This window comes from Mesoplodon mirus (assembly GCF_964341445.2).
Source record: "Mesoplodon mirus genome assembly, chromosome: 18".
Taxonomy (NCBI): Eukaryota; Metazoa; Chordata; class Mammalia; order Artiodactyla; family Ziphiidae; genus Mesoplodon; species Mesoplodon mirus.
The window spans coordinates 7,567,772-7,843,486 of NC_138994.1; the positions used below are offsets into that span (position 1 = coordinate 7,567,772).

The following is a 275,715-nucleotide window of genomic DNA, read 5'->3' on the forward strand; positions in this document are numbered from 1 at the left end:
GCGCTCCAGAGCCCTCGAGCCACAACTACTGAGCCTGTGTGCCACAGCTACTGAAGCCCGCATGCCTAGAGCCCATGCTCCGCAACAAGAGAAGCCACTGCAATGAGAAGCCCACGCACCACAACGAAGAGTAGCCCCCGCTCGCTGCAACTAGAGAAAACCCACGCACAGCAACCAAGACCCAATGCAGCCAAAAATATAAATAAATAAATAAATTTTTAAAAAATAAAAATAAGCCCTCTGAGGGACTTCCCTGGTAGCACAGTGGTTAAGAATCTGCCTGCCAGTGCAGGGGACACGGGTTCAATCCCTGGTCTGGGAAGATCCCACATGCCGCAGAGCAGCTAAGCCCATGCGCCACAGCTACTGATCCTGTGTGCCACAGCTACTGAAGCCCGTGCACCTAGAGCCCACGCGCCACAACAAGAGAAGCCACCGCAATGAGAAGCCAACGCACAGCAACGAAGACCCAACGCAGCCATAAATAAATAAATTAATTAAAAATAAATAAAAATAAGCCCTCTGTGTGTTAACATAAATGATGCATTTTTAATGGAAATAGAATTAGCAGAATGGCATTATTGTACATTTCTGCAAATCTCTTTCATACCTGACTTAACAGAAGAGTGTTGGATTCTCATGTTTGCCTCTGCATACTCCACTGAACGTTCATGAGAGAAAGAGAGCAAAAATAGATAATGAGCATTTGGTGCCCTAAGAGTGAAGCTGCAGGAGTGGACCTTTCTTGGGATAACCAAACCTACACCAAGAGAACAGGCTGGAGACAGGTTCTGTGGTGTTCTTGGTCACCCATTTATGGAATTTCAGAAGGGCAGTGGAGATTACTGCCAGGCACAGCATGACCTCTGTGCAGACAAGTGAACTGTAGAAATTCATTACTACTCCACCAAGAAGCCCCCATGAAAGTGGTTAACCTGGACACAGAAGTGTGGAACTGAAATCCTCAGAGCATTGTACTTCCTTTCTACTGCCTGAGTATTACTGGATTGAAGAATTGCTGCTTTTTGTTAGGAGGTTCATTTCATTTCCCATTACTCCCAATTTCATACTCAAAAGCACTGAGAGGGCTTCCCTGGTGGCGCAGTGGTTGAGAGTCCGCCTGCCGATGCAGGGGACACGGGTTCGTGCCCCGGTCCGGGAAGATCCCACATGCCGCGGAGTGGCTGGGCCCGTGAGCCATGGCTGCTGAGCCTGCGCGTCCGGAGCCTGTGCTCCGCAACGGGAGAGGCCACAACAATGAGAGGCCACCGTACCGCAAAAAAAAAAAAAAACAAAAACCTGAGAATTTCAAGTGGAGTATATTGAAGTAGACTCAGTTTCTTTGCATCCTTTCTGTACTCAATTTTTAAAATTCTTTCATAACCCTATTAAGTGTTTTTTAACTAAATTAACATGGCTCAAATGATCCACGCAGCTCCTGTGGAAGTCACTTACAAGAACATGAGATTTCTTATTACACACAATCCAACAAATGTGACCTTAAACAAATTTATAGAGGACCTTAAGAAGTATGGAGTTACCACAATAGGAAGACGATGTGAAGCAACTTATGACACCACTCTCGTGGAGAAAGAAGGCCTCCATGTTCTCGACTGGCCTTTTGATGATGGCACACCACCATCTAACCAGATTGTTGATGATTGGTTAAGTCTTGTGAAAATTAAGTTCCTTGAAGACCCTGGTTGTTGTATTGCCGTTCATTGTGTTGCAGGCCTTGGGAGAGCTCCAGTGCTTGTCGCCCTAGCATTAATTGAAGGTGGAATGAAATATGAAGATGCAGTACAGTTCATAAGACAAAAGCGGCTTGGAGCTTTTAACAGCAAGCAACTTTTGTATTTGGAGAAGCATTGTCCTAAAATGTGGCTGTGCTTCAAAGACTCAAATGGTCATAGAAACAACTGTTGCCTTCAGTAAAACTGGGGTGCCTGATGCCATTGCTTGGAAGTGGAAACTAGATGGGATGGAATTTGTCATACGTGTTAGCCAGCACGTTGTCTTGGTGAAGTCCGATGAAGCTTCCATAGGAGTGTTGAAAAGCAGTTTTACCAGGCCAGAAACCTGGCAGAATTGCAACCTCTGTGTTTGGGTTATGATCAACCTACTTGGACACTTAGCAAAGGATTCTTGCTGTTCAGCATTTAAAATGTGCTTATCATTTGTACCAATTGACCTTTCCTGAAATCATGCAGTATTGAGTCATGTCTTTAAATCTGTTTCCATGCCAGAATCTTATCAATATATAAGAAATTTAGAAAGACTAGGTGCCAAAATACCCAGGACAATACTTGTATATTTTTCATATCATATAGGACTAAAATCCCAGGAACTATGAACACTCTGGACCTTGTGTGGTTTATTCCTTCCATCATTTCAAACATAGAAAAGTAGGGCCTGTAAGGCTCTTTGCTCACAATTCCCACATTCATACCAGTATACATCAGATTTGCTCCTCTTGTTCTTTTTTTAATTAACCAAGTCTTACAGTGATTATCTAATGTCTTTCTGTAAATCTCATTTTGTGCTGTTATAGGAGACCTCCATTTTGAAAATCTACATTGTACAGAAGCACATGTTTTTAATGTCTCCAGACAAAAAAGCCTTACAGTTAGTTTTAATGTTTGCACTTTGGGGTGCAACTTACAGGGGGGGCCTGATGAAAGAATGGGAGGGGGCTATTAAGTACTTTTAGTAAAGTGTTGCCTTTGTCTTGTGCAGGACATATAGAACATGCCCTTTAACTTAGTGAATATTTTTTAAAAGGTAGAAATACTTTGTTATTGTAGCTAAAACAATTCTTAATCATAAAATTTCTGAAATTCTTGTAATTATTCTTCAAACTTATCTGAAGTTGTTTACCAACTTAATTTTGTTTGAAGTGTGATTCCCAACCTCTCTTGCAAAAAAAAAAAAAAAAAGAAGTGGGTTTACATTTAATACTTTATATGCCTTTTGAGCTGTGTAGCTTAATATTTGGATACTTGACAATTTGTTTTATTATGTAATTGATAAAATGGTGATGTGTATTAACATTAGCTCAACCATATATTTATACTGTCCGGGAACATGTGGTTATAGTTCTGTGGGAGAAATAATTTGTCAGTGTTCACCAGCTTGTAAAAATCTAGTGCGAGGGCTTAAACCTTAAATAAATGATGAAATGCATTTATCGTCATTGAAAAAAATGGGTAATGATGTTAATATCACTGTAAAAAGTTTCGACCTCATGGAACCTTCTGAAAGGGCTGAACCACACTTTGACAATCTTGAGCTAGATTCTGATATGGTAACAAATGATGCCCAAATCTCAGTAGGTTACAACAACAAAGGTTTATTTCTTTTTTTCTTCTTTTTTTTTTTAAGGTGAATGGCTTTTTTTTTTTAATTTATTTTATTTCTGGCTGCGTTGAGTCTTCGTTGCTGCGTGCAGGCTTTTCTCTAGCTGCGGCGAGCGGGGGCTACTCTTACTTGTGATGCGCAGGCTTCTCATTGCGGTGGCTTCTCTTGTTGTGGAGCACAGGCTCTAGGAGCAAGGGCTTCAGTAGTTTTGGTTCATAGGCTCAGTAGTTGTGGCTTGCGGCTCTAGAGCACAGGCTCAGTAGTTGTGGTGCACGGGCTTAATTGCTCCGCGGCATGTGGGGTCTTCCCGGACCAGGGCTGGAACTCGTGTCCCCTGCGTTGGCAGGTGGATTCTTAACCACTGTGCCACCAGGGAAGCCCTATTTCTTGCTCATGCTACACATCCATTATGGCTTGCCCATGGTTCTGTTCCAGGTACTCTTCACCAAAGAACCCATGTTGACAGGGCACCCTTTGGCTGGACATCGCTAGATAGGGGAAGAGAGAACTTGGTAAACCAGCCTGCCTTTTAAAACTTATTCTTGGAAATGATGTGTCACTTTTTTCCTTTTTTCATAGCCAAAGCAAGTCACATGGCCAAGCTGGATTCTTCAGAGCTGAGATGTATACTTTTCTGCAGGGAGAGGCCCCATGGGAAGGGATACCAAGTATATGTGGTATATAGACTTCTACCATGGTGCTTAAAGAATATCACTGGTTGCTCATGGAGAATGGATTATACTGGGAAGAGGTAGGAAGCTATTCAAGAGTAGAAGTATCTTAGGAATTGACTGCAGTACTTCAGGCAAGAAATAACAGTGGGTTGGACTACAGTGGTGGCAGTGGTCTGATTCAAGATGTACTTTGGAATTGGTAGAATTTGTTCTGGGAGTGGGTGGGGATAAGGGAAAGTACTGAAAGATAACTTCTAGGTTTGAACAACTGAGTGGATGGTGTGACATTTACTGAGATGGGATAGGCTGAGAAAAGGATAGGTGAGTTTTTTGGGGGGCTGGAACAAGTGTTAAACATGTTAAGCCTGAGATGCCTATTTTACACCTAAATGGAAATGTCTAGTAGGTACTTGAATATATGTCTGGAGATCTGGGGAGATGTCAGAACTTGGGCGTTAGCATAGAGCTGAATTGTAAGGCCATGGAGTTGGAAGAGATCTCCTTGGGAGAAAGTGTTAATAGGGAAGAGAAGAGGGCTGAGGGTTAAGGGCTAAAGCCTTGGCCTACACCCACATTTTTAAATGGAAGTGGCTTTGGATCCAGCAAAGGAGGTTGAGGAGGAGCCATTGAGGTAAGATGGAAATGGGTAGAAATGGAAGCAAAAGGAAGAAAGTGTTTCAAGCAGGAGGGAGTAGTCTGTTTCAATGTTCTATAAGTCAGATAGGATTGGGGAAAATGCAAGTCACAGTTGGTAAGTGGAGGGGTGAGGATCAAACTCTAATTGGGTGAGTTGAAGAAAAGATGGGAAGTGAGGAATGGAGACACCACTTTTGAGAATTTTTTTTTGGGTGGGGGTGGATAAGTGGAAAAAGGGAGACAAAAGATGTGAAGATGAAATTGTGTGTACGTGAAATCCTTATGTAAACTATAAGCGTTAGGCTTATTTTGTTATTTATTATTGAACTCCTAGGAATTTCAAACTAGCTTAGTGTGAAGAATCACTAAGATGCTACTGCTAGTCTCCAGCTTGCTGGCTATTAAGACTCAAAATATCTCCAGCCTATGAAAAGCCGAGGCATGAAGAGACAGAAATAGAGAACAGAGCGGAAAACGAAGGGGAAGGGGTGGGGGTGGGGGGGAAGGTTTGCTGAGTTAATATTGTCCTCCCAGGGCCCCCGTAGGGCAGTCTCGCAGCTCTTACGTAATTTTAGAGGCGGAGACGACAGGAAATTTAAACCGAAGCCGCGGCCCAGGGCGCGTAGAGAATGATGTTATAGTTGCAGAGGAACAGCCGGTGCACGGGAGGCTGAAAGAGCTCATGGAACCCGCGAATGTGATACGGCGGCGGAGTACGGAGGCCGAGAAAGAGCCGAGAATTTGAAGAGGGAGCCGGGAAAGGGTACGGATGCCGGGAAGGGGAAGCAGGGGTGAGAAGCAAGCGGAAAGGGTCCTAAGAGTTAAAGAAGGGTACGGGGTTGGGAAGTGGGCACAGGAATTGGGGAGCAGATAGGTCCGGGAGCTGGGGAGAGTAGAGGGACCGGGAAGGGGTCACAGGAATAGAGGGGATAGAGGTCTAGAGGGGGCAGAGGGACTGGGGGGACAAGAGCCTGGAGGGAGGCACGGGAATTGAAATGTAAGGCAAGGGGTAGCCAAGAGGCCACGGGAGTTGAGGGAGCAGAGTGTGAAAGGGGGCGGAGGGACTGAGGGATAAGAGCCTAGAAGGAGGCGCGGGAGTGGAGAGGGGACATGGGTTGGGATGGAGTTGAGTCTTGGGGTTCCCGGGACCCTCGGTGGGAATTGTGCGGGGTTTGGGAGGCGGGAGGAGGGGATGATGGAAGGTCGAAGGCTAGTGAAGGTGGTTCAGCTGCTGTTTTGTCCTTCTTTTTCAGGCAACGATTGCCTTGAACTGGAGAGTTCAATGGCTGAGAGTAGGCTCCGGGCTCCGGACCTAGGTGGGTAACAAACAGGTCAAACCTAGGGATGCGAGGTCACAGTTGCAACTCCTGCCCCAGAGTGTCTTGGGAAGAAAAGGCCGAGAAATGTTAGCTCTCTTAGGGTTTTCTAACTACTTTATGTGGTGGAGGGGGAGTGGGGGAGTGGAGTATGTGTTGAGAGATGTCATGGATCATTTAGGAATTCATGATAAAGGTCAAACAAGAGCTTTCAGTCAGATATTATGAATAAGATTAGAAGACTTGCTAATTATTAACTTATAAAACCCGTATTCATGGTTATTTTTACCATAAAATTCTTAAAGTTATAGATAAACGTAAACGGCCCCACCCAATTAGATATATTTTAGCATGTAGTCACTTCCCTCAGTACTGCCTTCTCCCCTCTTAGCATCACCTAGTTTGAGTTCTGGATTGTTACAGATATGCCATTTGTTTGTTGCCTTTTAAACAGTGATACACCTCACTAAATTATTTACTCTCCCTTCCCATGTCTTGTTGCTTTCTTCTGGATCCATTTCTCTTTTTGCTGATGAACTTTCTCCAAGAGTGTTTTCAAAAGGGGGCTTTATGTGATAAACTTTCTGAGGCTTGTATGCCTGAGAACATGTTTATTTCACCCTTGTATTAAAATTCTTGAGTCAAAGTTTTTTTTCCTTCAACACATTGAAAAATGACAGTGGTTTCTTCTTGCAAGAAGTAGGTGCTGTTGAAAATTGATGTCAATCCGATTCTTGTTCCTTAGTTTGTGACCTGCTTTTTTCTGTAGAAGATTTTAGATTATTCTCTTTATATTTGTTCTTAAAATTCACTATACCATAACCATGTGTGAATTTTGGAGGGTTTTAGTTTTCATAAAAATAAAATGATGAGAAATGAAAGCAAAAATTACAGTTTTATGCTTACACAGTTTATTTTTTATTTTTATTTTTTTAAATTTATTTAGTTATTATTTATATTTGGCTGCGTTGGGTCTTTGTTGCTGCACGCAGGCTTTCTCTAGTTGGGACGAGCAGGGGCTACTCTTCATTGCGGTGCGAGGGCTTCTCACTGCAGTGGCTTCTCTTGTTGCGGATCACAGGCACTAGGTGCACAGGCTTGAGTAGTTGTGGCTCGCGGGCTCTGGAGCGCAGGCTCAATAGTTGTGGCATGCGGGCTTAGTTGCTCCTCGGCATGTGGGATCTTCCCGGACCAGGGCTCGAACCCATGTCCCCTGCATTGGCAGGCGGACTCTTAAGCACCGCACCACCAGGGAAGTCCCTATGCTTGCACAGTTTAAAAGGCCAAGGTATATCTCTCTCTCTCTCTCTCTCTCTCTCTCTCACACACACACACACACACACACACACACACACACACACACGAATGGGAGTTGCTCCTCCTTTCATAACTCCTGATTCCCACTCCCTAGGGTACAACCATTTATGCTCTTTTAGCTATTTCTTCTAGTATTTACCTTCTTATTTCTAAATAGCATGCTCATACTGCTTTTGTTGTTTTCAATTTTAAATTATATCTATTGACTTTCTGACATAGAGGATAAAGAGGTTTTTCTGGGCCCCTCTCCTCTACACCACACATAAACACATACACATTTCCCTCCTCCCATTCCCCCAATATATATGTAGTAATTTCTGTTGTCATTTTTGTATTTACATTATGATGATATTAGCTGAGCCATGTAGCAAACTGAAATTAGCTTTGTTTTCTGTGTATGGATCACTAATTCATGTCTAAACTCTTTGCCAAAAATATAAACCTTCTCTCAATACTTTCAAGCTCATCAGAGAATCAGTTTCTTCTTTGTCTGGGGGACATACCTCCTGAGACCATTTGTCTTAGTACTACAGTCTGGTCCAGCTGTGCACTAGGCCTGTTGCACTGATTCCATCCTAGGATCTCCCTTCATCATTCTGTGGAATTCCCTTTGCCGCTTTCCTCTGTAGGGTTCCCTGTGTTCTAAATTCCGTGTTTTCCTCTCTGTTTGTTTACATCCTCATTTTGGTCGAGTACATCTTCTAGTATAGCTTCCTGAGAAAGGGTATGTGACAAATTTTTTGAGACCTTGTAGGTATGACAATTCTTTATGCCACATAAAGGTCTAGACTGGAAATAGTTTTCTCTCAGAGTTTTGAAGACATTTCATCTTTTAGCTTCCACTGTGCTGTGGCAAAGTCTGATGTTGTCAGTATTTCCACCCTCCTCCTGAACACTTGACTGCAAGGGCCTAGACCCCATGTGCTCTGAACCACCCCTACCCCATCCAGCATGATTGCTGTCCAGCAACAATACTGTTGTTATTATTGTCTCTCCTTTTTACCTCCGAATTAGTCGTCATGATTGTTTTACACAGTCAGTGATTGTTTAGATTTATACATATTTTTACCAGTTTGGGGACATTTCAGTCCTTCCTTCTGGGTTCAGTTTCCTGCTTCCCAAAGTATACCTTTTAGAAGTCCTTTAGTAATAATTGGTTGATGATAAACTTTGGGCTTTTGTTTAAAAAATGTGTTTAGTTTACCCTCATTCTTTATTTAATCAGATGTAAAATTCAAAGTTGACGTTTATTTTCCCCCAGCATTGTAAATACTTATTTTAATAAAATTAAAGTATTTAATAATTTAAATACTTATTTTATAGTCTATGTCTGATCATTCTGTTTGAAGCTCTTGGGGATCCAATCTTGCTGTCTTTAATTTCTGCTGATTCTTATCCATGATGGTTTGTTTTCTTTGTGTGTTTTTTAATGTTGGAGTGTGAGCTAATGTTTGATGATGCTTTTTTTTTTTTTGCGGTACGCGGGCCTCTCACTGTTGTGGCCTCTCCCGTTGCGGAGCACAGCCTCCGGATGCGCAGGCTCAGCGGCCATGGCTCACGGGCCCAGCCGCTCCACGGCATGTGGGATCTTCCCGGACCGGGGCACGAACCCGTGTCCCCTGCATCGACAGGCGGACTCTCAAGCACTGCGCGCCACCAGGGAAGCCCACCATTGACATTTTATTTGTTGTGTGTGTGTGTATGTGTTTTGGGTTTTTGTTTGTTTGTTTTGTCTTGTTGTTTTTTTGGCCACACCACGCGGGTCTTGGGATCTTAGTTCCCTGACCAGGGAATGAACCTGGGCCCTGGCAGTGAAAGCACCGAGTCCTAACCACTGGGAATTCCCTATGACTGACATTTTAATACATTTGTTTTATCACATATCTATCCATCTTATTTTGATACACTTCAAATAATTTGTAGACATTATAATAACTCAGCATGCATTTCATTGACCAGAATTCCATATTTGTTTGTATTTTTTTTCCTTTTAATGTAAAATGTGTATACAATGAAATGCACAATTCTCAAAGGTATGTTCATTGAGGTGGGTTTTTTTTGTTTGTTTGTTTGTTTTTTTTGTTTTTTTTTTTTTCTTTTTTTTGCGGTATGCGGGCCTCTCACTGTTGTGGCCTCCCCCGTTGCGGAGCACAGGCTCCGGATGCGCAGGCCCAGCGGCCATGGCTCACGGGCCCAGCCGCTCCGCGGCATATGGGATCCTCCCAGACCGGGGCACGAACCCGTATCCCCTGCATCGGCAGGCGGACTCTCAACCACTGCGCCACCAGGGAGGCCCGAGGTGGGGTTTTTTTTAGCTTTATTGAGTTATAATTTACATACTGTAAAATTCATTTGTTGTAAATGTACAGTTGCAATGCTTTTTAGGTAATTTACAGAGTTGTGCAATGAACACAACAATCTAATTGCAGAACATTTCCATCACCCCAGAAAGAACCTCATGCCAGTTTGCAAACACTCCTCATCCCCACCCCCAGCCCTAAGCAGCCACTAATCTAACTTCTGTCTCTATATATTTTCCTTTTCTGAACATTTCATAAAAATGTAATTTACAGTACGTGGTCTTTTGTGTCAGGCTTTTCTCACTCAGCGTATTTCTGAGGTTCAGAACTGTAGCCTGTTGCTGTAGCCTGTGTCCATAGTTCATTCGTTTTTATTGCCAAATAATATTCCATTGTATGGATAGACCACATTTTGCTTACCATTTTATTTACATTTGAATTGTTTCCACTTGGGGGCCAAAATGAATAATGCTGCTGTGAACATTCTTGCGCAAGTTTTATTTGGAAGTATGTTTTCATTTCTCCTGGGGGTATGCCTAGGAGTGGAATTGCTGGGTTTCGTGTTAACTCTATACTTAACCTTTTGAGAAACTGCCACACTGTTTTCTAAAGTGGCTGCACCATTTTACATTCCCACCATCCATGTATGAGGGTTGGGTTTCTCTGCATCTGGGCTTCCTGAGGACAGGAACACAAATCTCGCGTCCACCTTGGTGGACGGTTGCCCGAGGCCTGGCCAGGTGCCATGCAGGGGCTGTTTGTGAGGGCTGATTGACCCGCAGGACTCTCTCTTACCTCAGGCTTCTCACTTTGCTCCCCTTTGTTGTTGTTTTCTAGGGGTTCAGCTAGGAGTTTCCAGTTGTCTGGGAAAATGCCAGAAGAGCTCACCAGATGCTGGGAGGCAGCCCTTTTCTGGAAAGTCCTTTTACTTGGATCTGCCCGCTGGCAAGAACCTCCAGTTTTTGACGGGGGCCATCCAGCAGCTGGGTGGGGTATGTAACCTGCTTCTCTCCTGTGGTACCATGTGCCTTTGCGCATTGTAGGGCAAGAGCTGGAGAGGGATTATATCTGTGACCTCCAGGTATTTTCAGGGGTATCACTACATTTTCCAAAGCAATTTAAGTATAAACCATTTTTTAAAAATAAAGTTAGGGCCTCCCTGGTGGCGCAGTGGTTGAGAGTCCGCCTGCCGATGCAGGGGATACGGGTTCGTGCCCCGGTCTGGGAGGATCCCATATGCCGCGGAGCGGCTGGGCCCGTGAGCCATGGCCGCTGGGCCTGCGCATCCGGAGCCTGTGCTCCGCAACGGGAGAGGCCACAACAGTGAGAGGCCCGCATACCGCAAAAATAAAAAAAATAAAAATAAAAAAAAAATAAAGTTAAATTTGTTCCCTAATTGGAAAAGTAATATCTGTTCATTCTAGAGACTTTGGAGAACATGGAACTGTTCAAGTAACAACCATCACTGTGATAGATTTATTTTCTTGTGGATTCTTTTCTTCTTTCCCTTCCCTTCCCTCCCCTTCCCTCCCCTCCCCTCCCCTCCCCTTCCCTTCCCCTTTCTTTCTCTCTTTCTCGTGGCTTTATTGAGATATAATTCACATACCATACAATTCACCCATTTAAAATATACAGTTCAATGGTTCTTAGTATATTCACAGAGATGTGCAAACTGTGTGATTACACAGTCAATTCTAGAACATTTTCATCAGCCCCCCCAAAAAACCCACGCCTATCATCAGTCACTCCCCATTTCCCTCAACACTCCCAGCCCTGTATAACCACTCATCTACTTTATTTTATTTAATGCTTATTTTCTGTGTAGCTATGATCATGAATACATTTTTGATTGCCAACTTTTTGCCCATAACCTTAAAGCATTAGCACTTTCCTATCATTCTTACCCCTCATGGACATTTGTAATGGGTATATAATATCCTTTTGAGTGGATTATTAATTTATTTAACAGTTAACCTATGGGCATTTAGATTATTTCTAAACTTTAGCTCTTATAAATAGTACTGTGATGAACAACTTTGGGAAAAAAGCATTTGCTGTATCTGAGTCCATTACAATATTTTCTAGAGCACATGATACAGTACTTTTCGTAAGGGGTTGACAGGGCTATTTCTGTGTTTAGAAAATAGGATGGTAACACTTGGCCCAAAAGAGTCAGGTAACTGGGGAAATTGCATGAATAGGAACAGAATGCAGAGGCTCTTTGCCATCAAACGAATGGAAACTCAAGGATGTGGAAACTCAGGGATGTAAAAACTCAGCAATGGGGATGGACAGGATGAGGATTATACACCCAAACCGGCCCAAAATTACATGTTGAACTTTCAGTCTGTTCTTTCATTTAGGCTTTGCTGTGTAAGAAACCACGCCAGAACTTGGGCTTAAACCAATTTATTGTTTCTCTCTGTTCTGTGTACTGGCTGAGTGGTTTCTCTGCTGCTTTCATAAGGGCTCACACCTGCAGCTGCATTCGGCTGCAGGGTCAGCTGGGCTGGAAGGACCAAAGATGACCTCACTCACACAGCTGGCAGTTGGTGCTGGCTGCCTCTATGTGACTTCTCATATATTGTATGAGAAGTGTCTTACATACATCATATGTATATACACCATCATATGTACATACAGTGAGCTAGACCAGCTAATTTACAAGGTGGTCTTAGGGCAACTTTCCCAGAAGATGAAGGGAGAAGCTATAAGGTCTCTTGAGGCCTAGGCTGTAGAACTCACACGTATTACTTTCATCACATTCTGTTGGTCAAAAGGAGTCCAATTCAAGGGAGTGGACAAATAGGCTCCATCTCCTGATGAGAGGAACAGCAAAGTCAAAGGAGTGGGTTTGTTGGGATGGGAGGAATGTGTGGCCCTGAAATCATCTATCTTTTTGCCATATTACAGAAGATAGACACACTCCTTCAAGCCATAGCTTTAAAGATTTTTTAAAATTGTGATAAAATGTATATGACATAAAATATGCCTTTTTAACCATTTATAAATTCATTCTTTTAGGTTCATTGGCATTAATTACATTCATCCTGTTGTATAACCATCACTATCTGTTTCCAAAACTTTTTTCACCCCAAACAGAAACTCTGTAACCTTTAAGCAGTAACTTCCCATTGCACCTCCCCCTAGCCCCCGTAATGCAAATCTACATTATGTTTCTGCATTTGCCCATTCTAGATACCTCATATCAGTGGAATGACTGATGTTTGTCCTTTTGTGTCTGGCTTATTACACTTTAGCATAAAGTTTTCAAGGTTCACCCATGTTGTAGAATAGATCAGAGCTTCATTTCTTTCTCATGGCTGAATAATGCTCATTGTATGGATAGACCACATTTTGCTTATCCATTCATCCATTGATGGACACTCGGGTTGTTTCTGCTTTTTAGCTATTATGAATAATGCTGCAGTGAACATTGGTGAACAAGCATCCATTCGAGTCCCTGTTTTCAATTCTGTTGAAATTGGAATTGGAATTGGAATCGGAGCGGAATTGCCGGGTCATGTGGTAATCCATGTTTAGCTTTTTGAGGAACATAAACTTTTTTTTTTAAACCTAAGTGTCAGTTTTCTCATCCGGTCACACTTCAGAGAGACCATCCATCCTTACTTTCGCAGGTGTGCTGGAGCTGGCAGCTACTGGCTCACGAGAACCAATTGTTACCATCTCTTTCCAGTTCCACATTCATTGATGTCATCTGGCTAACTTGAAATCAGCCACAGTAGTATTTTACCCCACAGAAATCGGCAAATGCTACAAAGCAGGTTTTTTCACCCAGAGAGTTAGTCAGTAAGCATTTGCCAGCTCACTACTGCTTATTTCCATCTTTTCTTCTTCCCACAGACATGAGTTTTGTCATTGTGTTTCCGGCACTGTGTTGGGTTCTTGGGATGCAAGATGAGTCAGACCCTCTTAGTGCCATGATGGGCTCACAGGTAGGATGAGCAGATATTTAGGCAGCTGAGTCATAGCCAAAACCCATTTTTGTTTCAGGCTCCTTTTGGTAGGGTGGTCAAGATTACCGATGCAGCGTCTGGATGTCCCAGTGTATCTTCACAGCAAAATCATGGCTTAGCCAAGCTCTAAACTTCTCCGATCACTTTGGTGTGCTCTCACTCCATGCAAACTCAAACTAGTCAGATACTCAGAGCCTCCGGGCTTCTGCTGCTGGGTCAGGAGGAGCTGCAGTTCTGGAGACAAGAACCTGTGTTATAAACCCTGTTGTATTTCAGGATGATGCTTCTTGGGGGCCTGGCACTGAACTACATTTGGTCTATTTAAAGACATTGATTCTAGAACTTCTGGCAGCCAAGATTTCCTTCCCTTACCTCTCGATATTGATGATTCTACTTCTGCCTTTTGGGTTTTAGCCACCTCTGTGATCTGGTTTCAGGTAATTGAGGGGTTTCTGAGCAAAGAAGTAAGTTACATCGTGTCCAGCCGCAGGGAGGCGAAGGCCGAGAGCAGCGGGACAAGTCACAGAGGCTGCCCCAGCCCCAGCGAAGTCACAGTGGAAACACTGTCCGTAGCCAACCCAAAAGGCAGCCGTGCCAGCCCCGCACAGAAAGCTGTGGACTCGGTAAGAACCCATGGGGCAGGAAGTGTGTGTCCGATAAACGAAGGAAGTAGACCTCGGCGAGCCCGCTTCGGCAGTTTCTGGTTTTAGTTTCATCTGGTTTATTTTAATCTCATATTTGAATTCGGGGGCTGAAACTATCTTATCATAGCTCTGGATCCACACACCTCAGCGACATGCTATCCCCATGCCCTCCCTTCTGTGATAAACGTTCACTTTTTCTGGGACTTCAGAGTCTGAGGTTTAGAAACAGTAAGAGAGTCCTCTGTAAACCAGAGAGGGCTTGCTGGGTTGGCCGAAGCTTGTCTGCTGGGGAGCACGGGCTCTTCAGGCGAGGTCTCAGGACATTTGTAACGCTTGATCTTGGGTGAATTCAGAATGCCCTTCACCAGGCTCCAAGCTGCCTGGGCTGCAGCTCCCTGTGGGTGACCTGAACTTGAGCGTGGCTTTACCTTTACCTCTGAAAGGTTCTCCGGGCTCTCACTTCTGCCACTCCTCAGCTGTCACTGCTCTCACCTCTCCGAGGGATGTGACTCCCAGACGTCCTTGCCAGCTCCCGTGGAAACATCTGTTTGTGCACAGGTGGTCTCCACAGCTGCCCCCATTGCTCTTCTCTTCCGCCAGGTGCCTCTGAGCAGAGGGAAGGAGCTCCTGCAGAAGGCCATCAGAAACCAGGTGAGCTGAGGGGGACAGGCTGGAGGCCGGTGTCTCTGGCACAGGGACAGAGTTAGCCTTGCCTCCGGAGGCTCTTCTGAAGCACTAACACAAAAGGCACACCCGGGCAGACGTGTAGAATTGTCGAGATTTTCTCCTTACAAACGAGGAAGTGGGGCTCAGAGAAGTTCAGTAATCTGCCCAGAGTCACCCAGGGTGGAGGTGGTGGAGCCAGGATTTGACTCCATGGTCTTTCCAACTCCAGGGCCTCCCAAGAGAACTTGGGAGAAACGCTGTGGCATGTGTCAGACTTTGTACGGCTTTCACAAGTAGCTGTTTATCCTTTTTGTGGGAATCCAGGGCCATTACAGTGAAGTGGTAGGAGGAGGAGTTAAGGTGACCTTGCAATGGAGTAGATCAGGTGCCATCAATGGGTGCCTTGGCTGTGGCTGCGACGCGGGAGGGTGGTGTCGCCGGACTCGGGCAGCCAGCGTAGTTTCCTGCTCCATGATGGTGACTGTCACCGGTGTTTATTGTGTCCTTCTGGTCCCAAGGTGGCCGGAGCAGAGTCTATAGGCAGATCAGCAGTCCGTGCCCTCCCGATGTGGCCAGCCCGTGCGGAGGACAGGGTCTTCCCAGGGGTTGGGGTCAATTGTCCAGGCTCTGTGCTCTCGCCCCTGTCCGCCCCCCCAGCAACAACCCTGCACATGGATGACCCGGAGCTCCCAGAAGCCAGGCTAGCCTGTCCCCTGATGGTCAGGCCTTGGGGGGTTGCATGCTCCTGCCTGACCTGGCTTGTCTTTCTAGGGCAGCAGCGGCGGAGGCGGTGGCGGGCGCGGCAGCAGCCTCCTGAGCAACGCCCGCTCCTGGGGGGTGCGGATTCTCCACGTGGATGGTACCTTTCCTGCCCGGGGCCTGCGGAGGGGAGGGTTGCCGACTTTGTCTGGGAACCTCGGCTGTGATGGGGACCAGAGTCGTGTACTGGTTGAAGCCAAATGTACTCAGTTGCTTACTGTGTTGCTCTGCTCAGGTGGGGGCGTGCAGAGCAGCAGTAGCTATAGCAGAGCGCGGGTGCTGGGAGACGCTGCTTCGTGTCACCCATGCGACAGCCCTCCTCAGCTGGAGGGATGATCCTGTTTTACAAAGCAGAAACAGATCCTAGTATCCATGACCCCTTATCAGGTGTTTACGCCGTGCTAGGAGTCGCAGTCTTCTGCCCATTGTACAGATGAAGGAATTGAGCCTCAGAGAATGGATTAAGTAAATTATCCATAGTCTCACCAGGAGTGAATAGTGTGGCTCACATTCCCACCTATTTTGGCTCAACTGAATTTCATGTTCTTTCTTTCCTCTACGGTTGCCTCACACTATAACCCCCTGTTTGCAGGTTATAATAAATTTACATGAGAACAGCTGTCTTGAATCGGCAGCTGCACTTTGAGTCTGGGGTATTTTCTCTGACCCATTGAAGGGGGATGGTCCAGATCCAGCCCTAGATCTGTGGTCAGTGGCGGGGTGCGGGTGGTAGGGAACTGTGCTGGGGAAGATCCTGGTCTGGGATGCTGGGGGGTTCCATCGCCACTGGAAAACCAGTCATTTCTGACCTGATCTAATTTCCTGCCTTCCGTGTATTAGAGAAGCTGCAGCATGTGTAGCCCGTGCTGGGTCTGCCACCTAAGGGTGCATCTGAGTAACTGCCATGGCTTGGTCTCCCCCACAGAAGCCGCTCTTCAGTAGTACCTTAAAGCTCTTTATGGGTCATAAGGCACCTCCTGTTCAAGACTTGTATTCAGTGCTCCAAGCCAGCTTAGGTACTTTTCCAGGGATAGAGGACCCAGTCCTCTCTTTTATTATCAGCAGGTGCAGAGATGACACGTAGCCAGAAGGTGGCAGGCAAGGCTGGTGTGATCCAGTGAGCCAGGCCGGGTGAGAAGTTTAGTCCCCCAGCCCCAAGATGGGGCTGTGGTGGGGAAACGAGGAGAGGAAGCCTTTGGCCGCAGCCCTCTGTTTCCTCCACAGAAATGATGATGCATGTGCAGCAGCTGTCTCTTGACGCGCCATGTGTGAAGAAACAAGGGCCAAAGAAGCCAGAGGTAGGTCATTCCCCTGAACTGAAGGGCAACGGTAAAGTCTGTGACAACGCTGGTAAACCCATGACCCACTCCAGCCACCTCCTTCTGGCCTTGACCGAGAGGAGCTCGGCCTCGGTCAGCTCGTCCCTGGTGCTCACAGCCCTGCGTTGCCCTGTCTTCTCTCCTCCCTGTGCTACCTGCGCATCCCCCATGCTACACTGAGGCATTCATTGCAGCCTGGGCTGTGGACTGCCTGCGGGTAGTCCTGGCCTGGATAAAACAAACACTCATGGCCTGCTGGCCAGGCTGCCCTTCTGGGGATGGCTCTTGGCCGGGGGATGAGCCTACAGATTGCACGGGTGGCGGCAGCGGGGTGATGGTGTTGGAAATAGCTGCCATATTCCAAATTCTTGTTTGGCTTTTCCTTCCTTTGCTGGAGTTAGAAATTGATGTGTACCACATCAAGAGAGCTGGGCTGATTTAAAGCCACGGTGTATTCACCCAGCCTGAATCCGAGGAAAAATTAAGCCCTACAGGTCCATCCAGGGCCTAATACCCAGGAGCAGAACCACATCCAAACCAGATGGCGCGCTCAGCCTCGACACCCCTCGCCCCACCCCCTCTGGTTTGGGCATCTTTAGGGTCTTGCTGCCGCTGCTAAATAGATTTACATTGCTCGGATTTGGGAAAAGTATACAATGAAAGTCTCGTTCCCCTCCAACTTCTGCTCCCCAGCCACCGAGCTCCCTGCCTGAGGTCCACAATGCGCACAGTTTCTCAAGTGTCCTTCCAGGACTCCAAGCATCTACAAGCAGATACGTCAAAATTCCCCCCTTTTACGCGAATACACAGTATTTTTACTTTGCTTTGTTCGCTTAATAATCTCTTTTGTAGTTACTTGGGATTCTTTCGGAGCAAGTTCTGGGTGCAATCTGCTAATAGGTGAGGGCAGGTGGCAGGCTTCTTCGGGCTGTGTTTGCCCCGGCAGTGTGGCCTGGAGGAGAATCTGGAACCTCCTCAGGCCCAGAGGCGCAGACAGTCATGGAGCCGTTGGATCTCTCATCCTATCTGCACCCTCCCAACTCTTTAACTGATTTTTAAAAATTTGTTCCATTTGGTTTTTAATATTATCTTTGTTTGACCTTGGCCTAAAAGTTGGGGGTTTTTTTAGTTTAGTTTATTTATTTATTTTTGGCTGCATGGGCCTTCGTTGCTGCATGCAGGTTTTCTCTAGTTGCAGCAAGCGGGGGCTATTCTTCATAGTGGTGCACAGGCTTCTTATCGCAGTGGCTTCTCTTGTTGTGGAGCACGGGCTCTAGGCTCACGGGCTTCAGTAGTTGTGGCACATGGGCTCAGTAGTTGTGACTTGAGGGTTCTAGAGCACAGGCTCAGTAGTTGTGGCGCACGGCCTTAGTTGCTCCTCAGCATGTGGGATCTTCCCGGACCAGGGCTCAAACCTGTGTCCCCTGCATCGGCAGGCGGATTCTTAACCACCGCGCCACCACGGAAGTCCCCTAAAAGTTGGTTTTGACAAACACAGTCAGGGTATGCAAGATAGGGCACGGTAAGCAAGAGGCGCTGTCTTCACCCTTTTCCTATCAGCTTCCCTGAAATGGCAGCCATGCCTAGAAAATACAGGCTGCCGTTAGCAAGCACCTACTCTGCATCAGGACTGTTACCTGCTGGAATTTCATCTGTGCCACATCCAGAGAGTTAAGTGGGAACTCCGCACGTCGGCCCCCTAGCCCTTGCTCTTTGCTCTGCCTTGCATTCCCTGTACAAAGTCAGCTGCCGTTGAGATTCAACCACACTTCAAGTCCCCGGGGAGGTGGAGGGAGCCGTGGTGCTCAGGTCTGCTCCAGCTCACAGTCCAGCCGTGGGCAGGAAGCTAAGTGGGGCAGACTGGTGGCAACTCGGCTCACTGGGCCCAGTTCCTCGACCCAGCCCCCCCCCCCCCCCGGCTGCCTCACATCCTTAACCTATTTTCCCTTTCCATTTAGGGAACGTGTCCAGCAGAGTCAAGAACGCGGAAAGGTCAGTGTGATAGCTCTTCCTCGTTTAATCGCCATCCCTCCCTCCCTGAATGCTTCCCCACGACTCCCTCTGTGGCGGCATCTGCTCACTTTTCTGCGGCAGGAAGCAAGTCCAGATTGTGTTGCCCCATCATGTTTCCGGGGCCTGAGCTTTGGAGAGGAGAGTGGTGGGAGAGAGGCCTCCACAAGCAAGTCCCGGGCTGCTGGGCCGGGCCTTCTCTTTAGAGCCAAGACCTCAGGCGGTCGCTCTGGCTCCTGCATCCTCTGGCTGTTCCTGGTCATTGATCGAAGTTCAGCATCCTTTTCCTTCTGATTCAGGAGCGGTTTGGGGTGGGCACTTTGGCAGCTGCCTACCACTTTCAGAAATGCCAGACTCCCTGAAATTGACAAACAGGCAGATTGATAGGCCCGGCTCCCAGCTCCTCTTGGACACCAGGAGAGTTTCTCCCCCTGGATGTTTCTCCCAAAGATGCTCTTTAAGTGGCATTTATTCGTGCACAAACAGGAGCTAAGAAAAGTCACTTGGCACCTCTCACGTTTGAAATTCAAGGAAATCTGTAGGGGAATTGATTTTAATTACTGTCTCAGTTAATTAGAAAGACGAGAAGTTGCCCCAAAAAGTAATTAATGGGAGCTGCTGCTGCACAAGGAGAAAGGCTGCATCTGTTTGGGCACTGGTGGCCTGGAGCGGGTCTGGGAGCTGAGAGGGGCCAGCCTCTTTGGGGATTTGGTGGCTGCTAGTTCTTCCCAGGCTTCCAGTGCCTTGGCTGCCCCTTTGACAGGACTTCTGGTCATTGTGGGAGCGTGGAAGTGGTTTATAATGCCTAAGAGAGTCTGTAAACTGTGCAGATAGGCAGCTAGTAGGGGATGAACCTCTTGATTAATTGACTCCAAATTTGTCTTCTCAGCACCCCTTTGCCCTGTTTTTTCAGGAACCAGATTTCACTTTTGATATTTTTTTACTGTCCTTCTGCCAAGACCTCGAAACACTCTTCAGCTCCCTTCCTCACTGCTCCTCCCCTTAAAAAAAAACCAGGATCCTCATGGAGAATTCTGTCTAGGAGCTGTTCTCAGGGCCCCTGGGATTCTGAGACACCAGGAGTAAAGGAGCTGAAGGAGCTGAGGCTTTTAGCAGAAACCAACAGGGGCTAGGTTTCTCCCACGCAGCCAAGTTTCTGATGGTCGAGGTTGACAGCCTGCAGCCCCCACACGCAGGAGTCTGAGGGCGGGCACACCTAGGACCCCGGGCACCCCGCAGCCTCTCCCCCCACGAGTTGCTGCCTCTCTCCCAGGTAGAGGCTGGAGGAATTAGGAGTGGGTGCCTCGCTCTGCAAATGGAAAGGTGCACCTCGGGGCGGCGAGTGTTCCAGCTCCAAGAGCCTTTTAGGCTTTGGCAGAGCCTCACCTCCCTGAACATTTCCTGCACGTAGAGCTCAGGCCCCGCACCGGAGCAGACAGATGGCTAACGGGCGCACTCTTCCTTCCAGTGGCCAGACTGAAGGCACCGTTCCTCAAAGTCGAAGATGAGAGCAGGTGAGTGGGCCACCAGACGCACATGGAGGAGAGGTACTCGGGGGCCCCAAGCTGCCATGGGGACATGGAGCCCCTCAACCCTGAACTTTTGTCTTCCCCGGAAGCCCCTTTGTCCCCTCTGTCATGGAAAAGTCTCACACCGTGCCTCTCAGGAGGCACCGTGCCTCTCAGGCACTCCTCTTGGTCATGAGTCAGAGGTTAATGGTCCTGTGTGTGAATTCCCTCCTTTTAATGCTCTGCTTTTATGAGTCCGTGGTGTCCCATCCGGGCTCAGTTTTGCCCCTCGTTTCCCCCCACATGTGCACTGACACATAACACCGGATCCTTGCTGGTATTAGTGCTCGTACAGTCTTGGATGAAGGGAAGATCTCTGGGGTGATATTGGGGTTCCCTTGTCAGACCACCTTGTACTTGATGAAGCCTTTCTGTTTGGCTGTGTAAAACCCTTTCCTGGTACATGTTATCTTGTGACAGCCCTGGGTAAAACTGGCATGAGGAGAGTCCATCCTCTTCCCAGTGGGGAAACTGAGGTCAGAGAAATTAAGGGACGTGAACACGGCCACTTTCCTAATGAATCTTAGCCCAAAGCTAGAATCCACATCCAGCCTGGCGCCCTCTCCACTCTGCCCTGTTTGTCCCCGATGAGGGCCCCTTCTTACCTAGAGCAGGAAGGTCACATCGATGATAACCTGATGAGCTGTTAGCCACCTGGGTTACCACTGACTCTTCCATAGAAACTAGATCAGAGTCTGTGAGAATCTAGAATTAACCCAAGAAGTTTTTTAAAAGAGAAAAAGCCCACATGTACCCAGCAGCGACTCCTGCACCAGAATTCTCTGTGTCCCTCAGCTCAGGTGGGCCAGCTAAAGACCCAGCCCCAGGGCTTCCCCGGTGGCGCAGTGGTTGAGAATCTACCTGACAGTGCAGGGGACATGGGTTCGAGCCCTGGTCTGGGAGGATCCCACATGCTGCGGAGCAACTAGGCCCATGAGCCACAACTACTGAGCCTGCGCGTCTGGAGCCTGTGCTCCGCAACAAGAGAGGCCGCGACAGTGAGAGGCCCGCGCACTGCGATGAAGAGTGGCCCCCGCTTGCCACAACTAGAGAAAGCCCTCACACAGAAACGAAGACCCAACACAGCAAAAATAAATTAATTAATTAATAACTCCTACCCCCAACATCTTCTTTAAAAATAATAATAATAATAATAATAATTACCTTTAAAAAAAAAAAGACCCAGCCCCAGGAGCCTGCTGGCCTGCCTGCCCTTCCTCCAGATGGCACTGGCACACAGTACAGAGTTGGCTCTGGCAGCTCGAAAGCCAGTAGAAAGAACACAGGGATGGAAGGAGGCCCTCTCGTCTGCTGTTCCAGTGGGCCAGGAGGCACGTCCTTCACACTCAGCCCCTTCAGAACCAGCTAAGTCAAGTAGTCATGACTCCAACGCAGTGGCGGAGACACCGCCAGGGCCTCAGTATCTCTGCACATGGCATGCACAGGCCATGTCACTGTTAACCGGAGCAGGGTACATGGGTTTGTGTGCCTCTGGCATCGTAGGCAAGATCCAAGTGGAGCTGAGCTTTCTCACAATCCTTTTTTACGTGTGGTTCTAAAGCAGGCGGTCTTCAAAGCCCAACGTAGCCACACCAAACTCAACTTTCCAGGCTCCTAAGCAGGAACAAAGAAACATGGAGGAGGCGAAAGGCGGGTACCAGGGCTGTGAAGGGCGCCTCCTTCTCCTTCAGGGTCCAAGAAGACTTTTTTTTTTGGCTGTGCCGCATGGCTTGTGGGATCTTAGTTCCCCGACCAGGGATCGAACCCGAGCCCCCTGCAGTGGAAGCACTGGGTCTTAACCACTGGACCACCAGGGAAGTCCCCGAGAAGACTCATTTGTTAATTCACTCCTGAGGCCATGGGGCTCTTACTGTGCCACCCAGCAACCCAGGGCCTGCTCTCCTCTGGAGCACTGGCCACTGCAACCCAACACGGTGAGCCCAGGGTTTGCTGAGTATCCACAGATCGCTACATCTGGCTCTGAAAGTCTCCTGAATCGGAGCAACTTGAAGCCAACCCCCCAAACCACTCAGTATAGGTCTGACTATCCAGAACCTTCACTGTGCCTGTCTTTTCCTTTCAGAGCGCCACCCCTCAGATAGTACAAAGGACCAGCCCAGAGCAAAGATGTTGCTCTTCGTGGAACAGGAAGATCACTGTTCTGGTTTAAACATCCTTGCATTTAGATTCTGCCAGGCTAGAGTCCTCAGAGGTCACTTGAAGATCGAGAAACAAAATGGAAAGATGGGAGGAACTAGATCAGGAGTTGGGAGACGTGGCTTCCCATCTGGACTTGGCCACTTACAGGTCGTGAGCCCTTGGGCAAGTCACAAAACCTTTTGGGCTTCGTTTCCTCTTGTGTAAAACAGGGTAACACCACTGTCCCGCTCAGCTCAGAGGTTACAGGATTCAGGGGAGGCAGTACGTGTAAACAGTCTTGGAAAATCGACAGGAAGAGTGTTACTTTAAAACATGAATCTAACCTAGTAAGGCAGATGAGAGCATTGTTCTAGAATTTAAAAGTTGGGCAGGTGAGAGTGGAATTCTTGGGAGCTGGGCCCAGCCCCCCTTCCCCACCCTTTCCACTTGCCCACTGTAGTCAAAGTGGAAGTTTTCTGTGTTTCAGGAAGTTTCGTCCTTTCCACCATCAGTTTAAATCCTTTCCTGAAATTTCTTTTCTGGGACCCAAAGACGCAAGTCCCTTTGAGGCCCCGACGACTCCGGGCAGCTCGCACCATACCAGGTGGGTCTTTCTGGTTCCTGAGTACCAAGAGCTGGTTCCAGGCCAAAGTCCTCCCCGTCAGGGGCCTGCTGGTCAGGTTTGGGAATGGCCATGTGTTAGCTCCTTAGGCGAGGTCTATTCCGGGAACTTAGCCCAGAGAAGAGAGACACCAGGAGTGTTCATCCGTTTTATTTGGTGCTCTCCATCCATACTGAAGAATTTGATTTGTGTCCAGAGGGCAAGAGGCCGGTTTCTGAAACTCGGATTATAGACCACCTTCATCAGAGTCCCCTGGGATCCCTTTAAAAATGCAGGGTCCTGGACTCTACACTCATAGAATCACAGTCTCTGGCGATGGAGCCTCCAAACCTGCATGTTCATGGGCTCCCCATGTGATTTTAGTGCACATCAAAGTTCGAGGTCTTTTGGGCTAAACATGGGGGCAGGGGATCTGGGGGACCTGCCTCACCATGTGGTCCAGGGTGGCTTGTAGGCTGGTCGGTATTCCTACTCTGCCGATGGGTGAGAGTTTGACCCTTCACTGACCAGATCACAGAAGGAAGGCGGTTCGGGTGATGGCCTGGACACCTTCTCAGCCCCTTTCTAACCTGTGGGCCACAGGGTTAGTTTACAGACCAGGAGAATAGAAGGCAGATGTTCAGCCCGAGGGTCCCCAGGGCCAAGGAGGACCCGTGGCTTCCACCAGCAGACAAGGGCCACGTGGTCAGGAAACAGTGCTAATGGTAAGAAAAACAGAAAGGGAACGTGGCAGTAGGTGGAAAGCAGAGGAAGGCAGGAACAGGCTGGGGTGAAGTCCAGGTGCCTTTCATCCCTTTCCCAGAAGGTGCAGGGGACAGCAGAGAGGAAGTCATGAGGCCGCCCGGGCTGGGCCTGGGCGGGGTGCTCGGCCTGGGACGGCCTGGGGATGGCAGAGGAGCCGACAGGTTGTAAAGGGAAGACAGTGAAGCAGTGAAGCTTTGGTGACCAGATGTGAGGAACGGAGAGGGGGTAGCCCAGCGTTCTGGGGGTGAGCATAGAAAATCTGTGGGAGGAAATGTGAAATTTTTTTAAAATTTTAAAATTGTTATATTTTGGTTCAAAATTCAAGAGTTACAAAGGGTTTAAAGTGAAAAACCTATATTCTACACCAATCTCTAGACTGTGAGTCTCTCTCCAGAGAGAGTTTATGGGAAGAAGCACATTGTGACCCTTTGTTCCCTCTTGTCACAGTATTCTTCCCTGTGCTGGATCTTGCTTCTCCACTTAATATATCTTAGATTAATTTCTATTAGTACCTAAAAAGCATCTTCATTCCCTTTAATGGCTGCAGGGTATCCCATGGTATGGATTTACCGTATTTTATTTAACAGACACGTAGATGATTTCCAGTCTTTGGCTATCATAAACAGTGCTGCGGTGAGTAGTCTTCTTCAGAGTAAATTTATGACTGTTCAAGTATATTTGCAGGATAAATTCCTAAAAGTGGAAATGCCAGGTCAAAGGGTGCTTACATTTGTAATTTTGAGAAATGCGGCCAAATTGCTTTTCGTGCAGGTGATGCCAGGGTACACTGTCACCCGCACTGGACCAGAGCCCGTTTCCCCATCCCCTTGGCTAATACTGTGAGCTGTCAGACCTGTTGACTTCGGCCAATCTTATAGATTAAAAACCGTATCTCAGTGTAATTGTAATTTTAATTTTTTTTCTTTTTATGAATGAGCTTAAGTATGTTTTCCTATGTTTGATCATTTGAATTTCTTTTTGTGTAAACCTTTTTCATATCCTTTGCCCATTTTTCTTTTCAGTTATTGATCACTTACTGATTTGTAAGGAGCCCTTTGTGTTTCAGGGAAATGAGCCCCTTGCTATGTTATTAGTTATAAATATCCTCCCCAGTTTATGGTTTGTGTTTTAACATTTCTTATGTTTTCTGCCATGCATATCTTTTTTTAAATTGCATGTAGTTTTTCAGCTTTTTTTCTGTTTCCTGGGTTTTGTGTCATACTTAGAAAGTCCTTAGGGGAATATTTTGGACCCGTTGAGTTTGCTGAGACAGCCAAATACCAATACCCTACAGGCTGTTAAAAATGCAGGACTGACTACAAATAGTAAATGCTGGAGAGGGTGTGGAGGGAAGGGAACCCTCCTACACTGTTGGTGGGAATGTAAATTGGTGCAGCCACTATGGAAAACAGTATGGAGGTTCCTTAAAAACTAAAAATAGAGTTTTAGTTTTGATGCCATATGATCCATCAGTCCCAAGACATGGAAGCAACCTAAATGGCCATCGACAGATGAATGGCTAAAGATGTGGTGTACACACACACACACACACACACACACACACACACACACACACACACACACACACACACACACACACACACACACACACACACACACACACACACACACACACACACACACACACACACACGAATACTGCTCAGCCATAAAAGACACTGAAATAATGCCATTTGCAGCAACATAGGCAGACCTAGAGATTATCATACAAGTGAAGTAAATCAGGTAGAGAAAGACAAATACCATATGATAACACTTATATACTGAGTCTAAAAGATAATACAAATGAATTTATTTACAAAATAGAAACAGACTCACAGACATAGAAAACAAACTTACAGTTACCAAAGGGGGAAGGGGGTGGAGGAGGGATAATTTAGGAGTTTGGGATTAACAGATTCAAACTACTGTGTATAAAATAGATAAACAAGAAGGTCCTACTGTATAGCACAGGCAACTATATTCACTATCCTATAATAAACCATAATGGAAAAGAGTATGAAAAAGAAAAAATACACATATATATATAAACTGAATCACTTTGCTATACAGCAGAAACTAACACAACATTGCAAATGAACTATACTTCAGTTTAAAAAAAAAACTCAAAAAAAAATAGAGGACTGAAATTCAGAGGAGAGGTCAGGTTCGAGAAAGATGTGGAAGTCCTCAGCGAAGGTGCAGCCGTGCGGGTCAAACGAGCGTGGGTTTGGCTGTGCACGCAGAGCTGGAACGTCCTCAGGGGTCCTTGCTGCCACTCGTCAGCCGTCCTCACGTGTGGTCTGAGATGTGTGGGCAGGGACAGGACAGAGCTCAGGACGGGTACTCACAGGGGGGCCTCGCCTTCATTGCTGCCTCTCCTGATGCCAAGTGTAGGCTAGGCCAGCCCGTGCCTGCCCGGCTCTGGCCATTTCGGCCCATCCCCGCCCTGGTCTGGGCTCCAGGCCCCGGAGCAGCAGTTCCCACTCTGAGGGCCCCAGCAGTGACCGCTTTCCCCCACCCTGTCCCCTCCCCAGAGAAGCCAGGGACCAGGAGCCAAGCCGGCGATCGGCCGCCTGCACGGTGCCCAGGAGGAGGCAGGGGTACTGCGAGTGCTGCCAAGAGGCCTTCGAGGAGCTGCGCGGGGTGAGCTCCTTCCCCACCACACGCAGCAGCTCCCAGCCTGTCCTGAGGCCGCCCGCCCCACCCGGTCTCTCCCACCTGGTCCGCTTGTCTCCTGCCCTGGTCTGGTCTAATGCCCCTGCCTCCTCTCACCCTGGGCAGCATCTTCAGAGCCCCCAGCACCGGGGCTTTGCCCTGGAAGCCCACCCGTACGCCGAAGTGGATCAGATCATCGCCCAGCTGAGCCACAGCTTTTCGGACATCCCCTTCCAGGCCAGCCTCCCCGGGTGAGCGCCACCGTGCCGCCCTGCCACGGGTGGCGGGCACGACCGCCCTGAGGTGGGAAGGACCCTCAGGTTGGCGGCAGCAGGGACCAGGCTATGGCGTCCCTTCCCTTTCTTACTCCTTCCTTCCCTCTCTTTCCCGCCATCTTCTGTCCTGTTTGTTCGGGGGTGTTGGGATGGGGGAAGACCTCCATTTGTGACCTCCAGCTGATCAGGTCAGGATAGAGTGTGGCTCCCTTTTTAACGCCCGGGCATCGCCACAGTTGGGGGCACAGGAGGAGCAGTTCAGCTGCTGTTTCCTGGCATGTGCCTGGTCCTATGCCTTTCTGGCCTTCTAGAAGTGGGGAGGGGGATTCCTGGGTCCTTCCCAGGTGGGTGAAGCAGAGGATATTTCTGCTGCTCTAGACGTTTTACCCCCAGGAAGGACTGCAGGGGCTTCAGCAGAAGCCCAGGGCCCTCTGAGCCCCAGCTTCCCCCTGCTGCCCACCAAGGAGCTGTGGCTTCACCTCCCACCCCAAGTCTCCACCCCGGGCAGCCTCCCTGTGCTCAGGTTGGACAGCCAGGACCTGTGCTGCTTTCTCTAGCCACCAAAGGGCACAGCCTCCTGTGTGAAGTTAATAAATGGAACAGCCTCTAACCTGTTCCTCTGGCCAGCCCCGAGCACAGGCCACAGAGCCAAGAACAGGCCTCTCACAGGGACCCAGAATGGCCAGCTGTCTTCAGCACAAGCAAAACACAGAAGGCCCCCACTCTGCCCTCAGCCCCAGCCTCAGCCAGGGAGGACCCCAGCTTGCCACTTGCTCTGGAGTTGAACGCTATGTATGGCCCGCTGGGTTCTTTTATCCCCACAGGCAGCCAGGCTCCTTGGCTTCCGATTGTGACCCTCTGTGTCCTGAGATTCCGCCTCCCAGCCAGCCCTCCTGTCTCAGGGCAGCATCTCCCAGGAGGAGGAAAGAAGACGATCACCAGGCCCCAGGTGCCTCAGAGTACGACGGGACAGTGGGCGGCATGAAAGCACCAGCTGAACCTGTGGAGGCTGGCAAGATACCTGGACCAATAGCAAGCCACCAGGAGCCAGGAGGGTCGGCTGATGTCTTTGTGGACCCCCGAGAGACACCAGTGTCCAGGAGCCCTGCCTACCAGTGCCTGCTGACCAGCTCTGGCTTTGCTGAACTCTCCTCTGGCCCAGACCTGGCACTTGTTGGCCACAAGCGGAAGGTTCAGTTCCCCAGTGGCAATGCCGAGAAGAGGCCAGGGGTGTCCTGGCCACAGGCCTCATGCTTCGTCCCGAGAGCCCCCAGCCCCTGTGGCACCAGGGCAACCAGTGGCAAGCATCTTCTCTCCCTTCCCCTTCCAGGCCATGAGCCCAGGCCTCTGGCCTCCCTCCAGCCCGTGTGCCACCAGGAGACCTGCCTCTCCCTCCCGGGCCCCTTTCCCGGGCAGCCCACAGACAGGCCAGCAGAGTTCTGGGCCACACAGGCCCCCTGGCCTGGGGGAGGATGGCCCCCAGGATCTAAGGATTCTGAGTGCGCAGCCTCTGGCCCTGTCTCCCAGCAGGCTGAGCAGCTCCCCAGCAGCCCCGCAGCTCCAGGCCAGCTGCCAGCCCACCTGCACTCAGCTGCGGGCACACAGACCCCAGGAGGACCTGCAGAGAGCCAGGCTACCTCTCTGCCCCCGCCCCGTCCAGCCAGCGGGGGGGCCAGCCACTCCCGATGGTTCTGGACCCCCCAGCCTCTCCCTGTCTCCCAGTCCCAACCCCAGCCCAGTGCCAACAGAGAACTACTCCTGTGAGTCCCCCCCGGGCACGCAGCTCTGGGGCCAGACAGCTCCCGACTCAGGGCAAATTCCACGTCTGCTGAGTGCTGCACACCCAGCCCAGGCTGACCAAGCACACGAGGAGGAGCTGCGCCTGGGGCCTGGCCCTTGAAGTCCATGTGAACCGCTGTGGTCATGGCCAAGCTCTGTGGGGTTGACGGGGCCAGTCCTCCCACCCGCCAGGTCTTCAGGTGGGACCAAGAGGGTCTGGGCTGGGGGCTGCCCTCTCCCCTTCCTCCAGCCATGGCTTGTGCAGCCATGGCCAGCTGCCCAGGCCAGGAGGCAGAGGCAAGGTTGGCGTAGGGAGGGCCCACAGAGAAGCTAGAGCAGCAGGCGCCCTGGCCTGGCTCACCGTCCCTCTGCAGGCACTTGCTCTGCAGAGCTGAGAGGGTTAGTTGTCGGTGTTCACACCCCCCAGCCTCCTTTCCCACAAGCATGTGGCTCTCCTGCTCTCTGAGATGCCTGCGTGTTGTCCCCTCCCCCAGCCCCCCACGCTGGTGCACACAGATCCTCGGGAGCATATGAAGCAGAGGAGGGGCGCGGCTGCGCCCCTTCCAGAGCCCCCTCCCCGCTGCACTTCGTGGGGGCCCGGCACGGACCTCTCCCCTGAGCCCAGGATGGAGCCAGAGCCCCCTCTGGGGACCCCTCTCAGCTCTGCCTGCCGCTCGGCTCTGGCTGCCGCTCGGCTCTGCCCACCCAGAGCTCGGTTCCAGTCTCAGTGGTTCACCTGCCAACTTCTGCAATCACCCTCCTCCCTCTCTCCTTCCCCAAGGACCCCCCCCCCGATTTCTTTCAGTCAAGCCATTAATCTGGAGACAGAGATGAGTTTGCTATCGATTCTTTGGCCACTTTTTTTTTTTTACATTTTGTACTGTGGTTCTTCTCACCCTTCTCTGCCTCTGTGTGTTTGTCTCTTTAAATGTGGAAGCTACCAGAAGGCTGGTGCTATTCTGTATCTCATTTTGGAGGAAGAAAGGGGTGCCTACCTGCGGGTGAGGACCTGAGTTGTTAGTTTGGAAATAGAGCAACTATGTGTACAACCCTCATAGAGGTCATGTTTGTCCCTTTTATGCCATCCTGTTAAATTTCACAATTAATCTTGGTTCAGGAGATGTAAAATAAATTTGTTAATAACAAATAGCAAAGAGAGGGGGGCCTGGAGAATGTGTGTCGGGCCTTGATCTCTCCTCCAGGGACCTGAGCAGGCTGATGGCCCAGCAGATACAGAACAACTGGTAAAAAGGATGGGTGCCTCCTGCAAGTGGGAGAGCATGTGTGGGTGCCACCACCCTCCTGAGGGCTGCGGGGAGGTGGGGCCGTGCCTGTCCAGTCTCCTCGGGTCACTCACTGGCCCTGCTGCCCACTGAGCGGTCGCCTGCCGAGGGCATGCTCGCCGCCCACTCCCAAAGAAACTCCTTTGCCCTGATGAGCGTTCTGCTCCAGGCCCTCTCCCCTTCCCTGGGGCCCAGACAGTAGCTTCCTTCTGAGCTCCCTGATGGGTGCATCCCTTTCCTTTTGTGACACATGGGCAGGCCTCGTCCCCCACTGCTTTTCCCATGACACTGCCACTCTGGGTGGGGAGCTCCCCCGCCCCTTTCTGAGACCTCTGATAGCCTCACATGCTACTCACTCGAAGACCAATGCACCAGGTCCTAATGCCCTCATCACCATCTGCCCAGGGCCTCACATCCAACTGTATGGAATTTCCCTCCCATTTCAACAATTTCACGTGACCTTGGACATCACATCTCTGCCAGGTCAAGCCCCAAGGTAACATCTCTCCACAGCCATGTTTCTGTTCTGGCCTCCAGGATATAAGTTGAGAGGAACCCAGGACGTCTGAGATCCGAGCCAAGACAGGTAGGTGCTGCTTGACATAAATTAGGCCCCTTGGTGGCTCCTCCACACGGGGACTGTTCAAACCTCCTTCCACTCCCTCCCTCTCAGCAGATGACCTTGGCCCAGACTCAGCAGCCACTGCCTCGTCCTGCTCGGCCTCCCCCTTCAACATCTGACTCTCGAAGGATGCAGTGTCCTTCCTCCCCGCGCTCTCCAGCCCACCTCACCAGCCTTGGCAGTTTCCTCCTCCAGCTCACCACCTCTCCACTCTGCCCAAACATTCCAGCCTGGAAAACACTTGCATTGATTCAGCAGCTGAAAGAAAGCTCCCTCCTGTTCTCTGGCTACTTCCTGCGGTCTACAGCCACGGCCGCCACGCCTGAACCTCCTTCCCTAGCCAACCTCTGTGTTGGCTCTGCCTGATGCACTCCACTGGGATCTAACGTTCCAAGGTCACCAGATAACCTGATAATCACCAAAGTCAGGTTCCTTCTCTCTTTTTCCACCTTGTTGAAACCGGGCTCCCCCACCTCTGCTGACTGTGCTTTAGCCTGGATCCCCTCCCTCCCCAGCCTCTGCCCTCTCTACCATGTGCACTGGTTCCCTGAGCGGCAGAAGCCTCCAGCCCTCACTGCCTCCCCAGATGTGAGCCTGGGACCTTGTCCTCGTCTCCGAGCTCTGGTTCTTTTGGGTGAATTGGTAGCTCCACCCCTGACTCGCTTCTGAGTTCCAGTCTTCACCTGTGCCGGGTGGGAAGGCAGGAGATTTAGCCGCACTCAACACAAGTCCCTTTACTACTCTGGGCCTCGGTTTCCTCATCTTTAAGTGAGGGGGCTTGTTTGAGATGATTTCAAGGGTCCTTCCTCCGATAATAAAATACCATAACCTCCTAGGAATCCCTGCGTCCCTCCTGTCCTGCTGCACCACAGAGGGACTCTGGTCCGAGCCTGGATCCCCTGCCTGCTTCGTCATACGTCTCTCCTCTTTCCTCTGCCAGCCCCAAGGCCCTCCTGTGTGCTCTCCCTGCTGACAGTTCTCCCCTTAACCCACCCTGCCTCCCTGTCCTCTCCGCCCCCTCCTGCTCAGACCCCGTCCAGCCAGACCGTCGCGGGCAGTCCAGCCCCGCGTCCTCACTCTTGGGCCCTGACCTAGAATGACCCTTCAAAACAGCCGGAATGCCCACTCTTCAAGGCACAGCTTCCATATTTTCCACGAACCCTGCAGCCTTCAGGCCGCGCAGGCCTGAGTTTAAATCCAGGTCCTGCCACTTTGTGACCTTGGGCAAACTCCTGAAAGTCAGTTTTCTTAATCTGAAAAATGGAAGTCATTGTCATTGCCACGTCACCAGGAAGTAAGAATTAAATCTTATGTCAGCGAGGTGCTTGGCACGTTGTAAACACTCAGCAAACTAACTTATTATTCCATCCCCCCACCAACACACACACCTGCGAGGCCTCCCTTCTAGACATTTCACCAGAGATGAATTTCACTCCTCTCCCACCTCATGATGGCTCTCTGACCCACAGCCCCATCTCCAGTGTAAATTTGTGGATGAAGCTGCTAAGGGGCTCTGTGAGACACCCCATCCCTGGGCGCCCCACTTTCCAACAGCCGGTTCCCCAGAACTCCAGGAGGATCCCTTGCATGGGACAGGAGGGGCAGTGGGGTGGGCGTACTGTTGGCCCCCTGGGGGCACGACTGCATTTGTGCACTGTGAACCTCTCAAAGGATGGGTGTCCCCAGGATTCTGGCACCCCAGGCACCTCCAACTCCTCCCTGAGGCGAGGCCTCAGAGCTTCAGAGATTAAAGGAGGGGGCCACCCAGACAACCAAGAGGGAGGAGCATGAGGCTTCCCTCAGAGGGATATTCAGGTGACAAGAACCGTCCTCTCCTGGTGGAAAGGACAGGGCACTGGGTGGGACCTGGGAGAAAGCAGAACGAACTTCTTATTCCACCCCCCCAAGCCATAAAGGAGTCCCTTGGGTCCTGGACAACGGCCAGGAGCTGGTTTCCTCCTTGGCACTGTAAGGGCAACATGAACAGTGTGAGCCCAGGGTGAGTGAGCCTTTCTGTCACCAGGCACTGCTCTGAGCACCTGAGGCTCATCCACTCATTTATCTCCCCTGCAACACCGCGGAGAAGACTTTTTACCCCCCATTTCACAGATGAGGAAACCGAGGCTCAGAGAGGTTGCGGGACTTGCTCAAGGTCACACAACGGTTAACCAGGATTGGGACCCCAGTGGGTTACCTGGAGCCCTGAGTCCTACTCTTACCCACCTCACCACCCTGCCCCCTTGCCTGGCGTGGTCTCTGCTGCAGGCCTCGCAGACTAGGCAGGGGGCCTAGACTGCCTGTTGGCAGGAATCCCTGCCCACCATGCCGCCCCTGGGCATGGGCAGCAGACACCCCTCCCTTACCTGCACCTGCTGCTGGGACTAGGTCTTGGTCCCACATAAGCCCAGCTTCGCCCCTGTGCAGGAAAATTTGAGGGGAAAATTGGCTGAAGGGCAGGAAGAATGTACAGGGAAGGCGGCCCCAGCCTCCTGATGGTAGGGGGGCTCCTGAGAGAGGCCTGGGGGTGGGGACCAGAGCCTAGCAGCTCCCCAGAGGGTGGCCCGAGGATGGCATCAAGACAGCAGTGGCCACCAGCCTCTGATTTCTTCCACGTGGGGAAACAAGTGATGGGCAGAGGGTCCAAAGGAGCCCACCATAGCCGTGGGGTTAGGGTGGGCATTCCCCCAGGGAAACCAACCCCTGTTTGAGGGGGAGACGCAGGCCCTGCCCTCAGGGGCCCCCATCTAAGGAGAAAACCATCCTTGCTATCGGGCCAAGTAGGATGGGGCGGCAATCCCTACTCTTGTGAAGTCCCAGTCTGAGGAGAGGCTGTCTACAGCCGCCCCCCGACGTCAGGCGGGAGGTTGTGTGAGGGAATTGAAGCAAGCCTCCTGCTTGGGAGTGATGTGCCGCTTGTAGCAGAGCTGCCACTGAGGACAAGATGGGGAGGAGGGGCCTTGGGCGGGGAGTGGAGTATGGTCGAGGGAAGGTCAAGCTGTCCAGCTGGGTCCGCTCAAAGCTGGGAACCCAGGGAGATAAGGGGCTGTTGGAGGCCAGTGGGCCCTACAATTGAGCTCCAGGGGAGCCTGCCAAGAAAGCCACGGGAGACATGTCACTCAGGGCCAGCAAGATCTCCCCACCAGGAAGACCAAGGAACCAGGGCCACAGAAGTTGTAGGAATGTGCTTCAGCCTAGGAGGTCCGGGCCACAGATTGGGGTCTCTGTGTGGTCTTGGGCATGTTGCAGGTGGGGATCCAGACTCCCACAGGCCCAAAGCCCTCCATGGTGAAATGAAACCCCACTTATCCTGGGAGGCCCTGTAACATGGAGAGGGTAAGGTAGGACAGGCTCACCCTGGTGATGTCTGGGGTGCCAACCAAAGGGGTAGAGGTCCAGATGGGCCCGTCCCTTCCAGGTCCCAGATAGAAGGCAAAGGTGGGGATAGGGGTGGCCAGGGAGGAGGGGGACCCTGGAATATGGGATGTACCTCTCACCGACCAGCTGTTTGACTTTGGGAGGCTCATGTAGCCTCTCGGAGCCTTAGTTTCCCCACCTGTAAAATGAGAAACACAGTCTCCCCCTCCTGGATAATTGTGGGCTTCCAGGGAATATCACACAGTAGGTCCTAATTCCTCAGAGCCCCTACACCCTGGAGGAGGTTTCCAAGATGTCTCCAGGATGAAGGAACCATTGACTCAGACTTGCTGAGTATCTGGGTCTGGAATGGCAGGTGGTTGGATGGGGGGGAGGGGGAGTCACCCTGTTCCCAGCATTGATGTCAGGGCCTCCTGGGAAATCGCCTTCTCACCTCTCCTGGGCCTAAAATAGAGCTGGGGGGGCCTGTCACGAGCCAGAGGCAGCTCCCTCCCTGGCAGAGACCCTGGGTCCCTGGGGAAGCAGAGGGCCCAGCAAGGGGATCCCTGCCTCCACTCCCGCTCCTCAGTGATCTGTGGTCTCCCAGTGTGGGTGCGAGGATGCTCTGGCTTGGGGCACAAAGTCAGGGTGAGGCCTCACCAGCGGTGCTCACGTCTTACCACACCTTAACCCATCACTGACTCTTAGGATCCCTAGCAGGGATCAGAGATCCCAAGTCCCCAGTGTGGGCACCCACCTTGCCCAGGAACCTGGGAGCTGAGCTGAGGGCACAGCTGGGGAGGTAGGTTGGGAGGCCAGATGGTCTATAGACAGGGCAACCTAGTTTGGCGAGAGAGGGGAGGCTGGGGCTGCAGAGGTATCTTCTGCTCAAAGATGTGGGCTGGCAAGGGAGGGACAGAAACTGGACATGCTAACCTCGTGTAAATTACCTGGCTAGTTTATATATTTAGGGAAAGGGGAAAGAATTGGGGTGTCCTGTGTGAGGGACTCAGCCCAGTGAGGGGAGCCACCCCCCCGTGACAGCAATGCCTGAAGCCCTCCTGGAGGCAAGGGCATCATTTGCCCAGAGAAGGAGGCTGCTGGATGGAAAGGGGTCTGGGCCAAGCGTTTGAGAGGACCCAGCAGTGCCCTGCTCCACCGGGAGAGACCCCAGAGGCACTGAGTCGGGTTGGCCGCAAGAGCCCCTGCCGCTCGCTTCCATCCCTGGGGCCTCAGCCTTCCCAGCTCCAATAGCCTTCAGTGGAGCAGGGCTCTGGGGGCTGGGTCCAGGGAAGCCCTCTCCCGGGTACGAAGCCAGAGGGGTGACCCCAGGCGGGGCAGCCACGCCCCCGCACCTCGATCGCGCGGGTCCCCAGAAGAGCCGTCACCAGATCAGAGCCCGGGGGTCCCTCAGTACCCTGCCTCCCTCCCCCTATGAATCGACGGGTCCTCGGAGCTCCCCAAGCAAGTGCAGCCGAGGAGGGGATCTCGAGGTGGACACCGCGGGCGCCCAGCCCTGCACCTGCCGAGGGGGCCGAGGAGGGCCGGGAAGGCTGGTCCCGGGCGGCGGCTCTTTTGTCCTCCCGTCGCGGCGGCCCCGGCCCAGCCTGGCTGGGGGTGGGGGTGGGAGGCCGCGTGGGGCGGGGGCGGGGGCGGGGGCGGGCCCTCGGCTCACGTGCTCGCCGCTCGGCTCTTAACCCGGCCCGCAGCCCCGCCGGGATGGCCGCGGCCGGAGCGCACTGAGCCGGGCGTCCTCCCTGCCGCCGCCGGCCCGCGCCCCGCGCCCCGCTCCCGCCCCCCCTCCCGACTGCCCGGCGCCCCCGCCCGCGGCTCCCGCATTCCGCGGCTCCCCGCCCTCCCTTCCTCCCGCCCGCGCCGCGCAGCTCGCCGCCGCAGCCCCCGGACCCGGAGGATTATGAGCGAGCCATGAGGCGTCTGCGGCGCTGGGCGTTCGTGGCGCTGCTGCTGCTGCTGCCGCTGCTCCCCTCGCCCGGTGAGTGACCCCCGCCCGGCCCGGCCTCGGCGCCCCCTCCCTGCCCCCGCCCCGGGTTTTGCGGCGGTTTCTGCTGCAGCCACATTTTCCTGCAGTGCTCGGGGTGACAGCAGGTCCAGAGCGCGGGAGGGCGTGTGTGGGGGGGGAGGGTGCGTGCACCCACCTGTCCACATCTGCCCCCCACCGCGGCCAGCCCCCTGCCGCCGGGCGGCGGACTCTGCAGGTCTCTGAGGCTTTGGTGGGGGGGCAGTCGTGACGGTCGGGCTGGAGTGCAGCTCCTGGCCCCCTCCCCATCGGGTTCTTCCCTCTGCAGGGCAGCAGATCCTCCCACCCAGATCCCCCCAGGGTTCCAGGGGCCACATCAGAGTGGGGGATGGGCGTGCCGTACCCACCCCATTCCCGTCTCTTGCCCCACGGTGGGCATCTGTCTTCAGCTATGCCCTTTTCTCCCCAGGTGTGGGGACCCGGGATCCCGCCAGAGCTCTGCGCTGGAGGGTCTCTCCCCCGTTGCGGGGCCCGGAAGCCCCGCAGGTCACAGAGCCCAGCCGTCTGGTGGGGGAGAGCTCCGGGGGAGAGGTCCAAAGGCAGCAGTTGGACACCAGGGTCCGCCAGGAGCCTCCTGGTGGCCCGGTGAGTGGGGCCGGCTGTGAAGCCAGGGGGCTGGAGCAGGCCTTAGAGCCCAGGGGAGACCACGGGACAGCCAGGGCTTGGGCGCCTGCCTCCCCAGCAGCCGACTCCTGCAGCTTCCCCTTCTGTACAATGGGCTACCAAGGGGGTGCTGGAGCCCACTAGTGGGAGCACCCACCTGCCCCTCTCCAGGCCCCCTCCCATCAGAGTGGGGGTCCTCTGTTCTCAGCGGACCCAGAAGGCCCAGGGCTCAGTCCAGCCTTCAGCTTTCCGCCAGCCCCCTCTCCTGCCAAAGCAAACCGTCCTACACCAGATGGGGCTTGGGGAGGGCAGTGAGAGGCAGGAAGAAGCAGCTAAGAGGCCAGTCAGGGGTTAGGGCTGCTGGGTGCCCGCCACAGCCACCCTCAGTGGGCTTTTTTGGGGACCAGCTTAGTGCTTGCTTCTGCCTCAGTTTCCCCCTGTGCCCTGATCGAATTGTTCTCCTTTCCGGTCTTGCTGTGGGTGGGGCCTCGGGAAAATGTTTGAGGCCCCAGGCTCACTCACAAATGCCCACTCCACTCACCTGCTGCCCCTTTCAGCTGCCAGGCCCCTCCTGCCTCCCTGAGGAAGGTTGGGAATGAAGGAGATTAATTGCAATTAATAATTAATTAATATCATGTGAATAATAATCACCCAGATGGAATATTCATTCAGCATGCCTAGGCTCTCCAGGAGCTCGAAGCTGAAAGTTAGCCAGGCTAAGGGGTCGGCGAGGGCGGGACGGCAAAGGCCTGGCAGAAATAGGAGGAGGAGAGAGACTCAGAGGAGGGGTACAAGCAAGGTCTGGGAAGTTTTGGCAGCTGGGAGTGGTGGGAGGTAAATTGGGCTGGGCAGAGGGAGGAAGCAGGGAAACGGAGGCTAACATTGCGGACATCTGTCAGACTGGCATCTGGCCCTGCCTAATGTACTTGGTTAAAAGCCCTTAGGGGGGGTGGAGGGGGCTCTGGCGTTGTGGGGGGCGGGGGGGGCGGGGGTACTCGGGGAAATGGAATGGGGCAGGAAGGCGGCATGCATAATAGATGGACCATCACTCAGGCAGTGCGGAGCGGGGGAGGGGGTGGTTAATGGTCCTGAGCGGGCAGGCCTGGTGAAGATGGGGAGGGGCTGGGGGACGTGGGCTGGGAGGAGGGGAAGGCGGTGGAGGCTGCCTTTGGGGCCTGTCCAGGCTCCCTGGCAGGTGGTAGATGGGCAGTAGGGATGGTCCCAGGGCCAGGGATAGGGTGTCCCGGCTGGGTTTAGCCCTTAGTCTGACTTTCTTCCTTGGTGGCCCCCTACCTGTGAACTGTGCACCCCAAGCCTGTGTTGGCTGGGAGTTGACTGCCGTTCCTGACTGCTGGGACTCTGACTGGTGTTTTAGGGGATGTGCAGATTGGAGGATGGGGTGGTGCCACAGTGGGGTCAGAGGACAGGGATGAGGGAAAGCCGGGGGCCCAGGGAAGGATGAAGAGTGGGTGCTCCTTCAGCTTAGTCCTTCCTGTAGAGAGAGAGTGGGGGCAGGAGTCTGAGGTATGGTGGTGCCTGTGACGGTGGGGAGATGGGGATGGGTGCGCTTGGACTGGATGGGTTGAGTATGCAGAGGATGGGGGAGTCTCTCTGGGTGTCGCTCTGCTGGGTGAGTGGGTGGCATGTGTGCATGTGTTACATGTGTGAGTGACCAAGTCTGAATAAGCCCAACCGGGTGTCTGGAGGGTGGGAGTGGAGCTCCTGTGGAGCCGTGGGGCAGTGGTCACGGTCGCTCCCAGTGGGGACCTCTCTGGGACTGAGCCTTCCCTGGGACCTCCCTGCAGCCTCCCAGTGAGGCTCACTCATTGTCCTGACTTGTCTGTACCCCAGTTTCCCCTGGGGTGGAATTCTTACAACTCCGTAAGGCAGGTAACTTTTGTCTGCCCATTTTGCAGATGAGCAAACTGCGGCTCAGAGAGGTTAAGTAACTTGCCCAAAGTCAATGAGATCTTAATCAGTGGGGTGATTTTCTGCAAGAGCAGGGCTCTTCCCACAGTGCCGTTCTGCCTCCAGGCACTCTCTGGGTTTTGGCACGGGGTGAGGGGGGGCATTTCCCAACCCCCCTCCCCCACCCCAGCACAGGGTGGAGGAAGACCAAGGGAGACAGAAAGACATGTCCAGAATATTCCCACCTGACCGGAAGGAGGTCCCTCTAGCTCCCACTTGGCACTTCTCCCTGGAGCACTTCTGGCCTCAGAACCTCAGGGGCCGATGGTGGAGCCCGTGTGGCGTTGAGCCCAGTGTCCCAACAGGAAGTGTCCCACCCTGCCGCTGTGTGGTTTTGTCTGAAGTTCTTGCACGCATTTGGGATCTCAAGCCAAACAAGGTCTTGGGTCAGCAGCAAGATCTCCATCTGCTGTGGGTCATGTGACAAGTTTGGGGGCACATGCTGGCCGGCAGGGCTGGGATGGTGGGAACCAGGGTACTCACCTGCTCTGGCCTTGGGCTGGTACCTTTCTGAGCCCGGATCCCTCAAATCAGGATGATGAGAACATTGACCTCAGACCCACCCACTGCCAGGAGGTAGTGATGGGGAAAGACTCCTGGCTTTTGTGAGGGGGAACCAGGGAGAGCGAAGCTGTCCAGGAAGGAGTTCGAAGTTAGAGAAATTACAATTTGCTGGGCCCTCAATGGGACAGGCACTGTTCTACCTCTCTGTTATTAATTTATTTCATCCACATCACAATTCCAGGAGGTGGGGCTATTATTATTCCCATTTCACAGATGGGGAAACAGGCACAGAGAGGTGAAGTAGCTACCCCAGGTCACTCAGCACTTAAGCAGCATGGTCAAGATTGATTTTCAGGGCAGCCCTCTTAGCCAGTGCATGCCGGCCCCTCGCTCAAGGGTACAGCAAAGAGAGGCCCAGGGGACTCTGCCCTCTTTGCCACGGCTCTCAACATCTCACTTCTGTCCAGTTTGGAAACAGGCTAGGCCTGAGGCCGAGAGGTCGGGGAGCTTCTGGAAGTGTAGAAACCCGGGATCACAGGGAGCCTGCAGCTGGGTGTGAGGCGGGGGAACAAGCAGGCCCACAGTGTACCGTTGGGCTGGTTGTTCACTGCACAAGGGTGCCCGGGCCAGTGGGCTGAATGAATCGGAGGACTCAGGCTGCATGTGTTCTGAAGGGACCCTTTTTCTAATCCACACAAAGCGGCTGTGCAGGTTGTGCCTCCCCCTGAAAAACCCAGCCTCCTTCGGAACCAAGGAGAGGGCAGGATGTGAGTTAGTGAACGGGGGTGTGGAGGGTCCCAGGCCCAGGAGTCAGCTGGCAGAGGGGGCCTCAGTCACTGGGTTGAGCTCCCGTGAGAGCTGCCCAGACCAGCATGTGCCACCTGAAAGCCCTTAACCGAGGGCGTGTGCTGTGGTGTTTGCGTTTTTCTTGCTGAGGAGGAGCGGGGTGGGCAGTTAGGCAAGGCTCAGTCCCCAGCCCCTTGCAAGATGGCAGTCACGGGCAGGAAGCCACAGGGTCTGTGCCTGGAGCCCTAGTACCCGACCTGGGCCAAGGTCACAGCTCTGCCCTGGGATCAGAGGCAGGAGGGGGTTCCTGGGAGGGGGCCGGTGGCTGGAAGGATTTGTGCTGGGCCCAGCTTGCTCCAGGGTGGGCCCTGAACCAGCCCTGCCATGAGGTTGGGCAGAGGGAGAGTTCATGCAGGAAGCTCAGCTTCCATTTGAAAGGCTGTACCTGTGGCTTTGGCGTGGGACAGCCTCCGTGGGTCCTGGCTCCCCTGCTTCTGACTGAGTGACCTGGGCAAGCCTTCTGAACCCCACCTTCCCCATCCGTGAGATGGGGGTAACAGTAGTCTCTACTTCGCCCAGGCTGCTGCGAGGATTAGAGATGATGGGTGTCAGGTGTCCTGCCTGGGATCCAGCAAGAGCAGATGTTCAGCATCCAGCCTCCTGAGTGTCCCGGGCCGGGTGTGGCATGAGGGCTGGGTGTCAGGAACAGGAGCCAGGGCATTTGGGGTTACCTGTCAGACTCCGTGCAGGGTTGGGGGAGGGGCAACACGGCAGGAGTCTTGAGTCCTGGGGAGTCTTGAGTCCTCCCCAGCCAGACTCCAGCCTGTGGGCTTGGCCTCACCCAAGCACCCCTCCTGGCTGCCTGGAGGGACCCAGCTGCCCAGAGTCTGTCCCCAGAGAGACTAATGACCCTGTAAGGAGTCACTCTGTCCTCAAGCATTTAGGTCAAATCCCATCATCGGAAGCTGGTCCAACTGTTCTCACTATCTGGGACTCCCGCTGTCCTGCCGAAAAGTGGAGGCTCGAAAGTGGAGGCTCGGCGCACCTTGGGGGACCAGGGCTGGGAAGGCGAGGATTTCTCCCAGGTGGGGCTCCTGCCTCTCTGGCTCCTCCCCCTCTGCCACCACCAGCCCAGGCGGTTTCTCCAGTGCCTCAGAGCCCTGTTCAGCTGGAACATTTACACTTCCTTTTTCATATATTATTATTATTACTAATCCTTGTGAGAATAACACATTAAAAAGGGCTTTCATTTAGTCCTCATGACAACATCGTTTTATCAGTGGGGAAACTGAGGCTCAGAGAGGATAAGCAGCTCACTCGTGCCTTCTGATGCCTTTCCTTCAACAGAAGTGTTGAGCCCCTGGGCAAGGAAAAAGGTGGGGGTAGCCCGAACCCAAGGGGACTAAAGGCCACCCCTGTGAAAAATTGAATCAGTGACCAAAGAAATCGATGTGCCCGAGGTCCCAGGGATAGAGAGGGACCAAAGCCCTGTCAGGTGGGGTGGGTGGGTGCATGCCCTGTGGTCGCAGACGAGGGTGAGGAGATGGAGGCTTGGGAGGAGGGATTCAGGGTAACTGTTTGAGGGGTAGCGCCTGCATGTTCGAACTTTCTGGGGTGTTTGGGAACCCGGAAGATCTTTAGGCTTCCCCTTCCCGAGACCGGGATTCTGTAGGTCTGAGGTGGAGGCCTGGCATCTGTATTTGTGATTCTGGGACTTCACTCGAATCTGGTGGGGGGCAAGCAGGTGCCTGGAGAGTGGACCAGCTGGCGACAGGGGAGGGTGAGGTCACCGCAGCCAGGTGGTCACAGCGGCCATGAGAGACAGGAACTCCAGCCCGAGGGTGAGCCTTGACCCAGCTCCTCCCCAGCGTGGCCCTGGGCCAGTCACCTCCAAGTGTCCCTCCCTGGCATTTATAAAATGAGCACCAGCCTGCCTGGGCAGGTTGAGATCGAATGAGCCTGAGCACCTGAGAGCCAGTGGCCGGGGAGCAAGAGGCGAGCACGGGGCACAGGGTGGAGGCCCGATCAGCCGGTCCCCAGCAGCGCTGAGCTGGGCGCAAAGGAGGGCAGCAGTCGGGGACAGAAGGGGCTCCCGAGGGAGGGACCGAGGGATAACGAGAGAGGTCAGGGACAGGTCCGGCAGGAAGCAGGCCAGGAGCAGTTTGGCTTTGATAGAACATGGGCTGAAAGCTTGGCTGGGAGTGTGTGGGTTAGTGGGGGGAGGTTAAGACTCTGGTGCCAGCAGGAACCCCCTACCCAGGCGCCTGGGGTACAGAGGTCCTGGGGACTGAGGTGGCTTTGCCTGATCTTTCTCTTCCTGCAGACAGGGGGTGTCCCCCCACAGCCCCCCTGCATCGGGCCAGGTTAGGCAAACGTGCCCCATTATCTACTTTCCCTCCCCTTCTTCCCATAGCCTTTGGTGGCTCCCCCAACCCCTCCTGGGCTTGCCTCCCAGTCCCAGCAGCTGCCCTTGCACTGCCCCAGGATCCTACCTGGCCTGAACCCTGTGTCCTGCTGGGGAAGAGGGCCTCCCAGCCCCACAGTTAGGCCTTGCCAGGTAAGGAGAGGGATGAGGCCTCGGCAGGCTGCAGGAAGTGGTGGGGACAAAGGCCACCTGGTGTCTGCTCCCGCATCGGCCCGGGCTTTACCCTGAGTTGGGGTCAGCTTGGTCTGCAGAGAATGGGGAGGCCAGATGGGTTAGCTTGCTGACCTTCTGAGTGGGGGAGATTCTGCAAGCACCAGGGTCGGCTCTTCCAGAATCCTCCAGGCCCAGGACAACCTCTACCACACGAGGCAACCTTGCAGCCTTGCATCTGGGCTCATCTTACCATTTTCAGTGGGAAAATCTGAGGCTCAGAGAAGTTGCTGGATTATCCCTGAGGCTACCAACTTTAGAGAGTGGAATCAAGGCAAGGGGCCTGGACAGGCTGCTCTCCTGGGTGGCCAGCATAGGGGCCGGGATAGAGGCTTGTCAGTGGGGGCCAGAAAGAACAAGCAGGAACAGACCTGAGGGCAAGAGAGGGCAGAGGTGGTCCAGACAGGGATGGGTGGGGAAGGCAGAGATAGTCCAAGTCCAGGAGGGGAGAGGGAGGGCAGGGATGGTCCAGACCAAGGAGTTGGGGTACTGGGGACAGAGCTGGTCGAGGCCCAGGGGCAGGGGGAGGGCAGGGATGGTCCAGACCAAGGTGGGGAGAGGGAAGCAGTGACTCCTTGTCCTTGACTTTCTATTTCAAATCTGGTCGACGCTCTAGGGGCTCAGGATGGAGCTTGGAGCCTCGGTCAGCCTGGGGTGGGGTGAGTCAGTGTCCTTGGGGCTCAGAGGGCTTCCTACCTCACCCTGACTCTCAGGGCCTCTCATGGACACTGGGCCGTTTCCATCTTACCTCACCTTTGAGGGGAGAAGGCCCTAGAAGCTGATTCCCTAGGCTTGAATCCCTGCTCTCCCACTTCTTAGTCCTACGACCATGGGCATGTTAGTTAGCCTCTCTGTGCCTCAGTTTCCCCATATGTTAGATGAGGGTAACATTAGTATCTATCCCATTGGGTTGTAGTGAAGATCAAATACGACGATACTTGTAAAGTATTTAGACCAGTGCCTGGCACATACAAGCGCTCATGAAGATTAGAAATCTAGGTGGCTGATCAGGAAGCCGACTAGCACCAGGCTATGGAATTTTGTGACATCGGGGCTCCCCTCCGTCTTGTAACCTGCTCCTCCCGAAAGAACGGCAGCCAACAGACTTCCTCACATCTGTACAGCCCAGCGGTGGGCCCCTCATCTGGGGATCTGGAGTTCAGTCTTCTTAAACGGACGGGGGTGAGCAGAGGGCTCCAGCCCCTCTCGGGCCCTTCCTGTGCTTTGAGATATTTTGTAAGACCTGAGGCTTGGACTGGGGACGTGGGAGCCGAGAAGGCTGACGTCTCCTCAGCCCAGACTCTCCTGCCCCTTCTTCTCTTGGGGTCGCTTTCCCTCCAGGCACACTAGCACCAGGTCTGGAAACCTCACCCGCTACAGTAGCTGGGCGCCCAGGCCTGGGAGGGCAGCCATCTTGCTCAGGCCTGGTACGTTGCCATGACAACCTGGAGCCTCCCAGCCCCACTGCAAAGGCCCCTCTGAAAAATTTATCAGGAAAACTTCCGTGTTTAAAAATTAACCATGGGATCGAAATATCAAAGATGAGCTGCTTTGGGCGAGGCAGAGGGCAGTGGACTTGCGGGTGGAGGAGCCACGTGCTCTCCCCCCGACAGGATGGCATTTGCCCATCATCCCAGCTTCCAGGGGCCCTGCGATCAGTTCTAACCCATTCCACCCCTGTCTGCAGCGTACGAGGCCTCCTCCATAAGTTGAGGCTAGGGCCAAGGTAGGGGGACAGGAAGGGAGGGGCCTGCTTCAGCAGGGCCCTGGGGTCACACTGCACCCCATCTCCTGTTTGCCTCTTTCCCGTAATACTTCTCGGGGCCTCCCTTTAGTTCACCTGTGGGTGAGCGTGGCCCTGCCAGCAGCAGGGAGGGCCTGGCGTGAGGCAGTGGGCAGGCTGAGCTGCCCCTACCCATCCCTACCGTAGCCTGGCCCCAGGGAGGCATCTACACCAGAGAGGGTGGGCTGGCACCCAGAGAGCCGGGAGGCCTGTGCCCCGGGGTTGCGTGCTCCTGCCCCTCCCCCCAGGAAAGGAACAGGGTCTTGGAGGAAGATGAGCTTGGAGGAAAGCATCTTCCCCCTAGATCAATGGTACCCACAGCTGCTGGGCCTGGGCCATCCCCTCCCCAGGGCTACTCCCCTTACTGGGGTTTCGCCAGTCCCCCCAGTTCCCACCTTAAAGGCCTCCCCAGGTTGACTCCCCTTCTGCCTTCCCCCGCTTTCTCCCAGCCTGTCCACCTGGCCCAGGTGAGTTTCGTCATCCCAGCCTTCAACTCAAACTTCACTCTGGACCTGGAGCTGAACCAGTGAGTGTGGGGGGAGGGCCGCAGGTGGGCGGGCAAGGCATGGCCTGGGCTTGGCTGGCTGGGGCAGGGCACCTGGATCTGAGCTGTGGTGGGACCCAAACAGGACCCAGCCCCACTGTGACCCGCTCCTTCCTCCTGCCCACTCTGTCTGTTCCAGTCACCTTCTCTCTTCGCAATATGTGGAGCGTCACTTCAGCCGGGAGGGGCCGACCCAGCACAGCACCGTGAGTGCCTTTGGAAGGGGATGGGGAGGCGGGATGAGGGCACAGGTGGCCGGTGGAGATGGGGTCTGGGGTATATTCTACACTCGGGTTGGGCCTGGCCCCTCCAGGATTGGAGTCGGGGTGGCCTGTCGAATGGCATGGAGCCCTCAGCTCCCCTTGCCCAGCTCCAGAGGGCTGACCCCCAGCCAGCCTGTCTGCCAGCATGGAGACATTCCAGGACCCCCACTGCTCCATGCCCAGAATCTTCTGGCAGGGGGCGGTTGGGGGAATGCCCCTCTTGCTCAGCACCAAGGCCCTGGGAATTCCGGGCTGCCTGGGACCCCAGGGTCCCAGCCCTGAAGGCTCAGGGGTGCAAGCAAAGATGAATGGGTGTCTGTAAATAGCCTTGGCCCTCCCCCTCCAGACTGTTCAGTAACTGGAGCACAAGTAATTCTGCAGGAAGCCGAGGGGAGGGGGTGCTTGTCCCCTCTGACCTGTGAGCCTGGCCAGGAGGACACACGCTGCTCACATTTCCTCCGCCACAGACCATGCGTCCAGGGGTGGTCCACAGAGGCTGTGGCGTCTGTGAACACACGTTGTGTGAAATGGTGTGTGTGTGTTGGGGGTGAGTCCATAGCTTTCATCTGATTAAGTGAGCTGATCCATGGTAAGTGCTTAGAATGGTGCCTGGCACCCAGTAGGTGCTATATGAACGTCAGCTATTCTTCTCAAATGAGTCTGTGATCCCTGTACCAGCCCCAACTCATGGTTAAGAGCCACTGATGTGCCCCAAAGTCCTCACGTTGTAGGTGAGGTAAAGCAGGCCCAGAGAGGGCTAGGAACTTGACCAAGGTGAAACAGCAAATTAGGAGCATAGCCAGAGCAGAGCCTGGCTCCAGATCCCCAGGTGTATCCAGGGACCGCAGCCCTGCACACGGGGCAGCTTCAGGGGCCCTCACCCGTCCTCCTGCCTTCATGCGGGGAAGGGAGCATGTCCACTCACGCTCTCTGCTCCCCCAGGGGGCTGGAGACCACTGCTACTACCAGGGGAGGCTCCGAGGGAACCCGCACTCCTTTGCTGCCCTCTCCACCTGCCAGGGGCTGCAGTGAGTATGGGGAGGGGCTGGGCGGCCGGGATGAGCCTCCAGCCCTGGGGACAGTGGGGAGCTGCGTCTCTCTCGCTGCAGCGGGGTCTTCTCTGACGGGAACTTCACCTACATCATGGAGCCCCACGAGGTGGCCAGGCCTCGGGAAACTCTCCAGGTGAGCCCCTCCCTGGCCCCTCTGACAGCCCTGCCACGCTTGTCCCAATGGCTGTCACTGCAGTGGCTGTTGCTGCCTCTTCCTCCTCCTGCCTTGGTAACCTCAGCCTCACTGCCCTCCCCTGTGCCCCCAGCTCCAATGTCCCCTCTGTCCCCCAAGTAACCTCCCATCGGGCTCCAGTGTCCTTTGCCCCTGTCTCTCAGGGTGCCCCCAGGTCTTGACCCCGGAATCTGAGCATCTGGGAGATCAGATCCGACATGGGAGCTCTGGCCAGTTCTGGGTCACCCTGGGGTGGGGTGGGGGGAAGGGCTGGAGATGTTCCCCCGCAATCTGGCTCAGCGCAGATCTGGTCCGCCTCCCCAAGAACGAATTTCCCCTCATTGCAGGGACCCCTTCCCCACCTCATTTACCGGACCCCCCTCCTCCCAGCCCCCCTCGGATGCAGGGAACCAGGTAAGGGAGGGAAAATGGGGCTGGGGAGGGGGCCGACTGTGCCCCCCTCACCGGCACCCTCCCCCCAGGCTGCCTGTTTGCTGCTCCTGCCCATTCTGCTTCTCCGAACCGACCAAGGCTGAGAAAGAAAAGGCAGGTATGGGGGCCCGCACAGACCTCCTGCTGCAGAGACCTCGGGCTGTGGCCCGGAGCAGGAGGACACCCCCATCCATAGCCGGGGCAAAGGAGGGCTCAGACTGATGTGGCTGGAAGCCAGGGAACCACCTCTGGCAGGAAGCGCCCACCCTAGGCCCTACCACTAGTGTCTATAGGCAAACCGAGGCTGCCTGCCCTGGTACCAAGGCTGGATGGGACCCACACCAGTGGGGAGCTGCCACTGTCTCTGGCTGGAGTCCAGCCCCCCCCCCTTGAGTCTGTCTGTGGCTTGGCTACGATGCCAGGCATGGAGGGGACTGATTCCAAGTGCCCACCTCCTCGCCAGGTCCGCCGGGGCCACCCTACAGTGCACAGTGAGACCAAGTATGTGGAGCTGATTGTGATCAACGACCACCAGCTGGTACAGTCCCAGGCTGGGAGTGACGTTGGGAGGAGGGGCTGGAAGCAGACTGGCCCTCCGCCCACTGTCTTCTCTCCCAGTTTGAGCAGATGCGACAGTCGGTGGTGCTCACCAGCAACTTCGCCAAGTCCGTGGTGAACCTGGCAGATGTGGTGAGCAGCCCTCCCTTCCCTTCCCTCTCCTCCCACCCCCCACGCCACCGCACGCATCCTCAGGGTGAGCTCTCAAGGGCACCGTCAGCCTCTGACCCCCACTTCCTGGAGGGACACATTGAGACCTTCCTCCAGCCCTGTTCCCCCACACCCACTCCCACCCTCCAGCCCCCTCCTCATCTTCCCCTCTCCTGGCCCAGATGTACAAGGAACAGCTCAATACCCGCATCGTGCTGGTTGCCATGGAAACGTGGGCAGATGGGGACAAGATCCAGGTGCAGGATGACCTCCTGGAGACCCTGGCCCGGCTCATGGTCTACCGGCGGGAGGGCCTGCCTGAGCCCAGTGATGCCACCCACCTTTTCTCGTGAGTCCCCCACCCCATGAACCCTGCCAGCCTCTGCTGGTGGCTGCGGTGCACAGGGTTACTGAACATGGCTCTGGGCCAGGCACGCTTGCAGGGTGTGAGGACTGGGCTCCCCTTGTACCTACTCCCAGCCATTTGCAGCAGTGGCTGGGCGTCTTCCCCTGCATCTTAGGCTCAGGCCCCTTTTCCCCACCACCGGTGGTCTTCCTCTGCCCATAACCTCCCCTTCGTCCCCTCTTCCCCTTTCAAATGGTCCCAGCATCCCTTCCTCAGGGCATCCCTTCCAATGCCCTGGTAGGGAAAAAAAATCTGATAAAAAGTCCTTGCAGTTAGAGATGATCTATTAGGAATCCCTCATTTGGCTTAAGGGCAAATGAATCCAAAGAAGGTTAGGGGATTGCCTCAGGTCACACAGACTGACATGGAGGGGGGGCTCACCTGCCTCCCCATCGGAGCCCAGGGGAGCCACCACGGGGAAGGCAGTGGGTTCTCCCGACAAGCCTCTCCCTTCCAGGGGCAGAACTTTCCAGAGCACCAGCAGCGGCGCTGCCTACGTGGGAGGCGTCTGCTCGCTGTCCAGGGGTGGGGGTGTGAACGAGGTGAGCAGCGTGGGGGGCATGGCTGGGGTGCGGGGTGGGAAGGAGAGGGGCTGCGAAGGGCATGAGCCCCGTGCCTTTGGGAGGGATGAAGACATCTTTGTGCTCCATCTTCCTCACCCCAAGTATGACAACATGGGGGCCATGGCGGTGACCTTGGCCCAGACGCTGGGGCAGAACCTGGGCATGATGTGGAATAAACACCGGAGCTCGGCAGGTATCAGTGAAGACCCTCGCACCCCGCCCAGACCCATACTCGAGAGATGAAGAGGGTGTCCACGGGAGGGGGGCGGTTCTTCACCCTCCCTTATATTCACCTGGCTCACCTCTCAGGGGACTGCAAATGTCCGGACAACTGGCTGGGTTGCATCATGGAGGACACTGGGTGAGTTCTTGGGGACAAAACGGGGGAGGATCTTGGGCAAAGGGAGTCCTAGAGCGAGCACTGGGTGACATTCTGGACCCGGTGGCTTCAAGAGACCCAGCTCTCTCTCGGGACCACTCAGAATTCCAGGAAGCGCAGCTGTCTGTGGACACTATAGGGAGACGCACATTCCCCAGCCGGACGCCCAAATTGTTCAGGCTTGTAGTGCGCACTGTTGCCACTGGGCGCCGCCAAAGCCTCATTTGGAGGCACCTTCCCTCCTTGGCGCACAAACCTCCGACTCCCGGAGTCCTGAGGTTTCGGGGAGAAGCCAGGAGCGGCGTCCCCTGCCCACTCCCCCTTGATGGGCAGGCGGAAGGATTCTCATGCAGTGTCCAGGCACATAGATCTTCATCCTTCTCGAGATGGTGACCGAGTCCGCCGGTGCACCCCATACCTGTCTTGAGAAGGGGCGAGACAGTGGGCTGGCGGGGACTTAGCGGCACGGTCCCCTCATCCCTACCTAGGTTCTACCTACCCCGCAAGTTCTCGCGCTGCAGCATCGACGAGTATAACCAGTTTCTGCAGGAGGGCGGCGGGAGCTGCCTCTTCAACAAGCCCCTCAAGGTACCAGCCCCAGGGCTGGGAACGTGGGAGCGGGGCTTGGGCAGGGTCCCGGCCAGACTCCCGACACCCCTTCCCCGTCCAGCTCCTGGACCCGCCTGAGTGCGGGAACGGCTTCGTGGAGGCCGGGGAGGAGTGCGACTGCGGCTCGGTGCAGGTGCGAGACTGGTGCTGGTGCCAGGTGGAGGGCGGGGAACGCAGGGGTGAGTGCGAGGGAGGGTCCGGGTGGGGAGGGTCAGGGCTCGCCCTCTCCCTGCGTCCCTCAGGAGTGCAGCCGCGCGGGCGGGAACTGTTGCAAGAAATGCACCCTGACTCACGACGCCATGTGCAGCGACGGGCTGTGCTGTCGCCGCTGCAAGGTGAGGGGGACCCGCCGCTGGGACGGGAAGGAGCGGGGACCGGGAGGGACTGGGCTGCGGACGTCCAGATAGGGGGCGGGACTTAAGGAGGAGGAGCCGCTGGAGGCAAACCTGTAGGGGCGGGGCTTGACGCGAAGAAAGCGCCAATGGCGAGGGAGGAGCTGGGCGTGCTGCCCTCTCCGTTCTGTTGAAGGCGGAGCTACGGGGAGTGGGGCGAAGCACCTGCTGAGAAGTAGCGGGGTGGGCGGAGCCGTGAACGGACCTGGGGGCGGTGCTTAGTGGGCAGGGAGCGGGCAGGGGCCGGGCCGAGGAGGAGGGAAGACGAGGGGTCGGTGGTTCTTGTTTGAGCCCCTCAATGCATCCCTTCCCTAGTACGAGCCGCGGGGTGTGTCCTGTCGAGAGGCCGTGAACGAATGCGACATCGCGGAGACCTGCACCGGGGACTCGAGCCAGGTCCGTCCGTCCCGGCCGCCCTGCCGAGTCCCGAGCGAGGCAACCACTATCCCTATCCGTTTGGCTCTGCTGGGTGGCTGTTCTGCGCGCCCCTCCTCTCCGCTGCTGTAGTCGCCGCCACTGATCAGCCTCAGTTTCTCATCTGAGAAAGGAGTTCTTCATGCCTTCTGGCTTTGCTCCTCCAATCGTTAAACCAGTATTTATAGTCTAGCTGGTGTTCCCAGGGCCTGGCGCAGTGCCTGGTGTCTACTAGGGATCACAGTGGATAATAATATTATTTAACCTCTAAGTCCTTATTACATACCAGGTATTCAGTCCTCCCAGCCCTGTGAAGGAGGTGCAGGAAACTGAGGGAGACTGGAGAAGCTATGGGACCTGCCAGTCCATGTGGTCTGAGTTCCCTCCTCTTGTCCTTGACCTGGAGGAGCCCTGTGACCTGAGCCCCCACCTGGTGGGCCTTTGGCACCCCTTTATTCTTCCCTGGGGCTGACCTCAGCTCCCAGTCCTGGGTCAGCTCTACTCAGTCCAGCCCCTTTCTCCGCAGTGTCCCCCCAACCTGCACAAGCTGGATGGTTACTATTGTGATCACGAACAGGTATGATGGGGTGGAGGTTCCACCCACTCTGGGTCTCTGGCTCAGTGCAGTCTCTTGTCCTCAGTGTCTGTGTTCCTTGTCTCCTGTCTGTCCCTCAGGGCCGCTGCTACGGAGGTCGCTGCAAAACCCGGGACCGGCAGTGCCAGGCCCTTTGGGGCCATGGTGAGTCTTTGGCTGGAGATGGGAGAGGGGACTGTGGAATACCTGGAATTGAGAGGCTGGAGCGGGGGCAGGCTCCGGCTGAAATGCCTTGCACCAGATGTGCGGCTCCCCAGGATCTCAGGGACCCAGCTGGACTTGAGGTCAGGCCAGTGTTGGAGGTGCAGGCCTGAGGTCCCAGGTGGGCTCTGGAGTGGGTGGGGTGATGCCTGGCATCATCTCCCTACAGCGGCTGCTGATCGCTTCTGTTACGAGAAGCTGAACGTGGAGGGAACAGAACGTGGGAACTGTGGGCGCAAGGGGTCAGGCTGGGTCCAGTGCAATAAACAGTGAGTAGTCAGAGCTCCTGGTTGGGCTTCCCCAGTTTTGGGGCTGGGGCTCTGGGGCTGGGCAGGGTTTTTTCAGAGATGGGGCGGGCTATGAGTCCCAGTGGGAGACGATGTGAAAAATCAGGGGATGGGGAGAGGGCAGATACGAAGTCAGTTGTTGGGTCTGAGGTCAGACTTGGGGTCCACTGTCTCCACACTGCCCCAACAGGGACGTGCTCTGTGGCTTCCTCCTCTGTGTCAACATTTCTGGAGCTGCTCGGCTGGGGGACTTAGGGGGAGACATCAGCAGCGTCACTTTCTACCACCAGGGCAAGGAGCTGGACTGCAGGTGTGGGCTGGGACCATGGCTGGGGAAGGGGAGGTTGCAGCCGTGATGGGGTCGGGGGCAAGGGCAGAGGTCGGCTGTGCTGTTTCCCCAGGGGTGGCCATGTGCAGCTGTCCGATGGTTCAGACCTGAGCTACGTAGAGGACGGCACAGCCTGCGGGCCCAACATGCTGTGCCTGGACCATCGCTGCCTGCCAGCCTCTGCCTTCAACTTCAGCACCTGCCCTGGCAGCGGGGAGCACCGGATCTGCTCCCACCACGGGGTGGGTGCCTGGAGGTCAGGGGTCAGGGGAAGGGCTTACAAGTGGGGACAGGGCCCTGCTTACCTCTACTGGCCCCACCCCACCTCTAGGTCTGCAGCAATGAAGGGAAATGCATCTGTCAGCCAGACTGGACGGGCAAGGACTGCAGTATCCACAACCCCCTGCCCACGTCTCTGCCCACAGGGGAGACGGAGAGATACAAGGGTGAGGCTGGAGCTGGCCAGGGTGGGGCTCCATCTGTCCTGGCCTCCATGACTGTCCCTGCCAACTGAGCCCTGCCCTCCTCCCTAGGTCCCAGCGGCACCAACATCATCATCGGCTCCATCGCCGGGGCTGTCCTGGTTGCAGCCATCGTCCTGGGCGGCACGGGCTGGGGATTTAAGTAAGACACACACACGGCCCCTGCACCCCCTGGCATCCTCTGGGGTTATCAGAACCCCAGGCTGTTGGAGTTGAGGGGGCCTCCCTGAGAGGTTAGCCAAACCGGAGCTCGCCTATCACAATCCAAGCCAGCCCACAGCGTCTTGTCTTAACATTTTAAAAAATTGGTTGCTCACATTTAAAAAACCAGGAGATTTTACATTAAGAATCCTGATTTCCAGCTTCTCTTGAAACGTGAGAAGATGGGGGCACCCTGTGCTTCAGTGCATCCCAGCCTGGCCACAGAGTGGAGCTAAGCAGGGGGCTGCCCGAGGCCTCAAGGCCCCAGGCCCCACCCAGCCTACGGTGCTCTGTGGGGCACCGTGTCTGAGGCCCTCGAGCTGGTCTAACCCCTGAGTGTACAGAGGAGGACCTGAGGCCCAGGGTCATGCGGTGAGTTAGTTGCAGTCAGGACTCAAACCCAGGACCCAAGTTCAGTAGGTATTCCTGGTAGCTCTCCCTGGGCCTGTCATTAGCATCTAGGTCCCAGGACCCCTGGCCCACCTCTGGGGCAAAGGGTCTCCCGGGAGCCAGAAGGCCCCTCCCTGGGAAAAGAAGGTCACAGATGGCTCCTTTTCCTTTCTCTGCCTGTCCTCTCCTTGGATCCTGAAGAAACATCCGCCGAGGAAGGTATGACCCGACCCAGCAGGGGGCAGTGTGACGCCGGCCACGCCATCCCTCCCGCTGTCCCTGTCTCCTCCATCTCATTCGTCACCTCGCATTCTGTGGATGGGGAGCTGGGGCTGGTCCCTCCACCCTTGCTGTCACTGCTGTCACTACAGGGGTGGGAGAACCCCACTCCAGGAAGAGTCCTCAACCTGCCCCTTGCCCCTTCCTCCAGTCCACCCACCCCCTCAGGCCTTGGTCGTTTAACTCCTGCCCCTCCTATGGCCAGACCACCTCTGGCCCCGTGGACCCTGGAGCTGTGCCCCCGCCCACACAGGCCCCAACCCCTGGGAAGGGAGCCTACCTCTGCGTCCCATCTGTTTTGTCTTTCATGTCACCACTGTCTGACCTCCCGCCAGATCCCCTCCCTGGCCAGCCTGTGACTTGCCATCTCCAGGGCCCAGCACTGACCTCCCGGGGCCCGGCTCGAGGGCTCTCCTTCTGGGCCCTGCCTTATATCCTCTCCTGATGCCCCCTCTCCATTCCAGGTCTGGAGGAGCCTAAGTGCCCTCCCCCTCCCTCCGAGCCTGGCGTCCACCATCTCGGCCCTGAACCAGGAGTCTGCCCCGCCCAGCCACGGAGGGAGGCATCATGCAAATGTCTTCCGGGCTCAGCCCTTCAACCCCTGGCCCTACAGGGGCTTGGGGCCGGGTTGTGGCCCTACCCTCACACCACCAGGGTGGACCAGGCCTGGAGGGCATTTCCCCCATGGTCCCCCACCCCACCTCATGCAGCTTTGGCCTTGCACACCAACTCTCCCTGTGTGAATGTACCTTCCATCATCACAGATTGCCACAGCTCAAGTTGGGCGGGGGGAGGGCTAGAGGGGTGCCCCAGTGGGGCAGGCAGCCACCAGTGGGCATGGCCTGGGATGGCCCCTCCTCAAAACCAGGCAGCTGGGACCAGGCAGGGTTTAAGCTCTCTGGGACCTAGGGGGAGAGGGCTGACATCTACATTTTTTCTTTTTTTTTTTAACTGAATCTCAACTGATGAATGTAACTTCGGGGGTGCTGGGGCCAGGGCAGCTGTGGGGATGTTTTGACGTTTGCAGGAAGGACTGGAGGAGCTGAGGTCTGACCATCCCCCCCGTCCCTCCCCCGGGATGGTCACACCTGGAATCTTCTCACTGAACACAGACGTCCCCAAGCCAGGCAGGGGCCTGGCATCCCTGCTTGCCCCCTCCGCCCAGCCCTGCTGCGCTTGGAGAGAAGTATGAGTGCTGATTCAAACCAAAGCTGCCTGTTCCGTGCCCAAGGCCTAGGTTATGGGTACGGCAACCACATGTCCCAGGTTGTCTTCAATTCCAAAACAACCGTCCTGCTGTCCCTGCCAGGACACACGTATTGGGGGGACGGTCCTAGAAAATACAGTCCCTAAAATAACATGGCACCTTCCCCCTTTCAAGAAGGGTGATTCTGACTCAGGGTTTAGGTGCCCCCTGGCGTGGCCTGGAGGTTCCAGGCTGGGCCATCTTCCCAGGGAGCACTCTCCCAAGGAGGGAAGGCCAGGGGTGGCCCAGTGCCTGGAGGGTTAGGGGCTCTGCCTGTGATGTGCAAGAGGAAGTAGGAAGAGGCAAGTCTCATGTTTGATCCTCAGCTTCTAGAAAAGTCCTCAAGTCCCTGTCAAACCCATTCTGCTCCTTAACCCCACTCCAGGGCAGAGTAGTAAGTTTACAGTCGTTTTCCCCATTGTCCTCTGATCCCCACTGCAGCTGAGCCCGAGACCGAGGCTGGCAGAATTCCTCAGTCCCCCCACAAACACAGTCCTGCCCAGGGCCTTTCCTCATGACCCTCGCTCGGGACAGGGGCTGGCTCCTTAACTGCTGAAAACCAGCCGGCAGGGGCAAGCCGGGGGTCAAGCTCCCTTCTGGATGAAGGCCACAAAGGAACAGAGCCCCTCTTCCCAGGGATACCCCCACCCAGACCAGCAGGGGTTTCTGAACACCCCAGGGCCTTTGAGCTGCCTCCCCCTGGGGCATCTTTGAGGAGGAATCATGGAAGAAATGGCTCCCTGTTTATTTGCACCACCCCTCAGGGCAAACGGGGGACTGAGGCCCACTGACACCCTTTAAGGTGGCCGGACGCAGCTGCAGTGGGGTCCTTGATACTGAGCTCCAGCTGGTACTGCCCAAGTGAGGGGGGTGGATGGGGTACCCCTCTGGCCAGTACTGCCCCACCAGCCATACAAACTGAGGCAGGGGCAGGAGGCTAAGGGCCGGGCTTTGCACTATCGCTGCGGTACCTTAAGGCATCCTCTGGTGGTACACACGTGCACGGCTGGCGACGCATCTGGCACAAGCATTTGGATCCACATCTCCGCACAAGTCTGAATACCTCTGCACGCACAGGCATGCCTGTGTGCGCGTGCACGTGGGGGTGGGGGTGGGCACGTGGAGAACACAAGACTTCCTGTGACCAGTCCACCTGGCTGCCAGCTGTCTGCATCCTCCTGCCCCACCCTGGCAGCGCCCACCCTGGCAGCGCCCAGGGAGGAGTGGAGGCTGCACTGACCTGGGCCTGGAACTGGCCCCGTACAGCATCCTGTAAATATGTCATCTGGGGCTCGGGGTGGGGAGGCAGGGACAGGAACATCAATTAAAGATCACGTCCGGGGGCTTCCATGGAGCTCACACCGACTTGTGTCTCTCCTTTCTGTAAATGACCGCACGGTGGCCCAGGACCCTTCCCTGTCCTCTCTGGCCCAGGAGGGAGTGTGATGACTGGGCACTGAAGGTGGGAAGGGAGCACCCAGGACTGGGCTCTGGGAGGCTGGGAGGAATGGGCGTAGTTTTCCAGTCCCAGACAGGAAATAGGCATCGACTGGGTGGAGGGCCTGGAGCTTCCGCTTCCTTGCTCTCCTGACAGAGATAACTGCCCTCTCTGGCTTCAGCAAAGCAGATGGGAGTTGAGTTAGGAAAGCATCTTACCAACAGGCAGAAGACCCAACTTCCCTTTTATGGTTGAAGCCAGAGCAGCCCGTCCCCACCTCCCAAGAGAGTCCAGAAAGCTGGATAAAACCCGCTATCTGGTCCCAAGGGAACTGTGCTCTTGAGCCCGCAGAGAATTTTCTCTTTCCTCACTGTGCCTGGGGCAGGAAGGGGCTCAGCAAGGCCAAGGCTGAGAGCCCCTCCCCCACTGGGGGCCCAATGTGAGCCAAGAACCTCTTCCTCCCATCCTCCCCTCCAGAGCATTGTGGGCCTGCAGATATCTTGCTCTGAAAGTCCTGCCTGTTCAGGGGAAAGATAAGATGAGAGAGGTTGGGGCAGGGATGAAGGAAGGGAAGGGTAGACAAGAGATAAGGGGAGCAAGAAATAGCTGCAGTGGGCAAGGGCCTGGGGAGAGCGCACAGCTAGAAGCCGCCGCCGGAAGGGCAGGATTCCTAGGACCACCTCCACGTGCAGAGAGAGTAGGACTCGGGGCAGTGCTGGCCTAAATTCCTGGTCCCCACCCTGTTCCGGCATCTCAGTCCCTCAGCACATCTGGAACCTCTACCCCCAGACTCCCCCACTGCAGAAGGTCAGCTTTTTCCCCTTGGGTTCACGGGTGAGGCAGCCCAGCAACAATCGCCCTCAAACCTGTCATGACCGGAAGTCTAGGTTTGCCCTCTCTTCTCTGTTCTGGGCTGGAAACCCTGCTTTTAACTTCATGGCTCTGCGTCTCAACTCTGCCAATCCCCGTGCATACCGCTTCTCAGTTCTGGGTCCGTGGTGACCTTCCAACTCGGTCTGATGTGTAGATACAGCTGATGCTTCAGGTAGTGAAAAGTGTGGCTGCCGACAGGCACTGGCGGAGGACTTGGGAGGCTCAGCACTCGGCTCCTGTAGGTCAGCGCTCAGCCTCAGGCCCAACCCGGAGCCCCACATGTTACCTGCGTGGGTGCACAGAGGTGCAGGAGGCCACGGAGCAGGCGCAGGGGAGGGGGGTGGGCAGCGGGAATGCCGGGGAGGTAGCGCCTCTGATGCCAGCGTACTTCCCATCTGCCCGGGTGCCAGGCTCTGTAGGCTGGAATGGAACAATTAGATCTGGTCCAAACAGATAATCTGAAAAGTACAGACATCCCCTGTTTTCTGAAAGTTCACTTTATGCCCCTTTGCTTTTACAAGAGACCTACATTAGTACCTGTTTTCTTAACTGAAAGAAATTCCAAAAAGATTTTTACTTCTATTAAAAAAGACGAAAGGGCTTCCCTGGTGGCACAGTGGATAGCAGTCTGCCTGCCAGTGCAGGGGACACAGGTTTGATCGCTGGTCTGGGAAGATCCCACATGCCACGGAGCAACTAAGCCCATGCACCACAACTACTGAGCCTGCGCTCTAGAGCCCACGAGCCACAACTACTGAGCCCGCGCACCACAACTACTGAAGCCCGCGCGCTCTGGAGCCCGTGCTCTGCTGCAAGAGAAGCCACCATAATGAGAAGCCCGCGCACCTCAAGGAAGAGTAGCCCCCAATGGCCGCAACTAGAGAAAGCCCGCGCGCAGCAACGAAGACCCAACGCAGCCAAAAATAAATTAAAAAAAAAAAAAAAAGATGAAAGGCGAAAATAGCGTTCAGCTTGTTTGTAACAGCCCTTACAGAGGCCTCGAGCACCCCAAGCAGAGAGAGTGGCACCGCCAAGCTCCTTCCCCAGGAACCACACTCAGCACCAAGCTGCCGATGCACTGTGAGCATTGGTGCTTTATCTTGATTTATTTTGTGCATTCGTTAGCAAGATGTGTCCTAAGGTAATTGCTTCTTTGCTGTACTCCATTTTGGCTTATTAAAGTTCTCCTAGGAACGCTCTACTTTCAGATAGTGGGGGAAACTTGTACTTACTTGGGTTTCAGAACATGTCAGGCAGTTCTGGCAGAGTGGTGCCTAAAAAATGTGACGTGGAACCAGAAAGTAAACTTACTGTGAAGACCACCTATCGCAGAACTTCCCTGGCGGTCCAGTGGTTAAGACTCCACGCTTTCACTGCTGGGGGTGCAGATTCCATCCCTGCTCGGGGAACTAAGATCCTGCATGCCTAACGGTGCAGCCAAAATTTTAAAAAAAGACCACCTATTGCAAGGAATTCCCAGGTATCTGATTTTTCAAAAGTAGAAACTAAAAAGTAAATAAAATCACTGTCCCAGACTGCCTCTGAGTCTCACTCCCTAAACCAGCACCCACCTGTTGAGGATTTCTGGGTGAATCATGGGTGTGGATTTCTAGGTGAATCATGGGTGCAGATTTCAATTCCCAGTTCTATTTATTCAGGCTAATGTGTGGGTCCCCTTGGTGCCCTCATGAGTTGGAAGTGGCCGGGATGGAGAGCTGGGGACGTTAGCACCTTGAATTTGCTCAGAGCTTACTTGTGGAGTTGAAGAAATGATTACAAATCCATTCTGGCTCATCCCAGTGTCCAACAGAATTGAATGCAGCCCACAGAAACAAGCTATGTATGTATTTTAAAATTTTCTAGTAGCCCCATTAAAAAAAGAAACAGGCAAAGTTAATATTAATACATTTTCCTAAATCCAGTATATCCCAAATAATCTCAATTCAACATGTAATCAACAAAATCATTGAGATGTTATATTGGGTTTGGGGTTTTTTGGGGGGGTTCATTTGTTTTTTGCCCTCTGCCTTTGAAATCAGGAATGTATTTTCACTTAAAGCACATCTTAGTTTGGACCAGCGGTGTTTCAAGTGCTCAACTGCCACTTGTGTCCAGTGGCTCCCAGAGTGGACAGCGTAGGTTCAGAAAATAACTAACATTACTAAGTTGCAATATCTAAACCCAGGCAACTTGGAAATCAGGCAAGGACAGAAGAGAGGAAACAAATCACAGCAAGAAAGACTTGGATCAGCTGCAGTGGACAAGATCTCGTGAAAGAGGTCAGAGGGTCCTGTGTGTACCTTTCTAGAAGGCGAGAGAGAGGCTAGGATGACTTTGGCAGGATTGGGGAATTTTTTTTTTCTTATAAATTTATTTATTTTGTCTTTGTTGCGGTGCGCGGGCTTCTCATTGTTGTGGCTTCTCTTGTTGCGGAGCACGGGCTCTAGGTGCACGGGCTTCAGTAGTTGTGGCGCACGGGCTTCAGTAGTTGTGGCGCACGGGCTCTAGAGCGCAGGCTCAGTAGTTGTGGCGCACGGGCTTAGTTGCTCCGCGGCATGTGGGATCTTCCCAGACCAGGGATTGAACGTGTGTCCCCTGCACTGGCAGGCAGATTCTTAACCACTGCACTGCCAGGGAAGTCCCAGGATAGGGGAATTTTAACTTAACCTAGATTGAGAGATCTAAATGTGTCCTGCCCTCAGAGTGGCTCTGGCTCCCGGGCACTTGCTGTAGGTACAGTCAGACTTTATCAACCTGTTCAGAAGGTCAGCGGGAGACAGGCAGCCCCGGCCCCGAGGCTTTGTGCTGAGGACGACTCTTCTTGCCGAAAGGACTTCAAGGGTTGTCAGTAATGGCTTCAGCTTCAACATTTGGCCTTTGAAGATGGAGATTAATTCTCATTTCTTGAGATGCTACAGATACATTTAAGGGAGTGAGATCTCTGCACCCCAGGCTCACACAGACCCCCAGGAGCTCCCGCCAAGCCCAGGAACCCTCCGCACCCCAACCTGAGCTCCACATTCACAGTGGCTCTTCAGGCCTCCTGGTGTTGAAAGCAAGGTGGGAAATAAACATCGATCGGTGCTGTGGCTCAGACTATCACTGTTCTTTTATGACCTTACGACCTGGACGCCATCCCTGGTGACAGTTCCTGAAAGGTGCGGCGACAGCCCTTGGGGCAGGAGTCCTCAGGAGGGCTTGATGTCGCCTGAACTTGGGAGAAGTATCTCCCTACTTCCTGAGCTTGATGAGGCTGTGAAGCCCTGGATCCCATCCCCCACGCAGTGCTGCATTCCAGCTCAGCTGTAAGGGGATGAGGCACACTTGGTCCCCCAGAATGCCAACAGAGCATCCCTGATGCTGGACTGCCCTTTGCTCTTGCAAAGAGCTCTTCACGTGGTCCGTCTGACCACGAATTGAGACCCAGCCTGACCCACCCCCCAGGAAGTGATGCCGGCCGTGTTCAGTACACTCACGGCCCGAGGGCAGCCCGGACCACTGGGCTCAGGCCTCGCGCCCCCACTGCCGTCTTGGGCTCCGAAGTGTTCCCTGCTGTTCCCTGCAGTTCCCCACCCTGGCCCCTCAGGCACAGTCCTGGCCTTCAGCCACTTGAACCCCTGCCCACTTGGCAGCCTACATGCTTCCTGACAAGTGTCTGACCAACTGCCAACCTCTATTCTCCCCAAGAGCTATCTGCTCCTCCCTGGCAGCTGGAGTGCCCACTTGGGTTTAAAAATAAACTCACGCTCTGCCTTTCTTCAGCCTGACCCCTGTAACTTCCTCCAGGTTAAGCCTGATCCTGGCAGCTGCTGAAAGTAAGGGACCGCCATCACCCCAGAGGCCACCGCAGGAATGTGTTCCAGCGTCTCCACTGATGACAGACCATATGAAGTTTGTCCCAGAAAACTCTGTTTTGTCATGAGATGATTGTCACTTCTCTGGGGGTCATTCCCAGGTTGAGGTGTGGTTGAGGGCACAGGGGTAGGGTGGTGGGAAGCAGGGCTGATCTTAGGGGGAGAGAGACTCCCAGGCTTGCCCGGGTTGACACCATTACAAAACCGTTGTCTCGAAACAACCTAAATGTCCATCGACAGATGAATGGATAAAGAAGATGTGGTACATATATACAATGGAATACTACTCAGCCATGAGAAAGAATAAAATAATGCCATTTGCAGCAACATGGATGCAACTAGAGATCATCATACTAAGTGAAGTAAGTCAGAAAGAAAGACAAATACCATATGACATCACTTATATGTGAAATCTAAAATATGACACAAATGAACCTATGTACGAAACAGAAACAGATTCACGGACATAGAGAACACACTTGTGGTTGCCAAGGGGGAGGGGATTGGGGAAGCAATGGAGTGGCAGATTGGGGTTAGCAGACGTAAGCTATTATGTATGGAATGGATAAGCAATAAGGTTCTCCTGTATAGCACACAGAACTGTATTCAGTATCCTATGATAAACCATAATGGAAAAGAATAAAAAAAGAGAATACATATATGTATAATTGAATCACTTGTCTGTACAGCAGAAATTAACACAACATTGTAACTCAACTATACTTCAATTAAAGAAATAAGTAAAATTAAAAAAAACAAAACCGAGAAAAACACAGTAGTCTCCCACCTCAGCTGGGTGCTCACAGCAGCGGCACAGGCACACCTGCATGTGCCTGGTTGATGCTCTTTCCTCTCCCCGTCATTTAATCCCACCTCCTTTGCTCCCGACAAACTCAGCCCATCCCACCCCTTCTCACCCAGATAACCACTCGCCTCCTACTTCACACTCAAACTGAAACCCCGCTCCTAAGCCCTGCCAGGGACCCACTTGCAGTCTTACCAGTCTCTTGAGTCCTTCCCCCCAAGGTCAGTCCCTCTTTACCTTGAACCGCAACCCCTCCTGCCTTCTCAGGACATCATTCTTACCAGTGCTCTTGAGTCCTTCCCCCCAAGGTCAGTCCCTCTTTACCTTGAACCGCAACCCCTCCTGCCTTCTCAGGACATCATTCTTACCAGTGCTCTTGAGTCCTTCCCCCCAAGGTCAGTCCCTCTTTACCTTGAACCGCAACCCCTCCTACCTTCTCAGGACATCATTCTTACCAGTCTCTTGAGTCCTTCCCCCCAAGGTCAGTCCCTCTTTACCTTGAACCGCAACCCCTCCTACCTTCTCAGGACATCATTCTTACCAGTCTCTTGAGTCCTTCCCCCCAAGGTCAGTCCCTCTTTACCTTGAACCGCAACCCCTCCTGCCTTCTCAGGACATCATTCTTACCAGTGCTCTTGAGTCCTTCCCCCCAAGGTCAGTCCCTCTTTACCTTGAACCGCAACCCCTCCTGCCTTCTCAGGACATCATTCTTACCAGTCTCTTGAGTCCTTCCCCCCAAGGTCAGTCCCTCTTTACCTTGAACTGCAACCCCTCCTGCCTTCTCAGGACATCATTCTTACCAGTCAATCTTGAGTCCTTCCCCCCAGGGTCAGTCCCTCTTTACCTTGAACCGCAACCCCTCCTGCCTTCTCAGGACATCATTCTTACCAGTGCTCTTGAGTCCTTCCCCCCAAGGTCAGTCCCTCTTTACCTTGAACCGCAACCCCTCCTGCCTTCTCAGGACATCATTCTGCCGTTAATTTTTTAATTTTTAAATTTTTTTAAAGTTTTACTTATTTATTTATTTAGGCTGCACTGGGTCTTAGTGGTGGCACGTGAACTCTTAGTTGCGGCGTGCATGTGGGATCTAGTTCTCCGACCAGGGATCGAACCCGGGCCCCCTGCACTGGGAGCGCAGAGTCCTACCCACTGGACCACCAGGGAAGTCCCCATTCTGTCATTTACTAAACCTCTCCCGATATCTTCTACTTCTTTCCAAACTCAAGACCTTTCCATCTTTAAAAACAAAACCACCACCACCAGAACACCCCTGGCTACCAGCCCTGAATCTTCACAGCCACACTTTTTTTAAAAGAATAAGTTTATGTATTTATTTATTTATTTTTGGCTGTGTTGGGTCTTCACTGCTGCACGCGGGCTCGTCGCGGTGCGCGGGCTTCTCACTGCGGTGGCTTCTCTTGCGGAGCGCGGGCTTCTCACTGCGGTGGCTTCTCTTGCGGAGCGCGGGCTTCTCACTGCGGTGGCTTCTCTTGCGGAGCGCGGGCTTCTCACTGCGGTGGCTTCTCTTGCGGTGCGCGGGCTTCTCACTGCGGAGGCTTCTCTTGCGGAGCGCGGGCTTCTCACTGCGGAGGCTTCTCTTGCGGAGCGCGGGCTTCTCACTGCGGTGGCTTCTCTTGCGGTGCGCGGGCTTCTCACTGCGGAGGCTTCTCTTGCGGAGCGTGGGCTTCTCACCGCGGTGGCTTCTCTTGCGGAGCGCGGGCTCTAGGCGCACGGGCTTCAGTAGTTGCGGCACCACAGCCACACTTCTTGATAGAATTGGCTGCTCCTACCTTCACGTTTCCTCATCAATCATCCAGTCCTTGGAGCAAACACTGGAGGTTGTCAACTCCAAATCCATCTCCTCCTCTATCCCATCATCCGGATCCTGGCACCGGCCAGCTCCACTCCTCCAGCCATGCCCTCTCCAGTCGCTCCTCAACGCAGAGCTCTGGCTCACCTGCCTGTTCCCTACCTGCCTTGCCAGCTCACTTCAGGTCCACCTTCCCCCTAGACTCCAACCTTGGGAATCTCTTTCAGTTTCTTGAAGTTTTTCAGGACCTTCTCCCCATTTATGACGTGACCCTCGTTTTATCCAGCTAACTCCTATTCATCATTTAGGTCTCAATGGATGTGGCTTGCTCCAGAAAGACACCTGGGTTGGGTGTCTCCCCCACATGTTCTTGGAACACTTATTCTCCTTCCTAGATCAGAGCACTCGGCACACTCCATCACACTAGCCTGTCCACGCATGCTTCCCACCCCTCCAGACAGCATCAGCTCCATGACGGGTGGGCAGAGCCTGCCTTTCACAGTATCATATTCCCAGCATGTAATCTGGTGCCTGCAATATTCATGGTACTTAATGTTTGTCAAGTTAAAAAAAAGCAGTGCCTCCAAAGACTAAAATGGACTGGATTGGATGGTTGTGGACTGGGCTAGGGAAAAAAAATAGGAAACATACAACTAGACCTGAAAATCCAGACTGGCTCACAACTGTCCTGTTTTTTGTTTTTCTGTTTGTTTTCCTCGGCCACACAGTGGAGTCTTAACCATTGGCCCACCAGGGAAGCCTCTGTCGTGTTGAACTGGGGTTTAATCTGGAATGTGAATCATCTTTGGGGTGTGGAAGCAAAACAGTTTCATTTGAGACATACCCCACAGCAGGTGTTCACTCTGGAAATTTCTTTCCCAATGCACAACAGAAAGAATAACTGACTTGTTACTGTAAAAAAGAATTGGGATTATATTCCCAATCCCACACCCTCTCCCTCAACCATATTTCCTGAGCCTTTCCAGGTTTATTGGTGGAAACACCATTCGTCCCACCAAGTACCCTCATGTATGAAGCCTTAGAACTCACAGCCCCTAGTTAGTAAGGGCTTACTGTGGGCCAGGCACTGGCGCAGCATCTCAGGTGATGCTCACACTCGCCAGCCTTAGCCCCACTTGACAGATAAGGAAACCCAGCCTTAGAGGACACGCCCCCTTGAACCCACTATGTTGCCTGTAACGTTCATCTGACCCTGTTAACTTTGATGTAAAGGTCCTATTTTCTACAACTCTGTAAAGGCACTCAGGGAGTCTCGTTTTCCATCTTTTTGCAACTTCTGCAGAGTTTTTTCTTATGTGGGGCTACCTAACATCCTTGTTGGGGAAGACGCTAATGCATGACACCCTGTGCAGTTGCCATGGCCCAGAGCGGAGACAGTGGAGCTATGAGGTAGAACAGGCCTGCTGCTCCAACACAAGAGCCGGCCACTAGCTTCAAAGGACCTCCATGGGTTCTTCCCTTTTCTGAGTAATTCATAAACTTCAAAGATTTATAGTGTTTACTTACTAAAATACTTGCCCAGCCTCTCCAGGAGCTTCAGGGGAAAGAATAAAAGAAAAAAATCCTAATAATCAGTGTGGTTGAAAGGGGGATGGAGACTAAAATCTTGTTTATTCAGGCAGAACTGCAGAATCGGGAAATGAGAGGGACTTGAGAAAGTATCTGTCCAACTTCCCGCTTGATTCCTGCTGCAAAACCCCCAGTTTAGCCTTTGTGTGAATTACAATGATGGGAAACACACCACCTCAAAACCCTAGAGATTCTTTATCAGAAAACTTAAATTGTAACCACATTCTGCCTCCCATTCCTCCTTACTAGTGTCCTCTTATCTTCCTAGGACTGTCCTTTTTTTTTTTTCTTTCGTCCCGCTGCATGCGGGATCTTAGTTCCCTGACCAGGGATTGATCTGGTGTCCCCTGCAGTGGAATCCCAGAGTCCTAACCACTGGACCACCACGGAATTCCTAGGCGAGTCCTTTAACTGCGAGGACTGCTCCTACTTCCCCAGTGCAAGTCTTCTCTCCCTCAAGCTAAAGACCCTTTCGGATTCCTTAAGTGCCCTTCACGGGCCAGGGACCCAGGTCTTGCCCTGTCCTGTTATTCTCCTCTGGACATGCCCCAACCTACCCATGTTCCTCCTAAAGCACGTTGCCCAGAAACAGAGAATACTCCAGTGTGTCGCGACCAATAGAGCCAGAGCAGCGGGCCCATTACCATCTTTGATGAGGAAACCTCACTTCTACAGAAGCAGTAACTGTGCTCTGATCAGACCACATCAGAAATGCATATTTACTGGCCTTCATCCTACCATGATTTGGCCTAAATCTGTAGATGTTAAATCTGAGAAAGTTATGGGGGCTAAATTTAATAATAGCTTTTAGTTTTTAGGAAAGAGCCAAAACTACATGTCAATCCTTGTTCAGAGGATGTATTATACGAAGACACTAGAAATTACGAAATTACGCTTGGAGAGACAGCTGAAGACCCCCCATCAAGCACTTGCATGGTCTTCTCTTTTGGTAAGCATTTGCAAATTCACTTCTGGGAAGCTCTCTCTCCTGTTCTCTTGAGAACACGGTGTTGAGGGTTGCTAGGAGCATAAAGTATAAAACTGAAGGCATCCAGCAAAGTAGGTCTACAAATGCTGGTGTGAAAAGTGCTCCAAGACGTAGGAAGTGAAAAAATAAGACATGGAGGTGTCTATAGGATGACACCTCATACGTAGACTGATATATGCACAGGAGAAACCTGTGCAGAACTCACAAAAACAGACCAGCATTTACACTTGGGGAGAAAAACTATTGGGAAAGGGATATTTACTCTTCAGCCACTTAACACATTTTGGTACTTTGAATTTTTAAGACATGTGCATGTATATTACTTCTTAAAAATATATATAAGTGTATTTATTTTTGGCTGCGTTGGGTCTTTGTTGCTATGCGCGGGCTTTCTCCAGTTGCGGTGAGTGAGGGCTACTCTTCGTTGTGGTGCGTGGGCTTCTCATCGTGGTGGCTTCTCTTGTTGCAGAGCACGGGCTCTAGGCACGTGGGCTTCAGTAGTTGTGGCACGTGGGCTCAGTAGTTGTGGCTCGCAGGCTCTAGAGCGCAGGCTCAGTTGTTGTGGCACACGGGCTTAGTTGCCCTGCGGCACGTGGGATCTTAGTTCCCTGATCAAATGCATGTCCCCTGCACTGGAAGGCGGATTCTTAACCACTGGACCCAGGGAAGTCCCTTCTCTTCCTTCTTCTAGCTATTTCCCGGGATCATAGCCGACAACTCAAAGAGCTGGCTTGAGCGGCTGCTCACTGCCTAGGGTCAATTAAGATAAAGGAAAAGCAGTTCCTACCCCACACTATGTGTCTTCTGGGTCAACAAGCCCCCCAAAGCAGACCACCGGAACTAAACACCATAATCACAAGCTGGTCTATAATCACAAATGGTTCAAAAGCTGTAGCTCAGGCTTCCCTGGTGGCGCAGTGGTTAAGAATCCGCCTGCCAATGCAGGGGACACGGATTTGAGCCCTGGTCCGGGAAGATTCCACATGCCGCGGAGCAACTAAGCCCGTGCGCCAAAACTACTGAGCCCGCGCTCCACAAGAGAAGCCACCGCAATGAGAAGCCTGCGCACCACAATGAAGAGTAGCCCCTGCTCACCGCAACTAGAGAAAGCCCGTGTGCAGCAACAAAGACCCAACGCAGCCAACAATAAATAAATTTATATATATATATAAAAAGCTGTAGCTCCTTTGTCTGTGATCACTTCCCCATCTGAATGTGAAGTAAACAATCCACTGACAATTCGCACTCACTCTGTTTCCAGGGCTTTTGGCATTAAAAGTGTCTTAAGGAGCCCAAATCCTTGTGCAGACCACTCTGCAGTCAAAAGTTGAGGCCTGTCATTGCTCTCAACAGCACCTGGGCACCGGATCGAACATCAGTCTCTGCCTGCTGGGCAGAAGCCACAGCTGCAACACGCTTTCAGGAAAATGGGCCAGGCTGAAGGAGCTCCCTGTCAGTGTTTTTCAATGTTTCCAGAGCAAAGATAAAATTTCACTTTCACGAGACTGACTATACAAACTAAAAATAAAATTGAAAAAAGCTATCTAGTTCTGTATCATTTTTCCCCATGGTCAGGTCCCATTCAGGTCACTGGCTATGCACCGAAATCGGTTATGAACAGTTGCTTGGTTCTGCCTTGCCTGGAGTTTAAGGCTGTCAGCCAGCCCATACCCTGTGATGGCCCCGCAGAGCACAGCAGACAAGGATACTTGTGGGAGGTTCGGCCGAGGGTAAAGAGGGAATCCGGTCAGCTTCTCCTTGAGGCACTAGCCGTGGGCTTCCATAGGTTTTCTTTCACAATCCCCGAATCTCGTTTAAAGTAGGCATAGCATGTCAAGGGCAGGGCAAGGAAATGCTGTGCCATTTCCTCAGGATTGAGAGGGCAGGAGAGAAAACCAACTGACAGCGGATGCTTGTTACCATGTCATCATCTATTTCCTTTTGTTTTCCAACCCTGAGTCACTTCCTATTTCTAACTTCCACAAAGATGTTATAAAATGTAGGGTGGAGAAACTCTGAAGTAAAGACACCAACTCGTTCATATACAAGGTGGGATGGTTCTTGGTCTAGTCATAGTCATAAGCCGGATGTCCTGAGTGCATATTGGAGGATGTTTTGAAAATTTATGCTTGGGGGGGGAGGGATAAATTGGGAGATTGGAATTGACATACACACACACTACTATATATAAAATAGATAACTAATAAGAACCTAGTGTATAGCACAAGGAACTCTTCTCAATACTCTGTAATGACCTATATGGGAAAAGAATCTAAAAAAGAGTGGATGTATGTGAATGTATAACTGATTCGCTTTGCTGTACAGCAGAAACACAACATTTTAAGTCAACTATACTCCAATAAAAAAAACCTGTTTAAACATCTAGTTGGAGACAGCATTTTTCCCAGCGGCCCCCGCCCCTCCCCTAAATCACTTATGGACTGTCCCACTGATTCCAGATGAGTGTCTGGATCATCTGCAGTCCTCCTCCACTCCAGCCATCAATCTGAGCCGGCACATGAGATGACATTCATGTGCTATGTCAGGCTTAAACCTCCTTGAACAGAGATCATTCAAAACAATCCCCCTCTCACTTTTATTCTGGCCCACATTTCACGTTTTTATTTTTTTCCTAAGTGGTTCTCAAACCTTCATATACATAAGAATTACCTAGAGAGAATTTTTGGGTGAAGTCACTATTCTGTATCTTCGGTGGTAGTTGCTCAATGCATGCCATTTGTAACTATACACTAAAAAGCGTGAATTTTACATCATGTAAATTACACCTTAATAAAAGATTTTTTTAAAAAATCACCTGGAGAACTTATTAGTTCTTATTATAGGCCTCAGATGGGTCCAAGGAACCAACATCTTAATAGGAATTGCCTGTTACTTCTTCATAAGTGGTCCAAGGGTCACATTTGGAAAAAATGCTGTAAACACAGCAAGGTCCACCCAGCTGGATCCACCCCCTGCCACAGTGAGAACCCCACTAATATCCGCTTCTGCACTTCGCTAGAAGAACATAGGATGCTGGATTAAGCCACTGGGCAATCAATGTGCAGACCTGGATTCTGTTCTCAGCTCCGCCTCAACCCCCCTATCCCTTATGCCCCTGTGTAACATGCTTTCAACTCGAAATAACTAAAGGAGGCAAACCCTAAAAGTATTACATGTTAAGATTGGTATAGGCCCGGGCTTCCCTGGTGGCACAGAGGCTGAGAGTCCGCCTGCCGATGCAGGGGACACGGGTTCGTGCCCCGGTCCGGGAGGATCCCACGTGCCGCGGAGCGGCTGGGCCCGTGAGCCATGGCCGCTGAGCCTGCACGTCCAGAGCCTGTGCTCCGCAACGGGAGAGGCCACAACAGGGAGAGGCCCGCGTGCGGCAAAAAAAAAAAAAAAAAAGATTGGTATAGGCCCTTAAAACCTTAGAAATATTGTTTTAATCTCTATGTAGCAAAGCAAACAGACTTGAACTTTGATGCAACACCTTTTCCAGGTACTAATATCTGTTCTGATGGCAAATCTGCCAAAGAATCCACTTTCCAAACTAGCAGTGACTTAACAGCTCCAGCAGCTTTCAAACGGCTCACAAGTTTATTACCAAATATGGTTGGCTGACCAGTTTACAATCTGTGCCGCTGAGGGTGGGCTTGACGCATGACCTATTCTGTCACTCAGTCAGCTATTCTGTGTCTGGGGTAACAGAGGGCATTGTTGGAATAAATGCTACCCTCTCCTCAGCCCTCTCCCACATCCTCTATTCTCACAAAGTGGATTAGTCACACCAAGACTGGTCTAGTCTGTGAGAAGCATCTTTCTCAGAAGGCACTTCTCTTCTCCAGGCCTCGAGAACCAAAGGGAGCCAGAGAGCGGGTATGTTCCCGGTTTCTGTGCTTAGACCTTAGCCTCCACCCTTAAGGCCACCTACGCCTCCCAGATTGTGATGCCACAAACACGCCAAATCCTCTTAGCCACAGCCATCCCAGAGGAGTTCTAACCCAGCTATGAAAAAGGGCATCTTTTGAGCCCAAACCTCTACTTGGAAAATTTCCTGCTCATGTATTTCCACTGAGATCAACTTACAGGTGAATGTATGGGAAGAGATTTTCATATCAGGTTTTCTGTGTAAACCATTAAGCTCTTGGGCACTATTTGACACAAAGAATGGGGTAAAAATCCTCAATATGACATTTCCTGGCAGTTGAGTTTTCACGTTTGGAAAAAGATGCACAGACCACAAATGAATCTTCTAAACTGTATTTGGAACTGACAAAAACATCTGGAACTGACAAAAAAATCTTCCTAGAGACAAGGCCCTCAGCAGAGTCTGTCCCCACCATAAAATTTTACATCAACTGTACAGAACAAAATTAGCAACGAGTGATCTTTGGCACTAGGATGGGTCACTCCTTAGCTGTTCACACAATATCCAAATCGCACATCACGTGACATTAAACTGCTGGTTAACAGTTGAATGTTACATTTAAATTATCTTAAAAAGTTGGAAGTCCTAGCTAAGTTTTTTGGTATCAATATGCTAATCATATCTAACACTTAGTGCCTGAGGTAGAGACTTCTGTAAGAGATTTATCAAAGAGAACACAATTGAGAGTACAAAGAAGAAAAACACTTCCAATCTGGGAATCATACAGCCAAATGTCTTTGCTGGTTCAGCAAGCCAACCCTGAAATGCAGAACTCTTACTTCTTTTATTTCTGTAGAGATTTTGCACGGGAGTAGGGCTTTCTTTTGTTTGGACTCCTGAATTTTGGAATACATGGATTGCTTCTTTCAAAAGTATGATTATTGGGCTTCCCTGGTGGTGCAGTGGTTGAGAGTCCGCCTGCCGAAGCAGGGGATGCGGGTTCATGCCCCGGTCCGGGAAGATCCCACATGCCGCGGAGCGGCTGGGCCCGTGAGCCATGGCCGCTGAGCCTAAGTGTCCGGAGCCTGTGCTCCGCAGCGGGAGAGGCCACAGCAGTGAGGGGCCCGCGTACCACAAAAGAAAAAAAAAAAAAAAAGTATGATTATTAACATGGAATGTGCATGAACCAAACTCATTTAGCATCATTATTAAAAACAACACAACTGCGCATTAGGGACAACAAATAAAATCTTTTAAACTCTCCATGATATGTGGCCAGAATGAGTGACAAGTATGCAAGTCAACCTAATGATTCTAACCTTGATGGTAACTGGATTACTACAGGTTTACGACATACAGGTGAGTTGAAATCTTATTTCCAAACTCTGCACTGTATAGGTGCAGGGGCTTTATTTTCAGGTGGTAAGACTCTTCGTGAAATTACTTGATTTTATAAAGATAAAATTAATCTAACAACTGGAACCTTCCAATCAAAATGGCCAGCAGCTGCGTATCTCTGACTTCAGGTACTTTTCTTCACAGTTGGGAAAGACCTTTCCTTTATGAAAAGGCATCTGTGAAGTAGGTTCAAGTATAACACACTTGCCTTTTATAAAAAACTGGCTGGCCAAAAATGTATCCTAAACTACAGGTATTATTTTTAGCAGTGTACTGTCTCTTAAATGAGAAAACTTGTAAAGCCTAGACGTTTACAAGCGTAACGGGTAAAGCCTAGGTATGACTAATAGGAATAACATTTAAGTCCATTCTTGGTATAAACTGCTTAGAGCAAGTTAAGTGTTTTAAACAACCACTGATTCCTGTGACAAAGAGCACGGAAGGACTTCTTACTACATCACATAGTTCTTTCACCTATTTTTTTTTGAAGCTCCAAGGTCAGACAAATGACCAATAATAATAGTTGGTTTTTTAATACTTTTTACCAGACGCTTTTTCTAACTACTTCATAACACTTCTGAGAGGCAAGCGGCTCCTGGAACTTGGAAAAGTAAAGTGAAATGCCTAGTCTCAGACCATGAAGAAATGACAGTTAAGGTACCTAATGATGACGTTCTTCTTTTTAAAGATATAGGTGTCCTTCTAAAAGACAGATATGTGGGAGCCCTAACCTGTGAGAACCATTTTAGATGGCAAAGTCCCTTTTTATCAAAAGTCTATAGACGTCAGTCAAGGAAAATCCCCAAACTGACTTCAATGAAGTCACACGCTTGTGGTTTTAAATGAACAAATATAGAAACAGGCGAAACTAAGGCCGAAAGCAACAGAGGAAGCCACAAAATGAACAGTGACATTTCCTTAGGGGAGAATGTTATACCATTCTTCCCTCAAATTTGAACTAAGAGGAAAAGCCTATTTGTCTTACAAATCTCTTCTGAATAACAGACTGTAACAAAGATGAACAAAGGACACACCACACCTGAATAAATCCAACTGTATGTTCAGGAATATAACATGTTGTTGACCATATCCTGATTGTAGTCTGTGAAGGACTAAGCACTCAACTTCTATTTAGGGAAGCAAGTGTCATACGACAGAGCATGTCTTATACAGCAATTCAAAGGAATGATATAGGGGAAAAAAAAAAACAACTCTGCTGACAGGTGTTTTATACAAATACTTGCAAGTTCCAGGACAGTAACTGGAACAATATTTTCATAGACTCAATGTAGACCCAATTAATGGGTTAATAAGCTAGACAGCGATAGGGCCGTCTTCTTGTACGTCCATGACAGGTTGTTAGGGGAGAATGGCCTTGGCAAACTCGTATGTTCAGAGGCTGAAAGAAATGGACTAAGAAAGCAGTGAGAGTGGGGAAATCTATGTCATAATTAGAACCTTAGTGAGAGAATAAAAATAGACTTTAACACATGTGAAGTGACCCAGAATATCTTTCTATGTACTTGAGGAAGTTGAAGAATTATCCAGACACAAAAGATAACATTCTCATCAGAACAAGCCCAGATGAAACACCAGGGGCCCTGTTTGTAGAAACTAAGTGGATGCTTCTGGCGCCAAATGTCTGCCTGGCATTTCTGCTTGACTCCTTCCCTCTCTCTCACTCGGATCCCCAACCCTTCCACTGGCAAAGCCACTCTGTTCTCCTTCAGGCTCTGAATAGATGGGTGTGAATGTATGTGTATTTTTTCTGTCCTTCAAATAAGAAATATACATGAAGTTCTACTGACATAAGAATTATTGGTAGTTCTTTATCTTAGCTGGCCTGAAGTATTTAAAATCTTCCCTTGTTTTAGAATAATTATTTGAAATTCCTTATTAAACACTTGGTTTCAAGGAAACTGTGCAGGTCTATTAATTATCAAGGATACATACATGTATAAATCATTTTCTGAAATTTCCCCTTCAGTCTCACTGGAGTTTACCTTTTGCTAAGTGTTTATAGAGATCCTGAAGAACTTCTCTAGGCTAAAATTTACAGACTAAAAAAAGCAAAATAAAGGTAAATGCATGGTTAGAAGATAAGCTTAAGTTTTCAACTGAGTGTCTTTTGCGGGGGGTGGAGGTGGGGGAGAAATGCAATGGAGAACAACAAAGAAAAAAAGAACTGCATACAGGACGCTGTTCTAAGAAGAGAGAACTGACATTTAAAAATTAAGTCAAAAAAATAGCACTCTTGGAATTTCAAAGTTGGAGGTGGCTTGCAATAACTTTCTGTTAGACGAGAGTGAGATGCCCAAAATGAAATGCTCCCTGGTGAAGCAAACACCGCTTCCTTTAAATCTTTACCAAAGCTCTTACTCAGAAGGCTCATAAACTGTAAGACAAATGATGTGAACATGACACGAGAGCAAAGTTCTCCAACATAAGAGAAGGTTGAAAATGGCAATAAAATACTACTGCAAATTACGAGTGTTATGTGAACATTAATGCCTGTCATTAACAAATAGATATGCCTATAGCAAATAAATACTGAAATTCTCTTTCGGTCTATTTACAGATAGAATCCCAGGTCTGACTGGCCTTCCAGGCAGAAACCTACATTGGCAGAAATATGTAAATTATAAAAGTTCCATGGTGAATTATAAAAAATAAGGAATTTGAATTTAGGCCTTCTGCCATATGCAGTTTAAGGTAGCTTTGATTAATTTTTAGCCTAGAAGGGAATTTTCGTATTTTTACTGTTACCATATTAAAAAAAATATCCATCACTGGCTTCTTAAGAAACCAGAGAGGCAGGTTTTTGGATACAGATTTAAGGCAAATCAAACAGGTCCACAACTAAACATCTTATCAGGGCTTACTTTCCAGGTGTGCCTTTGTTTTGTGACAGAGGAACCTTAGAACAGTTCTAGCCAGGGTCTCCACACTGCTACTGGATGAGGACACCTTTGTGCATCAGCCTTTTGAAAGAACTGACATTATATACACACCATCAAAGCATATACTGGCAAGGCTTGATATTTAAAGGACTTCTGCAGTGAATCACTTTATCTTCTTTGAAAACACAAATAGGTTTTCAAAGACTGGATACAACTCTGGACACATGAATGAGATTCAAAGACTTCTCAAGTCAAAGAGAGATCTCAACCTCCCTCTGCTATGGACTCTTTCCAAGACTGAGAACTGATTCACCCTCCTCCTGCGGCTTACATATCTGAAATCTTCCCTGCAACACGAGAGGCACTTTTATTAGGTATGTAGCATCTATTAAAACTTTAAATCCAGGGTAGAATTTGCTGAACAAAGTAATAAACACTAGCCTAATAGGCATTACCTTAAGGATTATTTCCCCTTTAATATAAAAGTATAACTACAGTGGTCCAATATACAAATACAAAAAAAAGTTCTCATACTAAAAAAAAAAAAAAAAAGTACCATAATACTGTACATACAAAAACTGTTCAACAAGAATGATTTAAATATATCTGTTCTCTTCCGGACCTGGAAGACACAAATGTAAAGTTCTGCAACTGTATTATTGCTGGAACATGTGTCCAGGAACACCGTGTTTCCCGTTCTTTCCCCTTTGTCCCAGCCCCACCTTCAGAGTCCCCTGAGCTTGGATCACGAGCCAACAGCGTCCCTGAAAACAACCAGAGCCACGTGTTTACTCAATGGAGGTCATTGCTCAGTGAGCCGCCGCGTACCGTGAACTATGAAAAGCACACGCTGTAAGCCCAGCCAAGATTAAATCCAGACGGAGGTCTTCCCGTCCCCCGATTTGCTACTAGCACTGCTTCTGTTGGACCCAGCCTTGGACCCCACTTTGGCTTTCTTTCCCCGGGGACCATGGGGGTTGTTTTGGTGATTGTAGGCCTGGATTGCCAGATCCAGGCGTTCCTGAGCCATTTTGATTTCCCTCTGCAGAGTCTCCAGGTCAGCTGGGAGGTTGTCCTCATGGCTGCCATACTGCTGTTCCTGGGCGATGTTGGCCTTGTTTTGCTTGTAGGCAATCTTAGCGTTGGACAGCTCGGTGTACTGGATTTGATCTGGTTTGACGGCAGTGTTATAGCCAGGGGGAGCAGATGGTGTGTTCCAAGTGAAAGGATAATTATAAGCACCCGGATCTTCCAGTTCCCTCCTTTTACTGTTCAGTGAGTCTCGAATTGTGCCAAATCCTAAATGAAGCATCTCCCAAACGTTAAGCAACAGGCAGAGGCCTGTAACACCATACATTATCAGAAGAAAGATGGTCTTTTCAGTGGGTCTAGAAATAAAGCAGTCTATCTTATGAGGGCAAGGAAGTCTGCTGCACACATAAAATGGGTGGACTTGGAAGCCATACAGAAAGTACTGCCCTATCAGAAAACCCACCTCAAACACGGTCCTTGCCAGCAGCTGCAGCACATAGATTTTCATGAGCCCATCCTCCCGAATCCGGTGTCGGCCATCATGCTTAGGTTTAGATTGGTTCTGATCTTTATTTTCTTTTTCACTTTCTAATTCCATTTCTGGATACATCATGGGATCCTCTTCATGGTCCTCTTCTGTTTCTTCCAGAGCCCGGTGTTGTTTCCAACGCATTGCATAGGGTTTGCTCCGAGCGGCCTTCTTGTCTGCTTCACCGTGCTCCATTTTGGCAATCTTATGAATGGCATAGCCCAGGTACATCACTGAGGGGGTGGCCACCAGGATGATCTGGAACACCCAGAAGCGCACGTGGGAGAGGGGTGCAAAGGCATCATAGCAGACGTTCTCACAGCCTGGCTGCTCTGTGTTGCACACAAATTTGCTTTGCTCGTCGTAATAGATGGACTCTCCTCCTACAGCTGTAAGGACAATCCGGAAGACGATCAATACAGTAAGCCAGATCTTCCCCACAAACGTGGAGTGGTTGTGGATCTCCTCTAGCAGGCGAGTGAGGAAGCTCCAACTCATGGTGACTGAACTGGTTCGCCCTGATAAAAATGAAAAATACTAAAGGGAAATCAGCAAATATTAAAATCTTAATTTTTTAATTGATGTTGAAATTTATCTTCAAGGCTCATACTAGAATGACTGTTAGAATAAATAGCATCTCACTCTACATTACCATCAGGTAGGACCGTTCACCTCAGTCTAAGAGCACTGGTTTGGGCCTACAGGGTCCTAGGAAGTCTGATTAGTTTTTGTGTCTTCCTTAGCTTAAAAGGTAAAATTATAGCTATCATTTGAGATATATTTCTCAAAGTATACTGGATTTTTTACATACAGTATTATTTCATAAGACCTTCGAACTTTGTGGAATATAGATAAGAAAACAGCACAGAAGTATAGCTATTCGGTCACAGTAAGACTGCCACTGAGAACATAATGGGGACACCTGGGCTGGATGGACTCCATTATGAAGAGGTACCTTATCAGGAAAGTTAAATTTTGGACCTGGTGACAAAGTATTAAAAAAGAATTAAGGAGATAGTACAGCTGCAAATAACTGGCAAAGATCAAGAACTAAAATAAAAGACAGAAAGAAACAAGGAAGACACTCCTGAGCTAGGCTGCATCACAGAGATTCTAGCATTCTGTATTATATTTCTGTATTTTGTTTATCGTAGAAGTTTAAAAATGCCTGTAGATTGAATTGTGAGGACATTAAAAATCCAATCAATAGACAAATCCACTTAAAACAGCATTCTGAAGGATAGTTTTATTCTGAGATTCTTAGATCTATGTCTAGAATCCAGGTAAAAACCATCAAATGGGATAATGTATGTAAAATCCCTAATACAACCCCTGACACATAGCTTTTCTCTTCTATCTTCCCTCTCTTGGTTTACTTCTGCAGATAATAGTTGATTATCAGCATCACCAAAGAAATTTAAATATACTTTTTACCTGTTATCCAGAATTTCTGTTATCCAAAATTTTCTTAGAGAAATGATGTTTTGCTTACAAGTTTTCCAGATTCCCTCTGGAAGGGAAAAAGAAAAGAGAAGGTCCTAAGTTTCCTCCCACAGAAAACAATAAATCACTAGAATGCCATTTTCAGGGAGAAACAGTTTTCTATGTACCATAGGAATCAATCAGCATGAGATGGAAACAGGCTTGAGTTTGAATATCACTGTTCTCTCCTCCTACACGTGGTAGGAGAAACTATGTAACAGTGACTCAAAGAGTCTTAGGTCACTGTAGTCTAAGAAAATATGACAGGAAGATGAGTCATTGGTGAAAATCTGAAGCAGATGAACTCTGGCACCTATAGGAAAAAGCCAAAGTAGAAAATCTCACCAAATTTAAACTGGGTCACTAAAGGCCTTGAAAAAATCTTCACCCTGTGTGCTCTATTCCTGTTCTATTCTCTGGAGCAGCCAATAGCTCTCTCAATGGGATTTGAGCAGCCAATTAGGAGCAAGCTGTTTAGTTAAAACACCCAACAGCTGGCTCTCAGTCACTGGGACACCCATATCCACAGAAGTTGATTTACAGACTCAACTGCTCACAGAAGTTAAATACCTGCATCTGTATTGTGATTTAAAAAAAAAAAAAAAATATATATATATATATAGGACAAATTATTGCTCATTATCAATTTCTGCAAACTATGGAATAGCTATGGCCAAGAATCATCCACACTTACTATCATTTAATTTAATAAATGAATGTAAAACAATCCCTGAGTGTTCCAAGTTATTATGTGTTCAAAATAACTTAATAAAAAAGATACATGAGGGCTTCCCTGGTGGCGCAGTGGTTGAGAGTCCGCCTGCTGATGCAGGGGACGCGGGTTCGTGCCCAGTCCGGGAAGATCCCACATGCTGCGGAGCGTCTGGGCCCGTGAGCTATGGCCGCTGAGCCTGCGCATCCGGAGCCTGTGCTCCAAAACGGGAGAGGCCACAACAGAGAGGGGCCCACGTACCACAAAAAAAAAAAAAAAAAAAAAGATACATGAAAAAAACCCAGAACAATTCCCAAAAGGTCAGTGAAGAAGAAAAAAAGTTCAGGCATCTGCATAACATGCAAGTACGAAGATTCACATACAGAATCCAACCACACAAAGATCTCACCATAGGACTTCAAGTACAACTCATTTCCAGCCCTGATGTCCAACTGAGCTCACCACTTCTCTCACTACATACACAAGTTATAAAACCACAACACAAGAATATGCAGTCTTTAAATGGTGATGTAAGCCAGATTTCCAACACAGAACTCCATAATGATTCACATCCACAAGTCCAGATTCACATTTTCCCCAAACGCCATATCTAAAGCATTTCCCTTAAAGCCTGAAATTCTATTTGTTCCAATAAGCCAAAAATCATGAAAGTGAAATTGTTAATTAGTTAGGAAGCTCATCCTCTACACTGCCATCCATACCGAAAACAAATGGGTACCTTTTTAATAATTTTTTTTAGAAGATGTTGTGGGTAGGAGTTTATTAATTAATTTATTATTTATTTTTGCTGTGTTGCATCTTCGTTTCTGTGCAAGGGCTTTCTCTAGTTGTGGCAAGTGGGGGCCACTCTTCATTGCGGTGCGCGGGCCTCTCACTATCGCGGCCTCTCTTGTTGCGGAGCACAGGCTCGACGCGCAGGCTCAGTAGTTGTGGCTCACGGGCCCAGTCGCTCTGCGGCACGTGGGATCCTCCCAGACCAGGGCTCGAACCCGTGTCCCCTGCATTAGCAGGCAGATTCTCAACCACTGCGCCACCAGGGAAGCCCGCTTTTTAATAATTATTGCTATGAAATAATTTCTCAACAGTTCAGCATCTCATACAATAATCTTTTTTTTTGGCGCGGGGGGGTGGTGGAATTAGTGACAAACCCTTCAAAGCTTATAAGTTATAAAGCAGCCACTTAAACACATCCAGAAATACACATTGCATACTGGTTAAGCTGTAGGCCTAGACAATGATGAACCCTTAGAGCCTGGTTTTCCGTGGGCACTTATAAGTGCCATAGCACCCTATACCCAAACCTTGAGTATAAATGATGTGTAAAGTAATGTAGCTTCAGCATCTCATAAAATGGGTGACGGGTGATTTTCTTTCTAAAATAACCATGGGCTTCCTAATCAAATGGCAGCATCCCCACTGTGGATCTACTGAGCTGTCAGTAGGTTTTTCTTTGATACTCTTCCCTTTCCAAATCCCTTTCTTCTCCTTGTAAGCATTAAGAGAAAGGCTTAAGTATCAGAGTAGACTCCTCCAATTTGGGGGGTGGGGTGGAAAGGGGAAGAGGGAGGGAGGGTGTGAGAGAGGAGAAAAAAACTCAATGAGTAGAATGGTGGGTTCTGGAATTGACATTTCTAAGCAAAAACGTGTCACTGCCAAGTGTGGTCTTGCTGTGTTCTTGCTCCACTAAAATTCCCTTTTCTCAGAAACATTTTTTCGCTCTCCTACCAGAAGCCTAAGAATCAGAACACAGTCTTCTCTGACTTCCCTGTTTCAGCAGACTTGGTTAGAGTAGGGAGTGAGAGCATGCAATTAACCTGTGAACAGCTCTCGTTAAAAAGTAAAAATCATTTCCATACTCTATTTATGAATGGAAAATATGGGAGCATGTGATGAGTGGTGTTGAGAGGTGGGGGGATGCCAAACACCTAAATATTTTTTGCCAATGAGGAAAGCCAACTGATTTAAATGTATTTTGACACTTAACGTCTTCTTGAATATTTATCTATAGACAAATTCTAGGAAGTGCTATTATCAGGACACAAGAAATGTAAGTCTGCGTGGTTTTTGCTCTGTACTGTCATTTGACTTTCTAAAAAGGTCTTAGCAGTTTACAATGCCTGGCAATGAATGAGTACAATTTTACCTCAACCTCATCAGCACTGTCTGTTATGCTACTTTGCTAGGTGTAAAATGGTATTTCAAAATTATGTCAATTTGTATGTTTTTAATACAGCAGGATATCCTTCCCCTATATTCCTCCTTCTTTGTGAACTATTTCTATCCTTTTGCCCATTTATCTGCAGAATGTATTCTTAACACAGTACAGACATCAATCATTTGACATAATATAAATACCTCAGTTTATTGTTTTCCTTAAAATTTTAGTATTTTATATAGTCACACCAATTTCTTGAATAAATTAAAAGGTGGAAAAGTTATTCTTCCTAGGATGGCTTTTTACATAAAGAATTTGCAAAATTCATGGTAGCTCATAACTCAAAAGGATTCTCAATTCTCTCTCCACCCCCCAACACATACTGAAGAAAATCATGTTTGCTTTTATAACATTTACTGGACAGAAATCAAATGTGCTATTTTTAGTCTGTTTTCCAAATAACTTTCAAATCTACCTTGTCTTACACTAGAAAATAGAATTAAAAAAAATACTTGGTATCAACACGGTAATAAATTAAGTAATCCCCTCCCAAATTATTTATATTTGAAGAGTTTTCTATCAGCTACATCCTAACAGGATCAAGTCAAAGTTTACTGCATGTCTAAAACTCAGGATCTTTGAAGATTAAATATAAAAAGCTCATTATTTGGATTATCTCTGGAGGTGGATTATATGATTAGATCTATTTTAAAGATGAAGAAAGGAGGTCCAGAACGTTTATAAAATTTGCCCGAGATCATCCAGTTATTAAGAGGTGAAGCTAGAATCTAAAGTCGGCCAGTCTTGCTCCAGTCTTAGCTTTTAACTACTAGTAAAGAATTACACTCCAGATGAGGTGGAACTATGTACAGGCCCCATGTGAATACAGAGGAGGGCACCTCACCCCAATCTTTGGAATCAGAATTAAACTAAACAATAAACTCACAAAGATCAAAGGTGAGGGGATAGTTCTGCTGCCAAAAGAAATTGGAAAAAAAAAAAATCAAAGGGGGAAATTTCAGGGTTTAAGATCTTACACATAGAATGAATTGAAAGTTAAAACAAAACAAAACCCCCCAAAACAAACAACAACAAAACATAAAACCCAAAAAGAACGCCAAGGTTGTTTCTTGGCAGTTAGAAGGGAAGAATAAACTAGAAAAATGGTATCTTCAACAAAAATGTTTTTTTGTTTGTTTGTTTGTTTGTTTGTTTTGCTGTACGCGGGCCTCTCACTGTTGTGGCCTCTCCCGTTGCGGAGCACAGGCTCCGGACGCACAGGCTCAGCGGCCATGGCTCACGGGCCCAGCCGCTCCGCGGCATGTGGGATCTTCCCAGACCGGGGCACGAACCCATATCCCCCTGCATCGGCAGGCGGACTCTCAACCACTGCGCCACCAGGGAGGCCCCCAAAATGTTTTTTTTTTCACTAAGGAGGATAACTTCTTTGGGCACTGAGAACAGTGACAGGAGAGGGTGGTAAATTTAGTTCAGGGTGAAAGTGCTTGTTAAAGGGTAGATACGGAGATGGTACACACGTGCAGTGCTCAGAGCTGTGCCTGGCCTCGAGGCAAAAAGCACCATTATTACCATTACCGCCAGCGTTGCTGCAACTCTCTGTGTTATCACCTCAACTGTACTGGGAGCCCCTAGATGTTAGACACATCTGTTATCTCTGCTTCCCTAGCATCTAGCCCGATGACTGGCCATTTTTAAAAAAACTAATTACCTTATTTATTTATTTTTGGCTGCGTTGGGTCTTCATTGCTGCACGCGGGCTTTCTCTAGTTGCCGTGAGCCAGGGCTACTCTTCATTGTGGTGCACGGGCTTCTCACTGCGGTGGCTTCTCTTGTTGCGGAGCACGGGCTTCAGTAGTTGTGGCACGTGGGCTCAGTAGTTGTGGCTCACGGGCTCAGTTGCTCCACACAGCAGGTGGGATCTTCTCGGACCAGGGCTTGAACCCGAGTCCCCTGCATTGGCAGGGGGATTCTTAACCACTGTGCCACCAGAGAAGTCCCTGATTGGCCATTTTAAGTGCTAAATAAACATTTGACAAACAAATGAATAAATGCATTCCTATCGGACTTGCCTTACATTTTTCACTGCAATCTCTTCTCTCTATATATATATTTTTCCTCCTAGATTCCCACTGCATCAGCCTGTCCAAAAATGGAATAAGCAGCCTCATGAAGCAGTGAACCCTGGTATAAATGCAGCAGGGAGGGTAAAGGGATATAAAGGGAGGTGTCTGTACTTCACTGAAATCTATAAAATGTGACACCAATGATGGCAAATACGTTATGTATGTACAGTGTAATACCTAAAAGAACCACTAAAAAAGCACACAGAGGGACTTCCCTGGTGGCGCAGTGGTTAAGAATCTGCCTGCCAATGCAGGGGATATGGGTTCGAGCCCTGGTTGGGAAAGACCCCACATGCCACAGAGCAACTAAGCCCGTGTGCCACAACTACTGAGCCTGCGCTCTAGAGCCCACGAGCCACAACTACTGAAGCCCGCGCGCCTAGAGCCCGTGCCCTGCAACAAGAGAAGCCACCGCACCACAACGAAGAGTAGCCCCTGCTCGCCACAACTAGAGGAAGCCCACGCGCAGCAACGAGGACCCAATGCAGCCAAAAATTAATTAATTAATTTTAAAAAAGAAAAGAAAAAAGAATGACCATACCTAGTGTTGGTGAGGATGCGAAGAAACTGGTACTCTCATACAAGTAGGAATGTAAAATAGTATAATCACTTTGGAAAATAGTCTGGCAGTTTCTTAGAAGTTAAACATATACCAACTACATGATCCAGCCATTCTGCTCCTAGGCAAGAAGTAAAACCGTATGTCTATAAAATGACTTGCACATAAATGTTCACAACAATTTTATCTGTAATAGCCAAAACCTGGAAACAACACAAATGCCCATCAGCAGGTTGATGAGTAAGTAAACAAATTGTGGTACACTCATACAGTGGTATACTACTCAGCAATAAACTATTGATATGCACAGCATGGATGAATCTCAAAATAATTAGACCAAATGAAAGAAGTCAGGCAAAAAAAAAAAAAAAAGGCACACACTGTATGATTACATTTATATAAAATTCTAGAAAATGCCAACTAATCTATAATGACATAAAGCACGTCAGTGGTTGCCTATGGATGAGCTGGGGGTGGCAGGCAATGAGGGACTGGCCAGCCTGATATCAAACTCTCATGGCTATTATTTTTCAGTTTCTACTTCTGTCTTACTTTTCCTTTTCCAAACTTCTAACTAAATACATATCCTGATTTTTGTCCAATCTTATCAGCCCATCCTTTTCAGTGCTCTTTGCTGGTTCTTCCACCAGGATCCAAGCTGGAAATGACGTCCCACTTTGCTCCAACATCTCCCTGAAACTTCAGACTTGAAATTCAACTGCTTCTCTACATCTTCTCTTGGATGTCTAATAGGCATCTGAAATTTAACATAACCCAAACCAGTCCTCCCATCCTCCAAAGAGCTACTCTTACTCTGTCTGCAGTTTTCCCAAACTCAGTAAGTAGTTTCGCCATTCATGCAGTTTTTTAGGCCAAAACCTTCAAGGCAACCTCACTCCTTTTTCTCACTCCGTAGGCAAACTATATCAGCAAATCCTGTCAGTTCTATCTTCAAAATATATCCACAGGGCTTCCCTGGTGGTGCAGTGGTTGAGAGTCCGCCTGCCGATGCAGGGGACACGGGTTCGTGCCCCGGTCCGGGAAGATCCCACATGCCGCGGAGCGGCTAGGCCCGTGAGCCATGGCCGCTGAGCCTGCGCGTCCGGAGCCTGTGCTCCGCAACGGGAGAGGCCACAACAGGGAGAGGCCCGTGTACAGGAAAAAAAAAAAAAAAAAGTCATCTCCTAAACGACTTTCCTCAGGCCACTTTCCTAAAACAACATCTGTCATTCTCTAGCCCCTTTAATTTTCTTTATAGCACTTAACCCTCATATAATTTTTATTTTCCAATTTTATTGTTTATAGAATATAAGCTCCCTGAAGGCACGATTTTGTTCTTTTATCCCCAATATCTAAAACCCCACAGCCTGGCAAATGGTAGTAGGTTCTCAATAAATATCTGTTCAATAAATTAATTCAAACATTTAGAAAAATGCTCCTGATGTATTAACTGAAAAATATAGGATACGGAATAGAATTATCCCAATTTTGGAAAATGAATAAAATTTATGCATTAAAAAATCCTAGAAGAAAAACAAAAATGTAAAAAAAACCCCCACCAAAACCCTGAAAGGTTATAAACAAATACCCACTACTTTCTCCCTCTTCAGCCTGTTTCCTGCATCTCTACTAGAATTCTCTCTCTAAAATGGATCTGTGTTACTCCTTTGCTAAAAAACCACTAATGGAGGTGGCTCCTCGAACCAGTGGGGCAAAGATGGACTTTTTAAAGTATTAGAATAAAACACAGTTGATATCTGTTATAACTCTGGACATGAGAAGAAAAGATGAATCTGAGTACAAAAAATAAAAAGTGTCTCCATGGTTAAAAGAAAAAACGACCTAAGCAATACTGAAAAACAGTGGGAACTTCCCTGGTGGCACAGTGGTTAAGAATCTGCCTGCCAATGCAGGGGACACAGGTTCAATCCCTGGTCCAGGAAGATCCCACATGCCACAGAGAAACTAAGCCCGCGAGCCAGAACTACTGAGCCCGCAAGCCACAACTACTGAAGCCTGTGTGCCTATAGACTGTGCTCCGCAAGGAAGAGTAGCCCCCACTCGCTGCAACTAGAGACAGCCCATGCACAGCAATGAAGACCCAACACAGCAAAAAATAAAAATTTTTTAAAAAGAAAAAGAAAAGCAATGAACTGGGGAAAAAGGTTTCAGTAACTCTCTTATAAGCAAAGAGCTAATTTCTAATATATAAAGAGTACAAAACATACATTCTACAGAAAGAAAAACACAAATTCCCCTTTAAAAAAATGCACAACGTGGATGAACCTTGAAAACATAATGCTAAGTGAAAGAAGTCAGACACAAAAGCCACCTATTGTATGATTCCATTTATATGAAATGTCCAGAATAGGCAAATCAGTAGAGACAGATTAATGGTTGTCAGGGGCTATGGGAAATGGACTGTGACTGTTAATGGATACTGGGTATCTTTTGGGGATAATGAAAATGTTTGGAATTAGACAGTGGTGGTGGTTACACAACCTTGTGAGTATACTAAAACCACTGAACTGTACACTTTAAAAGGACAAATTTTAGCACATGTAAATTATATCTCAATAATAAACTACTCTAAAAAAATAATAAACTACTCTAAGATACAATTCTTCTCCTATGACGTTGGCAAAAATCCAAAAGTTGGAGAGGCTATGGAAAAACAGACATTCTCACATATCACTGATGGGAGTGGTACAACCTCTGGTGGCAATTTGATAATATCTAACAAAATTACAAATGCATCTATATCCTCTGACCCAGTAATCTCACTTTTGGGAATGATCAAACTATAACACTGTTTTTATATAACTCAAATGTCCACTGTCAAGGAAATGGTTAAATGCACTATGGTCTATTTACACAACAGAATACCACGTGGCTGTAAAAAATAATGAGGAATGCTCTCCTTGTATAGAAAGATATTCAAGGGCTTCCCTGGTGGCACAGTGGTTAAGAATCTGCCTGCCAATGCAGAGGACACGGGTTTGAGCCCTGGTCCGGGAAGATCCCACATGCCGCAAAGCAACTAAGCCTGTGCGCCACAACTGCTGAGCCTGCGCGCCACAACTACTGAAACCCGCACACCTAGAGCCCGTGCTCCGCAACCAGAGAAGCCACTGCAATGAGAAGCCCGCGCACCGCAACAAAGAGTAGCCCCCCCTCGCCACAACTAGAGAAAGCCCGCGCACAGCAACGAAGACCCAACGCAGCCAAAAATTAATTTAAAAAGATATTCAAAACATTTAATTAGTGAAAACAGCAAGGAAGTGTATATATGTATATGCCTTTTACATAAGGAGAAAAAATACCAATCTGTGTTTTTGCTCATATTTCTATAAAGAAACACAAGGATACATATTTTTTAAAAAACTAATAAAAGTGGGGGAGGAGACTAAGGAGGATGGGGTAGGATCAAGACTTTGATTATACATCTACTTAATTAATTTATCTGGCTGTGCCATGTCTTAGTTGTGGCACTCGGGATCTAGTTCCCTGAGCAGGCACCGAACCTGGGCCCCCTGCACTGGGAGCACAAGACTTAACCAATGGACCACCAGGGAAGTCCCTGATTATATTAATATCTTTTTACATTGTCTTAATTTTTTTTAACCAAATGAATAAGTTGCCTTTTTAAAGAAAACACCACTAAAAGCATTCCATGCCCTACAGAATAAAGTCTGCTTGAGATTTTAAAGAAATCCTTTTGCAAACTTTTTAAAGTTAAAAAAAACTTACATATTTTTCAGAAATTAAATGTTTTATAAAAAGATCATCTTGGTAATGAATTCCTTGGAGGTCCAGTGGTTAGGACTCGGCGCTTTCACTGCCAAGGGTGCAGGTTCAGTCCCCGGTCGGGGAGCTAAGATCCTGCAAGCTGCGCTGCACGGCCAAATTAAAAAAAAAAAAAAAAGTTCAGCTTAATTTGTTTAACCCCAAATTTAAATACCACCTGTACATTTTTCATCAGCTTACACTATACATTTTCACACATGCATTTGTTGTTTTCCTCCATTAAACCCACTTCCCTTGGACATCCTCACAGTTTACTCCCTCACTTCAATTTATGCTTCTCTTCAGATGTCACCTCCTGTGGTGAGGACCTCCCTGACCACTTTCCTACCAGAATATTCTTCCATCACTCTCTACACCCTTACCACCCTGCCTTTTTCCTTCAGAGCACTCGACACTACCTAAAACACTTTTCATTTGTTAATTTGTTCATTATCTGTCACCCCAATAGAATTTAAACAAGGACTTTGTTCTTGTATCCCTAGCACTTAGAACAACTATTAACTGACTGATTTAATAAATTTGAATCTCTGCTCATTGATTTTCCTCTGCTTTATATGGTCTTTCCACAGTTTCCTACTTGGAAACATTTTTATCCTTTAGGTTCTAGCTCAAAGGTCACTTCAAGTTTTCTTGACCTCCTCACTTAATCTCCTCAGAAAGTCCATAATAATTTTTCATTCCACAAATATCAGGACTTAATCTAGTAGTATCTAGATTAATCTAGTAGTAGTATCTTAATCTAGTAGTAGTAGGTTAGTAGTATCAGTTTCTTCTGCTGGAATATGAGTTCCTTGAGGGGAAAGTCCATGTTTTTAAAAATTCTCTGAGCCCTCAGGATACAAAAATAACTCAATAAATGTGTGTTATATTTAACAGAAGATCTAAATGAATTTATAGGAGGTAGAAAATATAAAATATGTTCACTAGTACAATCATTTCAGGGCAGAATACAAGGAATGGTATAGAAGTACAAAACATGAAAATACTCAGAGAAGGAAAAGAGACAATTCCTACAAACTAAGAAGTATAAGCTGTCAATTATACCTCAATGAAGCCAGAAAAAAAAAAAAAGTATAAGCTTACTGCAGAAGACAAGTGGGTCTCTGAAGAATGGGTATGGTTTCACCAGGCAGAGCTGGGGTGGGAAGTAGAGGCAAGGCAGATGGAGAAAATGGTGTGAGTGAAAAGTTGCACAAGAAGGCTCTTAGACTGGAACATGATGGAGGATGTTTGGGAAGTGGCTGTAGAGAAGGCTGAACGGGGAAGTCAAAGACCAGTTTGCGGAGGGCCTTAGCACACCACGGAACCTGAAATTAAAGCATGTAAGTAATGATGAGTAAATGTGCCTCAAATGTGGTCCACAGACCACCTTCATCAGAATTATCCAGAGTACATGTCCAAAATGCTGATTCCTAGGTCCTACTTACCCAATTCCCACTCTCAGGCCTACTGAGTCAGAATTTCACATATCTTCCACAATTAGACATTTAAGTTGTTTACAATGATTTATTACAATACTTATAACTTTGTACACATCCCCAGTTATAGATTTAGGATAAATTTTTCTAAAAGAATTACTGGGTCAATAGTTGTACAAACTGTGAAAAAATTGTGTGTGTGTTATTAAGAAAAGATCAGCTTCTTTATGCACTATCTCTCCAAAAATTCTAAGGCTTTTAATATGTATTACCAAACCACCCCTGCAAAAAGCCGGTACCTATTTATATTTCCACTACTGAGAGTATGAGAATACTGGTTGCCTCACTCCCTCACCAATGATTTTAATGCATTTTTCAAGAAACAAGGCTTGGGTCAATCTGTGTTTAAACTATAAGAAGTTTTAGATGATCATTAATCATTAGGGAAATGCAAATGAGACAAATAATGCACAGTGGGATACCATTTCATATTCAAAAGGATGACTACTATTAAAAGAAAAGAAACAAAAAAGAAAAGAAACAAGTGCTAAAAAAGTTATGGAGAAACTGGAATCATTGTTGTGCATTGCTGGTGGGAATGTAAAATGATGCCGCTGCTGTAAAAAAATGGTATGCTTATGATTTTCTCAAAATATTAACTATAGGGCTTCCCTGGTGGCACAGTGGTTGAGAGTCCGCCTGCCGATGCAGGGGACACGGATTCGTGCCCCGGTCTGGGAAGATCCCACATGCCGCGGAGCGGCTGGGCCCGTGAGCCATGGTCGCTGAGCCTGCGCGTCTGGAGCCTGTGCTCCGCAACGGGAGAGGCCACAACAGTGAGACGCCCGTGTACCGCAAAAAAAAAAAAAAAGAAAAAAAAAAATTAACTATAGAATTATTGTATGATCCAGCAATTCTACTTCAGGATGTATACCTGAAAGAAATGAAAGCAGGGACACAAACAGATATTTGTACACCCATGTTCAGAGCACATTATTTACAATAGCCAAAAGGTGGAAGCAACCCAAGTGTCCACTGACAGATAAATAAACAAAATATGGTATATATCCACAATGTTACTCAGCCTTAAAAGGAACGAAATTCTGACACATTCTACAATGCTGATGAACTTTGGAGACAGTATGCTAAGTGAAAGAAGTCAGTCACAAAAGGACAAATATTATGTTTCCACTTATATGAGGGCCCTAGAATAAAATTCATAGAGAGAGAAAGAAGAATGGTGATTGCCAGGGGCTGGGAGGAATGGGGAGTTAGCGTTTCATGGGTAAAGAGTTTCAGTTGGGAAGATAAAGTTCTGGAGATAGATGGTGATGTTTGCACAACAATGTAAATGTACTTAATGCCACAGACCTATACACTTAAAAAATGGTTAAAATGGTAAATTTTATGTTATGTATATTTTACCACAATGAAAAAGTAAAAAAAGTTTTAGACTAACTTCATTCACGCAATTAGTATTCACCTACCATCAAGAAGCTTGCAATACAGTAGTTTATAGGAAATTACAAACACTTAAAAAAAAACCTACAGTTGTATTCAAGAAGTATTTAATGTTTTGTATGCTATGCAACAGAAGACAAGGAAATAACTGGAATCATCTGTTAAAGTTTAAACATATTTTATAGCATAGTGACTCTACAGGAAAATGCTTTTCCAGTTTATCTGATTCATTTTTTCCATTACAATCTCTTTCCTATAATGTTGGCCACAAAAAAACCGTTAATCCAAAAATATCTTTCATATGTATCTTTGGAAAAGTTTCTCATAGACTCATGTTTAAAAAAAAGCTCCCAAGGGTTTCAGATCAACAACTAAAAAAGCGTGTAACTTGTCCCTTGTCAATTTTTTTAAAAATAAATTTATTTATTTATTTTTGGCTGTGTTGGGTCTTCGTTTCTGTGCGAGGGCTTTCTCTAGTTGTGGCAAGCAGGGGCCGCTCTTCATCACGGTGCGGGGGCCACTCTTCACTGCGGTGCATGGGCCTCTCACTGTCGTGGCCTCTCTTGCTGTGGAGCACAGGCTCCAGACGCGCAGGCTCAGTAGTTGTGGCTCACGGGCCCAGTTGCTCCGCGGCATGTGGGATCTTCCTAGACCAGGGCTCGAACCTGTGTTCCCTGCATTGGCAGGCAGATTCTCAACCACTGTGCCACCAGGGAAGCCCCCTTGTCAATTTTTTAATGCTCACTAAACTAAAATAACCAGGAAATTTAAAATTTTTAAATAAGTAGTGCTATTCTAAATGTTTTACAAATTCAACAACCGAGTCCAAATGGGCCAGAGCCAAGTTTTAATCTGCTTCTAATTTAAAAAAAATTTTTAAACTCCCAAATCTATAATAGGTAGACCATATTTAAAAACCTTAATTTCTTTTCTAAACAAAAAATCCAGGATGAACTAATATTCTAGAAAAGTGATTTTAACTTTGAATTTTGTGAAACTGAGAGCAAGCACTTAACTAGGAGCCAAGAGACTCTAACAGGCACTTCAGGAATAAATATTTCTTTCCACTTTTTCATTTGTGAGATAAGTGAAGAATATCAGATTAGATTATTATAAAGGTCCCCTCTACTAACAGTTGACGAAAATCAACTCAGGCAGAGTACTAGTCATAAAACAACCAACAAATTATGTGTAATTCAGAACTCTAGGGACAGGAAAGAAGCAAAGTAAGAGCAGTGAAATTAAACAATAATAAGATGTCAAATTTTCAAAAAGGCACTTCCCAACAGTCTTCCCAGAAAATCTGTGGTTGGACTAAAATTAAAAATTTCAGGGCTTCCCTGGTGGCGCAGTGGTTGAGAGTCCGCCTGCCGATACAGCGGACACGGGTTCGTGCCCCGGTCCGGGAAGATCCCACATGCCACGGAGCGGCTGGGCCCGTGAGCCATGGCCGCTGAGCCTGCGCGTCCGGAGCCTGTGCTCCGCAACGGGAGAGGCCACAACAGTGAGAGGCCCGCGTACAGCAAAAAAAAAAAAAAAAAAAAAATTAAAACTTTCAATATTGACTCACCATGCTTCTACAGTATTAACTATCTGGGCATCCCAGATTAGGAGCTGAGCGATTAAGAATCGTGTTAGTGACTCACATTCCCGAATGAGACTGCTTTATGTGTAGAGACAAAGAATCAATTAAGGGTTTACAATGAAGTTTTGTTTAACTGGAACGTTTTAAGTGGAAGTTAATTCTGCATGAGTGATAATAGATGTTTAATAACTAGCTAGTGACAATTTCTAAGCAAAAGCACTATGGCAGCCTTAATCTATGTATTACAAACAGTAATCTATGTATCATAAACATGAAAACTTGTTTTTCAAAAGAGCTCTTGGCTATGGACAATATTTGAGAAACAAAATTTGTTGTAAATCAAATTATAAAATAAAGGAGAAAAAGTAGTTTGAAATCTTGGCTCCATTAACTAACAAGGAAACAAAATACACCATTGTGGGTTGAAGTGTCAATCTATGCTGGCAAAAAGCCATTCTATTTGAATGTAAGAACCTTCAGGAACCAGCTGGAGAAGTACGGGGAACCTGGGATAATGTGTTCATTCACAGTGCATCGCAAGTGGTACTGTCTTCATGTAAAAAAGGACAGTATTGGTACACTTGTCCCAAACAGCGTATAAGTCAAATCAAAAGGACGACATCAGTCTAGGAAAATGACATGTCTAAGAAAAAATTTAAAAATTAAACATATAACATTACCAATATGACTAGGGTCACAACACAAAATTTGCAAAAAACATTACCATACACTGATGGTGAGGATGGTCGGATACAATCTTTCCGGAAGGCATTATGGTAATATTTATCAGAAACTTTAAAATGTTTTACGTCCTTTGATCAGTAATACCACATCTAATAATTTATCTTAAGTGAATGCCCAATAAAATATAAATATATTTATTTATAAAATAAATATCTTAAATGAATGTCCAATAAAAGAAAAATTTTACATAATTTATGATATAATCTCTATGAGGAAATACTGTACAACCACTGTAAATCTTGTTTTAGAACAGAGATCACAAAATCCAAATGTCTACAACTATATAGAGACAAAAAGTAGATCAGTGGTTGCCTAGGACTGAGAAGAATGGGGAAGAAAAGGGAATGACTGATAATAGGTATGGGGTTTCTTTTGGGGGGAATGAAAAAATTCTAAAATTAAACTGAGGTGATGGCTACACAACCTGGTGGATGTACTAAAAACATTGAATCGTACATTTTAAACAGCTGAACTGTACAGTGTGTGAATCATACATCAAAAAAGCCATTTAAGACATTTTCTAAATGTCTAGGCACCAGTAAGTGACACAAGGAACTGAAACAGAAAAATGGGGCCTGGACAACAGGCACCAACTAAAGAGGGGCTACGGATTATTAGCTACAGCTGTTGTTGTCACCAGACTGTCATCTTTCAATATAAGTCTTCAACCTGGATTTTTATGTGAAGCCTGATCTGGGGGTAATTCTGTGTTGGGTCTTCGTTGCTGCACACGGACTTTCTCTTGTTGCAGTGCATGGGCTTCTCATTGCAGTGGCTTCTCTTGTTGCGGAGCATGGGCTCTAGGCGTGCGGGCTTCAGTAGTTGTGGCTCGTGGGCTCTAGGCGCACGGGCTTCAGTAGTTGTGGCGCATGGGCTTAGCTGCTCTGCGGCACGTGGGATCTTCCCGGACCAGGGCTCGAACCCATGTCTCCTGCATGGGCAGGCGGATTCTTAACCACTGCACCACCAGGGAAGTCCCTGGGGGTAACTTTTTGATTGAAGTATAAAATACCTACAGAAAGGTGCACAAATATAAGTGTGCAGCTCAATGAAGTTTCACATATCCATGAAACTAGCACTGAAATCAAGAGCAAAGCATTTCCAGCCACCCAGAGCCACAGTTATGCCCCTTCCTACCCAAGGGAAACGGTCACTATTGACATCTTGGATAATTCTTTGTTGTGAGAGACTGTCCTACGCATTGTAGAATGTTTTGCAGCATCCCTGGCCTCTTCCAGTTGTGACAACCAAAGATGTCTCCAGACACTGCCAAATACCCCCTGGGGAACAATATTATACCACACTGAGACCCACTAGTGTAAACTGCCCTTGAACTTCACAGAAATGGAATCACAGAACGGACTCTCTTGTATCAGATTCATAAAGAATCCACTTTAAAAATTCTTTTAAATAAAAGAATACACTCTTGTGTCTGATGTTTGTTCAACATCTGCTGAGTCACCAATCTTATTGCATTTAGCTCTAGTCTGTTCATTATCTTTGCTTTATTATATTGCCAGTGTGTATATATCACAATTTATCCATTCTACTGCTGATGGGCATTTGAGCAGTTTCCAGTTTGGAGCTATTATGAATAATGCTACTGTGGACACACCAAATGTGCCTTCTGGTGAATATATGTACATTTCTGTTGAATACCTAGACCCAGAATTGCTAGTTGTAGGGTATGCATAAGTCAGCTTTAGTAGATCAGTACTTTTCCTAAGGGGGTTGTATCCATTTACACTTCTACCTGTCTCCTTTTTTTTTTTCATGTTGGCAACTAATAGAAAAAAAATTTTAAATAATATTGAGCCAGATATTTTATTGGCTGAGTAAAGCCTGCCAATTTGTGATCTGTTTTAAAAAAAATGTTTCACTACGTGAGAAAATGCTCATATGTAGTAAAGAGATAAAAAACAAACAAAAATAACTCCCAATAACATAACATGCCTGAATGGAAATACACCAACATTAACAATCGCCTATGAATGTTTTCTCTTCTATTTGCTTTTCAGTATCTTCTACAATAAACATGTAATAATGAAGTTGGCAACGCCTTCCTATGCAACAAAAGCCCCAAGAGAAATTTAAAAAGTAGGTCGGGGTACAAATTTCATAATATTTGCATACATACATATTTCACATTCATGAAGACCTAATTAAGTAATGAATATATCACAGAAAAGTTAACTATCTCATAAAAAATCTTTGGTACAATTACTACACGGCCCCTCCATAAGGGGGTCCGCGACAGAACTTATATAAAATTTCACCCTAGAGTAAAATATAGGATGGTGAGAGTACAGGGTAATCCTTAATTTGTAAGGATATATCAAAAGATAGTAGTCCTCTGACATATCTTATATAGCAGTTAGTATAATAATGCTGCTCTTCCCATTTCTTTAGAGACTCACGCTAAAATGCTCCAGAAACAACACAGAAAATTAACATACTCAATACTCCCTTGAAATGCATAGTTGTTGCCATTGCTACCTGCTGGTTATTGAGTGTCTGATATTGAATATTTGGAAAGAGTTACCTCTATTTGAGAAAATGATTATTAAAACAGCCACCAAGGGCTTCCCTGGTGGCGCAGTGGTTGAGAATCCGCCTGCCGATTCTCAGGGGACACGGGTTCGTGCCCCGCTCCGGGAAGATCCCACATGCCGCTCCGGCTGGGCCCGTGAGCCATGGCCACTGAGCCTGCGCGTCCGGAGCCTGTGCTCCTCAATGGGAGAGGGCACAACAGTGAGAGGCCCGCATACCGCAAAAAAAAAACAGCCACCAAAAACTTTCCAGTGTCCCTTATGAGTTCTATTAAATGTTTACTTGAGGTGCAAAAATGTTACAAAACTCATACTTCCTGTCCTAATCACCCCACTTCATATAAGGATTCTGCTGTTGGGATAAGACTGTGCCCATGAAATTCACTACAAACCCAAAAGATGTATCTCCTGAGTCAAGATACTAAATGCTAATATACCGCCTTAAATGGAGTTTTTAAAACCAAAATAACCTGTTACTTTAAGGCTTTGCCAAAGGGAACTATTCTGAGCACTGCTCCCATCTGCATTTTCCTATCAAGGAACTACACTGACATGTATGTAATTATAAAACCAAAAGGCAAAAAACAGTTTTCTGAGGCAAGATAAATAAAAAGCAGTAGAAAATAAAGCTTTTAACTACTAAGAGCATTCTAGCTGGGGTTCAAAATGCTAAGGTTGCTTTAAATTTCTCATTGAACTAGTAACCATAATTAACTGGTAACCAAAATAAATCTATTCAAGCTATGCATACATAATATTCCTCCCAGGATATATGACAGATCATAAACACATTTTCCCATCCTCTTTCCTTTTTAGAGTTCAAGTATGATAGGAGACAATGGCTTCAGATACACAATTCAGTAAGAACTGAGATACTCCCCCAACTCCCAGTAATTTTTCCAAGCTCAAAAAAGAAAGCTTTCCTTTCCAAGTGAATCTGAGAAGTGCACATCTGCTTGAACTGCTCAACCTTTAATAAATGTAAAGCTTTCACTCTGAATAACATGAACATCTAGTACTGAACTGGAACATGAGATCAAAGCAAGCTATTTGAGTTAGACAAGCAAACAAATTCCCTTTCAGAAAGTACTATATGGCTTCTCTCACTAAATCATGTTCTGTACAAATCCAGATAGGCTAGTCAATCAGGTCTTTTAAAAATAGAATAATGAACAGTTCTGACATTATAAGCTTAAAAATCATTATCTTAAGAAACAAACAAACAAAGCAAGCACCTTTATCACCCAAATCTTCCACAAACACACTTAACGGTTTCATAGGTTCACACACTGTATCAATGGTGAAAGAAATGTTAAGAGATTGGCCACACTGGTAGTAGTCTCCAATGTCTAGAGTCTGAGGACCTTTGTGTAACTGCAAAAGATTCTCCAGTACATAATAGTGGTTATACATTTATTATCTATCTTTGGAGAAAACACATACACTGGTAAAGTTTAAAAATAAATCTGTAGTTTACGTAGCATAACATCACTCACATATACATTTGAAAAGGTTATACGTATCTGTAAGACATTACTTATACACTTCACAGATAATACTTGCATGGATTCTGAGGTCACCTTTCAACTATTCTGCAGTGGCCCACTGTCTGACACCATAGTATGAGATTAATATCCTTATTTTACTGAAGAGAATACTAAAGATCATGATGACTTGCTTAAGATCACACAACTAATTAGTAAAGCCTAGAATACGACTCAAGACCTACTGATCGTTTTCCTATACCATGTAGATTTAGTATTTAATTTTATTTTAAGACCAAACAGAAGGTCACTGAAAAAACTGACAGTGATATACAATTAATATAACTAAAAAAATGATTCCATTTTAAACAGCAACAAATAGATGAAAAAAAACTTAGGAATAAGCCCCACAAGAAACATAATACCCAGGAAAATACTACCAAGGAACACAAAAGACTTAAATGCGTAAAATACGTTAAAGAGTTAAAGCATTCTATGTTCTTGGATATAGTAGCCATCATAAAAATATTAATTCTTCCTAAATTAATCTAAATTTAATGCAATCTTGATTTCTAAAAATGCCAATAGTATTTCTTTGGAACCAGACAAACTAATTCTAAATTTAATGTGTAAAATTAAATAGTAAGAATGGCTGGGAATTTTCAGAAAGAGAAATGAGGGCATACAAGCTTCTCTCGATATATATTATAAAGTTGTAATAATTTTAAAATGTGGAACTGGCAAAACGATTAACAAATTGGAACAGAACAGAAAGTCCAGAAGATCCAAATATATCCGAAAATTCAATGTATGATAAAGGTGGCATTTCAAACTAATGGAAAAAAGATGGAATATTCAATAAATGATATTGAACTACCATGGGTAGCTATCTAGAAAAAAATTAAAGTTGGATCTTTAAATTCCAGATGGATCAAAGATTTTAAATTAAAAACAATACAATAAAAGTTAGATGAAAACCTGAACATTTTTTCTTAATTATCTGAGTAGTGAAAACTTTTCCAAAATGACACAAAACCTAGAGGTCAAATGAAAGAAATGACAAATTCAATTATACAAAATATAATTTCTAGAAAGCAAAAAAAAACTATAAACTCAAAAGATACACTAAATGCTTAAAATTATTTGCAATTCTTAGAATAAAAGGATAAGTTCTCTTAACACATAAAGCACTCCAACAGATCATTTAAAAAAACAAAAACAAAAAACACTCAATAGAAATGTGCAATGCAGACACAGAAAACAAACTTATGGTTACCAAAGGGGAAGGGGGGAGGGATAAACTAAGAGCTTCAGATTAGCAGATACAAACTATTATATACAAAACAGATAAACAACAAGGTCCTCAACTACACTTCAATTTAAAAAAAACGTGCAATGGGGGCTTCCCTGGTGGCGCAGTGGTTGAGAGTCCGCCTGCCAATGCAGGGGACACGGGTTCGTGCCCCGGTCCAGGAAGATCCCACATGCCGCGGAGCGGCTGGGCCCGTGAGCCATGGCTGCTGAGCCTGCGCGTCCGGAGCCTGTGCTCCGCAACGGGAGAGGCCACAACAGTGAGAGGCCCGCATACCGCAAAACAAACAAACAAACAAACAAAAACGTGCAAGAGAGAGAGTTCTCAGAAAAATATAAATGGCTTTTAATAATATAGTATGAAAAGATATTCAATATCACTTGTAATTAAAGATTTACAAATTAAAACTATACCAATATACTACTTTTTCATTTATCCAATTGGAAAAAATTTTCCAGTGCTCAACATTTATCTAATGAAATGTTCAAATGTACAAAATTATGTACAAGAATATTCACTGCAGTACTGCTGATAATGGGCTGTGAACAATTTAAAGTCTATCAGTAAGGGACTGGGTAAACAAATTACAGCACAAAAAAAAAAGAGCTCTATCTGCAATGATATGAAACAAAGATATATTAATGAAAAATGGAGGATACAGAACAGTGTGTAGAGTATGCTACCATTTATGTACGTTGGGGGGTGGGGGATACTGAATATATGGATATCTCTAGAAGAATTCACAAAAATAGCAAACAGTAATTGCTTCAGCAGAGAAAAGAAAACTGAGTGACTAAGAAGAGAATAAAGGAAGACTTACTTTTTTAAAAAAAACGTATTATTTGTTTGTTTGTTTGTTTTTGGCTGCATTGGGTCTTCATTGCTGCCCATGGGCTTTCTCTAGTTGTGGTGAGCGGGGGCTACTCTTCGTTGCGGTGTGTGGGCTTCTCATTGCGGTGGCTTCTCTTGCTGCAGAGCATGGGCTCTAGGAGCATGGGCTTCAGTAGCTGTGGCATGCGGGCTCAGTAGCTGTGGCTCACGGACCTAGCTGCTTGCGGCACGTGGGATCTTCCCGGACCAGGGCTCGAACCTGTGTCCCCTTCATTGGCAGGCGGATTCCCACCCCCTGCGCTACCAGGGAAGCCCCAGAAGACTTATTTTTCACTGTACATCCTTTCATACCTTTTGATTTTGTATTATGTATACCTATTTCAAAAAAATTTTTTTTGTCAGTGAAGTGAAATACTCAAACTGTCAATGTCAGCCTTAATGTATAACTGCATAATATAGCCAGGTTTCTTGGGACATTAATTATACTGACTCTTGGCCCACCAAATGGGGAGAAATTAAAATCAGAACTAGGTACAGTATGTCAAAAAAAAAAAACTAATCTTCAATTTCTTTATTCCATCTGATAGCAATTTCTTTATTCCATCTGATAGCCTGCCTAAGCCTAGCTGTGAATATCTTCCTGGGAGACAAGAGTCTCCACTGTGTATACCACACCATAAGTGATCATTGTATTTTTGGTCTATTAAAACTGCTGAAGCGAATTCCCTGGTGGTCCAGCAGTTAGGACTCTGCACTCTCACTGCCGAGGGCCCGGGTTCAATCCCGTCAGGGAACTAAGATCCCATAAGCCTTGCAGTGCGGCAACATGGATGGACCTAGAGATTGTCATATGAGTGAAGTCAGACAGAGAAAGAGAAATATCATATCCCTTATATGTAGAATCTAAAAAGAAATGATACAAATGAACTTATTTACAAAACAGAAACAGACTCACAGACTAAGAGAACGAACTTATGGTTACCAGAGGGGAAGGATGGGGGAAAGGGATAGTTAGGGAGTTTGGGATCTACATGTACACACTGCTATATTTAAAATGGATAACCAACAGGTCCTACTGTGTAGCACAGGGAACTCTGCTCAATGTTATTTGGCAGCCTGGATGGGAGAGGAGTTTGGGGGAGAATGGATACATGTATATGTATGGCTGAGCCCCTTTGCTGTGCACTTGAAACTATTACAACATTGTTAATTGTTAATCAGCTATACTCCAGTATAAAATATAAAGTTAAAAAAATAAAAATAAAAAACTGCTGAAGACTGATCAGGCCATGGCTACCAGTAAGTTCATATCAGTAAGTATTTACTGGAGACCTAGCACTGGCATGTAAGATCAAAAATACAAAAAACAAAATACAATAATAAGGCTTCTAGTTAGAACAAAAGCTTTGTCAGAAGTTACTTCATTACCATCAATAACTACAAATAAAAAAGAAATTAGTAAACATCCAAATAATTGCTGAATACCTAAATGAACTATGAGCTAGGTGCTAGGGATACTGGCCATCCTTATGGAATATAAAGTATAGTCTGGGAATTCCCTGGTGGTCCAGTGGTTAGGACTCGGCACTTTCACTGCCAGGCCCGGAGTTCAATCCCTGGTCAGGGAACTAAAATAAAATCCCTCAAGCCACGGCATGGGGTGGGGGTGGGGGGGCGGAGTATAGTCTAATGGTGACACAGGTATTATACAAATAATTAAATTAATTAAAACTGTGATCTGTCCTACAGAAGGGAAGTGCAGGGTGCTATAAGAGTGTATTATAGGGGTCCCTAATCTAATATAGGAGAATCAGAGAAGGGTTTTCTTCAGAAGTGATATTTAAGCAAATTCTGAAGAATGAAGAGCTGCCTTCCAGGCAGAGGGATTAGCTACAGCATGTACAAAGACTGTTGGGTGAGCTTTGAACCTTCAGGGAATAGGGGGAAAAAAAAGATCAGTATGGCTAGACCATATATAGCAAGAAAGCAAGTAAAAAGAAACGATGCTCGAGAAGCAGGCAAGGCCAGGTCACATCATGTTAAATAAAGAGTGAAGGGAAAACAACAGAAGTTTTCAGGTAAGTGACTCGATTAAATTTTTTTTAAAGATAATTTTAGCTGCTGTGAGAAGAGTACAAGAGGGTATATTGCTTAGGCGTATATAATACATAGTAAATGTACAAAGAAATGCAAGGGAATAATAAATTCAAGTTGGTGATTACCTCTGGGAAGGACGCCTACAACAGTGGTTGTTTGGGGTGCGGGGGTGCAATCAGGTAGGGAAACAGAGAAGACTTCAACCGTACTGATAATATTGTATTTCTTATTATTTTTTTTTGAAACAAAAGTGAACGAGGAAGGACCATTTAAAACTGACCTATAATAGGGACTTCCCTGGTGGTCCAGTGGTTGAGAGTCCGCCTTGCAGTGCAGGGGACGCGGTTCGATCCCTGGTCGGGGAACTAAGATCCCGCGTGCCGTGGGGCAACTAAGCCCGCGCACTCTGGAGCCTGCACAACACAACTAGAGAGCCCTCATGCTAGAGAGAAGCCCGCGTGCTGCAATGAAAGATCCCGCATGCCACAACTAAGACCCGATGCAGCCAAATAAATAAATATTTAAATTAATTAATTAAATTAAATTGACTATAATAATTGTCGGGACTTCCCTGGTGGCGCAGTGGTTAAGAATCCGCCTGCCCATGCAGGGGACATGGGTTCCAGCCCTGGTCCAGGAAGATCCCACATGCCACAGAGCAACTCTGCCCGTGTGCCACAACTATTGAGCCTGAGCTCTAGAGCCTGTGAGCCACAACTACTGAAGCCCGCGCGCCTAGAGCTCGTGCTCCACAACAAGGGAAGCCACCACAGTGAGAAACCCATGCACTGCAACGAAGAGTAGCCCCTGCTTGCCACATCTAGAGAAAGCCCGCGCACAGCAACAAAGACCCAATGCAGCCAAAAATAAATAAACAAGTAAATTTGTTAAAAGAAAAAAAATCGTCTTGGGAAAAGGTGGCCTAGACTAGGATGGGGAGACTAGAGTGGAGAGAAACTGCAAGAATCTGGCCTCAGTAAGTTGTTGATGGAGCCACTTAATGAAACTGAGTACAGTGAAGAAGGTCTAGGTTTGGAGCCAAGATCAAGAGCTCAGTCTGGGCAACTCAATTAAAAATACCTCTGAGTATCTAAGTGGAGTTGTTGATTGAGCAGGCAGCTTCGATCAGAAAAGGGGTCTGAACTACAGATTTTAAAATGGTTGTATTCAAAATATACATGGGAACTGAAACCACAGAATGGATAAGATGAGAGTGAGAAGGGAGGAAGACTAAGGACCAAGACCTGAGAAAGACCATCAATTAAAGATCTGGTTGGGGGTGGAGGGGACCTGAAGGAATAGCCAGAGATCGAGGAGGGAAGATTCGAACCCAAATAAACACCTACTCTAGATAGGCACTTAGGAATCCGAGGTCCAAGAATGAGTCAAAGGGAATTCCCTATAAATAGACAAGAGTCTAGATCCACTTTACTCTGAACGTTCCCAAAAGGAATGCTGTAACTCAGTTAAGTAACAATAAATTCCATCAAAACTGATAAATCCTTCCAAGATGTAGATGAAAACTTTTCTAACTATTTGAGACTTAAATACAATTAAGAGATTAGTCGAAAATAGGGATGGGGAGTTTATTCCATTTCTGTAGAGGAAAAATGAAAACCCCGAAATCCTATACATTTCTTTTCTTTCAAAGATTTTAGATAATTTCCAGATTGCTAAACCTTTTTAGCATGTTAAACCAGGGGTCCCAAATTGAAATCTGGACTTCCCTGGCGGTGCAGTGGTTAAGAATCTGCCTGCCAATTCAGGAGACAGGGATTCAAGCCCTGGTCCAGGAAGATCCCACATGCTGTGGAGCAACTAAGCCTGTATGCCACAACTACTGAGCCTGCGCTCTAGAGCCCGCGAGCCACAACTACTGAGCCCGTGTGCCACAACTACTGGAGCCCGCACGCCTAGAGCCCGTGCTCCGCAACAAGAGAAGCCATAATGAGAAGCCCGTGCACCGCAATGAAGGGTAGCCCCCACTCGCCACAACTAGAGAAAGCCCTCGTGCAGCAACTAAGACCCAACAGAGCAAAAAAACAAAGGAGGGGGGGTCCCCAACACTTGGGCCACGGACTGATACCTGTCCCTGGCCTGTTAGTAACTGGGCTGCAGAGCAGGAGATGCGCAGCAGGCAAGGGAGGGAAGCTTCATCTGTATTTACAGCCGCTCCCCATCGCTCACATTACCGCCTGAGCTCTGCCTCCTGTCAGCATTATGGTGAGTTGTATATTTCATTACATATTACGATGTAATAATAATAGAAATAAAGTGCACAATAAATGTAACGCGCTTCAATCATCCCGAAACCATCCCCACCCTCACCCCCGTCCGTCCGTGGAAGACTGTCTTCCACGAAACCAGTCCCTGGTGCCAAGAAGGTTGGGACTGCCGTGTTAAACTGTAAGCATTTTGAGAACAAAGCCTACATAACATTCATCTTTTTTTTTTTTTTTTTTGCGGTACGCGGGCCTCTCACTGTTGTGGCCTCTCCCGTTGCGGAGCGCAGGCTCAGCGGCCATGGCTCACGGACCCAGCTGCTCTGCGGCATGTGGGATCTTCGCGGACCGGGGCACGAACCCGTGTCCCCCATAACATTCACCTTTGAACTGAATCTTCCGCCCAGTTCAGCGTTTAACGTAAGTACCTGACGGAAAAAACAGTTCACTGAATGAATGACCACAGAACACTTTTGTCCAAACCGTGCTAGCGCTACCGCGTATATAGCCTCATAGAACAGGCTTTAACTGAGAGTTCTACTCATTCCACAGAAATAAAGATCTCTCATCCTTGTCTTATGGAAAAAAAACCCCATGGGGCAACGCATTCCACTGGTCTGAATGATAAATCCAAGTGCTGTCAGCCACTGCAATGCTTGCAAAACTCAAGAATATACCACCCTATGCCAACCAGTACTGACTGATCATTCGTTCTTTTTTTTCTTTTAAATAAGTTTGAATATTTTATTTATTTATTTGGCTGCTCCGGGTCTTAGTTGCGACACGTGGGCTCTTTTTAAGTTGCGGCATTCGGGATCTAGTTCCCCAATCAGGGATGGAACCCGGGCCCACTGCATTGGGAGCACGGAGTCTTAACCACTGGACCACCAAGTAAGTCCCTGATCATTCATTCTTGAGAGCTGTAGAAAACAGCAATGCTCAGACTTAAAACCAAATAGGTCCTTACTTCCACACAAACTAAATTCATCAGTTGCGGTAGTGTGCTTGAAAAACAACTGTTGACGCTTTGCTGATATTAACAGTTCATAACTGTTTTCTATGTGTAAGCTTCAGGTTAATGATAATAGCCAAAATCTATCTTATATGTATTCTCAAAGAAATGGTCTACAAAAGCAAAAAAAACCCCACAAAAAACCCATCCTTTCTCTGCCTAAATTTTCCCTAGATATTTTGGATAGGAGCCACACATGTTCTATGGCCACAAGAAAAGCACAAGTTCAGAAATAAGTAATTATACCTCCAGGTGCACTTAACTATCAAGATTAATATTAAAAACAAAACAAATAAAGGAAAACCTCATTTATTTTGAAATGTGAACTGAAAAAAAACCCAGCTTTTTTGGAACTCATCACTTTGCACTGAATAAGTCATGGAACAAACTATGTATTTATTAAGAAAGTCATGCTCTGAGTTTTAATTATATGTTTTGTATTCTAGGATCCCAATTAATGAATTGATAGGTAAGCCTGAAGCTAGAGGTGAGGGAGGGTGTAGCTAATCAGAGACCCACCCTGAATCTTTGGCTAATTTATACAAATACGAAATAAGAGTAAAAATGATTAAGAGACAGCGGCATTTATAAGTAAGATTATTATGTTGAAGATATGTTAACTTCTTACATCCTTTCTTTTTTTTTAATGGTTAAGATGGTAAATTTTATGTTACACATATTTTCCCACAATTAAAAAAACCAAACACATCTATCTTCCCTCCCACTCCCCCGCAGGTGAACTCCTTATCTTGATCCGTATTTAGTTGATGTAACCTGGAGAAAGCTGGGAGGAATTATTAAATCCTTTCAATTAAAGACTGAAACTCAATTCAACCTTCATGAACTGAAGAGAAAGTTACTGAGTCCTTTGCTCCTTTTTAAGAGCGTTGTGGCTACTAGCAGAAGTAGAAAACCAATTCAAAAGTCACACAACCTAAAAGGAAGCTAAAAAGCGTTGACTTTTGGAAAGGATGTTTGAAATGCTCCGGAAAAGTGCACAACAGTTTAAGATTATTAGTAAATAGTATCAAACCATTACAAATCAGGACAAATAATAAAAGGAGAATTTTCACATAACTACCATGTATTCTCTTCAAAATGTCCTTTGCCTGTAACACCCTGCTCACAAAGATCTGGTGAAAACTAAGACACAGATTTGTTTACCAGAGCTTTTTACCTTTTACCCAGAACAGTTCATGTTTCTTTAATTCTGCCATTACATAGCACTTAAGAAATCCAAGGCAACTGCAATATACAAAACTCTGCTAAAATCCAAAAAATAAAACAAAAAAAACCCATCAAATGTAATCACAATTCACATACTTTTAATCAGGAGCTCTGCAGTTAAGTTTATTTTTCTGCATTCTTATTCTGAAAAATACCTAAGCCCTCTTCCAGGGGTAAAGGATTTGATCCCTAAATTACATTATGAAGCCTTTTTTCTACAGATATTAATGTACTCCGTTTATCAGGGAATTAAAATCCCTTTCATTTATAGTTTGATTTTTACAGCACTTTCACTGGAACGTATACAGAACACGAACGTATAATAATTTTAGACTAATCAGGCCTAGAAGATAACGCTTATCCAGAACTTACTCTAACTTGATTTATTCGATCCCACAAAGTAACCTCGATGCTAACAAAATAAAGCTCGAGCACAATGAAATCTGTACCATTGCTGGTTCTCAACGAACAAAAATTCCTTCAAATGGTAAAAAACCAAACTCGCCCATTTCCCCAGGAAACAGTAATCCCAATCTTGGAAACAGTCGCAAAAAAAAAGAAATAAATAAAAAAAGAACAAACAATTCTAAACCACACAATCACGTAAATCTTTCCAACTCAAAGCTCCAAAAGCAGCCGCCAACCACACAACTGGCCACAATCACAGCGTTAGCGCCTTCTCGTAATTTTGAATCTGGAGACAGGAGGGAAAAAAACCACAACACACCAGTCATCCAAAGTTTCACGAAGAGGAAAAAAAATCATTTTAAGTAAAGAAAACGTGTTAACCGAGAGGCGACTACTGCATTCCCCGTCCCCCACTACCAGCCCGCGAACTAAATCTCTCAAACATTCAAGGAGTTAGAAGTCCCGGCAGGGATGTTAGAGGAAAGAGTCAGACGAACCGCACGCCGCCCGGAGAGATGTCAGGAGCCGAGCATCCGGAGACAAAGACCAGCCCGCGAAGAGCCCCGGCGCGGCCCTGCGCCCCTAACCGCTCGAAGAGTTGCGAGCACCGCCCAAGTGCGAGCCCAGGTCCTTCGGGCTCCCCGCCCACCCGGCGCCGCCGCCGCGGCCCCAGCCCACCCTCGAGCCGTTTTCCCTCCCAATTTGGGAACCGCGCGCCTGGGGACAAAGGGGGAGGGCGCGCCGGGGGCAGCGGGTCGCGACGCCCCTCTGGGCTCGAAGGGAAGCCCTCGGTGGCGTCCTCTCCCTCCCCACTGCCCCCGCCGCACTCTCCGCCGGCCCACCTGCCCCTCTCGGGCCTCCCCACAAGTTCTCCCCCACCCCACCTCGGGCCCCGCCCCTGGTCCGCCGCCTCTCAGCCGGCCCTGTGGCCGCCCCTCACCTGCCGGCGGGGTTCCCCGGAACCGCCTCCTCCGCCGGGCCTCGGCCCGTCCCGCCGGCCGGCGCCTCATGTGCCCCGCGTCGCCATCGCCTTCGCCGCCACCGTCATCTCTCCTCCTCCTCCTCCTCCTCCTCCTCCACCGCCGCCTACGCTTCAGTCTCCGGCCGTGGCCAAAGCCGCTCCCGCCGCCCAGAGCCACAGGGAGGCGCCTGCGCACTGCGCGCCGCGGTGGGGGCGGGGGCGTCCCGCCGAGGTCTGGGAGCCCGGGATGAGCTGCACGTGGAGCTCAGGTAGGAGGGGGCGTCCGGAGCGCGGGGGCGGAGGCGCGGGCGTCCAACTTTCCGCGGTGGGGTCCGCGCGCTCCCGGACGGGGCAGAGGCGCGGCGCTTGTAGGAACTACCGAGGCGCGTGGAGCCTGGGCCCTGGGTGGGCGCAGCCTTCGCCTCCCGGACAGTTCATTCCTCCAGCTTGATCCTCAGGACAGGAACTCCGCCGTGGGCAGTGCCTCACTTCAAGCGGGCAACTAACGGCGCAGTGAGGACACGCCTTACCTGGGTATCCTGGGGTGTTGGTCCAACGAGCCCCGGAGTTGTATTCTGTGCGCTCCGCCAAGGCCTGGGTCCAGTGTAACGCGGGATGCTGATTCCCCGTTCTAGGTTCTGCTCTACAATTACTCGAGGATCCTACTGGCCTTCGTCGGGTAAGTCGTCCTCTGGGCTTTTAGCGTTGTTCTAGATACTTTTGAAGTCCTGGACTTCTCCGATTAGCCAGACCCTAATGGGCCATTTCCTTTTAACCCCTTGCATGCCAGCAGGATCCCATTTTCAAGGACTTAGTATGCATAGGAATCTCCAGCCTTGAATGCCTCGTAGGAATATGAAAACTCCTCAAATGGTTTAAGTAGAGGGAGTCCGTGCATAACAACAGAAGTCGTACTACGGAGATGGGAGAATACTTTACTTTGTAAAGTGCTCCTGAATTATCTTATTGACCATCATTATGCGGAAGGATAGGTTTTCATTTTACCCTTTTGACCACAGAGGAAATTAAACTCTAGTGAGGTGACTTGCTACAGTTCAACCCCACCCCCTCTACGGAAAGCCAGGCCCCTATGGCCAGTCAAGTGGCTGAAAACTTGAAGGCTGAGCATCTGGCCCACTGACAGATGTTTTGTTTGGCTAGTATGATGCTTTCCAAAATTATGAATTAGTTGCCAAATTTTTAAAATCGTCTTTTTGACTTCTCTCTAAAAAGTCAAAAGTTTTGCTCATTTTGAGCCTCTCTTTTCACATGACAGTTACTTCTGAGTAACAGCTGTCCATCCAGGACAGGCACTGTCTCCACTTAGCTGCCTGACTGATTTTCATTAGCTGCTTGGCCTCTGTATTTAGATTATCTTCCCCCTATACTTGCCATGCCCCAGTCTCCGTCCCCTCCCCATTATCACGTTACCTCTCTACAAATGTATTTAAAATGACAAGTGTGAAGACCCTGTAAATATGTGAAAATAGGAATAAAGAACATGTTAGCTAAGATGCCACAGGAGACAACATCCATACTGACTACAATATTAAAACTCTCATCGATTGCTAATACAAGTGTAAATCACTACAGATCACTTTGGAAGACTGGCGATGTCTACTAAAGCTGCAACTAGGAATGCACTTTGAATCTGAAATGTCACAGAAATGTGTACAAAATGCTTGTTCTAGAATATTCATGGCAGCACTATTTGTAATAGCCAAAAAACGGGGAACTACCCAGAATGCCCATCCACCATAGCAAGGATAGATAAAATGTTATATTCTGACAATGGTACATTATGCAGCAATGAGAATGAATAATCTACAATTACCCGCAGAGATAGATGAGTCTCACAAGACTTTCCATTGACATAAAGTTCAAAAACAGGCAGAACTAATCTGTACTGTTAGAAGTAAGGATAGTGGTTATCCTAGGGTAAGGATAGTTATCGGAAGGGAGCCTGAGGGGGCTTCTGGGGGGCTGTTCCAGTTATGTTCTTGAGCTGGATGCTGAATACACGATATACAGGTATCTTTAGTTGCCACATTTGAGCTGTTCTCTTGATAGTGATAGTACACTTTTCTGTGGCATGTTGACTTCAATCAGAACCTTTAAAATATTTGGTTATATATGTATATATAATATTTATAAACAAATATGTATTGTGTATTTTATATATATATATATATATATATACTCAAATGTTTATTAGGTATTATTTTCCTATAAATTCATGGATGAACCTGCCAGGGAGTGTGGAGTCCTAATCACTGGACCACTAGGGAATTCCCAAGAGCAACCTTTTAAAGATGGAAATGATGTGTTTCCCTGGTGGCTTCCCTGGTTAAACATCCGCCTGCCAATGCAGGAGACACGGGTTCGATCCCTGGTCTGGGAAGATCCCACATGCTGTGGAGCAAATAAGCCCGTGCGCCACAACTACTGAGCCTGTGCTCTAGAACCCGTGCTCCGCAACAAGAGAGACCACCACAATGAGAAGCCTGCGCGCAGCAACGAAGACCCAATGCAGCCGATAAATTTAAAAAGTAAATTTTAAAAAATAAAATAAAAAAATAAAGATGGAAATGAGACCCAGGGAAGCTAAGTTGTTTTAACTTCAGATAGTTTAAAAAACAGAAATGTAGCCAAAGACTCCGTCTCCTAGTCAGGACTCTTCGTCTGCTCCTCTCTCACCTTGCCAGCTACTGACATCCTTTAATCCAGTTACAGGTGGGGAAGCTGAGGCCAGAAACCTAAGCCAGAGGTCCAGGCATTCACCATGGTCCGGAGCAAACCAGGGCATCTGCTAGAATGTGAGCTCCCTGAAGGCAGGGCCACTGTGTCGCAGCCCCTTGAGCCCAGCCCAGCACACAGTAGGTGCCCGGCAAGTGTATGCAGAGTGCATGAGTGAAGGAAGGCTTGCCATTGCTAACATAAGAAAGGAGGGAAGAAAAAAAAGCCTCAAGTTTCAAACAGGGAAATGGGTCTGGTTTCCAGCCTCTGGCAGGGAGTGGTAGAGCCGGGTGCTGTGAGAACCATGTCACTTTTTATTCACATGGGGCCCAGGCAGGAAAGGATCAAAACCCAGTTTGAGAACTTGAGAGTCGCCCTGGGGCTCTGTGGTTTGGAAATTGTAGGGTCAACTTGAAGGCTGCAGTGTGTCACTATTTCCATTACACATTTTCCTGGGTCCCCACTTGGCTGGTAAACTCGGAGCAGATTCTTCTGTCCAGGGGGATGGGAGCGGAGGCCCAGAGAGGTAGGATTTGGGAAAGCTTCCGGTTGGCAACAGGAAGCCCTGCTTGCCCCAGACTGGCCGGATAAGAAGCTCTTGATTACTTGTGCTATTGGGAGGGGGGTGTTGTTAGCACAACCCCCTGCCCCCATAATCCCCAGCAGTTTCAGTTAACCTGTGAGACACATTATACTGCTCCTCCCTGCCACAGGGATGTTGTTTGAAGCAGATTTTTTTGTCAAAAATTTTTTGGAATCGGTAATGCAAGTAGTAGAGACGGAACAGTCAGATGACTCCCCCCAGTGTTTCCCAGAGCCCAGCTAGCTGTTTCTTGTGTATTTAATGCTGGATTTCAAGTTAAGGTCAATTTACTTGCAAATGAAGGGTAGGTGAAGTATGCTCAGGAATTAGGGGTGGGGAGAAGGGTATGGGAGATGAAGAGACCTCCTCTGGTACCACCCACAAACAAGGACATTTGGACACGCTCAGAACACAGTGAGGGGGGAGGGATGAACTGGGAGACTGGGACTGACATATATACACTATTGATACTGTGTACAAAATAGATAACTAATGAGAACCTACTGTATAGCACGGGGAACTCTACTCAGTGCTCTCTGGTGACCTAAATGGGAAAGAAATCCAAAAAAGAAGGGATATATGTATACGTATAGCTGATTCACTTTGCTGTACAGTAGAAACTAACACAACATTGTAAAGCAACCATACACCAATAAAAATTAAAAAAAAAAAAAGAACACAGTGCGCTGGCTCAGGACCTACCCTGCCTTGGTGAGAGGCAGTGCGGTGGGTGTGCAGTCCTTGAGTGTCTGGAAGCCCTGGGTTCAGAGGTCTGCTCTGCCCAGCTGTGTGCATTCATTTATGTGTATTTCTAAGATGGTGTGAGAATGTGATGAAATGTACAGGAAATCACATTGTCATATGTTAATTTTTCATTGTAAAGTGGTCTATAGTGGTTATCATTTTTTTTTTCTTTTTTTTGGCCGCACCATGTAGCATGCAGGATCTTAGTTCCCCGACCAGGGGTCGACCCCAGGACCTTGGCAGTGAGAGCACGGAGTCCTAACCACTGGACCACCAGGGAATTCCCTGTAGTGGTTATCATTATTGGCTGGATAGTGCAGCCATTTACCTGCTGTGTGATATGGCTGTTACTTAACCTCTCAGCCTTGGTTTCCTCATCTGTAAAATGGGGATAATGATATCTACCAGTTGGGGCTGTTGCGAAGGTTAAATATGTGAAGTACCCTAAATCTTGTAGGCTCTCAAGACATTAGTTCCCTCTCATATTTCGCTTTGGGTAATTTGGGTATTCAAAAGCCCCCAACACAAGAACTTCAGCAAAACATTTCAACTCCTCTGGAGCAACCATTTGTTAGTACAGGGGTCTGTACTGGTGTCTTCTGCAGCTCAAAATTATTCCTTCACAAGACATGATTCTGTGTCAGCATCGCTACAGTCTGATTCAGCCTTCCAATTGCTATTATTATCCACACCCTCTTAGAATCTTTAAAAATATGTGAGCAGACCCTCCAGAATGATTAGGGGATACCAAAGGCCCCCAAGCCTGTGGCTCTTGAGGTGTCCTTGGACAAATGCTGCGAGGTCCTTGGAACCCAGTGCCTGTTTTTAGAAGGAGAGGGGGTGTCCCACCCTCCCCAGCCCAGGCACCCTCTAGAGGCTGCCTCAGCCTAGCCACATCATCTGGAAACTTCCACTGCCTCTGCCTGTTCCTGCTACTCCCTCTTTGCCCCTCAAGTCCCCCAGATACTACTGTATGGCCCAATATTTTCTCCCCTGTGATTACCCCAGCCCTTCAGCCTGGGTCCTTCCCATTCCACCCCCAACTCAGAGCATCTTCTGTTCCTTGTCCAGTTCATTCATCATCATCCCCTCATTCACAGCACTCCTTAGCTCAAGGCAAAAGCTGCACGTCCCTCACCTCCCCCCTCTTGTCACTCAGCTCCCTCAGGCTATATATAGCACAGCTGTGTCTTAGATTGTGTACAGCCTCAAGTCCAAGTCCCCCTCCCCTACCCATTCCCTTCCCCCCACACAATAAGGAGAACAAGCCTGAAGCTTCCAGTTAGGGCAGGGAAGCCCCTCCAACAAGGAGGAGGTGGGATTGGAGAGGGATGAGAGTGTGCTGAATTCAGGACCACCCAGAACATGGGAACCTTCCCATCTGTTGTCAGGGGCTTTCCACTTCTCCCCCAGCCTGTTACCCATCCCTGCCACTTGCTCATTCTGGAGGAAGAGAAGCAGGCAGTGTGCAGGGGAATTCTAACAATCATCTTATTTAACCCTTACAACGATCCTATAGGTAGATGCTACCTCCATTTTACAGATGATGACACACGCTCAAAAGAGGTTGAGTGGCATAAGACCAAGTATTCAGAGAGTGGTTGGTCAAGCAGCTGACCCCACGTCTGACTCTGGCCTGCACTCCGGATCCATTAAGTCTGCTGCATCATTCAATTAGACCCCTCTAATAGAATTTCTATTAGTGTGACCTGATCTGGGAGAGGTTTATTAAGCAAATTACTAATGTAGAAAGGCTTAAATCAAAGTAATTATTAAAGACTTGGCATATTAAACAAAAATGTTATCATAATTTTATCTGTTTACTAAAACAGGACTCTACAGAAATCTGGTCCTTGAAGTTTTAATTACTGTGTGTTCTCAGAGGTTCTTTTTTTTTTGTGTGGTACGCGGGCCTCTCACTGTTGTGGCCTCTCCCGTTGCGGAGCACAGGCTCCGGACGCGCAGGCTCAGCGGCCATGGCTCACGGGCCCAGCCGCTCCGCGGCATGTGGGATCCTCCCGGACCGGGGCACGAACCCGCGTCCCCTGCATCGGCAGGCGGACTCTCAGCCACTGCGCCACCAGGGAAGCCCAAGCCTCAGTTTTTCATCTTTGAAATAGGAATAAAAATAATAGTACCTACCACATACCTAATAGAATAACAGTTGTGAGGATTAAATAAAATAACCTACTTAAAGCAATTAGCACATTTCTAGGCTCACAGGTGCTCAGAAGGTCATAGCAACTATTATTTTCTTGGTTCTGGGCTGAGATGCTGTGGGAGCATCGACATCATCTCAACGGGGAGAAGTTGAACTTCGCTCTCCATTTTCTAAAGGGTTTGGAGTTGATCCTGATTCTTGCACTGTCTCATCCAGACATTTCCATCCTCCCACTTGTGGCCTAGAGCATTGATCTCTGGGGAATTCAGGCCACTGCTGGGACCGGGAGAGGCAGCACAGGAGTGTGTGTGAATGACTGGGAGGAGAGTTCCCATGGACGCTGGGGATATGCGGAGGCCCTGGGGAGATGCTGTGACCCTGGGTCTCTCCCTGAAGCAGTGAGGGCTAGGGAGAGAAAAGAGAGACGTCAGCTGTTGGACACATTTCCAGTGCTGAAAAGCCCCTTTAGGACAGACACACGGGCTAGGAGAGGAACAAAGGCATGGGATGGAGTGGGACTCTCCACAGTGCATCCGATCTTTCTCCATTTCTTAGCAAGAAGCTACTTTGGAGCCAGCCAGACCTAGGTTCAGATCGTGACACTGCCATTTACTAGCTGTGTACTTGTGGATAATTCATTTAGCCTCTCCGAAGCTCAGTTCCTGGTCTATGAACAAGCTGCTACTTACTGTGTAGAATAGTGGAAAGGTCTGAAATATAAATACTTGAAATAGAATAGGTGCTAATGCTGGTCGTTGTCATCTCTGTATCCTGAGTGAGCATCACCCCACAGGCAGTATGAAGGGGTCTGGAGGTGTGAGGAAAGTCCCAGTTGTTTCAAACTCCTGGACAAATCTCTTTGGCCCAGAAAACATCCTTGGAAGGATCAAGACCAAGACCAGACAGCCCGTCTCTCACAATTAAGGCACAATTAAGGCAGTACAACTTGTGGGAGAGCCCAGGATCTCTACCCATCCTTGCCTCTATATTCCCATCTCAGTTCTCTAAATCAAGTCCGTCTCTGATCCAGCCACTTACGTCCAGAGGAATGAAAAGACCGAATTGAGGTAAGGGCTCCCCTCCATCCGATCTTTCATTACTTTCCAGTGCTTGGAGCTCCAGCCTGGAACTCAGCAGATCGGGGGTTAAGACTGATGCCCTGTCCTATCTCCTCCCCTCTCCATTCCTGACTTCAGAGTCTCCATAAAGCCGGACACTGCTTCCCTGACCCCATAGTGGCAGCTCCGTCATCAGCTCTTGGCCGATTCAAAACAGCAGACGCTGAGCCCTGGCGGGGCTGCTCGCACTCCACTTTCTAGACGTCTCCTAGGGTAAGCACCGGCGTGCTGAGGGCCTGTGGGGCCAGCAGTCTTTGCTCCTCCAGGAGAGGAGAGGCAACTAGGAATAGAAGTCACCTCAAGCAGGGACTTTGTCTCGTGGTTAGACTTAGAAGCCACCCGGCAGGCAGAACCCCTGGTCTAAGGACCAGGACTCTGGGACTCCATCTAGTTTTTGATCAGAGCAGACATTTACAGGGTTAGCAAGTAGAGCCATAGGGGTTTCAGCGCAGGGATAAGGCAGGGGGTTGGTACCTGCAAAGAACCTGTCAAGAGATGGACTTAGAGACAGGGGAACAGCTCAGAGACCAGAATTTGTTCCATTGGCCTTAACATCCAAAATCTACACAAAATTATACACAGATCCATGCTTAATCGTTTCAATCTCTGGCTCTGGTGATTCGGTGACCAGTACTGTAACACTGTCTGGGATGGCTCTGGCTGCCTGGGGCCAGATCTTCCTCTGCAGCTCCATCAGGGACAGCCATCACAGACTCAAGGTCAGTGGGGGACCCAAGGTTAAAGGCCTGTTCCTCCCACCCTCATCTGTGGATTTTTCCAGCTGCTTTTCTTGGCCCAAGGATCACACCCATAGGGACACAGATGATAGAGGGGGAGGCAGAGAAAACAGTGAAGCTGGAATGATCTGGGCAAGAGGCAGATGTTGGGAGGAAGAGACGGAGAAATGGCTCCAGCCATCTGAGACAGGACACCCAGGACATTTTTTTTTTTTTTTTTTTTTTTTTTTTTTTGCGGTACGCGGGCCTCTCACTGTTGTGGCCTCTCCCATTGTGGAGCACAGGCTCCGGACGCACAGGCTCAGCGGCCATGGCTCACGGACCCAGCCACTCCGCGGCATGTGGGATCTTCCCGGACCGGGGCACAAACCCGTGTCCCCTGCATCGGCAGGTGGACTCTCAACCACTGCGCCACCAGGGAAGCCCCCAGGACATCTTTTAAGTAGTGTCTATGTTGGGCATGGTAAGAGAGGTCTCAGCAGTCCACTTCTTCCTTCCCACCCTTGACTGGGAATTGGAGTTCTTCCTGCCTCCTTCTAGGACTGGTTTGAAGCCTAGGAGCCCCAGCTCCTAGCATCTGGGGGCAGGATCACGTCTGCTAACAAAGGCTGGTGGGCATCACCTCAGGGTGAGGACAGCGTGTCTGAGAAGTTCCTGAGGAAGACCAGGGAGTCTCTGCTGGTGCCTATAGGTGAGTGGGAGATGAAGGAATGGGGGGCGAGGAGGGGGCCTTCTCTCAGAGAACATGTCTCCTAGTCCTTTCAAAGAATGAAGCACAGAACTCAAGTGGTCCTACCCATCGAATAATCAACAGCTAGAAGAGAAGTGAACCAACAACAAAGGTGCCGAGGAACTAAGGGACACAACCTGACAATGAAACGAAGGAGTCTGGATGGCTGGATGGCTGGAGGTGGCAGCCAACCAAGCGCATGGGATACTGACACCAGCGTCAGGATGGGCAGGAGCAGTTTGGGGTCCCCCAGGGCTCCCTTCCCCTGGCCCTGGGAGGTTAGAACAGCTGTGGGGGCTGGCAGCAGTTGGAGAAGAGCTAAGCGGGGCGGAAGAGTCATGATGATGGGCTACTTGTACAGGGAGGAGGGGAGTCATTGGAGGGAAGCACTTCATAAATATTTTGAGAAGAAGCAACTCAATGTTCTAATGATAGCCTCTCCTCACCCCACTGCCAGCCCCAAAGCAGCAGCAGGAAGGCAGCTGATTATCCAGATGCCCAGCCTGCCTAGTGAGGTGTCTCTCACCAGGAGAGCGAGGTACTTGGTGACTGAGGTCCAAGGGGTCAGTTCTCTGCCTACATAGGCTTAGGAGGCTGCGTGGTGCTGGCAGCATATACAGGATTTACCGGCTGAAGCGTCGTGGTTCCACCAAGATGTCCACACACCTGATTCACACCCGAGTGGCAGCCCAGGCCTGTGCTGTGGGTGTGATCGTGCTGGGTCAGTAGCTGGTGGGGTCACGGGAGAATGAGGGCAAAACTGATTAGGCAAAATCTGGCTGTGAGTCCTGACAGTTAAGGGACCATGAGTTCAGTCCCTGTTCCCTATACCAGGCTCCACAGCAAGTCCTTGGTGAGGCCCCCATGCCGAGATAGTTTCAGGGTTCCCTGTTTAATTTCCTTTGTTCCAGGGGAAGATGCACAGTCTGTTTCGTGAGTTTGTCCTAGAAATGAGAAAAACCAACGCAGCAGAACCCATGCTGAATTTCTTTTCCTCTGGATCAAAAGGCAGCTACTTACTAGCTGTGCGACAGTGGACAACTCTGTTTCCCCACGTGCGACATGATGACAACCACCCCAGCTTGCCTCCCTCATGTACTGCCGTGAGGTTTCTCAGACAGATAATATACATTAAAGTACTTTGTCAAGTGTTAAATGGGATGTTTCCCCAGGCTGTGCGGCCAGGTGTTTGCAGCAGCTGTGGTGACCTAGGGCGGAAAGATAAGCAACAAAGCTGGACTCTCAAGGGGATATAGCTAGTGTTGGACCCTCAGGACTCTGGGACACCTGAGAGAGCCAGAGGATGGGTGGAGGGTGCGAAGTCATGGGGCCTTTTCCCTTCTCACACAGGTGCTGTGTACACGATGTACAGAGACTACATCAAGAGAACCGCACGGGATGCTGGGGAGAAGTGGGACTCCTGCAGGCCTGAGGCAGACCTCTTCTACCAACCCCTGGTATGCACCTAATAAAGGAGTTCGAGGCAAATCAACAGTCTCTTCTTCACGTAGACGAGAGCAGAGTAAGGGACTGGTAGTGGCTGGTAGGAGGACTTAGAGCCAAGGGCTGGAAAGCAAAGAGTTCTGGCCCCCAGCTCCAGGGCAAGGAGAATCCTCAGGGGCAGAGGAGGAGCTGTAGCCCTCTGATCCCAGAGACCCAACAACTCCCAAGCCCCCTCAGGTGCCATCCACCAGGAATGGGAGCTGGGGACAGTAAAGAGGCCTCAGTGCTCATGGGAACACCGAGTGAAGAGGCAGGCGTTCCTCCCCCCACAGGCCGCCTCCCTGGGGACCAGGCAGGAAGAAGGCTGCAGCTGGGAGCAGAGTCAGTGCAGCCTCATGGAGACAACACAGATCCAGGACCCAAGTGCCAGGATGAGCCTGTGCTGGAGGGAAGGGGGCGGAGCGGTGGGGATGAAAAGAACGGAGCAAGGCAGAGGTCAGAATGTTCTGTTCATTTATAAACCATGTCTAAGGTCAAACTTTTATACAAAAAAAAATAAAATAAAAATCCAAGTAAATCCTGAGGACAGGGCCCCGTGGGCTTCAACACTTCCGTCCCCTTCTCCTTCCCTGAGCCCAAGCTCCTCTCTGTTCTCTGGGAATGGAGCCAGGCAGAGGCCACAGGAGGAACCAGGAAGCCAAATGCTCCTCCGTCTGGGTTGGAGGCTTGGAGGCTCTGGGCTTGTTAAGGGCGGCCACAGCAGTCCCAGACACGCTCTGACAGCACGGAGTCCGAGTCCCACCAGGTCCTAGCTTCAAAGTCCAGGATGCAGCCCCGCGCAGGCAGCAGGAGCCGCCAGGTGTCCGGGCGCTCACATGGGGTAATTGAGCACAACATCCTGCTTGGCGAGCTCCAGCAACATAGGATCATCGAAGAACTTGCTGATGCTGACGTCTTCACTCAGGCCCTGCAGAGTGGGGCAAATGCAAGGATGAGCCCTGCGTGACCGAGCTGTGCCTGAGTGCGGGGAGCGGGTGGGGGCCAAGTGTCGGCTGAGCTGCTTCGGGAGCCCTGCCTTCAGGGTACTGTCCCAGGGCAGGGGAAGGCGCTCCCTTCCCAGGCACGCGGCCCCGGGTCTGGTTGCCTGAAGCCTATACAGATCGTGACTCTCCACGCTGTGCTGTGAAATGCTTTCAGTTTTTGGGAGAAGGGTCCAAAAGCAAGAAATGAAGGGAGATCCAACTCCTGGCAAGACCCTTGGGGGTGGAGGGATGGCTGTGGGTCTGAGGGACATGTACCTTCCTACGACGGGTTTTGATCATGAATTCTCGGGCCAGGTGGGGCGCTGGCTGCGGCTCCAAGGGACGGATGACAATGCTCTTGTCCAGAGGATCACCGGGTACAATCTGAAAGGCAAAGTGGTTTCATCAGATGGTCCAGGCCGACCTGCCAGAGCATCCGGCCTAGAAGCAGGGCCCTTCTCTAGGATGCTGGTGATCCCCCTTGGGGCCTGGAGAGGAACAGGTCAGAGGGGATGGCCTTGCAGAGGTGGGGACCACAGCGGCCAGCCTGCGTTGTTTTCTTACCTGCCAATGGTGGAAGACAGACAAGGAAAAGGCCTGCCCCTGCGTGTGAGTCCGCAGATCGGTCTCAAAGCCAAAAGAGTCGATGGCGGGGATGAAAGCTTTGATGGTGTAGAGAGGGGAGCCTGGGATGGGTGCATCCTGAGTCACATGCCCCCTGAGACAGAAAAACAAAGGCTGAGTCCCTAGTCCTGAAGAGGCCAAAAGCAGAGAAGTAGTGTACCCCCAAATGTTGACCATCAAAGAAAGGATAACCACAAGTGCGCTACAGAGGGCAGAAACGGCTCTTGGCATAGTTCCCTGTGGAAGTCAAAGGGGCAGCAACCTCTGGGCAACAGTGCAACATTGACGAGACAAGGACCTGTAGACATTCCCACCACTGACACACCCCAGGAATACCTGCCCCAGGAGCTCTCTGAGGGGGGAGCCCAAGGAGAAATCTCAAATTATAATCTGTGGTAAGGCTGGGGATTGCCTCATTCCTTTCCTACTTCCTTCTAAAAACCTTGGTTTCAGGAGTGGGCAGTGTGAGGTCCAGTCCCTCCCCCTCCACAGCGAGGTTCCCTCTTGCTGGGCTTGTGCTCGCTGCCCCCTCCCTTACGTGCCTGGGCGGCTCACCTGCGCCTGGCCAGGACAGTATAAACAGCAGAAACACAATCTGCGGGGGCCTGGACCTCTACGAAGTAGTAGGGCTCCATCAGACGAGGGGTGGCCTGCAAGAGAGCCAGGAGGAAGGGTTCCTCAGCTTGGGGAAGGCTGAGGGCCGAGAACCCGGGTAAAGGGAAGGCTGGGGGACAGCGGCCTCGAGGCCCCACTTGATGCCCTGCGGCAGGACAGCCCTGCTCGCTCACCATGAGGAAGGCCGAGTAGACGACTCTTCTGGCCGTGGGGATGATCTGGCCCCCGCCCCGGTGCAGGGGCTCCTGGGCAACCACCGCATCCAGGATCTTAAACTTGACATTTCGAATCACTGGAAAGGAGAAAGGGGAGCTGACTGCTGAGTGGCTCTGGTGCTAGTCAAGGGCGCACGGGCAGGGCAGCCAGGAGCCGCCTGCAGCACTGCGGCTGTCTTGCAGCCGTGAAAGACGTGGTACAGAATCAGCCTGCAGATGCGCGTTCTAATAGCATGTGCGGAGGTGTGAAGGTAAGCATATGTTCTCAGTGTTGGTTTCAGGCCACGTTCAGACAGCATAAAGTGTCCCTAGAAGTTTATGTGTTTCTTTTCCAGATATTTAATTATTTGGGGGATGTAGAATACGTTCCAGGAATTGCACATTTGTCCCTACTAAGTTCAGTCCTGGTCTATAAACCACTCCAATCCCATCCCCCGGATACCCTTCCTGAAACACATTCCAGAAATGAGGAGCAAATGTCAATCTAGACGTGACTTCCATTTCTAAGATGTACCAAGCAGTAGCACCAGGATTGGGAAGGAGAAGGGAGGAAGCTGGCCCAGGACATGGGGAGGCCCTGTGGGCCCCAAGCTGCTGCTTCTGCCGGGTCCGAAAGATGAGCCCACCCCACCTCATACACCCAGATGCAAGGACCCTAGAGGCCTGGGGCAGCGAAGGCAGAGGCGCTGGTGGACTTACACTCATCACACAGGGGCCCCTCCCTGGTTCCCCACTGGAAACCTTGAACGATGCTGTCCTTCACCGAGCCGAGAAGAGCCTTGTCCACCTGCACAAAACATGAGGGCCCCTTAGCAGTGGCCCTGGCAACAGCCGAAGAGTTTAGAGGGAGAAGGAGGTAGGTACACCAGTGAAAGGGTACTCTTCTTCACCAGAAGATACAAAATACTTTCGGGAAAAATGAGAACACTCTGTAGTTTCTTCCACTCAAGAACTAAGAGAAGGCCACAGGGCTTCCACTAGTTCTTCTGTACCTCAGAGGGCAGGGTATCATCCACCAGGATGTTGGGGCCGGTGGCATCGGGGCCAAAAGCCCAGATGGAACGGGCAGCCAGCAGATCCCAATCGTACTTGGTCTGGAAGAACTCTCCCAGCTTCTTTCTGGGGGAGGACGAGAAAATGGTCATGTCAGACAGTTCTGTGATTGCCGGTTCCTGAGGCCACAGATCCTGCTTTTCTGGATGACAGTCGCCTCAGCCTACCTACACTGTGCCAGGACCATAGCGAGAAGGGGGAGACAAAATCGATTCCTAGAGGGAGGGATGTGTCGTGCTAGAGACTCATCAGGTAAGCTGTCCGGCCCTGGAATCAGAGCCACGTTCTCACCTGTTCCACGTGATCTGGACCACCTCGTTCTCTATGTCCTCAGCGAGGCCCTTCTCAAGAGGCTCAGCAATCATGGTGATCTTGTTCCTAGTCGGAAAGGAAATGGGTAAGGAGGAGGGTCAGCAGGTTGACCCTCTCATCAGAAAGGAAGCGGGTTCTGAGCAGGGTCAGAAGGGCTGTTCCTAAGAACGGGTGACAAAGGAAAGAGCTAAGGCAGCGACATCAGTGAAGGCCACAGGAGCAGAATAGAGCAAAAAGGGCTCATCTTCTTACATGTGAATCTATCACTTTAAAAAAGTAAGATTTGGGGCATTTTTTAAAAAAGCTTTAAACAGTATTAGTTATTAAACAGTGAAACAGTAGAGTTGCTGCTAGGGAAAATTTTAAGATGGTCATATTATACAGAGAGAAAAAGTGGCAATTACGAAACCACTGGGAGTAACTAAGGCAAAGAATTCCACAGCATCGTGTCCAAAGGCATAATGAGAGGGCTGGGGTAAAACTCAAGTATCCTAAGCACCCTCATCCCAAGACTTAGGGGCCTCGATTTGTGATTGGGGTAGAGTTGGGGGCAGGGGAAAGCCACCCCTGTGAGTCCCAGGGTCACTATGACCCCCAGCTTACTTCTTATTGGGAGTTTCAGCAAAGCACTTGAGGGAGGATGTTTCCACGACTGTCTCACAAAACGTGACAACGGGGTCAGCCACCTGAGACACAAAATAAACTGTTAGGCAAGGTCTAACTGTTGGGAGGACAACCTTCTACCAAAGGGGACTCCAAGGTTCCCCTGACGCTACCTCTGCGAGAACCCCTGTCTTAATCAGTGTTAGCGACAAGTACCATAGCAGGCTGAGGCTAAAAGTCTGCACCTACACTAAGCAGCCTGGAAAACTTAGTGTAGCGCACCATTTATGTTCCTGAGCCAAGAGTAAGTGGAGATCGGTTTAGGGCCTAAATTATGGTCTCCCAAGGTATCTTTCAACATCCATAGAGCCATCCCACCAGCATCCACTGAACACCGTGGGTCTGTCAGAGCTCTGCCTTGACAGACTGACTGGCGAGCGCCCGTTCCATCCTCAACCCACGACCTCGGGGCAGCACAGCTCCTCCCGGAAGCCCCCACACGGCCTACTCCCAGAAAAACGCAGCGTCTTCTACAGCACCAGCCCTGGGCTAAGAGGGGCACTTGAGGGCACTCACTCCCACGACCACCACCCATGGCCCTGGAGAAAATGTGTGTGTCCACTGAGACCAAGGCTGTGCGACGGGCAGTTTAACTGAGGGGCTACATTAAGACCTCACCACGAGTCCAGAAGAGCCAGTCCCCACGCTCTCCTCGAAACCATCCACTCTGAGCCCTCATCACCACAGATAGCTTAGCTGTGCAACCATTTTCTTAACAAAAGATCAAGAATAACTTTGGCTTGGGAGCCTTGACTCTGAACGTTTGACACTGAGAATAACCCCCACCGAAGGAGGCAAACTGGATTTCCAGTCCTTCCCACACAGGGAGCAACAGGTCATGCTTTTCCCACACAGATCTCCTCCCCTGGACCACCCTTCTCCCCTTGGGCCTTCCTGGGGACTCAAGGGTTTGGCTGCTTGTAAAATCAGCCTGGAGCTGTGAGCCAAGCTCCTGGCCAAGCAGGCGCCAAAGAAAGGAGAGGCTGCTTTACCTTGATGTCTATCTCCGAGTACATCTTCCGCAAATCGTGCATCACACAGTCCAGGTAGAGCTCCCCAGTACCCAGGATCACGTGCTCACCAGATTCTTCCACCTGAAACACAGCGACGCTGGTGGTCACAGCCTGGACTCTCTTGGGGCAGCAACAGCAGACAGACAGCACCAAGGCTAGAACCCAGGAGGAGGTGCCCAAGTCCACTATGAGGAGAGCCACTGGTCGGCGCTGGTTCCAGCCTCTCCAGGAAGGGTCAGTGGGGAGCAGCGACCTATGAGTCAGTCCTCGAGACACCTGGACCACTGAGCACAGTGCTACTGAGTGTGAGGTCACGGACTGAATTAACATCTTAGCCATTTAGGGAAAACCCTGCTCTGTCTGTGGATATAAGGTGACCCTGTAGCCCTGGCCAACTCCTCAGAAAGCTATGCTGGCAGGCTCAGAGTGACTCACCTTTCCCTGTGTGTTTTCTGGAAAATCAATTCAAAGTGTACTTTCCAGGAATCACCTTTCCTATCTAAAGACGCTTGTGTAAGATGCACACACACGTGCATACAGGCCCATACACACAAACAGGGGTCTTGTGCTGCCTTCAAATGACAATTAACAGACAGGGACCAGTCCCTGATGTAGGCTGCCGGAAGCAGCAGGTCAGAGCCACCCGATGGACACGAAGCAGAGTGCGGCACAAGCAAAGACCCCTCAGCCTGGGCACACAGGGCTCGGCAGCGACTGCGGCCTTGGGCCTACCTTGGTGGTGAGGGACGGATAGCTCTTGTTGACCTTGCGGAGGCCGTCCAGCATCTTGGGCAGCTCAGAGGGGTTGACTGGCTCCACAGCAATCTTGATAACAGATGTGGTGTTGAACTTCAAGGGCCGGAAAATCTGAGCCTGAGACCCAAGACGCAGAGCAGTGAGGACACCTGGCCTGAGCAGGCACAGACAGTGCAGAGGTCAGGGAGAAGCTGACGACCTGCTGGGGAGCGGACTATCCCCCCACCTGGAGCCAGGGCGCTGCTTGGAGGCAACCTGAAGGGCCATTTATTCCCACATATGTTGGCAGAACAAAAAGAGGAGGGAAAGAATAAAAGGATCCCTTCTAGTTCCTAGCATTCAGAACAAGGAGAGTCCAGCAGGGTCAGATCTGGAAGGCTGGGCCCATGCTAAGGCCTGGCAGCAGGAAGCAGCAGTGACGCCGGGTTCAACCCCTGCGTGTTCTGCTGCTTGGTGCTCACGTGTGCTGCGGCTCCTCGTGACCCTCTAGCTTAAGCCAATCTAGTTGCCTCTTCCAAAACTCTACCTCCTCGTTGCCTCGGGGTTCAGTTATGGTCGCGGTCTTCACAATTGGTTGGTCGACACCTTCAATCAGAACCCAGTTGCCAGCAGGAACACGGTTCACTTCAATGTGGTACCTGGAGCAGCATCCAGTAAGCAGCAATGGAACTTGGGCAGAGTATTCCAGAGTACTTATTCATTCCATAAAAATTTACTGAGCACCTGCTCTGTGCCAGGCACTGAGCCAGGAGCAGGGTGAGCAAAACAGATACTCTAGCAGGGGAGGGATGCAATCAATCAGTCATATAGCCACACATATATGTGGTTACAAACTGATGCATGCCATGAAAGAAAAATGCAAGGTATAACATGAGGACAAAACAGGCAAATCTAATTCCAGTTAGATGTTGATAGTAAGCAAACCACTGCCCAAGGGGTAGAATGTAAGGAGATGCCAAAAGCACCAAAGAAGATACTGCAACTCTCCTAGCTCTTTAATTTTCTTCTGGCTTCTAGAGAATGGGGTGAATTTGGAGGGAAAAGGGGCTATTGGCAAGGTGCAGCAGCCACCCTAGGAACGGACAGCCTCGGTTCGGCTTTCTACCTAAAACGCCAAACTGATGAACTGACAAGCAGCCCAGACACGCAAGCGAAGTTTAATTCTGCAGACTGGGATGCTACAAGGGATCCAGCAAAGTCTTTATCTTAGTCAAAAAATAGTCAGTGGAGTTTGGGAAATAATTTCTTTGGGAAGAAACATAAAGGTTATGATTTAAAGAACACAGAAGAGGAAGACAAGATTAAAATGAATGAACATGGAAATCCCGCTACAAGAGTTTATACAAACCATCCAAAAGGCAAAGGCAGGGCTCTTGGCATTATCCCAACAGTAGCTGCCTTGTGAGCCTAGCAACCTTGGATAGTAAGAACCAGAAGTCAACAGATCTGCTGAAGGAGTGTCCATCTTACCCCCATCACAGGGGGGCCAGGCAGCTACTGTGTTTCCAAGGAGGACCACCCCTTTCAGCTCACTGGGGCAGTTCCACTGCAGAGGCCCAGGCATGCCCCTAGGGGCCCTGGTTGGCAGTACCTGGCCACGGAGATCCAAAGGCGGCCCACGGTGCATATCTGGGAGTCTTCCTCATCCTCCAGGGTGTAGTTCTCCCCCAGTACCTTCACAGGCTGCCCAGCATGGATGGTGCCACTTAGCACTCGGCCAAAGGCATGAAACTGAACTCCATCATCTGTGCTGTACATCTTGGTAGTATGGCACATCAGGGGACCCTGGAGGTGGCGACAGAGTGCAGCCTCAACCACACAGACTCTGTGGGTAAGCACCACTGTCTCCACCTTCCTTGTTAGCAATGACGTGAGCTCCACGAGAAGGCAGCCCAGACCGAGAAGAAGATATGGCAATCTCCTGGGAAAATTCCAACCAAGGCCCACCCCCTGCTTAGTTAATAGATGTCACAGGCATAGCAAAAAAAACCTTCCTTTTTCTTGGGGGGGATGAGGGCACTGGGAAAGAGAAGCAGGTTTAGGATGGTAGAATGGCACTTTTAACTTGCAAGATTATTAAGACTAACTTGCCCCAAATTTCCTCCAAAGAAGTAACTCACAATTCTCGACTGGCTGTAACGTTTATGCCAAGAAACTAGATTGCCTAAGGAATGACTGGGAAAGATTTTTTTTAAAAGCCAGGACTGGGACTTCCCTGGCGGTCCAGTGGTTAAGACTCCGCACTTCCACTTCAGGGGGCACGGGTTCGATCCCTGGTCAGGGAACTAAGATCCCGCGTGCTGTGCGGCAATCAATCAATCAATCAAAAATTAAAAGCCACGGGCTTCCCTGGCGGCGCAGTGGTTGAGAGTCTGCCTGCCGATGCAGGGGACACGGGTTCGTGCCCCGGTCTGGGAAGATCCCACATGCCGCGGAGCGGCTGGGCCCGTGAGCCATGGCCGCTGGGCCTGCGCGTCCGGAGCCTGTGCTCCGCAACGGGAGAGGCCACAGCAGTGAGAGGCCCGCGTACCGCAAAAAAAAAAAAAAAAAAAAATTAAAAGCCAGGACTGACAAGATTAGTTATCATTCGTTGAATCTTTACTACCTGTTAGGCACCATGCTAAACACAACCGTGACACTTGCTTAATCTTACTTACTTCTCATAACTACCACATACAAATTATTACCATCACTTTAGAGACCAAGACCCTTAGCCTCAGAAAGCCTAACAATGTTCTCAAGGTCACACCAGCGGTAGTGGTACCATCGGGCTTTGAATTCACGTCATTCTGACTACGCCCACTGGGAGGGCCACGGGAGGACGGAAAAGAAGGCACTGCTCCTGTGACTGGAAAACAGTACTCCCCACACAGCAGGGGACGGAAATCAGAGAACCGGGGAGCCACGTTCCCTTACATCAGGGTCACAGTCGCTCATGGCCTCGCCAAGGTCGGAATCCACACCTCCGGTGTAGGTGTGCTCTATCTTGGGCTTGGCGCCCACCTTTGGAGAGGGGATATGCTGTACACACATGTCCACAAAGCCTGTGGAGGGAGAAGAGAAAGCCATTACTCTACACTCTCATGGGGGAAGGGAGTGGGGAGTTCTGATCCACTCATGATGGTCAGAAAACTAATAGTGAGGGGACTGCTTTTCAGCTCTAAAAGCTATGGTCCTATGATTCTAGGCAGAAGTGATACCCTGTTTCCTGGGCATATGCTGCTAAAAGATTTGGAATCACACTGATGCCAGGGAAGAGCAAGCAGCAGGTCTAAGCGGTTCCTTGGAACTCAGCTGACAAAAACTTTAATGTATCTATATCGGTCCATGACCTTTTACTGAATGTAAGGACTTACTGAGCACTTACACAAAACTAAATAAGTACCCCATCTCTTCTTTCTAGATCTACTTAGAACAATCTCCGAACTCACTCTTCCCTTTGGGAAACACTGCATACGTTTCTGTTTAATAAGTTATTCTGTTTTTCTAACAGCCAATAAGCCATACAAGAGAGAACCTCCATTGGCACCTTGGGGTGCCTAGCATGTCTGCTTTTAGTTGGGATCTCCTATGTCAGATTGATGACCAGCCCAGAATGAACCATTAAAATTATGTGCTTTAGGGATTCAGATACCTAATTCCTACCAGACTCGGAATCAAGAGATTGCTGAGAGGGCCCTTAGCCATCACCTTTTCCACCTCCCTTTTTTTTACAGATGAGAAATTAGAGTGACAGAAGGATTGAGTGGCTGGCCCGGGATCACCCCATGGGACAGGGCCAGAGGAGGATTAAGACTCAAGTCTTTTCCCAACCAGTCTGGGGCTTGTTTTACTACAGTACCTGCCTTCTGCGTGACTGAAATACGAGAAAGGGAGCTTGGGGGAAAGAGAGATCGGAGTCTATAATCCATCTCCCAAGTCCCAGCCTGGGGCTTTTCCCACTATTTTACCACACCCACGAGTCTACCTTCCTGACTGCCCTCTGGCAAAAATACCAGAACCTCAGAATCTGCTTCCCCATCCCCTTTACTTGCATGCTCCTCCTGGTAGGGAAATTTAATTGCTTTTGTCTTCCCAACATAGAATTCTTGGTACCATCCTCTAAGCAAAGCAGCTAGGCAAAAACCCAGGTGCCCTGAATCCTGACCTGCAGTTTACTTAAAAGAGACTCAGATCTCCAAACACCACTGTGGGGTAAGGAAAAGGTCCCCATGATACATGTGGAGGAAATGGTGATGACGACGAGCTCCTTACCTGTGAACTCGCCAAAGAATTTTTTGCAGACCAGCCTGAGCAGGGGGCGGATGTTCAGCTTCAGCTCCTCCTTGGTCAGGTGGATGCCAAGCTCATCCAGGGTCCTCGGGAGGCTGGTGTCCACATCACCCACCACCTGTGACAGAAACAGACACCATGTCAGCTCGAATGATAGCCCCGTGTGGTGGTAGAGAGGACAAGGGGGGGCCAAAGGGCAAGAGCAAGGGTCACTGCACTGGGTTCTCTTCTACAGGGAGAGCTCTTTTTTTTTTTTTTTTTTTTTAGGGCTTCAAATGCTTGACTTTTTATTTATTTATTAATTATTTTTTTTTTTTTTTTTTTTTTTGGCTGTGTTGGGTCTTCATTTCTGTGCGAGGGCTTTCTCTAGTTGCGGGAAGCGGGGGCCACTCTTCATCGCGGTGCGCGGGCCTCTCACTATCGCGGCCTCTCTTGTTGCGGAGCACGGCCTCCAGACGCGCAGGCTCAGTAGTTGTGGCCCAACGGGCCTAGCTGCTCCGCGGCATGCGGGACCCTCCCAGACCAGGGCTCGAACCCGTGTCCCCTGCATTGGCAGGCAGACTCTCAACCACTGCGCCAGCAGGGAAGCCCAGGGAGAGCTCCTGGCAAGGGTATCGATTTGGTTTCAGGGAAATCTTTGGCACTTACACTTCAGACCAACAGTGGCTGTGGCAAGCTCAGTTGAATGCCCACACCGGCCCTCCCAGACAGATTGCTGTCAGTGCTGCCCCCTGGTGTCCAAACGGCAGCATCTCCTCTCATCAGGAAATCCCTTACCCTTCCTTCCCTATGTAGAGATTTCTCAGATTTAGAGGATCACTGCCCTGGAAGGAACCAAAAAAGGTCACCCAGCAGTCCATCAGCTGTCAGGATGGAGCCAAGCTAAATCATCCTCAGCAGACTCAAGGTCTCTACGGAGACGGACTCTATAAATTTCTTCTTTACTTCATCCCAATCTCACACAAGATACAAAGTATTTTCCAGCACTAATAAATTTTAATCGTGGTACTTTGTCTTGTTGCTATGTTTTACTATTTTGTCAGTTGGAATGGCCACACACATTTTGTGTATGTGTGTGTGTTCACTGTGCACAGTGCTTATTCAACACTTGCATAAACACATAACAGTCATAAAGTGTAACTGTCTTGGGAGAAAGGTATGTATGAAAATTCCTGTATAACATTACTACCCTTTTAGGTAGTGCAAATTCATACAAATGCAATGTTATATTCTTTTCTTTGGAGCATCCCACATGTTTGTTTGTTTATTTGTTATTAATTTTCATCAGCATATAGCTGCTGGGAGCATCCCACATGTTTAACTACATCACTACCACTGTCTGATGCATCCTTTTCAATCTGACAAACATCACATACATACGTGCCCAGAATAGTCATTAGAATCAAGCTCATATAGCCATTCATTTAATGGCTACAAAATACTTCATTTTATGGGGTGTATCGTAATTCATTTAATCAGATTCTCACCGATGAACACGTATTTCCAGTTTTTCCCCTTTTCCTGCTGGTATAAATAACGCTATAACATATATATTTTTTTAAAATATATTTTTATATGTGTATAAAAATAAAAACTAGAGGACGTTCATGTGAAACAATTATATCTAAGTTAAATCCCCATAACTGAAACTACTATTTCTCAAGTGTCACATTCTTTCGAATAGTCAAAATCTTTGTACATTTCTCCAGGCTGTGCCTTTTCTTTTCTATCTTCCCCCTTTACTCTGATCTCAACAGCACTTAGAGGACTGTAGTGTTCTAGATCCAGAAGATTGGTGAGCAACCTTCCTCGTACTGAGTAATACAAAACTGATCAGGTTCAGGGGCAGGGGGAAGACCAAGTTCACCAGCTCTTCCACCTTGTGCTTAGAAGGGCAGACCTGAGCCAGGGGGCCTGACACACTCACCTGAGCGAGGATCTTATAGAGGGGCTCCAAGATAAACTCCACGAAGCTCCTCTGGGAGCTGCTGGTTGGGGCCTTTTTGGTGAACTTTCGCCTGAAGAGATCAAGAGTTATGGGAGACCCAGGAGGGAGAAGGCAGTGTCACCAACCCCAAGGGTGTATTTCCTAACTTCTGAATCTGGGCAAGGCCAAGGCTTGAGGGGAAGGAATGTGTGTGATCATACAATCTCCAAACAGAGACTCCTGAGAGGGCATAGGTTATGACGCTCATGAATGCCTGGGCTGAGCTGTGGAGACTTCAAGGGAAATGGCCTCTCACCGTGTTAGAGCTCATGAAGCCAGCTCACTTAGAGGAGAAAAGATGGTAGTTCACGTCTAATAAAAAAGTAGATTTTAATCTTAGGAACTCTTTCTCTGTCTGTCCGCACTTACTGGGAAAATGGATCACGCCTCTAGAGAGTCGCTTCCTGCACTCTACTTACGTCTTGGGGTTGAAGTAGATGTCACCCCAGAGTCTTTTAGCAAATTCCTGGTAGTTAATGTCACCTATAAGAGAAGCCATACAATTATAGTCTACCTAGCAAAGTACTGTTTAAAATTGTTTCATGTGCCACAAGTGGTTTCTAGCTGAGGAATTCTTGCACCTTCCTCTCCAAGGTCCAGACATTCGCTTCTACCCAGGCAGGCAGACAAGGATACTGAGGCACAAGGGACACGACTGGTCCAAAGTCAACAAGGCGATGCTGGAGCCAAAATGAGCACTCAGGTAGCTCCGTCTCCAGCAAGCCTACGACTGAGCTATGGACAAGGGTACAGTTTATATCCTTTCCTTTGATGCAACAGGCTCAAGCGCCCACATGCTGTCCTCTGTGTGCACCTGGCACCGCCCCTTCCTGCAGTGGGTCTCAGTAGTTCCTTCATCCCTTCCTGACCCACAGAAGCTCTACTCTGCTGCCAGTGTGGGCCACCTCCCAGCTGCAGCACCACGCTGAGGCTCGGACTAGCCCTCAACCTCTAGAAGGCACACACCCAGCCCTCTGGAGAGAAAACACCAAAGCTAACCGTTGTGTCATCTTTTACCAATTGATATTTTTAGTTTGACTGCAACTGCTGATCCTCATCAGACTCAAGCAAGCAATTGTGGCTTTTAAAGATCTTCTGAGTCCAGAGCTCCTCTAACGTTCAGTTAGATCCCTGATATCATCAGCTATCTAGTGATGCTTCTAACCCAGATGTCAGACTGCAATCTCTTTCTCGAGAAGGCATAGAGGAAATTCATCACCTTTTCCCTAAAGCCACGTTCCCTCAGACTTTTCGCTCCCTTTCAGCGAGGCCATCATCGGCACTACAACCAAGCTCAAAATCTCTTCGTTGGTTAATTACCACATTTCCCCTTCTTTCCCACGTTATTAGTTACTTTAACCCTCTCTCCTCTGTGAACCGCTGTTTCTTTTACACACCTCTATTACTGCACTTAACGTACACTGTATCATAATTACTGGAGCGAGCTGCCCGAGCACTCACAAGAACCAGGCCTAGTCCGTAACAGACGTTTAATACATGCTCACTCAAAGAACGACTGAACACCTCTCCAATCCCCCTGCCCCCGTTCAATCTCAAAGATGACATCCAGCCAATAATCACAATCCTGTATCTGCATATTGACGAAAATGTCTAAATAAGTGTCCCTTCCCTCATCCTTTCCTCTCTCTGGCCTATCTTCCATCAGCTTTGCACATATCACCCTACCCTAATCTTTACTAGCTCCTAACTGCCTACAGGATAAAGTCTAAATTCATTAACCTCGCATTCCAACCCTCCCCAATGTGGTCCCAACCCAGCCTCCCAGTAGTTTTACTTGAACTCTTCTCCTTGATGCAACAGTCCACTATTCCTGAACAGCCACCCGTGGGCCAACACCACCTGCCTCCGTGCCTCCTCTCCCAGCCCAGCGAGTCTGGACATCCTGGCTCCCTACTCTCCACCGTCAAAGCCCCAGCTCCTTCACGCAGCCTCCCCTGGGCCTTTGGAGCTCTACCTGCCTACGGCAGCCACCAGGCACTAAGCCTACACCACCTTACACTGTCATTCATCACTGTGGGATTCTGTCTACCCACTGGATGAAGTTCCCAGGAGTCAGAGATTATTCATCATGCCCTGTGTTCCTAGTAAGAAGACATGGTATCAACTTTGGCAGGATGATGTGATAAAAAAAGCACCAAAGTGGATTCTAGTCCCAACCCCATCAATAAGTTCTGTGTCCCTGGGCACAGTTTTCCCACATGTAAAACAATGGGGAAGGACTCAGTGATCTCTGATTCCTTCCAGTGCTGACTTTCCAGAAGTCCATACATGGCTTTTCATAATGATGCTGGGGCTCACAGCTGGCTTCTTCGGAAACTAACAGTGGGTTTGAAGGGTGAGTAATAATCTCTCCTGAGGCTCAGAGCCATTTTCAGTCAGAAACTGAACCGTCAATACATTATAATTACAGAAACAATCTTGGATTTTGCTTCGTATGTTGATACAAAGAACATTCAGAAACATAACCTGGAACCTTGTTCGGGTGAATTTCATTTACTGTCTGTCCATCTATACATTTTTTTAAAAAGAGCCATTTGGAAACAACCAAAATATATGTCTAATGATGAGAAGGCGAATAAGTTATAGTTCATCTATACAGCGGACCAGTAGGCAGTTACATAAAATCATTTTATCAATAAATTTTAATAGGCAAATTATTGTGATCTAATGCTAAGTGAATATTTATCTTATGCTATTATACTATATGTATATATATAAAATATGATCTCTTTTATGTAAAAAACTGAACTCAGAAAGAAGGAACTATATCAGAATGTTTGCAGTGGTTATGGTCACGAGGTTATGGGTGAATTTTGTTTCCTTCACATTTTACTGTATTTTCCAATTTTCTCAATAAGGATGCAGTAAATATGTATATATTTTAAAAAAGACCAAGCTTCAATTGGTCCATTATGTTCACCAGAGCAAACGTTTCCACGTTTGAGAGCAGGGCAGGACCAGTAACTGGAGAGAACACTGGTGCCCCAGCGCTAGTGCCAACCGGCTGTGAGGCCTCTCACTGAGCCTGTCTCCTCAGCTCCGAAAACGGGGCTGACAGAGACCTCCGTGAGGAAGTACAGTATTTTACACACAGGCTGCACACTGACACCCAGGACGTGGTTCCTACTAGATCTGAGGGAACTGGGGAGGCACCGAGGTGGAGCGCACGGGAACCCCTTGAGAGCTGGGGAGCTGGTCCCAGGGTTCTGGTGTTGCAGCTCCAGGGGCCTATAAAATCATTCCGCTGGACGTCCCGGTGGGCTGCGAATCCAACTTGAGTTCTCAAGTGGGCCTACAGAACTTCTGTGTGCCTGGATATAGTTGGAAAGACAGCTAGAAGCACGACCGGTGAGAGAGATTCCATCTCTGAGAAAGAGGCCTGAATGGCTTTGGGGCCATGGATAATTCCTTCTTGACAAAATCTGTTTCACTCTAGGAGAGATTCTTATTCGTAACTTGAGCTCCCTCTTCACCCATTTCTTCCCAGGCACCTTTATCCTTCTATCTATTGTTTGGAAAGCAGTTAGCCTGAGGAAAGAGCCTAGGTGCCAAAAAGAACCCCAGATATGAAGACAACACTTGATAAAATGCCTCCCTCCGACAGTGGACTCTGGCATGAAGCCCATTTCTAAACCATTCAGCAGGAAAGGCACACATGACCTTGGGGAAGCTGGAGAGACAGATTGCCAGCCAGAGCTTACCAAAGGTGTCAGCGTAGATCTTGGCAAAGGAGCCCAGTGTGAAGCAGATGCTGTACTGGGAGCTGGAGAAGCAGACGTTGCCCAGGAGCGGGGAAAGGATTAGGTTCTCGTCAGTGGAATACATGCTGAAAGAGAGACAGCCGTGAGTGCAGAGCCAGGCTGGGCAGCAATGCCGGCGCGATGCCAAGGGTGAAGGGTGCAGGGACTCAATATCACAGCTTCTTTCCAGCCCTCACCCTCAGAAGGGGCTTGTGTAATACACTCAGCTTTGCCAACAGCCTGGTCCAAGAGGGTGACATGATGGAGCTGTACCCTAACCCCTAGTAATAAAGTGATTTCCCAGAGCTGGAAACATTCTGTGTGACCTTTAAGAAGTTATCTGCGCCGGACAAGGGGAAACTTGGAGGACAGAGACAAAGACCTTGGAACACAGGAAACTAATCTAATGTGATAAGATTAGAGAAATCCAACATTTTAGAGAAATCTCAATTTCACAAAGAGAAACACCAGTGTAAGTGAATGAATGAATGAATGAATGAATGAAGAAAAAGCAACTTCGACCCCTGCTCTCACTGCCCTACTCTTTATTGCCTTGTTTGGCTTTGCTTTACAAATTCACGTTAAAACGTTCAGTCTTAAAAGCCATGCAGAAGCCACAGCACCCCAAGTTCACTAGCATTTATAAGAAAACCAGCTGTACCCAGGGATCAAATCCACAACCCTAGCCTGACACCCTGCTTTACGGAATTTCTTTTCTTTTTAAAAAATATTTATTTATTTGGCTGCGTCAGGTCTTAGTTGCAGCGTGCAGAATCTTTTTACCTGCGGCATGCGAACTCTTAGTTGCGGCATGTGGGATCTAGTTCCCTAGATTGAACCCGGGCCCCCTGTGTTGGAAGCGCAGAGTCTCAGCCACTGGACCACCAGGGAAGTCCCTGGAGTTTCTTAATTTAGAAATAGAAGTATTGGCTTATAAAGAGTACTCCCCTACCATACTCCCAAGTTACGGTCCCCAGAGGCAATTGCTTTCAACTCTTTTAAAGGTGCTTCTAGAGCATTCACCTCTATATTTCTAAATAACATGTTCATGTTACTATTTATTTCTTTTTTTTTTTTTTTAATGGCTGCATTGGGTCTTCATTGCTGTGCATGGGCTTTCTCTAGTTGCGGCGAGTGGGGGCTGCTCTTTGTTGCGGAGCACAGGCTCTATCTAGGTGGCGGGCTTCAGTAATTGTGGCACGTGGGCTTAGCAGTTGTGGCGCACGGGCTTAGTTGCTCCGCGGCATGTGGGATCTTCCCGGACCAGGGCTCGAACCCATGTGCCCTGCATTGGCAGGCGGATTCTTAACCACTGCGCCACCAGGGAAGACCCATGTTGCTATTTCTTGTTTGGTGGTTGAGATGTGACTTCTTGACTTCCTATTCTGGTAGATCAGGATTTAGCCCTGTCCAAGCCGTCCCCCCTTTAGAGACGTTTATCATTTCATCTTTTGGACTCCAGCCATTATATGGGCTCCAGTCATTCTCAGCCCTTCCAGTGACAGGGAGAAGATACCCTTGTTGAGAACCAGTGTTACAAACTGGGGGGTGGCGGGGGTGGGGTGTCTGAAGGGGAACCTGTCCCTGGCCACGAGAGTACTGTCCCTGATCCTCAGCTGGAGAGGAGTTCTCTCAGGAGGACAGCCTCCTCCCAGGTCCTTCAACGGGCCTCAAAAAGTCATCCAGTACATCCTTCAGCCTACAGATAAAACTGTCTTTAAGAATATATTTAGGGAGTTCCCTGGCGGTTCAGTGGTTAGGACTCCACACTTCCACTGCTGGGGGCCCGGATTAGGTCCCTGGTCAGGGAACTAAGATCCCACAAGCTGCACGGTGTGGCCAAAAAAAAAAACTATATTTAAGCTATTCTTCAAAGCCACCTTGGTACTGTATTCTAAGGTCTCCCAACCATCACTCATAAACCCCAAATCCGTCTCGTTGAGAAGCAGCTTCAACAAGAAATAAAAGCCAACAGTTCCTCCGCTTACTGAGCCTGTGCTAGTAAGATAATAGCAGCGAACACTACTCACCAACCAGCTACTGTCTGCCGAGCACTGTGCTGTGTGCGTTACACTGGCTGTCTTTAATTTCCTGTAACATCTCATTGGGCAAATATTACTATTCCCTTCTTACAGAAGCAGAAACTGAGGCTCTATGAGCTTAAGGACTCTGCCCAACTTTACATGGTTGGTGCGGTGAAGACGAGACTGATTCTAGAGCTCAGGATACTGACTGCAGTACTAAGGTGAGGATGTGAGGCGAGCTGCGTATCTGGTCAAGGAGCAGAGTTAACGAGGCCAAGGCGGCGGAGTCAGTCCCTGCAGAGCCACAGAATGCGCCTCTAGCTGTGTCCAACAAGCCCGTCAACGCATGCCAAGGAATCAGAGTTGCCCCCAGAGGTGTTCAAGGTTAAGATTTATAAAAACCAGAGTGCCGAGGACAGGAGGTCCACTCCCAGGGTTCCTCTACCTTATTAATCCGTTGACCTCATCTACAATGTGACGCAGCTTGTAATAAGCATCTGTGGGGGGCAGCTTCAGCTCCAGGATCAGCCGGTCAATCTTGTTGATGCACACGGTGACTGCCAGCCTCTCTTGCACGGCGTGCTTGATCAGCCGCTCTGTGTTCAGCATCACCTGCGAGACACAAGGCTCAGAAGGTGGTGATGAGAGCAAAGAGGGCAGAACAATCCAGAGCAGAGCCAAAAAAGGTACTACTTAAAAATATGAAGAATGTGGAAAAGAGGAAATAGATTGTTGGGGGGAAGCAGAGGGTATCTTGCCCAATGGCAGATTCAGGAATTTTAAGAGGTGACCTTGCAGGATTGAGAAATGAATAAATACACTGATGTTGGGAGCCAGGTTTCTCAGTGCCAGAGGAGGAACCTAGGAAGGCTTGGGAAGAAGCTGTGGTGCTGAAATAGAATTGTGGGTATTAGGATAAATTGATTTTTTTCTTCTCTTCTACTGTGTTAATAGTTTTTAATATGTATGTGTACAAACAGTTACAGATATGTATGGGTGTATATTATCTGTGTTCAGTGTAAAGTCCTAGAAGCAATGTGTCCCTGTAGCAATGAACATACTCTGATCTTTGTTTCTAAGTATCCGTCCTCACTATAAGGAGCCGAAGCTCTATGGAGAAATGGCTGATTCCAGGATTGGGGCAGGGAAAGTATAAGATGAGTCTAGGACATCTTTTTGTGCCTAAAAAAAGACGGGGCACGTCAAAAGGATGAAGGAGCCAGCCTGAAGGAGTTCTCACTAGCCAAATCTGGGATAACTAGAGTATCAAAAGATATAAAGAGGGCCTCCCTGGTGGCGCAGTGGTTGAGAGTCCGCCTGCCGATGCAGGGGATACGGGTTCGTGCCCCGGTCTGGGAGGATCCCATATGCCGCGGAGCGGCTGGGCCCGTGAGCCATGGCCGCTGGGCCTGCGCATCCGGAGCCTGTGCTCCGCAACGGGGGAGGCCACAACAGTGAGAGGCCCGCATACCGCAAAAAAAAAAAAAAAAAAAAAAAAAGATATAAAGATACTAGTGGATTATAACCCACTGAGTAAAATAAAAATCTGTGTATCCATACGGATAATAAATAAGCAAATGGAGAAGGGAAATCTCTTCCTTACAACAGAATTCCCACCAATAAATATAAAAGAAATAGTAAGAGTTAGAAAACCACCATTTGCAACTATTATATCAATAAGCTAGGAATGACCAATGGATGACAAAACTGGTAAAGTTTGATAAGGAATAACATGTATACATAGACTCAAGGTATCGCCCCACAAATCAGTTATTACAAAGGGGGAAAACAGTAACTTTACATTGGAGAAGCCTGGCACACCCACCTTAACCAAGTGATCAAAGTTAACATCACCAATAATGGGATAAGGTTACATCATGGGCCTTCTGATGTGATGGACTAAGAACACAACTGTGCTGATATAGTATTCCTGCCCCAAACAACCTGAACCTAATCATAAGGAAACATTAGACAAACCCTGACTGAGAGACAGTCTACAAAATAAATGGCCTATACACTTCAAAAATGCCAATGTCATAAAAGACCAAGAAAGGTAAAAGAAGAATTCCAATTAAAAGAGACATGAAAACTAAATGTTATGCATCATCCTGGATTAGGAAAAAAAATTCTATAAAGGACATTATTGGGACAATTAGTGAGACTGACTAAGGTCTACAGAAAAAGATCTGTACAACAATATTGTATCAACGTTGAATTCCCAGATTCTGGTAAGTGTATTACGATTATGTAAGTGAATGTCCTTGTTCTTAGGAAATACATTCTGAAATATTTTATTTTCAAATGGTTCAAGGGGAAAACACATACGTGTGAGTGCATATGTACATGTACAGACACAGAATTACAAATGAGAGTGTTCTCTGTACTACTGCAACTTTTCAGTAAGTTTGAAATTACTCCAAGATGGAGTTGATTTTTAAAAAGGTAACCCTGGCTCCCTCTGCTGGCTATCTCACCGATGACAGCATGAAGGAGGTTATCCAAATTACCTAATCTTTGGGCCTTTTAACTCCAATCTCTCTTTACCTTAGACAAATTCATTAACATTTAAAACTCTCCTCCCTCCCTTTTATTTACCTTTGTCATTTTTGTGTTTCCGAATGACGATGGGTCCTATCATTTTGAGCTTCACTGCGCAGGCAGTGAGGGACTCACTGAGAACTAATTTTGACTTTCATTTGCTGCCCTAATTTTAGAGCAAAGGTGAGCCTTAATCCCACAGACTCTCACGTTCTCTAATTCCCAGCTCACTCAGAGCTCTGGGCATTGTGTGCGGCAAACAGGACAGGGAGGAGGGGTCCTAAGAGAACTGACGCAGACTCACGCCCTCAGCAGCATCGATGAAAAGGACCACCCCATCTGAGATGCGCAAGCCAGCTGTGACCTCGTCAGAAAAATTCACGTGTCCTGAAAAGCAAATACCAAGTAAGTCGCCACTGGTGTGGTGGCAGGATGAGGCACGATTAACTTGTACGTGGTCTGTGGGGCACTGCAAAGCATGTGAACCCACAAATACCGCCTTCCCTTCTCCCCACAGCTCCCTGCAGTGTGCCAAGTTCCACGTTAGAGTCACATCCTTGGATTACGCTTTTATACAGGAGGCCCCCAAACATAAAGAAAGCATTTTATCAAGGACGGCACAACACATTCAACTTGTACACTAAACCAGTCTAATCAGCAGTGAACAGAGTTCTGCCGGACAGAAGACACTTTGGAAGCAGGAAAGAGGGCAAAGGAGGGCCTGGAGCACGGGAGCTGGTTCCTGGCAAGGTGGTGTTGGTGGGTGTGGGTAGGGGTCAGGGGCTGAGAGGCACGAGGGCATCGGGCATCTGATGGGGCAAAGAAGGCCAATCTGTCAAAACCCAAATTTTCCTATTTAAAAAAAGGGCCCGTGAGCCATGGCCGCTGAGCCTGCGCATCCGGAGCCTGTGCTCCGCAACGGGAGAGGGCACAGCAGTGAGAGGCCCGCGTAATGCAAAAAAAAAAAAAAAAAAAAAAAGGGAACCCTGAGCTGGCCCTTCCCAAAGAGAAAGTCAGCCACAGGGTGAGGTATGCTGCTTCTATGGTAACCTGCACGTCCCCCAGCCATCGGTGTGTGCTCCCATAGTCTCCTTCAAAAGACTGAGACTGCCTGAGGCTGGGACCATGTCTAACTCAGCTTTGTTGCCCCAATGTCTAGCATGGGCTGACACAGGCTGATAGGAATAAGTGAATTAAGATTCCCCCAAATTTAAATCTTCTATAGCAGAGTCAAGAGAGGAACAAAATAGAAGGCCTGGAGCACACCGCTGGCTAATTAACTAGTTAGAAGCAAAGGAGACAGATAAAAAAAGAAAATTATCTCAATGAAGGCAAGGGAATGTAAAAACAAAGACATAATGCTCTGCCCTGTTCTGGAAGCAAAAGAAACAAACAGAACAGGGTTCTGATGGTAAAAAGTCAAGGAACGTCCTACCTGGAGTGTCCATGATATTGAAGAGGTAGGATTTCCCTTTGGTATCTGGCAAGACTACGGTCACAGGAGTACTCTTGATGCCGACACCCCTCTGAAAATCGCAGAGAGAAAGAGGGCGAGAGTGATCAAGGCTTCTCCCTATGCAGGAGGGATTCATTCTGCTCTTGGATCTTTCCAGTTGCTAGTAAATTACACTGATGTCTCTCCTTGTAATGGGTATGATTTTTATCTAGGTCTCTAACCAGAATGACCTTAAAGATGAACAATCTTGATGTTAAAAAGCACCGGGGCGGCGGGGGCAGGGGGAGTTGGTTCAAATACAGAAAAGTAAAAATAAAAAAATGAACAAGCCAGCAAAGCAGTATTAAACCTTAATAGAGAATCCAGAGTCCTAAAATCTTATCCTCCTCATACACTGTAAACAAAAATAATTAAGCACAGTACAAGTAAAAAGAAACAATCTGCAGCATTTTAGGTTTTCTTAAAAATATATTATAAAAGCTGTAACAGAAAATAAGTATTAAAACAACTCCAGTCAAACAGATACATAAATAAAAAAACAATAGCTAGTATCTGTTGAGTGCTTAACATATGCCAGCACCACTCAGAGTTCCTTTGGTTAATCACAGTACTTACACTCTTGTGCTTTCCATGTGGTCATTTGAGACAGAAATAAAGAAGAGGGGGAAACAAGGGATTAGAGGGGAGGGACAAAGCTCCAGATGGAAAGGAAGACCAACCAGTAGGAACGGGAAAGACAGAGATGTATGCTCACTCCTTTATACAGAAAGAGAAGCACAAAGACAGACGAACCCCTTCTCCAGGAGAAGCTACTCCCAGAAAGATCAACATATGGATGGAGTCATGTTACAGATTTTAAGGATGATGTCATTTAAAAAATCATGTTTAGCTTCTGCAGAACTTACAGCATAAATGTACACATCACCTCTTAGCATTTGCCCTACTAGGCTAAATTAAATCCAGCCAAGGATAGGAGGGTCCCCCCTTTTACCCTACAGTTTGCCTACCCAGCTCTCTTTCAAGTTATAGATCATAGGATGACCGAGAGAAGCAGGGAGATAAAGAGATGAGGGGTGGGAGTGAGGGTGGGGAGGCGTGTGGTATGGACCAAAATGTTACCGTAAAGCTCTTCTCCATTCCCTGCAAAACTACTACTGCTGGGCCTGCTGTGGACAACAATCAGACTTCCAAAGGCACACTTACCTCTTGCTCTGTGAAGAGGATGTCAGTGTAGCACAGCTTAAAAAAAAAAAAAAAACAAAACTGTAATTACCTCCTGAATTCAGACTCCTCTCCTACACAAACCATCAATCACTTTTCCTCACCACCTCCCAGCTCAAGGGTCTCTGCCTCAGGAGGAGAATAGATGGAAGAAAACAGGGTACCCCTACAGAAATTTCAGACAATGAGACCAGCACCCTCCCGGATGGAAAATGCTCCTGGGTGTGTGGTTTTTTGGGGAGTGGGGGAAGTCGCTAAAGACCAGGTATGACTGAAGAGCTAAATTATATCAAATGCACTGAATTTTTCACAGTGGTACAGGGAGACACATCCGGCCTGCATGGGACCCTGAAGGTCAGAACAGTCAATCTGGCCAAGATTGAACATTCATTGCACTGAGACTTGCAGCCCCACCTGGCCTCATTCACAGGCGCTTAAATTTATCACGAAAACAACAAGGTCCAATTGTATTATATTTATAAAGAGGCCATTAATACTATGACAGGAAAGAATAGGCTATCGAAGTCAGGATATATCAGAACAGAGGAGGGATCCCAAGCACAGAACAGATCATCCAAAAATACTGCACACTAATATTTCTATGTTTCTGAGAAAGTTGAAATTATTTTAAGGCCTATTAATAGAAATTACAATTATAAAGCAGCACATTATATGCATCATTATTTACAGTGAGAGTGGGAAGGTGGAAGAAAGGGGAAGGACAGAGACACCCACCCCTGTATATTCCGAATGGTTCATCCTAAACCTTCAACAGAATTTCTACTCACATCTTGGTCGTAGCGCTTTCTGATTTCCGGGTGAGTCTGCTCTATTAAACAATCTACAAAACATGTCTGAAAGGGAAGAGAAAGTTGAACATGTCTGAAAAAGAAGAGAAAGTTAAGTTCTGCCAACCACAGAGAAAAATCTACTCTACCCTTCTCCCAGCTCCCACTACACCACATAATTTAGGGATAAAGAGAAGAAGAAGAGAGCAGGGAGGATTATGGGACAGCAAAGAATTAACAAGGAAGCCACAGGATTATTTTCAAATGAAAGATGAAATCTTTCTTAGACAAGCATCCCCCAGGAAATGAAAACTTATAAAATCAGAGTAAGGCTCAATTTCCCCTCTTCTGTCCAGATGTAGACACAAGGCTCAGGCATGCAAGTGGCTTAGCTTTCCATCTGCTGCTCAGGAAAAGCTAGAATTTCACAGCTCAGTTTCACAATAGGCATGGAGGCCCCCCAGAGTGAGGAGGTCCAGCCTTATGGCCTCAGACCCCAACGTGTGGCTCTGAGGGCTGAAAAAACGAGCAGAAATGAAGAGCGACCCTGTTCCAAGTAGCCGAAAGCTCTCTCACCTTGCCATGGTGGAGATGACCACAAAGGGTCACATTTCTGATGAGCTCCGAGTTATCCATCAGATCTGCCAAGAAACTGAAAGGAAAAGAGCAAAAGGGACTTTGCCACAAGTTTTCAAATGGGGGAGTGGTACAAAGGTGTTTTAGGTATTTTCGGCCAGGAACAACTTTCAGACCAACTGGAGAATGCTCAGAGGCAGAAGTGAGTTTCTACCTCTACACAGTTCTGTCTTTGGTTACAGAACAGACTTATTCATGAGGAGACACGACCTGTGAAATGTCATGGAGATTTCAACAGTAAAATAATGAAATTTGAAAAGCAAGCAAGAAGAAAAAACCAAATACCAGCACACACATCCATGAGTACTGTTCAGTTCAAAACATTCAGGCTAGATGTTATACATTTATACCACTGATACCAAGGGGACTTCAAATCACTTTGGGAGCTTTGCTTCTGAAACTGCCGTTACCGCTGGATAACTAGGCTTTCAAGAAAACCTCATCTCATTAATGATGAGCAGAGGAGTTCCATCCTGATCAAAACCAACCCTGCCCTCCTTGCTTATCATCCGCATTACTTACGGTAAATAGCCTTCAGATGACTTTTGGCTCTTTGAAAAATCACGCCTGATTTCAAAGACTGGAGATTTTTTTTAAAATCACCACTGAGAACACAAAAGAATGTGACGCAAGTTCTGAAGAAAACTGAAGGGTTGTTTCAAAAATGTGTGAATGGAGGACCTCCTGGTGGCGCAGTGGTTAAGACTCCGCACTCCCAATGCAAGGGGCCCAGGTTCGATCCCTGCTCAGGGAACTAGATCCCACATGAGATTCACTTGCCACAACTAAGAAGCCCACCTGCCGCAACTAAGGAGCCCGTGAGCTGCAACTAAGACCCAGTGCGACAAAATAAATAAATTTTTTTTTTTTAAAAAGTGTGACTGACGGCAGGGGAGCTGACCATGTCAGAAGGGACCTCACTCCTTCGGACATACAAGATGTCAACATGTTTTTTTTTAAAAAGTTTCATTATCTGATAATGGGCCACAAGCTCCTCAATATATGAGCCTTATAAGTGCATTTCATCAATGAAAATATTTTCAAAAACAGTTTTCAGTTTGAAGAGTCTAAATTATTCTACACATATCTACCTACCTGTGCCTCCTTTTCAAAATAAAGAGTTGCTATGTTCCCAAAACACTTAGCAACCATACCGTGTCAAAACAGGCTCTGGTGGCCCCAACACTGACAATTATAATACCCAGTTCTGTCTCAAAGGGTGGCTTCTAATACCCAACTAAAGGTTTGGAAGAAGAGAAAATGGCTGAGATCTGGATGAGAGCCAAGAAGAAAGTTAAGACTGAGCCTAAATATCTCAGCAACGATGTAAGCTGAAGGAAAATTTTGGCAAATTGTAGGAAGAGATTTTTGCTTTCACAATAATTCACTGGTGCAGCACCATGGATGGACCTAGAGATTATTATCCTAAGTGAAGGAAGCCAGACAGAGGAAAACAAATATCATACGATATCACTTATATGTGGAATCTAAAAGAAAAAAAAAAGATACAAATGAGCTTATTTACAAAACAGAAATAGGCCCACAGACATAGATAACAAACTGACGGTTACCAAAGAGGAAAGGGGAGGGGAGGAGAGGGATAAATTAGGAGTTGGGGATTAAAATATACACACTACTATATATAAAACAGATAAGCAACAAGGACCTACTGCATAGCACAGGGAACTATACTCAATATTTTGTAATAACATAAGGGAAAAGAATCTGAATCAGTGTGTTGTACAGCGGAAACTAACACAACATTGCAAATCAACTATACCTCAATTTTTAAAAATTAAATAAATAATAAAGAGCTCAGGGATATGCCCTTTTACCTACCAAAATAAAAAAATACATAAATAAAGTTGAAATCTGTCAGACTAGATGTGGCAGCGGGCAGCGACAGAGCTGAACCTGGTCATAGAGAGAAGTCAGCAAAATGACTCAGGCACAAACAAATGCCACTGCTCTCACCACCACCACCCCAAAAATTCACTGGTTACTTCAACCACAAACCACCTCCAACCTCCATGAAAAAACTGAACCTACAATATTCATGCAGAGAGGCTGCAAGACCTTATAACTTACTCCATTTCATATACCGTGACAGGTAATGTCTGCTCCATCAGAGTGAATTTCTTGGTTTTCACCGGTTTAATAATGGGTTCTAGGAGGAAAAAAAAAGTAGTGATGTGCAGGTAGGCATAAAGCATAAAAATACAGAGCCCTACTCCATTAGACTGAGCTTTCAGAATGGATGATATATGACATCAATTTATGTTGTTCTCGAGGACCCCTCAGGTTGAGAAAGTTCTGGGAACACTGTTTGGCATGAGACACTGAAAGATCTTGAATTGTGGACTGAGGTGTTTGGACTTCATTTTGTGGGAGGAAGGGAGAGGGACTGGATATAGGATGAGGTCAATGTCAGTTCAAAATCTCTCCTTGCATTTATAAAATGCAACTACTTCCCAGAAGATCAATGAAAATTATTAAGGAAGTGGAAAATAAGCATTGTGGGGACTAGTTAAAGAAACTGGTATTATTTGGATGGAAAAACATATCAGGGGCTTCCCTGGTGGCGCAGTGGTTGAGAATCTGCCTGCCAATGCACGGGACACGGGTTCGAGCCCTGGTCTGGGAGGATCCCACATGCCGCGGAGCAACTAGGCCCCGTGAGCCACAGTAACTGAGCCTGCGCGTCTGGAGCCTGTGCTCCGCAACAAGAGAGGCCCACGCACAAACGATGAAAAGTGGCCCCCACTTGCCACAACTAGAGAAAGCCCTCGCACAGAAACAAAGACCCAACACAGCCATAAATAAATAAATAAATAAATAAATAAATTTTTTAAAAATCAGACCAGAGGGAGAACTTAAAAACAGTCTTCAAGAACCCAAACAAATATTAGATAAAGAAAGAAGTAACACTTATTTGCTTGGTAACAAGCTGTTTTGTTGAATATCAAAACAGGGTTAATTGAATCTCAATCCAGAAATACCACCTGAAAGAAAAACTAGTCAGTTGATTCACTGAACTTTCAAGACTGCTGATGGCTATCAAATGAAGTTTTCTAGTTTCGATTTCACCTCTCACAGCCCAGTGCCTCCAGACTCACCTGTGAGAGGCTGGGTGTCCTCCTCCTGAACTATGGTCTCCACTTCAGGACCATACACCTCCTCAGCTGTGGGGTAGTACTTCTTGTCCTCATGCAGCACCACCTCCATCCCAGGGTGGTCTTCATCATGATCTCCCAGCTCGTCGTCGTCGTCGTCATCATCAACCTAAAAGCCAAAGACAGAAGGAGGTTGGAAGAGGCATGCACTTTTCCTGCTCGGTGACTCACTACACTCCGCGAGGTAAGAGCAATGACTTCACATGCCTGACAGCTTCTTAGTTTGGATTCTGTGCTACAGTCACTGGCGCAGGTTCTACTCTTGCGTGATCCTTCACAAAGAGAAGACTGTAAGCCATGGGTGTGGACGGCTCTCCTGATCCAAATGGACCCTTTCTTAAACGCAGGCCATTGGTCACAAATGGATCAAGCTTGGAGGCACTTTTCTGGGTACTGCCCTATGCCTCACATATTAGGAATCCCATAGGACGGGAGTTCTCTGAGCACTATTCATCTCTGCGTCCTCGGAACACAGCACGGTGCCTGGCACACAGCAGACCGTGTTAAATGAATGAACTCTCTCTACGTATTCCTGTCCCTGTTGAATACTTCCAATAACAACAGTACTCACTCACAAGACAGCCCAGTGCCCTGTTGGAAAGTGAGTCTTCGTAAATCACATCGAACTCACCTCCTTATAAATTAAAACCCACAGTCACAAGCAACACTGAACAAAGCTATGCCCTCTTCTCCTAAAAAGTCTTTCAAATGATTAAAAGTGGCTACTACATAACCCTTTATGTTCCAAAACACCCTGGTTAATTCATTCGCTCAACAAATATCTACTGAGCACTTACTATGTGCCAGGCACTGTTCTAGGTATTGGTAATATAGCAATGCAAAAAAGAGAGGTGATGGATGACATTTGAGCAAAAATCTGAGGGAAGAGAGAGTAAGTTCTACAAGTAAGTGGGGAAGAGCATTCTAGTTGGCTGAAACGGCAAATGCAAAGGCTCTGAGTCAAGGGTATGCTGGCAACTTTGAGGATCAGCAAGGAAGCCAGTTCAGTAAATAATGGGGAGAACAGTATACGCTGAAATCACATAGGAGGTGATCATGTAGGATCTTCTGGATCATTCTAAGTAATCTAACTTTACTCTATGACAGTGCTTCTCAGCCAAAGACAATTCTGTCTCCCAGGGAACATTTGGCAATGTCTGAAGATGTTTCTGGTTGTCACAGCTGGGTATGTGTGTGGGGGACCTAGTGAGTAGAAGCCAGGGATGCTGCTAAACATCCTATAAAGCGCAGGACAGCCCCTGCAACGAAGAATTATCTGGCCCCAAACGTCAGTGGTACTGAGGCTAAGAAGTCCTGTTCTAGCAGTTCTGAGCAGAGGAGTAATATGATCAGGCTTTTGTTTTAAAAGACTCACTCTGGGGCTTCCTTGGTGGCGCAGTGGTTGGGAGTCCGCCTGCCGATGCGGGGGACACGGGTTCGTGCCCCAGTCCGGGAAGATCCCACATGCCACGGAGCGGCTGGGCCCGTGAGCCATGGCTGCTGTGCCTGTGCGTCCGGAGCCTGTGCTCCGCAACGGGAGAGGCCACAACAGTGAGAGGCCCGCGTACCGCAAAAAAAAAAAAAAAAAAAAAAAAAAAAGACTCACTCTGGTTCCCATACTGAGATATACTAAAAGGAGAGAGATTAGTTGGAAGGCTACTGCAGTGATACAGGAGAGAGACGGCAGTGATTGTGGCTTATACCCAGAGGAGTAGCTGTGAAGGTGGAAGGAGAGGTTGGATTCTGCATATATTTTATAAATAGAGTAAAAAATGTATTCTAGTGAATTCAGAGTAGGAGTGAAAAAAAAGAGTCAAGGTTTTTGACCTGAGCAACCGGGGAATGGCCCTGTCTTTACTAGATGAGGAAGACTGTAAGAGGAGGTTGGAGGCAGAGGCAGGAGACAGGGGATGGGGAAGCTCTGTGTTTAGGCCTTAGATATGCTAAGTTTGAGATGCCACATTAGACATCAAGTAGAGATGCCAAGTAGAAAGCTAGACATACAAACCTGAGGTTCAAGAGAAAGGTCCAGGTTGGAGATATAAATTTGAGAGTCCTCAGGGAATAGAAGGGATTTGATATACTGGATAAGATGACCAGGGGAGTGAGTGCAGATAGAAAACAGGTATTAGGAATGGAGCCTTGGGGCCCATTGACAGTTAAGAGGTCAGGGAGATGAGGAGGAACCAGCGGCAAAGACTGAGAAGGACCGGCCAGAGAAGAGAAGGAAAACCAGGGGATTCCCTGGAAGCCAAGGGAAGAGAGTTTTTTTAAGGAGGGAGAGATCAGCTGGGCCAGATGCTGCAGACAGGTCGAGCAGGATGAGCCCTGCGTCTGCGGCAGAGGTCACTGATGACCCTGACAAGAGCAGTCTGTGTGGAATGCGGGAGGCAAAACAACAAAACTTGGATTCAGAGAAAATGGGAGGAGAGGATTCGGAGACAGCAAGTAACAACTCTTTTGTGATGTGCCGCATTGGGAAACAGGGAAATGGGAGGTAACGGAAGGGGGCTATAAGGTCGTGAAAGGACTTTATGATGAAACAACAGCGTATCTGTATGCTGATGGAGATGATCTAGTAGAGAGGGAAAACTAATGACATGGGAGAGAGAGGAGAATTGCTGGGGTGAACATCTTGAGTAAATGAGAAGGGATGATGGAAAAATCAAAAACACTAGTTCAAAAAGACACATGCACCCCCAGGTTCACAGCAGCACTATTTACAACAGCCAAGACATGGAAACAACCCAAGTGCCCATCAACAGATGATGACTGATTTAAGAAGACGTGGTACATGTATACAGTGGAATATTACTCAGCCATAAAAAAGAATGAAATATTGCCATTTGCAGCAACGTTGATGGACCTAGAGAATATCATACTAAGTGAAGCCAGACAAAGACAAATATTATATGATATTACTTATATGTGGAATCTAAAACACAACACAAACGAATCTATATACAAAACAGAAACAGACTCACAGACACAGAAAACACATTTATGGTTACTACTTTATTGCTTTCTTAAAAGAGATGAAAAAAGTATGTATTTGTTTTACCTCATCAAGATCTTTGGTCTCTCTGCCCAATTCATCATCATCTTCATCAGAATCAAGCTCTGGTCCAATGTAATTCCCAAACTCATCATACAAGTCAGTATCCATGATGCTAAAATTCAAGGAGAAGAGTTAGATGCTGGCAAGGTAATCAAGGCCTCCGCCCTAGCCTGTGGTTGACCATATCCCTCACACAGTCTCCTCTCCAGTTACATCAACCCACTGACTGCTCCTCCAAAGCCCTGTACCTTCCCCTCCTGTCTGTTCCACTCCTGTTTCTGTTTACATATACTTCACCCACTTCTGTTTTCTAATACTAAACAAATTTTAATTTTAAAATAATTAAATACCAGAAAGTTGCAAAAATAGTACACATAACTTTCTTTCTCCTAAATTATTTGCAAATAAGCTGCTGACACAGTGTCTCATCGCCTCCTCATACTTTTGTGCAGCAGCTGGTAAACTATAGCCTGTGGCCACATCTGGCCTGCCAACTGTTTTCATACAGCCCTGAAGGTAAGATGTTTCTTATTATTTTTAAATAGTTGAAAAAAATCAAAAGGATAATATTTCATGACACATGAAAATTAATTATATGAAATTCAAATTTCAGCGCCTATAAAAACAGCTTTATTGGAACACAGCCATGCTCATTCTTTTATATTGTCTGTGGCTGCTTTCACACTGTAACAGCGGAGCAGAATAGCTGACACTGAGACCATATGGCCCACAAAGTCTAAAATATTTACTATCTAGCCCTTGACAGACAAAGTTTGCCAACCCCTGCTTTTAGTGCATGTGATTCCTACAAACGAGGACATTCTCCTACATAACCACAATACAACCATCAAAATCAGAAAACATTGACATATTACTACCAGCCAGCCCACAGGCCCCCATTCAAGTTTCACAGACTGTTCCAATAATCTCCTGCACAGAAAAGGAGCCAATCCAGGATTCCATGTTTGCGTTTAGCTGTCACGTCTTTAGTCTCTTTCAATCTGGAACAGTTCCTTGGTCTTTCCTTTAACTTCTATGACTTGACACTTTTGAAGAGTATAGGCTAGTGAGTTTGTAGAATGTCCCTTAATTTAAGTTTGCCAATGTTTCCTCATGATTAGATTCAGGTTATGCATTTTTTGGCAAGAATATCACAGAAGTGATGCTGTGCTCTTTTCGGTGCATCTTCTAACAAGTGGCATATGATTTTAATTTGTCCCATCAGTGGTGATGTTAACTTCACCACTGATTATGGTGGTGCCTACCAGGCCTTTCCATTGTAAAGTTACATGCTTTCTCTTTGTAATTAATAAGTATTTTGTGGGTTGTCTCCACTTCAATTACAGAAATTCTACTCAAGGTAACAGGTCAAATACTCCCTCCTTCAAGCCTTCCTATAGCCTCAATTTCTCACTCTCCTATACTGCTGTAGCCTTTCGTGTCTTTATCAGCATTTAATTCTGTCATGAATGGTAGTTAACTGTACTAATTACCCTCACCAACACCTCTACAGCTTACAGTAATAGGCAACAGACCAGAGTGTGGGTTAATGGTCAGGGCTCTGGAATTGGAAGACCTAGATTTGAATCCCAACTTTGTCACTTAATAACTATGTCATTTCAGGTTATTTCACCTCTCCAAGCTTGTTTCTTTAATTGGAAAATAAAGTGATTAATCCCCATTGCATAAAGGGTTATGAGAATTAAGCAAAATAGTCTGTGTAAACAAGTTATTACAGTTCCAGGCTCAATAAATGTTAGCTAGCATTATTTTTTGGCCATTCTTGAATACAGGAACCCTGCGTTCCTTGTGCCCACCTGCCAATGACCAAGACAGCGCTTCACCTAAGTAGAAACTGGATAAATGTTAACTGAACAGAATGTTTAATTTTGAAATACTGATACTTCTTTCATGAGGCTAATCCCGCCACCTCCCTCAATGCCCCTGTTGAGGGCTGACTGTGGATAAAATAGAGAATTAAGAGTTCCAAGCACTAATAATTAAATGTAAATTATTATGGAAACTTTCATATGCATAGAGATTCTTTTTACTTCCAAAGAGCTACCACATCTGTGCACATTTCATTCTCCCAAGACACCCATGAAATGACTGCAGAAATTTTTACAGAAGGCTGTCCATGGGACAACCTATCTCATTTCTGCTTCAGGGCCACTGCACTTACTATTCTCTTCCAAAATGCTCTCCCCTTGCGCATGTATATCTTGTTCCTTCATCTCACCCAGGTCTCTACTATATAAAATGTTACCTTCTCTGAGAAGCCTTCCCTTGTCACTCTAAAAAAAGCTCCACCTATACACACATTCTCCAACCCCCACTTCCATTGTTTTATTATTTTTATTAACATTTATCATTAGCTGACACGTATCTATTCGTGTATTTACTGTCATCTCTCCAACTACAGTTGAAGCAAGGACTGTTTTTTTTCACTTAGAACGGTGCCTGGCACAAAATAGAACCTCAATCAGTATTTGCTGAATGACTAAATGAGTGACTCCAACAAGGCACACAGAAGATAGCTGATTGCCCACAGTTGCAAAAATTAGTGAATTTCGGTACCAAACTTCACCGCAGCTTCCCGCTACAACGCAGGCTCTCCAAGGAATACAGAGTAAGGACGGAGAGAGCTTGGTAGAGAAAGGGTGAAGGCCGCACAGCTGGAAGAGGGAGTGAGACAGTGCAAGAACGACCCCTGCCCCGGGAAAGGGTTTTAAAGATGGACGACATTAGGGAACCCCGGAATCGGGGGGGGGGGAGGGCTTTCATTCCCTTTCCCGCCTCAATTAACCCATGTGTAAAGTGAAAGTAGAAGATAGCATATAACGTCTCCTCCACATCTGCCATTATTTAATTTCCCATCCCACAGTAGCAACCTTCCCATGCCGTGGACCCGTGTCAACTCACCTCCCGCTGCTCAGCCAAACACTCCGAGTAGGCCGCCAGAGACCGCGCTTCCGTCCAACGCCGCCGCGCCGCCTGCGCCTGCTGTTCGGAAGGACCCCGCAGACGCCGGAGGACAGCCCTTTGCCTGTGGACCAGCTCGGAAGAATGCCGGCCACGGACACAGGAACCTGCGAGGCGGAGTTGTGGGTCCCCAAACCAAGGCGTGGGTTGCTCCAAAGAAAGCAAGGCCCGAGGAGGCGAGAATCTGATCAGGCGCCTCGGGGCAACCCTGAAGGGGTCCTTCGGGGCGGTCACGTGGGCAGGCTGGTGGAGCAGTTGCTGGGCAACCACAGCTGCTGGGCGTGGTCTACGCTGAGCAGACTTGGTCTGGCGGTAACTGGGGATCCCCAAAGAAAGGAAACCAGGGCCCTGGCTGCTGGGGTGAAGGTCAGGGGGCAGGAGGATTAGGTGTTCTATTTATTCAGTGGCTGGCAAGGGCTCAGAACGAGACAGGAGCCAGGACACCTGAGTTCAGTTCCTGGCTAACCCAGCCTCCTTCTTGGTCTTCAAGCTTACCCATGTTGGGGTGGAGGGGGAGGGCACGGGGTTGGTTGTAGACCTCAAGCTTCCCTGCCCTAGGGCTGTTGATGATGACTTCACCACGTAATCTAGCTTAGTGCATTAGGAGTCTGATGTTCAAAGGGGTCTCACAGCAAGGAAATGCTAGAGCCAAGACTAGAACCCATACAGGTGATCTCCGTGTAGAACAGGTCAATCAGCCTCAGATATGCGGAGGCTGCAGAACTACAGTGGCAGCGCTGAAGAGGTTGCCCAAGAACCTAGGGATCTGTGCTCCAGCCCTGGCTGGAAACGGGGATCATTGAGCCCCTTCTTCTGCCACCTCTACTTGATTTCCTGCTCAGTCACTGCGTCTGGTTTGGGTGGAAAGTATCATTCCTCGTTAAAGACATTTAACAATGAGTGGTATTTTATCCCAGGGCTCCAGAGTAGGTTACAATAGTTCTGCTTTTGTGTGAGGGCCTCTATCACAACTCGCTATAGAGTGAGTCCATGTGGAAATGTGAAGGGACTGAATTCTGAAATCCATATGCTTCCTCAGCCAAAGCACCAATACTAAAATATTTTTAGAGGCAGAATAAAAAAGAATGAAAAATTGCCGTTTAAAACAACATGGGGGGCTTCCCTGGTGGCGCAGTGGTTGAGAGTCCGCCTGCCGATGCAGGGGACGCGGATTCTTGCGCTGGTCCGGGAAGATCCCACATGCCGCGCGGAGCGGCTAGACCCGTGAGCCATGGCCGCTGAGCCTGCGCGTCTGGAGCCTGTGCTCCGCAACGGGAGAGGCCACAACAGTGAGAGGCCCGCGTACCGCAAAAATAAATAAATAAATAAAATAAAATAAAATAAAACAACATGGATGGACCTAGAGGGTGTTATGCTAAGGTATTATACAGCATTACAGGGTATTATAAGTCAGACAGAGAAAGACAAATGCTGTATGATTTCACTTATATGTGGAATCTAAAACACAAATGAACAAACAAAACAGAACAAACTGGTGGTTGCCAGAGGGGAAGGGGGTGCTGGGGTGGATGAACTAGGTTAAGAAGCACAAACTTCCAGGTATAATATATATGTTATTAGAACGTAATATACAGAATAGGGAATATAGTCAATAGTATTGTAATAAACTTAAATGATGACAGATGGTAACAAGACTTATTGTGGTGATCATCTTGTAATGTATATAAATGTCGAATCACTATGTTGTACACCTGAAGCTAATATAACATTGTATGTCAATTATACTTCAATTAAAAAAATATTTTCAGAAGCAGAGAGCAAAATTAAGAGAAGGCACTAAACTGAAAGTCAAGACTACTTTCAGTGGCAAAAAATCTTAAGCAAGACCTCACTGTGCAGCTCAGCTTCCCTCTGTAAAATAGAGAACTAGATTTTTATAACACCCCCCTCAAGATAAGTGACTAGATATCCAGAGTGCTTTGGAGTCATTTTGTGGGCTGGCAAAGAATCCAGATGCAACCCCCCATCCCTGATATTCACCCTCTGCTGACATTCATTCCCTTTGCCTTCCCAGGCACAGGCCATGAAAAGGAATGACATCATTGACTTCAAGGCTCTGGAGAAAGAGCTGCAGGCTGCACTAACTGCTGATGAGAAGTACAAACGGGAAAATGCTGCCAAGTTACGGGCCGTGGAACAGAGGGTGGCTTCCTATGAGGAGTTCAGGTCGGCTTACTGCCATTTTTCTCAGGCTCTCCTGTTATGGTTTACTATAGTGGATAAGAGCGTGCACTTGGAGTCAGACAATTCTGGGCTCAATCTTGACCGTACCTTCTGCTACCTGTGTGAGCTTGTGCACGTTATTTAACCTATCTGAGCCTCTGTTCCTCATCTGTAAGAGACAGTAACCACTGTCATGGTTAAACGTTATTGCGCACAAGATTCTGAGCACAATATCTGGCACATGGAAAGCGCTCAAGAGTTGTCAGCTATCGTTGCTGCTCTTGTCATTATCACTGTCATATTGGCCTGCCAACAGGTTCAGCCGGTATCACGCAAAGTCCAGCCACCTCACACCTACAGGTGGCATTAGGTCCGTCCCCTAATCTCTGTCCTTTGCCTGTAGGGGTATTGTCCTTGCATCACATCTGAAGCCACTGGAGCAGAAGGACAAGATAGGAGGAAAGAGGACTGTGCCCTGGAACTGTCACACTATTCAGGGAAGGCCCTCCCAGGATGAAACCACTGAAATCTCCCCGGTAAGTGAGGCCCAGCGGGATTCTCTGCCTTAAACCTCCAACCTTGTTTTCTTATAACATATATGTTTTCCTTATTTCTCATGTAAAGCCAACAGAGGCAGGTTTCTGCCTCCAATCCCAGAAAGCAAAGCAACCAACGGGTGGTGAGGCCTAAACCAACCAGAATAAGTCAGAAAGGCGGGCTCAGCAGGCCCCTGTCAGTCAGTCCTTGGTTCCCGTTCCCAGATCAGATTTGGGTTACTCTACCTCGAGTTATATGGTATAGAGCCTATGAGCCTCTGGCAGTGTTGGGAAGGAGATTCAGCCTGTCATGTCCTTTTTTTTCTGCGGTACGCGGGCCTCTCACTGTTGTGGCCTCTCCCGTTGCGGAGCACAGGCTCCGGACGCGCAGGCTCAGCGGCCATGGCTCACGGGCCCAGCCGCTCCGCGGCATGTGGGATCTTCCCGAACCGGGGCACGAACCCGTGTCCCCTGCATCGGCAGGTGGACTCTCAACCACTGCGCCACCAGGGAAGCCCCAGCCTGTCATAGCCTTAATACTCATCTTGAGTTCCTTTCTCTCCTCCAGAGGTTTCCAATTACCCCCTCTCCTGCCCCGCCCAGAGTAAACTCTGACTTAGTCTTGCAGAGAAGGGCTATGTCCACATTCATCAGTAGGAAAAGCCTGGTACAACTGAGAGTCTCAGATCACAGCCTGGGTTCCTTGGGACCCTCCCTCCCCATCCCATCCCTTGTTCTCTCATCTGAAAATGAGGCCCACAGGGACCGCAGCCTTGCCAGTGCTCAGAGTGTGATACTAGAACTCAGATGAAAATCCACAGGCTCCCCTCACTCTCACTGTCACAGAGCAGCTGGAGGAGCTCTGTACTCTCTTTCCTTCCTTTGCAATCCAGGAGAAAACGCTCCTCCAGCCCGAGACCTCGGCTGAGTTCTACCGTGATTGGCGGCGATACTTGCGGAGTGGGCCAGAGCGCTACGAGGCCCTGCTGCAGCTCGGGGGCCCAAAGCTGGGCCGCCTCTTCCAGATGGATGTGGGGTTTGGACTTCTAGGGGAGATGCTGATGGCACTGGCTGATCACGTGAGGCCAGCTGACTGGTGGGTGGTGCTGGGGATCCTGCGCAGCCTGGCCAGCACTGGCCGCTTCACCCTGAACCTGAGCCTGATGAGCCATGCGGAGAGAGAGAGCTGCAGATCCTTGTTTCAGAAGCTGCAGGCCATGGGCACCCCCAGCCTGGAGGGGCGGGGTCTGGGGGAGCAGCCTAGTGGGCTTCAGGAGGAGGAGAGTCTGCAAGAGCTGCTAAGGCTGTACCATGTGGACTGATGGGACCAGTTACCTTCAGAGGCCCCCAGTGGTCACTGGAGGCATTTTTTCATTGTCTCGAGGGCTCTGCAAGACTGTAGTGAGAAGCCCACACCTAAGTTCCTTCTGGTCTTGGAATTTTCACAACAAAAGCAGTAACTGAATTTTCCCTTTTCCTCCAGCCTCTTGGGGGCTCCATATTCTGAACTGTGTAGATCCACCGGATGGTCAAGGGCCCAAGAAGTTGAAAGACTTTTGCTTCCCACCCTTAGAGTCTGCCTGTCTGCTAGCCCATGGCCCCGAGAGATGGGTGAGCACCCAACCAAATACTGGTACCACCAGTTATAGCCTCCACTCAAAAAAAAGAAAAAGCAAAATTGTTAATCTTCCATGATAAATTAATACTGATCTCCATAGCTCTTAACAAGAGTATTTGTAACTGGAAATCAACAGAATGGACATTTAATCAATAAATGATCAAATGCTACCTCATTTGAGGTTCATTACTTTTCTCCAGGGGCTGAGTTCCCTTGCAGGTTGGGCCTGGGAAAGCCCCAAGCCATCAGCTCAGGCCTGGCCAGCCTCCCAGGCATCTTTAGATGGCCAGATGTGCAGGTAGGAGGGTTGCCTTCAACTCCTGGATTAACCAAAGGGAGGACCTTTCCACCAGGCAGGCAGGGCAGGGCCTGGAACAGAGAGGCAGAGATTTCCCTGTCCTGGTACCTGGGCCCTTGCTCCTCATTCTGGCTTCCCCTGACCCATTCTTGAGTGAGTGCCAGTGTTCTAGAAGGGGAGAAAGGGCCAGGTTCTAGAATGGTTTTCCCTCAAGTTCACGTCCAGAACGTTAGAAGGGCATCTTGTACATCCACTGGGAATAAATTGCCTTGTCTGGGGCAGCTTCCTCGGCAGATTGTTGCTTCTTTTCCTGGCTGCTGGATCCTTTCCTCATATAGATGACTTCTCCCAGCAGTGATTTCTAGAAGCCCCATAGGCCTTTAGTGCCTAGGTTTTGCCCCGGCCCCTCTGACTCTTCCCTTGCACAGGCATGAACCTGGCCCAGGCCACTGTGCTCCTATGGGTGTTGGGGAGCCTCCAGGCCTTTGAAATCGTGGAGAAGGAGAACATTTTTCAGAGGACCCCCTGCCCAGCGTTCCTGATGTTTGACAATGCAGCCTACCTGGCTGACATGAGCATCGAGCTCCCCTGCCACTGCAAGCCCGAGGAGGTGTCCGCTGTCGTCTGGTACTATCAGAAACACCTCGGCAGCAGCCACACCAAAGTGCTGACGGACTTTGATGGGCGGGTCCTGACGGAGGCAGCCCAGGTGCGTGTGGGCAGCGACATGCTGGTCCGCTTCAGCATCCGCATGTTCAGCCTGTTGGTCTTCCGGGTGCAGCCCGAGGACTCAGGCTTGTATTTCTGCGGCACCCGCAAGGGGGACTACTTTTATGCCTACGACGTGGACATCCAGAGCAGTGAGGGGATGAAGGCCACCTTCAAGGACCAGGGCCAGGAGCCCTTCGCAGATGAGTACCACGGGAGCCTCCACGTCTTCACCACCTTCTGGGAGTGGACCCCCTGCGACCGCTGCGGGGTGCGCGGGGAGCAGTGGCGCATTGGCCTGTGTTACCTGCAGAGCCCAGGCCTCTCCCCCCGCTACCGCAAGACAATGCCCGACGTGGTGTCCTGTGGTTCGCGGGCTGTACCCAGGCAGCTCCGGGCCAAGGCCAGCAGCCACGCCCCCGAGCTGCTGCTTCGGAGCTGCCTGGTGCCCTGCGAGAAGAAGAAGATCCAGGAGGGTGTGATGGCGCTCTTCAGCTACGTGTCCAAAGTGGGCAGCCGGCCCTGGTTGCCCCAGGTGCCCATTCAGTTCCACCAGCAGAGGCTGGGCCACGGACTAATCATCTCCTGTCCCGGGGCCCGGCCGGAGCATGCCGTGGCCTGGGACAAGGACCAGCAGAACCTCTACCGCACGCAGTACCTAGAGGGCGTCAACAGGTCCATGAGGGTGTTCATCGACCACGGCAACCATCTCCACATCCGCTTCACCCGGCTGGAAGACCGGGGCATCTACTATTGCTGGCGGCAGGGCGTGCGCATCGCTGGGTTGCGACTGGGCGTGACATCTCGAGGCCGCTACCCAGTCTCGTTCTCCAACCCCGAGATTCGGGCCACCGTGGTGCGCACCCTGATAGGCTACCTGGTCATCACGGCAGTCTTCATCACTATTCACCTCTGTCGTTGCTGCTGTTACTTATTCCGCTGTTGTCCCAACTTCTCCCCCTAGGCTCTCTCTTCCCCAGCTCTGAAGACCAATTGTGCACAAATGTGTTTGTTAAATGGTACCAGATGCCTCTGGATAGGCATCCTGAGCTGGGATGTGTGGCAGGGCATGTGGACAAAGTTGTTAGCTATAACCTGTTCCCTGCTATCATGAGCGAGTCTGGGACCCAATCTGGGAAGCGGGGAGGCCCGAGGCTGGTGGGAGATGGGGGACTGAAGCGAGATGGAAGTAGCCAGGGTGCCTGTGTCTTCTGACTTCACGCTCAGAGAAGGAAGAAGTGAACCTAACATTTATCACCTGTCTGGTGTTGAACAGCGTCTGACGTGCTTTATTTTCTTGCCTTCGAGGATTGCTAAGTGGGCGCTGTTTGAATTGGGGGTAGCAGAGGGAGGAAGAAAAGGGTCGGGGTACCTAGTGTATATCCTCTTTGCCTTCTTTCCCAGCCTCATCCCGGCACTGGCAGGTAGAAATGGTGAGTTTGGGAACACAGGTAGAGACTAGAACAGGGGAAATGGATGAGGAAATTGGAGACTGAATTCAGGACTTTCCTGAGAGATTGCACCCAGGCTGGGGGCTGGGGGTGAGAAGAGGGGCGGGAAGCAAAGGCTGTGGGGGAAGGCACCAGGGCTGCAGGGCAGAGTAGGGCTGGAGATGGGATTTGTCATGTGGCCGCTGCTGGGGGTGGCTGGGGGTCCCAAGATGATCAGTGATAAGAAGCAAGTTGTGTCTTGTCCAAGGCTACTTCCTGCCCCCTTCCCCCAGCCCCAGCCTCTGCCGAACAGATCAGAGTCCACTCTGGGGAAAGCCACAGCAGTTGTCTTTATTTATGTCAGTGACTAAAGGCAGCAGTGGTGCCCCGAAGGTTAGCAGCAGTGGGTGGCAGGAGGGAGTAGGGGAAGGGCACCAGCCTTGGAAGGAGGGAGGGACTCCGACTTCTCTCTCCCTCTGCCTTAGAGGGAGATGGGGACCCTGGAGTGGGCCTCTGAGCCCCACTCGTGGCCACTGATCATCTCGTGCCCGCCAGTCTTCCCGTGGACCCCAGAACAGGTGCTCGGGGTGAAAGTGTCTGCCCCAAGCTGTCCTGCCTCTAGGCTGCAGGAACACAAACCAGTGTCTTCACTCCGCGTGGGTCTCGGGTTCCCAAATTATAAAATAGGGTGCTACCTAAAACACGGGGGTACGTTTTGTATTTGACTACAAGGGGACAACAGGGGCCTTGGCTTAGGGAAGAGCAGCGGTCACTGTGGGGAGGAGGGGGTCGGGCGTGCAGCAGAGGCTTTGCCTAGCAGTATTTGCTGGGGTCAGGCGGCAGCTGCAGCGGCTCCCAGGCCTGGGTGGACAGGGATTACGCAGCCAGGAAAGGGCCTTTAGTGCTGGGACAAAGTGGGCCCCGCCCCCAGGAACAGCAGCCTCTTTCTTTCCTGTTTCAGCATCTTCAAGAGGATGAGTCACTTTCTTGATTCCCACGACCCAGAGGCCAAGTGTAACTGCTCACGCACAGCCCCCCACTCTGATGTCTGGCCTCATCCCAACCGCCTCCTCTACCCTCTCTACCTGCGCCCCCTCCAGCCTGTATGGGGTGGGGGGAGTCCTCCCGGGCTTGACCTCTCTGTGCCCACAGCTCGGGGCCAGGCCCCCTTCTACTCCCCCCCAGCACCCCTTCCCTCACCACTTACACTGTAGTTCCCCCAAGTGCTGAGAATCAAGCTCCCACGGGCCCACGGCATGCCCACATGGCAGCTCAGTGGGGCTGAGACACTTGAACCATCACTCAGGAAGCCCCTCTGCAATCTGGGCAGGCCAGGAATTCTGTCCTGCGACTACTCCAGGTGGCAGGATAGCCCCACCCATCCTCAGACTGGTCAGTCAGTCTAGAAGAATAAGCCTCTGGCCAAAGCCTCCTTGCCTGTGGGGATTCCCCTGCCTGTCTCAGAGTCTCGGTTTTCCTCCACCAGACTGAGGAAATTCAAAGGCCCCATTCCCAGATACCCCCAGACACCTCCGGCTCTGGCAACAGTTGCCATGACAACAGAGATTCGGGATGTGGAGGGTGATTTATTAGGTCTCCCTGCCCTCCCCAACTTCTCTCCTCCCTCCCAATTCTAACCCAAGCTGTTGGCCATGCCCCTTCAGGCTGCCCCTTTGGGGTGAGTGCCCTGTTAGAGTTGCTGGGTGCTGGGTGGGTGCTGTCTGACAGGCTTAATGCTGATGGAGCCTAGGGCAGCAAGCTGACACAGAGACTGAGGGGGAAAAGGAGCAGCTGGGGTGGGTGGGGACTCAAGTCTGGGGAAATTAACTAGCAGAGGAGGGGCAACTACCCCGACTCCTGCTGCAGGCCCCTCATACTGTGGGGCAGGGACCACCAGGTGGGTCCTGTCTCACATCACATCCTTGTGCTCCTGCTTGGACTCCTTAATGACCTGCAGGGGACAGAGAAGGTGCCACAGTTAGGTTAAGAGCTCACACAGACTCCAGGTCCACCACAGCTAGGCTATGGACCTAGACAAGTCCCCCGCCTTCCTGGGTCATCTTTTCTATGATGGTAGCCAGAACACCCCCAATGCAGCAGTCAGAGGGGGAGATGAGGTAACACGGGCAAACAACTATCATGGTGCCTGGCACATGGTGAGCTGATCTTGTGAGATTAGCTGGTACTGTTGCTGGTGTGATGGGGAGGGGGTATGACCAATCCCCCCATCCCATTCTTCTGCCAGGTTCCTTTCACCAAGCTGCAAGTTGGAAGTTGGGAGTGAAAGCTACTAACTTTAATTTTCTTTCTCTCTCCCCCAGGCCTGGCATGGGGGGGGCACCTGAGTCTGAGGGTGAGATAGGGAGAAAGCTGGAGTCAGGACCCCATCCAGTGGTCTAGGCACCCAGGCTCCCCTTAGAACTGCCAGTGGAGGGGCTGGGGAAATGAATTACATCCGGGTTCCTTCCCCTCTTGCAGAGCCTCCCAGAGGAGCTCTTTGTGAATTATCAAAAACCTTCTATGTGCCAGTCAAGCTTTCTTCCAGAGTCTGCCGGGGCCAGAATCTGGGATCCACCCTCCTCACCTCTCCATCCCGCATCTCCACAGTCTTCACCACGATGTTCCTCTTGAGGTGGCCTTCTGTCACGGAATTGGTGTCCAGGCTGGTTTCTGCAGGCATGAGGAGAGGAGGCCTCCATGGGCTCTCAGGGCACTAGACATCCTCTCCCACCCTCGGTTTCACCATGAAACCCCCAATCATGAGTACAAAAGCCTATCCGATCAGGCAGAGCGGGCATAGGCTCTTCCAAAGGGGCTGGCAACCTCCTAAGTCCCCACGGTGCTGGGCAAGTCCTTGCTGCACTGCTCGCTCTCCTGGCCTGGCTGCATTTCAGCCCCTCTGCAAGCCCTCACCTGGCTCCTGGCTTCCTGTCAACGCAGCGCCATGCCGAGGAAGGAGCATGTGGGTTTTGAAGTCAGGCAGGCCAGAACTTGAGTCCCAGCTCAGCCACATGACTGTGGGCAAATTAATTTACCTCTTCCAGCCTCAGTGTCCTCATCTGCAAAATGGGGATGCTGTTGTCTACTTTTCCACGTGGGAGTGAGGAGTCAGTTAACTGAAATAATGTTTGTTAAATGACGGGCACATATTAGTGCTCGATACACGTGGGTCCCTTTCCTGTCCCCCTTCCTCTTTCCTACTTCTCTCTGCCTCTTCTCTGGGCCCTAGTGACCCTTTTCTGTCTGGCATTTGGCAGTATTGCCTCTACCTGGTCTGCCTGGTTAACCCTTCTGATGCTGAACTAAGCCCTGGGACATGCATAGCTAGTGTTCCTAAATTTCTAGCCCAAAAGAAAGAAGAATTTTTTTTCCTTAGCTAAGAATCATTTGAGGGCCACATACAAGTAAGAAGTAATTTACTTCTTTTCACCCCCTCAGAGAGAAAAATATAACATGTCACATTCACTAATATTTAAAATTAAGAGCAGGGGACATAAAACTTTATTCACTCCAAGAGCAGCCGTCCAGGGGGAAATAATCCTCTGGGTTGAATCATCACTGAGCTGAACAATGGAGCCTCAGGGACAGACGAATCAGGCAGAGAGCCTGGCCGCCGGGCACAGTGAGACCCTAGGGGCCCTCCCAGTGATGGGAAAGAGGTGAGGCAGAGGCTGGCGTTTGCTCAGAGGCCCCAGAGCATCTCATCTGTGCACCCGAGGACTTATCACCTTGAACACCGGCCAACTCTGCTACTTTAACCTACATTTACCCTGTGCCAGGTCCTGGGCTGGGTGCTGAGGTTGCTGGGAAAATGACACAGGCTTGGCCCTTTAAGGAAACCTGGGAGGAGGGAGCCCAAGAGGATGGGGAAAGTGGGCTTGGTGAGGCTCGCTCCCTATCAAGCTGAGAAGAGCACCGTGTCTATAAGGCAGGCAGCTAACCGAGAGCCGAGCCGGCGGGGGCTCCATTTACAATCTGGTGAGCCTGTATTGGTATAACTTGTATTGTGAGGCTTTTGAGATGTCTTGTGACCTTGTGACTTTCCCCTTCTTTGGTGCTTTTGCCCCCTGTAGTGACAAGCAGTTAAAAAAAACACACAAACATCAAACACTTGGATGCGCAGAGCTTAATCAGGGATCTGCAGACAGGACAGAGGTTGAGACAGTCACCCAGTTCTGCAGTGGAATGGGGTGTGGGGATGGGGGGGCGGGTGGGACAAAGGGCAGAGCAGGACAGGAGTGGCTGCAAGCCCCACCTTGAATGCTCTGGGATGGTGTGTTCTGGCTAGAAGTTCTGCGGTGAATCATGAAGGTCCCCATGGAGAGCCCCAGGCCCGTTTGCCCTGGTCCTTGGCCCCAGGCCAGAACAGCAACTCACAGGCCTGGGGGAGGGGGCAGGAATCCAACACTCTGCCCACAAGACCCTGTTCTACTGACCTCGGATCTGCAGGTTGGAGAAGGTCTGCACAGGAATGGTGATGCTGAAAGACAGCAGAGAGAGAGAGAGAGGGGTGACCAGGCTGCCCGAGGATATCCCCAGGCCAGGTCCTGGTCTGGAGATTTCATGACAGCTTTGAAGCTTTCTTCCTTGCCAGGAAAGGCCGACCCCATCTTTTAGCTTCCCCAGCAGCAAACACACTCCTTGGAGCTACCAAAGCTGGCAAGGAGCCTGGATGTTGTGAGGGGCACATCTCTATTCAAAAGAGAGTGGACGCTTGGAGGATGGCAGAGGGGAGGGAAGAGTGGCGAAGAGAATTCCCAGGCGGCAGAAGACACTGGTCAGGGGAAAAGAAGTCCGATTTTTGTGGGGAGGGTGGGGAGTGAGCCTCAGTTTGGGAGGTGACCCGAGTCCTTACTCTGGGACCTAATCAACATGGGCTGAATTGAATCCGTTCACTCATTCATCAGACATTTATTGAATACCAACTGTGTGCTAGGCAAGCACTGTGCTGGGCACTGGGATAGGAGGGGGCTGGACGCAAGACTGAATAAGACGGTCCCTGAAGGGAGCAAAGCAACTCCAGGGAGGGGCCAGCAGGGAGGGCTGCTGGGCAGGGCTCACCGGTTCTCCTCGCCCTCCAGCAGCTTCCTGTAGGTGGCGATCTCGATATCCAGGGCCAGTTTAACGCTGAGCAGGTCCTGGTACTCCTGCAGGTGGCGGGCCATCTCGTCCTTGAGGCTCTGCCCCTCCTCTTCCAGCCGGCCCAGCGCCTCCAGGTAACTCGCCGCCTCCCGCGCGTGGCGCTCCTCCTGCTCACGCATCTGCCTCTCCAGGGACTCGTTCTGTGGGTGGAGTCGGCTGGTTTCTCGAGGCCCCGCCCCCGTCCCCGCCCCGCCCCGCCCCGAGTAACTTTTCAGAGCTCCGCCCCCAGCCCTGGTCCCAGCCCCTGGCCCTTTTCCAGCACCTCCTAGGGCGGCAGGTCCCCTCCTCCGGTTCGCCAGCCTCCGCTCGCGGACCCCGTCCCCCCGCCTCGGGCCCTGCCCGCGCTCACCGTGCCGCGCAAGGACTCCAGGTCGCAGGTTAAGGCCTGCAGCTGGCGCCGGTAGTCGTTGGCCTCGTGCTTGGCCTGGCGGAGCAGCTCCGCGTTGCGGGCAGCAGCGTCCGTCAAGTCCGCAAACTAAATGGGGAGAGGGCTTTATGCTGAGGGGAGGGCTGGGGACGCTTACGGCGGGAGCTGTGCTGGCCCGTGGAGAGGGACGATGTCTGGAGGATCAGGGAGATGGGCGGGACCCCAGGGTTGTTGTCCAGCTCACCCCAGCCAATGGCCTGGGTGGGATTATTCGCAGCGACTGCGGCCCGTGGACCGGGGACACAGAAGACACTGCTACGTCTCTAGCACCTAGCGCAATGCCTGGTCAGGGAATGCAGGAATGAACAGTGTTTGCCACGGAATCCGGAATCTCCAGCACTGGCAGCTCCATCCACGTGACTGAACCCTGACCTCCTCCACCTTACACAGGGGATTCTGGTGAGCAGAGCTCTGTACTCTAATAGCCCTGTTGCAGTGAAGCCCTCAGGGCTCCATCACGTCTTGCCCTGCTCAGAACCATCACTGGCTTCTGCCACTTACACGCCTCAGCTCCACGCCCTGGCCCAGGATCTCTGGGCCCCTACCTCTTTGTGCTTTTCGGCCTCTACTCAGGCTCTGTCCTGCACTCTGAATGCCCCTTTCCTCTTTTCTTTATGTTCACAGGCTTCCAGTCCTGCCTGGCCCCAGTGCCCTCCCTTCTATGATATCCTTCCTGTCCCCACATTGTATGTAAACTCTGCCCTGCTGTGTTCTCCGTAGACATCATTATTGAGTGACATAACATGTCCCTGGTCAGACATGTCTCTGTATCCTGGGCAGAGCTGGAGATGTAGTAGATGCTCAATAACCCAGGATACAGACGCATCAAGAATACAGGCTCCCAAGTGAGGTAGCTAGGGTTAGAAATCCAGCTCTACTGCTTAGGAGCTGTGTGACATTGGGCAAGTTAGTTAACCTCTCTGGACTTTAGTTCTCTCATCTATCAAAGAACAGTACCTACTTCATGGTGAAATAATCCATGCAAAGCACAGGGCCTAATACACAACAGTGTTGGCTAATAGTAATAGCAATAAGTACTAATAAGTACTTATTGGAAATAATATTGCCTGTGTAGCCCCGGGCAAGGCACCTCACTTCTCTGGTGAAGGTCAGTCACTCAGAGAGGATCCTCCCCCAGCTTCCTCCACCCTCCTTCCCCAGTTCTTTTGTACGGAGCCAGGAGGGCTGCCTGGAGGAGGCAGGCTGGCCCAAAGTCAGGGCTACCTTGGAGCGGTACCACTCCTCCGCCTCATGCATGTTGCTGGATGCCACTGCCTCGTACTGTGTACGGATCTCTCTCAGGGCTGCTGTGAGGTCGGGCTTGGCCACGTCCATCTCCACATGGACCTGCTGCTGAGCCAGCTGCTCCTGGAGCTCCCGCACCTCCTGGCCAGGGTGAGAGAAGGGATGCCAGGGCTCAAGGACCAGGCTGCAACTGGGGTTTCCCCACAGCATCATGCCCTCTTCTGTCTGCCCCTCGGACACAGAAGTTGGCTAAGGGAGGTGGGCATTCCTAGTTGGAGGAAATGGCATGGCCCAGGCTAAGGGAGGCGGGGGTAGTTTGGGGGTCTCATGGTGTCCTCCTCCCAGGCCTGGAAGGCAGGAGCACTGAAAGTGTCCCTGTGTTCTCGTGGGTGAGTGACTGAGTCCCTGTGGTGTGGGTGTGCCTGTGGGTTCCCAGGTTCCCTGAGGCCGTGGATTCTGCATCCATTATCTGAAGTCAGAGCTCAGCGGGGGTAGGGGGGTTTGTTTGTTTGTTTGTGTGTGTGTTTTTATGTATAGCTCTCATTTAAATGAAGACAGATGGCAGAGGGAATGGAGTCAGAGAGACTAACTGTGTGACCTTAGCAAGTTCTTTAACATCTCTGGGCTTCAATGTCCTCCTCTGTGAAAAGGAGAGAACACTGGAACGGTCCCTATCTCACAGGGCTGTAGTGAAGAAAAACAGGAGGTGACGAGGCCCGTTGTAATTCTCAGTAAGTGGAGTGTGTGTCTGTGTGCATTTTACCGGGGGCTGGAGATGCTCTCTTGTATCATTTTGTACCCTGGCCGCGCCGCGAGGCATGTGAGTTCCCCAGCCAGGGATGGACCCCGTGCTCCCTGAAGTGGAAGCGCAGAGTCCTAACCACTGGACCACCAGGGAAGGCCCTGTCTTTGTCTCCCTTAGTCTCTCTCTGTATCTCTCTCTGTCTTTTCTCTCTCTCTCATTTTTTCTCTCTGTCAGTCTGTCTCCTTCTCTCTCTGTCTGAATATCTCTGTCTCAGTCTCCGTCTCTCTGTCTCTTTTCCTCAGTTCCAATCTGTGTTGGCCTTTCCTCCCTCTGCCCTGACCTTACCTCCTCATGGATCTTCCTCCAGAACCGGATTTCCTCCTCCAGAGACTCAGTCTTCCTCTCCAGATCCAGACGGCCCAGGGTGGCTTCATCTGCCTCCTGGAGTAGGGAGGAAGCAAAGGGCCCCTCTGACCCCAGACTCCTCCTCCCCACTCCCTAGTCTTATCTGATCCCTCCTTTTGTGGCTGGGGGGAGCAGCACATTGCTCTGGAGGGCTGGGCTTGGGGGCTGTGTTTGGGTGGGCTGCCATCAACACTCTCCCCCTCCCCAGCCCCTCCCCTCTACCACCCTGACCTGTCGATAGGCAGCCAGGTTGTTCTCAGCCTCCAGCCTCAGGTTGGTTTCATCCTGGAGCCTGGGGTAGGGGGACACATTCCTGGGTCCGGGCTCTTCTGAGGACTATTGGACCCCTGCCCTAACCTCCCTGGAGGTGGCTGCCAGAGAACCCCCCCTCCCTCCCAGGACCACTGTGAGCGGCAAGAGGAGTGAGGAGCCGCAGGACTTGGCCAGGCGGGTGAGCAGACAAGGGCCTTTGCTTTAACTCATTACCAAGGGGCCTTATCAGGGTTGCTGCACCTGCTCCTGCTCACACAGGCGCTTCCACCAATGTACACTCGCTGCTGCACACACACCACACACACACACCACACACCCCACACACACACACGTCCTCCCACACTTGAAGTCACACACGCATGCCCTGCCAGCTCAGCAAGGACCATGCCCCTGGGGTTTCCCCTGACCTTTGGAAATGGGTTTTATTAAGATCTCCGCTTTACAGCTGTGCAAGTTGAAGTGTCTTGACTAGGGTCATAAGCTGGTGACAGGCAGCGTCTCCTGTATTCTGAAGCCAGCATTCTGCCTGCTCTTTCCCTGTCTTCCTGTAACCCCAGCCCAGTCCTCCTGGTGCACACCGATCTTCCTTCCAGTTCCCCCTCTAGACAGACCCAGGCTCAGAATAGGTGCGCTCCCCGACCACAGTAACAAGGCCCTGCAGTGAGTGAAGCGCAGAGACCCTGCCCGCTGGGGGTCCCAGACTGTCCCACACAGCTTTCCCCAGCGGGGAGGCGCTGAGAGTACCCGAAGGTCTTTGGGAATCAGATCCCTGAGATCCTGGGCCTCCTCCCGGGCCCACCCTCATCTTGGGGAGCAAGGGCCACCCTCTCCTCCCAGAGGTGGGAAACTGGGGAGCAGGGAGGCAGAGCCCCTGCCCGAGACCCTGCAGGCCTGCAGGCGCTCCCTCTCCGGGGGTGGGGGGCAGCTCATGAGACCCCTCCTCACTTCTGCCTCAGGGTGCCCAGGTCCTGCGCCAGGTTGTCCCTCTCCACCTCGAGCCGGGCGCTGTTGGCGGTAAGTTGATCAAGCCGCAGCCGCAGCTCGCGCAGCTCCGCCTGGTAGACGTCGGCAAGCTTGGTGGGCTCCTTGGCCCGCAGCTGGTTCAGCTCGGCAGCCAGCGCCTTGTTCTGCTGTTCCAGGAAGCGCACCTTCTCGATGTAGCTGGCGAAGCGGTCATTGAGCTCCATCATCTCCGCCCGCTCACTGGCCCGGGTCTCCTTGAAGCTGGAGTTGAGCGCCCCGGCCAAGGAGAAGTCCACCCGGGCCGGGCGTGGAGATGGCATTCGAGCCAGGGACAGGCGGGTGCCAGGACCCAGGCGGCGGCCCCCCACCCCCATCTCTGAGGAGGAGACGTAGGAGCGGCGAGCCGCTGAGGTGACCCGTCTCCTCTCCATCCTGTCCTGGCTCTGCCTGCTCCTGGGATGTGCTGGCTTTATGGAGGAGGGCCTGGCCTGGCCCGGCCCAGGCTGCCCCTGGCAACGCCCCCTGGCATAGCCTGAGTGGGTGGGGCTGGGCCGCAGCCCAGCCATGGGGAGAGTGCCTCTCATGCCCACCAAGGTCACTGTGCCCAGAGACAGGGCCTCCTGGGCATGCCAGCCCCAGCCTGGCTCCAGACAGAGGTGCTAGTGGGCAGTTCCCGGGGCCGATGCTGCATCTGGGGCCCTGACCACTGACTGGACAAGGAGACCCTTTCACTGGGACGGTGGGTCAAGGAAGGGCTGGACCAGATGACCTCTGACCTGTCTTCTAACTTTTAGATCCTATGACCCAGGCCTTTCCTCACTCAGCATTCTCAGGCACACTCAGTGCCTGTTAGATGCTGGGAATCTGGTGGAAAACAAACCTGTTCCATATCTTCAAGGAACAGCCTGTTACAGTTTCCTGCCAGCCTCATTCCCAGCAGATTCCTGGAGTCCTCCCCTCTGAATACAGGCGTTCTGCATTCCTGCTTTCTCCCCATCTGCAGGTGCGGGGCTGTGGGCTGGAATTAGAACCGGCCCTTTGTCTGGAGGGTCAATTGAGGCCTCTGTCTAGCAGTGGGGGAATGATGGAAGGAACGTGGAGCCCCTGATAGGGTAAGTGGGGGCAGGCGCTGTACTCTCTGGCCCTCCCCCTGGGTCACCCTTAAGCCCCAGCCTCAGCCTCATCAGGCTCACCCCTTCCTTGCCCAGCCTCCCCGCACCCCCTCCCAGAGCGCAGGCCTTGACAGCTCCACAAAGCACTTATGAATGAGCTGGCTGTCCCAACTCCCATCTTTGTTCCTGTAACACGCCGTTTCCTTGGCCACCCCTCACCTCACTCTCACACTGGAGATTTATCTCCTTCAAGTTCCCACACATCAAGCTGAGAAGCTGGGAAAGGCTTCTGGGGAATCGGTGGGTATGGGAACCTAGGAGCCAGTGGGTTTGAACTGGGATCCTGGGGCCTGGGCCCTGTTGCCCCTTGAGATTTCAGATCCAATCACACCTTCTATCTGGTCCCCCGGGGTCAGTACCCTGCCCAGGCCCTTCACCCATCTGTGTCCCTAGATTTCTGGGAAGTGGGCAGCCTTCCTCTCCTGCCCCCCCCCCACCCACCGCCCCACTGCCCACTGCCCATGCCTGGGCCTCTGATCCCTTTTCCCGAGCACTTGCTGAATGGAGCCTTGTTCTCCACTGCCGGTGAGGGTGTCACGTGGCAAGGGCAGCCCTTGCAGGGGGCTGTGCTGTTTTTATCCCAAGATGCCAGCCTGTTGGGTGGGGTGCAGCCCAAGCCCCTTGCTCAAAGAACTTCTCGGAAGGCATCTGATGGGGGCTGGGGTGCAGCAGGGAGCAGGCTCTGTGCCCACCCCTGACCATTGTGTTTGTGCCAAGGTGAGTCATTCAGTGGGCCCCTCACAGTGGTAAGTCATTCAGTGGGCACCAAGGGGAGGCCCTGGGGGTAGCCCAGCACTGCCAGGTCTCCAGCTCTGCAGACAGAGTCTGGCTACTCGCCTCCTCCCCAGCTGTCAGAGCCAGCACAGCCCCTGAGCTCCTATCTGGGCAATGCCCCCTCGTCCACGCCAGGGGAGATGCTTTTCATTTGGGCAGGTTACAGGCTGCTTGCCGAGATTTCCCCATGAGTCCCAAGCAGAGAGAGGAGGTGAGAATCCCTAATTCTTTAGCAGAGTCTGACCCTGGGCCTGAGCAGTCTCATGGGGAGGGGAATCTTGAATCTTGAGGAGGGGGAACCCAGTCACTTGATCCTGCTGTGGGTTGAGGGGCCGGGGAAGGATGGGGGCGGGGAGTGACATTAAAGGAAGAACAAGACTGGGGACAAACCCTTGCCCCAACTCCTCTGTGTGGCTTGGAGAGGCTGCCTCTCCAGCTTGCCGGGCAAGTCACAGCGTGTGGCCTTCTCTCTTTGTACAAGTGAAATCTAGTTGAAATGAGCGCAAAGCGGTCCTGGAGGGAAAAGATGTAGTAGAGCAGGAAGGGCTTGTCAGGGGCTCTCAGTAATTGTGTCTGGGAGACAGAGGCTCAGCTCGTTTTGGAAGCGGCAGATGAGTCCCCCTCTTTAACCCCTTCAGCCACTCGCTGGGCCCCTGTCACCCGCCCAGGCCCTCTCCCTCCATCTTCAACTCCCATCCGACCTTCAGACCCAGCTCCACACTCAGCCCTTAACTATCTGAAGTTATCCACACAGAGAAGCAAAGAAATAGACAGACTCGGTCATGGTTGTTTGTCAAACCTTCATTATTTTTTATTATACCTTCATTGTAGAAAAATCAGCAGATACAGATAAGCAAAACAAAATTTAATTAGCTATAATTTTGCCACCTGGAGATATAAACATTACCGGACTTTTTTTCCTACACATATAAATTCATTTTTTAAAAGTAGGCTCATGCTGTACAAATTATTTTGTAACTTGCTTTTTTTTACTAGACAATATGTTGTGAACATCTTTCCATATCAGTAAATATTTATCTACATCATCATTTTAACAGTTGCATGGTTTTCCACTATGTAAATTAATGTAACCAAGCCCTGTTGTTGGACAGTTATGTCGCCTCTGTCTCTGTTCTAGGTCACACCGTGATGCACATCTGCCTCGGGCAGACACAGCTCCCGGCCTCCACCTCTACCCCCCTCCTCCCAGCCTGACTCAGGCCCCATTCTCTGTGGCGCCTCCTCTCCTGCTTCCCCAATCTGAGGGCCTCATCATCCAAAGCCTCAGGCCAGTTCCTAGACTGACTTCTGGACTAGACAGCAGAACGCTGCGGGTCCCAAGAAGAGGATGCCTGGACACCCTTCCACACGGCCTTCAGCCAAGCTGCGCCCCACTTCAAGCCGAGTTGGGGACAAGATGACCTCCCACTCCCTGTGCCCATCTTCTATGTCAGAATTTGCCAGGATGCCCTCCTGCTTACGAAGCCCAAGTTGATCCCAGGATAGATCAACACCTCACCCGGCCTCAACCTGCACACGAGGTGCCCAGTGTTTTCCAAACCTGCCAGCCTCTAATTCAAGGGGCCCTTTTGTCCCTTGACTGCTGCCCACTGACTCCGCTTGTGCTCCTGCCACTCTCCCAGTGCCTGGCACAGCGTGGTGGTCAGCAAGAGTGAGTGGGATGGAGAGAACATGGATCTCTGACCAGTCCATCCACTCGGTGACCCATCTCTGAGGAAGGAAACTGGCCACTAGATGGCAGTGCTGAGCTGACCAGGTCCGAGTGGCCTGGTGGACATAGCCCTTTGGAGGCAGGAAGAAAGTTGGTCTCACAGCTCTAGGCAGGCTTTCTAAAACCCAAATGTGCATCACTTAGAGGGCTCACTAGAATTGCCTCTGACTGCTATGGCAGTGCCGTCTAGGGGAGAGAGCAAGGCCATGGCCACTCAACAGCTGTATGATCTTGGATGACTCAGGAACCTTCTCTGAGTCTCCATTTCCCCATCTGTAAAATGAGGTCTAGACATACTTACTTCCAAGGTAGTTGTGAGATAAAAATCAGTGAAAGCCGGACACGGCAGGTGCTCGACAAATCCTAGCTTCCATTTAATAACACCTACCAGGTGCTTTACCTGTTTCCATGTTAGCGCATCTGTGATGGGGTGGACCCCGGGGGGCTGGGAGCTGGGTCTTCCAGGGGAGTGGCCATGTCCTGTTGACTCCATTGGGGTTGTGGCAGGGACAGCATGTGGGCAGGCCCCCCCTGCAAAGGGCAGTTATCTGGCAGTGTGGACAGGATGTGGGGAGGGGGCAGCACCCTTTGCCCCCAGATCACTAGTTGTTTGTGGCTTTGGGTCTCCCAGGGGACATGGGAGAGTTATGTCCCACTGTTCTGGAGGAGACTCAGAGTACAGGCTGTTTCCCACCCTGCTTTCTGTCCTCCCTGACTCCCCCAGTGGGCTCTGTGCCTCCATCCTTGCCCTTCCCCAACCCTTGTGGGCTTGAGACCCACAGCTCCATTGGCTTGAGAACCTCTTGGTGTGTCAACATCCCCCATGGGTGCGAGTCTCTTCTGCACTTTACCCTGAGGCTTCCCAAGACAAGGCCCCCTGAAGATGGGGTCCTCCCGATGCTAGACCTATGTTTTCCCATCAGACTGGGATGCACCTAAGGGTAGGGTCTGTCTCCCCCTTCAGACTCAGGCACCCACAGGACAGGAGCCGCCCTTTCCCCTTGGATGGGAGCCACCTAATGGGAGAACCCATGGTTCACTGTCAGCTGGGAGCTCCCTGAGGGCAGGGGTCTCCCCTTTCTGTTGGAGGATGGTTGGAGGATGGATGCCTCAAGCCAGGGGTGGTTCCTTCTCCGATCCTGAGCCTGTGCCCAGTCCAGCTCTGTCGGTTAGAAGCGCCCGACTCCTGTGGCTGCAGAAGGGCTCCTGGCTGAACCCCTGGACTCCTTCTCCTTCTCTTCCCCAGCCCCTCAGCCGTTGGAGGCATCAGCTCATTCACCCTCACAGACCCAGGGGCCAGGCTGCTGTGTTGGGATTAATAAGCTCGGGCGCTTGCTCTAACCCTGCCTCCCCACCCAGCCAGGGGCCGCTCAAGCCTGCCCCCAGCCTCTAACCCCGAGACCAGCTCTTTAATTGCTTTCCTTGGCCTGCTCAGCTCCCTGCTCCCTTCCGTCTCCCGCCTGACTGTGTCCCTTTGGGAGGGTGAGAGGCGGGAACCAGATGTGTCCCTGGAGGGAGGAGAGGGCTGACCGGCGACCTGTTATTTCCAGTCCAGTGGTCCTTCAAATGGGCAGGATGAGCTCGGGGTAGGGCTGCGGGTGAGCCCAGGGGAGCTCTGGGGTGAGCTAGAAAACACAGCCATGGTCTCCAGGCTCTTGGGTATGACTCTGGTCCCTTCCTCCACCCACAAACTCCATCCCAAGACTTTCTAGGTTCCTATTCACAAAAGGACGGTGGAGAAGCGGAAGACAGCCAGAAACTAGATTCTGTCTGGGAAGCAGGATCCCCCAAACCTAGCCAAGAGCCAAAGAGACATTCTGGGGGAAACTGGAGGCAGATGAGCAAGGGTCTGGGAGGCAGGATGCCTGAGTTAACAGCTGCCAAGGAGGAAGGATCCCCATGGGGTGATGATGTCCCCTGTGGGCGCCAAGCCGATGGCTGGCAGTGGGAGGACCCAGTGGAAAAAGCCCAGTCCCTTCCTCTTGACACATCCTAACACTGACGGAGGTTTGGCTTTACGCTCAGGTGACAAGGACTCCATCCTGACTCTTTGTGTGAAGGAACCATATCTGCAGCTCCTGGCACTGAGCCTGATTCCCTGAACTGGGCAGGAATTTGTGCCCCCGGGGTGGGGCCCAGACCTGAGCTGTGGGGCCTGGAGTGGGTGCAAAGAGCCTGGGAAGAGAGAACGTCTAAACTCCCTGAAGTGGAGGGAGGGGCTCTGCGTAGGCCCTCAAGGCGGAGGAGGCAGGCTGAAGCCGGGAGGGGGAAGCTAGGGCAGTGGACGGGGGAGACATCTATTGCAGCCTCTGGCGGATGACTCTATGTGAGAACAATCCAATCTCAGAGCCTCATCGCTGCCCACGGAGGTCAGCTGGGAGCTGGCCGTCAGCTCGCTGCCCCCCTCAGCCCCTGCCAGCTCCCTGGACCAGCCAGGCTGCCTCCTCGTGAGCGGCCCAACTCAGCCCAACCTCCCATGACTGAGGGCAGGAGCCACATGTGCTTAACTCCATTGGCAGAGTCTTTGTACATTTAATGGGTCACCCGAGAGCACATTCTGCACCACGGAGCCACAAATGTTTGCTGAGCGAATGGTCAGGTGCAGAACATCCTTGTCAAGAGTGACCTCTTCCCCTCGCAAGCTGCCCCCAGCCCTCGTGCAACGGAGCCTGTTGGGCGAAGCTCGCCCTCCTGGCCGTGGTTACCAGCCACCTTGCCCTGTGCCTGTTGCCTCTGCGCTTGCAGGGGTGATGGTGACGATCAAATGAGATAATAGATGTGAGGGCCCCAGGAAATGAGGCAGTTATTCAGTTTGGATCCAACCAGCAGGCAGCGAGGTCTCCTGAGGCCAAGGCACCACACCAAGCCGCTGGGGGCTACAGATGTGAGGCGGTGACTGCTTCTGTGGGGATCATGGTACACAGGGGAAAAAAACTCAGGAAGACTAATTGAAGAGGAGGAAATTCCCGGCACGCAGAAAGAAACGATGTCTGTTCACTTCTAAACGGAAGCAGCTTGGTGTCATGTGTACGACCAGATCCTGATCTGAAACCTGGTGCTGCCACTTGCAGTCTAACTCCGGGCACATTTTGTTAACCTTTTTGTCTGTTTCCTCATTATACCTCATAAGGTTGTGAAGTCGTGTGAGATGCCTGCAGCCGGTAGGAATGCAGTGCTCCCCTCTGTGCTCTCCACTCCTCCAAAAAGGCATGGAAACTGAGCGGGGAGGGGTGCCCCAGGTAGAGGGGGAGGCTGCTCGCCCAGAGCAGCGAGGCCTCATTTGAAATTAGTGGCATTGTTTACACACTGCTCACAAAGTGCTAAATGCCTTTTACCGTGTTTGTTTTCAGAAGCAATTTAAACACAGACTCCTGGAATTTTGGTTATGCCATTCGCTCATGCAGCCAGCCACGTCTTCCTGGGGAAACAGAGGTAGGCTTGGGTTGAACTGTCACAATCCGAATGAGTGGAGGGGAAAGCCACGAATGGGGGTGGTGGGGAGCTTTCGGAGCTGTGGGAGGAAGATTTCAATGGGTTCCAGCAGGTGGAGCCTCAGCCTGGAGCCTTGTAAGACCAGGGGACCACTAAGACGCTCTCTCTGACGACAGGACTCCTGGCACCCCACCACATGCAGGCTGTAGGAGGATGGACCAGGCCTCCAGGGGTGATAGCTTCTTCACCTGCTAAGGAGCAGGGGCCCTTAGCAGAAGGTGGGGCTGCGGAGTAAGGGACAGGGCCCACCTGTAAGGCTGAAGGAGGAGGCAGCGGGGGGATGTTTTTTATACTCAGAAGTTTCTTGAAGAGGAGGAAGGGGTTGCTATCCTACCTAGGTGTACAGAGAGAAACACACACCAAGGATGGAGATGGTTTATTAATCATTATAATAAAAAAACTATATCTATACATATATATATATATATATGCAGAACTGAAGGATCAGCGGATATAAACCCAAGTATTAACAGCTCTTATGTCTACGTGGTAGCATTAAGGTTTACACTTCTTACACTGAGTGTGTATCCTGTTTACAATAGGGTTAAAACGATAAACTCTCTTCATTTGGAAATCAAGGCACCACCATCATCTGCATCATCGCCAGGACTGTGGCATGGGGTTGGGGCTCTTACTCCAGGCTGGGGGGATGGGGCTGAAGACGCCTTCCTCTCAAAGCCAGGAAGAGCCAAGCTGGGACTCCCTCATGCCCCCATCCCATGCTCAGCCCTCCTCAACTGCACAGCGGGCATCACTGTGCAGAGCCCTGTGTTAGATGGGGGGTGGGCAACAAAGCCCCCAAAAGCCACCTTCCTGCATGGAGGGTGTTATAAACTAGGGGGAGATGATGGTAGCACCCTTTAAAATAGCAACACGTTAAAACTCACAAATGAATAAATACACGCTGAGAAGCTGAGTGTAACAAGAGATTAATAAAGAGGGCGAGTAGCAGAATGAACGTCTGGGGGAGGACTGTTAATAAAGGAAGAGGGTGTTGGCATTAATTGCTCCGAGCTGAGGAAAGCAGGTCAGGGCTCCCGGTTTAGGGGGCGCCAGGGACCAAGAGGGGCCGGGCGGTCAGGACACCTTGGCGGAGCAGCTCCCAGCTGACAGCGCTCCCCCAACCCCCAACAGTTCCTTCTGGCTCCTCTGGTTGCCAGGGGAGTGGGGACTGGAGGGCGGCTCTGCAGGCCAGTTAGATGAGGGGAGGCAGGGAGGAAGGAGAAAAGTGAGGCTGTATCCCACCATTCCCTTCCCCCCCCCATCCCCCATCCCTCTCACCAGCGTCCCTGAGATGCTCGGAAGTACCCCATGCCCTCCTCTCGCCTGTCCCCGCCTACATTTTTTTTTTTTTTTTTTTTTTTTTGGTGGCTTGCGGGATCTTTGTTCCCTGACCAGGGATTGAACCTGGGCCACCGCAGTGAACGCGCCGAGTCTTAACCGCTGCACCGCCAGGGAATTCCCTCCCCTCCTACTTCTTGTCCCCATCTGCCACTGTGACCCAGAGCATCCCTGCCCCCAAATGCCAGTCACCTGGGATTGCCAGGGGCCCAGCTGGCCTCTTCAAGGTGCTGCTGGGGAGGCGGGCGATGCGACTGTGGCCGCGGGAGATTGAGGAACTGCGGGAGGGAAGGAAGGAAGAAGGGGGGAAGGTCACGGCCAAGCCTCTGGACTTTGGGGGGGGCGGGGGGTGGGAGGGTAAGAGCTAGACACGGAGCCTTGGGAGCAGGGGGAGGCTGAGCACCAGTAGGAAGCACCCAAGGCCAGACCTGAGGGTGGGAGAGGCAGCAGAGGGAAGAGGAGCTGAGTGGGGTTTGGGAGGGAAGTAGAGGTGAGGGGGTGGGGAGTCCACTCCCTGGATTACCCAGTGAACACTGAATGTCCCCTCATGGAGAGAGGGTCTGTGGCCTTTACCAAAGGAGGGAGACATCTCTAATATAATCCTGTAGTAGCAAGAGCCCAGGGGACCTCAGACAACCAGACGCTGGTCCTGCTCACAAGACCCCCTGCTACTGGCTCCAAGGGGTCTAGAGACACGCGCAGCGCCTGTAGTTGGCCCGGGTGCCCGCCGCCCTGGTGACAGCTCCTGCTTTTCCTCCTCCCACAGCTCCCCGGCCTCACCTCACAACGCGCCTCTTCTTGCGAGCTGAGGTCCTAGGGAAGGAAGTTGCCGGCTTGGGGCCCTTCACGGTGAACAGGGGCCTGGGTCCGCTGGGGAGGGAGGAGGAGGAAGGTGGCACATCAGGAGGGAACCAGAAAAGGGTGCCAGCACCTCCCGCTCCGGCGCCCGGCTTGCGGGGCAGGGAGGTTAGACAAGATGACCTCTGAGGTTTCTTCCTCCTAAGAGGCGGACTCCTCTCCCTGCCTCACTCGGCCTGGGCTGACAGCTGAGTGACAGGCCTGCTCTGGGAGAACATCAGGTGGCAGTTTCTGGCGCGTCTGGGGAACTGGAGTTCAGACAGTTTCACCCTTCCACCTGCCTGGCTCTGAGCTTGTTACTGAGAGGGGGTTCGGGCTGTGGGAGAGGTGGGGGGAGCAGTGGGCAGCCTGCCATCCTCGGCCTCCCGAGTCCAGGTCAGTCTGCTGCTTGTTCGCGGCCTTGGACTGTCCTGAGCTGGTTGCTGCTCCCCCCTCCCCGCCACGCGGGCAGAAGCCGAGGGTGAGAGCATCTTCCCACTGAAAAATGCTGAATAAAGTTTTCTCAGGATCCCCTTCCCAGTTCCAGATGCTGGGCTGGAGGGTAAAGTCTGGGGTGGAAGTGGTAGAAACGGGTATTTCTCAGTGGGATACAGAACTCAGACCAGGCCCAAGTGACAGCAAGGAACAGAGTGGGCTGGGCACCCCATGTTAGTTCCTCCTCCCTGCTGACCCTCCCCATAGGGGGCGCCTGTGAGCTACTCATGGGCATGTCACAAACCAGCACAGAGCAGGCGGCTTTGAAGTATAGATGGACAAGGCAGGGCCTGGAGAGAAGCAACGCCTCCAAAGAAACGGCGCGTTCTGCTCTCCTGGGCCTGGATGCTGGTCAGACCAAAGGGAGAGATGCAGTGTCCCAACTCCAAGAGTGTGCTGTCTTCTGTTCCCCTGGGCAGCACCTCTGTCCCTTGCTGACCCCTCACCCCCTGCTGAGGCCAGAAGGGAGACCTACCTGGGGATGAAGGGCTGATCCAGCCTGTCCAACTCCCGGGGGACACTGTCCCAGCCAATGCATTCGTGGAAGCCCAGCTTTGAGGGGGCCTCCTCGGAGAGATCAAAGGTGGCGTTGAGGTCCCGTGCGGGCAGGGCCAGAGGGGTGGAGCAGTTCTGCAGAGCGGAAGGGCCCAGGGGCACCCGGCTTTTGATGACTGTGGCTGGGCAGAAGTGAGGGGAATGGCAGGGGGAGGAGGCCCGTCCCCCCGTGGGGGTGATGGGCCCATCCAGAAGCCGAGCCTCAGGAGGGGTCCCCCTCCTCAGGCAGGGCAAGAGGGACTGGCGCTGGCGCTTGGTCCCGGGCTTCGGGGCTGGTGGGCTGTCTGGCTCCAAGGGGCTCGGTCTCCTCCTTTTCTTCTCTGTGGGCCGTTGGGATGCCTGAGCTGAGGTGCGGTCAGGCCTGGGTGGGACCCCGAGAGTGTGTATGAGGCCACTCAGTTGCCTTGCCATGGTCCGGGTCACAGGGCCGGAGTATCCTGGAGACTCTGGGCAGAGAGGAGGGTGCTGAGGGGAGATCAGGGATTGGCCAGAAGGAAGGAGAATTTGTAGAATTTGGGAAGAGAGACACGGGACAGGCAGGAGCCCCTGACTCCTCGGGTCTGCGTGACCCCTGGGGCCTCTCTGTGCAGAAGTCCATCATCCTAGAGGTCCAGTCTCTGACCGAACTATAACCCTGCACCTGGGGCCCCAGCCACCCCTTGGCACCAGAAGACAGAGGCCGAGCAGGGCTGAGACTCACTTGACTCTGAACGTAGCTCCTGAGCCAGAGGTGACCCCCTGGCCGGGTCAGGCTCCCCGGTGGCCTCTGCTCCAGGCTCAGTGTTTTCCTCTTGTACCAGCTGCTGCAGCATCTCGAATTCTGCGATCATGTCAGGGGTCAGGAGGTTGGCTGCTTGGAGCAGGGAATACTGGCGCTGGGCCAGGCACAACACCCTCAGAGCCAACCTGGAACAGAGGGAAGGGGATCCCCACTCCGCCTCAGACCTGCCCGGAGGACCCGGCCCCAGGGCTCCAGGTGTGGTGAGCAGCACACGTGCACTGGCCCTCCCGGACTGCCTGGCCGGCCTCATCACCCTTCCAGCCGTGCTGAAGACCAAGGCCGGCGGAGGTGACCCCGGTAATGGTGGGCGGCTTCACCCACTAAACATGCCCCTGACAAAGACAGTACTTGGGAAGTAGGGAAAGGGCACTAAGTGGCCTTGGACACGGAAGGTCTGAGTTTCCTCTGAGCTCTGCCACCTACAAGTGCTGTGATCTTAAGTCCATTTCCCAGAGGGGCAATGGGAGGTAGCAGAGAAGAGCCAGGCTCAAGTCAGACTAACAGCTCAAAACCCGGCTCCAACACGTCCCAGCTGCATGGCCTCAGATCACCTCTTACCCTCAGTGTCCACATCTCTAAAATGAGGTCAACACACGCAGCCACCTCACAGGGTTGCTGGGGAGATGAAATAGGTTATATTATTTAAAAAAATTTTGGCATCGCCCAGCAGATTGCGGGATCCTAGCTCCCTGACCAGGGATTGAACCCGGGCCCTCAGTAATGAAAGCACACAGTCCCAACCACTGGATTGCCAGGGAATTCCCCAAATGGGTTATCTTAGATATAAAGTGTTTAAAGAGTACTTGGCACATACCCAGCACTATAAGGTTAGTTAATTGTTGTTTTCTATAATAGTAATAATAATGCCATCTACCTTGTTAGGATAATAAGAGATTAAATAAGATAGGCCATGTTGACCTTGGTTCTGAGGAGACCCTCAAAAATGCATTCAGTTTGCTCTTCCTATTTAGTGATTGGGATGCTGAGAGAGTATGTGTGTATTAACACATACTTCACATGCACTGAGGGGCTATTTAAAGGAAATTACGAAGGACTCCCCTAGTGGTGCAGTGGTTAAGAATCTGCCTGCCAATGCAGGGGACACGGGTTTGATCCCTGGTCTGGGAAGATCCCACATGCCACAGAGCAACTAAGCCTGTGCGCCACAATTACTGAGCCTGTGCTCTAGAGCCCGCGAGCCACAACTACTGAGCCCGCGTGCCACAGCTACTGAAGCCCACACGCCTAGAGCCTGTGCTCCACAACAAGAGAAGCCACCGCAATGAGAAGCCCGCGAACTGCAATGAAGAGTAGCCCCCACTCGCTGCAACTAGAGAAAGCCCGCGCACAGCAACGAAGACCCAATGCAGCCAAAAATAAACAAATAAATAAATATATTTTTAAAAATATATATGTAAAAAATAAAGGAAATTACGAGGGTAATGTGATTATTGATGTTGTAAATTTAGATTCTAAGAAAGCAGATTTTCTTTCTGTGAGGCACACCCATGATAAAAGGATAAACAGTTATCTCGGTGGGGATTATTCATGGCCAGTCATTTATCCCTGGGTAGCATTTACCTGCCTGGACATCTCTGAGCCCCCTCCTCTGTCCTCAGTGTGTGCTCAGGGAACCCAAACTCATTCTATAAAGCAGCCTCAAGGCCTTTTTGAAAGAAGGCAGGATATAAATTAAAAAGGACACAGCAGAAACTCATTCTATATCTGCCTGAGCCACACATTATATGAAAATTAGACCACTGAGAAAAGTGAGAGTCTGGGGAGAAAGCCACTGGCCTGGATGTCAGATGACACAGGTCTGGCCCCTTCCCTCTTGCCGCGTAGCCCCCGCAGACGGGGAGTTGGTCTATATCATGGGTTTTCAATTCAGGTTTCAAGAAACCCATCAGAGGACATTTTTAATGGAACAGCTCTGCTTTATCTGTTCTATATATTAGACCTCAGCATAAGATTTCATTTGAAGACAGGGCTTTGCCGCTAAAAAAAAAATTCTGAAAAACCACTGGACTGGAAAATCTAAGATCTACTCAGTGCCCTGGTGGTCTAAGATTCTAAACTCTAAGGCCAAAGCAAAATTATTTTCGATTATCTGGTGGTTAGGTTGTTTTCAAGCATGGAGAAGATCTAGAATGTTCTGCAGCCCCTGACACTTGGGGTCTTCCATCACAGTTTATTAGTATCTATTATTAACTCTAAGAAGTAAGGAAAACAAGGACCATGATGCCCAAATCGCAGCCAAGGTTGAAGCAACTTGTCAGAAACCACAAAATCAGAGGCAAAGCAGAAATGAGAACCCTGGTGTCCTAGCAACGTGGGACTCCAGGCAGAGAGACCCTGAGTCATCAGTGGGAGTCCACGGTTGTTCCCTGGGGGCCAAGGGGACATCCCGCCAGTGCATCCCTGCCACTCCAGGGCCCCGGGGAGTCGGCAGCAGGAGACAGATAATGAGCCGCTGATTATTCAGGCTGCAGCCTTTTTTGCTGAGTCGGGAACAGGCACTCCCCAACAAGAAATAAAATTAAACAGGCCCTTCTGTCCGGAAGCTTTAAATACACTGCTTAGCGTGAAGCGTGCTGGGGGGGGAGGTGTAGGGTTGGCAACAGCAAAGCTAAGTGGCAGGGGATTTATGTTCTGGGGGCCAAGGAAGAAAACACTAGCTGCACCTCTCTATGAAGCACGGAAAGAATGGTCCCAAAGCCATTTCTCTTTGGGTTTGTATTTACTTCAGAGAAGAGCAGCCGTCAATCTGTTGATGAAGACACATGACGCACACCTGACTCAGGAAAGCTATCCCTTGCTCAGCTGCTGCCCAGCTTCTCCTGGCAGCTGTCTCCTTGCTGAGCACAGGCAGCTTGGCCTTCAGACTGGAGAGCAAAGCACTAGCCCAGGCAGCCCTGCCCTAGCTCGGCGTTTGCCAGCTGTCTGGATGGAATTCGGTGTTTTGCTTCCCTCCTGTTGGGCTGCCAGCTACACGGAGTAATAAATAGAGAGGATGCTACATAAACAGAGTAGGTGATAATATCAAATTGTTGACAGCAGGTAAGGGACAATATTGATGAGAAAAGACTTGCCTCTTTAACTAGAGCAGAAACAGAGCTTTTGTGATGCACTTAGCGCCAACTCCCACCCCAGGAGGCCTGGAACCCATCACCTCCCGCCTTGGAGCAAGAAGATACCTACTGCTTAGAACGGCCCCTGCCCAGGTTCCGTGGTGGGAGGTGGTCCACGACCGGCTTGGGCTGCAGGGTCAGGTCAGGGGAGCCGGGCAATGGGTGTCTGAGGTTCTGTGCTGGCACCTGGATTGGAACCTAGAGAGGAAGGGAGTCACAGGTCGAGGGCCCAGGACGGCCTCCCCCACTTTACGTGAGCAGCTCCTACAACCCGTCCCTCCTCCAGGAGTGGGAATGACAGCTCCTGGAACGACCAGTCCCCATGCTCCCTCCCTGCTCCCCTTCTGTTAACACTCAGACTCCCCACTTCCAGACACACAGAATCTGACAGACTAGCTCTTCCTGCGCAGGATCTGAAAGCCTCCTAATGACCGAGGTGTAAGACATCCAGGTAGAGAAGCTGGGACTGAAGGGACCCTGTGAGTTGGGGGTGGGACATTTCTTTCAATATTCCACCAGCTCCAAGTCTTACCTCCTCAGCCGGACCTTTGTCCTTGCCCTCTGGGGGCTGCTCCCTGTCTGAAGAGTTCCCTTCCACGACCTTCTCCACCTGGGCCTCTGTCCCCAGGCTCTCCTCTTGAAGGACTGCCGACCCTGGGCGTAGCTCTGGGGTGCAGGGCTGGCTGGGGAGGCGGGATGGCGAGGGGCAGCTGGGAAGGCTAAGGGGGAAAGGAGAGGTTTGAAAGGCGGGAAGTGGGGGCAGGTGGGAAAATCAGGGAGGCGGCGGGATCTCTGTGGCTCCAGGTCCATAAGGGGTGGATGCTTGGGTAACAAGAGGGCAGTAGCTGAGCGTGGGAGAAGGAGTCAGGGATTTTCTGGTTTAGGAAACAATGACACCCGCCCCTTAAATGCACCTTCTTTTGAAGAGTAGGTGCTGCTTATACAGGCTGGGGTGTGATTTACTCCTTTGACATAGACCATTCTAGGTGACAGTCAGTGTGCCGGGCAGTGAGGAGGAACCCCTAACCCCAGATGCCAGAACAGAAGCGAGGAGTCCTAGCCCTGCAGAAGCTGGAGAAAGGATGGGGGCAGGTAGGGGGCGGCAGAACTTACGGTTGATGTGGAGGGCCCGCTTTGGGGGGCTGTGAGGAGTCCTGCTGCGGGGCCTGGGCCCCTGCCTCGTACACTCGGAGCTTCTCCCTCAGGGCGGCCACCTGGAACGAAGCAGCCCAGCCCCTCAGAGCGCCGGGTGAGCACAGGAGGCAGGGGGCAGGCAGAGCGCCCTGGCCGCGCGTCCGCGGTCCCGTCCTGCTCCGCCCCGAGCCGGGCGCCCTCCCTCCCGGCCAAGCTCCCGGGGCGGCTCCTCACCTCAGCCTGGAGCTGCTGGCAGATGCTGGCGTACTGGCTGATGTGACAGTCCAGGCTGATCACGTTGCTCTTCAGCTGAGATGGGGGCACAGGGGAGGGATCTGTTCGTTCATTCAAAGCAGCTTTCGGCAACCACTTCCAGCGGCCAGACGCCGCGCTAGGCACACCTCACTCACATTCCCGAGACTCACCCTCATGACTGAGGGAACAGGGAGGCCGGTGGCTCTCCTAGCACAGCAAGAGGAGAGCTTGCCTTTGAACCCGAGACCCCGGCTCCCTGACCGATATGCTCTCCGCAGGCCAGGGGCTTTGCCGCAGCGGCTCCTGGAGCACTGGGGCTCCCTGGAGGAGGCGGGGGAAACCGGGCAACTCTGCTTTTATCTTGTGTTATGTGTTGTTTTGCCAAAAATATGGGCCTGCTGCTAAAAACAAGTCTGACAAAGATCACTGGCTGATACTCGGCCACTCCCTTCCGTTGCCTCCCTCTTGAGAAGATTCTGCCTCAATCATCCCAGTGCTGTGATTTTTTTTTTGCGGTACGCGGGCCTCTCACTGCTGCGGCCTCTCCCGTTGCGGAGCACAGGCTCCGGACGTGCAGGCTCAGCGGCCGTGGCTCACGGGCCCAGCCGCTCCGCGGCACGTGGGATCTTCCCGGACCGGGGCATGAACCCGTGTCCCCTGCATCGGCAGGTGGACTCTCAACCACTGCGCCACCAGGGAAGCCCAGTGCTGTGATATTTTAAGGACGAGGACTATGTCACTTCTTCCCTCCGCCTTGTGGGAACGCTTGCTCCAGGTACCAGAGCAAGCCAGTGGGTCCTGTCCCCTCGTCCTCCCAGCCTGGGGGCTCCCCCGACACCCCTACACCCCCACTCCAGGGTGGTGGCCATCCCAGCTGGCACGCACCGAGAGTTTGATCTCCTTGGCCCGGTCGGCATACTTGAGGGTGTTGTAAGTGTCCTCGTAGGCCAGGCTGGAGGGGCTGATGGCAGCGATCATCACCGTGCGGCAGTTGCCCCCGATGGAGTCCTTGAGTAGGCGGGTCAGCTTGCTGTCCCGGTAGGGCACGTGAGGCTTGCGGCCCTGGGGACAGTGGGTGGGCGTGGAGTGAGTGTCTGGACTACACAGACCCAGGCTAGACTTGGTAGCCTTTGCTTTTTTTCATTTGTTTGTTTTGTTTTTGTTTTTTTGACCCCGCTGCTGGGCTTACAGGACCTTAGTTCTCTGACCAGGGGTTGAACCCGGGCTGCTGGAGTGAAAGCACCGAGTCCTAACCACTGGACCACCAGGAAATTTAGACTTGATAGCTTTTGGCCCAGGGCTGGAGGGAGGGACCCTTGGCTCGGGCACTGGGTCGCTGTCCCGGGGAGGAGCCTGGCTCCGTGCAGCTTTACCTTGGCGTCGGCCAGGGCGTTGAGGACGTTGATGAGGGCCAGCAGCGAGCGGTTAATGCTGGCTCCCTCCCGCAGCCGCTCCCCCTTGGCGTGGGTGCTGGACGCCCGCTCCGAGCCAGCCAGGTCAATCAGGCTCATCTTGGCCACCCGAAGGGCCTGAGTCAGACCTGGGATCCGGTCCTGCTGCTTCACGAAGATCTGGGGGCAGATGGCAGGGGTGAGGGGACACTGGGCACCAGGAGTTCCAGCTTCAGGCCCTGGCCTGTGACCCCTCCTCACCTGGAAGATGGCATGGGAGCGGGAGGACGTAGCGTTGACGTCAGTGGGGTGCTGCGTGCGGTTACGGTTCCCCCTGGTCAGCATCCCCAGCAGCTGCTCAGCTGAGGTCGGCTACAGAGGAGATGTGCAGGAAGGGGGCTGTGGTCTCCCCAGTGGGGACTTTTCCCCCAGCAGAAGGGCTGCTCTTCAGGACCAATGTTACCCCCTTGCTATCACCACCACTGCCCCAACAGCATCCAGGACATCCCCAAACTACCCGGTGAGGGGATCCCGGAGGACAAGGCTGCTCATCCCACCTGAGCCCAGCCCCTTACCTGGTGGAAGGAAAGCCCTTGCACCACCACCCCCTTGTCGGGGTCCTCACGGATGGTAAGGGGCCCCTTGGGCTCCAGGAGGTCGTGGATCTGCTCATTGTACACCTGAAGAGAAAGGAAGCCAGGGAGAGACCCGAGGGAGAGGCTGGTCAGGAAGCCTCTCCCCTAGGCGCTGGGGAGAGCTGAGTTGCTGGGTCAGGGAAGCATGATGAGACACGCCGTGGTGAGTGGCACTTTGCTGGATGATGTCACATGATGAGTAGGACAGGCGGGGTCAGTTCACACGCAGGCTCTCTTGGAGCTGTGTCCACCCTCTGGGCCCCCGTCTGCCCACCCCCTACCACCTCTCCCCGCTCCTGCTTGCTCCACCCCACTCCCTCTTTAGGTGGTTGTGAGAATGAGGGATGGGGCCGCCCAGTCCTGGGGTGCAAACAGCCCTACCTCCTGGTAGCTGATGAGCACCTCGAGTTTCTTCTCCTCCCGGCAGGCCTCGAGCCTTCTGTACAGTTCCATGGTGGTCAGGTACATGATGCCGGGGTCCCCCTCTCTTCCCAGCATGGTGTGTGTCTTCCCGGCCCCGGTGGCCCCATAGGCAAACACTACAGAAGACAGAGTAGGGAGTAGGGTGGCGGCAGGGCCAGATCCACCTTCTCCGGGGGCTTCTCCGGGGGCTCCCCCAGTGCACTTCCATCCGGTCAGCCCTTCCCTTCTCCCCGAGCCTCTTTCCTTCCACGTGCGCGGTTCCACTGCTCCCTCCCACCCACCCACATCCCCTACGTTCACAGCTGTTGAGTTCTCCGTGTCCATTCCTGGTGCCCCTGTAGGCTTGTGGATTTGAGGGCAAACAGGTCTCCACTATGGGTGGGAGCTTATCCCTTCCTCAGGGAAGACTTCTCCAGCCTGGGTAGCTTCCTCTGTGGAAGGCCCACAATTCTTTCCCTCATATCACTTATCTTGGTTTTCAACCACACACTTGTGGGTGTGATTTTTTTTTTTTTTTTTGCCGTACGCGGGCCTCTCACTGCTGTGGTCTCTCCCGTTGTGGAGCACAGGCTCAGCGGCCATGGCTCATGGGTCCAGCCGCTCCACGGCATGTGGGATCCTCCTGGGGCGGGGCACGAGCCCGTGTCCCCCGCATCGGCAGGCGGACTCTCAACCACTGCACCACCAGGGAAGCCCCGGGGGTGTGATTTTGTGATGTGTTTTCTCCCAGTTCTAAACTCTAAGCCTCACGAATACAGGAACCCTGTCTGCCTGATCTGCTATTGTATCCCGTGGCCCAGTGGAGTGGTCCCCACCCAGGAGAAGAATGAATGGGGGGGCCCACAGAGAACGCACGGCCGGAGCGCTCCTCAACCAGTGCCCAGCAGAGGGGGAGACGGGCTCACCTGAGCAGTTGTAGCCCTGGAGGAAGCTGTCCAGGATGCTGTGGGTGGTGTGATGGAACACGTCCTGTTGGGTGGCCGCCTCACCAAAGACCCGGTCAAAGACAAACGTCAGGTCTTTACCCTTCTTCTTGGGGCCATCAGGAATGCTGCCCCATTTCAGGCCAAGGAAGCCCCCATCGGGCTCCTCAGGGTCAAACACCAGCACCCGCTCATCCACCACCTGAACCACAGGCCGCCGCTGACTCTCCAACTCCCTCGGGGTGGGGGGCCGCACCCGCACCACGACCCGCACCACGCTGTTTTCCACTGCCATCACCATGGCAACACCTGGGCAGAGACATGATGGAGATGAGGACCAATCTGATCCAGGCCTGACCAGGTGCCCTCAGTCTAGCACTCAGGGGCCTTCTCCCACCTCCTCCTCAACAGCTCAGCTCCATTTTATACCTCAAGAGAATATTGATGCCAGCACCAATTATTGACAAATATCTTTCCCATCTGAAAGACCATCTTTGTCATATCCAATGACTGTATTGTTTTCAGAGGCCTATTCTGGGCTTTCTATTATGTTCCACGAATCTGTCTATTCCTGTGCAAGCACCACACTGTTTCCACTCCATTCCTTTACAGTTGCTTCTTATCTAGCAAGGCAAGACACCCCTCCCAACCCCAGCTTTCTTTTTCGTGATTCTCGTGGCTATTTTCAGTCATTTATTCTATTCGACTTTAAGAACATTTTATTGATTCCATCCCCATCCCAGAACGCCCCCCCCAAAAAATACCCTATTGGGATTACAATCGGAATTATATTAAATTTACATATTTATTTTATATTAAATGTTTTCACACAAGAATATGGCTATTACCTTTCTATTTGTTCATGTATTTTTTATATCTTCAGGTAGTTTCTATAATTGTCCTTTTAATACAATTCTTAAGTACTTTATTGCTCTTATGAATGGAACACCTTCCCTATTTCCAGGTGCTAATATGGAGAAACATGATTGATTAAAAAAAAATTATTTATTTATTAGGTTGCGTTGGGTCTTAGTTGTGGCAGGCGGGCTCCTTACTTGGCTCCTTAGTTGTGGTATGCAAACTCTTAGTTGCGGCACCCACATGGGATCTAGTTCCCGGACCAGGGATCGAATCCGGGCCCCCTGCATTGGGAGCGCAGAGTCTTAACCACTGCACAACCAAGGAAGTCCTGAAACATGATGGATTTTTATATATTTGCCTTATACCCACTACCCTCAAACTCTCTTATTATTATTATCATTATTTGGCCATGCCACGGGGCTTGTGGGATCTTAGTTCCCTGACCAGGGATTGAACATGGGCCCTCAGCAGTGAAAGTGCGTAGTTCTAACCACTGGACCACCAAGGAATTCCCTCAAACTCTCTTATTGACTCTAAGTGCTTTTTATTAGAGCTTATTGAGTTTTCTGAGTATACAATTATGTATCAGAAAATAATTTTTTTTACTTTTCCTTCTCCATACTTATACCAAATCTTTCATATGTTGTCTACTGTATTCCCTAGAACTTCCAAAACAATGTTGAATGATAATAGGCATCCCTGTATTGTTTTTTATTTAAATAAATTTATTTATTTATTTATTTTTGGCTGTGTTGGGTCTTTCTTGTTGCACGTGGGCTTTCTCTAGTCATAGCAAGCGAGGGGCTACTCTTTGTTGTGGTGCGTGGGCTTCTCACTGTCGTGGCTTCTCTTGTTGTGAAGCACAGGCTCTAGGCACGTGGGCTCAGTAGTTGTGGCTCGCGGGCTCTAGAGCACAGGCTCAGTAGTTGTGGCGCATGGGCTTAGTCGCTCCGCGGCATGTGGGATCTTCCCGGACCAGGGCTCGAACCCGTGTCCCCTGCATTGGCAGGCAGATTCTTAACCACTGCGCCACCAGGGAAGTCCCCCTGTAGTGTTTTTGATCTTAAAGGAAACGGCTTTAGTGCTTCACTATTTAGATATTGATTTTGGACAAACAGTCATTATCATATTAGTAATTTCATCTGTTCTTACTTTACTCAGAGCTGTTATCAGGAATGTCTTGAACTTTATCTAATGCTCTTGCAGCATCTTCTGATATGTTTACATGTTTTTTCTCCTTTATTTTGTTGATGTGGTAAATTATTTGATATTATTCTTGGCATCAAAGCAACCATGCATTCTTGAAAAAAAAATCCTACTCTGGCCATACTGAAGTTTCCAATTTTCAAATTGTCAAATGTGTCAACCTTTTTTTTTATTGTTTTTATGTCATATTTAAGAAGACGTTCCTTCCCTAAAATAATAAACACTTTTCTTTTTTTTTTTTTTTTTTTTTTTTTTTTGCTGTACGCGGGCCTCTCACTGGTTGTGGCCTCTCCCGTTGCGGAGCACAGGCTCCGGACGCACAGGCTCAGCGGCCATGGCTCACGGGCCCAGCCGCTCCGCGGCATATGGGATCCTCCCAGACCGGGGCACGAACCCGTATCCCCTGCATCGGCAGGCGGACTCTCAACCACTGCGCCACCAGGGAGGCCCAACACTTTTCTTATATTTCTAATACTTTTCCTTTCTTACATTAGATCTTTATCCAGATGGAATTTATTTTTGTGTGTGAATGATATGAGGATATTCCTAAATATCTTTTCTTTCCAAATGGCAGGCAACTATCTCAAGATCATTTATTAAATAGTGTATTCATTCTCCACTGATTTATTTATTTTAAAATTTTTATTTATTTATTTATATTTATTTTTGGCTGTGTTGGGTCTTCGTTGCTGTGTGCGGGCTTTCTCTAGTTGTGGCGAGCAGGGGCTACTCTTCGTTGAGGTGCACAGGCTTCTCATTGCAGTGGCTTCTCTTGTTGCAGAGCATGGGCTCTAGGCGAGCAGGCTTCAGTAGTTGTGACGCATGGGCTTAGTTTCTCCGTGGCGTGTGGGACCTTCCTGGACCAGGGCTCGAGCCCGTGTCCCCTGCATTGGCAGGCGGATTCTTAACCACTGGGCCACCAGGGAAGTCCCCCCCACTAATTTAAATGCCACATTTAACATAACTAAATTCTCATATAAACATGAATTTGTTTTGTGACTCTCCATTCTGATCTACTGAAATGTCTGTTCCTTTTTCCATAACTCGTTGTAATTATTGTGGTTCTATAATATATCACCTTATTGTTCTTTTTCTTGGCTATTCTTGGGCATCTTGTCTTGTGCATGATTTTAGAATCAGCTTATGAAGCTGATTCTATGAAAAATCCTGCTAAGATTTTAATTGGGATTATTTTGAATTTATAGATTAATATGAGAATTGGCATCTTTACAGTATGAAGTCTTCCCATCTAGGAATATCATATCTCTTTTCATTATTCACAACTTTATAATCTTCAGTAAAATTTTATTGTTTTCCTCACATGAGTTTTGTACATTTCTTCATAGGTTTATTACTAGTTACTGTATAGTCTTTGTTATATTGTAAATAAGCTCTTTTTAAAATTACATTTTCTAATTCATTTTGACAGAACATAGGAAAGCTACTGATTTCTGTATGCAGATCTTGTATCTGGCCACATTGTTGAACACCCTTATAAGTTCTAATAGATTGTCATTGATTCTCTTAGATTTTTCAATTAAATGATGATATAGTTTGCAAATAATAACAGTTACTTTCTATTTTTAGCTCTTCTATATTTAGTTCCCCACCCTCCACTACCCATTAGGAATGGGTGCTAAATTTTATCAAATGCTTTTTTGGCACTTGCTGAGATGATCACACAGTGTTCCTCCTTTAGTCTGTTAATGTAGAGGGTGACATGGATAGATTTCCTAATATTGCCCTGGTAGTAATCCGAAAAGCTTATTTACCTATTCTCTCTTGAATTCCCCTCAGACCTCTCTCCCCTTTCATTTCACCTTCAAGCCAGCCTACCAAAGGTAGAGATGGAATTTCTGGAATGCAGGAGCTACAGATATCCTGGAAAAGTTCAGCCCAAAGAGATGGAATTTCTGGAATGCAGGAGTCACGGATATACTGGAAAAGTTCAGCCCAAGTCTAGGGATATGTTAACAGGGGTAAGAAACAGGGGGCTGTTCCTGGGGGATAGGAATAGATGAATGCTTTCCTAGGAAAGATGAGGTCCTACTGATGGGTCACAATTACCAGGGTCATTCAGCAAAGAAACATAGGATTTCTACCTAAAACTCCAGCAAACAACTCATTTTTTCCTTGGGGAATGAGGCAGAATTGAGTTGATTTCAAACTCCTGTCCTTCACCCCCAAACTTCTTAATTTCTTCCCCACAAAAAACAAAGGAGAGATGTCAACCAATAATCATCTTTTTACTTGTGTGTAATTAATTCTGTTCCTGTCCCAGCAATCAGCTCATCATAATAATAAACATAACAGGTAAGTGCCCACTCTGTCAGGGACTGTTCTAGGCGCCCTACACGTTTCACCTCCTTTCAACCCCATCACGACCCCAGGTGGTAGATACTATTATTATTTTATTAATTAATTAATTTATTTATTTTTTGCGGTATGCGGGCCTCTCACTGTTGTGTCCTCTCCCTCTGCGGAGCACAGGCCCCGGACGCGCAGGCTCAGCGGCCACGGCTCACGGGCCCAGCCGCTCCGCGGCATGTGGCATCTTCCCGGACCAGGGCACGAACCCGTGTCCCCTGCATCGGCAGGCGGACTCTTAACCACTGCGCCACCAGGGAAGTCCTAGATACTATTATTATATTCATGTTTCAGTGAGAAAATTGAGACAGAGAGGGTTAAGCAACTTGCCCAAGATCCCAGTGATAGAAAGTGATGAATCCTGGTTCCAACCCGGGCAGTCTGACCATAGAGCCTGCTATACTGCCTTGTAATGACGTTATGTATTACACCCTCATGATCACATTGTTGTAATAGTCCCTTATGTTTGTGTAATAATTATAATCCCTTTTATGTAACTAGCATTATGTATGCTGCAAACGCTTTCAGATAAATGGACTAGACCTAATTTTCAACACTCAGAATTCCTGCCTCCCATCCTTGCATTCCCACCCCCAGGGAACCCCACTCTTTTTTTTTTGGCTGCGCCTCACAGCTTGCAGGATCCTAGTTCCCTGACCAGGAATCGAACCCCTCGGCCCTCGGCAGTGAAAGCATGGAGTCCTAACCACTGGACCGCCAGGGAACTCCCAGGAACCCCACTCTTGTGACCAGGAAAGTGAAGGCAGAGGGTGCCTGGGCCCACCATCTGAGTCTACATTCTATTAGCTGAGTTGGAGCTACAGAGCAGCCTAACATTCAAAGCAGGAAATTAAAAAGGGCACTGGCAGCGGAATGCGCCTAACCTTTACAGTTCTCTCCTCTCCGCCTCCTGAGGGCCAGTGAGGCCGACTGTTTGCCTAATGAGATGTTTTCCTTCTTCCTGAGACAGCGCTGAGGGTGTGGGGTGGGAGATGGGGAGAGGGTAGGGTGACACTTGGCATGGCCGCAGTTAGGACACCTGGGTCCTGGTCTCTGCTTTGCCTCTGACTGGTGGGGAGGTCTTTCCACCAGCCACACCATGTTGATGTCACATCATCTCCCTTCGAGAGCCAGAGAGAACAGCTACCAATCTGCTCCTGCCCCAGGGGGATGGGAGATTAATGAGAGAACGTTTGTCAAGTTTGCTTTGATCCTCGGCTGGAAAGAGCTTTTCAGCCCAAAGTACAAGGGAGATGATTCTTTAATAAGATCTTCAGGGTTCTGAGCCAGCCACAGTCACGTCCTGTTTCTAACCTGGGGCAGCTCATTAAAACCCGGAGGCTAGTTCGCTGCGGAGCTGAGGCTGGGAAGCCAAGATTCAGTTGTTTTCAGGGTAGCCTCCTCTGCCCATCCTCATAGGGACAGAGAGAACAAGCCCAAGATCCTCAGAAGCCCCTGGAGAAGAATTTCTGAGGACTTGAGGGGGGTCTGCCTGCAGACATTGGGAGCTAGGAAGGCAGGGAAAGTGCTTAGCCCTTAGGTGTTGTACTTTTATATAGTGGTTGCTGTGGTCCCCTCCATTGATCCTTAACAACAATCATACACTGTGTTTCTTGTCCTTAAGATCCAAGAGAGCAGGACTCTCTTCTGATATAGTCTGTGCACCCCAGATGCCTAGGAGCCAGATCCAGTATGCAGTAGATGCTGTATAATATTTGTCCTATGAATGAATAGAGGCCAGAGAAAAGCAGTCTGAAGCCAAAACCCTAAAAATAACTACAATTATAGCTAACATTTATTGAGCACCTACTATGTGTCAGGCACTATGCTAAGTGCTTTACAAGTGTTTCGTTTATCTTTCACAGCAATCTCATTCTGCAGTTATTGATACATTTGTTACATCCCTACTCTGCAAAGGAAACTGAGGCCCAGGAAGGAAATTGTCTCATGGATGGTAAGTAGCAAGGCCAGATTTTGACTTTGTTCTGTCGTCAGAGGCGCTACTCTTCATCCTAGCCTGCTCTGCCTTCTACCTGGGCTTTTGCAGCTCTTAATCCCCCTCACCTTAGTACCCACAGAAAAACGTCCAAAGATGGCTGTTTCTTTCTGTGAGTGGTAGCAAAGAGGAAGGAGCTGTGTTCTTTTGTTTTATAAATAGACAATCATAAGGCTGTAACTAATGATAGTTTTATTTATTCCTTTCTAATCAGTTTTATTTATTTTTCTCATCTTGCAGCTCTGGCTAGGACCTCAGGTACAATGTTGAAAGCAGCAATAGTGAGCAATCTTGTCTCTTTCCTGCTTTCATTTTGCTCTTTGTTGGTTTAAGGAAATTTACCTCTATTTCTAGTTTACCATTAAAAAAATCATAAATGGTTATTGAATGCTATTTCTGTACCTAATGGGATATGTTTTCTCCTTTAATCTGTAAATGTGTAAATTGTATTAATAGATCTTCTATTGTTAAACTATTCTCACATTCCTGGGATAAACCCAATTTAGTCATAATGCATTTTGTAAAAATACATCACTGGCTTCTGATTGCTAGTATTTTATCTAAGATTTTTACAACTACATTTATAAAAGAGATTGGCTTGAAATTTTCTTTGCCTCATTATTGGTATCACAAAATAGACTGGGGACTTCCCTGGCGGTCCAGTGGTTAAGACTCTGAGCTTCCACTGCAGGAGACACAGGTTCGATCCGTGGTCAGGGAACTAAGATCTTGCATGCTGCGCGGCACCCCGCCTCCCCCCCAGAAATAGACTGGAAGTGTTTTCTTCCTTTCTTTCTTTTTTTTGGAAGAGTTTCTATAAGATTAGAATCATTTCAATTGCCTGTATGTTTTTGGTGGGGTTTTTTGATGTGTGTGAAGGTAGATTTTAAACTAATTAAATTTCTTTAGTAGTCCTAGGTTTGTTCAAAATTTCCATAGCTTCTTTTTTTATTATTTATTTATTTTATTTTATTTATTTTTGGCTGTGTTGGGTCTTCATTGTTGCTTGTGGGCTTTCTCTAGTTGCGGTGAGTGGGGGCTACTCTTTGTTGCGGTGCACAGGCTTCTCATTGCGGTGGCTTCTCCTGTTGCGGAGCACGGGCTCTAGGCATGCGGGCTTCAGTAGTTGTGGCACACGGACTTAGTTGCTCCGTGGCATGTGGGACCTTCCCGGCCCAGGGATCGAACCCATGTCCCCTGCATTGGCAGGCGGATTCTTAACCACTGCACCACCAGGGAAGTCCCTCTCATAGCTTCTTGAATCAGTTTAGGTAAGTTGTTTTTCCTAGAAAATTGCCCAAAAGCATCATCAAAAATAGTTCCCATTGAAGTCTTTCTCTCTCTTTTAATCTTTCAGTAACCAAAGTTATGTCCCTATTTTCATTCCTAAGGTCATTTTTCCATGTTTCTTTTCTTTTTGTCTTAATCAATCTTACCAGAGGTCTGGCTTTTTTATTAGTCTTTTCAAAGATACAGCTTTTGGCTAAGTTAATCATCTCTATTATATAGGAAAATTCTATTTCATTAATTTTTGCTCTTAACTTCTTTTACTTTCTACACTTTAATTCTGTTGTTCTGTTCTCTTATTAAAATTGAATATCTGCCTCATTTTCATCGTGAAAAAATACATGTTCTAATGTAAGCCTTTAAGACTATAAATTTCCCTCTAAGTATTCTCTAACTGCATTCCCCACATTTTATACATAGCATTATCACTGTTTCATGCTAATTACATTTTAATTAGAATAATGATATCCTATTTGACTGAGTTATTTAAATGTTTTTTTTTTTTAAATCCAAATGTGGGTTTGTTTCTTTTTCTTTTGTATTTTAAACTTAATTGCTTGTGGAAATAGAATATGGTTTGTACAATACTCTGATAACTGTTTAGATTTGCTCTGTGGCCAGATAGAGATAATTTTTATTAAGACCTCTAAAAATATGCTACTGGCATACTTTTTTTTAAAAAAAGGTATAAAATGGAGCTGGGTTGGTTAATATAAAACCAACAAATTGAGACACTTTAAAATCTCTCTCTGATGGTGGGGGAATTCAGTCATGAAATAGGAAGAGAAGGACTGGATACTTTGGTAGTTGTTTGAAGCATGGACTGTGTGACCGGAGAGGAAAAAGAATAGTGATAAGACTGGTGAAAGCAGTGTAACATCCATAAGAAGCTCATACAGAAAAATTTTGTGGATGTTCTCCTCTTAGCTAGGCTTAACTTCTCTGTTTCTTAACCTGTAAAATGTAAATATTAGTATCTATTCCACTGGGTTGTTGTGAGGATTAAATGAGATAACTCAAACCTGGTAAGTGCTCAGTAAACGTTAGCCATCATTATTAGAATTGATATGACATACCAGCGTTTCGCCCCCTACCAGAAGAACCAACATCTGCAGTAAAATCCCCTATTTTCCTTGACACAGACCAGGCTTATCTTTCCTGTGTCACTTCAGTACCTTAAAGGGTCAAAGCTAAGAGGAAAGGCATCCTAGGAACAGTAGCAGAAGGCCTGGTTTTCCGTCATGCAGATCTTCTTTCATATTTTCCTTTATTCAATCAAATATTTACTGGGTGCCCCAGTAACTAAGTTACGGCCCCTGGCACAGCTCTGCAATCAGTTCTGCACAGATGTGCAGCGAGGGTCTTAGCTACTCCTTACAGATGTGCAGAGAGTCCCACGTCTCCAGTTCTAGTGCGCGGGAGGACCCAATTCTTCCTTACGTATGAGCAGGGGTACCTTTCCCAGAGCGGATGTACAGAGGGCTGGGCCCGGGTGCAGACTTGAGGGCCCAGTCTAGGTCCTGTACAAATAAGCAGAAGGTCCCGATCTCCCGTGCAGGTATGGAAGGAAGGGCCTTCTCCCCGCACCTCCCCCCACCCTGTTCGGAAGGGGCCGCCCGGGACCTGATCGGTCTTCACGCTGTACCTCCATGTCCCGCACAAAAGAGGCCGGGCTCCGGCTTCCGCCGCCGTCAGCAGCTGGGTCCGCCGGTCCAGACTTGAGCGCAGGAGCCCGCGGGGCCGCCTCCGTCGTGGACCAGCGCTTACCCTTCGTCCGTTCCCCGCCGCTGGTGTCGCCCCTCGCTGCCAGGTCCCGCCGCAGCAGACAGGAAACTCTGACCACCGGAGAGCGCCGCCCGTCCGGCACCCGACCGGCGCCAACCTCCGGCCCGCGCGGAGTGTTCAAATTAGCCGGGTCGGTTCATCGGCGCTTGCCATTGGTTACCGCCCGGATGGCTGATTGGCTGTTTCCTAAGTCACAGTGTACTACTCCGAGGTGGCGGGAGTTGTCAACGTGCGCTTGCGCACTTCCCCTTCCTGCTTGCTGGAGGTTTGAGGCAGTGTCTCTGAGGCTGGAGCCACCAGACTGACCGGCAGAAACCAGTATGGGGTTGGGGTACGGAGGGGGAACGGGGTGGGGGGTTACGGCCTGTCTCAGTTGTCCCTGGGACTGAGTTCATCACCAAATGCGGCAACCAGACATCAAACACGTTTTCAAACCTGCTTTTTCTGTGGGCTAAGTCGGCATCCACTTACCCAAGAAGGGAGTTTCAGCCGCTCTCCAGGGTTTCTTCTCTTCCGCGACCATCCGAAGAATGAACTTCAAGCTTTGATGTGGAGAAACCGGTGGAGGCAGAGAGTGGCACCTGCTTGGCTTTGACAGTGCCAGGAATATCATGGAAGGATTGTTGAACATGAGGGGCGGCCCCTTAGGGCACCGCTGGGCAGCAGTGTCTCTATCCTCCACAGTGGTCTGCTGCTTGGATTCTGATGGGCCACCCTCATGCTCATCCCCAGGATCGGGGGCTGTGGAGGTGGAAGAGAGAGTCTTGCCCTGGAATCGGGAAGTCTGATTCCAATCACTAGTGCCTGTATCATTAATTAGTGCTGAGACTGTGGAAGTCGCTTCTCCTCTCTGGGTGTCAGTTTCCTCATCTATATAGTGGGGCAAATATCCTGCCCTTCCTAAGAGCATGGTTAGAAAACCCTCTTAACTTCCAGCATATGTAAGCTTTCTATGAGTCTGATTAGGATGAAACAGCAATGGCTGCCAGGAGTCCGTTGCTCACCACTTTCTAATGATCTGTCCCCACACTGGGACCATGAACAGGTCTGAGGCATGCAAGAAAGCAGGAGGCAAAGTTCCCTGGCTGGCCTGCCATCAAGATACGAGTGTCACTATTTAATCCCTGGTTGATTTGGCCCAAACTCCACTCACCTACCTGGACCTCTACCGCCTTCTATTCAGTGAACTAGCACGGCTGGTTTGGCGAGAATACAATGAGACAACCATGCAGACACGCTGTTATTGTGATGCTATCAGAAAACCAGGGTATTCTTGACATCTCCACTACCCAGGAGAAATCAGCTGTCAAAGAATGGCTTCCAGGTTAGGGATCTCCTCCCCCCTCACAGGGATGTGCATTATAACAGAGGTTTGGAGTGTGGTTGAAGGCTTGGGGTGCCCAGGAGACGAGGGGAATAGGAGCCTCTTGTGCCCTGTAAGCCAAGTCTTGCCCTGGTCCTATTCTGACTCTGACAATTACCTGGAGAAGGTGAGGTGAGTCACGGTGAGGCCAGGAGCAGAGGCTGGCCCTGCTATGGGCAGTAGAAAGGGGACATTGACTTGCTTGATCATTTGGGGCAAGTCACTTAGCCTCTCAGAGCCTCAGTTTCTGCAGTTATAAAAAAAGAGGATAAAATAATACTTAGCTTGTTACAAAGATTAGAAATAATGTAGGTAAAGCAACTTGCAGACACTCAATGAAGTGGTAATGGGTGTTTTCGTGTTCATTCATTCAACAAGTATTTACTGATAGGAGACAAGTAGGCTCAGAGGATAGGGTGGTGAGTGATAAACACTCACCTACCTTCATAGAGCTTTCAGGCTATGGGAGAAATTGGCCTATTAAACAATGACTAACAATGACATGAGAGATGGGCTCTAATGAGAACATCTGAGGGTGTCAGGAGGAAGTGACATGCAAGCTGAGGTCTGAAGGAGGAGTGGAGCTCGTTTGGTGAGTGGAGCCATTCCTTGGATCTTAGAGGCCAAGGGAAAAGAATTCTGCAGGTGAGGGAGTCAACCAAGCCCAGTGATGCTGAGAGAGCTTGGTAGGGCCTGGTGAGGCCCACCTTAGTGGACACAGATGGAAAACCCTTGGGCCCTACACCACAGATGCTGATAAGGGGAGAGTAGCCTGGTACTGGCCTAACAAGAACTTCAAAGTATAGAACCCAGACGTGAGGGCTGGGTGCAGGATTTTTGCCTTGTCTGGCAGCAGATGTTTCTGGGCTGACGTGGCTGGGGGTGTGAAAGGCCACAGGCTCTGTGCTCTTGTGAAGTGTGTGGATGTCTCACTATCTGCAAGTGGCTAGACTACCAACCCTGGGTGCTCAAAGGAGGCAGAGAGAAGGCATGTCCATTCACCTGTACCCTTGTCACTGCACATCTTTGCACCTGGATGTAGCATTCACTGCTTCGGGTGTAGACCAATTTTAAAAGGTCCTTGGAGACTTCCCTGGTGGCGCAGGGGTTAAGAATCCACCGGCCAATGCCGGGGACACGGGTTCAGTCCCTGGTCCGGGAAGATCCCACATGCCGCAGAGCAACTAAGCTGGTGTGCCACAACTACTGAACCTACGCGCCACAACTACTGAGCCCACGTGCCTCAACTACTGAAGCCCGTGTGCTCTAGGGCGGCGTGTGACAACTACTGAGACCGAGGGCCTAGAGCCCGTGCTCCGCAACAAGAGAAGCCACCGCAATGAGAAGCCCTCGCACCGCAACGAAGAGTAGCCCCCACTTGCCTCAACTAGAGGAAGCCATGTTAGGTACTGAGTGAGCCACTTGGAAGATGCTCTCAGTGTGGCCTTGGAGATGGCAGATGACTGCTGGGGAAGTCCAGGAAGGCTTCATGGAAGAGCAGGTGTTCTGCAGGCAGCTGAAGTAGCCCAGGGTCTAGCAGACCCATCCCTGGTTCTGGGCAGGCAGGGAGAGGTCTGTAACTCTACTGGCCTAGGCAGTTGTCCTAATGCTGGCTGGGGTTCTTCACTCAGGGAGCAAAGGGACTTGTGCCCTGGGGACCTGGGAAGAACTCCTTGAATTTGCCCATTACCGTCTGGGAAGAGGCAGGAACCCCGCCTCTGCACAAGCTGCCCAGGTGGCAGGTGTTATAGGAAGTGTCTAGTGATTTAAGGGATGAAAGACTTCTCTGGTTGGGAGGGAAGGAGATTCAACCCTTCCCCTACTCCAGGGAATGGACAGTCAAGAGAGCTGTTGTCAGAAAGATTAAGCCTGGTGATCTTGGGCAAGGTTTACTTCTCTGTGGCTTATTTTTCTCATCCAAAAAAATGGGTGTGATAATAGTAACTACCTTATGGGATCATCGTGAGATTAAAATGAACGAATACGTGCAAACTTCTTAAATCAGCTCATGGTGCATAAGCTACTGTTATAACTTAGTTGTTGATACGGAGATGAGAGTATATTTGTTCTTCCAGCTCCAATATTCCCCAAACCCCTGGACGAAAGAAGAGAAACCCCTCAGCTGCCTGGGCTCTGCCCCCTTCCCTATTCCAAAAAGGACAACTTCAACAACAGCTGGGGTGGGCTTGGGGTCTCAGATTTTGGAGGGAGACTTGTTGTAAAACGTTTTTGAACGTTATATAAGTAAAGAAAAAAAAAAAAGTAAGCCTCCACTTAGTCCAGCTCCCTCAGAGGTAACCGCTGTTAACAGTTTGGGGAGCCTTCCCTGCCTCTCTAATAGCACCGTGTCCTGGATGTACTTATATGATCTCTGTAGGTATCTTGAAGCCCTGGGTGGTTTCTTATCACTTTCTGGCTCCTCCACACTGAGCTAGGGCCTGGCCCAGATGAGGTATTCAGTAATGTTAAAATGAGCAGAGCAAGTAGAGGCCAAACAGATGGGTTGGCCAGGTCCTCGGGGGTATCCCTGTGCTCTTACCCCGAATTGGAGGCCACAGAGCAGAATGGTGGGAGAATCCACATTGGAGACTCCATTCTTAATACTTAGCTCTACATCCTGGGTACCTCAGACCAATCTCTCCCCTAGTGCCCCACACTCACTTCGGATGGGAGAAAACCCAGATGTCTTCGTTTTCTTCAGTGATGATCATCACCGTCCCACGCACTGAAGTGCAGCCAAAAGAATTTTATTTTTATGTATTTATTTATTTATTTGGCTGTGTCAGATCTTTGTTGCGGCCTGTGGGATCTTTTGTTGCAGTGCGCGGGCTTCTCTCTAGTTGTGGCACGGGCTCCGGGGTCCTCAGGCTCAGTAGTTGCAGGGCACAGGCTCTCTAGTTGTGGCACTCAGGCTCTAGAGCGCATGGGCTTAGTTGTCCTGTGGCCTGTGGGATCTTAGTTCCCCCACCAGGGATCGAACTCATGTCCCCTGCATTGGAAGGCAGATTCTTAACTACTAGACCACCAGGGAAGTCCTCAAAAGAATTTTAAATCACAGGGCTTGGGAGACTTGCATCTGCATTCTGCTTTACAACTTACAAAATATTAATAATTTCTTACCCACTGCCTCATAATGACCCTTCAAGTAGATATTTTTATGAGGCCCATTTTATAGATGGAGAAACTGAGGCTCAGAGAGGTGAGATTTCGTTTCCTGAAACATTGAACTGGGCCAGAACTTGAGCCCAGTTCTTCTGACTCCAAGTGCTGCATGTCTGCTGGGTCCTGCTGTCTCCGGTTCTAGCTCTGCCCTGAACCAGCCCGAGCAACCTTGGGTTCTTCTCTGGGTCTCAGTTTTTCCAGCTGTGTAATGAGAGTTGCCCATTCTGTGGCTTTCTCAGTTTTGGCAGATGGGGCAAATGGGTAGCATGTGGAAAGCATGGTGGCGGGGAGCCCTCTGGTCCCTTTTCTCTCCAGGCCCCAGCTGCCCCCTCTCAGCAACCCTTCCACCCCCACCCAGTCCCAAACATGTATAAACTTTTCACTTCCACGTTATTATCACTTCATTTGTAGGATTTTAAGGTTTATTACCTGGAAGGAAGTGAGGAGCTCACACCTCCAGTTCCGCTTTTCAAATATACCTTCATCGCTTGTGAAAATAACCTTATTAACAGCATCTAACCTGCTACAGCTTACGGGGGTACCCAGATAAGTACATGCAGAAGGGACCAGGGCAGGGGAAACAGCACAGCTAGCTGAAGTAGTGAAGCCTCTGGACCCCTCGGATTTTCTCCCAGCTCTTGGGGGTCCTGGAGCTGTTGTCAGGGTCAGCAGAATGCGGGTGAGCCCCAGAGTAGCCTTGAGCCATTGGTCCTTGCCTCCTGCCTCCTCCTCTGACGCTCAGAGATCCTCCGGGACACAGCTCCCGTGCCTCCGCGCCTCCCCTGTCCCCTGGATGCTTGTCCAGGATTGATTCTCCAGGCAGCTCCCCCTCTGAGCAGTAAATGAAATATCGGTTACCAGGAGTGAGGCGGGAGGCAATTAACCCCTAGACCTCACCATGGCAGATGTGTTTGCAGCAAGCTGAAGCGGAGAGCCGAGCGCACCTGCCTGGCCTTCCTGCAAAGTCGTCCAATTAGGGTAGCCCCCTCTGCTCCCCGTGACCCCGGAAACCAGGGCAGCACCAGCTCTGAGGGCTGGCAGCTGCCTGGGCACAGGATGGCCTGCCATTCCTCGTGTGGGTGAGCTCCAGGGGCACTGCCATCCTCACACCCCTTTGGCAGGGACATTATTCGTTAATTAATCACACATCTTTCTAAAGGGGAGGCAGCCTGGGGAGGCTTCTTCCTTCCTTCCTCCAGAGTGGGACCACCATTCTGCCTGTCCAGCTTCGTTTCCACCACCTAGCCAGCCCCACCCCGTGGAATGTTTCTGTGGCAGACACGCCCCTGACAGAGGAAGAGGCGAGACACGTGCCCTGCTTTCAAGGAGCCCCCAGTTGGATGAGGAGACAGAGTTTGTCCTTCAGGGAACCCCCAGTCCCAGGGTCTGGTCTCAGAAAGCCCTAGTTTAATAGAAAAAGCACAGTGTCTACCCTTGGAGCCACTGAGAGGATGGCCACAATCTCTGCAACTAGGAAATGGCCCCTCCTCATCCCCAGTCTCTGGAGATACACACCTTGCCCTCAACTCAGTCAAAACACTGTCTTTGAGGACGCCCAGGCTGATGGAGGACACAATCTTGCCTTCAGGAAGTTTCCCATTCTGAGGGTGGAGACATAGTCCTTGCCCTCAGGTGTCCCAAGTCTGAGGGGGAAAAAATAGACTTGCCCTTGGGGAGCCCCCGTCTAATGGGGGAGACACTACCCCAACATGTTCCCCGGTAGCTGGGATGCCACTTGAGTGACAACCAGCTGGCAACTGGCACTGCCAGACACCCCTGGTTCCCTGCAAAGGAAGAAAAAGTCCTTGGCTTCAGTCCTGTCCCACTTGTGCCACAAACTTGCTGCATGACCATGGACAAGTCACAGATTTTCATACTATAATTTCCTCATCTGCGACATGGAGATTTTAGGCCCATCTCTCAGAATGACATGAGGATCAGCCAGTCACCAGAAAGAAAAGAAAGCAGGCCAGCCAGGCTGGCTCTCCCTACAAAAATGATTAACATGCTTTTTGCTGTAGCAGGGGTCCTAGACCAGGCCCTGTGGTCTCTGGGGAGGGCTGGGGAGCATGCCCAGGTGTGGTGGCTGGGTAATTTGGGGCCAGTGTGGCCATTAAAGAATCACAGGGGGGCTTCCCTGGTGGCACAGTGGTTGAGAGTCTGCCTGCCGATGCAGGGGACACGAGTTCGTGCCCCGGTCCAGGAAGATCCCACGTGCCACGGAGCGGCTGGGCCCGTGAGCCATGGCTGCTGAGCCTGCGCGTCCGGAGCCTGTGCTCCGCAACAGGAGAGGCCACAACAGTGAGAGGCCCGTGTAGCGAAAAAAAAAAAAAAAAAAAGAATCACAGGGGGCTGTGGGTGGCACTGGGCGGGGGGGGTGGGGGGGTGTGCTGGCTAATCTAATCACTCTTCCCAAGGAAACTCTCGTTCCAGCTAGACCTGCCAGGGGTTTTATTGGGTTTGTGGGAACCCGCAGGTTTCAATCTCCAGACCCCACAGGGAAGGAACAAGTATTAAGCTAATTTTATTAAATGGCCACAGCTGGCAGTAGGGGGATGTAGGGGAGAGAAGACAGGATAAAGAAAGTCATTCAAGTCTGCCAGCCTTGACAAGGGTCCATACATGGGGCCTGACTGGGAGGGAGGCCACCCCTCCTTCCTGTCTCTCCAGCTGAGCCAGCAGGGGGAGGGGAGGCCAGATGGGACCCTTCCCTCAAGCAGAGCCTTGGGATTCTCCAAGAGGCTCACCCCATGGCTGCTGCCCAGGGCAGATGCTTGTAAATCCCATCAAGACTCTGCAGGGCAGCGCTGGAGTAGAAGCATTGGGCTGCCCCCAAGCCATCCTTCCTCCATTCTGCTTTGGAGATCCCAGGTCTTTATGAACTATGGCATGCTGGGTAAGAGCATGGTCTTTGGTTCAAATCCTGGCACCTGCCTCTTCCTAGCTCTGTGACCACGGCAATTACTTATCCTCTCTGAGCCTCAGTTTCCTCATCTGAAATGGATGAAACAACAGCAACCATGTTAAAGGGCATGGGAGCACTTCTTGCCAGTCCACTCCCACCCCACACACATTTCCATGAGATACTATTTATAAAGTTCCTATATGGGGCTTCCCTGGTGGCGCAGTGGTTAAGAATCCACCTGCCAATGCAGGGAACATGGGTTCGTAGACCTGGTCCAGGAAGATCCTACATGCCGCGGAGCAACTAAGCCCGTGCACCACAACTACAGAGCCCGTGTGCCACAACTACTGAAGCCTGCGCGCCTAGAGCCCGTGCTCTGCAACAAGAGAAGCCACCGCAATGAGAAGCCTGTGCACTGTAACAAAGAGTAGCCCTGCTCGCCACAACTAGAGAAAGCCTGCGTGCAGCAACGAAGACCCAACGCAGCCAAAAACAAATTAAAAAAATAAAAAAGTTCCTATACGGTGTCAGACACAGAGTGGGTGCTCTCTAAATATTAGCTATTATGATTTAGGAACGCCCTAACTGTGCAACTGTCATGGTCCCAGTAATAGGAGGTGAGGGAGGCAGTGACAAGGCAAGGAGATTTAGTGTGTCTCCAGGGAGCAAGGGCTTCTTGGATTCAAGTGCAATCACAGAACTTGGGGACTGTGTCCTTTTTTTTTTTTTTTTTTTTGCTGTACGCGGGCCTCTCACTGCTGTGGCCTCTCCCGTTGCGGAGCACAGGCTCCGGACGCACAGGCTCAGCGGCCATGGCTCACGGGCCCAGCCGCTCCGCGGCATATGGGATCCTCCCAGACCGGGGCACGAACCCGTATCCCCTGCATCGGCAGGCGGACTCTCAACCACTGCGCCACCAGGGAGGCCCCTTTTTTTTTTTTTTTAATAAATTTATTTATTTTATTTTATTTACTTTTGGCTGTGTTCAGTCTTCGTTGCTGTGAGTGGGCTTTCTCTAGTTGAAGCGTGCAGGGGCTACTGTTCGTTGAGGTGCGTGGCCTTCTTATTGCGGTGGCCTCTCCTATTGTGGTGGCCTCTCCTATTGCGGAGCATGGGCTCTAGCTGCGTGGGCTCAGTAGTTGTGGTTCACGGGCTCTAGAGTGCAGGCTCTGTAGTTGTGGCACACAGGCTTAGTTGCTACGCGGCATATCCTCCTGGACCAGGGCTCGAACCCGTGTCCCCTGCATTGGCAGGTGGATCCTTAACCACTGCATCACCAGGGAGGTCCCTGTGTCCTATTTTAAAAGCTATTTAACCTCTTTGGAAAAAGAATAAAATCTACTCATCCAACCTCCCAGGGCTCTTGGAAGACTCAAGTGAGATGACATATGTGAAAGCCTTTGACAAACTTTAAAGTGATGCATAAATAATAAAAGCTGTGTTTATTGAGCATATACATGATACCTCTTTAATTCTCAGTCAAGTGAGGTAGGTTAGGTCTCCTCACCTACATATTATAATGAGAAAACTGAGGCCCAGGGGTGAAGTGCTTGGGTCAGGGTCAACCAGCATTTAATGCAAAGCTTGTTCCTGTCACTGCTGTCACTAACCCAGAACCGAGTCAGAAAAGAGTGACACAGCCAGGATTCTACACCGTGGCACTGGGACCGGAACCTGGGTTTCCCAATTTAAAACTTGCTGTGCCTTTGGAATGCTGATGCCACTTTCAAGGTCGAAAAGATGGAGCTTTTCCACACTGGAAAATGATGATGTAACTGGGCTGCCTCCTATTCCAGCTGCCCAGGCCCACTTGGGCTGTGGTGGGCATTGGGCCCCTCGGCCCACCTCCTCCTGGAGCAGCTCTGGCTCTGGCGCCTGGCTCCCCACGGATCCATGAGAAGCTTTCAGCAGACCCCTTCCCAGCCTGGAGGAGGGCAGGGTTCATGGTACCCTCCTGCAACTCCTCTCCAGGGCACAGTCGGAAAGCCAGCGGGGTGGAAGTGTTTTATTATAGCTTTGGTCAGACGGGGCGCAGCCGGCCCGGGCTGTAGCTGGGAAGCCATCCAGCCCCCAATACACCGCTCCCCCAGGCAGCGCCACCCCAGAGCGGGTGGGCAGCGCATCCGAGACCTCTCCCCCAGCTGGGGCGGGCTGGTGGGTCAGGTGGGCAAAAACAATCCTATTGTACAAATATACAGTGCGGGCCGGGGCGGGGGCGGTCGACACCGCCTCCCGGGGAACCGGGACGGGGCGCGCTGGACCCGGCTCTGCGGTGAGACGGCGGGAGGGCTAGCTGCGGCCCCGACAGTGGTGAGGGCAGGCCGGGGGCGTCGTAGCCGGGAGAAGCCGGCGGCAGCGAGGGGGTGTGGGTGGCGGGACGGGTCATCCTCTGCCTCGCCAGGAGGGGACCTCCGGGGGGATAGGGGAGGGGTCGCGAGGAGCTCAGTCGGAGTAGATGATGAAGCCGGAGAACGTACTGTATTTGTTGCTGTTGCCGCCGTGCGCTTTGCCTCCGTCGAGCTTGATGAAGACCTCGTCGCCCGCGTCCAGGTGCAGGATCACGCTGTTGCTGGCGTAGTCGTAGTTCTGGTCTGCGTCCTGGGCAATGGCGCTGGCCCGCACCTGCGGGGTTGGTGGGGGCAGGAGAAGAGGGGTGTGTGTGAGAGGGTAAGGGAGGAGGAGGGAGAGAAGTGGGGTTGGGGAGGGAGGGGGACCGTCAGAGGTAAGGCAGCTACCTCTGGAAGCCCCCAAAGCCCCACCTCCAGCCCCATCAGGGCTCTAAGCCTGCTTTTCTCCCATCATCCCACCACTGCCCTGTCCAGTCATAACTGTGTGTTTTGGGAAGGGGTTACAGAGGAGCCTTGGATTTCTAGGGCAGGTGTAATCTGGGTCTGAATTGGCAGTCAAGGTGTAATCAGCCTCCTTAACCCCCCCAGGTCTCACTGTCTGACTTTAACAGTGTTTCCAGGATGCCCCAGCCTGGAACTCCCTCCTTGCAGAGAGGAATTCTCTGGACCCCTAAGGGATGGAGGGCCATCCCCTCTCTCACCATTGGCTCCTCTCTGCCTTATTGTGATAATGATGCCTTACATCTCAGCCACATCCACCTGTTCTTATGTCAGTGGACGGACAGGAGGGCGCCCCTTGGCCTTATAGGTTCGGGCCTGGATCAATGCCAGGCTACTAGTAAGCAACCACACTAGTACCAGGACCTGCTCTGTGGACGCCTTGTCTGAAGTCCATTCTGGAGTCTTTCACACCAGAGCAGTGAGATGGAAGGCCTGGTAATTACTTCCCTTCCCAAGGCTCACGTTGGGCCTGCATCCCGCCTCCAAGGAGCTGTAGCTATACCTGTGACTATTCCCCCACCCAAAGAGGACTTCTGGCTTCTCCTGTTATCACCCCACGGTGGTAGAAAGGAAGTGGATGGGAAGAAGGGAGCCAAGCCTTATATCCCTCTGTGATCCTCAGTCTGATCTGATATCTTTGCTGCTCCTTGTTTTGATGGAGGAGGGGCGGGACAGGCAGGACGATGGGGCAGGGGAGGGCCAGCTTTCGGATTTGAAGTCTGACACATCATTTAGGGGGCTCAGACTATAATCATAAGATCTTGAGGATGGGGGGTGGTGGACAAATTCCCTCCAGGCATTCCTTTCCAACCGCTGAGGCCAGCACAAGTCCTGAGCCATCTGATCTGGGGCCTCTCCAGGATATTCTGGGTGGAGAATGGGAAGAGAGGAGCCATCTCCAAGTTCTGGCTTGTGTTGGGGGGAGGCTGCATTGAATGGGGTTCTCTCAGCCAGGCTCCTCAACAGCCCCTCTCCATCCTGCCCCTTCCCCGAAGGCAACTCCCCCAAGAGCTGACAGTCAGGGCTGGACCAAGCCAAATTAGGGGAGGGGCCCATCCTCCCTCCTGGACGGAAGGCAGAACTGTAGATCAGCTGTGCCAAAGCTGCTGACTCAGCAGCAATGCCGCAGCAGGAGGACCCGACATATTTGCATGCAGTCAGTCTGCCATTGAAAGCCCAGATCCTTTCAGCCCCTTCTCGCCCCTGAAGCTCTTCTTCCCCAGCCTGAGAGGGAATTGTTTGGGGCACTCAGTTGGGAAAACTCCTGGTCCAGCTAAAGGTGGTGGAAAATCAAATGAGGGAGAGATGCCGTCTGCCAAGGAGCTCAGTTTCTCCATTTAGAAAATGGATGAGAAGATCCTGCCTCACCACTGCCACCAGTGTAGAAGCTTTTTGACAGTGAAGGAAAAAATGTTTTATCTTGATGGGGCTTTGAGCTACTAGGAAAGAGCTGAAAGCAAGCAGCCAACTCCTGTATTGTTCCCTGGGCCCTAATCCTGGTAGTATTTATTATTACACATGCATTTCATTATCTTTGCTAATAAATTACTATTAATAACAATTATTTTTATTACCCAGATTAATTTAGCCTTAACTCATTAAGACAGTGTGCTTCTTAATAGCCAAATCCATCAGAATACCACCATCTGTCATCAGGAATCTCCTGGTGATATGACAGGCATCAGAACTGTTATGCTTATGTTTATTATTTATTCATCACCATGATTGTTGCTGTGATTATCCTAACTATCCACAGAGGCAGGGAGAATTAATGCTCTTCCATCCTTAGACAGTGGGGGATCCAGGAATGGAACCCAGGGGTCCTGATTCTCTGCACAAGACTGGAAACAGTTGAGGCATCCAGCTCCTCCTGGGGGCCGAAGGGAAGTTTGGGGATTTGAGGTTGTCCTGGAAGCAGGAAGGCAAGTCTAGGGCTTGTCAGGAGGGGGCGCTATCGAAGCACCTCTTCAAGGGCTGCCAATAAAGGAAACTGAGGCAGTGGTCTGATTAGGGGCCTGGAGTGGGGGTGGGGTGGGGCAGAGAACCCAGGAAATGTGCCCCTACCCCCAGAGCAATGCTGGGGATGTGCAGGTATGGCTCCCACAGGCAGCCAGCCTGGTCCACAGGGGACTTGTGCTTTCACACCATTGCTGGGTCCCTACTATGCCATGCACTGGTTCTGTGCTGTGAAAGGCATTAGAGGCCAGAGAGGACAGCAGGGGGCCCCTCTCCCCCCATCAGAGAGGCTGATCTCCAGTTAGGTCTTTATACCATGGTCCCCAATTTACACACCCCACCACTTCTCACCTCACTCAAACTGTGGTGTCCAAGCCCCTGCCCATCTGTAATACTTGCCTTCCCATAGGCCCTGGCCTGTCCCCACACAGCACCCTCTTCTCTAGCCCCGTTTATCAATTTCACATCCTCGCCCGGCATGTGGGATCTCAGTTCCCTGACCAGGGACTAGGGATCGAACCAATGCCCTCTGCACTGGAAGCATGGAGTCTTAACCACTGGACTGCCAGGGAAGTCCCTGAACTGTGGGTCTTATAGGGAGCTGCAGGGGGCTCACCTCACCCAGGGCACCAGCCCCAACCTAGAATCCCTTCCTCAGGCTCCTCAGGTGCCCATGTCCTAATGACTCGGGCTTAGTGCCATCAGGCTGTGCAGTGGTGACTCAAAGCTACCCCTAGGGAGAGGGGCTGGTGGGCCTCACACAAGGACAGAGAGGGGGTCTCAACACCAGGCAGGAAGGTGGTGACGCCCCATCTCCCCATGTTGCCCAGGGAAGGGCCAGGGCCCCGATGCAGCTCTGCCTTCTGGAGGAAATTCTGGAAGCCTCTCTGCAAGGCAGGAAGCCAGGAAGGAAAAGCACAGAGCCCAGGGTCACCCCTGGACTTGAAGGCGTGGGAGGAGCAAGCTCCTCTCTTCTGGTCCCACCCATTGCCCAGCCCCATCATTGTTTTCTCTGCTCACTTGAATGTCCACCTCTGAGCCAGCCTTTCCCTACACTTGACCTTTTCATTTTCTCCCTAGTTGCGTCTCCTCACCTTGGGGACCCAGGTTCACCTTCCTCTCCCCCGAGCAGGTTGGTCTGAGCTGGGGCAGGCCCCACTGAATCACTCCCTCCAGCCGACACATCTGGGGACACAGGAGTGCCAGTGGTCTCCCTATCCTCCTCCCAGTCAATAATCGCTGGGCTGTGTTACTGTGTGTTAACTACCGTCTCCCCTGCACAGACCACGAGGTTCTGGAGGGCAAGCAGACTGAACCTCTGGAACCCCAAACCTGGCTCCTAGTAGAGGCTCAAGACTAATATAAAGAATGACCAGTGAGATGAAAGGAGTCTCTTGGACAATCTGGAAGAAGTCACAAAGGATGTGGGGGAGGACCAGGGCCTATCACCCCACTGCTTGTCTTGGATTTTTTTATGTGTGTGGAGGAAATGGTCTGAGTAACTGTTGAAATGCTGGGTCTCTGAAACCCCTGGTTAAAGCCACCTCATTTCTTCTACCAGCCTGTGGTGCCACCTCCTTGTCAGGCCCTGTCGATGTCCTGCCCCGGGGGTAAAAAGAGGCTTTTGGGTCAGTTTCACCTCCCTGAGACTGCAGCAAATGTCCTTGCCCCAAGCACACACCATCTTTGGGGCCTCCTCTTGTCTCATCTCTGGGGCCCTGCGGCACCCTCCTGAAGTAGCTCAGGGTCTAGGGCCCACTGGTGGCCTGGTGACCACCTCCCTATTCAGGCAAGCTGGGCCCCCAGCCCCCTGAAACCTCAACTTCATGCCAGCCCAAACTTTCTTTAGGAAAGGAAGAAATTCCATCAATGAAGGTGACATTGTTGCATCCCTTACCGGCGATTAATAAGGGGAATTGTGGGGCTGTCTGCAGAGATGGCCCTAACTGGATACTAGGGCCTCCCACTTGGTCAAGAACCAAGGACAAAGAGGAGAGACACAGGAAGCCTGATAGACACAAGTGGGAGAGAGACACCAAAGAAATAAAGAGGGGGGCGGTTAAACCCAGGGGTGAGGGACCAGAAACCCAGGGAGAGACAGATAGGACTGGTAGACACAGGGGAGAAGCCAGCACAAGAGATGGAGAGATAGGAGAAAGAGGCAGGGGAGAGGCAGAAACCAGAGACAGCAGGCATGGGAGAGAGGGCAGAGAGGGCAGGGGGGAGACTTACAAGCACCTGGTAGGCTTTTTGCTGACTCTCAGGCCTGTCCTTTCCCCCACCCCTCAAGCCAGGGTCTGCCTCAGGGTAGTGCTGCAGTGGGAGGGGTTCCAGCAGGATCCTGGGTCTCAGTCGCAGGAGATTCCTTCCCAACTCCCATCAGCCTAGCTTTAGTTCTGATTGGCACAGACACCTTCTTCCACAAGGATGCTCTGCTTGACTACCCCAGGGGCCCCAGGCCACCGTGGTCTGGGAGCACTGAGAAGGGAGGGGGAATCAAAGCGAAGGGAGCTGGGTAAAACTGTCACCCTGGGGCAGGGTTAGGTCAAGATTGGTCCCGGGGCAGCGGTTCCAAGGAGAGCAGGAGGCATTGCCGGTCCCAGGTACCAAAGACCTCGTGAGCTTGGTGCCTGCCACTCTGGTCTCTCCGATGGGGATAGGGAAGGAAGAGGATCCCCCGACACCCCAGGAATCAGGAGTTGCAGCTGGGAGGCAAAGACGAGGGGAGTTTCCACCTCTTTGCCCTGCCTCAGGAGGAAAAACTTTCCCCCCACCCCGGCCGTCTTCTTGTGCGGTTAGCTCTGACACAGTGGGAAGGGGCCGCGCAGTCCCGGGTTTTGCAAAGGGTGTCAGATCGGCCCAGTGGTCCCTTCCTTAGGGCGGGGGATGTATTGCAGCTAAGGCTTTATGCGCTCGGCTCCCTTTGCCTTTGTGCGCAAAACATCTCCTACAGCTCGCCTTCTCCGCTTGCGCGCCTAGCGGTGCGCCCAGGCGCCCGTGGGCGCCGAAGCTGCCTTTCCCCAGAGCCCAGCCTGATCCGTCCCCTCATCGCCAGCTGGTACCAACCAGAATCCCAGCTCTCAGATGCTGTTTCCCAAGGGCCAAGCCCCCAAGGGCCAGTCCGCGCGCCCGGGAGCCCTGCGCTCTGATTATTAATTGGATTTATCTCCCGCATTTCCATGCCGCAGGTGCCCAGCGGCATTTGCCTTGGAGCTGGCGCCCAGGAACCGAGGAGTTAGGGGTGCCAGCCAGCCTGGACCATCCTCGCCTGTAATGCCTAAGCCGCTCCAGGGGCTCCATCTGCGCCCTTCCGTACCCTTCGGCCCCGGGTTCCCTGGATGCCCTGCCCCCAGGCCAGCCCCATGCCCCCGCCGGGCCCACCTGGCCGTTCTTGCAGAGGTCCGCCCACATACTGGTGCCGTCGCCGCCGCGCATGAGGACGTGGTAGGTGAAAAAGTAGGTGCCGGGAATGTTGCATGTAAACTTGCCGCTGGTCGCGTCGTAGTTGTTGCCTAGGTTGGTGACCACGTCGTCGAACTTGAGCACCTCGTAACCCTCGTGAGGGTTCTTGAGGCCGGCGTAGAAGGCCACGCGCGGCACCGTGGTATAGGTGGCCGTGCTGATGGCGCCGCTGCCCCCCGCGCCCGGCAGCCCGGGAGGGCCGGTCTTGCCCGGCTCACCCTTCTCCCCGGGTGGCCCCACAGGACCCGGAGGACCCGGGTCCCCAGGGGGCCCGGGAGGGCCCGGCTTGCCTGTGCGTCCCGGCTTCCCCTGGGGGCCCTGCACCAGCGTGGAGGGCGGGGGCGCGCCGCTCTGCTCGCTCAGGGCGTCGCCGCCGTCGGGCCGCGCGCCGGCGCCGGGGCCCCGCGCGGGGTAGGGGTCGCACACCATGCGGCAGGTGCCCAGCATCTCATAGTGGCCATCCTGGCCGCCCGAGCTCACCAGCACGGGGATGAGCACCACCAGCACCAGCAGCATCACCACGCCCGCGGCGGCTGCCAGGAGCGTCTTCCGGCCGGCGCGGAGCCTGGGGAGCGCCGGGCCGCCAGGCCGCGCCGTCGGGGCAATGGTGCCGGCGGGCGGGGGGCGCGGGCAGGGCGCCCGTGCTCAAGGGCGGTCCGGCGGGGCTGAGGGCATGGGGCCGGGCCCGGGGCGCCGCGCTGCGCTGCGCTGGATGCGCTGCCGAGCCCAGCCGCCTGCTCCTGCCTCGCGCTTCCCTCCCGCGGCGCGGCAGAACTGAACGCGGCGGCCGCCGCCTCCTGCCTGATTCCTCCAGCCTCCCCGCGCTCGAGCCACCGCCCCCTCCGCCCTGTCCAGCCCCACCCGCTCAGCGCAGCTTTGCGCCCGTGAGGGGTGGGGCTGAGGGCTGGGCCGGCGCCTAATTGGGCCGCGGACGGTAGGGCTCCGCCCACCAAGAGGGGCGGGGCCGTGGGGCGGGGCCGCGGAGTAGAGGGCTGGAGCCGGGAGAGGAAAGGGGAGACTGACTGAGGGAGACAGAGCCTCGGAAATGGAGAGGGTGCTCGAGTCTCAGACACAGGAGAGGCTCGCATAGAGAAGGGAAGACTAGGGACGAAAAAGCGAATGGAAGAGAGGGTCATAGGGAGAGCTAGAGAGCGCCGAGGGGGATTGGGAGGGAGAGGACTCGAGGGTCGCTTACGAGGAAAGCCGAGAGAGACAGAGGGAGGCACGAGGGGCCACGGCCCGCAGGGGGCGGAGGCTGGGGTAGGGCACCCCGGTCTTCAGGGGACAAAGAGCGATTGAGAGGAGGAAGGAGCGGGGAGCAAGAAGGAAGGGCAAGGAAGAGGGTTACGAGGGGGGAGAAGAGGGGAAGGCAGGAGGATGGGGAGGGGGCCAGTCTGCCCTCAGGCCTCGCAGACAACCTGTCCGGGAGATGGGGGTGGTGGTGGGATGCCTGTCAGGGTGCCCAGCAGAATCCCGAGTGCTAACAGCTGCCGCTCCCTCCTCTCTTTTTGGCTCCTGGGTGTTCCCGGGACCGCCTTTCCCCAGGAGGAGCAGGATCTTCTACCCACACCTCCTTACCTCTCCTTCCTGCCTGCGCTCCAGGCCAGGTCAGGCTGCTTTTTCCTGGGGATGGGGATGGGGCCGGGGGCTCCTCCATCTTACTCTGGTCACTTCCCTTCTCCCTGCTTTTAGGCAAGGCAGAAATCGGGGCCCTAAGAAAGTGGGCACCCCAGGTAATTTCTCCGTTCTGACAGTACAAACACATCCCTGGGTGGTGACCCCCTCTCCCAGGCTCCAAGAGGAGGGTTGATCTCTCCCAGTCCCTCAGCTCTCCCCTCCTACCCAACCTCGAGCCTCCTGAGCTCCTAACTCTTTTCCCCATCAGGTTGTATAAGGCACTCCTCTTCCTCAAGTGCAGTAAAGTGCTTAGGCTGCCTAAACGAGAAGGCGTCTGCTTCCATCAAAATATTTGTCACGTTATTTGAGGCCCAGTTTGTGCTGCTCCACTGCTTCTCCTCACCCTCCTTTATCCAGCCTACCCGGGAGGGCTCTGCCATTCAGAGGCCACGAGCTGCTGCTAAAGGATGACCCTCCAGCCTTTCTCCTTTCTCCTGAGAGGACCCCTCCCAAAGCTGAGGTTGATTAACCCCACCTGAGCTGGGAGGCGGAAAAGAACAGGAGGATGTCGGGGGCGGGGGGTGGGGGCTGTGAGAGAGGACCTTTCAAGCACCGCCGAGCCCGTGTTAGAGTGATCCCCTCGCCAAGGAAGGAGCTAAAAATTCAATCAATAGCATTTATTCAGGGTTTTCTGTGTGCCAGGCCCTGTGTTGACTGCTTTACAGACGCCATCACACCAGATCTCCACAGCAGTCCAAAGAGGTAAAGCCCATCATTACTTTCATTTTACAGAGGGAGAACTGAGGCTCTGTGAAGTTAAGAGATTTGCCCAAAGTCACACAACTAATAAGCGATAGAGCCGGGATTCAAACCGCCAGCCGGGCTCCAAGCTCTTCTAACCGCCACCCAGGTGGGTCTCTAGGTACCATTTACTTCCTAGAGGGAGGAAGGCGTTACGTGCAGGCGGAGGAGGACAGCTAGACCTCCCCAGGCTCGGGAAGAGTAGTCCCGACTCTCGGCTGTCAGTCCGGCCTCCCGTCCCCCACGGCGGTCTCCCCAGTATGACTCCCCCAAGAGCGACAGGGCTGGTGACCCGAGGGACAAGTGCGCGGTCGTCGGCGTATGATTTGTACAATCCCGCGCCCCCTAGTTCGCGCGCACACGGCTCTCTCCTCCGTTGTGCCGCTGGGGCTCGTCTGTCACCCGGAGTCCTTCCCGAATCCGCCAGGGAAACTGCGGCTGGTCGCCCGAGGCCGCGGAGGGGCGGGAGCACGCACGCCCGGCGCTCGCCGGGGCGTCCAGGGGCGCGCTCGGCGCTGCGAGGCGGCCCGCCCCCCGAGCCGAAAGAGCGCCCGTTCCCCTAGCGCGGTGTGGCGTCTCTGTCAGCCCAGCCGGATTTTCCCCGCTTCGCTGGAGTGGAAAATAACGGCTTCAAACTTTGCAGAGAGGAGCCGGTGCCAGCACTTTAATTAACAGCCATCTTGGCCTGTGAGCCTGGGCCACCGGCTCCGCGCCTCCCCCAGGCTCGCCGGCCCCGCCCAGGTCCCCGCGGGAGAGGGACCTCCGCCGCGGCGCTCTGAGCCCCTCTTCCCCGGGACAAGAGGGCCTGGCTGATTGGGGGGCCGGTACTGTCTAGGACGGGGGCGCGTCTCCCCAGCTTAATACCTGAGGACCTCCAACCCTCCTACCCCATCCACCCCGAGTTCTCTAAGGCCTGGCCGCTGATGATTCCGGGGTTAGAGACCTGCATGCCAGTCCCAGGTGGTGATTTTAGGCTACCGACTAACCAGCAGCGTCTCAGGTGTTCTCCTCTGGAAAAGGGGTTGTTATAAGCATTAAATGAGTAATAATGAAGGTAGCAAAGCGCTGGCCTCAGTATCTGACCCTTATTAGGCGCCAAGTAAAGGATGGCTAATATAATTATTTCACAGCAAGGCCCTTCCACCACCCCGGGGCATGGGATCTCCTCATCCTGCCTTTTTTTCCTACAAATTGCTGTGCTTGGCGCTAGGAGAGGAGGACAATGGCCTATGCTTCCGGGTTCAGAGACAAGACTAGATGAATGAGAAAGGAACCCAGGAGTTCTGGCTCCCAGGCCTCTTCCTCAACCACCTGCCAGGCCCAGGGACCCAGGTTTTCAGAAAAGGAAAGAGGTGAGCCCAGGGAAGGGAGGGAGGGCAGTGCTATCTGTAGCTGCGGTACTGCCAGTGAGGGGGGCTGAAGGTCCAGCTTTGCCTTCCTTACTGTGAGTGAGAGCTCCCTCCCTCCTACAGCCCCCATCATTCCAGAGGTGAGGAGGGGGTACTGGGCATTGAGGTGCTGTATGGTGGGTGCAAGAAAGTGGGTAAGTCTCTTCTTTGATGCATGGCTGACTTTAGGAAGCTGGGTGGCTGTTCTGTGGTATTTTGAGGTTCTTTGAATGAATGTGAGTGGGTGTGAATTGTAAAAGACTGTTTGCATTAGTGTGTGTCCGGGTTTGTGAGTGATGAAAAAGAGTGCAGTGCCCTGACTCATCGGCTGGCAAATCTGTGTTCATTTGTTCAATTGTTCACTCAGTAAACATTTACTGAAAGCACCGAGCTGGGCACTGTGAGGCCGTAGAGGTGGTGTGTCCAAAAATTATCAAGACCTAAGCAGTACCTCTAAGGAGCTCACTCTTTGGCAGGGGACACAGGCAGGAAGAAATGATAAGTGCTATGATAATTATGAATATTTTTTGAGTGCTTAGTAGTACAAGATCTTGCTCTAAGCACTTTGCATGGATTACCTCATTTAAATGTAATAACCTATTATCATGGATTTAAAAGTATTACATGGCTTATATAATTTCGTTTCAATAACCCCACCAGGTAGATACTATTATTTCCCCCATTTTATAGCTGAGGAAACTAAGGCTTGGGTAGAGGTTTGCACTAGGTATTATGAAGCACAGATGGAAAACTCCCTGCCCAGAGGACTCTAGGAAGACTCTACTGAGGGCAGGTATCATTTTTTCCCATCTATTTATGCATCCACTTATCCATCCTCCATCCATTCTATAAGCCCATATTAATTGATCACTTATTATCACAAGATACAGTGACGAGCGTGAAAAGTCTTCTGACCTTATGTAGTTACAGCGTATGGTAGAAACCTGGACAATTAAACAAGCAACTGCTATCCACCTTGACAAACTGCCTGGGAATATGTGAGATGCTATAGAAACACTCAGCAGTGTTGCCTAAATTCATCTGGAGGCAGGGAATCATGGGAAGCTTCCTGGAGGAGGTGATATTTTAGTTAAGCCCTGATTAAAGGATAGCAAGGTGAAGAGAATGGCTGCCAGAGATGGAGGAAAGAGGGAGGGAGGGAAGATTATTCCAGGCAAAGGGAGCAGCATGTGCTAAGGACAAGACTGCAGGGCCTCAGTGGGCTGTGGCAAGGAGTGTATAATTTATCCTAAGGGCAATGAGAAACTACAGAAGAGTGTTGAGTGAGCGATACCAGAATTTTTTAAATTAATTAATTAATTTTTAGCTGCGTTGGGTCTTCGTTGCTGCGCGTGGGCTTTCTCCAGTTGCGGCGAGCAGGGGCTACTATTCATTGCGGTGCGCGGGATTCTCATTGCGGTGGCTTCTCTTGTTGCAGAGCACGGGCTCTAGGTGCAGGGGCTCAGTAGCTGTGGCATGGGGGCTCAGTAGTTGTGGCGCAAGGGCTTAGTTGCTCCTTGGCGTGTGGGATCTTCCCGGACCAGGGCTTGAACCCGTGTCCCCTGCATTTGCAGGTGGATTCTTAACGACTGTGCCACCAGGGAAGTCCAATAATCAGATTTTTTCAGATATCCTTTGGGCAGGAGGGATTAAAATAGAGTAAGAGTGTCATAGGGAGATTAGGTAGCAGGAGGTTGCAGTGGTCCAGGTGAGAGCTGATAGTGGCTGGATCTGGATGGGATGGGGGTGGGATGAGGAGCAGGAGACTTCCAGGTTTCTGGAAAGATCTTGAAATGTTTATGAAATTAATGAAGGGTGGGTGAGTGTTTTTGCCATTACCTATGTACCAATATGTGCCAGACATTTTATATACTCTATTTCACTTAATACTCACTGGAAGTCTAAGGAATAATCATTGTCATCTTTACATTGGAGATGAGGATGCTGAGGCTCAGAGAGGTGAAGTAACTTGCCTGGGATCACACAACTAGTAGGAGAGAGAGTCAGAATTAGAACTTGGGTCTGTTTGACCCTGGGTGGGGGCTCTTCACCACTCGGCCCAGCAGGTGCATACCTGGTAGATAAAGCAAAGCTATGTCCTTTAGAGAGAAAGAAAAGCTTGGGTTAAGGCTCAATTATATAAAAGACATATTTTTGGTTTTTGGTTGAAGCCACTGGTCTATAGCCCTGTCTTGGGCAGGGTGGGGAGCTGGGCATCAAGAGGCAGAGACTGGCTCTCAAGGCTCAGTTAGGCCACCAACTTGCCACGTGTGTTGGGGAAGTCTCATCACATTTTAGAGCTTCCCATTTATTTCTGTGGGCTGGAGAATTGTCTAGGGCAGCTCGGAGAGCCTGTGATTCTGATGTGAAAGAAAACTCCTCATTGTCATCTGTTAAAATATTTAAAATCCCTTCATGACATTTTAACTCAGACACTTGCAGATCCTCCATGGGAAAAGCCTCCATAATTGCAGCCCCTCTTTGGAGAAGGGGCATTTGGGAGAATGGAAGTAGTGTCGTGATTTGGGGTGGGGGAGCCAGGACACACCAGGCTGGGACTCAGGTTGGTGAGGAACCTCCTTCAGGAGCCCCTCCCCCAGCCCCATATCCTAGGAGGAGAGAGCGGGATGAAGGGGGCACAGCCCCAGTACCCAGGTCACAGGTAGGTCTTCCGATGCTCCTTCGCCAGAGAACTCTGGGCCTCAGGCCTGAGGGTTCCAGGGACCTGCCCAGCCCACAGGCAGCCCATCCCAATCCAGCTCCAGGGAGGCAGCTCTGAAAAGGCCCCCGCTGTGGGAGGGGAGACCTAATCGGAGGGACCGCCTCCCCTCCGCCCAGCTTGCATCTCCCAGCTGCATGTATAAGTAATGAGGTTCCACAGCCCCAGCAGGAACCAATATAATGGCCGGTGCAAGGGGTCAGCCTGAGAGACAGATAGTGGGACGTGGGAGTGACAGGCAGTGCAAATGTGCTGAGCCTCCTGCAAAGGCAGCCGAGGGAGGGCCCGGCCTGGCCAGCACGGTCCCCGGGCTACCCACCCCCTCCCTCAGGCCTTGACTCTTCCAGACCCGCCAGCACCCCAGCCCCAGCTCCCAGGCAAACTGGGGGAAGGCAGGGAGGAGGAGAAGTAGTGGGGAGAGGGCGGTGGAGGAGGGACCGGGCTGGAGTGGGGCATTGGTTTTCCTGGCTTCTGGGGAAGACACCCCCGGGTCTGAGGATGGGGGTGTAAGGGCGAAAGCCTCCTGATCCCCGGGATGACTGGGGAGGGCTTTTTCTTTGGAAGCCCTGTCTCTTCTAGGAAAAAACCTTCCCTTCCATTCTCACACCAGGAGACCTAGAACTTAGGGTCTGGAAATATCTTAGAGACCTCTCCTTTGACGGAGGGGGACACCGAGGCCCAGAGAGGGGACTTGACTTGCCCAAGGTCAGAGGCCAATCTGGGGCAGAGCCAGATGGGACCCCCGGGGGCTCTTGTCAGGACCCCACTGGTAGGGGTCGGGGGGCAAGAGGAAGAGGGGCTGATGGCTCATCCCTGTCCTAGGTGGTCCCCAAAGACCCTCTGAGGGTGTTCGTGGAGGGTTCGGCTCAGAGACTTCTGGCAGCTGGGTGTGAAGGCTGGAAGCCTGGCTGCAGCAGTATTCCCGGAGAGTCCAAATCAGCCAGGGGCGGGGGTGGCCCAGCCTCCCTTCCGAGTTCAGAGCGGTCTTTGAGCACCTCATCCATACATTTCAGGACAGGAGTGGATGAGAGGGGATCTCTGGGGTGGCACAGCCAGAAGAGCGGTGGAACGGAGCAGTGGGTGTTTAGTACATGTGAGTTACACAGACCCTGACCGTGCCAGCTCCATGGACGTGCAACTTGTTCACTGACAAAAGCCCTGCGCTCAGAAGGGACCTGCACTTGGTTTAATGCTCTGTTATCACCATCCTGAAGTTCTTCACAATGTTTGAACCAAGGGACTCCACATTTTCATTTCGTACAGGCCTGTACATTAGGTAGCTGGTCCTGCCCCTGAAACAGAGACATGGTTTGTTCTCAGAGGGGCTCCTCGGGCCCCTCCCTGCCCCAGTTTCACCCCTAGATGCCCCAAGTGGAGCGCAGCACAGAGCTGGGAGAAGCGGGCGTTCAATGAGCTTCTTGGCGGTCCCCACCCTCCAAAGGCTGACCCATTCGCTGACCCAACACTCACTCAATTGCCCATCACTGACCCAGGCCAGGATGTGTGGCAGGGCGATGCCCTGTCACAAGACTCCTGGTCCCAGCTGTCTCTTGGGAAGATGTGGCCCCTCTGCTTAGTCCCGCCCCCACCCCAGCTAGACCAGGAGAGGCTGGTGGAGGCGGGGAGGCTTAATTAGCACCCCCAGCCAGGCAGCAGGCGGTGGGCACAGAGCAGGCTGACTTTTCCCGCTATAGATCCAGCTCTCTGGGAGAGGCACTAGCCGGCTGGCTTAGGCTCTGGCTGGGCTATTTTAGGAACATTCTTAACTCTTCCTGCGCCACTGCCATAACTGGCCTTCTCTTCCAGAGCACGTGCCAGCTCCAGACTGTCTTTCTCCTGGTCCCTCCTTCCTGGCCCCTGCTCTTCCTCGCTGGTGGCTGAGAAGGACACAGTTTTCTTGGGGGTGGGGCCAGTTGCCTTTCGCTGAGGAGAGTGGCTGTCTCTGGCCTCTGAGCCCTGCACCTCCTCCCCCTCCCCCTCATCACAGCTCTGCCCTAAGGAGATTGGCCGTTTTCAGCATCATCCAGCTCCTTCTTCTCATCTTATGAAATTGGAGTAGTTAGGCTCCCCCACCCTAGTGAAAACAGCTGATCTGGGCCCCAGAGAGGAAGATGGGAAGCCACAGTCCTGGCCTCCACCCTCCGGCAGAGCAGCCGCCGCCACCGACCTGACTTCAATGCCGCATTAGGGCTGAGTTTCCAGCTGGGTGTTCCACGTAAGCAGCCGAGCGTATCATGGGGTTCCCTGTCCCTCTTTTTCTCCCACTCCAGTGTCTGGCTTCCTGGACAAACCTACACCAGGATGTAGGTATTACCTGGGCAAGGCCAAGGGGTATCCCACAGGGGGCCAGGAAGGTCCGGCATTTATAAATCTGAAATTCTATCCAACACAGGGGAAGAGAGCTCAGCTCACTTGGTGCTCGGAGTGTCCTATGTCCGTGCTGGGCCTGCCTGAGCTGGGAGACCCAGGACACCCAGGACTCTGGTGCCACCTGTCAGGCAAATGCCTTGTGGGACTAGCAGTTGGAAGTTGCCACCAAGTCCTGCTGGGAAAACCTGCCTTGGAGATCCAGGCACATGGCCGATGAATCCATGTAAATGCCCAAGGGCCTGTGCTGGGCGCCAGGTAGGGTCGATCAATAATCGATAATCAATCTCTGCCTGAGAAGGGCTACTGTCTTGGGCTGGTTTGCCAGGGTGTCTGACCACCAGCCCGGGCCATGGTGTTGACGGACTGGGGCAACGGAGCCCTCCCCACCCAACTCCACCTTCCCCCGGTTCCCAAAGCCAGGCCAGCTCTGGAAGTGACTGGGCGGCCTGGGGGTAGCGTGTGAGACCAGATGAAAATGCTTCAGCTCTCCTCAGGGGCTACTGAGGGGGCTCTTGCGATGGGAGTGCCTGAACCACAAGTCCTCCAGCCTCCAACTTAGAAAGATCCAGATGGATTTATCAAAGTGTCCTGGGGAAGATTTTGAGTGGAGAGAAAAAAATACCTTCCAGGGACTCGGGGAGAATCCTCTGTGTTTTTAAAAAAGTAAGACCCTTCCCCTTACCTCAAATTGAGAGACATGAATAGGATGCAGGAGGCTGGCTGTACAGGGGACCCCCCTCTCCATCGGGTAGGGGTGCAGGCTTCCTGAGGCTGAGGTCTGGAGGAGGAGATTTCTGGCTCCACAGTCCCTGAGGAAGACACAGGGGAGCACGGGCTAACCTGAGTCGAAACTAGGAGCTGAGCCCGGGGGTCCTGGGCGCCTGTCTCTCCATTGCAGCCCCCTTCCCCTCCCCCATGTTCCCTCCCCATCAGCTCCCAGGCTGGGAGCCCCAGCTGGTGGAGGATATCTTGCTCCTCAGCAGCTGGGATTTGTAAATATTTATAGGAACATGGAACAGATCAGTGGCTGACAGGCCCAAGGAGCGGGCAGGGGCCCTGCCTGGAGCTCAGCGGCTTCACCCCCCTTCCCCACCCCCTGACCTGATTTGAGGGAGCCCAGGATGGCAGAGATGGGGGTGATCAAGCAGGACGTGGTCCCGGCAGCCTCTACACTGAGAAACACCAGCTCAGAGGATGCGTCTGTCCATCTGCCCCCGGGCTCTGCTTCCACACTCAGAGTCACTCCCATCCTGCCACCCTCACTCCCACCCACTCGTGCACTCACACACCCATCGCCACGCTGACTCCGCCCTCAACACATTCTTGCAACACTCGTGTACGTTCATTGTCACACATGCGTATGCACACACACTTTCTAACTCCTACATCCACGTTGATGCTCACTCTCACGCACACCTGCTCACACCTTTGCACACACACCACTTCACACTCACAAACCCACTGGAGCCCCAGATCCCAGTTACTCCTCACAGGTCTTAATCACAGGTCCTGGGAGAGAGCCTTCTGTTTTTTGCCTGAGGTGTGTGTGTGTGTAGCAGGAGGGAATAGGCCCTGAGGTCGGGGGACGAGGGAGAGGGAGGAGGTGTGGACCAAGAGCCCTTCAGAGCTGATAGCAGCCCATAACTGAAGTAAGACAGAGGCAGGTCTTCCCTGGTGGCCAGTGCAGGGGACACGGGTTCGAGCCCTGGTCTGGGAAGATCCCACATGCTGCGGAGCAATTAAGCCCGGGCACCACAACTACTGAGCCCACGAGCCACAACTACTGAGCCCGTGTGCTGCAACTACTGAGCCTGCGTGCCACAACTACTGAAGCCCGGGCACCTAGAGCCCATTCTTCGCAACAAGAGAAACCACTGCAATGAGAAACCCGCGTACCACGACGAAGAGTAGCCCCTGCTCGATGCAACTAGAGAAAGCCCGCGGACAGCAACGAAAACCCAATGCAGCCCCCCCAAAATAAAATAGATAAAAATAAATTTAAAAAACAAAGAAAAAAAAGACAGAGGCAAAGGCAGGCCAAGGAAATGGAGACTGACAAGGGTCAAGGCAGATGGGGCAGGATCTAGGGACAGAGGGATCCCCCCTCCCCCCCATGAGAAGCTGTCACATTGTTGTTCCAGTGGCCTGTGAGACCAGCACCAACCCCCAGCTGGAGCCTCTCCCCCTCTGGATCTTGTCACTGTGGCTCTTCTTTGCTGCTTGGGCAGCCAGGAGTGGTGACAAGCAGGGAAGGCAGTGCCCAGGGCAGCGAGCTGTGCCACTCCAGCCTGGCTGCCAACTCACCCATCAGTGCCCATCTCATCACCCACAGGGACCCAGATGAGACCAGTGACCTGCCTGGCTGTCCTTATCTTGCAGGGCCAAAGTTGGGGGAGGGAGACAATTGGATCTCCCTCTCCAAAAAGCAGGCAGTGAAACCAGACCTTGTCCAGGTCCCCGGACCCTGAAGCTGGGCTTGGGAAGCAGGGCCAACTCTCTGCTCCTGGGCACCCAGGCACCCACCAGACTTGGACAGGAACCGGTGCCTGAGGCAGGGGCTTGAGGAGGAAGGTCACTAGGAGGAACGAAACATGTTTTTGGCATAAACTTTGTATTCCATTTGTTTTACCGCACACAGAATGATGTCCCCACGCCTGGTGCCCCTGTGTGCTGCGTTAAATAGTCATCCTTCTCGCCTTGGGTCTGTCTCAGGGTATTAGTTCTGGGGCATAAATTTGTTAGCTTGTGCTCCACAATCTGGGAGCAACCATTTCTATAAAATCAGAAAGGCAAACAAATAATAATAATGAAAAGCAGGGAAAGTTGTGCTGACTGAAGTTTTCCTGTTTTTTAATCGTCAGTGCAGCTTTCCACCAGGTTTTGACGTCCTGATTGATTCATGATTTCTCAGGTTCATTCACGTATCTGCTCAACAATTACTCACCTAGGTGCCAGGCCCTGTGCTGCGTCCTGGGAGCCAGTGCAAACGCCAGGCAAGGTTCTGGCCTGCACACTGTTTAGAGTTGATCAAAGAAGATAAACAAATGCACGACAAAGCCTGGTGCCCCCAGGAGGCCAGGGAGCAGTATTCAGGTGCCACACATGGGGACCCAGATGTCCTGGTTTTGCAGCTGAATGTTGTGAAAATGACACAGAATCCCTCTCTCATCCCAGGATCACATCTCCTTCTCACCCCTCCCCTGCCTCTGCAGGTCTGCTTTCCTGGGCAGCTAAACCCTCTAAGAATGGTGGGAAAAGCGTGAATGTGAGACTGAATCTCAGCTTGGACACACACTGCCTGGGTGACCTCAGGCAAATAAGTCATCTCTCTGAGTCACAGTTTCTTTCTCTGTTAAAATGCAGTGACTGGGCTTCCCTGGTGGTGCAGTGGTTGAGAGTCCTCCTGCCGATGCAGGGGACACGGGTTTGTGCCCCAGTCTGGGAAGATCCCACATGCCACGGAGCGGCTGGGCCCGTGAGCCATGGCCACTGAGCCTGCGCGTCCGGAGCCTGTGCTCTGCAACGGGAGAGGCCACAACAGTGAGAGGCCCGCATACCGCAAAAAAAAAAAAAAAAAAAAAAAGCATTCTTGTGTGTGTGGTGGTTGTGGAATGGTGGTGGTGGAGGTGGTGATGGTATTTGTGGGGGTAGTGGTGACAGTGGTGGTCATGCAGGTGATGGTGGAAGTGATGGTGAAAGTGGTGGTGGAAGTGATGGCGGTGATGGTGGAGGTGATGATGGTTTTGGTGGTATAGGTGGTGATAGTGGTGATAGGAGCTCATTTCAGAATCTTTTTTTTTTTTTTTTTTTTTTGCGGTACGCGGGCCTCTCACTGTTGTGGCCTCTCCCGTTGCGGAGCACAGGCTCCGGACGCACAGGCTCAGCGGCCATGGCTCACGGGCCCAGCCGCTCCGCGGCATATGGGATCCTCCCAGACCGGGGCACGAACCCGTATCCCCTGCATCGGCAGGCAGACTCTCAACCACTGCGCCACCAGGGAGGCCCTCATTTCAGAATCTTATGCTCAGATTTTAAGAGCTGGAAGAGAGCTCAGTTCCAGATGATCCATTGAGGGCCTACTATGTGCCAGGCCCTGTGGGGCTCACTTCATTTCCACAGCAACACACAAAGATTGCTGTTTCCTTTTATGGATAAGGACATTGAGGCCACAGAGAACAAGTGACCCGGCTACCTGCTCACAGCTAGTAAGACATGGAGAGGTACTTAAGCCCTGGGTCCTTTGACTCCTAGCCCCATATTCCTTCTTCTGCCATCATGAAGCCACCCACATGTCACAGTAGGGAAAATGGAGACCCAGAGAGGTGGATTGATTTACCCAAGGTCATGCAGTAGTGAGAAGCAGAGCCTGGCTGTTTTCTCTGTACTTCTAGATCTCAGCTGGGGCTGAGGTCTTACTGAGGAGGATGGAAGGACCACCAGTGTATCCCCCCCGCCGCAGCCCTGACAGAGGCACAGAGCACAGACCTCTTCAGGCCCCTGGGGGAGGTGCTGTATCTGCTGTCCTCCTGACCCTCGACACTGTCAATTTCAGTCTCCTTCTCCAGGCTCAGAGTGAGAGTGACAGACGCCCAGCTGCTGCCTGACCCATTACACTTGACACCCCTCCCCCAGATCTGACCGTGGGCCTCCTTTGGCCTGCACACCGTGCTACAGCCGCTCTGACTGGCGTTGAGCTGGAGGGCCAGGGAATGTCACCCTCAGCCCTCATCCCTGTTTGAGCTCTGAGGTGGTGAGCTCGGGGGTCTGGTCCTCGTCCTTTTCTGGTCCTGCACCTTAGTCCTTAGTCTCCTGCTCAAAAAAAATGGGTAGCTCCATCTTGACCCCCAGGAGTTAGTGAAAAAGGGAAGAGGAGAGAAAGAATTGTGCCCTGACTGTACATTGTCCACAGGCTTCCTCCCCCAGGAAGCCTGCCGGGACTCATCCCACGTAGCTCCGCTCTCTCTGACTCCCTCTGACCGTCCCTTCACTCTCAAAGCTATGTGTCTGACTCTGTCTGAGTCACGGTGATGCTGATGGTGGTGATGGTGGTGGTGGTTATGATGGAAGTGGCAGTGGAGGTGGGGGTGACAGTGGTGGTGATGATCAGAGTAAGGTAGGACCTCCGGGAGGGAAAGAGGTTGACTGGTCACTACCTTCGTCTACATCTTCCCCCACCTCTTTAGTAATAGCTACTATTTATTGAGTGTCATTCACAAAACAGATGCATGCTCAGTATTTTATACGAAATAATTCATTTAATTCTCCCAACAACCCTATGAGGCAGCTACTAATATTCTAGAGATGAGACAGCTGAGGCACAGTGAGGTTAAGCAACTTGCCCGAGGTCAACAGCTAGCAAATAGCAGAGCCTAGACTCCTCCCCAGCCCCCGCCAAAGGCTTGACTCCTGCCCTCAACTTCTGCCCCAGGAGAGCAGGGGAAGAGAGCTGGTGGGTAAGTATGTGTGTGTGTGTTTGGGACTTCAGGGGGCTCTGCTCTCTTGGGGTGTCCATGGCCAGCAGTGCCATTCTGACTACCTTCCTGCCTTCACCTCTCTCGGGAGCGCTGAGAAGGGAGGTGAGGATGGTGGCTGTGTGGGAGGGGATAGGTTCTACCGGGTAGTGGTCACAGAATTTCTGGGGGGGGTGGTGACGGACTCTGCCTGGCCCATGGCAGGCAGCTCACCCCAGCTTCTGGCTAGGGCTCCTGCCCTCGGGAGCTCCATCCTGCCGGGCTCGTTCCCTCCCAGGATCTCATTATATCCCTAAGAGAAACTGACAGCCTCAATATCTTACTTTGCAAATATAGTTTATTCCTTCAATAAAGCCGCCTGCGCAGGGGAATGTTTAAGACCCGCTCTCCCCCGAGAGCCTCATTTGAATTTCTAAAGTCTTTAGTCGGCCCTCCAGTGGGGCAGCTGGGTAATGAAAACGCAGCCGCTTACAGGGGATTCATTTCCTGTCTCGCCCTGTCTCCACCCGGATGGAGGAGCTGAACTGACCGAAAGAAGAACCCTGGCTACCTGGGTGCTGAGGGAGGGCGGAGGCAGGGAGGCCTTGGCATGGGCCTGAGCACCCAGGGACCCCTCCACAGGCTGTCTATGCTCAGGGACCCCTAGACAGCATCTCTTAGGCCATGGTGCTCCCCCAGAGGCGCAGCCCACCGATCCCTGGGGGTGAGGATGGCTCCCTGGCCCGACCCCTCTCTCTAGGGCAGCCCCTACCCCCCGGCCCCCATGGGAGTCTCTAATTAAAAGACCGGCACGCCCCTCAGGGACTCATTAGGCCCGCTGTGCAGAGAACATTTAATCATTGCTCAGAGCATCGATTGGAAAATCAATTTCTTTGTCTCTCCGAACGCGGCGCTGGAGAAGTGGGGGGAGCGCTGACCTCCTTCTGCTGCCATGTAAAGTGCTGCAGATTTAATCTGGGAACAGAAATCAATTAGCCACTTACGAGGTTGGCTTTAGTTACCAAGTCGGCAGGGCCCGCGCCACTGCTCAGCGGCTGACAGGAGCGAATCTCCTTACACCCCACCTGGCTGGGGCCACTCTGGAGCATCCCACCAGCTCTCCGGGGTCCCCTTCCCACGCTGGACACCTGTTGTCCAGACAGGCCCCCAGGAACCCCAAAGAAGTCCTGGGAAGGCTCCTGGAAGCCCGAGGTCACAGTCACAGCCTCCCAGGCTGACCCCTTCCCACTAACCCCGACCCCCTGTGCTCAGCTCTTCAGCCCTGAGAAGAGACATGGAGGCTCACCGGAGGCCTGTTCAAATCTCAGTTTTGCCTCCTGCCAGCTTCGGCGATGTCAGGGAAGTTGCTTGACCCTGCTGAGTCTCAGTCACCCCACGAGCACCTTACTCATGAAATGGGAATAATAAGAGTACCTACCTACCTCACCAGAGGGGACGATCATTCTACGAGACCATCTGAAGCACTTACCAGAGTTGAAGGTCAGAGAGAGAACTTTGCACGCACACCCGCGGGGCAGCGTCCCTCCGGCCAGGCAGTCAGCAGGGTCAGAGAAGGGACAGTGTGAGTGTCGGGGTGGTGAGGGGTGTGTCGCCATGTCTCGCCTTCCCTCAGGACAGGGCAGGCGGGCTCAGGGCTGCCCTAACCCTCCCGTTTCCCCACCACCTTGTGGGGGCTCGACTCTGAGTCCCCACCGAGCCCACTCTCCCCCTCGTACCTATGCAGCCTCACCTGTGAGGATGCGCCCCTCTCGCCCCCGTGCCCACCCCACACATCTCCGGGATACAAGTTTTCCAGCGATGTCTCACACACCCAGAGCTATACATTCCCAATTACACAGAGTTGTACAGTCTGCACCCCCCATCACACACAGTTTCACAGAGTTTCTCCCACAGTTTCCATCACAGCATCCTCTCCCGCAGCTGCACACACCGCCCCGCCCCCCGCTGCTCGCACACATGTGTCATCTGCGGGCTCACCTGCAGGGCCCCCACCCTGCAGAGGTGCACACTGGCGGCACACGCGCACACACTTGTGCGCACACCCGTTCCGTAATAATATTAGACATGCCATTTCTTTTGTGTGACAGTTCCAGTGGAGATGCTCAGAGCTGTCACTTGGATGAAAAATAATGCATAATCCTCATCTTCCTTCCTTCCCTTCCCTTTCTTTCTTCCCTGTTTAACGAGCTCCTAAAAATATTCCTTGCTGTCTCGCCGAAGCTGTGGGCTAAGTGTGAGTCAAGCCTCCCTACCCTGTCCCCACTCCCCACCCCCGGCCCTTCCCTCGGCCCCCCTGAGTGGGCTGCAGGGCGAAGGGTCAAGACTAGTCTCAGGGCCTGGCCAAGCCAAGGTCAGGCAGAAGGGCTCTCACCCCCACCCCAGGCCTCCGCAAATCTGTGACTCCCGCCCCTCCCCTCCTGGCTAGCCCACCTGAGCTGGGGAGAGAGAGGCAGGGGAGACAAGGGTGGGAGCAGGAAGAAAGACAGAAGCCACCGTCTGATACCTGACAACCCTCGGCAACCCCCTGCCCAGCTCGGGACCAGTTTCACAGGAACCCTCACCATCATCTCTCCCACATCCGAGGGAGAGGCCTGCATGTAGCCGAGGTCCCTTCTCCACCTCCTAGCATACCTGCTTCAGTCTCCCTCCCAGAACTCAGAGGAGAAAGGAGAAAGGGCCTCCCTGAACACCCAGCTGCTACCTGCACCTGAGCCGGCCCTGCTGGGAAAATTGCAATAGTCACAGCGTCCTCCAGTTCATCCTTCAAGCCCCAGACCAAAGTCACCTCCTCCCTGAAGCCCCCCTGATTCACACGGAAGGAGCTATTTGTTCGTTGTACATACTGTACATAATTTAATAATATTAAACACCATCACATGTTGTGCTCGGTGGGGACTTTGTCTCTCTGTGGGACTTTCTCTACTCTGTGTTTTCTTTCCTTATTTCCCTAGGTCACTCTCACTGCATCTAAGCCCCTTCAGGCTGGGAAGCGGGCTTGCCTGTTGGGATGGTTGGATGGACGGATGGACAGATTTGAGGTGATGTAAAGGGAAGAGCTCAGGGGCCTGAATGCTCACCCGTTTTCTCTGAACATTCACCGTGACTTTGGAAAGGCAGAAGCCCTCTCTGAGCTTCAGTTTCTCTATCTGTAAAGTGGGAGAGCGGGGCTACGTGGTGTCTGAGGTCTCATGCGGCTCTGGCAATCCTCATTCTATGATTCTCCATAGTGTCAGATGGAATAATCCTGTCTACAGACTCTGAGGTCCCATCCTCCTGTGCGCGAGGGGACAGGGGGCTGTGATGGACAGGCAGGGGGCCCTTGGCACAGTTCTCTGGGCTTTATTTCCCACCTTTCCTCTGCCTCCCACTTCTTCCACACTGATATCTTTGCTCCAGTCTTTTTAATTCCACTTCCACATCTTCCTTTCATTCTCTGTCCTTTTTTTTTCTTTTTTTTTCTGCTTTTTCGGGGCCTGCATCCTACCCATTAGGAGCTCAGAGCTAGTGCCCTCCCCTCCCCTCTCCTCCCTTCCGTCTCACAGCCCCACCTGCTTCAGGAGCCCCCTCCCCATGAGCCTCCCCATCGTCCCAGCAGCTCCAGCCCCGAAAGGTTAAGCTAATAGCAGCTCCTTTCCCATCAGCTGCGCTTGTTTGCTCTACATAATTGCAGGAGGGGGGCACTGGGAGGGGGCCCAGGCGCTCTGAGTGGTAGCGGGTATGGGGGAGGGGGCTGTGCCGCTTTGTCCTTGCGGAGGGGGGCTGCAGGCAGGTGGCACTTGCAGAGACTGGATAGTGAGCTGAGTGGGAGTTGATCATACGGGGCAAGGATTGGGCAGAAGACCCTGCTGCCTGGAGAAGGGGGAATGGGGTCCAAAGAAGAGTGTCAGAGACCTTGCTACTCCTGGGAGGGAAATAATAACAGTAACAAGAGCTATGAGTAACGTTTACCAAGCATGCCCCGCCTGCCAGGCCCCATCCCAAGCACGTTACTGGCTTTATCTCCCTGATCTTCACAACAACCCCAGGAGGCAGTTCAGCTCTTGTATCCTTTTTTTCTCTTGTACCCATTTTACAGAAAACTGAGGCTCCAGGAGGTAAAAATCGTTGCCCAAGGTCGCACGTTGCTTAACGGCAGAGCCTCAAACAGAGACTGCTCTTCATCGTTCCTTCTGCCCAGAGAGGGTCAGCACTTCCCAGGACCCGGGAGGCCACTGGGTTCAACCCACCCATTGTCCAGAGGGACAGAGGGAAAGGGACTTGTCCAAAGTCACAGAGCAAGTTGTTGCCACAGCTGGGCTGAGGATTCAGGTCTGATGCAGAGGGCATTGCTCCACATCTGAGCCTGTCCCCCCGAGATTTCCTGTGTCTGGGGTGTGCAGGTTTGTGGGGGGATGAAGGAGACCCACAGGCCTCCCTGGGAGGAGAGTGTGGCGCCTGAGCGGGCATGGTGTGGGCACGTGTGCTTGGTGAAGGAGGCACACCTGGAGAATGCCACCTCTCTGCCAGGGAGCGGAGGCTCTGGCCGCCTGCTGTTTTGAGCCTCTTCAATAATTCACTGGGGACAGAGCAGGGAGCGGAAGATGGGGTGGGGAGTGTCACAGCCAACGGCGCTGACTTTAGGCCAGCGCTGGAAACTTGGACACAGGAGGTCAGCATGCCTCTTGCTCAGCCTGAACCCTCTCGGCTGCAGACTGGGGGCCGCGCTGGCCTCCACAATCCAGCCTCTGCTCTCAGATCTGGGGCACTGCACGTTTGCTCCAATCAGGACAACCTGCCTCTTGTTTTCCTCCCAAGAGATGGATACCCTTGGTGTAGACACCGTCTCCCCCTTTACACTTGGTGGCTCCCGAAGGCAGGGACTGTATCCTCTCTCATCAAATTGGCCTCCCAGGGCAGGGACTCAGTCTCCCCCAACAGACTAACCTTCACCTAAGGCAGAGATCGTGCCTCCCTCATCAGATTCCTCCCCCTTCAGCCTCTGCCCCTGTGGTCTGATGGTTACAGCAGCTTTAGCATTGGCTCCATCCTGACCCGCCCCCAGCGCCACCTCACAGCAGTGAGTTATCCTGTCCCTTCCTGGCTTCTGCCCGGGTACCCGCCAGACTTTCCTTGCAGTGACCTGCTACCAATGGATGCAGTTCTCCCAAGCTGTCACTCTTCCTTCTTCCTGGCCCCTTAGTGATGGTCAACACAGCAACTACTCCCCTTGCCCTTCCTGGGAAGCAGCTAAACACCCCTGGCTGGTTATGGCCATTTCCCACCATTCATATCACTAATGGGACCCTGATGACAATACGGGGACAGGGTTGGTGGGAGGTGGGTGCCTCAGAGACCATCTTTCTTGAGAGGGAGTCTTCCAAATTCTGCTTGGACACCTCCAGTCCACGGCACTCAGTGCCTCTGGAAGCAGGGAAGCTTCCTCTTGTGGAGAACAACCTGTTTTCTGGAGAAATTGTCACCAATGGAAGCCAAAATCCATCTCCTTGTGACTGCCCCATGCAAACCTGATGTTCCCTGCACGTCTGCCTGCAAGTCTGCAGCTTGCCCAGAGCTGGGATGCTCCATTCAAGAAATGCATCTCACTGCCTACCACGGGTTCCCCAACACCCACATCTGCAGCTCATTACGTGCTGGGGTACATGTCCCCACCTCTGCTCAGCACTGCAGGGGGCAGCTCTGAAGGGCCAGGTGAGCAGATGGTCTCATTTGTATTCTGAGTGGCCAGGCTCTGCCGTAGTTTTCTCCGTGAGAACCTCATCCTCTCCCCCAGCTCCATCTTTCGGAACTTCTCCCAGGAGCATCAATAATGGGAATCGATTCATCGATGAGCATCCTGGCTTTGAGGTCCACAGCCTCTGTGGAGCTTTGCTGCATCCCTAAGCACTTCAGCTCCCTGCCCACTCCATCCCCCATGCCCCAGGCATCACTTCTAGGGACCTTCCCATCTGCCACAATCCCAAGAGACTAAGCCCCCCCACCCCCTGTCCCGCCTTAGCCTGAGGACAGTTTTGTTTTGACTAAGACAGGAGCATAGCCCGGGGCTGGATGAAGCCCTGGGGCAGGGAACCAGGGGCTCGCTTTAGGTTGCTATATCAGGTACCATGCATAGTAACACAGAGGTTACCGTGCCTTCAGAGTGTGGGAACTGACCACTTTGCCCCAGCCTCCAAATACTGACTACTCAACATCTCTCTCTTAACACTGACTAACCAAGTGACCGTCCCCAGCAGTACTGACCACCCATCGACCCAGCCCAGCCTCCCATCCCGGATGGCCCAACCAACTATCCAATATCAACCACTCCTGGTGGCCCGACATCAATGTGCTAATGAATCCTTTCAACACTGGCCACCCATCACCAACATCTCTACCCCAACATCCAGTAATGACCCTCTGTACAGATCTCCCCACACTGACCACCCCAGATTAACCACTCTCCAATGATCATGTAAGATTCTGCCTAACAAGGTCCCCGCCCCCATCGCTGACTATCTCCTGTTGCTTTCTGCTGGACTATGTGCTTTTGCAACCCTTCAGATGTCTGCTGGTCACAGCTAGATTGCCCTAACCCCGACTGGCACTAATCTGAACTTCCTCCGGCTCCTGGGACCCATCCGGTCAGCCAGCAAGGGAGCCTTTGGGTCTCCGGTCCTGTTCCCCTCCATCTGACCCAGCCCTAATGTCTCCTCCCAGCTAGCACTGCACAGACTTTGGTTGGGAAGGGATTTTCTCATGATCCCTGAGCCATCCTCAGAGAAGTCTGGTGGCTGCTTGTTGGACACCTCCATCGCCTCCCCAGCTCCTGAGACAGGATGTTAGTGGCTAGGAGTGACCGTCTGTGTTGGGTCACAGCCCTGGGCTGGGCCGATCTCACAGGGAAAGCCCCAAGATTGTCGCCTTGACGTGAGCTGTAGGTGGAAGGAGGGGCCTTCCCTGCCCACCTCCTCCCAGAGCCAGACAAGCGTGTGTGTGTGTGTGTGTGTGTGTGTGTGTTGTGTTTGTCAAGGTGAAGGAGTCAGGGGAAGGCTCAGAGAGGGCAGAGGATAGGACAGACTGGAAGTGAGAGAGGACCCAGAGGAAGCCTGTAAGGGCAGGGGACCGGCGCTGGCCTGGGCAAGGGGAGGAGGAAGCAAGGAGCTAAGAAATGGTGAGGACAGAAAGGGGGACAAGAGCTTGGCAGTGGGCACAGCTCTCAGCACGTGGGTCTGTGCGCTGCCCGGCTGCCCCCGCCCCTCCTACCTGCCCCTGCTTAACGGAAGGCTCCACGGAGGCTCATACAGAGCCACTGCCTATGATCCCCTTTCATCAAAGACTCAGAATCGGGGCCATTAATTAGATGAGGGAGCAGCTGCTCTGGGGCCAAGTGACAGGAAATCACTCTGTCCCTGGAAGCTCTGGTGCAGCCCTGGCCTCAGGGTTGGGAGGCTGTCTGTCCACCCTCGTCCTCTGTGGGGCCCTTCCAGGGACCTGCGTGAGCCAGCTGTGATGCCCTGTCTGTCGCCATCCTAGGGACGAGGGCCCTGGAGACTCCCTACCCCAGATGGGGAAACTGGCTCCTGGATTTGACTCTGACATGCTGTGCGTCCACGGTCAAGTCACGTCCCTCGGTTTCCCCGTTGTTCCGATGAGGAGGCTCAGTTCCTCCCTCTGGGAATGTTGCCTCAGCTGCCCTGAGGCTCCCCTGTTCCTCTCCTGGGCACCGCCACAGGCCCCCTGTAACTTGTCCCGAGCTGAAACACGGCTGACCCTGGTGGCAATGACTTCTCCTGGATCCTGGATCCTTTTTCTGCTCTCTAGCCCCACCTTGGGGATCCAAGGAGAGTCACCATCTGCCCAGGTGGTGGATGGGGTGTGGGCGTGGGGAGTGGGAAGGGATGACCCTCCACCACGGCATGAAGGGAGGGTGGACTCGGGGGCTGGAAAGCTGCCCAGGGCCAGCTGGCTCAGCATCCTCAGAACAGAGGACGGATCAGGGGAAGCACAGGGGCCTTTGGGAGCTGAAGGAATTGGAGCTGGAGGACACAGAAGGCTGAGCAGAAGTCAAGATACCCGTCACCCCCAGATGGTGGGGCAGAAACTCCTAGGGTGATGCAAGGACTGCTTCCATCACTAGAACTTTCTGAGCAGGTGGGAAGGAGACAAAATTCTGCTGTGGTGCGTTTTACCTTCATGACTGTCCGAGGCCGTGTGTCTAAGGCTGACCAGGGAGCAACCACGTGCTGTGCTGTCTGCTGCGGAGGTGGGGATGATTGGGATGGTAGAGACGTGGCCCCTGGGGATTCCCTGGCGGCCCAGTGGTTAGGACTCCGCGCTCTCACTGCCGGGGGTGAGGGTTTGATCCCCGCTCGGGGAACAAAGATCCCACAAGCCTGGCGGTGTGGCCAAAAAAAAAAAAAAAAAAAAAGAAGTGGGCCCCAACGGCCAGGCCCTCACCTTTCCAGACTCTTGCCCAAGAAACCACAGGAGTGCAGCATTCACTGAGCCTCCCCGTATAAACATTCACACTCCCACACAGTCAAGGGAGATGGTAGGAGTGAGGTTGCTGTGTGGGACCGACCACAGGAGGTCAAGGAAGGAAGAACCCCAGGAGGCTGCCAACAGCTAGGAAGGTTTCAGCAGGTGGCGGGAGTCAGTCTGGGTCTTCAGGATTGCACAGGACATGGATTCCCAGAGCGTTGATGGAAAGGGCACTCCAGGAAGAGGGAACAGCCTGTGCAGACATGGAGGGGAAGGTGGGGGCCTGGGGGGAGCATGGAACCAGCTCTGAGACGCCTAGAGTGCAGGCAAAACAGAAGGGGGTGATTGGGGGACATCCTGAATACTCTTTCAAGGCATGAATGTTATTTTCTCGCTCTTTCTTTGTTTCTTTATTTCTTTCTCTCTCTCTCTCTCTCTCTTCCTTCCTTCCTTTCTTCCTTCCTTCCTTCCTTTCTCTCTTTCTTTCTTCCTTTCAGCCGCACCATGCAGCTTGTGGCCCAACCAGGGACAGACCGCGGGCCATGGCAGTGAAAGCCTGGAATCCTAACCATTAGGCCACCAGGGAACTCCCTGAATGTTATTTTCTGATCCCCAAGTCAGAGCATTTGGTGTGATTGTCTGCGTGTGCTTAAGCAAGGCCTGACGGGGCAGAATGTTTGAAATATGGGTCATTTTGGAAAAACAGGCATTTTTGGCTGTGGAATGTTTTTTTTCACTCTTTTCCCAGGTGCAGGTTATACCAGTTAGATTCTGGGGCCTATCTTCCAGGACCCTGCATCCCCAGGGGCAGACAGAAGTGGAGGTACCACTCCGCCAGGAACACAGTCAAGGTCCTGGTACCTCTGAGGCATGGGGGTCCGGGGGTCCTGCCTCCTGGCTTTGCCCGCCTGCCCTAGGCCGAGCTGCCCTTTCCACTTCTCTAGTTAAAACCCAATCCCATTCCTGCTGGTCCCAGGGCTCCCCCCAAACAGGACAGAAATCAATGAGCCATTTGCTGCTATTTGTAGATCTCCTCCTGCCGGCCCCCAACCCCGGCCGGTCCTGACCAAGTTCAGCCCTGCCCCCCTCTTTGGTCAGATGGACTGGCGCTGTGCCCAGCCACATGGAGCCTGGCACCTGGTACCTGGTGGGGGGATGGGGATGGGGTGGGGGATGGGAGTGGGTCACTGTCTGGAGGCCCCCGAGGGGGTCAGAGCTGACTCTCTACCTGAGTAAATTCGTGAGAATCTAGAAGAAATAAGGACAAAGCAAAGCATCGGCCAGCCCAGGAATCTGTATTTTTAACCCCCTCCAAGGGATGCAGATGGGGCTGGTACAGGTATTGCTGGGAAATTAACAGCATTGGCCGTTGTCACTCTCCCTTCCACCTGCTAGCTGTGTGGCCTCGCTGACCTTCTCTGTGTCTCAGCATCCTCATCTGTAAAATGAGGTCAATAATAGCTTCAGCCCCCTAGGGTTATCCAGAGGATTAACAGAGAAAATGCAGGCATAGGGCTTAACTCAAAGCCTAGCACTTAACAGGCATTCAGTAAATGATTGATGATCACAGCAAGCAAGTCTGAGGGCTCTGAACACCAGCACACTGGCCTTCCTTGTGGATCCCTGAGTGGGTAAGCCTGGTACCTGCCCCAGAGCAGAGTACCCATGCCCCCACCCACTACACTGAAGGCCCACTCCCAGTCCCTGGGTGGTGGGTGGGAGAGGGAATGTGCAGAGATGGACTTGACCTCTAGCTATGGAAAGAAAAAAAACTTTGACTCCCCTGGGGGTTCCTGATCCACTAATCAGGATGCTGCTTTAGGAAGCTTTAAAGATGTTTCCTATTGAAGGGGTCAGGGAGGGGACCCAACGGGAGACTAGACACTCCCAGGGGGTCAGTTCCTAAGGTTACAGAGAAAGCCATAGGGAGCCTGGGACGTGGGGCTGGGGGAGGGGCAGTAAAGCAGAGGAAAGCTGGATGCTTCCTTCCTGTGGAGGCAGGTAATCAATTCTCGAACCACAGCCCTTTCTCTTGCTCATAGGGGCCCGAGGTGCCCACTACTCAGCTGCCATTACCTCGAGAGACACAGGATATAATAGTTACAGGTGTAGATTTTAGCTCAGCTTACCTGGGTTTCTTTTTTCAACTTTACTGAAGCATCATTTACGTACAATAAAATGCCCACATTTGAGGTGTTCAATGTGATGAGGTTTGACAGATTTATGTGCACGTATAACCACCGCTACAACAGGATATAGGACATTTTCATCATCCCCCAAAGCTCCCTCATGCCCCTTCCCAGTTGATCCCCACCCTCCCCCCAGCCCCAGGCAACTACTGATCTGCTTTCTGTCACAATAGATTAGATTTGTCTTTCCTAGAGTTTCATCTAAATGGAATTACGTAATATGTACTCCCGGTAGCTGGCCGCTTTTCACTTTTCATAATGTCCATGAGATTCATCCATGTTGTTTTGCCAGTAGTTTATAGCTTTTTATTGCTGAGTACCATCCCACTGTAGAAATATGTGACAATTTGGCCACTTGTTGATGGACATTTGTGTTGTTTCCAGGTTCGGGCTGTTGTGAATTAAGCTGCTCTGAACTTGTGTGTACAAGTCTGTGTGTGCAGATGTTTTCTTGTTTCTTGGGTAAATAGCTAAGAATGGAATGGCTGGGTCCTACAGTAATTGTATGTTTCACCTTTTAAGAAACTGATCCACTGTTTGCTGAAGCAGTTGGACCGTCATACATTTCTACTCTTGGGAGTTCCAGTCACTCTACAACCTCACCAACATGTAGCACGGTTAGTCTTCTAATGGGTGTGTAGTGGTATTTGTTGCGGTTTTCATTTGCATTTCCGTGATAATGAGTGAGGTTGAACATCTTTTTCATGTGCATATTGGCCATTCTGTATCTTCTTTTGACCATTTAAAAATTAGATTGTTTGTGGGGAATCCCCTGGCGGTCCAGTAGTTAGGACTCGGTGCTTTCACGCGCGGGTCCCGGGTTCCATCCCTGCTTGGGGAACTGAGATCCTGCAAGCCTCGTGGCAGGGCCAAAAAGAAAAAAAAAAAATAGATTGTTTGTCTTCTTATTATTGAGTTGTGAGCATTCGCCGGATACGAGTCCTTTGTCAGATACATGTATTGCAAATATTTTCTCCCAAGCTGTGACTTGCCTGATTATTCTCTTAGCTGTCTACATCTTGATTCTCCTAGTTCCATGTGTGCAATCTTGAGCAAGTAACTTAATCTTTCTGACCCTTAGTTTTCTCATCAGTAAAATGGGGATACTAGGATGTATGGTACAGAAGTGTTGTGACATTTAACTCAGTTCATGTGTGTGCAGTGCCAGAACCCAGAGGAGGTCCTCAACTCCTAGTGGCTTCACTGCTATTGTTCTCAGGCAGTTGATGGCCTCTCCTTCACCTCTCCTGGATCTGGCCCCGATGGGATGATCTCTTTTCTGTCCATCTGACTCCTCAAGATCCCACTGGCAGCCAAGGCAGGGGTGGGATGAGGGCAGGATGATTTGTGTCATCATCCTATGTGAAGCTGGGCCTCCATCCATCCTGGTTGTTGGCCAGATACACAGAGTTGGGGTCCACAGGGTCCTGGGCCCAGGGGCCGACCATCCCGGAGCTTCAGAGAGAGGGAAAATGTCTCTGGGAACCCACAACTCCTACCCATAATTGTTCATGCACATCCCCAATCCCTTAGTCACCAAATCCACATGCACGCATGCATGCAACCCCATTGCACTCCACCTGGCACCTGCACCAACTCAGACACACCAAGAGTGAAAGGCAGCGATCGCCTACTCCCAGCTCCCTCTGCAACAGACCGGGAGTGGAGGGCTCACTGGCCAGACCATGGATAATTCAGAGGTTTGGCTCAAAATAGTTCTATTCGGGCCCAGCCTCTTGGCTAGGAGAGTAGGAGTGGCAGGGGCTGAGACAATGACCCGGAGGAAGAGTCTGCCTCCTGCTCCGGGTGCCTGGGCAGCCTGTAGGGCTACCTTCCCAAGTTGAGGGGGCCCCTTTTCCCCCTTCCCCATTCACATCCCCAAATCCTCCAACCTGGGGAGACAGGGTCCCCTGAGGGCCAGCGGAGAGCTGCACTGCCCATGTCGGGTCATTCATACCTGCTGGGGCCTGGAGTCCCCACCTGCCTGTCTCCAGCCCCCGACACTTCCCCAGGACCCACGGTGATAGGGACGCTGCTTAGTTCTTAGGCATCTTTGTCCCAGGCCTCCTGTCTTCATTGCACCAATCAATCTGTTGCTAAGTCCACAAATATTTACTGAGCCCTTGAGTGGGCAAGGCTGGACCTAGGACATCGGAGGCACACGTGCTGTGCACAGAGAGGTGCTCACCACTTGCTGAGAAGGTAGGACATTCACAGAAAGAGCAAGGACCGGCCAGGGAGGGACAGGCCACCAGAGTCAGGGACAGGGACTACAGGAAAGTGACCAGCTGAAGGCCTGACTTGAACCAGGCCTCCTGGATGAAGGGTCAGATTCTGGGAGATGGTTCAAGCTGGATGAGGGGACTAGAAACTATGAGGCTGCTTGGAAGGTAATAAGAAGACTGGCTGATGGAACCGGGGTCATGTGAGGACGTCATGGGACTGGCCTGGTGTATCCTTCACCCTTCCATAGCTCAGCAAGGACAGGCACCACACCATATACAATCCCATGGAATTTTTGCCCAAGGTCCTGTCACATGGTGTTAACCACTTTGCTTTGGAGTCAGCCTACTTGGGTTCAAATCCTGACATGGCTACTCTACTCTCCATGACCTTGGGCAAGTGGCATAACTGGGCTTGTTTCCTCACCTGCGACATGGGGGTAATAACAGTCCCTACCTCTTGGCCTTGTTGAAGAGAGAAATCAGAGACACACAGATGGTGCTCAGCCTAGGGGCCATCCCGACTCTTTCATCTACCGCGATTTCCCCACCTGTGCAGAGACAGCGGTACAGAGTGCCTCCAGGACCCAGATAGCTGACCAGGAGAGGGCGCTGCTGCCCAGGGGTAAAGAGGTAGTGCTGCCAGACAGAAAGCAAGAGGGCTTCCTGGCAGAGGAGGCCTTTGTGCTATGATTTGATTAGAGGCGCCTGACTCCAGAAAACCTCTAGGCAAAGGGGACTAGTGGGCCCAGTGTTCTGGGGGCCACGTTCTCCGTGGGACACGACACTGGTGCCGTGGGAGTTCTGTGGGGCTTTGCATGCGCTTTGCTGTGTTTTCTCCCTGAAGAAAGTCAGTGTGTGCTTTGGCCCTAGGCTCCGGAGGGCTCTCTCTCTCCTCTGCACATCGGTCTCCATCCATCTCCTGGGACCTCTGGCTCCGTCTCTCCATCACTCTCTGCCTCTGCCTCTCTGAGTCTCGCTAATTTTGTCTTTCCTCCCATCTCACCCTCCCTCCCTCCCTTGTTCCAAGTCTCTCTCAGGCTCTGATTCCATCTTCCCTACCTCTCCTCTGCTCTCCCGTCTCTCCAGGGACTCCCCCCAAACTCCACACTCTCTTCCTGGAATTGGAAGCAGCTGGGGAGTGGGGAGGGGGTGCCTGCCTCCGAGGGGTCCACCCCAGGGCCGGCTATATCGATTAGGGCTTTCTTCAGGGGGAGGGAGACATCAGTGAGTCCGCGACAAGACTCGCCAGCGCTGCTAATATTAGCCCAGGAAGGCAGCTCACTGATGGATTAGGAGAAATTAAGAATTCAGATTCTGTAATTTGAATTGGAGGCCGCTGCTTGCTGACAGCTCATACTTCCCCAGAAATTAATGAGTGAAGGAGGGACGGCAGCGCCGATTTTCCTCTTTGACCATATAATTTTCCCCTGTGATCTGCACCTCTGAAACCCCATCCCTAAGCAAGCACTCGCCAGGAGGGTGGGGTCCTGTTTGTCTCAGATCCTATTCCCGAATCCTCTTGCATCCCAGAAGTTCCCTGGAACCGGCCTCCTAATTCCCGACAGAGCCCTGGGCTTCTGCCTGCTGGTGCTCTCAGCGAGAGGCCCGCCCAGGGAATGCCAGAAGGACAGGCTGTAAGGCGCAGGCAGACCTTGCTTCCTGCCCCTCCTGACAGTGTGTGCTGCCGGCCAGGACCCTAGTCTGTAAAATGGAGGTCGTATGTGCACCCCACCCCAGGGGGTGTCGTGAGGCACAAGATACGAACATGAACATGAAGGTTACCTTCTTTCTCTCCCTGCCTCTTCTCCCTGTGCATCTCAGCTGTGTGGTTCTTCAGAAAGCCCGCCAACCTCCCCACGGCCAAACCGGGCCCAGACCCCTTTCCTGCAGGAAGTCCACCTGGCTTCGTCCTATTGAGACTGATGGCTCCTAAGTGCTTGAGGCCTTCTTTCTTCACCGTCTTTTCTGTGAAGTCTCAGAGTTTCAGGTTATTCTGGGAAGGGGTGTCCTGTCTCCCAGAAGATTGTCAGCTTCCCCCTGACAGAACTGGTCCCGTGCCCGGCACCCAGTAGGCGCTTAATAACTGGTGTATGAGTTTAACCAACGCTTTCTATTCCCTTTGCACCTGCCTCACTGTCCCTCCACCCATGCCCAGCAAGTGCCCGGTAAACCCTTGCTGATGACTGGCAGATGTTGAGGTCCACCAGGGCCTGGCCAGTCCTCCCTGCAGGCCCAGTGTCCACGTCTTGGGGGCGAGGTGTGTGTTGGGGGCACATTCACTCCTGCTGTGAGTAGCTCCCCAGAGCACAGTCTCCAAAATGGCAGCTTGTAAGCAATTTTTAAAAAGTGATGGGCTTCCCTGGTGGTGCAATTGTTAAGAATCCGCCTGCCAATGCAGGGGACGTGGGTTCGAGCCCTGATCCGGGAAGATCCCACATGCCGCGGAGCAACTACTGAGCCCTATGCTACAACTATGAATCCTGCATGCCTAGAGCCCAGGCTCCGCAACAAAAGAAGCCACTGCAATGAGAAGCCCGTGCACTGCAACAAAGAGTAGCCCCTGCTCGCCTCAACTAGAGAAAGCCCGCGCGCAGCAACAAAGACCCAATGCAGACAAAAATACATAAAATAAATTTATTTAAAAAAAAAAAAGATGACATGGTGTTTTTTAAGGTAACAGGTAAGTCTTTAGAGGGAATCCTGGGAAAGCCAGGCCTCGAGACACACGGAGATGGAGTCAGAGGTGGACCATCCCTCGTCCTTCCTCCAGACCCCTCAACCTCTGGGGCACACCCGCCCCTGCCCTCCTGCCCCAACTCCAGGCTTAGTCTCCCTACCTAGCACCTGGCTGAGCGCTGGCTCAGGGGTGAGGAGGAACCTCCTCAGCTGCCAGGCAGAAGGGTCCTGCAAGGCTTGGAGCCCACACGTCTCCACGGAACTGGCCACTGAGGATCTAGGGTTGGACTTCCCCAGCCTCACAGAGGACACGCAGGGAATTAGCTGAAATGGCTTCCTTCAGAGCTGGGAGGGACCTCAGGAGTCACCTAGGACCAACTCTCTCTTTGACAGCTGGGGAAACTGAGGCTCAGAAAGATTAGTATGTAGTCAAATCTCGACTATCTAATAAGGAGAAAACTGGCTGGGAGATCCCTGGAGCAGGTAATCCCAAATCCCTCTAGAAGGCTCTGCTGGGTTCTGGAAAAGCAGATGTTCTTTCCAATGCTGCTTCCTCAGGGCTAAACTTGTTTGAGCAAAAGTTTACCCCGGGGTGGGCTGGAGCTGAAGGCAGAGAAAGGAGATTGGCAGAAAAGCAGTTTTCCAAGTGACTGACAGGGGGGCAGGAAACACGGCTGCTGGATCCTGTCTGCTCCCCCAACCTGCTTGCCTGGGAAATGCCCCTTACCAGCACCACCACCAATGTTTTCTTTCCTGCTGAGGCTAACCCTGGACGCAGGCTGAACATCAGGGAGAGGGTGAGGGTCTGGGGAGTGGCTGGGAAGCATGTACCACCATTCAAAGTTCAGGGGCCGACAGGCGCTGCCTGACACTCCCAGGCTGCTGCTCCCGCGCCTGCCCTCGCATGGACCCTCCGGTGCCTAAATCGCCTTTTCCCAGATCCAATTAAGACGTTGTTTGGAGCAAGGTTGAAACAATCACACAATCATTTTCTCCTGTAAAGTTACTGGCTGGAGCCCGATTTGAAAGCTGATCTGGTAATTGAACCTGAGGAGTGGCGATAGCAGAGGCGCTGGGGTGGGAGGGGCTCTTCCTGGGGATCAGAGGCTCCTGGCTGTGACCACCCCTCCCACTGCAGCAGCAGGGGTGTCACAAACCCCACTCCTGTTGTCCGTCACCATCTCACTCACTTCCTCTGGTCACAATGTCTCTTGAGGTCGCAAGGCTCCCAGCCCACATCAGGAGGACAGCAGGTCCAGAGATTATGTCATCAGACTTTCTCAATTCACAGACCTAAATGGGGAGGCCAACGTCTACCAAGGGGTCAAACAAAGCTAGGGCTCCAGCCAGGCCTTACTCTCCAGCTACCGCTCTATCTCCACTCTAGGTTTCCTGTTTCCCCTGAAGGAGCCCCAATACCCCAGAGCTACACTCTCCCCACCCTCTCCCGCCCTGCCCACCCCCATCTCACATGATTCCCTGGGTCAGTCCCACCATATTCTCCCTGCAGAGGGGAGGGGAAGGCCTTACCTGCTTGCTCTCTGGTCTAATGGACCACGCACACAGCGGATTCCCTGCGCACCCACAGCTGAAATGCCCACACTGGGCTGCCTTGCCCTGTCCCTCCCAGCACGAGGCTGAGGCTGGGGATCAGAATATCTGCCACTTGTCGTGGTTCATTCACTTCTTCCTTCTTTCCTTCCTTTGTTCTTGCTGCATGTGAAGCCCTGAGCAGGATGCAGGGGTGATCAAGGATTGACACGGCAGCAACTGCCCTCATGGCCCAATGGCAGATATGAACAAATGAACAACTATAACACGAGAGGAGGGCCCTTACCTGCAGCTGGAGAGACGGGGCGGGGCGGGGGCGGGGCTTCCTGGATGAAGTGACCTCTAAGCCGAGGCGTCAAAGCTGAAGAGGCGTGTTTTCCCAAGATGAATGCAATGGCCGGGACACAAGCAAAAACCCAGGTGTCCTCTTGGGCCAGCTGAGGTCTCAGTTTCCTCATTTCTAGAATGGACTCCCTGCTCCGCCTCTCAGGGATCTGGAGAGGAATTGATATGGATGTACTTTGTGAGATGGAAAGTTCCATTCCACTGATTAGTGTTGTTAATGGGGGGCATTGGTCCCCCAGCGCAGACAAGGGGATAGAGTCTGGGTGGGGGGTGAATCCACAGTCAGGGTTGGTGGGGGAGGAGGGCGGGGCAGGGAACTGGAATTCAGGACTGGCTCTGCGGAGCCCTTGTGGTTATTTGATATGGGAGCCAGCTGAGGGGGGGCAGGAAAGAAGGTGCCTTGACCACATGGCTGGGAGTTGGGGTGGGAGAAACCTCGGAGTTGGCAGCTGCTGGGAGGGCTAAGCCTGGCTCCTGTGGTCAGGGTCCAGCTTCCACAAGACTAGTACCTGCTGGGCCTCGGGCACTCCAGGCCCAGGGAGTCAAAGTGAGACTCTGGGCAGGGCCGGGGGGGTGGGGGTGGGAGGGTGATGTCTAGTCCCCTTCCTGCGCGTCTCAGCCAATCAATACCTGCCCTGCTCCCCTGCCTTCGGCAGGGTTTGTACTAGCTGTGTCGTTCTGGAACTGACCGGCTGGCCCAGAGAGGCCACAGAACGCCCCTCCTCCATGAGGGCTCTGGAGGAGACCTAGCCCTGGGCAAGGTTTGTGCTTCCCTTATCAGTGGCACCAACCACTGAGCTTCCTGCCCCCTGGGCCCTCCTAAGCCCATGCTTGTGGCCCCCCCCCCCCGCGCCCTTCCTGGCACGGCTGGCCTCCCGGTCAGCAGCTGCAGGGGTGAGTCACAGATCTCATTAGAGCTTAATTAATCAATTGAGTTAATCAGACAGCTGAGATGCGCTGTGGTTGCAAATGGGAGCAGGAGAGAAAGAGCCAGAGCATGAAGGGCCGGGTGAGGCGAGCTGGACTGGCAGGGCCGGGGCTGGCAGCGGAGCCTGGCGGGTTGGCAAGGGAGGAGGGCGCTGGCCAAGTCCGCACCTGAGTCCCAGGGAAGGAGGCTGAATGGGCTCAGCAAAGGCCCAGGATGGGCCACTCTGAAAGCTGCCCTTTGCTGGGTGCCAGAGACAGCACCTGGGGAAAGAGAAATCGGGACTCTTTCACCCCAGCTTCCTCTCTCATTTTTTATCTTGTCACGTGTGTCTCTGAAAGCTGTTTGAAATCCTTATTTGAATGGAATGGGAAAAGGAAAGGAAGAAAAACAGAAAGACAAAAAAGGTAGGTCCTCACATTCCCAGTGATCCCAGTCTGATGAGGGAGGCCAGATGTCTCCTGGGAACACAGACAGAGATCAGGACTCAGAGACAGAGAGACACGTCTCTCCAGTCGAGCCGCTCAGGCTCTGGACATCTGGATTTGGGGGGATGGGGAGGGGCCTGAGGGTTCAGAGCCAAGGGCGGGCAGGAGTCCAGGAAGAATATTGGGAGGAGGGGAGCACCTGAGCAGAGTTTACATTGTGATTTGCAAAGTGATGTTTCATCTATTTTTTCTCACATCCGACCTTGTTATTACCTGGTGCTGGGGGAAGGTGAGCAGGACGGGAAGTGTGGTGGTGGGAGACGGATTCAGAGAGGATTCACGGACACCCCCTCCCCTTAGGCCCTGCCTGCCAGGGGCTTACAGTTTCCACTGGGCGACAAGCTAAGTGCCGTCTCTGGTGACCCAGAGTCTGAGGCCGTGAGAGATAAGGGTTCGGGGCCTGGGCCATGCAAGGGACTGTGGGAGATGGACTAGAGGAAGGCAGGCACTTCTGATGAGGTTGAGGAAGGCTTCATGGAGGAGGCAGCGTGTGAGCCAGGTCCTGCAGGCCTTGGGATTCCAATAAGTAGGAGGGGGTGTGGAGGGGAAGGGTGTCTCAGGAGGAGAAAATGGCCGGGGGGAAGGCAGGGAGGGTGGACTGAGTACAGCAGGTTAGTTGACCCCACAAGCTGGGCTGAAAACAAGGTTCCCGTTTGTGGCAGGAAGAGAGGGCTCTATGCTAGGGGGGCTCTTTGAATGCCAAACCCAGAGGTCCACAGTTGAATTTGGTAAGCACTGGGAATCACTGCCAGTCTCTAACTGGAAAGAATGGGCTTACAGCATTTTTTGGAGACAGGATGTCTGTGGGGGCAGCCCTGTGCGGGATGGAACCAAGATGGAAGAGACCTGAAACAGGAAGAGAGAAAGTGTGTGTGTGTGTGTGTGTGTGTGTGTGTGTGTGTGTGTATGGGGGGGAGGGGGCTATGTGTGTACGTGTGGTTATGTATATACATATTTGCATGTATTTGTGAGTGTGTGTGTGTGTCTAGAGCAGTGGTTCTTACTCTTAGGAGTCATAGATCTCTTTAAGCCTTGACAAAAGCTTAGACCCTTAGTTTAGAAAAATGCACGGACTCAAAATTCTGACTTCAATGATGGGGACAGGAGGAGTGTTCACGGATCTCCTGAAGCCCATTTGCTGGACCTCCTAGGGTTCAGATCACCTTAAAATCCCAACTCTCCTGTTTAGTTGCAGAGTCTGCAAAAGCTGTAACTGAAAGCTCACCATGGTCTTGGTCCTGGGCAGCCTGGAGCCTCTCTGCATATCCTTCCCCTGGCAGGACAATTCTGCAGCCAGGACAGGGAGGACCAGTGGGTAATGGGGGCTTTGGGGCCACTTGGGCACAGGATCAGCCAGCCCAGGTATGAGAGCTCCAGGCTGCCAGGCGCCCTTCCCTGGCTCCCAGCATCAGCAAAAAATGTCTGGCTAGACCCAGGAGAGCTGCCTCCCTGCCAACACTGAACTCCCTTTGAGTTGCCCTGAAGTAGCCCTGTTCAATCCTTTTCACAAATCCTAGTGCTGAGAGCAGCTGAGAAGTGGGACCCAGGTGTCCTGGCCCCAAAGAAGGGAGCTCCAGCAAAGCTGTTTCTGGGTTTGCTGTGTGACTCCTGGGGAATCACACCCTTCCTGGGTCTCTGCTCCTGCCTTCTTTCTGCAGCGGAAGCCAGCCTCCCCCAGGAGTAGGCTGGCCCCTGCAGACCCTGAGAACACACCCAGCAAAAGCCACCCAGGATGGGACGGCCTTGGAAGGGGCTCCCCTGCCCTCCCTCCTCACTTTCTCTTTCCCTCGCCCATGCTCACGGCTTCGGAAGCATACATTCTTTGTGTAAGAAGCCTTTCTACCCCTGTTGAAATGGTGTTGATCATGACCATCCCCATTTGATCGACAGTGGAGCTCAGAGAGGGGCTGTGCCTCAGATCCCACAGCCAGGAAGCAGAAGCACCAGGAATGAAAAGAGTGTCCAAGTCCAGCTGGCAGGCTCTTCCCTCCACACCAGGCTGCTCCAAGGCCTGGGGGATGCCAGACCGGGAGCTCAGGGTCCACCCCAGCCCCAGGTCCTGCCCAAATCTGGGGACCTGTGGTGAGCCTCCTGAGGGAGGACCACCGCTGTCACTCTGCCTCCCCCAGGGAGCCTCCCGCGGGGGCGCTGTGGCCCTTTTGTAGCTATAAAATCACCCCCCCCCGAAAAGGGGTGCTCTGCCTGGCATTTCAAAGGGGCCCCTCCCCGCTGTCACGGAGGCAGAAGCCCCTCCCCTGTGGGCTTTTTATTCTAGATCTGTGCTGGTCCAATATGGTAGCCACTCATCACATGTGGCCACTGAGCACTTGGAATGTGACCAGTGCCACATGTTGAAATGATAATATCTTAGATATACTGGGTTAAATTTTAAAAATATGATTTAAATTAATTCCACCAATTTCTTTGTACTTTTTAAACGTGCCTACTAGAACCTTTCCAAGCATGCTTACGCCTTGCATTATATCTCTATTGGACAGAGCCGCTCTAGATAGCAATAGCCCCTTACCACTTCAGTATTTTGTATAGTCTCATTAAAAACTCTGTGAGATGAGAGGAGTGGGGTCTACTTGCCTCCATTTTACTGTTAGGAAATGTGTGACTCTGTGAGGTCCAATGACTTGGTCAAGGTCATATAGCCGGGAAGAGGTGGAGGCCAGATACAAAGGAGTGGAGGCCAGGTTTTCCTGACTGTAGAACGGAGACCGGCTTTTTCCAAGACAATCCAGAGAGATGCCTCTCTCTCTCCACGTTGGTGCTGACCCGCCCCCCGCCCCACCTCCCCGGGCCACTCACTCCTCCCAGCCCCCACCGAAGCCACTCTCCCCTCCCCATGCTCTGGAAAGCTCCTGCTAGAAACATCCCCCTGACAACTGCATTAATACCCCTTGGGACTTCCCTGGTGGCGCAGTGGTTAAGAATCCTCCTGCCAATGCAGGGGACACGGGTTCAATCCCTGGTCTGGGAAGATCCCACATGCCACAGAGCAACTAAGCCCCATGTGCCACAACTACTGAGCCTTCAAGCCACAACTACTGAAGCCCGCGCGCCTAGAGCCCGTGTTCCACAATGAGAAGCCCGCGCACTGCAACAAAGAGTAGCCCCCACTTGCTGCAACTAGAGAAAGCCCACGCGCAGCAATGAAGACCCAATGCAGCCAAAAAATATAAATAAAAAGATTAATGCCTCTTGGTCCTCCACTGAAGCCAGAGACTGACATTAGACTCTGTGGCCTATGATTCCCCCGCCAAAGCTGGTGCATTTGCCCTGTCATTAACAGTGGGCTCCTTTGTACCTGCTGCCACACACATAAGTGCTCCAGAGCATGAGAAGCAATGGCCACGCTCCCTGGGACGCACCCACTGTCCCTCCCACTCGCGATCTTCCCCTTGCCCTCCCCACCTGGCTTCCAACCCTTTTGCCACCTCCTTGGAGATGAGCATATTCAATGAGGCTCTGTTGGGGGAACTGTTTCTTTAATTTACACCCCCCCCACGTCTGTCCCTGGAACGTGATAAAAATACCCAGCATTGATTTTTTTTCTTCCCCTTCTGCCAGGGATAATGTTTACCCAGGTGTCAATCAGGAGAAGAATTTGGCTTCCTAATTTCTCTTCTCCTCCCTGGGGGCCATGCGTCTCCCAGCCTCACATGGACACTGAGCTGGAATCAAGGTTACTAATAATCCCCCAGCACACACAGACACCGAGAGCACATATATTAAAGTCACATATTGATTTATGTTTTCGGGTCCCTCTGCCTTGCTGCCCAGCCTCAGCCTTTCTCTCTGCCAAGGAGAAAAAAGAATTACACAGCTATATTTATTGCCAAGATGTTAGTGTAAAGAGCATTGTGTCCGAAGGTAATTCCCACCCCACACCCTCTTCGGGGGTCTTTTTAAAAAATAGTGTGGCATTGCCTATCCATAAGCATTTATCTTTTGTTGTTCATTCTTTAACTTTTCCCTGAAGGAAGCAGTGAGACATTTAAGGTAGACTGTCAGATGGACTTCCTGACTTGACAAATGGTGGCTGCCATCCCCAAGGAGGTGGTGGGGTTGTCTTGCCAGCGGAGATAATCTTGTGGCAGGTGTGCAAAAGGGATGGGTAGGATGTGTGTGGACAGTGGGGCAATGGATTCAGTAACTTCTAGAAGTCACCCATCAGTCCAAAAGGCCCCTTGTGATTAGTGGCTCACAATTTATGGTCCCATTTCACAGCTGGGAAATTCAATAAGGTGAGAAGTGAGTTTACTTCCCAAGGCTTCAGCCTTGCCTTCCATCTGGACCCTGAGTTTGATGGGAAAAAACTTTCCCCCAGGCATGGGTGCCTCCTGCCCTGAGGTGACTCCTGCCCTGGGGGCATAGGTCTCTGGCTTGGGGGAGGCGGAGGCGGGAAGGAGGACAGACAGTCTGGAGATTCTGATTCTTTAAGGTGAGATGGGGTAAGGAAGGGCTCTCAGAGCCCGAAGCATGGCAACCACACGGCCTCCCGCCACACCTCCCCTCCCACCCAGAGTGCGAGTCACTCCGTTTGGTGGGGCAGCCATTTAAAAATGGGCTTCCCTGGTGGCACAGTGGTTGGGAGTCCACCTGTTGATGCAGGGGACATGGGTTCATGCCCCGGTCCCGGAGGATCCCATATGCCGTGGAGCGGCTGGGCCCATGAGCCATGGCCACTGAGGCTGTGCGTCCGGAGCCTGTGCTCTGCAACTGGAGAGGCCCGCGTACCGCAAAAAATAAATAAAAAAAATAAAAATGCCAAACCATTTGGCTCCAGTTCCCCCAAGGAAGCTCTTGGAATGGAAGCAGTGCTGAGCGTGGGAACTCACATGGACTCAGCACCACTCTCTCCATGTCTGTCGGCGAGTTTCCTTCCCTCTCATATAAATACATCATCTCCTTTATTCTTCACAAATACTCTGGGAGGGAGAGGATGTCAGCCCCATTTTACACATTGGAAAACGGAGGTTCAAGAACTTGCGCAGGGTCATAGAGCAGGGAAAAGGCAAGCCTCAACTACAGCCCGATTCCTGATTCCTCCGCAGAGCTCACCTCCGGGCCCCTGCCATGGGCGCAGCCTCCTGATACTCAGCCATTGGTGACCTTCAGACCCCTCCAGCCTCCTTCCCCGGCCCAGCCTTGAGGGCATGGCTCACCTCCAGGCCCAGCTAACTCTCCATCCTTGGTACTGGAGAAGCAGTTCCTCTTCTGATTGTGCCCAGATGTACCTAGGCTGGAGGTCAAGACATTCCGTGATGGAGGCTAACCCAGGTGCCCGCGCCTGCCCGGCTTCTGCCAGGGACTCTGCGGGGCTGGCTGCCCCCTGCCTTCCCTTTGCTGTTCTCCAGGAGCTTGGCTGAAGTGCTTACAATCCCAGTGTCCCTCACTTCATTCTGGAAGCTATTTTACCCCTCTTGCAGGGCTGAGAAGTAAAGCCACGATATGCCAGCCCAGGGCAGGGCAGGGTCCCTCTGCCGTGTTGACCCCATAACCCTGCAACGTGAAGGTTGAGCCCCATATTACAGACGGGGAAACCGAGGCTCAGGGAGCATAAGCAACTTCTCCGAGGTCACCCAGAGGATAAGTGGAGATACTAGGGTTGGGTCAAGTCCATGTGACCCAGAGTCCTTGCTCTGTAGCTCCCTCTTTATCTCACTGCTCCTCCCGGGCTGCCCCCATCTGACAGGCTGGATGACGGCCGGGGCGGGCGGGTGCGGGGCAGACAGCACAGGGCGCGGCGGGAGTCAGCAACGAGGACCCTCCCAGGGAACTTTTCCCATTGAAAATCTGTTCCCCTCGCGGCCACGGGTGATGTAGGGCTGGAGCTGATGAGAAGCGGGCGGCGGAATGGAGGCGGGCGGCGCGGGCGGCCGGGGCTGGGGCAACGCATTGAGATTCCGCGGGCGCGGGGGGCGGCGCAGGCCCTGACACGGGTCGGATAATTGATCTGGAGGTGCCAATTTGCAGCAACTAAATATTTGGTTTCTGCCTCTGCCCGCTTCGCACTCTGCTCAAACTTCAATTAAAAGCGAAAAGCGAGGGGGTGGGGGGCTGCGCGCCCGGGTCCCCGCGGCCCGATCAATGGCGCGGAGCCTGCGGGCTGCGGAGAGCGGCGCGCCGGCCGCCGGGCACCGTGGACGAGGGCGGGCCGGGCGCCCTCTTCCGGATCGCCGAGCACCGGGCGGCGGGCCCGCCAGAGGCAGCGCCCGAGGGAGGGCCCGCGAAGGCGGCTCCACCAGCCTGGAGCCGCGGCGAGGTTTCAGCCTCGCAGAGCCGAGGCCGCCCGCTTTGTGCCAAGCGGGGGACACAAACAGGGCCAGCCCTGACAGCCCCATTGCGGACGTCCAAGCCTGTGTGCTCGGGCAGGGATCCCGGGGAGGGAGGGGCCCCAGGGCGCTGACCCCCTCTCCCCATGCACCCACCACTTTGAGGCCGGCCTTGGCAGTCAAGAGCATTTGCTCAGCCTCTTTCCTGAGAGCCGCTGGGTGCCTGGGGTCACTGGGCGCAGAGGTCTGTCTCCTCTCTGGTGTCTGCCCACCTGTGTACCCTTGGGTTGGCCAAAGCACCAGGGGTAAATCCAACCCAAGCCCCTCCAAGGGTGGGGGTCTGAAGGAGACAGGGCAAGATGCTGAGAAACTGGGGAGGGGTCCTGGGGAGGTGGCTATAGCCTGGAGCAGGGAAAGGGATCACTGGGTCACAGCTGCTTCATATCAGGGTTTCAGATAAACATAGTACCCTGTTAAAATTGCTGTATTGTTAATTAATTAAACAGGTGTAATCAGAAAAAAAATTCCCTGCATTAGCAGGCAGATTCTTAACCACTGCGTCACCAGGGAAGTCACTGGGTACAGTTAGTTCTGTCTGTCGAGGATCTTTCACCACTTTGGGGGAGAGACTCCAGCACTGGTAAAGGGAGCTAATCATTGGTGCTGGGAAGCAGGGGGACCTCAGGGTCTGCTGGGTGGGGCAGCCTGGGAGAGTTAAGGCAGTTCTGGGACAGATATGATAAGGGATGTGGATGGGGGTGTGGGTGACACACAGGCCTCCAGGTCAGAATGGAAGGTAGGGGTAGATTCAGATGGATGGAAAGTGAGGGGGTGGGGATTGGGATCTTTTCATCTGAGTGAAAGTTTCTTAAGGACCAGAGCTGGGAAGTAAGGCAGAGGGGCTGGGAAGGTAAGTGAGGAAGACCTTGTCCCCTCCCACATATCTGTGCCCCACCTTCTGGGGTGGAAGGATGCTACCAGACTTACCCCTTCACCAAGTGAGGCTGCTGCTGGACCATGTAGCTGCAGGCTGCAGCCCCTTTCCTCCCCTCCTCCTCTTTAAGCCCCTTCTCCCTGTCCCCCCAGGATCCCCTTGGTCCGCGGTTGGGTGTGGAAGCAAGGTCCTGCCCGTGTGGGCCCCAGCTTCCAGGTACTCAGATGGCCCTGCAGGGATCCTCTGGGCCAGGAGGCCTGGGTACCAACCCCATTCCCAAACACAGGGCTCTGGGGGAGATTGGTCTCACCATCCCCCCTTTCCACCCCCTTCTACTCCAAGCAGATGCCTCACCACCTGGGCCCTCCTCATCAGCCCTCAGTCCCGTTGTCTCTCTTTGTGGCTTGGGCCATGTTTGAGGATGAGGAAGAGCCCCTGCTGGGCCACCACCAGAAACCTCCCCATCTACCCCTGCTCTCCCACCCCAGGCCCTCCCTGGGGCTGCAGCAGTCCCCACGCAAAGCCAGAGCCCCTTCCCAGCCTGCAAGCTGGGGGCTTGCTCCCTCACATTCCCTCCCTCCCTCCCTCCCTCTCCCTGGGCTCTGAGCTGTGGAGAAAAATGATTTCCTGTAATTGGCCAGCAATCCGGCTGCCCGACTTGTTCTATTGACATGCTGGTTAGCTGGAAATTGTATTGGAATCTGAGCGATGGGGAGGGGAGGGTGGGGAGCAAAGGGAGGAGGCTCTTTGGGCCCCAGCTGGGTGCGGCCTCAGCTCTGCGGGCAGGACAGAGGAGCCACCAGCCACAGCTCCCCTCCCCGGGGAAGGAGCAGGAGAGCAGTCCACAGAGCCTCAGCATCTCCTGCACTTTGCTCCTTTCCATCTGCCGTCTCTGGGGTCTCCCCTGCCCGCCCCATGTGGCCCCGAGCCCTCGGGTCGTCACTGCCACCCCACTGCCTCTGCTGCTCCTGGGCTGGTTCCTCCTGACCTGGAGTGCCTTCGTGACAGCAGCCCTGGCTGTCCCTCTCCCATCCAATGTCTAGCCATGGTGGCCCGTTACGGAGTGTCCCAAACCTTCCCCTGCCCCTCCCTTCACCCTCCCAAGGACAGAGAGAGACTGAGCATCTGAAGAAGAGTTGACAATAACTGGTAGCCAAAGACCCGAGGCGTCATTAATGGGGACAGTGCAGGTAGTGGGAGGGGCATTGTACTGGGAGTCCAGAGCGCGGGATTATGCCTGTTGGTTACTTGGGCCCCCGTGGCTCAACCTCTGAGGCTCCTGCACTCCTTCTCAGAGTTGGGGGACTTCAAGGAGATAGCTGCGGGATGTGCTTTGGAATCTGTAAGGCTCTGCTCAGTACCCTAGGGCCAGCCTGGGCCTGGGGATGGGGATGGTTTTAGGGGCCCGCCTGTCTCCTTCATCCCCCCGCCGCCGGGAGGCCGGTGCGCCTGCAGCCCTCGCTGGCGTCTTTACTGCTCCGCGCCGGGGCGGTGAGGCCCCGAGTGGGTGAACGGAGAGCAGGACCCGAGCGCGCGGTTGGAGGGTGGGAGGCCTGGGGAGCGTGCCGGTCGCCCTCGCACGGGGTGTAATGGGGACACATCCGTCCGCCCCGCGGCGCCAGGGGCGCGGGGTGCCTGCAGCTCCAGCAAAGAGGACGCAGCGAGCCGCACGGCTTGTTGATTAGCGCCCGCGCCGGGGCCGAGCGCCCGCGCCTCCGCCGCTGGCGGGGGCATCTGACGCCGCCGCGGCACCGTAGGAGAGGCGGAAACGCCACAGGGAGAAAGTTAGTAACCGCTCGGCGAGCGCCTGCCGCCGAGGCCCGACCCCAACCTGGGTGGGTGCTGCCACCTGCCGGCCGGAGGGGAGACCGCCCGCCCGGGCGCGGGGCCGGGGCTCCCGGGGTCCTGGCTCCTGCTGTATCCAAGGGGCTCCCGAGCGACCTAGACATGAAGCGATGCCTCAGGGGAAGTAGGATTCTTGTAAACCCGTCTTGGGCCACCAAGCCTGGGAAAGGGAGGCCGTGGAGAGGGAGGCAAGAGGAGGTGAGCGGGAGCTGTAGCAGGACCAGGGCAAGGGGAGGACGGGATGGCATTTTCTCCACACCTTAACAGGCTGGCCATCCTCTGACATTCTGGCATCAAACTCAGTAGACTAGGTCAGGGAGGAAAATAACTCTGGAACTTTATAGTTTGCAAAGGGCTTTCGCTGTTCTCTGACATAAGCATCATGAAGAGGTCACATGAGTAGGAGACAAAGCCCAGTGGGCCAGAGCGATGCCAGGTCTGCCCCTTCCAGGCAGGCCCAGGGACACAGTGGGCAGAGTTCTGAAGCCTGGCTCTGACCCGCATCAGATCATCCCTCTGGGCCTGGAATCAGAATAATCAATGCTATGTTACCTCCGGGTGTCAAACATCCAGCAGCGTCCGGCATGTCACGCCTTCACGAAGCGCCATCTTCTCAATGACTAGGTAACAGGGCACTGGGAGGGGTCCATGCCTTTCCTCCCTTACCTGCTCTTGCCAGGTCTCAAACCGGAGAAGCGGCTGCCCTCTGCCATTCTCATCCTGCCCTGGCCGTCGCCCCACAGCCTGCCACCACCTTACCAGTCTTTGCCCCCCGCGGGCTTGCAGTGAGTTAATGAGCTACTCTGAAGTATGAGCAGCTCTGGGAAAGGGGGCACTAAGTATGGTCACCACAGCAGTCGCATTTGTCACACTCATTTCTGGTCTTAATAGGCTGCTGGCCGCAGGATCAACACATCAGCAGGTCTGCCGGCTCTGGCAAGGGGAAGCTGATGTCTACATTGGTCTAATTGGGTTGGGGAAGGAAGATGGAGTATGTGGATGTGAGGCTGCTCCAGCACCTCCACCCACCTCTCATACAGGTACATCTGGACCTGGCTGGAATCCTCCTGGGGCCCCAGAAGAAGTCAGAAGGCAACTGTACCTTCTGGGGCCAGGGAAGTGAGGAGCACAGGTCTTAGTGTGGGAGGAGGCCAAGTTTAACCCCAATGGTATCAGCCAAGTCTGGGAACCTCGGTCAGTCGGTGATGCTGGGGGAACAAAGGCAGCACAGGGCATTTCAGATCAACACACTTTATTCAGCACCAATGGCGAGTCAGGCTCTGCACCAGGAACACAGATGAATAAGACATAGTTCCTGCCCTCAAAGGGCTTACACTCTAGTAGGAGAGACTAACCAGTTTTTGGCTGATTATTATACTGTGGATTCAGGTAAAATGTGGGGCGGGGGGTATCCCAGAGCACCTAACCCAGCCTGGGGCTTCAGATGGTGCCTGAGCTGGAAGGTAGCCAGTTGTAGGGGGAAAAAAAAGGTTTTCCAGATTGGGGAGCAGCAAGGTGAAGGCAAAGAGGCCAGAAACAGCCTGGTGCACCGCGTGCAGCCTAGCAAGAGCTCAGGGAGGTAGAGTGGTAGGAGGCGGCGGGGAGCAGGGTGCAGGGAGTGCTAGGGAAATGCCACGGTGCGGTGCGACAGTGGGTCATCCCAGAAGCAGCCTGGCCTCTGCCCTGCTACAGCATCACCCACAAAGGAATTGTTACTGGCTCCTGGCCAAGGGCTTCAATCTACAGGGGAATCCTGCTTGAAGGCAGCCCTTGGTCCAAACTGATTTCCCATGGTCCACGCAGGGGGGTTTGGCCGTGACGGGGCACGTGCTAGGAGAGGGTTCAAGCCCAGGGACCCTCCCAGCTTTAAACACTGGTGACGGCCAATGAAGGTGTTCCTCACCCCCACCCACAAGAAAGTTACAAGAGTCTACCACTGCTGCTTCCTCACCCCATGATGGACACTGTTCCAGAGGGAGGGGCGCTGGGGGAGGTGGGAAGGAGCATCTGCTGACAGAGGGCCGTTTCTCTGCCTTGGACAGGATGTGCTCCGAGGAAGGGTCGGCCCAGTGCAGGGCTCCAGCCCAGATCCAGAGTATGTGTGTTGATGGGTTGGGAGGAAACCCGATGCATTCATTACCTGGTTTCAGCCTCTGAGGAGATGGGAGACCCAGGAATTTCTGCCTTGCAGGGTCCCGCTAGGGGGAAGGCAGGAGGTAGTGGGTGAGCAGGTAGAGGAGACTGGCGATGCCGGCCAGCCCTGTGAGGACCCCGAGCCGCAGTGGCAGGTACTCCAGGGAGCGCTCCAGCTCAGCGTGCAGGAGGACCACCTGGCGTTTGGTGACGCTCCACTCGCCCGAGTTGTCTAGAACGTGGCGGGCCATGCGGGCCTTGTCCTTCAGGGGCAGCTGGGCCTTGATCCGGGCCTCTGCGTCGTCGCGGTTCAGGTTGTTCCGCTGCATCAGCCGGGCCAGCTGCGTGTCTCGGTCACTAGGGACCAGGCAGAAGGGCTGCTCAGACATCGCAGGTCCCGGCCTCCCTCCCAATGGCGTGTGACAGGGGTGGACAGCCCTGGAAGCTCATGGGCTCCCCCCACCACACCCCACTCTTTGTGAGCACCCTAGTAGCACTATGGGCTACCTGAGCCCCTTAGTATAAATGGGGAGGGAAAAGGGGGCAGCTGCTGTTTTCTGCCACCTGGGGTCTCTCTGCTTTGCCACCAGGCCCGAGACTCCCCAGTTTTAAGATGGGAGGATTTGATCACCTGGAATCAGCTACATCCTGCATCCCTGGATGGATGAGCTTTACTGAAAGGCCTGTGTCTGCAAGCTAAACACTTCCTTCAGTTCCCCTGGGGGCCTGGGCCTGTGGCATCAAAAACAGCTTCCCGGTCCACCACAAAGAGCCCTCTCCTTGTCTCCCCACACCCAGTCCTGCACATTCAGAGCAAAAGGACTGTGCTGAGATGGTGGCCACTGGGCTTGATGCCACTGATAAAGCGGGATGTGCAGAGCCCACGGTGCTTCTAAGAGGAGCAAGGACTTGAGAACTGGATCCCCTCGGTCCTTGGGACAGGACTGAGCACTGCACAGTAAGCCAAGCAACACCCAGTCTCCCAAATCCATAGGAAATACAAAGAATGCCTCTCTCGCGCACTCTGATATTACCACCTGGGTCCTTCCTCGGCAAACTCCCTGTCCTGCTTCTGGCTACACAGGAACTGCCCAGCTGTCCTCTGGAACGGGGTCATCTCTATGAATGCCTAAGCCCCTCAATAGGAACAAGGTGGGACAGGGCTGCAGCAGCTGTTTTCTGCCATCTGGGGTCTCTCTGCTTTGCCACTAGGCCTGAATTTTCCCAGTTATAAGATGGGAGGATTTGATGACTACAGTTTAGTCCCCTCCTACTTGTGGCCTAGACCCAAGGGCCTCCTGGGATGTGAAGACAGACTTTCCAAGGACAGACATAACTGAACACTAGCCAATCCCAACGCCATTGAGAACTGAACGTGGCAGGAAGTCATTTCTGGCTGACTGATCAGGGAAGACCTTGTAGAAGGATGGCATTTGCACTAGCCTTGGAAAGTAGGTAGGACTTCTGATTTCCTTTGTTAGGAGGACAGCATACTGTCAAGGTCATGGGGCCAATCCCTGCCTGGCTGAGAACAAGGACTATACCCAACCCTAGTCAGGGACACTGCACATCTGCGGCTGGGAAAGTCTGGGTGAGAGAATGGAAATGGCTTGGGGCCACCAGTGAGCGCACACCCTTCAGACGGTGAGGCCGAGACCGGGGGCCTCCTGGGATGTGAAGGCAGAACTCTCTGACAGCCCTTCCTGGAGCTCAGGGATAGTTCCAGATGGTTAAAAGACTGACGTTGTTTGTGGTAAGGGAACTTTTGCCCAAACATTTATCCCACAATTGGCAAGCTCCTTGAAAAAGTGAATAATCACATTTTGATATAATCACACTTTGGTAAACGCCCATATTATTTCAAATGCCAGTTAAAGGAGTCCACGAGGGGGTCCTTATTTTTGTAAAGTGTGGATCCCTTTTATAAAAAGCAAATAATCACTCATTCATCTCTTGGGCATCTCTCAAGAGCCATACAACCACATGTGGTAAAAGTGAGGCATGTATGGCACCCGAGACCCTGGGAAAGGCTGCTCTGGCTGGTGAGTGGGGCTGGAGGATCTCCTGGGGAGCAGGCAGAATCTACAAAGCTGCAATTATCTGCCAGGAGCCACAGCTATTTCTGCTCTTAGCAAAAGGAAAGCATAGGAAGAGGAAGGTGGCAGGGAAAGCGTGGAGTCACCTGGTGACTGCAGACGCAACCAGCCCGTCTTGTTTACTCACCTACACTCTAATAAGACTTTTTTTTTTTAATCCCTTGGTACAAAGTTTCAATTGTATTAAAATTCCAAGACAAAGAGAATTCTGTCCTCCTGGAGTTGGCTTGGCCTCAGCTGATAGTCTTTCACAAACAGAGAACAAAGAACCCAGAGAGGCTGCAGGATTACAGGGGGAGACACGGGCCAGTAGGGGAGCGAAGAGGATGCCTGAGTCCCTGCACCAGGCTCAGCAGATTCAGGCTGCCTTTAAATGCCAACCCACAGTGGGGCGCTGGGGCAGAGGGCAGGGTGATGCTTAGGGCACTGAGCACTCCAGGCCCCGCCTCCAGTGTGCTAGGAGACTCCCCCACCATTAGTCTCTTGAGAGCAACCCTGTGCCCAAAGTACCTGCAGAGCCAAGTGTCCACCTCTGTGTCTGTTGTACTTATGGGTGGCATCCAGGAAGTTTCTGGAAGGCAGAGACACCCTGAAGCCTCATCTGCACTCTCACTCCGCTGGGACTATGACTCATTTTCTCTGACAGCTTGATCCTCCTCTGTTTGCCAAACCTGGATTCTGGTTTGCTTCATGTCCTGGGGGACATGAACAAAGCTCCTTCCTTACCTGGGTTCTGACAGCTCCTTCTCGGCAACTTTCTGTTCATAGATTTTGCCGATGGGTGACCCTGGACAAATTCTGTGACTCCCTGCCTTGAGTTTTCTATAACTCAGAAATATCAACTCCTGTCCTGACTACCTTATGTTGAGAGGTAAACTGAGAGAAGTAATAAATGTTTGGAAAGTTGAGAAGTGCCGCAGGAAGGAAAAGGGAACCAATGAATAAGAACATGGTCGCCCAGGGCAGGGCCCGCGCATCTGGGCTGAAGTGCCTCCAATAGCCAGCAGGGGGAGCCCTTCCCAAGCACTAGAGAGACCTGGGGGCCATCACTCCCCCACATCCACTCCCAGGCACATCTGGGTCAGGCACAGAGGTCAGTTTCTATAGGCTCTGGGCCCTGCTCCCCAAAACCTCTGGGCCTCCTGGCCACCCTGTGGGGAAAGGGCAAAATGCAGGGGGCCATTTTGCAGGTACACGCCTTACCCCAGGGGTCCTCCTTCCAGCCTCGGTCAGGCCAGGCCGTGCCACACACTCACCAGTATACCACCACTGTGTGCTTCATGTACTTGAGCAGTTTCTTCGTCTCAAACAGCAGGGGGATATCCAGAATCACGTAGCGGTATCCTGGGGGGAGGCCAGGAAACCCACAAATTCAATTCTGCAAGCACACACAGGACTAAGTGCTCAGTGTGGGAACAGAGTCAAAGCCACTACCCCCTACCATCACGAGCTGCCCGGCAGAGGGGGAGACCTTCCAGGGACAGGCATAAGTTGAATGCCAGCCAGTTCCAATGCCATTCAGAACACAATGCTGCAGAAAGTCATTTGGGGGTGGATGATCCAAGAAGACCTTACAGAAGGGATGGCCTCTGTATTGGCCTTGAAAAGCGGGTAGGACTTCTGATACTTGAAAATGAGCAGGTGGAGGTGAGGGTTCCAGGAAGGGGAACAGCTCTGGCGGAAGCAGAGGCCCCGAGCAGAGTGAGGCGAAACTGACAAGGTGGTCGGGGCAGTCACACAGGGTTGAGCTTACTTGATCTTGAACCCAAAGAGTTCTTATTTCTGAACAGGGAGGTGACACAGCCAGAGCTGTAGGAGACTGGAGAGAGTTTCCAGGAATAAGTGGGCCTGTTCTGCCCTACTTCACCCACTTTTCCTCAAAAAAAGAGAAAAAAAATGATAGGTTCTCCACAGGAGCCAGGTCCTGCATGGCGCTCTCTGCCGACTCTCCACGAGAAACTCCTATGGGGCGGCGGCCACAGCAGCCCCAGAGGGAAAGAGGCTGCTTCTCCGCGTCAGAGGCTGCCTCCAGCCAGAGATTACAGGCATGATTCTGGGGTGGGTGTGGTGGGGGTGGTTATGACTCATACTACAGAAGTAACTCCCATGGGGTAAAAGGCACCGACTAGCCCTCCCACTGCAAGCCAAGGCCAGCCAAGGGGGGGCACCCTCACCCACTGTGCGCGGGCATGTCCCTGGGCTACTCGCCCAGGAACACCTGGGGCTCCTAGTTCTCTTGAGGCCAGTGACCGCTGTGTAAGCGTGGAAAAGCTGGCAGGGGTCCAGGAGCAGTGAGAAGCGGGGGGTCACGAGATGGGCTCAGATGACACGCCTTGGTTTGTCGCCACCACTGTCTCCCTTTGGGCCCCTTACCAAACCTCACCTGTGTAAATGAGTGAACAGATGGCCCGCTTCACAGGAAGATGGTAAGGCTTACACAAGCAAATGCCTGTAAACCCCTCAGCAGCCCCTCACCCAGACCCTCACTCACTGCTCCACAGATGATGGCTGTTATTACTACAGCTCCCTGGAGGAAGGAGGCTGGCAGTGCTGGCTCCCCCACTCCTGTCCAGCCCAGAACAGGGGCTGAGACCAGATCCTCACCGGGCCTCTCACCTCCCTTTTCTGCTCCACTCCCGTCCCTTCCTCTCCCTGCACTGTCCGTTCTCCTCGGCCCCTCTCGGGAGCTCACGGACAGCTCTATGGTTCGCTGGCAAAGGGCTATTCAGCCGTCACATCCCTCCTGCTTGATAAGCTCTGCAAACCACCCTGACTCTATTAAGACATCCGTCTGCCTACCCGGAGACCTCCCAACAGCTGGTGATCTTATCTGACGTTTGATTATACCAACTCTGACAGTTGTATTTGTTATACTCATCAGGGGAAAACTGGGACTGTGGAAGCCACAGCTGTCGTCCCCATTTTTCACCTTATCGAGCTGAAAGGAGCTTTCTGGCTTTTATTTAAGTGGTGGTGGCTGGGGAGAGGGGAAGTTGGGTGGATGACACAGCGGGAGAACTTTGGAGCGGGTGACGTTATCCGATGCTTAATTTCAGAGGGGGAGAGTCACTGGTGCCTCAAAGCCCTGCAGATAGATGTACTCACGCCTGGCCTGAGAGCGAACGCGAAAGGGCAGGAATGAAAGACAGAAGGCCTCGCTCCTGGCAGGGGGTGGGCAGTGACGGGAGGGGTCTTGGCACAGATACAAGAGGCAGGACAAAGGCAGCAAGAGTCCAGAGACTGCCCTTGAGGGAGGGAGGGAGGCCTGCAGCAAGGTATTGAGATGGGGAGCAAAAGCCGGTCCAGCAGGGAGGATGCTGGGAGCCAGCTCCTGCCTGGCCAGAGCTGGTGGGCGGGGAAGGTCAACATCAAGGATGTCTGTCAAGTCATCCCTTTCCTTATGGAGGGAGGTACTGCCCAGAGGGGGACAGGAGTGGGGAGAGGGTCCCCACTCTGTACATCAGAACTTGACGCATGGGAGAATTTGGCCATGCTCACAGTGCAAAAGCCCGAAGAAAAGCAAGAAGCCTCCCCCATACCCTCCAGGAAGCAAAGTCTCAGCCTCGTGACTGACGGGAGACTATCAGCCAGGCCTTCAACCCAGAGCCTGGGCTGGAGGCTCCATGGCCCAGCGGCTGACAGGCCGCTCTGTAGGGGCCCTGGGCCAGCCTCTCGCCTGATCCTGAACCACTGCTCTCAGCTCTCCCCCTTCTCCTGGGGACTGACCTCATCCTGGACAGTAAAGATCAGGTCAGCCCTGCCCAACGCCACCCTGAAGAACCGTGCTTGGACCGTGGCGTACGGCTTGGGAAAGGCTGCCACAGACCCCTGCTTTTCAAACACTCTCCCCTTCCTTCAGTCCTGCCTCATCACTTGGCCGTCCCTGCGCACGCCAGGCTAGCTCTCTCCACTGAGGCCCAGCCCCCAAGGATTATCCTCCACTTAGAACCCACGCCCACCGGCCCTGGCCACCCCAGAGCCTCCCCACCTTACACTCTGCAAACTTACCTTCCCAGGCGGCTCAACCGGCACCAAATCTGACTCTGACTGCGGTTTACATTTTCGTGGTGTTTGAGAGTCACAGCGTAGACTCTTAGCCTCCCTAAGAGCTTGCCCAGGTTGGCATTATTGGCCTCACCATGCAGAGGAGGAAAGAGGCGGAGGAGGGGTGGGTGCACTCAACAGTCACACTGCTGGAAACCGTGAGGGCCAGGACTTAACTCAGGTCTTATGACTCCACTATTTGCCAGCTACTATTACTTCCACCCCTGCTAGAAAAATCAGCTTCCTGGGGTTCATGGCTCAAAAGCCTCAAGTGTCTCTTCTCATTAAACTGTCAGCTCCCTTAAGAGTTGAGGGACATCATTTCTCTCTGGGGCTGGTACAGGGCTGCATGGAGGATGCCAATGAACAGAGTGAGCTCAACAGCCTGGATGATAATCAGCTCCTCCCCCAACCCTCCCACCCCACCAACCTTTCTGCAGAGGAGAAGGGTCTGGGCCCCACGCCGTCCCAGGCCCCGGGTCTTACCCCGGAGGAAGAACTTGAAGGTCTCCTTCATCATTTCCTTGCAGATCTCGGGGTGGGTGATGGAGTTGAGCAGGTGCCTCCGGTCGGGCTGGTTAAAGATCAGGTCCCCCAGGACCTTTCGATCGATGTCACCATTCTCCAGCAAGACCTCAGTGCCGAAGGCCTCCACGATACGCCGGTGGGCGGGGTATCCTGGCTGGACGACTGTGGCGTGAAGAGGAGCCTAGGTCACTCGCTGGAGCCTCCAGCCCAGCCAGGGGACTCTGAGTGACCAGAGGCCAAATGATGGGGGAACCCAGGGGTGCTTCTTCCAGTTGCAGCAAAACCAAGATGAGGGGAGGGAAAGCAGGGAGGAGAGCAGAGTGCGCAGAATCCCTGGTGTTGGTCACGGGGTGAGGGGAGCTGGAGGGAAGCGTGGGGGTGGGGCAGGAGCAGGAGACCAGGGCTGATGCGAAGGCCCTCCCCTCCCCTGAGGGCTTGAAGGGCCTTATAAAAAGGTGAGGCCTCATGGAAGGAAGGGAGCCCAGGGGATCTGCGGTGTACAACCCGCCCCCCCAACTCACCATGCCGGGCAATGACATCCACATCAATCACCGCACAACCCAGCTGCTGGAACACCTGGATCACCGAGCTCTTGCCTGAGGCAATGCCCCCCGTCAGGCCCACCAGGAACATCTTCCTAGGAAAGAGGGAGGTCACCGGAGGCCAAGCTCCGGGGTTGCGATGGTCCCGCACAGGAACGCCGGGAGGACCTGCCTGTGGGACAGAGCAGGCCTGGTCAGTGTGGAGCCAAATGGCTGGGGGACAGCAAGGCGAAGGCAGGGGAGGGAGACATGGCCTGGCCAGGCAGAGCCAAGGCCTGAGCTTGGGAGGCTCAGGGCCCACCCGAGACAGAAAACTCTTTCAGGAAAGGCCTCCGATAATCTTTTAAAGACACTCATGAAGAAGGCAAACTAACACTGTATAAATTTAGCAATCAAAACGCTGAGCAGGCAGAGCAAGGTTGGGTGAGCTTTCTGGAGGCTGCCGTACCCCACGGCAGGCAAGCTCCCCAGAGGAAAGGGACACCTGTCCCTCTGGGGTGAATCCAAGGCGCTCTCCAGATGCCCCCAGCCTCCACTTTCTAGTCTGGGACACTGAGGCTCATGGGGAGGAAATGGCCTGCCTGCCACACCCTAGCACCGGCCTGGGGCCGGCCTGGGTGACTGGTGTACACTGAGAGGAATAATCCCTCCTTCTCATCTAAGAAGCAGCCCAGGTGGGGAGCTCAGTGAGAGGCACTGGCTGAGTGGCCACTAAGCCTGAGGTTTAGAGAAGTGTGGATCGTGCCAAGAAGGAACGAGGGAAGGAAAACAGGCTTGGTGGGGAGGTAGCCTTCATCCTGGCGTGGTGATCTGCGGTTCTCAGACTGGGCAGTTGCAATACAGCACAGAGGCTAGGAGCACAGACCCCTTCAAATCCAGTTGCTCCACTTGCATGCTGTGCAACCCGGGGCAAGTCACATGCCTCTCTCAACCTCAGTTTTTTCATCCATAAAATGGGGGTAAAATGCAGATGACAGAACCTGCCTCCTAAAGCTGTTGTGCAGACTGACTGAGAAAACACATCTACAGCCCTTGGTGCACTGCCACTGACGTGGTAAATGCCCAGGAAAGGAGGTGAGGGTGCTGGTGCAGGACGGATGCTGTGAGTCAGTCATACTGCAAGGCACGGAAAGAAAAAAAGACTTTCATGAAGTCAGGTCCCCATTCCTGAAGACTCAGACGATCTCACAGTAGATTTTAAGCCGTGTTGCATTTTCAGTAAACATGGTTACCATGTCCTGGACTCTGTTCCCAAACTGGGAGAAATTAAATCAAAGGCCAGGTCTCTCCCATCCTTCCTTCAGCATCAAAGGAAGGATTTCCAGGACCCTGAACTCTGTCCTAGGACTTTTTTTTTTTTCTTGTTAAACAGCAGATTTACTGTCCTAATTACATTTTGCTTGAGCTTATACTGAAATGAGTCTGCTTCCCCTGAGGACACAACAAACGACAGGGGGAGGCAGCCGCTCGGGTGTGGGCTGAGTGGGTGGGTGGCTTGGGGTGGCGGGGGACCAACCTAGATGTTTAAATCTGCCCGCGCTCATTCTCACCCAGGGAAGCCGGGGAGGAGAGAGGAAAATATCCACCAGAGTCATCATCCAGATGGAGAGATCTAACTAAATTATTAAACCGTTTACAAGGCATTTCTCTTCAATCTCTCTGAGACTGGAGTTGCCCCCAGGTAGGTCTCCCTCCAGCTTACAAAAGAGCAGTTAAGGATAGAGTTCACTTGCGGGGATTAAAAAAAAAAAAATTCATCCACTCAGCTGAAGCTTTTAAAAATTTTTTTAATTAAAAAATTAAAAAAAATTTTTTTTGGCTGGGCCGCACGACTTGTGGGATCTTAGTTCCCTGACCAGGGATTGAGCCCAGGCCCTCAGCAGTGAGATCGTGGAGTCTTATCCACTGGACCACCAGGGAATTCCCTTTTTATTATTTATTTATTTATTTATTTATTTATTTTTGGTGAAGCTTTGAAATGGGATATCCAGCGCCAGCGTTTTAAATCCAAACTCCATCCTGTTGTCCCTAAAGCACTGGGTCCTCTTCTGCGGAAGACCCATCTTGAGAACAGGCCGCAGCTGAGGGAAGGGGCAAGGGCTGGTTCTCCACAAGGCCCTGACCCCTCATCGATGAAAGCAAGCCACTGTCACCTGGTCACCCAGGTTTGCCGAGTTGGGTAAGGGGGCCTGTAAGACCATGTGGCCGAACAGACCTCACCTCCTTCCTGTACACAGGACCAGGACCCGCCTCGAGACTGAATCAGATCTTGGTGTGGGGGGGTGGAGGCACCCAGGCAGTTCTGCTGTGCAACAGGGCTTGGGATGGACTCTTTGTTTACGATGGTAAAGACTGAGGACCAGAGAAGGAGGGAATTGCCCAGGACCACAACTAAAAGCAGAGCCTTGATGGAATTCTGGGCTCCTAACTCCAAGTCTAGACCCCTGCCTTAATGTACCCCGGGAATGGAAAATTAATTTACATTTAGATTAAGACAAAATAAGGATGGCGCATCCGTCTGTAGGCAAATCAATTTGGGGCCAAAGAATAATTATTTCTTGATGATCACACTGGTGTTTTCCCTCTGCAGAATAGGGGGCCGGATCTTATGGACAACAACCAGGGCACAGAGATAAATTCCAGGCTCAATTCTGCCCCAGCCTCCTTGGGTAACCCAATGAAGATCTTCCCTTCTTGGGGCCTTGGATGACCATCTGTAGAAACAGACTAACAGCTGCTTGGCCTCTGCCAGGAAGGCCAAGGGGATGGAGGAGCACATGCCCGGGGAAGCTGTGGGGCCCTGGCTTAAAGGGGCTGGACAAATAACAGCTGTTCCCATCTGACAAGCCCCTCCATAGCTCACTCCTTCACGAACCGCTGAATGAGCTCCTCTGGGCTTTGCAGCAACCAAAGGAAAACACAGGTCTTGTCCCGCAGGAAAACGTTGAGAGACAGACAGTAACAAATGGAACCAGCCAGTAACAGAGCACTGACAGGTGAGCGAGAGCGGTCACGTGGTACTCACCCTGGGCCTGGGGAGGGTGGGGGATGGGGCTGCCCAAGAGCCGCACTGACCGAGAGCCCACTGTCCCCCTAAGGCTCGGCAAGGAGGTAACGAAGGTTTAGGTTCCCAGCTGCCTCGAAGTCAGGCACCCAAACCCACGCAGACCTGTCCCGTAGCTCCTCTGCAGGCACCTACCAGAAAAGTGACCACCTTTGATATCCTCCTTTTTTTTTTTTTTTGCGGTACGCGTGCCTCTCCCTGTTGTGGCCTCTCCTGTTGCGGAGCACAGGCTCCGGACGCGCAGGCTCAGCGGCCATGGCTCATGGGCCCAGCCGCTCCGCGGCATGTGGGATCTTCCCGGACCGGGGCACGAACCCGTGTCCCCTGCATTGGCAGGCGGACTCTCAACCACTGCGCCACCAGGGAAGCCCTGATATCCTCTTCTTGATCTGGCTCAAAAATCATTGAAAAGCTCACGATACGTGTGGCGGTGCTGAGTGGGGGAGAGCATCAAGAGTGACGGGGGTCACTGTTTTAAACGAGGGACCAAAGCAGTCACTCTGAGTGAGGACCTGAAAGCAGCGAGGAAGCAGGCCACCTCGCTCGGTGCAGCCTCGTCCACCCCCCAAACCCACATCAGGCCTCTGACATCTCTCACCACTTCATTTCCTCTCCTTCCCTTGTGCCCACTGTGCTTTGTACTTTTGTGTGACTACGTGTTAGATAAAATAAGCTCCACAAGGTCACAAGCTGTGTCCAGTTTGGACCCTTTTGTCTCTAGCATCTAGCCCAGTGTCCAGTGTCTGTCAGTCACTCACCAGGTGAGTGATACTGGTCACGTTATTTAAGCTTTCTTTGACTTAAGTTTCTTCATCTGTAAAATGGAGCTAAGGACACCTGCTCTGGGTTGCCATGAAGAGTAAATGTGTTAATACATGCAAAGCACTTAGAACAGTACTTAGCACACAAGGAACCCTCAACCAATGTTCCCTTCTTGTTATGAGAGTGTTTGATAACTCTGCGTAGAATGAATGACTGAATGACTCCAGAAGCAGGAAAGGGAATGGGAACTACTTGGGGGTCACATTCTCCCGTCAGTGGCAAAGGGGAGGCTCCCCGCCTGCTCCTCTTTCCGTAAGAACATGCTGCTCACTGCTAGTAAATTCCTCCAGGAGAAAAGTGCAAACAAACAAAACACCCAGTGGGTTCAAGCAGAATAAGGAACGGAGGGACTTCCCTGGTGCTCCAGTGATTAAGAATCCGCCTTCCAGTGCAGGGGATGTGGGTTCGATCTCTGGTCAGGGAACTAAGATCCCACATGGCAAGCCACAACTAGAGAGAAGCCTGCGTGCTGCAACTAAGACCCGACGCAGCCAAAAATAAATAAATAAATAAGTATTTAAAAATAAATAAATAAATAATGTGGGTTGTTTTTTTTTTTTTTTTACAAAAAAGAGTAAGGAACTGATATGTGAATGGACACACTTTCTTCCCTCCCTCGGGAGAGCTCAGGACTTGGGTTGGAAGCGAGTTCTCTTGTTTCGCATCTCCCAATCCAGCCCCACACCGGCCTGCCCAGCCAGGGCCCGCTCCCTCATTAACTTCCAGCCTCTTTCCTCCTCCTTCTGCAGCCTCTCAGGATTTCACCCTGGGCGCGTCTGACCAGCAACACGCTTCTCCTCTGAATTGCTTTCTAAAGGGGATGTATCCACGTTGCTCCAATGATCAATATAATCATTCATGAAAACGAGTTGTTCCCTGCCTTGGGACCCAATTATTTTCTTGTGGAAGCAGTGGTTGCAAAAATATACTGTTTTCCAATTAACTGATAAGTGCTATTTTTATCTACAGTTTCCTGGCTCCTGATCTATCATTATTGGTGAGAGGCTGCTGTTCAAACCTGGGTCCAAGTTCTCTTCTCTTCGTCTGCTGGGCCTATTAAGTCACCACCTCCTTCTCCAGGCTGCCAGTGACCTGGAGGGAGCCCCCAGAGCAGGTGCTGGCGGTCAGCCTCCCTCTCCCTCCCTCTCCCTCGGCCCTCACCAACAAACACCAAGGGAAGGGAAGGGAGGGAGGGAGGGAGCAGGTCTTTCTTCTAGAGCCCTCTCCAGGCACACACCATCACTCCAGGGAGCTTTCACGGGTGGACAGGGAGGTCGTTTGGACTGGACTACAACACTGGCGTTGATGCAGAAAAAAGGATCACGGGGAATGCCAAATCTCAGGGGCTGTGAAGTCACAGGGGCTTGGGCTGGGATCGCAGCCAGGTGGCCTCGGGCAATTTACTTCGCAGCTGTGGGCTTCTATTTCCTTGCATATAAAATGGAATTAATAATGACTACTCACGGGGGTTTCGTCAGGACTGAATGAGGTACCACCATATGCCCCCATCACCTCATCTTCCCCAACTCAACGTGTGACACGTCGGTGACTGCGGTCTACTCCCTTTCCCTGAAGGGCACCTCCGTCCTTTCAGTTGCTCAGGCCAAAACCCTTGGCACCCTCCTGGCTCCTCTCTCACAACATTCATCCAACTCACCCACGCCCCCTGCCAGCTCTACCTTCCAGCTTCACCACCTAGACAGACACGCCCGGGCCCCTCCCCCCCCGCCCACCATCTCGCTCCTGGATCACGGCAGCAGCCTCAGTGATCTGCTGCTACCTTTGCTCCCCGACAGTCTGTTTGTCCTAACAGCAGCTAGTGTGGTTGGATAGTGTCACCCCTCTGCCAAAACCCTGCAAGGTCCCCGTCTCACTTCAAGCCCAGTCCTTAGAGTCCCGTAGGGGCCTCCTGACAGACACAGCTCCATTCTCTCCAGGCACCCACCACTCTCCCCCTCGACTGAGACCCTCCAGCCACCCTGGCGGCCTTGCTGCTCCTTGACCGTGCTGGGCACTCCCACCTCGGGCCTGTGGACACGCTGTTCCCTCCACACACAAGGCCCTTTCCCCCGAGGGTCGCACGGCTCACCCCCTTCTCCGCTCAATTGTCACCCTATCAGAGACTGCCCTGAATATGTAAAATAGCACCCCTGTTTCCCTCGTGTTTCATTTTCTTCACTGCACTTATCACCCCTCAAATATTATGTCTATGTGATTATTTACTGTAATCTCCCTCTCTCCCTAGAAGCTGAGCACTATTGAATTCAAGGTGCTTAAAACAGGGCCCGATGAGCAGAAGGGCCTCAAACAATATCTGCTGAATACTGTACATAAAGCACACAGCAAAATGTCCAGCTCATGGGTAAGCAGGAACCCAACATTAACTATTTTAAAATAAGAACATATCTGTTCCAGAAAGCGTACTGTGACAATCACAAAACCTCTTCCACATCACTTCCCACCCCCACATTCCTGGACTGAGATACTTGGGCTCACAAATGAGGAAACCGAGGCAAGGAGCGCCTAGGAAGCCAAGCTTCCCAGCAGGCAGGGACTGGAGTGTAAGAGCTGCCACCCACCGTCTGAGCTGCTCCCTACGCGCCTGGGCGTCGTGGATCCCATCTGAGCAGCACAATGACCCAAAGAAGTCAGTTCTTACTTACTCCCGTTCTAAAGGTGAGGAAATGGAAGGTAAAAGAAGTTAGGTATTTGCCCACCGTAGTTCCAAGTGGTCTTCATACTGGGGGAGGCACGAAGATTTTCCAAGGGACACAAAAACGTGGTTTAAGAGGAATGAATTTCAACTCGGTTTGCCAAGTGTCTCCCTATGAGAACAGATCAGCCTTGGAACATGCTGCAGACTCTCTTTCCCCAGGTTCCCAGAAAGGTGTAACGACCCACCCACGCCAAATTTTACTAGGGTGCATTGTTCCACGGTGCAAAATACCCCTGGCACCTCAAAGGGGCAATTCAAAATATATAAGTGTTCATGCCCAGAATGTGATTGTTTATAGTGACCATGTGACAAATCCTCCTGCTGAGTCCGGTGCTTTCTAAACCTTTGCCTTCAGTAAAGTTAAAGGAGGAGCTAAAAGAACTGTCAGCTGACAAGTCATTAGTAATTGACATCACGGTGATTTTTTGGCCCATAACTCAAAAGATGTTCAAAGAGTTGAGTATTACTGCCACAACGAAATGTCTTCAGCTCCTCTGTATTTATTTACAAGAACCAACTTTTTCAATGCTTACGGCATGAGAAAAAAAAAAAAGCTCTGCTCTTTCTAGCAAATATACATGGACACCTATATGAATTTTTTTTTTAAAGTTCCATTTGGCTTATTAAGAGAAGCATTTTAAACAAAACTTAGGTTTAACAATGATCAAAACTAGTTGTTGTGGTCAATTGGGTATTTTACAATTTTTGAACTCAATCCAAAAGAAAATGTTTAATATTATGACAACACAATTTTCAAAAGTGTTTTAATTTTTGTAAGTATTTTTGTTGCAGAGAAGTAGGACAACAAACCAAAGACTTTGAGCATAAAATTGATTTTACTAGAAAAAAATTCTGTGGAGGAAATAAAGTGGAAATATGAGTACAAGGAGGAAAAAGGAACAATGTAAAATTTCAACTGTTAAATAAAAACTGGTGGACTTCCCTGGTGGCACAGTGGTTAAGAATCTGCCTGACAATGCAAGGGACACAGGTTCAAGCCCTGGCCCGGGAAGATCCCACATGCCGTGGAGCAACTAAGCCCCGTGTGCCACAACTACTGAGCCTGCGAGCCACAACTACCGAAGCCGGCGTGCCACAACTACTGAGCCCACGTGCCACAACTACTGAAGCTTGTGCGCCTAGAGCCCGTGCTCCGCAACAAGAGAAGCCATGACAATGAGAAGCCCACGCATCGCGACAAAGAGTAGCCCTGGCTCACAACAACTAGAGAAAGCCCGCGCACAGCAACAAAGACCTAACACAGCCAAAAATAAAAAAATACAATAAAAAAAAGAATCCACCTGCCCATGCAGGGGACACGGGTTCAAGCCCTGGTCCCTGGCCTGGGAAGATCCCACATGCCGCGGAGCAACTAAGCCCGTGCGCCACAACTACTGAGCCCAAGTGCCACAACTACTGAGGCTGAGCTCTAGAGCCCGCGAGCCACAACTACTGAAGTGCGCGCACCACAATGAGAAGCCCGCGCACTGCAATGAAGAGTAGCCCCCGCTCGCCACAACTAGAGAAAGCCCCCCGCGTAGCAACGAAGACCCAACGCAGCCAAAAGTAAATAAGTAAATTTATATTTTTTAAAAACCCCTATATCTAAAAAAAAAAACTGGTTCATGTATTCTTTTCAAAGGATGAGGGAAATCAAATCACTATGGTATTTAGATTCCACTGCAGATTTAAGTGCCTGATGTAACAGTTTTATTTTTTAAATGTCAATATTTACAATTAACCAGAAATCATATCCTTTGAAACTTTCAGAGAAAAATTTTTGCAATCAAAAAATGGGAGAGTGGGTAGTTTTCAAAACAAAGCTAAAGGGGCTTCCCTGGTGGCGCAGTGGTTGAGAGTCCGCCTGCCGATGCAGGGGACGCGGGTTCGTGCCCCGGTCTGGGAGGATCCCACATGCCGCGGAGCGGCTGGGTCCGTGCGCCATGGCCGCTGAGCCTGCGCGTCCGGAGCCTGTGCTCCGCAACGGGAGAGGCCACAGCAGTGAGAAGCCCGCGTACCGCAAAAAAAAAAAAAAAAAAAAAACAAAGCTAAGCTCACTGCTACTGCTGGCCTGCCTTCAGCCCTAAAGGCACAGGTACTAAGTGAGGTTCTGAACCCTTTAACCAGATTACCCAGGAGGACACATTCAGACCTTGCTTGAAAGACAGAAGAGGATCTGGTGGGAATTTAGGGCTCTAAGGAAGAACCACCCCAACTGGCCTGTCCACTTTCTATCATCAGCCAGATCTCTAGCATTTCATCGTGTCCCCAGGCCTGTCTGCACCCTGCCAAATCCATCTGATTTACTTAGGCAAAATCTGCACAGCTGGCCCCCAAAGAAACCACATGCAAAGGCTTCCATTTCCTCAACTTTAAAACTAGGACTTAACGTCAAAGTTCATTCGGGTGACAATTTCCCCATAACTGGGAGAGAAACATCTTTGAAAACTTCGTAAACAAACTCAGCTCCAGAGGCGCCAACGCCTCCGTTTGGGAAGCTGGGAGGCGGAGAAAAGCAGGGGGTCGGGCTGCCCTCTTCATCAATGCATGAGTGGGAACTCCATGACTCCCATTTTTCGTATGAGCAGAGTCGGAAAGGTACCCAAGATCACACAACTAGAAGTGGCAGAGGCTGGATTCAAAAATCAAACTTATATCTGACCACAAAGGTCTGAAGTGCAGTAGCTTTGGACTGAACCAGAGTTTGAATTCAATTTCCACCGCCTTCTAGTTGTAAACCTTTCTCGGTTTCCACAGCTGTAAAACAGGGAAAACATCACCTTACTTAGTAGGGTTGCTGTCAAGGCAATGAGCCATGGAGGTAAAATAGTATGTGCTCAATAAACTGTAACCAAGCCTTGAAAGAAAGGCGCGTACTCTACGCTACACCACGCAGCGCGACTGGTGCGCCCAGAGCCCGGCGCCGGGACACAATACCTCTGGGGTGGACCCAGCTCTCCAGGCGGGGTGGCCTGGGCGCCCAAGAGAGCAATGCAACCCCGGGAGCCGCCGCCCGCCCCGCCCCTCCCCCGGGCCCGGCAGCTCCCACTTGCCCGTGCGGCGCTCTACGTACCCGGGGCCTCTGACCCGGCCTTGGCCGCCGCGGCTCACCCAGTCTCAGAGGCGCTCACTGGGTGCCTCCCGGACGGCAGGCGAGGCCTCAGGAGCGCGCGCACGCGGACCGGACGTCCGGCCAGCGGAAAGGGGCGGGACCGGGGAAGGGGGGCGGGACCGGGGAGAGGAGAATCGGGGAAACGCGCAGCCCTAGAGCGTTGGGCCGCTGGGGACCGCGGGGTTACTCCTCTCCCGGAGCCAAAGCCTTTCCAAGCTGGGGGAGAAAATCTGGAGAGTCCTAGCTTCGAATTCAGGACCGGCCATCACTAGCTGTGCAGCCTCTAAGCACATTCTACCTGCCAGGTCTCAAGAGCGCTCTGTAGGCATTCATTAGCTCATTGAATCCTCACAGTCCTTGAGGTAGATACCGTCATCCCCATTTTACACAAAAGGAAACTGACATTTAAAGGTTAATCCGTTTGCCCTCTCTTAAAATGTACGTTGGCCGCAGAGCTCATTGTGTCCATACAAGCCTAGTAAGTCACTTTACCTCTCACTCTCTATCAAAGTGCAAATAATCGCTACTGTGCTGCTTGTTGAAAGAACTGGAAATACATAAAAGCATCTAATGGTGCCTCACATATAGTAGGTGGTCCTTAATTAACTCCTGCCTCCTTTCCCTCTCCCTTAACTGTACTTCTGCTTTCCGCTTCCTTTAAGGTAGGAATCTTGTCTGTCTTCACCACTAGTATCCTCGGTGCCTAGAACAGTGCCCAGCATAGTAGGGATCCGATACACTGAAGGATGAAGTAATCCAACATCTTTCTCTGATCACTCCAGTCCCTGAAACCTTTCTCCTTAATATCAACAGCACTGGCTGACATCACCCAATAAATAGGATTGCATCTCATGATCAAAGGGACCATTTGGTCCAAGCACCTGTCTAGATCATCTCTGCTACCTCTACTTGCACACGTCCAGTGTCAGCAAACTCACTGTCTTTCGAGACACCTTCGTGCTATCTTTGAAGTCCAGTCTTGGCAGTTAGAAAGTTTTTCCTTAGGTAATATCTCTCCTAATTCTAATCCATAGGGTCATACTAAAACAATTCTAATTCCTATTCCATAGCGCCAGATCTAATGGCCCAGTTCCCTTCCTGGACCAAACAACTTTCAGATAACCTCGATTTGTGGTTCTCCACCTTTTATCTACTCCTGACACATCAGAGGGGTACTCAGACTCCCATCAGTAACCATGGCTGGCCATGGCAGTGATAGGAATAGGAAGATGCCTGCCCCTCCCCCCAAGGTATAAAGCTCTTCCTGGGATATTGTTAGGAAACCCCTGCAAGATGATCCTGCTTTTCCTGGATTCTGTCTTACAGTACTGTGAGCTACTGATGTACAAGGGCGGGCTCTGTTTTCTAAGTAGGCATCCTTGTGGTCCAATCTGCCAACAGCAGATGCATCTCTGCTCTGGGATGATCTGGGAAGAAAGGCTGAAGGGCTGCTGCAGGGGCTTCAACCCAAGAACCTCCGCTGAACTGAAGCTCCACCTTTGCAGTTTTTTTGTTTGTTTGTTTGTTTGTTTTGCGGTACGCGGGCCTCTCACTGTTGTGGCCTCTCCCGTTGCGGAGCACAGGCTCCGGACGCGCAGGCTCAGCGGCCATGGCTCACGGGCCCAGCCGCTCCGCGGCATGTGGGATCTTCCCGGACCGGGGCACGAACCCATGTCCCCTGCATTGGCAGGCAGACTCTCAACCACTGCGCCACCAGGGAAGCCTCCACCTTTGCAGTTTTGAGGTGCTGCCATCAAGGGCTTTTTTGGCTCAAACACATATCCTCTGTTATTCGGGATGGCAATAATAAACTTTGAGCTGGCTCTGGCTGCTTACACAATCTCAATTCATCCTGACAATGACCTGCATCTCAGTCACCCCTGTGTCCTTAGCATCTAGCGTGGTGGCTGGACTACAGAGTTGCATCAAGTTGTGTTTGGTGAACAACCTTCTGAGTCCAATAGAGATGACTCCTTTGACTCCTGGGTCTTTGACTCGCTTCTTAAAATTAAACTTACTTTCCATATGTTTATTTTAAATAAATATTAATATGCAATTAAATTTATACCATCCCTCACAAATATCATTAATATTTATCCTTTATTAAACAGCTTAAGAAAACTTTCCCAGCTGGGAGATAAAGTCCAAACTCTGAAGATAAGCCTGAAACTCAAGGCCTTCTGTAACCTGGCCCCTGATCACCTCTCCAGACATATGTCTCACCATATGTCTCACCATATGTTCCCCCCTGGGAAAGGCAAAGGAGGAAGGCAATTTAGTTACTACACCAGACTTTGTGTTAAAACACCAGGTTCAAGTCCAAACTCATCCTAAGTAGCAGTGAAACTTTGGACAAATCATTGCACTTCTTGTTTTCTGACTGTAAAACAGGAATAAAACCAGCCCTGCTGGGGCTTCCCTGGTGGCCCAGTGGTTAAGAATCCACCTGCCAATGCAGGGGACGGGTTCGAGCCCTGGTCCGGGAAGATCCCACATGCCGCGGAGCACCTAAGCCTGTGCGCCACAACTACTGAGTCTGCACTCTAGAGCCCTGTTGGTCACAACAGTCACATTGCCTGCTTACCTCCCAGAAAGGCTCTCCACTGAGTAAAAACTGCTCAGTTTGCAGTGAAATACAATGCAGAGTGTCTTACTTAAGCTTCAAATTGCAAGAATGGCAGGGGCCACAGACACCAGCACCATCATCCTCTACAATCACTCTTCATCAGTCACGTTTCATTGGCCTTTGTTTAACCTCTACGAATCTGTGGGAAAACAAAATATAGGGCTGGGAATTAGAATAACAGAAGTGGGTTCTGACCCAAGGTCTGCAACTAGGTATCACTGTGATTTTTTTTTTTTGCAAGCACGATTTTCTTCAAGTCTCCTTCACAAAGTCGCATAAGCTATAATAGGTGAAACACTTAGAAGAGTTAAATCCATCTAACACATGTAAGGCTTTATTATTATCTCTGACTTCCTCCCTTTGTCTTCACTGCATATAAGGCATCGCAGCAGTCTTGGCCCTGGAGAGATGAGTGTGGGTAACAGCTCTCAGCCTGAGTGGGTGTCTTTGCCTCCCAAAGTTAAATATAAATGATTGGGGGCTATCTGCTGCTTTGGATCATATTTACTTCTGCTCTTGCCACTGATATAAAAACCAAAAGTTGACTATATTTAGCTGTTCTATTTGTTTTGTTTCCCTGAGTCAGATGGGAACTATTTCTTCCTACTCTATTCCTCTTCCCACGTTGAGAGTTTCCCAAAGGCAAAGATCATTTCCCTTTTTGGCCATTGGAGCTCTGTGATGATAGGAACTTGTCCTTCCCTCACCACCCACCATAACTCAACCTGAATGGGAAATCTCTAGGAATGGGACCCTTGTCTTTGGGCTTTGCTTCAAGAATCAGGTGCGATTACTCAGTCACAGGAGTGAGACCCAAGGGAGTGGACCACTCAGTCAAAGGTAAAAAGAGCTTAAGATGTCAAAATTACCTTCTAATAACTGATTTCCTTGGGCAGATATATCAGACAATGGGACTTTTGTGGTGGTGAAAAATTCAGAGGGCCTAAGACAGATCCAGATTTGTACACTGATTTTGCCACTTATTAGCTATGTGATTGTGCAATTTACCGACCAATCTGGGCCACATTTCTTGTCTGTGAAAAACGGGAACAGTGCCCACATTCTAGGCTTGTTGACAGGATTAAATGAGATGTACTAAAAGCCTTACCACAGAGCCTGGCATGTAAGTGCTCATTAAGATTAATTGTGAAGGGTTGCTGCGGAGAATGAAAGGGACTGAGTGTGTGGAAGAGCTTCAGTATCTTCCGGCCAATTAAGCAGCAAGGCCTGGCAGAGCAGTCAGATGTCCTTGCTGAGGATCAGTGTTCCGCATATCACAATTCACCGCCTCTCAAGAGGCCTCGAGCAACCAACGACCAGGGGCTGCCCAGAGTCCCGAGTGAGGAAACGCGGCCAGGAGCCAACCTGGCTTCTTGCTGTAAGGGCTCTTCAAGAAGGCCCTATGCATTTGGGCTCCCAGTGGGGCACAGCCGCGGGCTTCAAGGCCTCTTACTTACCCGGGAATGGTAACAGTCCTTAACGGAAGCCAATAACGGCTCACCTGCGGCCCAGACACTAGCAAGGGCG

At 51.1% G+C, this 275,715-nt stretch overlaps 13 protein-coding genes across 32 annotated transcripts; 7 read left to right on the forward strand and 6 right to left on the reverse strand.

The window, feature by feature from the left end:
- The first annotated feature begins 543 nt into the window (after positions 1-543).
- LOC309794094 (protein tyrosine phosphatase type IVA 1-like) lies at positions 544-1,976 on the forward strand. Its single transcript, XM_082605150.1, has one exon. The coding sequence runs from the start codon at positions 1,414-1,416 to the stop codon at positions 1,933-1,935; it is 522 nt and encodes a 173-aa protein (XP_082461276.1). The 5' UTR covers positions 544-1,413; the 3' UTR covers positions 1,936-1,976.
- Positions 1,977-4,365: 2,389 nt separating this feature from the next.
- On the forward strand, positions 4,366-29,874 carry DBF4B (DBF4B-CDC7 kinase regulatory subunit). Of its 3 annotated transcripts, none has more exons than XM_082605103.1 (14): positions 4,366-4,662; positions 5,243-5,430; positions 5,921-5,983; positions 10,438-10,592; positions 14,015-14,200; positions 14,822-14,872; positions 15,659-15,746; positions 16,871-16,944; positions 18,924-18,957; positions 20,387-20,489; positions 23,170-23,286; positions 26,586-26,694; positions 26,833-26,957; positions 27,806-29,874. In XM_082605103.1, exons 3-14 carry the CDS (start codon positions 5,950-5,952, stop codon positions 28,743-28,745), a joined length of 2,016 nt encoding a protein of 671 aa, XP_082461229.1. In that variant the 5' UTR covers positions 4,366-4,662; positions 5,243-5,430; positions 5,921-5,949; the 3' UTR covers positions 28,746-29,874. The 3 variants fall into 3 exon arrangements, with proteins under 3 accessions (XP_082461229.1, XP_082461231.1, XP_082461230.1); XM_082605105.1 differs by having other exon boundaries at positions 20,444-20,489; XM_082605104.1 differs by lacking the exon at positions 4,366-4,662 and having other exon boundaries at positions 5,164-5,430.
- Positions 29,875-35,930: 6,056 nt separating this feature from the next.
- ADAM11 (ADAM metallopeptidase domain 11) lies at positions 35,931-55,640 on the forward strand. Of its 2 annotated transcripts, XM_082605152.1 has the most exons (27): positions 35,933-36,012; positions 36,467-36,642; positions 44,786-44,862; positions 45,020-45,086; positions 46,086-46,171; positions 46,253-46,328; positions 46,715-46,781; positions 46,850-46,917; positions 47,263-47,337; positions 47,418-47,489; positions 47,690-47,856; positions 48,371-48,455; positions 48,579-48,669; positions 48,786-48,837; positions 49,344-49,443; positions 49,526-49,597; positions 49,707-49,799; positions 50,172-50,252; positions 50,797-50,847; positions 50,946-51,009; positions 51,236-51,335; positions 51,544-51,663; positions 51,755-51,923; positions 52,013-52,127; positions 52,215-52,305; positions 52,946-52,973; positions 53,498-55,640. In XM_082605152.1, exons 1-27 carry the CDS (start codon positions 35,946-35,948, stop codon positions 53,774-53,776), a joined length of 2,589 nt encoding a protein of 862 aa, XP_082461278.1. In that variant the 5' UTR covers positions 35,933-35,945; the 3' UTR covers positions 53,777-55,640. The 2 variants fall into 2 exon arrangements, with proteins under 2 accessions (XP_082461277.1, XP_082461278.1); XM_082605151.1 differs by lacking the exon at positions 53,498-55,640 and having other exon boundaries at positions 35,931-36,012; positions 52,956-53,072.
- Positions 55,641-69,881: 14,241 nt separating this feature from the next.
- GJC1 (gap junction protein gamma 1) lies at positions 69,882-106,234 on the reverse strand. 7 transcript variants are annotated; one of them, XM_082605113.1, is made up of 4 exons: positions 105,535-105,636; positions 87,328-87,551; positions 76,799-76,874; positions 69,882-75,882 (listed from the first exon to the last, which is right to left on the reverse strand). In XM_082605113.1, exon 4 carries the CDS (start codon positions 75,860-75,862, stop codon positions 74,672-74,674), a length of 1,191 nt encoding a protein of 396 aa, XP_082461239.1. In that variant the 5' UTR covers positions 75,863-75,882; positions 76,799-76,874; positions 87,328-87,551; positions 105,535-105,636; the 3' UTR covers positions 69,882-74,671. The 7 variants fall into 7 exon arrangements, with proteins under 7 accessions (XP_082461239.1, XP_082461242.1, XP_082461237.1 ...); XM_082605116.1 differs by lacking the exons at positions 87,328-87,551; positions 105,535-105,636 and adding an exon at positions 106,086-106,234; XM_082605111.1 differs by lacking the exon at positions 87,328-87,551 and having other exon boundaries at positions 105,535-105,639.
- Positions 105,110-108,503, forward strand: LOC309794242 (uncharacterized protein; the record flags this gene model as incomplete). Its single annotated transcript, XM_082605442.1, has 3 exons — positions 105,110-105,824; positions 106,191-106,234; positions 107,927-108,503. The coding sequence occupies 3 exons, from the start codon at positions 105,110-105,112 to the stop codon at positions 108,002-108,004; spliced, it is 837 nt and encodes a 278-aa protein (XP_082461568.1). The 3' UTR covers positions 108,005-108,503.
- Positions 108,504-113,547: 5,044 nt separating this feature from the next.
- HIGD1B (HIG1 hypoxia inducible domain family member 1B) lies at positions 113,548-116,619 on the forward strand (the record flags this gene model as incomplete). Its single annotated transcript, XM_082605444.1, is given in 6 exon segments — positions 113,548-113,616; positions 114,193-114,325; positions 114,949-114,974; positions 114,977-115,085; positions 115,715-115,821; positions 116,140-116,619. Coding segments are annotated over 6 exon segments (924 nt in total).
- EFTUD2 (elongation factor Tu GTP binding domain containing 2) lies at positions 116,549-150,022 on the reverse strand. The gene is made up of 28 exons (XM_082605088.1): positions 149,917-150,022; positions 146,998-147,106; positions 143,880-144,045; positions 142,852-142,930; positions 140,704-140,779; positions 140,128-140,193; positions 139,322-139,357; positions 138,098-138,188; positions 136,967-137,049; positions 134,570-134,736; positions 132,062-132,186; positions 128,759-128,822; positions 128,280-128,370; positions 126,335-126,470; positions 124,997-125,124; positions 123,672-123,865; positions 122,607-122,718; positions 122,057-122,197; positions 121,304-121,405; positions 120,252-120,334; positions 119,628-119,714; positions 119,276-119,402; positions 118,983-119,070; positions 118,242-118,360; positions 118,009-118,103; positions 117,394-117,547; positions 117,106-117,213; positions 116,549-116,774 (listed from the first exon to the last, which is right to left on the reverse strand). The coding sequence occupies exons 2-28, from the start codon at positions 147,100-147,102 to the stop codon at positions 116,679-116,681; spliced, it is 2,919 nt and encodes a 972-aa protein (XP_082461214.1). The 5' UTR covers positions 147,103-147,106; positions 149,917-150,022; the 3' UTR covers positions 116,549-116,678.
- A 244-nt stretch (positions 150,023-150,266) lies between these two features.
- On the forward strand, positions 150,267-154,405 carry DNAAF19 (dynein axonemal assembly factor 19). Its single transcript, XM_082605149.1, has 4 exons — positions 150,267-150,342; positions 152,012-152,163; positions 152,564-152,696; positions 153,590-154,405. Exons 2-4 carry the CDS (start codon positions 152,021-152,023, stop codon positions 154,016-154,018), a joined length of 705 nt encoding a protein of 234 aa, XP_082461275.1. The 5' UTR covers positions 150,267-150,342; positions 152,012-152,020; the 3' UTR covers positions 154,019-154,405.
- Positions 154,406-155,042: 637 nt separating this feature from the next.
- FAM187A (family with sequence similarity 187 member A) lies at positions 155,043-156,284 on the forward strand (the record flags this gene model as incomplete). Its single annotated transcript, XM_082605110.1, has 1 exon — positions 155,043-156,284. The coding sequence occupies one exon, from the start codon at positions 155,043-155,045 to the stop codon at positions 156,282-156,284; it is 1,242 nt and encodes a 413-aa protein (XP_082461236.1).
- An 831-nt stretch (positions 156,285-157,115) lies between these two features.
- Positions 157,116-166,399, reverse strand: GFAP (glial fibrillary acidic protein; the record flags this gene model as incomplete). Of its 2 annotated transcripts, XM_082605108.1 has the most annotated exons (10): positions 157,116-158,701; positions 159,335-159,420; positions 160,692-160,817; positions 161,187-161,230; positions 161,812-162,032; positions 162,242-162,367; positions 163,544-163,705; positions 164,655-164,750; positions 164,946-165,006; positions 165,933-166,381. In XM_082605108.1, the coding sequence occupies 10 exons, from the start codon at positions 166,379-166,381 to the stop codon at positions 158,660-158,662; spliced, it is 1,413 nt and encodes a 470-aa protein (XP_082461234.1). In that variant the 3' UTR covers positions 157,116-158,659. The 2 variants fall into 2 exon arrangements, with proteins under 2 accessions (XP_082461234.1, XP_082461235.1); XM_082605109.1 differs by lacking the exon at positions 160,692-160,817 and having other exon boundaries at positions 165,933-166,399.
- Positions 166,400-173,099: 6,700 nt separating this feature from the next.
- On the reverse strand, positions 173,100-194,625 carry KIF18B (kinesin family member 18B). 3 transcript variants are annotated; one of them, XM_082605091.1, is made up of 16 exons: positions 194,506-194,625; positions 185,004-185,330; positions 184,057-184,214; positions 183,616-183,720; positions 183,302-183,412; positions 183,023-183,220; positions 182,535-182,711; positions 181,629-181,703; positions 181,374-181,474; positions 180,793-180,979; positions 180,331-180,458; positions 177,049-177,254; positions 176,269-176,794; positions 175,242-175,331; positions 174,654-174,739; positions 173,100-173,344 (listed from the first exon to the last, which is right to left on the reverse strand). In XM_082605091.1, exons 2-16 carry the CDS (start codon positions 185,320-185,322, stop codon positions 173,181-173,183), a joined length of 2,631 nt encoding a protein of 876 aa, XP_082461217.1. In that variant the 5' UTR covers positions 185,323-185,330; positions 194,506-194,625; the 3' UTR covers positions 173,100-173,180. The 3 variants fall into 3 exon arrangements, with proteins under 3 accessions (XP_082461217.1, XP_082461216.1, XP_082461218.1); XM_082605090.1 differs by having other exon boundaries at positions 173,101-173,344; positions 194,384-194,625; XM_082605092.1 differs by lacking the exon at positions 173,100-173,344 and adding an exon at positions 174,096-174,304 and having other exon boundaries at positions 194,384-194,625.
- Positions 194,626-204,113: 9,488 nt separating this feature from the next.
- C1QL1 (complement C1q like 1) lies at positions 204,114-210,977 on the reverse strand. The gene is made up of 2 exons (XM_082605147.1): positions 210,140-210,977; positions 204,114-204,575 (listed from the first exon to the last, which is right to left on the reverse strand). The coding sequence occupies exons 1-2, from the start codon at positions 210,734-210,736 to the stop codon at positions 204,396-204,398; spliced, it is 777 nt and encodes a 258-aa protein (XP_082461273.1). The 5' UTR covers positions 210,737-210,977; the 3' UTR covers positions 204,114-204,395.
- A 42,763-nt stretch (positions 210,978-253,740) lies between these two features.
- DCAKD (dephospho-CoA kinase domain containing) lies at positions 253,741-271,615 on the reverse strand. 8 transcript variants are annotated; one of them, XM_082605141.1, is made up of 6 exons: positions 271,524-271,615; positions 261,828-261,939; positions 261,265-261,468; positions 258,488-258,610; positions 257,991-258,078; positions 253,741-254,995 (listed from the first exon to the last, which is right to left on the reverse strand). In XM_082605141.1, exons 2-6 carry the CDS (start codon positions 261,937-261,939, stop codon positions 254,704-254,706), a joined length of 819 nt encoding a protein of 272 aa, XP_082461267.1. In that variant the 5' UTR covers positions 271,524-271,615; the 3' UTR covers positions 253,741-254,703. The 8 variants fall into 8 exon arrangements, with proteins under 8 accessions (XP_082461267.1, XP_082461266.1, XP_082461271.1 ...); XM_082605140.1 differs by having other exon boundaries at positions 261,828-261,943; XM_082605145.1 differs by having other exon boundaries at positions 258,488-258,553; positions 261,828-262,020; positions 271,524-271,614.
- Positions 271,616-275,715: the final 4,100 nt, after the last annotated feature.

Excerpts from the sequence above, each read along its gene's own strand:
- LOC309794094 (XM_082605150.1), top strand. The coding sequence starts at position 1,414 with ATGGCTCAAATGATCCACGCAGCTCCTGTGGAAGTCACTTACAAGAAC.
- DBF4B (XM_082605103.1), top strand. The coding sequence starts at position 5,950 with ATGGCTGAGAGTAGGCTCCGGGCTCCGGACCTAG. Across the intron at positions 26,695-26,832 it reads CCTTCGAGGAGCTGCGCGGG|CATCTTCAGAGCCCCCAGCA; the intron begins GTGAGCTCCTTC and ends CACCCTGGGCAG. Across the intron at positions 26,958-27,805 it reads TTCCAGGCCAGCCTCCCCGG|GCAGCCAGGCTCCTTGGCTT; the intron begins GTGAGCGCCACC and ends TTATCCCCACAG.
- ADAM11 (XM_082605152.1), top strand. The coding sequence starts at position 35,946 with ATGAGGCGTCTGCGGCGCTGGGCGTTCGTGGCGCTGCTGCTGCTGCTG. Across the intron at positions 44,863-45,019 it reads CTGGACCTGGAGCTGAACCA|TCACCTTCTCTCTTCGCAAT; the intron begins GTGAGTGTGGGG and ends TGTCTGTTCCAG. Across the intron at positions 46,918-47,262 it reads GGCTGAGAAAGAAAAGGCAG|GTCCGCCGGGGCCACCCTAC; the intron begins GTATGGGGGCCC and ends CCTCCTCGCCAG.
- GJC1 (XM_082605116.1), bottom strand. The coding sequence starts at position 75,862 with ATGAGTTGGAGCTTCCTCACTCGCCTGCTAGAGGAGATCCACAACCAC.
- EFTUD2 (XM_082605088.1), bottom strand. The coding sequence starts at position 147,102 with ATGGATACTGACTTGTATGATGAGTTTGGGAATTACATTGGACCAGAG. Across the intron at positions 142,931-143,879 it reads GGACACCCAGCCTCTCACAG|AACCCATTATTAAACCGGTG; the intron begins GTGAGTCTGGAG and ends TTTTCCTCCTAG. Across the intron at positions 128,823-132,061 it reads GATCTACGCTGACACCTTTG|GTGACATTAACTACCAGGAA; the intron begins GTAAGCTCTGGC and ends CTTCTCTTATAG.
- DNAAF19 (XM_082605149.1), top strand. The coding sequence starts at position 152,021 with ATGAAAAGGAATGACATCATTGACTTCAAGGCTCTGGAGAAAGAGCTG. Across the intron at positions 152,164-152,563 it reads GCTTCCTATGAGGAGTTCAG|GGGTATTGTCCTTGCATCAC; the intron begins GTCGGCTTACTG and ends CTTTGCCTGTAG. Across the intron at positions 152,697-153,589 it reads AAACCACTGAAATCTCCCCG|GAGAAAACGCTCCTCCAGCC; the intron begins GTAAGTGAGGCC and ends TTTGCAATCCAG.
- KIF18B (XM_082605091.1), bottom strand. The coding sequence starts at position 185,322 with ATGGTGATGGCAGTGGAAAACAGCGTGGTGCGGGTCGTGGTGCGGGTG. Across the intron at positions 176,795-177,048 it reads GGAGCTACGTTCAGAGTCAA|AGTCTCCAGGATACTCCGGC; the intron begins GTGAGTCTCAGC and ends CTCTCTGCCCAG. Across the intron at positions 175,332-176,268 it reads GATCAGCCCTTCATCCCCAG|CGGACCCAGGCCCCTGTTCA; the intron begins GTAGGTCTCCCT and ends CTCCCTCCCCAG.
- C1QL1 (XM_082605147.1), bottom strand. The coding sequence starts at position 210,736 with ATGCTGCTGGTGCTGGTGGTGCTCATCCCCGTGCTGGTGAGCTCGGGC. Across the intron at positions 204,576-210,139 it reads ACCTCTGCAAGAACGGCCAG|GTGCGGGCCAGCGCCATTGC; the intron begins GTGGGCCCGGCG and ends CCAACCCCGCAG.
- DCAKD (XM_082605141.1), bottom strand. The coding sequence starts at position 261,939 with ATGTTCCTGGTGGGCCTGACGGGGGGCATTGCCTCAGGCAAGAGCTCG. Across the intron at positions 261,469-261,827 it reads GGATGTCATTGCCCGGCATG|TCGTCCAGCCAGGATACCCC; the intron begins GTGAGTTGGGGG and ends TTCACGCCACAG. Across the intron at positions 258,611-261,264 it reads CTTCAAGTTCTTCCTCCGGG|GAAAAGTGGGTGAAGTAGGG; the intron begins GTAAGACCCGGG and ends TCTTTTTTTGAG.